The sequence below is a fragment of the Saccoglossus kowalevskii genome, chromosome 19 (assembly GCF_978046115.1).
Source record: "Saccoglossus kowalevskii chromosome 19, keSacKowa6.1, whole genome shotgun sequence".
In the NCBI taxonomy this organism is placed as follows: Eukaryota; Metazoa; Hemichordata; class Enteropneusta; family Harrimaniidae; genus Saccoglossus; species Saccoglossus kowalevskii.
The window spans coordinates 27757052-28003804 of record NC_140659.1 but is presented as its reverse complement, the minus strand read 5'-3'; the positions used below and the strand labels follow the sequence as shown (position 1 = coordinate 28003804).

At 34.9% G+C, this 246753-nt stretch overlaps 3 protein-coding genes across 7 annotated transcripts; 1 reads left to right on the top strand and 2 right to left on the bottom strand.

Annotated features, from left to right (window-relative positions):
• Nucleotides 1-7849: 7849 nt before the first annotated feature.
• Nucleotides 7850-132052, bottom strand: LOC102803275 (rap guanine nucleotide exchange factor 6-like). 4 transcript variants are annotated; one of them, XM_085493880.1, is made up of 31 exons: nt 131539-132052; nt 63577-63704; nt 63180-63263; nt 47203-47278; nt 44283-44420; nt 38841-39080; nt 37907-37979; nt 36935-37071; nt 35829-35914; nt 35228-35450; nt 34417-34581; nt 30449-30556; nt 29097-29168; nt 26000-26131; nt 25176-25284; nt 23545-23794; nt 22722-22935; nt 20033-20269; nt 19577-19753; nt 18761-18860; nt 18329-18540; nt 18066-18212; nt 14879-15040; nt 14528-14636; nt 13828-14019; nt 13200-13496; nt 12722-12868; nt 11528-11683; nt 11102-11245; nt 9693-9743; nt 7850-9557 (listed from the first exon to the last, which is right to left on the bottom strand). In XM_085493880.1, exons 1-31 carry the CDS (start codon nt 131629-131631, stop codon nt 9532-9534), a joined length of 4485 nt encoding a protein of 1494 aa, XP_085350006.1. In that variant the 5' UTR covers nt 131632-132052; the 3' UTR covers nt 7850-9531. The 4 variants fall into 4 exon arrangements, with proteins under 4 accessions (XP_085350006.1, XP_085350007.1, XP_085350008.1 ...); XM_085493881.1 differs by having other exon boundaries at nt 11126-11245; XM_085493882.1 differs by having other exon boundaries at nt 38841-39053.
• A 6799-nt stretch (nt 132053-138851) lies between these two features.
• Nucleotides 138852-139913, top strand: LOC102805797 (solute carrier family 35 member G1-like). The gene has a single exon (XM_006813979.1). The coding sequence runs from the start codon at nt 138852-138854 to the stop codon at nt 139911-139913; it is 1062 nt and encodes a 353-aa protein (XP_006814042.1).
• A 5310-nt stretch (nt 139914-145223) lies between these two features.
• Nucleotides 145224-225293, bottom strand: LOC102806810 (inhibitor of nuclear factor kappa-B kinase subunit alpha-like). 2 transcript variants are annotated; one of them, XM_085494001.1, is made up of 21 exons: nt 225115-225293; nt 214582-214689; nt 213472-213681; nt 212507-212668; nt 210268-210357; nt 208969-209093; nt 208307-208365; nt 206933-206981; nt 206464-206599; nt 205828-206025; nt 204871-204961; nt 192141-192264; nt 191355-191456; nt 190704-190756; nt 189983-190044; nt 157757-157872; nt 153181-153230; nt 152126-152222; nt 148595-148739; nt 147506-147717; nt 145224-147143 (listed from the first exon to the last, which is right to left on the bottom strand). In XM_085494001.1, the coding sequence occupies exons 2-21, from the start codon at nt 214678-214680 to the stop codon at nt 147038-147040; spliced, it is 2286 nt and encodes a 761-aa protein (XP_085350127.1). In that variant the 5' UTR covers nt 214681-214689; nt 225115-225293; the 3' UTR covers nt 145224-147037. The 2 variants fall into 2 exon arrangements, with proteins under 2 accessions (XP_085350127.1, XP_085350128.1); XM_085494002.1 differs by lacking the exon at nt 210268-210357.
• Nucleotides 225294-246753: the final 21460 nt, after the last annotated feature.

The following is a 246753-nucleotide window of genomic DNA, read 5'->3' as shown; positions in this document are numbered from 1 at the left end:
AATGAAACCTATATTCTCATGATTGAAGGCACACAACTTTGTCGAACACTCACCGTACACACCCAGTATGTAAACACCCAGTATAGCTATTACTAATAACATCTCCAATTGTAGCACAACATTGTCCATTTCGATGCAGTAACCTTATTTGTGGCAAGGCGGGCGTATTTATTTACACATCGTGTCTTGGTACCACTAGTACCAATTGAAAATAAACACTCGTTTTATCGACTTTTTAAAAGTAGACAGTTTCCGAATGTTGCTACAAAATTGGGTTTGCGCACGATGCCTAAAACAAAGAACACACACCAATATGACAACTCGCGAATATTTATATTAACCTCAAGCGCAATACTGTCACATATGATGACTTGCACGTACGTTGCACGTTGAGTTTTACTAAATGTTAAAATGTCTGAACAACAGATGTAAGCTACCAGAGTATCCTGTGGTTAGAGCGCCACCAGTGGCAGTAATCTATTATTAGTGCGGTTCGTGTATTGCGAGAGTCTCGTGTTTTGCGAGAACCGCCATTTTTACTTTACTTGTTGTGCACTGAATTCATTCTACGTCAAAATTACTCTACTCGTTAATTATTTGAGTTGTCTACTACTAGGAGACTTATTCGAGATTATTGTGAGATATTATGAGTTTATATTTCGCGTAAATTCTGTCGAGTTTACATTCATTGCGATAGACTTCAAACTTGTGCAGTCTTTGCTGTATAGATCTCGCGTTCGTCTGCAACTTATGTAAACAAGTGTAAGGTTCTCTGTTGTACCTTTTGTAGTTGAGAATACTATTTCAAACGTTTATTATTGTTAATTGAGGTACATATATTTGAAAGCACAGTGAGAAATTCTCATACATCACTCGTTTTATGAAGGGTTTTCTAGGCACCACGTTTGGCCATCTAACTAAAATTTGTTGTTATGCATGGTGCACTCCTTACGAAAATTGTTATACCCTTTGAATTATTGTTATATTTCTGCATTGTATTCTTATTGGTGTTTGTTATTTTTTTCTGTATTTACAGTTTGACCATTCTATCATTCATTCGTTCATTCACCTTTTACCATTCGTTGACCACTTATTCAACAATTCATTGGTTCGCCATTTATCAAGGGAACATTCTACCATTCTGCTGTTCATCATTCTACCAGTGAACATTTAACCAATCCTTAACTACTTCTCATTGTGGCATCTGTGGCATCTTTATTGATATTGCCAACAAAAACTACTACTACTACTACTACTATCAGCTAACTTTAATAACAATTATCAACATAACAACAACTACCTGTAACCATTAGTGGTGAATGCGTTCAGCACACGGGAAATAAATATATACAATGATTAATCTGTTAATGTTGTCATTGTATTGGCTACATTAAAAGTCAAACATGACTGAAAGATGACCGACAACAAAGATGTTAACACAGCTGCTCAAGATAAACTGAAACGACAGCGAGGTGTTGCAAAAGCAAATGTCACACGACTCATTAACCAAATACATACTTCTATAGAACAGGGTCAGTCTGAAGCATTAGATCAGAAACTAATATCGCTAGACGAAGTAGTTGGCAAATTCGTTGAGGTGCATGAACAATATCACGAAACACTCTAAGATGAAGATGACATTGATGCCTCAACATGTTATCACATGTCTGTGCTGCGAGACGTTCAAGACATTCAGCCATGAGTCTGCAGGAAGAGAAACAAGAATCACAACGGGAAGAACATTCAGAGATAGAACTCCGACATGAGAAGGAGAAAGATGATTTGAGAAAACTACTACAGTTCAAAGATGTTGAGTTACGAGAAAGTCAGCTTGGATATAGATTGGCAACTTGTCCAGCTGAGAGGTTTTCTACCCCTATCTCTTCACAAACAACTCCAGGTGACTCGTCAGTATCTCCGGTGTTTGAGTCATCCATGAGGGATATGTTGGAATTATCCAAACAGTACCAGTCACATCTTGATTCTATGCAACTTCCACCTGCGGATCTCATCAAGTTTGATGGAGACCCATTAAAGTACTGGCAATTCATGAGACTGTTTTCAACCATTGTGGATAAAGACAATGTAATGAAGAGAAACTTACCAGATTGCTTTAGTACACAGTTGACCGAGCTAAAGATGCCATTTCACATTGTTTGTACAACCCTGATACAGCTGCTGGTTATGACGAGGCCATGACAATACTGAGAAAGCGCTCTGGGAAGCCATATACCATTGCTAAAGCCTGGATTAACAAAGTTCTAAATTATAAAGACATTAAAGATAACAACCAGTTACAGAGTTTTGCAGATACCCTTCGCAGTTGTAGGGACACACTTAGAGCTATGAAGTGTGAAGATGAACTGAACTCGGGTCGCACACTACGCAGTATAGTGGACAAACTACCAGATGACATAAAGAGAAGATGGTTAACAAAGAACTTTGAAATTACTGAGTCAGGATGTCTGCCTAAGTTGGATGACGTATTCAAACTCGTTGAAACGGAAGCAACAAAGAGATCTGATCCAGTCTTTGGAAATCTACTTACATATGATACATCATCTAAAACCAACTCTAGTCCAAACAACTTTAATACCAACCTCGTCAGCAAACCTAAGACAAGGCAACAGAAACTAAATCTACCGAAGACACTAGTATTAAATGTTTAAAATGTAATGATACACATTATTTGAATCAATGTTCTGCCTTCAGAGCAATGGCAGTACCTGCACGATTGACATTTGTACGACAAAACAAACTTTGTTTGAATTGTTTCATGAAAGGTCACATAAGTGAGTTTTGTACACGCAATTGGGTATGTAAGGTACCTGGATGTGGTAAAAAACACAAAAGTTGGCTTCACTCTGCTTTAGCAGCAAAGAACAATGATCGCAATAACAATCAACAAACTACCCTACTACATAAACAAGCAACTGTGAGTGCACCAGCTACTAATGATCAACCACAAGTGATTCATGCCAATTCTACTCGAAAGTCAATTGACCCTCGACAAAGCAAGATCGCGTTACCCATCATTCCAGTTGTAGTCTCAAACCCAGACAACCAGTTGTCAATGCATGTTTTCGCTCTGTTGGACAGCGGCTCCAATGGTACGTTCTGCTCCAAAGGTTTGATATCAGCCCTAAGGCTCAAAACACACAACGTGAACTTTAAGCTAAGCACACTGGAGTCTAAGAATCTCAACATTGACACCCTATCGGTGAACTTGCGAGTTGAGGATACCTTATCAATGGAGTACTGTGTCGTGAACGACTGAACATTAGCCTTGATAACTTAGTTTCATCAGAGGAGGTGGCCAGATGGCCTCATCTGCAACACATTACTCATGAAATCTGCGTGCCAGACATTGACTTATCTGATGAGGTTCACTTGCTAATTGGACTTGACCAACCAGATATACTTGCCCCTCGTGAGATATGCCGTGGGAACTCAGGTGAACCTTATGCTACTTTGACTGGTCTAGTCATAGCCGATGGGCTCACAATGATTTCAGCAAACTATGTCCATTCTGACCACACTCTACGTCTTGCAGTCGAGAAGTTCTGGAAGCTGGATGATCCAGCATGTATCAACGACAACCTACTGTCAGTTACTGATAAACAAGTGATTAAGTTATGGAATGAACATTCAATTAAAGATGGAGACCATTACACTCTACCCATTCCATTCAAAGAGCATCCACCATGTCTACCAAACAATTACACTGTGACAAAGCACCGTTTAGACCTGTTGGGAAAACGCTTAGTGAAAAATCCTGATTTGAAACAGAAATATGTTCAAAGTATTCAAGAGACACTATGTCATGGCTACGCGGAGTAAGTCACTGACCACTACCGACAAGATGGATATGTGTTGTATCTCTCGCATCACCCAGTATTGCATCCCCGCAAACCAAATAAAGTTCGTATTGTTAATGATTGTTCTGCTACTTGCCAGGGCACCTCATTAAATGACTGCATCAATCAGGGCCCAGACCTCACTAACAAACTTATTGGGGTGTTGCTTAGATTTCGCCAAGGTCCTATTGCCATTAATGCTGACATTGAAGGCATGTTTAATCAGGTCAAAGTGCCAGTTAACGATCCTGACAAATCACCTAAACACTATCATATGACCACACATCTTTTCGGTGGAGTATGGAGCCTCAGCGCTGCAAATTACAATGGGTAGCAGAAGACAATCAAAATGACTTCAGTGAGCTTACAATTATGACAGTTAAGCACAATTTCTATGTGGATCATTGCCTTAAGTCGGTGCCTACCGAGAGCTTTGCCATCAAGCTTGCAGCTGAGCTTAGGGAATTATTGGCTCGTGGAGGTTTCAAGTTGACAAAGTGGCTTAGCAACTCCAAGGAGGTAATGAAATCTATACCAACCACTGAATGGGCAAAGTCATTACACGAGCTGAATCTTGACAAAGATGATCTACCCTATGATCGTACACTAGGTGTTTTGTGGAACGCAGAAAAGGACTGCTTTACATTCGACGCTAGGCCAGCTGACAAACCATTGACAAAGAGAGGTGTACTAAGTATAACCAGTTCCATCTACGACCCCTTGGGCCTTGCAGGCCCATTTGTACTTAATGCGAAAGCATTATTCCAAGAGTTATGTCGTCTCAAAATAGACTGGGATGAAACCATTCCTACAGATATAGCGACTCAGTGGCAAAGATGGTTAGACGCCATTCCACTACTATCTGACTTGGCTATTTCAAGACGTAGATTTGGAATTTTCATAGCAACATTTAGCCTCAGTAACCCTGTCGCACTTCAAAACTGACATGTGACTATATAAGGGACCGGGAAAATCAATAAAGCCATACAATGTGTAAAAACAGATTATTGACGTTGAATGATTACAATACATAGATTTGGAATTTTCATAGTAACGTGCCTGAAATATGCATACACAATTTATATTTGATCAGTTTTAAATGACAACATAGTGAAAATGATATTTCTATGTTTTATTGTTCTGACCAGTTTATCATGAACACAACTAAGACTTGTTTCGGTTTATTCATTTCTGAGTGTGCATTCAATACATGACAAATATAGCATGTCTAGTAAACATTTCTTGTCGGACATCATCATTGGTTGCATGTCCCTATCTGCAACAGTTCTTGAGATATTACAGTTATGTTTATCAATGTGGTAGGTAAACACTGTGACATTGTAATTTTACAAAATAAGAACACCCATATTTACTATACAAGAATCACATTTTGAAATGTTCTATTTAGATCTCAGACTCATCTCTGTAATTTACTTGTGTCGGCATTCTATATTCTATGCTTTTTTCATATTACCTCAAACCCTGCAAATAGAAGTGTGCATGGAAGCATGGGAAAAAAACTGTACATTGCCATGTGATAACTGTCATAAAGGTGATTGACAGGTCACACTTGTTTACCACTCTGGAAGGACAATTTTAATCTACCAGGTGTGCTTGTGTTTACGATCTACTGACTTGCCTATGTGAGATAGCTGCTAGCAAGACCACATTCTGATTGGCTCGTGTGAAAACCCAGATGGTGTCCCTGAATCTAGGCCATTTATGTCTATAAATTAGCTAGACTGAAGACAGTTTGGGGCCTTTATTTCAATTGACTACTGCTGCGATATTGTGAGACAAGTGATACAGGCTTCAACCATCATTCTGTGAGACTTGTATGAACTGCTCTGCGACCTCTCGCTATCAGCGGTGCCCTCCAGAATAACAGCGTTCCTCTGCAAGAAGGACTCCATCACGTCTTAGTTGTTGTGTTGCAGAAGCCATTGACTGTCATCAATTTTCACATCCTGCAACTGTGAGTTATCACCAATGCACACTTCCCTAAGCAATCCCCTATTTTAGTGACTCTATTCACTGTATTTGTCTGTGCTTTGTTGTTTGTAATTATTTTGAGAGATATTAACTTGATACTGTAGAATACTTTGTTTTCGCTTGGAATTTATTTTTGCTATTTTCGCTGAAGGAATGATTCCGTGAAAATAAAATCCAGCAAATATACTTCTTTTCCTATATTTCACACTAAACTTATCAAAAATCAGTGAAAATAAATTCTAGGCAAAATGCCCAAAAAGCCTGTTTACTATAGCTAGAGCGCTGTACGTGTCTTCATTTTCAGGTTAGTTCTTCTGCCGATTTCTCGCAACCAACAACGTGATTTTTTTTCTGGAATTTCGAGAAACATAACATGAATCGTTATGGCATTCATACGCACAACATTTCGCCATGTTTCAACTTTTAAGTAGTCAGTTAACAAGGTCTTTCATAGTAGCATTTCTATGGGATTGACGTACAAGCATGAATGGGTTCAATTATCAGTGTTCACTGATGACATCATCTGACTGGCCCTCTAGAGACGAAATGACGCCAGGAAGAGCGGAAGTTTGTCGTCTGCTTCACAGCCCGTTTTATACCCGATATTTAGGGCATTTCGCAGCACATACAAGTTGTTTTTATCGACAGAATTCATTCATAGATCTCAAATTTCATGTACAGAGTGTCAAACGCCACACCTCTGCTCCCCTTTAATGAAATTTAGCTGCAAGCAGTAATCCTGGTTACCTGTATAAATATTTTGGTAATATATCTTGTCGTCATCATTATTGGTTGTATGTCCATATCTGCAACAGTTCTTGAGATATTACAATTACCTGGTATGCTTATAAATGTGGTAAGACTATACGTCTGGCTAAAAAACCTATGGATTTGACCACAACTGAAAGTTATTTTCACACAAGACATTAAACATTTAGGTATGATTTTATACTGATAAATAATATAACCAAGTTTGACAATGTTTCGATAAAATAATCCAAATTATCAAGCATACATACAACAATCATGACAAGGCTAACATAATATTTCCAGATGAAAGAGCTTGGCAAATGTAAGAACATGCAATTTATAGGTTTTTTATATCACTTTCCCTTCTCTAGATATTAAACTTTTTATCAGTTTATGTAGTCCACCATCTTGATTCTTCAGAAAAGGATTATGGGTAAAGTACGACATTATTCGCTGTTGTAAGAAACAAAAGAACATTTCGCAGGTTATAGATGAAAGCATTTTTTCACAACAGTGGATATGATGTCACTTTACCCATAATTGTTTGCTACCAGAGGAACATTACTTGGGGTTTGCAACTCGCATAGTACTGTATGGTGACATGTCAAGATCCCATTGAAGTCTCATCTCGTAGATAGCGAGACTGAGGCTACGACCTTCTGACATGACATATATCAATGTTCAAGGTTTGTAATGAAAAAATAAAACTTTTCTTGCCACTATCGTAGTGAAAAATGTAATACATTGAAAATGTACAGAAAATATAGTTCTCGTAATCCGTCATATCGTGGGCAGCTATTTTGATCCACCTGGACATCCCAGTTACCTCGGGCATGCGCATTCGCATTTTTCTGAGTTGGACCGCTTATGCGAGAGCGAGATTGTAACGGGATCTTGGTATCATGTCACCGTAGTTGCAAACCCCAAGTAATGTACCTCTGATAATACTGATGAAAAGTTGAATATCTAGAGAATGAAATGTGATATTATAAACCTATAAATGACATTTTCCTACAATTGTGAAGTTCTTTCATCTGGGACTATTGAGTTGTTTGCCTTGATTTCCTCTTTAATACAATGCTTTCAGTTATTCACATTTTTCATTTTAGACCCCAATCTCGTCTATCATTATCTCTACTAGTACATGCAAGTAGGCCCCACAAAAATGATATGACATAGTTTTCTAAACCGATGTGACTACCAAAATACTGACAGTGCCCACAAATTAACAGAATAAGAGACAGACTAAATTTGGATTTCCAAGTTTATTTCCATGTCTATGCAGCATGCGGACACAGTATAGATATATATTTACAGGATGTTGTGTATCGAACACGTAATTGGGGGAAAAAGACATTTTCAGTATTAAACCTGCATTCACATTGGAATATTCACTAAAAATATATATTACAATATTCTGTCCAAAAATAATAATGCACAAAAACTGATTTTAACATAATTAAATACCTCCTTGTGACAAAAAATTGGAAGAAGGAATTCAGAAGAACTGGGATAAAATGACAAAATTTGTGTCAAGATAATTCAGGTCATTCACTAAAACATTTTATTGATTCCAGGATTAATTTCTCAAATGGCAGTTAGATCGAGCATGTTTAACTTACAAAACAAAATGTCTACATGGTGATAGGATTAAGTTTAAAAGTTCATTGAAACACTTATAAAAGTGATTTTGATAAAAAATGTGACAGCTTACTTTAAGTTGATTACAGATGCCATGTGTGACTTGAATAAGATTACAAATCTTTAAATTAAAAATGTTGTGACCAAAACGGACAATAACAGTCTAAATAAGTTTAAAGTACTTTTAATGGTATATGACCTTTGTCCAAAATTAAGGTCACAAGATGCATAAATTTCTAATGCATTGTGGGTAGAATTGTTCCAAGAAAAACACAATTTGCACTTTGGGGTAGTTCCATTAATGTACAGGTGGGGAAGACGTATAAAGGAGGGTGAAACAGTACAGAGTAGCATTATTTCCAAACTAATCAAGACGCTGTAAATACCAGTACGTATGTATAGCACGATTTAAAATGTAACAAAGAAATTGTCTGTCCCTCATCGCTCATTAAGAGGATTCACAAGAACAGTACAGTAACTACTGCCAGCCAATCAGAATAGCTTTTCACAGAATGCCTGAATACTGCCAATAGCGCTTCACTGATGGCTTTGAGGCAATGTCTGTTAGTTGACAACTTTAATTAAGAATAGTATGGTGCCCTCACTGGTCTGCAGGAAGTTAATCAGATTATAATATGACAGGCAAGCAGTACTAGACAAACAAATTTAGGATGTTGTCAAGAAGAAAAAGCAAAGATTGATTTCTTCAAAAAGAGGTTATAATAATATTTTACAGTAAAAATGAATTTATCAATATTTGCACCTAGTGTTAAATACTGCACAATTGTCAGACCAGAACTAATATGAAGTGCCCAGGGTTAATCTGGAATGGGCAGTGTCTTCCTATTCACAGTATTGCAATGCATAAACATGATACAAATATGGAGAAAACAACAATTGCATAAACCATTCAATCCATCTTTCCAATAACGTCCTTTATACACGCAGAAAGACAGACAATAAAAGTTCTGTGGAAAGTAGACTTTAAAGAGAACTCTATGTACAGAGTTTTGCATCACTGGAGAAAACATTTTACACATTAATATACAAGGTCACATGGTGATCAGCTGACAATGACATCCAATAGTTTAAAATCACATGTGGTGGCAAGATTTATTCCAATGGTACAGGTAACTACCAAGACGAATCACACATCAATCATGCAAGGTCTGGATCCAACAGGAAATGGAGGTGTTGGTCATGTGATGTGATCCAACCAATTACAATTCATATACAGTCATCACAGATTAAAATACGCTTCATATTTACAAGTTGTACATCAGGTCGGTTGCTAAACAACAGATACTTGCTCTCCATCTGCCAAAAATATAATTGAAATAAATGAATAAAAGTACAGTAATTAGTTTTAATTACAGTAATTAGTTTTGATAGTAACTTTGTAACAAATATTGGTTGCTAGGCCCACTTTGCAGACTTGATGGTCATATTTACCTTCATCATAGTAATCTTCAAGCTCCTCACTGTTTTCTAGTGGAGCTGTCCCTGTTATAAAAAACAACTTTGTTAATCTTTATGGTCCTTGAAATATGTAGTCACAAGAAATTAAATACCTAATTATTAATATTAGTGTGCACACACTGAAACGTTACACAGTTTTAGATGTTAGTGTGCAGTTATGGGCATTGCAGTGGTTTTAAATAACGAGTTTGGTGCTATTATTTGAGAAAAATATATAGAATTAAAAAACAAGATATACAAGTTATCTCAGCTTTTTTTAAATCATTCTAATTTATTAAGTTCTCTAAAGGATTGCCTGGTTGCAGAAAAAGTTTATTATTCATATTTATAATTATTCATGAGAATATGTAATATTTTTAATTGACTTATATTACAGAGATAGTACAAGTTGAATGAATTTAACTTTAAGTAGTTTGACTTGCAAATATAAAAATTAAATGTGTTCAATATCTTCAATACTATACTTGGCCAGTTAGAAGCGCATCTTTAATAGAAACACACATAAGCTCTTATTGAATACTGGATCATTAAAGCAATTTTTTTTACTACAGTCACCTCTGTGACATAAGCAAACAGGCTATAAATGGAGAAAATATGGTATGTTTAAGAATGATGGATTTGACTTTATTTCCTAAAGGTGTCCAATTTTAAGGTTAACACTTGAATGAAACTGTGACAGAAAAATGAGATTCCAAAAGTACCAGAAAAGTCAGTTTGGGTGCAAGGACAATCATACAGAACATGTCTATAAATGTGCGGCCATGGTATTAAAGAAAATGTTTTCATGGATCAATACTGGAAAAATCATGTCTGGACTTTACTGTATCAAAGTATAAATTCAATGCACATTAGGGCATATAGAGTTACATATTTGCGTTACTATGATACTTTAGTTGATACAGTTACTATGGGAACAGATCAATCGTGTGATAACTATCATATCAGGAGACACAGTATACAATCTTTTTATACAATATAATAGTCATTTAGCGATAATCTACTGCAATTTACAGAGCGAAAACCAAGTTTATAAAAACACACAGAAAGCAATAATGATGATGGCAGTAGCATATAGTTTAAGACAGTCTTATCCAATCATTTCAATAGTAATATAACGACTGCTGTGATAAGACAGCCTTAAACTGGTTATCTTTGTTTTCCCTTTTTTTGTTAAAATATTGATTGTTACATCTCTCCCAGCAGGCTGAAAGATAACATTACTAAATCCCCAAAATTAAATTTGCATTTCAGTTTTGATAGTTATTTAATTATCCTTAATAAGGCCAGGAGAGATATGACATGATTAAAAGAAGGGAGCCCTCAATGGTGAGCATACTACACATGACATGTGGGTTAGTCGAACCCGATCACAACAAACGCACCTACATAATGCATGATATTCTTACGTGTACGTGTCGCCGTAGCAACATGATAGTCGGGTGGGTTTGACAGGCGTCTCTCTTGAGGTTGGGAGGTGGATAGTAGCTGCTGCTGGTGCGGTTGTTGCGATTTGTATGGACTGTTTGCTGCCATGAAGAGAAGGAACCACACGATGTGAGTGAAAAAAATAAAAGTGAAATACCAGAATAATTTCATGCAATTATCTTAAATATCCCACCACCTTTAACCTTTCACCACCACCATTGCTAATTGATACAAATAACAGTGTGGAACAATTACACGTGCATACAAGCAGACAAAACAATGCTGATTTACAAGGCAGCATGCTAGCATCAACTACAAAAAGCATCAAGCAAGTCAGTGCACAGGCATGGCCAGCATAAGATACCATCAACTTTTGGACCTACCTAAGTTGGCCGTCGCTGTTCGATAGTCTGGGGGAGGAGGGAGACTTCCAAAGGGTGTTGGTAGGGGCAGTTTATTGCCATGGTAATATGGCGGTCTTGATGAATGACTGGATACTGGTCTACAGTTCATAACAGGAGGGGGTGACAAATGACGAGCTGTGAGAACAAAATCAGAAAGCAAAATTAAACAACAAAACAAAATTGAGGGGAAAAAAGTGCATTAACTGGAAGTGAAGATGCTGCCCTCTCAGGGCAAGGAGGTGATTGTGTATAGGTACTGCCCTCGCAGAGCAAGGGTGGAATAGTGTTTGTGGATACTGCCCTCACAGGGCAAGGAGGTGGGTAAGAATGTGTGACACAATTTTGTATGAAAAAGTACAGACTTCCAGAAATTGTGTGCACAAACATTGCACAGTGGACAAGGTGGTGGTGATAATATCCTCTCTTTCACTCTCATTCTAACATACAGTCACAATAATCTTGCCAAATTCCTTCTTTGGTAAGTTTTTTTTTTTAAAACCAAACTGAAAGGGTGAGAATTATGAATACGAGAAAATGACTCAAAACAAAAGGTAAAATGCAATTTACAAAAGAAAGATATTTTGCTTCAGTCCTTCTATTCATATTATATTGGTAGATATAATTAATAAAATATTCATAACTCGTTTGCAGTCAACTATATACAGAGACAGCTTATACCTACAAAGGCGAATATAAGGGATAAAAGTATGCAGGCACCAACATTTCAATAAAATTGTGCAAGATCATACTTATCTGAAAATATGTATAAAAAAATAATTAACATGAATAAATATAAATCAATAAATCTTCTTTAAATAAAAATTGATATATATACATATGTAAGATTGTTGTTGGGAAGACACTCGTTACTGTAAATGCATTAATTAATATTAATTTCACTATTTTCACTGATAAGTATTTCGCTCCATTAAATCAATGACGATGAAACTCGTTGTTTCATTGACAAATTTGTGAAATTAAAACACAGTGAATATGCTCAAAATAGTGAAAATAAATGCTTTTAAAGTATTACATGTATAAAAACAATTGTTATAGTTGACAGGTGCAAGGTCAGCTGCTATTTTACTGTTTTTGGAATGCTAAACTATTTATAACAAAATTAATGTATTTATTTTGATCAAACAACATAGCCACTTATTCATGACTGGTTACCTCTGATAAGCTGACGCCTCGTTTCACGGACTGGTGGTGAGGATGACCCGACTGATGAAACACTGCGACTGTCGTAACTTGCGGCACTATGCGCTGAATCTAAACTTGTCGTATCATAGGAGCTGGTGTAAGATGACCTTGTTGAACCTGAAACAAAACATGGTTGCAAGTCAAGTCATATGATATGCACATAGCATTATTGTTTCAACAATTTTTTTTAGATTTTTTTTCCTTTCAGAAATAAAAGAAAAAGTAGTTGTTTAATTACATCAATAATTTAGTGTTGGTCATTTAATCTTATCGCCATGAATTTACACTGAAAAAATTGGACTGATAGATGCATGGACATATAAAACTCAAAACACAAGTTACAAGTTCACAAGAAATACGTGCAGAAAAATTTGGGTGAGACAGTCTGGTGGTTATATTGGACATATTAGTAGTTAGACAAACCTAAAAGAGCATAAAGATGACTCACCCCCTGGAATGTGACCCCTGACCCTATCTGTTGTATGTGCATCTGAGCTACCAATACTACTACTTGCACTTCCGACACCACTTTCGCTAGTATCTGTGTGCGAACGCTGTAAACTTGGCGGCCTTCGAAGCTGCTGCCTCCTAACCTCCGGAGGTGAATTCGTCGGTGAGGACGTTGGTGAAGTATTTGCACTCTTTGTTGGCCTGAATATGTTCAATTTCCCTTGCTTTTTAAGTCTTTTCTCACCTTCCTCGGACAAGGCTAGCAGCTTCCTGAGTGTGGTAGGTGATTTGGCACCTAAGAAGTTGAAGACAAGACAGCATCAAATCAAGAATAGATGCATCTAACATAATTTCCTTGAGATTATGAATGATTTTAAAATTTTAATTCGATAATGACCACAAGTATGGAGCAGAACTCTAGTGGGGAATCACAATACTGCTGTTACCATGGAAACAAGATTGGGGAGCCCTTCTCTTTATTTGCTATTTTGGATGTGCATAAGGTGTTACAGGATCCTAATACCAATAAAAATGACATACCCATTAAACATTAAAACAACATATGAAATAAAATAAAACAAAAGTGGACGATGTGATATTATTATAAATTTTGCCATTATTCTTACCAAATTTTGTTTTGGGTTCATCTGGAAAAGTCATCCTTTTTGCTTGCGCTTGAGTTGATGCCACTGACGTAGTTGTCTTGGTTTGGGTTATTGCTACTGTACTCTCTGTCAAATTTGGCAGCGTGTTCCTTCTCATAGCAGGACTAGGGGCAGTGTTCAGAGAAAGCGTTGATGTATTTGATGGCTGTTTATCTGTATAAAGTAAAGGGAAGAAAAAGTGGAAAATAAAATAAACACAATTCGAACAGCATCATAAGAACAAAAACATTTTCTTCATATTGTTATAACATGTGATAGGAAGTATTATTTACCTGTTCTATCACATCCCTAATTCTCACTTATATAGACCTGTTACTATGGTTACAGGATAAAACCGCTACACACACAAGGTATAAGTATAAGCAATAATAATGCAGTGCGTAATATGAACAATAAATGTATTTTTGTGGAGCTATTAATAGAATGTACTGTAGAATACTTTATTTTCGCTTGGAATTAATTTTCACTATTTTTGCTTAAGGAATGATTCAGTGAAAATAAAATCCAGTGAATATACCTTTTTTCTATATTTTACATTAAACTTGTCAAAAATCAGTGAAAATAAATTCCATACATAACAAAATACCCAAATAGTCTTTTCAGTGAAAATTAATTCAAGCTAAAATAAAGTATTTTACAGTATAAAAACAGACTACCTCACCTGTTAAAAGAGTGCCCTCACAGTTCATCGATAACTGTATAAGCTCTTTCTCATCTCTCAGTATCTTTGCATTTTTGATGTGCTCTTTAACTTTCCTTGCCATTTGTGACTACAATAAAAACATACCACAGTCGCTAAGTAAACAGATTACAAAGTAAAGCAGGGATTCAGAATTACATCAAGACTCAATGTTCTGTACATAAAAGTATATATTTGATTATATCAACTTTTGCATCAATTTTTTTTTATTTTTTTAAAAAATTTTAAAAACTGAAAATAGAAAATTTTGTTTCGTTGGTCTTATATTAACAAAAAAAATATATAGAAAAATGCATAAAAAAACATACTAACCTCTTCCCATATTTTCTTGGGGTTAGGCAGCGTAGAATTCCTTCTTCCATATGTTTTTCTCCGCTGTGCAGCCACTGTAGGTCCAGCTACAGCTCCTAGCACAGCAAACGCAACACTGGGTCCACCAATAGTTGACGTGTGATCAAACATATTTTTTGGATCCTGAAAGAATAATAAAACAAAGAAAAAATATAGTTATAATATTCAATAACTTGAAATTAGGTTATACACCTCTATCTCCTGCATTATTTCCATCCATCCCCACTTGTTCCTATCTATTCCTACCCATGCTAATTTATCCCAGACTCAACTATCCAGCCCCATCCAATTTCTATCTTCACTAATGTTCATCTATACCAACCCACATTTAACTATCCTGATAGTGCAATCCCCATCCATACATCCTTACTTTCCTACCTATCCCACACCATATCCACCTAAGCCCATTCACATTCATTGATACCCATAACTATCATGTCTGACCAATCCCAGCTACCTATCTCCCCACCTACCGGTACTTACCTACCCCAAACCATATCTATCTAAACCTATTCATACTCATTAACATCCATAAACCTAACTATACACCTAACTCTCATGTATACTAAATTTTGACATGAATGTTGACTATGAGAGAATGACAAACATTTTTTCAGATGACAGAAAGATTGAAAGAGTAAGAAATAACAAGTACTGTACAAACCGGCAGCCAAAAAGCACATCGAACCGACATGGTGCCACAATGGTTTGTTTTATGCTGACAACATGTACTATCAAGGGTAGCGTATACCAGAAAAGAATCTTGTCTAAAGTTGAGTGACTTATATAAGGTATGCAAGACATGTCACATGATACATCACATGATACATCACATGACATCAACTTGGAGTGTTAATAGCTATTAACAGTTCCACCACAATGAGAGATGCAGTTAAATAAGAAAGACAATAGATACAACAGGTGGTGGGATTCTACCTTGAGGGGTGTCAATGAATGTTACTGACAACATGTTCAACTGATCATAAAGGGTAATCAGCTGATAAATTTAAGGAATGATAGTGTGAATTGTTGTACCTCTGCAGAATTTGGAATGTGACTTCAGAGACAACAAAGAAGTTTTCAATAACACAGCAAAAACCTGAGAAATCAACCTCCCTGGAACAATTTTACTTGTCATACAGTAGTACACATTACAGTGGAGTATTTTATTCTGGTATGTTATATGTTTGGTATGGCATATTTATTTTTATTGGATTTTATTTTTCATTAATTGACCAGAAACTAATTTTTCAGTGTCAGTACAGTGATACAAATCAATCTATAACCATGGCAACATTAAACTATCTTTAACATTTTGATCACCAAAGTCAACTTCTGTCACCATCCACAAAATAGATTCATTAATATTCTGCTCTTTTTCACATAAAATGTTGTGAAAATTTTGAATTTTTTTGTCAAAAATTAGAAGCAATGTCACATTTTGTATGTTTGGTTCAAAATTAAAATTGAATTTAGTTAAAATTATCTAAAATGTCAGCAAATTTATCCAAATTTGAGCAGAAAATTTGGCATTCATATCACAATACTAAGTAGATCACAATAATCGCGACAGCAAACTTTTCATTACAAATGGAACTATCAGCAGAAATAGTGTCAATAGTGAAAACAATTTCAAGACATCCATCATATCAATAACTTTGTCACAATAACTCTTTGAGCACCAAGTTAACTTTAGTCATCATTCAAAAATTTTAAAACCTACATTTTTTTACAAATTTTAATTAAGACTTGTAGACAACAGGATATTACATCCATTTTGTCCAAAACTACCAAAAAAAATAAACCTGTGGGAAAACAGGTAAAATGTTGTACCAAAATTTTACTGACAAAAATTATGGGGCTCATAGGATTAACACTTTTATCATTAAGGTAGAAGCCTACTCATTATTTCTGACAAAGTTGGTCATAAATCGCATGAAAATGTTCATTGGTTTATGTAAAATCATGTAATTATTGTCATGAAATAGCATTCTCTTGCGTGTTACAGTGACGTTATTTGAGAAACTTGTCCTAATATTTTTCAAAAATAGTTATTTTTAGAACAATTCCATATGTTGCACCTTTTTGCATTCAAAAATTGCATTTTTCGACACTTTTTAAAACCCATATTTTTGAAAAAATTCAGGAAAACAAAAAGTACCCCATCAATAACAATATAATATTTTTTCAGTGTATGTCACCAGCCTATAATTTGAGATATGGCATAATATCTCTGCCATAGGAACCTATGGTAAAAGCACTATAATACTGCCAAAACGGCCACTATCCACTAAAATACAACCATGATTTTCTCGAAAATTAACCTGGTGAATCTCAAAATTGTTTAAGTCAATATCCTTATGTTGCCCGGAAGTACAATTTATTTTAAAAATAAATAAAAAATTCTGGGTATTTGAAATCATGAGTAGGCTTCTACCTTAACTTCACCATCTTCTTTCAATAGGGTGCATCTAAATTTTGAGTTAAAATTTTAGTGAAAAATAAAAGAGTGCACACTGTGTTATAAGGTTTTTTATGCAGCTAGGCATGTGGCTTTAAATTCAACAATTGTTTTCACAGGAAAGGTGTTAAGGGTTGAGCTGCCAAAGTGATTAACAATGCCATCCAAATAATAGCGCTCCTTATATGGGCAGCTGTTAATGAGAATTAATCATCATTTGAGCACAATTCCCCCCCCCCCCGACTCAAAATGGTGTAAAATTGTTCACAATTTCTGCTATTTTCACTTAATTCAATCTTAATTTTGGAACCAATAAAATGTGACATCGACTTTAAGTTTTTGATCAAAAAGGTTGTATATTTCATCAACATTTACTGCGAAAAAGAATTTTTTGTGGATAGTTCCTGAAAACAAATTTGGGGGTCAGAGAGTTAAAGAGAAAAAAAAGGCATTGTTCCCTTGTTGTCACCACCAGTACACACGAATGCTAACTGTAATTGATAGGTCCAACTGTGTTAATTTCTCTAACACCTTTTACTGCAATGCATTGTTCTATTTTGGGCTGAACTTTTACCCCAAACTCGTTCCTAATGTATTTTGTTTATATAGGTTCATGCCCCCCTAAATAATGTATTGATTTTTTACAGTATTTTTTTATGTTGTAGTGAAAACCCTGCTGGTACTTACGAAATACGATGCTCCCATTCGACATATCGTTCTAACTTCTTTAGCAATCATTCTGAGTTTTTCAAAATTTATCAAACCATCAACAATAGAATCATTCCCAAGATGGATAAAAGTGAGATCTTTTTTAACCACAGGAAAGAAAGGAATCTGTTGAAAAAAAAACATAAATTAGTATTTGCATATGTCTTTGTCAATTAAAGCTGTGATTCAAATATGACTTGTAAGAAAAACAAGCAAACAAATACAAATAGAGGTAGACTTACCACTGGCGGCTGCACGTGCTCCGAATTTACTAAATTCCTATACTTGGACATATTTCTGGAAGGGTCCATAAAATCTTGAAGATCTTCAAACATTTTAATATACTTGCTTGGAACTTTATCCCATGTTCCACGTAATCGTTTTACAGCACCGTGACCAAGACCGCTTAGTATCGCAAACATAGAGTTAAAATTCTTACAATCTTTACAGTGCCCTGAATAATAAAGTGAAAAGTTGAAACTCACCTAGCACAAAATGATTTTCATTTTAAATGAATTAGTTTATCAGTAATTATAAAGCATCAGTTATAAATTCTTGTAAAAGCTTAACACAATAAAAACAAATGTAACAGAAAACTGCTCTACTACCACTGAAGGCAGCAGTCAACTGTACAAGTTTTAAACAACCTGAAGAGGGCAGTAAAGCAAACTTACTTGAAATTTTAATGAATTGTTTAATTATCTTCACTCGTTTCAATTGATTAAGTTCACTGACAATTTCCGTGACAACCCAGAACATTTCTCGGTTCACAAGCTGCAAATATGCAATGAGAAAAAGATGAAAACATGAAAAATATATAAGTAAAGTCTAGAAAGGTACAGAGAGGTCAAATAGACAAGTTCAATGAATCACAAGTTCAAAAGTTGTTGTCAGTTGATACAGTTATCATGAGAATACCGCAAATTATACACAAATACAGTATGGCAATCGTATTGACCAACACGTAATGAGGTCAATGGCATCCTGTACCGCCTGAGTGCAAACTTTGCAGTATTTTTGTCATAACTTTATTATTATAAACGTTTTTTCTTGTTTATAAAACAAAAATGTTTTATGAGATAATTGCAGATATTTGCTTTCATTGATAGGATTTCTATTGTGGGATATATTGCTGTCGTGTCCTGTGTAATCAAAGGGAAGTGTTTGAACATTAAAATGTACTGTAAAGGGGTTAATTATTCACTGGGTCTTAATTTTGCTTATTTCGCTGACAGGAAAATGCGCTAAATTAAAACACAGTGAATATGTAACATTAAGCATAGAACACATTATCTAAATGATAAATCTGTGAATTTAAAACCCGCTGAATATGCCTGAAATGCTAAATCAGCGAAATTTAAAATAAGTGAAAATTAGTCTTTTTACAGTATAAGAACATACTTTTAAAATGGTACATTATGTAGAAGAACAATGTTGAGTGCCACAAGCAAAGGATACCAATATATGCCTAGAATTCAACACAGACTCACCTCTTCAAATTCTTTAAGTTTAATTGTGCCGTGTTTTGAGTTATTTCGCCATAGGTCATCTATGTACTCCGTTGGTTCAATTGATTGAAATTTCTCAAAATCATGAAGCGTCATTTGTATTGCAACTTCAGAACCATTGAGCTGTAAAAAATTCACCACTCCTTCTTTCAGAAGCTCCTGCAGAAAAAAAAAAACTTTTAAGAATCTTTGTTTTTTTTAATCTACATATCTCATTATTTTGAATTCAAAGATGTTTTAGAAAAATGAAAAATTGTCTTGCGCAGTAATGTTAGAGAAAAGGAAATTTTCGAAAAGTTTTACACTGACAGTGTCCATAATTGGTGACTACTGACAGCAACAAAGTCATCTAATTCAAAAGAAAATTAGCGTTACCATGACTACACAGAATCCAATTGGTTAGCTGATATCACATGATCAATACACAGCCATACTTACCACAGCAATCTCGTCAGTAACCAGTTGTTCCGTTGACATGTTATTTTTGAGGTAGTACCTTCCCGTCAGAGATGACCTGGACATCAAGTTACTTAAGTGATCTGGAAGCCGCTTCTGTTTTACAACGCTTTCAGGCGAGACTGACACCTCACATAGCGAGTATTTACCACAATTTTGATTGTCTGTAAATCCAAACTCCCTCATGGCTAACATGACAATCTCCCTTGCTGTTGTCTCCTGGGGAGATATCAAGATTTATTACTTAATCTTTGAACCATGCTACGCATAGTCAACAATCAAATATCTTCTGGCTTTCTCTGAAATTAATTTGTTACCACGGTGAGCCAATTTAGACCAGCCCAAATAAACCGAACTAAAACAACCCCTCATTTGAAGCATATGTACAAGACTGAATTTGATACATTGAAAAAAAACAAGCTGCTCTCTGATTGGTCTGATTATGAGGTGGTGGGGTTGATTAGCCAATAATACACAATCTTGTAAATAGTTTCGGATTGACTCCAATCCCTGACAGTGCCATAGTGGATTAGAAACCGTCATAAATATAATTAAAAAGAAAATACTACTCACACATATTTAAAAAAAAGTGACCAGAAAAACTTTGTTTTAGCCTTGTACATGTACCACTGTGACAATATTTGTCATGTTAATTTGTTGTTGGGCTTCATTGACAACTACCCCCTCCCAAAAATACCAGGATATATGACCTTTAGAGATCATGCATAAATCTTCTTTTATGTCCAAAACCTAGATATCATTGAGGCGAGAACACCACATAGCCCTGGAACATATATTTTAATAAACCTATTCTTTTACTGTAGAATAATTTACTTTAGCTAGTACAGTCAAACCTGTCTATAAAGGACAGTCAGTGGACTGAGCCAAACTGTCCTTTATAGACAGGTGGTCTTTATATGGAGGTGGCCTAATTTATTCATGAATATTAATTAGGGTGGGAATTTTAAGGGAGATCATAAGCAAAACAAACCTACAATGAATTGGTCTTTTTAATAAGTCACTCATTTTCATCTGGATAATTACACAGCTTTACTTTTTTACAACAAATTATATCATGTAAATTCACTGAAACCAAGTGATTCTGCCCATGGATTCATTGGTGTATTTAATGCATAAGAACGATTGTCAACGATCGGCCGCATTGGTGTTTCAGCTCGGACTTTCACACTCTCGCCATGCAGTCTTATTCCCCAGCCCATCACAGGCGGTAATCAGTCCCATCGTTAGTATTGTCGATTGTACACTGTGACAAAATGCACAGGCAAAGTTGCCGTGTTTGAAAAAACAAACAAACAAGCATTAAAAATGAAGAAGCATTGGTAATAAACAAAATTTACCAAACTCGTAACGATTGCTCCAACTCTCGGCGTTGAATCAGAAAGTCAAACGAACCGGAAATGAAACACGATGATCGTACACGCAATTTTACAGTTATTTGTTGCAAGCATCGACGTATCAAAACTGCCCAAACGAAATGAATTTTTCTCGAATTATTGATATTACCGTTTATAAAAAAAGAGGATCAAAATAGAAATCATTTTTCGTTGAGAATAACCCCGAGATGACCCCTCAGTTTTGCCCATGCGCTAGCTTCATTAGCATAATTTATAACGATCAACAACAAACAACATGGCGGCCAAAATAGGTCGGATTTTGCAATCCCGCGATGAGAACGAAATAAACGAATGTTTTATTATTTTGTTCGGGTATTTCATGTCGACAGGGTAAATAAAACATCTCTCATTAAATTAAACTGGTTCATTTTTCTTGTTTTCGGGACGGGAGGAATGTGCTCTTCATGTGGGAGACCAGGGAGCTCCCTGGCGAGACAGTCCACAGAAGTGCCGCTGGCCGGCTGGGGATCGATAGTATACCGGGGTAGTACCGATCGGAAACAAGCTAGTTTTTCATTTCCAACTTTGAATGAAGCTGTTTTAATTTGTTGTTAAAATCTTTCCAGTCTCCAGACGTTACATTCAGATGATATTCAACTGTTTTTTTTTTTTACTTTTTTGCAACTTCACAATCCAAGTTGCGATTGTCACCCCTGTCTACAGATTGCGTACTCGGTAATCTGAACGTAACATATGGCCACTTTCCTGTTAGCGATTCGCAAGTAGCTATTGTCTTTTTGCTGAGACCGTCTGATGGACATGTTGGTGGTCGTTATACAAAGGTTAAAGTGTGAATAGGTCTACAATAGGGTGGTCGCTGGTCGCGTTGGACAGGTGGTCGCTATATCCAGTGTCTTTAACGTGTAAATTGCGAAGGGACTGTACTGAGGTGGTCGCTATGAGCAGGTGGCCGCTCTGCACAGGTGGTCGTTAACACAGGTTTGACTGTATTAAATTTTTGCTGAAAAGACATTTTGGGTGTTTTGTAAGGAATCACTGATTTTTGATGAGTTGAATGTAAAATATAGGAAAAAAAGTATATTCGCTGGATTTTATTTTTACTGAATTATTCCAAGTGAAAATAAAGTATTTTACATTAATTTATGATGGCATTTTTAACATAAGGCATGTGTCAGAGCCCTCTATAGACCATAAAAGATGTTTCATTTGTTTAATCAGCAAACTAGAAATGCAAAAGTTTGTGACATCTACAAAAATGAACTATGATAACAACGAAAAAAAAAAATTTTGCTTACCTTGTGAACTAAAAAATATTTACATGTTTGATCAGCTTTATAAACCTTGACTACGTTGTCGGGAAAATCAGGTCGGCCATTAAACGGTTCAAAATTCTGTGGTGCTGTGAGGTCAGGATTGCTATTGCTAAGAAAACTACTCGGTAAACTGGAAACACTGGTACGCTTCCCCGGCATATTACTATCATCTTGTACTCTGTTAAGTTGAGAGTCACTGCAATCAAACAAATAGATTTCCTGATAATTTGGAAAAAACATGATAACTAATTCAATGACAAGTTTGGTTCTGGTTTAGTAGATGGATAAACACAAACTAACAATCAGTCCTGTCCAAACTATGTCTAAAATATTGTTTTTCAAAGATTAGTTGTGGGTGTGGAGTAGTGACCTTATGTAATTCTCGACCTTTGTATGTTTAATCCTTTGAATGCTAAAATCCTTAAAAAACTAAAAGAGGAAATTTGACAATACAAGATCAGAGACAATTGCTGTTCTTCATTTCAGTATTCAGACAATACAACTAACTACACTGATAAAAGTGGCTACAAAATTGGATGATTACAATGGGAAGGGCATTGTAAAAAGGAAAACATCTGTCGTTTGAGAAGATTTCATACTGATGAATTAGGTGACCAAGTTTTATAAAGGTTGGAATAGAATTAGTAAAGTTATTGTGCACACATTAACAATTATTAACAACAGAGACGACAACGACAACAACGACAGACATTTTTTCCTTAATATACCTTGCCCGTCCATCTTTGATGATATGGGCAAGGTAAAAAAAATGAAATTTTAAACTTATAATAACATTTCAACTTACCTCCCATGTACATTTTTATTCGGCAGAATACTAAGCTTTGCCATTGCCCTCCGTATTCTGGCTTTATGTCCCAGTGTGGCAAACCCTTTCTTGTCTCGGTCTTTTGCTTTTATTGAGGGTGAAGATGACGGCAATGTAGCAGCAATATCAGGAATTGACAACCTTCCCCGCGGATCTGACTGTAATCTGGATAATTCTCGACTCATCCTCCGATCAGGATTCTCTGGTGTACTTAACATTTCTTTAAAAGCTGAGTTACAAATGAAGGACAGAAAATTATGTTATGTCATGGGAAGTGAACCACAACATACATATGAAACATTTCTAACACCTATACACATACCGATACTGTAAACTACTTTTATTTTTTTTGCAAGACAAATTTTTTGCGAATTTAACAAATCAATGAAAATCATAAAATTTTGTAGTTGTGAACATTTTTCTAGGGTCATTTGACACAGTGTCAGTGACTTACGTAAAATTTTTTCTTTAGAAATGCAATAAAGTCATCAAAACATGCAAAAATTTCTAGAAGCAAAAATTAAACAGATTACAGTATTTTGATATTATGTAAAGATTGGTTCATCTGATAAATCAGAGCATGTAAACTGCAAAATTTGAAGTCTGATCAGATTTTTGAAAGATCTGTACTTTGATCAGATTAGATAAATATGACTGAGTAAACAATTATTAATTATTTTGCACATCATATGCAGTTTGGTTAGAAAACTGATTTTGTAAACCAGCCTCACAAACTCAACAACAAATCAAAAAGCACAGAGAAAGTTGGCCAGTTTATAGAGGTGTTCAGTATATAGAGGTGTTCAGTTTATAGAGGTGTTCAGTTTATAGAGGTGTTCAGTTTATATAAGTGTTCAGTATATAGAGGTGTTCAGTATATAGAGGTGTTCAGTATATAGAGGTGTTCAGTATATAGAGGTGTTCAGTATATAGAGGTGTTCAGTTTATAGAGGTGTTCAGTATATATAAGTGTTCAGTATATAGAGGTGTTCAGTATATAGAGGTGTTCAGTATATAGAAGTGTTCAGTATATAGAGGTGTTCAGTTTATAGAGGTGTTCAGTTTATAGAGGTGTTCAGTATATATAAGTGTTCAGTATATATAAGTGTTCAGTATTTAGAGGTGTTCAGTATTTAGAGGTGTTCAGTATATAGAGGTGTTCAGTATATAGAGGTGTTCGGTTTATAGAGGTGTTCGGTTTATAGAGGTGTTCGGTATATAGAGGTGTTCAGTATATAGAGGTGTTCAGTTTATAGAGGTGTTCAGTTTATAGAGGTGTTCAGTTTATAGAGGTGTTCAGTATATAGAGGTATTCAGTTGATAGAAGTATTCAGTTTATAGAGGTGTTCAGTTTATAGAGGTGTTCAGTTTATAGAGGACTTTTACATGTCTATGGAGTGAGAACTGAAAATGGTGTTTTGCTATTACTGTATGCTAGATCAATGACCAGAAATAAACCTTTGTTATTTACGTAATCACATGGGATATTACTAGAACAAATATTGGTTTGTTTTTACATCAATGGTACGACTACTAGTACACAATTCAATAAAGGTTGCACACATGACAGGTTCCACAATGGTAGAAATGTTCAGTGTTGTTGACCTCACCTAACATATTAGTTTTGACAGTTAGACATAGATGAGTAGTTCCTCGTAACACTTCTAGAGCTTTGCCATGACAAATTCTCTCAAAATTGTGACCATTGACTTCTAAAATCTGTGACGTTTGAAGAGAATAAATCATGATCAGTTGAAAAATGCACTCAGACTGTGGTGACATAGTTATGTTTTGTCTTTGTATGAGAATACAGTTTAAAGAATCAATTTTGAAATTGATACTTTCACTTTCAGGATTCTCTGTATTTCTTATAATTATGCGTTTATATCATATACTGCTATATCTTTGTAAGTTGTTTAAAAGTGAATTGGTGCTCATCAAGGGTGGTGGTAACTTAGTTGAGTGCATTTAAAACAACTCCACATAGCAATATGTACAAATAAGGATCAAATGCAACAGTTATTCATTCAAAATTGAATGCAATCAAACGTATGAAACCACAGTAACCATTGTTATATAAACAGTCACTGCGAACGTTACAATCGTGTAAATTCGATATCGGTCAATGGCAATATATATAAATGAGACTCAAACGCATTGGTTATTTAAAGCACATGAAATTCAAAAGTATGTGGTAGCCATGACGACCAGAATCAATGTGACATTCACAGTGATCATCATAATTGCATGTATTGGTTATTCATACAAAATTGGATACGTATGCGACCACAATAACTATTGTCATAGCAACCTTCACAAGTTACTAACAATATACTGCAGAGAACATGGAATGCTGCGTTTTTGTAATTGTTGCAAATAGTGACAGCTTCAGTCATGTCAAACCAAAAACAATAATGAATGAAGACAATTTTACCTGATCTCCTCTTCGGAGACCAACTTCTTGTGCCTTGGAGCCTTTTTCCACTTTTGAAATAAATATCCCACAGCCTCTGTCATATCCCCCTAATACTGAAAAACGAAGTACTGAATCTCTTGTAGACCGTGCCTGCAAATAAAAAACATAGCAAAACTATAACAACCTTGATTGTGGTATATGCAACAGAAGAATAATTAAAAATACATTTTTAACGAATATCAGTATAATTAAAATGCAAAATAATACAATTGTTTTAATTTTGCATGAACAATTTTCAAGAATTTCATTCATGGAAAGCAAATTTAGTTCTCCACAACACATGATCTCATGTCTTATAAGTCATGCGTAAATGTCATGCTATGTTGCTATGTGGTTCAATCAATACATTTCAGCATGGTCAATACTATTGTATAAGTCATATGCTCTAACTATGAACATAGTGAAAGCTGTTTAGAATATAGTAAATCACTCAAGAAACAAAATATGATATCGATGAATGATCACAGGTCGAACAATATCAGTGCCGTGAATGACTGTCTATTCACCCATACATATATGTAGCGGTAAGTACTTTTTTGCAAGTAAGTAAGTCAGCCTGAGATCACAGGTCGAACAATATCAGTGCCATGAATGACTGTCTATTCACCCATACATCTATGTAGCGGTAAGTACTTTTTTGCAAGTAAGTAAGTCAGCCTGAGATCACAGGTCGAACAATATCAGTGCCGTGAATGACTGTCTATTCACCCATACATATATGTAGCGGTAAGTACTTTTTTGCAAGTAAGTAAGTCAGCCTGAGATCACAGGTCAAACAATATCAGTGCCGTGAATGACTGTCTATTCACCCATACATATATGTAGCGGTAAGTACTTTTTTGCAAGTAAGTAAGTCAGCCTGAGATCACAGGTCGAACAATATCAGTGCCGTGAATGACTGTCTATTCACCCATACATATATGTAGCGGTAAGTACTTTTTTGCAAGTAAGTAAGTCAGCCTGAGATCACAGGTCGAACAATATCAGTGCCGTGAATGACTGTCTATTCACCCATACATATATGTAGCGGTAAGTATTTTTTTGCAAGTAAGTAAGTCAGCCTGAGATCACAGGTCAAACAATATCAGTGCCGTGAATGACTGTCTATTCACCCATACATATATGTAGCGGTAAGTACTTTTTTGCAAGTAAGTAAGTCAGCCTGAGATCACAGGTCGAACAATATCAGTGCCGTGAATGACTGTCTATTCACCCATACATATATGTAGCGGTAAGTACTTTTTTGCAAGTAAGTAAGTCAGCCTGAGATCACAGGTCGAACAATATCAGTGCCGTGAATGACTGTCTATTCACCCATACATATATGTAGCGGTAAGTACTTTTTTGCAAGTAAGTAAGTCAGCCTGAGATCACAGGTCGAACAATATCAGTGCCGTGAATGACTGTCTATTCACCCATACATATATGTAGCGGTAAGTACTTTTTTGCAAGTAAGTAAGTCAGCCTGAGATCACAGGTCGAACAATATCAGTGCCGTGAATGACTGTCTATTCACCCATACATCTATGTAGCGGTAAGTACTTTTTTGCAAGTAAGTAAGTCAGCCTGAGATCACAGGTCGAACAATATCAGTGCCGTGAATGACTGTCTATTCACCCATACATATATGTAGCGGTAAGTACTTTTTTGCAAGTAAGTAAGTCAGCCTGAGATCACAGGTCGAACAATATCAGTGCCGTGAATGACTGTCTATTCACCCATACATATATGTAGCGGTAAGTACATTTTTGCAAGTAAGTAAGTCAGCCTGAGATCACAGGTCGAACAATATCAGTGCCGTGAATGACTGTCTATTCACCCATACATATATGTAGCGGTAAGTACTTTTTTTGCAAGTAAGTAAGTCAGCCTGAGATCACAGGTCGAACAATATCAGTGCCGTGAATGACTGTCTATTCACCCATACATATATGTAGCGGTAAGTACTTTTTTGCAAGTAAGTAAGTCAGCCTGAGATCACAGGTCGAACAATATCAGTGCCGTGAATGACTGTCTATTCACCCATACATATATGTAGCGGTAAGTACTTTTTTGCAAGTAAGTAAGTCAGCCTGAGATCACAGGTCAAACAATATCAGTGCCGTGAATGACTGTCTATTCACCCATACATATATGTAGCGGTAAGTACTTTTTTGCAAGTAAGTAAGTCAGCCTGAGATCACAGGTCGAACAATATCAGTGCCGTGAATGACTGTCTATTCACCCATACATCTATGTAGCGGTAAGTACTTTTTTGCAAGTAAGTAAGTCAGCCTGAGATCACAGGTCGAACAATATCAGTGCCGTGAATGACTGTCTATTCACCCATACATATATGTAGCGGTAAGTATTTTTTTGCAAGTAAGTAAGTCAGCCTGAGATCACAGATCAAACAATATCAGTGCCGTGAATGACTGTCTATTCACCCATACATATATGTAGCGGTAAGTACTTTTTTGCAAGTAAGTAAGTCAGCCTGAGATCACAGGTCGAACAATATCAGTGCCGTGAATGACTGTCTATTCACCCATACATATATGTAGCGGTAAGTACTTTTTTGCAAGTAAGTAAGTCAGCCTGAGATCATTTCGCAATTCTTAATTACAGTGCATTGTCAGATAGTTTTGTCAGGTAGCATAAGCAGGTGTGTTTGTGATTGGCAGATTTGTTTTTGATTCTGTAAAAACTATGTTATATGATCTATTGTCATAAGCTAGCATGGAAAATAGCTTTGTCATTTAGCCATTACTTTGCAAACCATCTAAGCGAGATCCCAGATCTAGTCCAACAACTTGTACTTTTCCAAGTTAACCTTTTCCCCACCAGTTTCCTATTTTCATTCCAAATTCACAAAATAGTCCTGTATATAGTCGGCACTTTTTTTCAGACGATTGGAACAAAAATAGTGCAATTTTTTGAGTAAAAACTTAAAATTGACTAAAATTGTTGATTATTTAAAATTAGAGTTTATTTCCAGAAATATTGAAGATTGTAAAAAAAAACGTGCAGAAACATTTGGGAAAAGTCTGGTGGTGAAAAGTTTAAATCGACTCACCAATGTTATATTTCTCTGCTTTGCTTTTGCAGCACAAGCTATGTGTAGTAACCTGAGTTGTCCTGTCATATTCTGAAAAACACAATAGAAGCTCAATGTTTATTCCAACAGAAACATTGCATTACATAGTACCCATGATTTCTCAAGTTTGAATTGAATTTTCCACTGAATATATTTTCATATTGAGTAACACAATTATGCGTATAACATGTGATATAATTAACATAAAAATAATGTAATGTAACATAATGTCTATGTAAACAATTATGCGTATAACATGTGATATAATTAACATAAAAATAATGTAATGTAATATAATGTAACGTAACACAATTATGCGTATAACATGTGATATAATAAATACAAGCAGCCTGTCGGCTGAGATAGCTACGCTGTTAGCAATGCACATTTCAATTATAGAACAGAAGATATCATTAGAAAATGAACAATATGCATAGTATCAATGCTATGGGACTTGCTGTTTTCAACAAGAATTAAAAAATATCATTTTTCACCAAAAATATTCATCAAAATTAGAGAATTGAAGATATCATCATGAAATAAACAAATTTGATAGTGGTCCACATGTAGTACCTATATATGTAATATCAAAGCAATTGGACTTGTGGTTTTTAACAAGAAGTCAAAAATATCACTTTTTACTAAAAATGACAAAAATATTTACCAAAATCAGAGAATTACAGATATCATTACAAAATGAACAAATCTTAGAGAGGTCCACATGTAGTACCTATATATGTAATATCAGAGCAATTGGACTTGCGGTTTTTAACAAGAAGTTGAAAATATCACTTTTTACCAAAAAATGACAAAAATATTCATTACAAAATGAACAAATCTGAGAAAGGTCCACATGTAGTACCTATATATGTAATATCAAAGCAATTGGACTTGCGGTTTTTAACAAGAAGTCGAAAATATCACTTTTTACCAAAATTGACAAAAATATTCACCAAAATTAGAGAATTGAAGATATGATCATCAAATGAACAAATCTGAGAGAGGTCTACCCAAGGTACATATACACCAAGTATCAAAGCATTCAGGCTCGTAGTTTTCAAGAAGAAGTTGAAAAAGTAAAACATTGACACGGACGACGGTGGACAATCACTCATATGATAAGCTCCGCTCGACAAAGTCGACACCGGAGCTAATAAAAATAATGTAATATAATGTAACGTAACACAATTATGCATATAACATGTGATATAATTAACATAAAAATAATGTAACGTACATGTAACATAACACAATGTGTACAACATGTGATACAATTAACACAAAAATAATGTAATACAACATGATTTGATTTTTGGACAAAATTTACATACCTGTAATTCTAGCATATCTTCAAACTGTTCTAAAAACTCCACCATATCAGGATCACTTTCAAAGTCATTGTAATGATTATTTACCCATAGAAGAACTACCCTTGTTACCTGTTAATTATTGGATTTGCACAAACAAAATGAATGATCTTGATATATTCTTAGTTTGAGGTTTATGTTCTGTTCTTTACATTTAACAATTGAAGTAACATGGACTTGATTAAACCAGAACCTAGCACAGTTGATTGTTGATGCTCAACTATGTACATCAGAATTTAGAGCAGTTCCATATTCAATATTTGATAATTTGTAATTATTATTATTAAAACTGATGTAATCATAAACGTTCTGATGCATGAGTGTCATAGTATCATACAATATAGCAGAATACCACACAGGGTACTATATTATACATGGGTATATTAACACATGATGTAATACATTATCCCATGGCAGTACTATATTCTCACATGAATGTGATATAATTTCACATAAGGATGTGCTATATTATCACATAGGTGTGTTATATTATCACACAGGATTCTATATTATCACATAGATGTGTTATAATATCACATAGGTGTGTTATAATATCACATAGGTGTGTTATAATATCACACAGGGTTCTATATTATCACATAGATGTGTTATAATATCACACAGGGTTCTATATTATCACATAGGTGTGTTATAATATCACATAGGTGTGTTATAATATCACACAGGGTTCTATATTATCACATAGGAATGTTATATTATCACACAGGGTTCTATATTATCACACAGGGTGCAATATTATGACATGGGGTGTTATATTTTCACAGAAGGATGCCATAATGCCACATGGAGTGCTATATTATGACATAGGGGTTTTATATTATCACATAGGTGTGATGTATTATCACATAGGGGTGTCATATTATCACATAGGTATGCAACATTATATTATCACACGGGGTGCTGTATTATGACATAGGATTTTTATATTATCAAATAGGTGTGATGTATTATCTAGCAGGGTGCTGTATTGTAACATAGGGGTGTTATATTATCACATAGGTGTGGTGTATCAACACATAGATGGGCTGTATTATCTTATAGGGAGTTGTATTATCACATAGGTGTGTTATATTATCACATAGGTGTGCTGTGTTATCACATAGGTGTGTAACATATGGGTGTTATATTATCAAATAGGGTGTTATATTATCACATAGGTGTGGTGTATTATCACATAGGTGTGGTGTATTGTCACATAGGTGTGTAACATAGGGGTGTTATATTATCAAATATGGGTGTTATATTATCACATAGGTGTGCTATATTATCACATAGGTGTGCTATATTATTACATAGGTGTGGTGTATTGTCACATAGGTGTGTTATATTATCACATAGGTGTGCTGTATTATCACATAGGTGTGGTGTATTGTCACATAGGTGTGTAACATAGGGGTGTTATATTATCAAATAGGGGTGTTATATTATCACATAGGTGTGCTATATTATCACATAGGTGTGGTGTATTGTCACATAGGTGTGTAACATAGGGGTGTTATATTATCAAATAGGGGTGTTATATTATAACATAGGTGTGCTGTATTATCACATAGGTGTGGTGGTGTATTGTCACATAGGTGTGTTATATTATCACATAGGTGTGTTATATTATCATATAGGGTGCTTATGTGCTTCATGCGTAAAACACATTCCTTGACATATAAATGCCAATTGTAGTGACTGATTCAAGTCATGGGATCACGCATGGTGACACACATCTAATGTCAACACAATAGGTGTGGTGTATTGTCACATAGGTGTGTTATATTATCACATAGGAGTGCTGTATTATCACATAGGTGTGGTGTATTGTCACATAGGTGTGTAGCATAGGAGTGTTATATTATCAAATAGTGGTGTTATATTATCACATAGGTGTGTTATATTATCACATAGGTGTGTTATATTATCACATAGGTGTGGTGTATTGTCACATAGGTGTGTTATATTATCACAGGAGTGCTGTATTATCACATAGGTATGGTGTATTGTCACATAGGTGTGTAACATGGAGTGTTATATTATCAAATAGGGGTGTTATATTATCACATAGGTGTGCTATATTATCACATAGGTGTGCTAAATTATCACATAGGTGTGCTATATTATCACATAGGTGTGGTGTATTGTCACATAGGTGTGTAACATAGGGGTGTTATATTATCAAATAGGGGTGTTATATTATAACATAGGTGTGCTGTATTATCACATAGGTGTGGTGGTGTATTGTCACATAGGTGTGTTATATTGTCACATAGGTGTGTTATATTATCACATAGGTGTGTTATATTATCATATAGGGTGCTTATGTGCTTCATGCGTAAAACACATTCCTTGACATATAAATGCCAATTGTAGTGACTGATTCAAGTCATGGGATCACGCATGGTGACACACATCTAATTTCAACACCGAGGGAATACTTTCACTGAGATTGCCTATTCTGCGTCACTTCCAACTTATGAAATATGCATAGACTTATCAGATCGCCACCGATTAAAGGGATTTTACTGTTTCTCATACATCACACTGTGAACTCAACAAGTACACTAGTTATGGCCGTCATACATGATTACCAAGAGACTCGTACAGTAATATACATGATGGACATCTGAATAATTTATCATGTCACACACACACACAGGCCTCAAAGTTTGAATTTTGAAAAATGTGCAGCAAACAGTGTAGGACTATAGAGTAATAAACTGACACTTTTCACAGTTGGGCGAGACTTGATATTATTCTCACCACTTCATAAACTCTTACAAATTATATTTCAAATTCTCACCATTTTATTTAAAAATCCAAATTATTTCCATTTTATTCAAGGGACTTCACAATTTCACCATTTGTTTAACAAATTCTCAAAATTAGTGAGACATTTTTACCAATAGTGATATTTACCATTCACCAAAAACATAAAACAAAACCTCAGCATAGTGGAGTTGAGAGGGCATCTGTTTTTAAAGCAAGAATTGATAAAACTGTCTTGGCATATCGGAAAAGTAGAGAGAAAATCTATACGTTTTGAAGAGCACCCAGGCAAGCCCCTAGGCCATTGAAGTATCTGTAAAGTTCAAGGCCTGTGGTTGTTTTCTCCAAAACACCTGAACACAGTAGGAAATTATTTTATTCTCTCAAACCACAAAAATATGTATCAGCAAACTAAACCTGTTTTAATTTTGGAGAGACAAATTTACACAAGACAGAGATAACAATTTCTTTTTTAGCGTTTTCAACAACTTCACTAGGGGCCTCAACCTTTTCACCACCAGACTTTCTCGCACAAATTATTCTGCACTTTTTTCTTATATTCTTCAATATTTTTGAAAATGAAACCTAATTTTGGAGCCAACAGACAAAATTTGAGTTAATTTTCAGTTTTCACCTATTTTTTTTTTTATAATCTACTAAGAAAAGTGCAGACTATAAATGAGACAATTTTGTGAATTTGTGATGAAAAGAGGGAAATGGTGATGAAAAGGTTGAGATAAAGAAGTCATAGTTAAATTTTGTTCCTAAATTTGTTACTAATCATTATGTCATGTGTGTTGTTCAAAAAAATATACTAAAACTAAAAAGGCAATAGACTTATTTATGACAGTTATGGAATTGATAATATTTCTCAAGGGTTTTGTTCCGGCAATAAACTTCCTTGGGATTCACAACAAATCACGGAAAATCACAGCAAATTAGCACAGCTGGGATTGAAAATGTCTTTATCGTATGTGAATGTTTTCTTCATTTCTTCTCTTCCATACGCTGTACCACGTTCTATGATTTTGTCAGTTCTATTTTTTAGTAATATTTATAATTGTGATAAACATTTTACAGTTTATCAGTAGAACAACTAGAAGTTGTTTACAAGTGATTTTTATGCTGAGCAGTACTCCACAATTAGATTTACTTACCCGATCTCTAATGCTGGAATTTCTAAACCAATTAAGTAAATTTGTGGTGACCTCTAAGGCGCTTTTGAGGAATGTTCGGTAAGTCATCAAGAAGTCTTCAACGTAGCACGGATCCACGCTGGAATGGTCCTCTATTAAGTGTTGCATTAGCCGATCGCTTGTCGCCTACAGCAGGAAACAACATTATTACAAACATCATATGATAGGTGCAGGCATTGAAATGATATAGCGTACTCTGAACAGTAAATATGCTATTAAGCGCAAATACATTCAGTACTAAATTGAAACAAATGCGGACAGTCAAAGCTAAGTTACAAAAAAAAACATTTTTGATGGAAAATCATCGTATTTCATACAAGTTACTTCCTTCAAGTGCATAAATGCATTTAGTTTTTGTACCACATCAAACTCTCCTACACCTGAGAAGATTTGTGCCAAGCCATTTACAGAATTGTATATATCAGTCAACAGAAATGTGGTTTATTATTAAAACTAAATCAGTATCAAATCTTCAATTCATTTCAAATTTTGAAAAGGAAAATCAAAACTAATTTTTCAAGCGAACATTACACTTAAAATCCTTAAGATGTGAAGTGACAGAATTCTTGACCCCCTAAACGATTGGAAAAAGTCAACTTAAGTCCCTTTTCACAAAAATAAAACCAAGTAGTTTTGTACCCACAAGTTGTTGAAAAATTATGATGAAAATAAAATATAAAATAACAAAAACATTGTCAAAAAAAAAGCAGATATTTATGCCTAATGTTGGCAGAAAAAAAAATTATAACATCATGAAAGTTTAACAGTTTACCTTAATTACAACATGTCCCTTTCGATTGCCACCATCAAGAACCCGGTGCTCTGTTACCATGACAACCTCCCCTTCCTCCTCAACTTTCCGTGTGTTCTCCTCTCCCTGATGTAAAATTCTGTAATAGTCGGTCTGCGCTATGCACACAAACTGGCAGTCGTCTACTTTCGTCTTCATTAGGCCACGATGTGTTTGCCTCGTTAGGCTTGGTACGCAGCCAAAACTAGGATACAATGTGACAATAAATATGATTTATACTTATTCAGAGGAGTTGAAAGTTTATTTATTCTGTGTGTCTGTACAGCTATGAAAAATATAGAGCTGAGAGCTACGGAAGCTGCATGATACAAAAAAGTTTGTGTAGCTGGTAGGTTATCAAAATAAAAAAGAAAAAAAAAAAAAACTTTTAATACAATATATTTTCCGAACACAGAAGGTTGCCATTATAAACCATGTAAATAATACAAGCTGTTGTCATTGAAGTTTAATATGGCAAAATAATATTGCAAATTATTGTTATTAGAAACTGCCTTCCTTCCAAAGTGCCAGGATGTGTGAACTTTGTGAATGTTTGTTGGTTGAATTAAGATTTCTTTCCTACCTGTCTCCTAAATGTAAATGTTCCAGGGTTCCATCTGGTCTACTAATCTCAACATGGCCATTCAAAATAACAGACCACGAGTCAAGCTAGAAATATGAACGATATCGGTTAGTATGAAATAACAAGGAGACAAAAATCAGGAAATACAAGTTGAAAAGACTGGTATACGTTTTATAGATCAGAAAGCCACCATTAGTAGGTATATGACAACCATAATTGAAAGGACAGTGTTACTGTATTCTCAGCCTTATTACCCATTAGTTGTTATTTTTATTATCAGTAATCTGATCCCACAAGTAAGTAAATTTTTTCAAAAATACTATCAAATTTTGTACATGTTTAGATTTATTAGATACTGTATATCAAAATACTGTAATCTGATTTTTTTTACTGCTGCTAATTTTTGCAAATTTTGATGATTTTATTGCATTCCTAAAGACAAAAATTTTGCAAAAATCACTGACACTCATGTTTTTCACGGATTCATGAAAATTTATCTCACAAAATCAAAGCAGTTTACAGTAATTTCACTGACAGGAAGTACAATGTTGTCTTTTTCGTGAATCACCTCAACAGCAGTACATATAGATCTGTTCAGATGAACCTAAAATTATTAGACATTCATGCATTTTGACAAACTGAATTCACAACAAAACCTTGAAGAGACATTCCACTAAATACTGTAAACTAACTTATTTTTGTGAAAGAAAATTTTCGCAAATTTTGCGGTTCAGGATAATCGTCAACATTTTTAGTAATGAAAATTTCATTGAGACCCTTCAGAAATGTCATCGTCACTCAAATTATATCAAGAAAATTATGGAAATAGCGACTGAAATTAGACAATATGAAGTGTATTTTAAAACCTTATTTAATTGTTCTTTTTTTAGTACATCATACAATCTGTTTGAATAATCATTTATCTTTATTTTGGTCGTCTAAGTTTAATGAATTTTTATATCATGAAACATAATTCTTAGATTTTGATTTTGATTGTTACCATAGATACTATCATGTTTAACCCTTTAAATCAGAATGGAAATAACTTTACCCTTTCCTAATAGTGTCTGCTACCATCCTACGCTATTACCCACCCACTCACTCACCTCTTCACCATCTTTCATGACAACAGTGGCAGCTTTTTCAACAACTGCGAACACCATAACAGCACATAATGCCCGCCGCACTGCTAGCGTCATGTTCGAAAATGCTGGTAAATGGCGTATAAAATCAAGCAATATTTCTGAAAATTAAAAAAGAGTGACAATTAGGTCAGGCACATACATGTATCTACATCCAGCAGTAGATGAAGACATGCAAAGAGTTGAGCTCAGAAAACGTGACGAATGAGTGAGAAACATTTTCAATCCAGTTAATGTTAACCTTTTCACCACCAGACTTTCTCGCCCAAATTTGTCTGCACTTTTTTCTTATATTCTTCAATATTTCTGGAAATTAACCCTAATTTTGGAGCCAACAGTAAGATTTGAATAAATTTTCAGTTTTCACTTCAAAAATTTGGGTATTTTTGTCCCAATCATCTGAAAGAAAAGTGCAGACAAGTGAAATATATTCAAATGAGGAGGAAAGTTAATGACAAAAACCTTTTTGTCACCCTTCATGAAATATAACCACATCATTATGAGAAATTTCATCAACGTGATCAAAAAGAACATAAATATGTTAACAAGTTAGTTAATTTAATTTTGTGAAACCAAAATCATGAAAATTTGTAGCAGTAAGATTTCTCTGAAGTCCTGCTACACAGAGTGTCAGAAACAACATCCTGAAATCTCAAAAACTTTCAAGCAGTGAAATTTTAACAATTAAGCCAATTCTTGTCACATTCTAAGCTAAAACTGCTAAATTAGTATCTTTCAGATGCTTAAATTTAAAAAGATGAATTTGACCAACAAATTTGTATTCCAACAAGGTACGGTACGAACATCCGTGATCATTTTTAACACATGCATATAAATATAGTCACAATATACTGATTTTCCTGAAAATCTGACTAAACATATTTTTTTTTTATAAAATTATAAGTTGACATGCTATGACACACATCTGTAACCTACCAATGTCATCATCTGTGCGGTCTATAGGATCTTTTTCCAGACAGTCACGGACAATATCTCGTACAGAAAGAGACTGTGAAAAAAAAAGAACATTAAAACCAGATGATAAAAACATAAAATAAAATCATGATGCAACATGTACTTTTACTTTTTTGAATGTACTTTTCCAGAAAAACATGATGGTAACTGATTAGCAAGCTATGATTGTATCGCAAATCAAACCATCTATATGGCATATTTTGATCAAAACACATCAATGCTCAAATCAGATACAATCAGACAGCTATCTACCCTACACTTGTATTGTGACACTGAGAGACATACATATGTATGACTTGTCTAAGTGGCAAATTACAATTAAATCGAGAAACTCATGACTTATCAGACCCATATATTTAAAAAAAAAAAAAAAAAGCCTTATTGGATTGTAAGAACAAAATATTTTATGTCTCATCTTTGTGTCAAGGTTGAATCAGATCACCATTTAGGAAAAAAGTAAGTACACATATTAGTTACAGACAAACAACATAACTGTAATAGCTCTGTTGTCTTTGCAGTGTGTCTTCCTCAAAACATAGTTAATAATGTTCAGTACAATGAGATAATAACTATTTGCCATCTTAATTATTATTGTTCACACAATGATCTTGCCAAATGAAAACCATTTAGTTGGTTGTTGCCATGGCAATTACAATTGTTATCCGCTTGCTACAAATCTCATGGAGGTCTACCCAAGGTACCTACATACCAAGTATCAAAGTAATTGAGCTGGTAGTTTTCCAATAAGTTAAAAATAGAATTGCTGATGAACAATGACAGACAATCAAATATATGAACTCCACTCTATCCGCCCATTTGGTCAAAAAAAGGTGTGAATAAAAAATGTTCACAAAAATGTTATAAGGACAGGAGGTTGGTCATTCGAGGTACTGACCTCAGACGACTCCTGAAGGTCTTCTTCGTCTGAATCAACCGTACTTTCCACCAATCCAGTAAGATCGACATCGATGCTGTCAATTGGCTGGAATAAATCTGAGTAACTACTAGAATCACTACTTGGACGTGAGCTCTTATCGCTAATACTGGGGGTACTCGGTACCCGGATATGCATCCCTCCTCTTTGCTGCTCCACTCTGTTAATCAGGCTCTGTACGTGTTCAAGTTCGGTAGGAAGCTGTGAAGAACAAAAATATGAATGTGAAGTTAGAGTTAAAGCGGGGGAGTTGTCACCTACAAACAAACAAGTTTACTTGTTTGCAAACAAGTGTCTACCCATGAGCCTTTGCAATTTTAGAGTGTGTTGTTATCGTCGCTTGGGACTCAATTCCCGCAAGTGCGCAGGTGATGACCCTCCCGCTTTAATCATTTACATTTAAAAATATGACACACCTCTCTCTGAAATGGAGTGACACCACAACTTTGTTTTAAATGACATCCCAAAGGCTCAACTCCTGAAGTAGTCATACAGCACAGTAGGAGTAAACTTTCCATTCAGACAACTGAACTGTAACTCACTTGCCTTAGGAAACCTAAAGATATATACTGTAAAACATAGCTTTTTAGCAAGCACGTTGTTTTAGCAAATTTAGCTAATCCTCAATTTCGCTAAATTCGTCGTCGTCGAATATAGTATATTCTCACAGCAAGATTGTTGACACTTTAGTTAAATTAAGATTCAGTTAATTCATGTATGGAGTCTAATTCGCTAAAATAGCATGTAGCTATTTCAAAGTGTTTTACAGTATATGCAATATACATGTTAGACAAGCGGGTTTAAAATGTAAATTTCTGTATACATTACGTAATGCGATTAATTATGAAGACATTTAATTCTAAAAAACTAATAAGTTAACAAAAATTAGAATAACATGTACAGTCATATTTATAATTGCTGTGATGTTGAAATGATTCAGCAATGGTTTAATTCAAGTACATGTACTGTAAAACCTGTATTAGAAGCTGCGACTTCAATTAAAATGGTAAAATACAACAGAGGAGATGCAGCTTCTATGAGAGCATCTACACATACATGAATGAGAAACGGTGAATTTTTGGGTCTCAATTGTTCAAATAAGAATGGGTGCAGCTTGTATCAGGGATGTGGCTTCTAATACAGATTTCACGATAATAAACTTCCTTAGGATTAACAAACAAGCAGCCTATCGGCTGAGATAGCTCTGCTGTTAGCAATGCACATTTCAATTAAAGAACTGAAGACATTAGAAAATGAACAATATGTATAGTATCAAAGCAATCAGACTTGTGGTTTTTAACAAGAAGTCGAAAATATCTCTTTCTACCAAAAATGATAAAAATATTCACCAAAATTAGAGAATTGAAGATATCATCACGAAATGAACAAATCTGAGAAAGGGTACATGTAGTATCTATATATGTAATATCAAAGCAATTGAACTTTTGGTTTTTAACAAGAAGTCGAAAATATCACTTTTTACCAAAAATTACAAAAATATTCACCAAAATTAGAGAATTGAACATATCAACATGAAATGAACAAACCTAAGAGAGGTCCACATGTAGTACCTATATATGTAATATCAAAGCAATCGGACTTGCGGTTTTCAACAAGAAGTCGAAAATATCACTTTTTACCAAAAATGACAAAAATATTCACCAAAATTAGAGAATTAAAGATATCATTACAAAATGAACAAATCTAAGAGAGATCCACATGTAGTAACTATATATGTAATATCAAAGCAATTGCACTCGCGGTTTTTAACAAGAAGTCGAAAATATCACTTTTTACCAAAAATGACAGAAATATTCACCAAAATTAGAGAATTGAAGATATCAACATGAAATGAACATACCTAAGAGAGGTCTACCCAAGGTACATATACACCAAGTATCAAAGCATTCAGGCTTGTAGTTTTCAAGAAGAAGTCGAAAAAGTAAAACATTGACACGGACAACAGACGATGGACGACGACGGGCAATCACTCATATGATAAGCTCTGCTCGACAAAGTCGACAGTGGAGCTAAAAATCACTGAAAAGTTGTAGCGAAATAAGGCAATAGGGATTACAATTGTCTATCACGTTGCACACATTTGATCTAAATGACGTTTTAATGATTACGCTGTAATTAATATAAACACTATCAAAATTTATTAGAAATATTTTTTATGAAACAAAACAAAATGAGCATCCGATGATGAAATGAACGGTAGAAAGTAATGTGTCTGTATCAAAAGAAAAGTCAGTATGGAATCTAAACTCGGATGCATGAGATATGAACACACACATATTGATTCATCCCCTTAAGTGTATACATAATCTTAGGAACTTTATCCTTGCCTGTTAATTGAGAAAACACATTTTAATTTAATATCCAAACCTTAGGCATTTAACAAAAATTAATTACAGTCTATGCATCCAAAATTTATTCCCATTCATCATGAAAAGTGAAATCAATACCCAAGATGCAACATTTTATCCAAATCTGATGCCCATTCATCGTGAAAAGTGAAATCAACACCCAAGATACAACATTGATTTTCGCAACTATTTGTTAGAATAAATAGGAGTCAAAAAATGAATTATAAAGTAATTAAATTCTTGTACTCTTCCACCATTCATAAGGATTAAATATTTGTTCAATTTATAAAACCTGTTCAATTTACATTTACTATTATAGTATTACTCGATCATTGAAATGATGGCCAGACACACCTCTGTCATTTACGTAAGCACACAAAAATGGTATTAAAAGCATGTCTCCAATTGAAGTGCATGTACCATATTTCCTCTATTAGAAACACATCTCCAATAATGTCACAGATATAATAAAAATATTAATGTACAGAATTGGAAATTAAAAGGTGGTATGAAGTTACTCTACATAAAGTACTTACTCAGATTGATGGTGAATCCAACAGAAAAGAAAAGCAGATTAAAGGAAGGAGAGAAAAAGGAAGCTGGTTAATATGGTTACAACATTAATAATTGCCAACAGGGTTAATATGGTTACCGTACTACATTAATCGCCAGGGTGAACAGAAAGAGCTTAAAATAGTGCAATTGAAAAGTTATGTGAAATTTACAATCGGTAATTTTGGCAATGCTGGCTTGGGGAATTGAAAAAGGTGTTAATAAATTAATTGGCGTGGTTTATGACCAAAACGCAAAAGTTTACACTAATAATTTATTCCACATACGTATGAGACATATTTTTCAAACCATTTATAAAATACATCTGGTACTTCCTGACATACAAATAATACCATCAGACAAATACAAATATAAGTGTTTGACAAAGCTGATAATATTTTAGAGATGGTGCAAACCAGGTGTCCATTCACATAACACCTCGGCCAAAGACTTTCAAGGAGATCATCAATTTCAGTAAAAGTAAATTTTTTTTCAAAATTTCACGGATATAAGTTAACAACAACACTGATAACATAATACGGACGGCGAGACAGACAACTACATGTATAAATATAATTGTATGGTTAACTGCTGACTAGGTTCATATGATGTATGCAAAATACTGGTTATACATACGTTTATGTTTAAACAATATTGAACTGTATATAATTTACAAGGAATGTATTTTCAGTCAGAAACAAATCATTTATTTTGTCTGGCCTCTCATGAGCATACATTTGTATGATCTTTCTAATTAGAGCAAATACAGTAATAGACTTTCAGATTTTACTTTCAATCATTTATAATATTTACAACAAAAAATGGACATTTTGAAAATTATTCTATAATAAATAGAAGTGCAAACACAGGGATCCTACCAGCCCCAGAGCGCTGGTCGCTCATAAATATTAATGAGCTTCTTACTCACTTAATGAGAAGCAACAAATTGTAGACAGGAACACTGATATGTGATTATTAACCTATGTGTGAGTGCAAATGTCTGCACAGGTTTGTAACCATGAGAGAGGGCACTGATATAGCAATATTTGCCGCTGGGATGGGGATGTGGTAGCTACATGTACATTTCGGGGATGAGATGTAATGCATGTCATGTGATTATGTTATCGTCCAATCAATGGCTACTAATGACCACACCACATAGCAATCAAATACTTCTAAGTGTTGATATTTTTAAAAAGTGATAATGCTTTTTAAAAACAAAAAAATAACAGTTAAACATGGATATAGATACATGTCTAAGAATGGACGTGATATCACTACAAACAAATGATTTACATAAGGATCTCCAATGACTTTGACAATGACACCACTATAGGATGGAGGACACCAAAAACAAAGTCAAATCCACTCTACCTGTTCATCCCCGAGAGACTGGGTTCTCTCCAGTCGTATGACGGGGTGCCGTGGCTGCTGATAAATGAGACGTAGTAAAATAACAATGAGAACGACAGCCTTCGCCCAAAATATATGATTTTCAACAATAGTGAGAGCTACACTCAAATATAGGGGCATATGTCTGTGCATGAACCATAACTCCCGTAACAACCAGGTAACCAGGGTAACAGTAATTGTTAAACATCTACTGCAAGTCATACCCTTTAACTCATACAATACAATTTATTTAATAATGTTACAAAGTGACTATATGGTAGGTATGCCAAGGCAACCAATCAACAGATTATATTAGCTGGATATTCATCAGGGCAAATGGAAAAGAGATATATAGGCAAGTGACAGTGACGTACACTAGACGAAGTGTTGAGGCATTTACAAAGCACAGGTTGTTGGGGCATCGGCAAAGATATAGTATTTGAGAACACGGTGCTACATTGATGGAAGGGATTGTGTAGTGATGGGGACTAATGTTGGTATGCTGGAAACAAAGGCTGCCGTGCTGGGAATCAACGCTGGTGTGCTGTTTACATGTTGGTGCACTGGGAACCAGTGTTGGATTGATGTTTACATATGTTGGTGCAGTGGGAACAAACAAAAATTTGTGTGCTGAAAACTAAAGGTAAAGTTGTTGTTCTGGGAGAAAAGAGTGGTGTGCAATACCCAATACGTGAATACAGCCAAGAGATATACACTACAGTTGATGCACTGACTGCGGTGATGAGACGATGTGTCAGTGCACATCTTTTGAGGTATTATATTCTCAGTACAATGTGTTTATGCACCTGAACTTAATAAATAAAGTTGCATGCTTGGATGAACTGTAAAACAGAAAAAATCAAATATGCAATGGTCAAGTCAAGCCATTATTCACACCATAGACACGATAAGCCGCAGAAAATCTGAATATGCACACCATAGTCAAAATAAGCCGCAGCAATGCATCCAATGCATTGATCAGAAGCTTAATCTAGCATTATTAAAGACGCTAGATATTTGAAGTCGATGAGAGGGATTCCAACTATATAACTAAACTGTCAATTGTACATTTACCGGTAATACCCCTTACCTGATGGTCTTCACCCAAAGATTGTGTTCTTGCGATTTTGACCTCTTCTTGTTCTAAAGCAAGTAGTTTTTCTAAGTTCATAGTTGTACAGGATTGACGTTGCCCAGGCTTCATTAATTGAACATCAGGATAGTCAATCTATTAATTAAAAATATTACTTAGTAAATAAAGAAAAGAATAGAGGTCTTTCATGTTATCTATGGAGAATATCAAGCTTGATCTCCACAGTGGCATCAATGTGAATGGCATATGTGAAAATCTACCGAGAGATCACATATGGAATTTGGGCACAGTTGTGTATTTAATGTTTAAGACCATATACATATAGTATTCTGTTGCTTGTTGTAAAAAGAATATTCTACAAAACAATTATCAGTGTTTTTAGCAATATATCCCAAATTAAAAAGTTGCATTATATAAAACATGGTTACAAGGGATACATGTGTTATGCATGTGACAATGAATGATAACATGTCTATAGCAAGAAAACAAATGTCAACAGCATAGCTACTAAAGTATATTAGTGTTTTGTTTATGTTCCCATACCTTTTCGCTATTGTAACACCATGACTTACTTTTTTCAAACTATCTGTATTTAAGTTTGGTATACTTTTGTATGATGTTATATGCATACATGTATATCTTTGTTATATATACGGTATATAACGGGGGGGGGGGGGGGGGGGGGGGGGTCTTGTGTAAATCATCTCTAGTTGTTTCAAGGCTAGGTGGATTTTTCAATGAAAATAGAAGTCCCCAAAAAATATTTGATGATCATTTTTTTTGAATTTTTTGGGAAATAAGGGCCCACCAGCCGCGAAATCGCCCAGGGTAGAATCCGGTATATTAGCGCCTAATCTTGTTCATAGTGAATATTTTTTAATTGCTAGTGTATAGCTACATGTATACAAGATTTGTGCATACATGTAAGCAAAAATAATATGAAGTTGCAGTAATGGAGCCACCTCGTGACCTGATAGATACATGTAGATCCAGTCAGCCATCTTGAATAGACTACTAATTGATGTGACATGCATCAACCTCTAGTAATGGTTACACGTGCCCAAGATCTGGTTCAGGACATTTCAATATATCTGATTGTAGTGTATTTTTTCAACAAAATGGCCACCATTCGACCATCTTTGACTCAACCACAAATTCCTTGTATATGTAACCAGACTAGGTGTTAAGAATACTTTACAAGATTAGGAGAGGAATCATCAAGACAGACAGATGCACATACACTGTAATTAAACCATAAGTATATGTAATTACATATATAATTATTGTATAATATCAATTTGTAATTTTGTATTGATATTTTTTGTTGTAAAATACAATACAATCAGCAACTAATAAAAACAAAATGGTGGGATGTCAAACTGTCATAGAGGGCACACTTAAAAATGACCTCAGTGAACAGAACCTGCCAAGGTTTGTAGTGAGATGATGGCCAAATAAACAAACCTTGGTTGGCAAAGATTCTATGCATAGTACATATCCTAGACCTATGTAACCATGGTAGTATTTGGTCAACAGAACTGATGACGAGAGACAATGGAACACTATTGGGAGAGGGGGGGGGCAAAAACAAGTCCTGTGGTTTTCCTCGTTCTCATTTGATAATTTAAGGGTGGGACACCGCAAACACACTTTTTACATGCTGAACTATTCCTATTAAATTATGAATTTCATTATCACAGTAAGATGTTTTTTCAAGATCCACATATCAATCAAAGTGTAGCCACAATTAAATGCATCAAAGCAAATTATTTTTTTTATCTACGGCTTGTCATGTCGGCTTAGAGAGCACACTGGAGCTCCTTCAAATATCCAAATTTGGAATACTTTCAAAATTTTCAGCATTTTTAGAAGTTCCCCATAATTAGCTATAAGGGCCCTCAAGGACCCCAGTGAAAAGTTCACTTCCACAAAATTTTGTGATTTTTCCAGTGAAGTTCACAAAAAATCATCTCGCATGAAATGAAATCAGTTTGTAGTACATTAGCTACTCATTGTTTTTCAGTATTGGTAACCATGGCAACCAATCAGCTGATTATGTCAGAATCCCCCCCCCAAGATGCCAAAGAAAACCACATATGGAGATGTGTGTGAATCGTGAATCTAAAACAAGAAGTCTCTCGGCTGAGATAGCTCCGCTGTTAGCAATGCACATTTCAATTAAAGAACTGAAGACGACATTAGAAAATGAACAATATATATAGTATCAAAGCAATCGGACTTACAGTTTTTAACAAGAAGTCAAAAATATCACTTTCTACCAAAAATGACAAAAAATATTCACCAAAATTAGAGAATTGAAGATATCATCACAAAATGAACAAATCTGAGAGAGGTCCACATGTAGTACCTATATATGTGATATCAAAGCAATTGCACTTGCGGTTTTTAACAAGAAGTCGAAAATATCACTTTTTACCAAAAATGACAAAAATATTCACCAAAATTAGAGAATTGAAGATATCAACATGAAATGAACAAACCTAAGAGAGGTCTACCCAAGGTACATATACACCAAGTATCAAAGCATTCAGGCTTGTAGTTTTCAAGAAGAAGTCGAAAAAGTAAAACATTGACACGGACGACGACGACGCCGGACATTCACTCATATGATAAGCTCCGCTCGACAAAGTCGACAGCGGAGCTAAAAAGCAACCGGAGACACACCATACAGTTTACAGTGACCTAGCTATATTTTTGTTCATTCACGATAACGCCACATTCACTCACTTTATAATCCATTTACACATTCAGTTGCATGTCAAAAACAGTTGGACCAAAACGTGTTAAGAGTACAGACATGTATCTAAGCATGTACTGACTGTCTGTCTGCGTCAGATAAATTTTATGATTTTCAAAGATGTCTGCATGATGAGAATAAATAGACAGTACAACTTACAACAAGCATTTCAGAAGGCTCTAATATAAGACATTCACTTCCTCTGCGGCCACTTCCTGAGGTTCGTTTTCCAAAACTGCAAACAAACAAAAACATACAATATTAATGAGAATTGTTGCTCTCACTTTAGTAACTACATGTAGAATATTTATCCCTTCAAGTTTTGTTGATCAGATTCAGAAATCATGTTCACATTAAACAAAGAAAATATACATAAAAATGTTGCACCATCATTTTGAAATAACAAATTATTAGGTTCTTGGAAGCCATATTTTTCACTGTCAAAATATTGGTGCAACTTTTTTCACATTTTTTATAAACTTATCTATAATTTATGTAATTTTAAACCAAATCAACATAGTTTCTTATTGTAAGTCTTGATAAAAAAAAAAGGAATAGTAGAGAAAAAATTATTTTGTAAAAGGTGACAAAGTTGACTATGTGCCAAAAGATTTGAACAAAAGCATGTCTCCATGGTGATTATATCACCCTTCGCTGGTAACGATTCAGTGGTGATGCAGACAGATTTTGAAACATAACCAGCCATGAGCAATCATTTTAGCAAGCAAAAAGACAGTCATCATACATTTAATCATCATCTTTTGACATAAAAATCAAAAAGCTGTAAAAACCTAACACGACTATAAATGAACTTTAAAACCTCGCGCTAAATTAAGTTTTCCTGTTCAAAAAACAACACCTTCAATATGATACACATGTTTTGACCTTTGAAACTTGACGGGAACACCTACTCAATGGAATTGTGTTGTTATCAAATTTCTATGGATTGTCAATTTTTTGTGGCGACTGGGGTATCGCACCATAGATAGACTAAAATTGCATTTATTGGAAAGTGGGATCATTAAAATGCGACTTAATTTGACTTTGCACACCCTTGTCATTTATTTAAGCACATGCAACAAAAATATGGTAATTAGTCCTATCGGTAGAGGGAATTAAAATAGAAACAAGCAGACTTTTCGTAAAGTGATTCAGCAAGCAAAAAGGCAGCTACGAGTGCCAAGATTTTACATATACACATACTCTTATTTTCGCTGTAAAGCACGGTAAAAAAAATTCTTGAAGGTTGAAACGGAATTCATAATATACTGTCATGTAACAGTACTTTCAAATAAAATTAAATCAAATCAACATTCTATTAGCCTTTCTTTATACAAACAAAATAAATTAAAAAATATTATAAATTGCAGACGATAATACGTATTCACCTTGTAAGCAGGTAACCCAGGGTAATGCAAGTATTACACACTAAGGAATAACATCTGTCCATGGCAAGCAAACTAGAATGTTTATTTTTAGCCCTGATGGATGATAAGGATAGTAACTTTTGCGTTTTGATAATTTAAGGGCATTCGAGGAGACAACTTTGTGCGAAAATTGCTTTGATTTAAAGACTTGAAGATTTAATTTATATTATCTCTGACTTCATAATACGGGACAAAATGTAGAAAATCATCACTTAACCTTTTAAACCCGAATGCCAACTTTTGTCACTTTCTGCAAAATAATTCTGCATAATTTTTTCCATATTTTTTCAAAAAACTTAATCAATACCTGCAGCTAATTAGAAATCAAGTCCATTGGCTCAAAAATTAAGAAGAAATTGTAAAAAAAAAAATTAAACAAGCAGCCTCAATTAAAACATAGTTGAAATCTGGTGACCTAGCCCTTTGTTATATAATATAATTCCCTTTATCATAGTTTGTTTCAATATAAATATGCATTGTCTTTATTAATTTTGAATACAAACAAGTTTTGAGGTTGAACCAACAGTGGGGAATCAGTCTACCGAATGTCCTTTAAAGATGTAAAAATCTTACAAAAACATTGGTACCTTATTTGTTTAATTACCCGGTATTTTAAGGGACATAATTTCTAGCTTTATTCAAAGTAATTCAGATGCCTCATCGCAAAAAAAATAAGTGCTGCATTTAGACGTGAATAGATTCATAAAACATACAAGATAACAGAAAATCTTAGCTGGCTTTTGTCCAAGTATTTTGTACAGGTGTCTGTCAAAAATTAATGATTCACTGAGACAAATATGAACTGCCTCATTGTGTGACTACTGTATTATATGAAAAGTAAAAAAAAAAAACCTTTATGAATAGCTATCATGTTGCAAGCTCTGCTTTGTATGCAAATCAACTTAAATAGTTAGTTGGTGTCCAGTGGAGGGAGAAGTCAACAGTACTGTTGCCTCCTGAGAATCTACATCTTCAAACACTGCAGTCTTTGAAGTGCGTTTTTAAACTAGTATTATAAAAACTCATTCTGTTTTAATAGCTGAAACATATTCCTGTGATTTTTCATTTGTCGAATGAACTGTTTGTCAAATACAGAATACATATATTTTAGAACAATTTTCTTTTTAAAATGTGGATGAAATGTTTTGTTTTTTATGTATTATTTATGTATTGTTTTTGATTTGATAACTTCGAACTGAACAGATTTTCTATTAGCTTCAGATCTTGATCAAAGTTTGGCACCCAGTTCATAGGAGTGCTTATATTGATTTTCTTGTTTTCTGTAAAGATTTTATTGGAAGGTTTGCAAATGTGTATCAGACTGTGCAATCTCTCCATGAGTTGGTTTTGAAACCCAGTATGGGATTCTGAGATACATTACCAAGGATATTATTACAAGATAAATTATTTGCTTCATTGAACACATACAACAATGCATATTTCCACTGAGATCAGTGACCTTTGATGTGTATCACCAGTGATCAGTCAAGTAGAAACAATCAAAATATTTTATCAGATTTTCTCAATTTTTGCATGATATTTTCATACAGACATCTGTTGTACAAACTCAGGGAAGACTTTATACTGATGAATAAGGTGACCAAGTTTGATAAAGTTTGGAATAGAATTAGTAAAGTTATTATGCACACAATAACAATTATTAACGACGACAACGACAACGATGACGACGACAACAACAACAACAACAACGCCGGACAAAATTTGTCCCTTAATATACCTTTCCCTTTCATCTTTGATGGTACGGGCAAGGTAAAAATTGAAGATATCATCACAAAATGGAAGAAGTCCACCTGTAGTACCTATATATGTAATATCAAAGCAATTGAACTTGCGGTTTTTAACGAGAAGTCGAAAATATCACTTTTTATCAAAAATGACAAAAACATTCACCAAAATTAGAGAATTGAAGATATCATCACAAAATGAACAAATCTGGTAGAGGTACACTTGTAGTACCATTGTGCATAAATCAAATCAATCAGACTTGCGATGTTTAACAAGAAGTCAAAAATATCACTTTTTACTAAAAATGACAAAAATATTCATCAAAATTAAAGAATTAAAGATATCATCATGAAATGAACAAATTTAATATCACTTTTTACCAAACATGACAAAAATATTCACCAAAATTAGAGAATTGAAGATATCATCATGAAATGAACAAATCTGAGAGAGGTCTACCCAAGGTACATATACACCAAGTATCAAAGCATTCAGGCTTGTAGTTTTCAAGAAGATGTCGAAAAATTAAAACATTGACACGAACGACGACGGACGACGACAAACAATCACTCATATGATAAGCTCTGCTTGACAAAGTCGACAGCGGAGCTAAAAAGTTGACACGGACATTGATACAGACCACGACGACGACTATGACAACGGTCAAACATCCATAAGATAAGCTCCACACAACAAAGTCGACAGTGGAACTAAAAATATGAATTTTGACAGGAAAAACGATACACAACAGATTAATAGAGCAAATTTGGCAGGAAAAACAAGTCATTGTCAATGACACGTCCCCGTTCCGTTCATATTTGAGTGACATATACATTCAAAGCAGATCATGACCGAAATGCACCTGCATATGTACAACACATTGTGCTAAATCTGAACAAAATCCATCCATGCATGACTGAGATCTCGTTCTGGAATTGTGAAAATACGCGATTTTGATGCATTTTCGGCCTTAAAATGGCAATCATTTAGCTATTGTTAAGCAGATCATGAAACAAAGGCACATATCTATTTGTGACATGATGTACCATGTGTGTGTGAAGTTTGAACTTGATCAATCCAGACATGTCTTGGATACGGATCCAGAACTGAATTCTTTAACAAAATGGCTGCCAGTCGGCCATTTCGAACTTGATCCGAAAAAAAAAAAGACGTGCATCAAGGTCCTATTATGTTTAATGTATGTACCAAATTTGAACAAAATCCATCCATGCATAACTGAGATACGGGTCCGGAATGGTGAAAATGTGCGATTTCAATGCATTTTCGGCCTTAAAGCGGCCGCCATTTGGCTATCGTTAATGAGATCATGAAACAAATGCACATACATATTTGTGACATGATGTACCTTGAGTGTGTGAAGTTTGAACTCGATCAATCCAAGCATGTCTCGGATACGGATCCAGAACTGAATTCTTTAAAACAAAATGGCCGCCAGTCGGCTATTTTGAACTTGATCCGAAAAAAAAAATGACGTGCATCAAGGTCCTATTATGTTTAATGTATGTACCAAATTTGAATGAAATCCGTCCATGCATAACTGAGATCCGGGTCCGGAATGGTGAAAATGTGCGATTTCAATGCATTTTCGGCTTTAAAGCGGCCACCATTTGGCTATCGTTAATGAGATCATGAAACAAATGCACATACATATTTGTGACATGATGTACCTTGTGTGTGTGAAGTTTGAACTTGATCAATCCAGACATGTCTCGGATACGGATCCAGAACTGAATTCTTTAAAACAAAATGGCCGCCAGTCGGCTATTTCGAACTTGATCTGAAAAAAAAAATGACGTGCATCAAGGTCCTATTATGTTTAATGTATGTACCAAATTTGAATGAAATCCGTCCATGCATAACTGAGATCCGGGTCCGGAATGGTGAAAATGTGCGATTTCAATGCATTTTCGGCCTTAAAGCGGCCGCCATTTGGCTATCGTTAATGAGATCATGAAACAAATGCACATACATATTTGTGACATGATGTACCTTGTGTGTGTGAAGTTTGAACTCGATCAATCCAAGCATGTCTCAGATACGGATCCAGAACTGAATTCTTTAAAACAAAATGGCCGCCAGTCGGCCATTTCGAACCCGATCCAAAAAAAAAAAATGACGTGCATCAAGGTCCTATTATGTTTAATGTATGTACCAAATTTGAACAAAATCCGTCCATGCATAACTGAGATCCGGGTCCGGAATGGTGAAAATGTGCGATTTTGATGCATTTTCGGCCTTAAAATGGCCGCTATTCGGCTATCGTTAATTGGATCATGAAAAAAATGCATGTGCATATGTCCCATATAATGTGTGATGTATGAGTGAAGTTTGAACTTAATCGGTCCATGCATGTTCGAGATACAGGTGATCACGGACGCACGGACGCACGGACGGACGCACACAGGGCAAAACATAAGTCCCCGTTTTCGGACTGCGTCCGAACGGGGACTAACAAACATATACTGTAAAATCTGTATTAGAAGTCGTAGCTTCTATTAAAATGATACAATGAAATGGAAGGGATGTGGCTTCTATTAGAGCACCTACACATATGAGAGATGGTGAATTTTTGGTTCTCAGTTGTTCAAAAAGAAGGGGTGCAACTTCTAGAAATGTGAATTTTAATACAGATTTTGCGGTACACAGGAACAAGTTGAGGAACTTTTTTTGCACATAAAATGCATGCATGTTAAAAAAAAATTTGTACTAAAAAAAAATAATGATACCGTACTACTATGTGAAAAAATCACTTGGCCCACATACAAGTCGGGGATTAACATAATAAAAATAACTGTCTTGGAACAAGCTATAAATAACTGAAGTCTTTGTCCTCACCTGCTACTGGCAGCAAGCTCAAGGTCACACGAATGACAAAATCAAAGTCACTGTAAAAAAACTTGATCACTACCGCTAACAGGATTACAAGTGCTTTATTTTCAGTCAGGAGTAGGGAAATTGAGTATAAGCTGACAAAGCAAGTGTTTTTTTGTGTGTGTGTGTTTTCAAGGTCACACGAATGACAAAATCAAAGTCACTGTAAAAAACTTGATCATTACCCATAACAGGATTACAAGTGTCAGCTGGTAAAGAAAGTGTTGTTTTTTGTGTGTGTTTTCTTTTTACAAGCAGTTGGAGCGAACTTGTCTTGCCAATTTACATACTGGAGCAAGGGTTTTCTTTTTATAAACTGAGATATTGAACTTGACGTTTAGTCAAAAAGTTTTCCCATTTGAACTAGGGGATGTGGCACAATTTTAAAAGCAACTTAAACATGCTAGTTTACAGAATTTAACATGTACATGTAGCAGAGTGTATTAAGATCAATGATTGTCAGCTCTGACTTGAACATCATCGAGCTGTGTGTAGATTCAGTTGTGATCAAGTTTTCAGCATCTTAGGGTGTGAGTTGCATAATTTGGATATTGAAATGCAAAAAGTTTAAAGTCCAAGTTTGGCAAACTTGAAAACTTCGACAATCGCAACAATATTATCATATTGCTGAAAATCACAACAATATTTCACCTGTGCAGTGAGCAGCTTACAAGACTGTATCCACTCAAATCGCTGGTAGCACAACACAAATGAAGTGCACAATTTGAATATGTAAACAAATGTAACCAGGCCGTCGACAGGGTTGCCAGATGACTATATGACATCAAAATATTCGTGTAAATAAACATATTGAAAATATGATAAATATCTCCTTGTTGTCCAGAGACTGCCAGTGTGAGGATGTTGGACGTTACACTGCAGTGTTCGCCGCAGAGACCATGGACATTCAAATCAACACATGATTAGTCAAATCCCAAATACGTAATGACAAAACAAATATTAAAACTCTTGGGTATATGAAAATTTGTCTCCCAGGTGTTTTAATTATTCGCGGAGGCGCAGTTAATACTTGTTAACTATTCAAAATTATCCATACTACATTCTTAAGAACATTAGATGACAGAGAAACACAACTCTTTGAAAGCAGTAATACAATGGTACTGATAAACCTTTCCTGTGTTTTTTTCAAAATCCAGAAAAATTACATCGTGATGAATTCACTGATGATGTAATAGATACATTTATTCAGCATCAAAGTTACTCGCAGAATAGTTCTAACATTACCAGCAAAGATGAGAAATTACATCGTGATATAGCTATTCACGACTAATATAATACAATAATGACTGACGAACAGGAAACCTTTCGATATTTTAAATATAAAAAGAGTACTAGGTATAGGAATATTCTATTTATAAAGAGGGTGGGGAAAGTGATGCTTTACAAGGGGCAGCACAAAATATTCTTTTTATTATCAAAATGTATTTTCATTATTAAAAGTATGTTTTTACTATCTCTTATATTTTTATTATCAATAATATGTTTTTATTATCAAATTCTGTGATATTATTATGCAATAATAAGTTTACATTTTCATATGCATAGTGGAAGCACTAGAATACGCAACTAGTAGGGGTGAATTTTCAAGTCTCTCCTGAGAATTGAAAGCATTTTGGGAAGATAATTGCTTTTATCAACCTCAAAAAGACTTTATGCAAAAAAAAAAAAATCAATAGCAATGGTGCGACAATTCAGTATTTCTGTGCAGAAATCAATAAATTATACTAAAGTATCATTATATTAGTTAGGTGCACCTGTTTGTTGACTTGTAATGTATTGAGAAAACACTTTCACAATAAAAATTTTCGCTGGTGGAGCAAAGATTTTGTATCAGTAAAAATTTGACTATGGTCCATTAGCCAGGAATCAGATTTACATGAAATTTAAGTGTTCACTAATGCACTCAGATTGTGAAATGCCTGACAGTGTTTATTTTTATGTTTCTCAGTTGTAGTAACAGACAATTCCATGCATGTTAGACATTAAAATAATAACTATTCCTAATTGTCACTTCTAGGAATTTTCACTTTTCTGATGATTTAACAATTTATTTCTGAGGTCAAAAGTCGCTTTACTCTGCATCTTTAGTACCTCAGTGAAATTTTCACTGCTACGAAATTTTGCGATTTCCAATAACTCCAAAAATTGTTCGCTCGCAAAATTAAAGTGGTATACAAAATTCTGCGAAAATCATCTTCACTCTGTATCTTTACAAAAATGTATTACCCCAGTGAAGTTTTCACTGCCACAAAATTTTGTGATTTTAAATGACTTCAAAAATTTTTCGTTCGCAAAATTGAAGTGGTATACAAAAGTCTGCAAAAATCGTCTTCACTCTGTATCTTCACAAAATTGTATTACCCCTATTAAATTTTTACTGCCAACAAATTTCACGATTTCCAATGACTTTGAAAATGTGTTCCTCATGAAATTAAAACAGTATACATTTCAAAAAATAATGTCAAAGGCCACCAGCATAATGTGGAAAATTTCACACAGAAAAAAATGTTACATCAAAGAAAAGAAAAATCAAAGCAAAGAAAATAGTATGTCTTCACCTGCACTGGAAATTAGCCAACCTGAAAATGTGTCCAATACAACAACATAAAACTTGAATATTCAAAACCTTGTCAATCATTTGCAAATGATAGATCATCAACATAATAACTAAAAACAGGGTATTTATTAACTTAATTGAAACAAGAGGGAGCAGTTATCTCCAATAGTCATCAACTGGAGCAGCAATCAGCCAGGCCTCAATGGCAACATCAGTGTGAAACATAACAGCATTGCTGTAACTAGTACCTGCCACAGTATCTTAGTAAAACATATAGAAACACAATATTCAGTTTTCTAAATATATATCGCAACACAATTGAATAATACATGCGTACAATGGAAGATTTCCCTCATGCGGACATTGCGCCATCATAGTTTTCCCAGCAATTCCCTGATTAAGACCTTATTAACTTGAACCACCCACTGTGACTGTATTGGATTGAAATGTACACTGTAGTTGTGAATTTTGTGTTATATTTTTTTGGTCAGTTTTTGACATTGTATGTAAATGCCTTCAAGCAAAGAAAATTGAAACATTTTGTAGCATTGTATATTTCACAGGGTCTTTAAAACACATACTGTAAAAGGATTAATTATTCACTGGGTTTTAATTTAGCTTACCGGTAATTCGCTGGCTAGAAAATGCACTAAATTAACCCCAAGGGAATATGTAAAATTGATCATATAACACATTATCTAAATGATAAAACCGTGAATTTAAAACCCAATGAATATGTCTGAAATGGTAAATCAGCGAAATTTAAACCCAGTGAAAATTAGTCATTTTACAGTAACCTGCTGTAAGCCTTCGTGTATAGCCGAAATGAACAAGAAAAACCCACATAAGCAGGTGATATGCTAAACACAGAATGTCTCGTGTCATAATGTAGACTTCATGAACGAAGGTCTCAACATCAAAATGTTTTAGTGATTACTTTTAAAGCGAGAGGGTCGTCACCTGCGCACGCGGGGGAATTAAGTCCCAATCTTGCTTGTTTGTAAACAATGACACGCTATGGCCATCTGATGCATGTACAGGTGACGACTCCCCCCCCCCTTTAAGATATGTATGTACAGTGTATTTGTTCTATAAGTAGAAAATTGCAGAAGTCATATTTTAATAATCCTGTTCATTATATGTAACTCTTGGTTTATGTGCACTTCAATTGAACATGCACTTCTAAAAGAACAAATTTAGTTTAGACTCTTTTTTATTTCGGTCTACATCTCAACGTAAATTAGTTTGTTAAACATCAATACAGCGTACTTCATAATAACGTTACACGGTGTACTTCATAATAACGTTATTACTGACCCATTAGCAATTGTGAAATCACTATTAGGTCATTACGCTTTGTGAAATGACAAGTGTTTTGGCTACGACTGGCTTTCTATTGTACGCTACACATGTGTGCATTTCCTGACATCAGAGACTTTTATGCACGTTCACTTCCTCCACGGCCACTCCCTCCTGTCATGACTGTTTGTATACAAGAACACCTTGCATTGTAGAAAGGGCAATGACATGTCCTTGCCGTGTTTCGAGTAATATTGTGATAGATCAAATTAATTAAATAAATGCAAGGAGTCTTTTCGAAAATCTTCGGATTGTGGTGTTTTGAATAGACATGCTAAACAAAATCTCAGACAGCTCCTGTCAGGCACTGCAGTTGATTATTGTATATTGAGCGATAATCTGGGCAGGGAATTATGGAATTATTGTCATGTCTTTTACAAGGACTACAACAATTAATATGAGAAATATACAATATAATTAGTTCATTTATGTAAGTCAAAATATTTTGTGATAAATTTTAGAAAATTTAACAGATATTCAGCAAGTCATGGTTTTGTGAACAATACATAAATAACTGTCACCATGTTTGAAATTCAGGTTATTTTTCTATCAGCGAAAATAAAATCTAGCGATTAATGAAGTCTTTCTCAGTATATAATTACTTTGGTACGTAACTGTAATCGCCAGAGGATACAGTACTGTAAGATAATAATTGAATTCTCAAAAATGAGAAATGCTGAAATGTAAATCCTTCCAATCTAGAAGAAGTTAAAAAACCTTGAAATGCCGAATAATGTTACTATGAAATCTATTTAATTTTTTCTGTATTTTGTCAAAAAAACAGATCAAGGGCTGACGAAAAATCTTGTCAAAAATTAAGAAGGAGATTACAGAAAAATACATAAAGAAGCCGCACTGAATATTGGAAGAAAAGTGACACCCTTCAAAGAAAAATTTAAAAATAGTTTCTCTATAACAGACATTTGAAAAAGGTTAGTCTATTTTTAAATTCACTTTTGAATGCCAAAATCTATAGATGTACTTAGTTCTCCATTCAACACATGTGACATGAATCAATATGCATTTCTTTGATTTTAAAATACAATAATTCAAGGTTTGTAGCCTAAATAATCTGAGTATATTTTTGTTGATTTCCTTACTTTCTTGTATTTTGTAATTATAATTCTTATATTCCTATGATATGTTATAAAAAAATATCCTAAACAAAAAAAATGATGGGGAAAGCAAAAAATGACAACAACATAATCCTGTGGAGGAGAAGCACTATAAGTGATGAAAAAAATAATTTGACAAGTTTTCCACCATTTCTGTTTTGTTCATGTTTTTTTATATTGAGAAATATTTTATTTTCTTAATATAATGTGGAGGGTTTACAAAACAAGGTACACTGAAAGAAAAAGACTGAAAAGATAAATACAAAAAACGGATGTAACAGAATGAAAATACATTCGATAATAAATATATATTACTGGTATTTATATTAAATTTAACCATTTATCATTATGTTTGTCAAGTTCATTTTGCCTGTTTGTGATGTATTCTTCCATACGTGGTGTTTGCTGGATTAATAATTTGAAATAATTGAAAAAAAGGTTTTCTATATTGCATTTTACACTGCTATAGATTTTGTTTTTTTTAAATTGTACTTGTCATATTTTCAAGCAATTTCAAAAAATCAGTCAAGCTGTATTAATAATAATTTGGCTTTGTGTAACAAAAAATTATTTATTTAAGTTTATCTAAACACATTTATATGCAACTAAAAATAAGACATTTCACATACAGGTCTCAATTCTCAGCGTGAAAGCAGTAACAAACAGTCAAGAGATTAGACATTAACAACTTGTGATCACCTAACAAATGTGTTGTCAAATGTTGGCATAGAACAATTCACATACTTCTAGTGTTTATTAGTTAATTTTAAAAGTCAAACTTGTTGTAAAACACAAACCATAACTGTCTAATTTGCATTTTCACGCGTACTTATAAAGGGGGTCAACAATCAATTAGTACAATAGGCCATTAATGTCTTTGGACTCTCACCCCAGGGTGTTAAGACCAGTATAATGTCTGACATGGCGGGTCACACCTGCTTGATAGTGAAACTGTGAATATTTGAAAAACATACCTCCTGTCATTTCTACTAAGAGTAGAGTACTTCTATTGTCAGTGTTCAACTAATGTCTTAGCAGGCATGGACGGAGCATCACGATCACATCAGTACATAACGCCATTGTATGGTAGGTTTGCTGGGGACACACAAATGTCTTAAAGCAGGGAAGTCAACTGCTTTGAAACCCACCAATGAGAAAGAATATCTCAGATTCGGAGTATATCTTACAACTGATATAGTGAAGTCAGCGTCTAATAATGCTTTCAAGAGCAGCTCAGGCAGCTGAACTGAAATACAATCACTGATGTGACACTTTTCCCGATAGAGAATAACGTCAGACGTAAAAACACTAAAGCACCGAGAATAAATAACTTCCATTCGCGACCACAACACCTGTCAGAATTACCCATGTGAGGAATCCTTGCTATTATTATGCAGATTTCACGAGTATTGTCATGGAAATTCCAATCACATTCCAATGACCAGTGACTGTCACCGACTTAATGCCTGTGGTGTTCCAGGCCACATAAACATACGCACGCTGTGATCCCTGTTTTGACAAAGCCGTATCCCCTAAACTTGCAAATGGTTCGCTCCATCAAAAAGCAATAGGAATACAAGTCTATTCTAAATTAAAATGTAGTGACTGAACAATGTATGCAAAATGCCATTACTAAGTTCAATTGTGCTCTCTAATTGAACACAACTATTGTTGTTTATGGCATGCTTTTGTTCACAAGTGAGGTATATTCATTCAGAACATAGCTAATTTGCATATAAGTCTATTTCAGGAATTCACGGACAGTTAATTTTGAATTTTATTATCTTCAAGCTAAGGATCATCAACTTTGTTACTTAGGACATCATCACATATTTAAAGTGATACAGGGGGTAGGGGGGTCAGTCAATGAATTCAGGTTTGCCTCATATGACCAACTATTAATTAAGTCACAAAACAAGTTCTTGTAACCATCACGAAACCTAGTGCACACATTTAACTCTTTGAGCTCTCTTTTTTTTTAATTTTTTTTATGAGATATTATGTCCATCTGATCTGATCTAAAATTAACAAAGAAATTAAAGAAAAATACAGAAAATTTTAGAAAGTGTTGGCAGGAAAAATTATGACCTATGACCTGGTCTTAATATTTTAATTTTACTCCTATGAATTTTCACAAAATATTAATTTTCTAAAACTGGCATTTACTTTGACTTGGACACCATTAGTTGAGATTTAGCAGTAATATTTTCTGGGAGTGTATGCTCGGTTGCGGGGGAAGACGTGTGATCTGACATCCTGGATGTTTTAATAGGCAAGAAAGGTAATCCAAGAGATCCCTGAACAACAATGTGACAATAAAACTAGATAACTACAGATTTACCTGTAAACTACATGATAGTTTCCCTATAACTCTGGCACTGAAAAAGGGAGATGCCATCATTCATTTTAAATGACCAGACTAATCGATAATGGGATTATAAATTCAAACGTGTTCTTGTTTTATTAACTGCTCAACTTGGTATTTATGCATGTTGTGACTAAAGTTGATAGAATTAGTGAGGAACAACATTTATAGTCTTTGCGACTCGATTGCTGTCTCAAAGACAAATTGTGCCCTGCTACAAAATTCACGTCAATTTGTTTTACAAATATAAAGCAGCTTACAGTAGTTATGTTCAAAGTGCAAGTGCAAGTTCTGATAGATGCATTTTTGCCACAGAAACCATATTCATGTTTAGGACTACATGACAGGACTGTGCGACCATCTCCCAATCAAATGGCAATTTTAATGCGCTATTCTGGCGTCAACCAGGCCCAGTCGAACACAAGCATTTTCAGACCTTAACCAGGGTTACCCAAAAGTTGCATTTGTTAGTGAATGAATCTCAGTCAGTAGAACTGCCCTTCCCATTGTGTCTGTAGCACACTCACTCAGGATAGGGGTTTTTGGAGTTGGTGCAGGATTTGAGCTCAGGTCTACTGATCATGTGTCTGATGCAACAACTGCTAAGCAACCCGCGAGTTATTTACAGTAGTTTCTATACTCAAGAGTGGTTCACATGTGTGGTGAAACAGTGAGCTAAACTGCTTTTCCTTCATACAATGGAGCCATAACACAGTGCTCACAGCTTCCCATGCCCTATTCACCTACAATTGGCTCGTGGTTTTAACCCTATTTTTTTACCTAAAATAATACACTTTGATTGTGAATATCAACTTATGTAATTGTATTGTGTATTATCTATACATACTGAGTATATGTAATTTGAATGAAATACAGTAGATCGAGGCAAATCCGAGAACAGACAAAAACATCATTTCACCCTAATTTTTCAACCAAAAATGAACAGAAAAATGAAATAGTCAAATGTTTTCTTAGAGTGCACGTTCTCATAAAGCAATATTTTATTCTACAGAGAAATTAAAGATGTACTGATGGAGATACACCTTGCACAAAAGGAAGTTGGAAATATGATAACTACAATTATCATAGCAGAACTATAGTAGTTTCTATGGTAACATAATCGAATTATTCATTTTTATCATCTGCTTTATTATCCACCTCTTCTTATGTTCTTTGATAGGTATTGAGAAGTGCGGAAATGATAATTCCTGGAGGTTATTTCTCAGAATACCGGGATGAATAAGATGAAATGAATCAACGAAAACAAGGAAATACATTTCTGATACTTTACAATATCTCCTTGCTAACCTTTGCTTTACCACAGTAACACTGCTTACTGCCAAGGTCAACTTTTGCTAATTTAATGTAATTTAGTTAAGTATGCTGATAAGATCTCATCAACAGAAGAAATCAGCGTGAATCAGCGAGATCGAGTAGAAGCATTCAAGTATAAAATGAAGAAAAAAATAAAACAAAATCTTCAAAATGGAGGTTAATAGGTTTTTTTTTCTTCCCCAAAAAAATAGTTTTTATACTACACACATGTAGAAACAGACCGTTTTCCAATCACCGTGAATTCTAGCGTTATTATGCGTGCAATCAAACGAAAAACAAGACAGGACAAACAAAGGTTAAAGCATCATAATAATGTCAAATATTGCTAGGGATTCAACAATCACAAATGTATTATTAATGTGCTATATATATTTGATGACGGTCAATTTGATGAAATACGGATATATAACGCAATATTCCTCTATCAAAGATAAGCCTTTCGATGTGAGCTATGAAATAAAGAAATTCAAATTTTTTGCGACATAAGATCTTGCAGTGAACAGATTCAATTTCTGTTTCAATTTAATAATGAAATGAAGTTGAAGCTAACTATCACAAGATTATTAGATAAGGATGTCGTTGATATTATAGTATTACTTCATACCATCTCCATAGTAGTCGTAGTAATCCCCAAGCATTATATAATGTAATGACTATTCGTAAAAACATTTGATTTAGACAAAAAAATAAATAAATATATTCATAACTGCTATGGTGTTGAAATAATTTAGCAAAGGATCTTTGTTCAGGCAATGAACTTCCCTTGTGATTTACAACAAACCATTCAAAAGCTGTAGTGAAGTAAGTTGGGGATGAAATCATCGTCATCCGCTGCACATGTCAACGTTTCATATCCTGAATGACGTTCTATAGTGAAGTCAGTTCTATTTTTAGTAAGATCTTGACAATCGCAATGAAAAAAAAAGCGGTATCGCAACGTATCACTTGGTAATGCGAAAAAACGATATCATGAGAATGGGCTTTATTTTTCTCTTTTTCAGGTCAGACAAAGATTTGACTTAAAGAAATACAACACTAACTGGCCTATCATGTACAGCAAATTATGTTACTTATATTTAGAAATGTTCTGACAAGAAGGTTGGCATTTGCTAAAGAAAGGCTAACTTAATAAACGAAGACCTGAAAGGACATAACTAGAGGCTATTACTACAAACCCCAACTCCCTAGTGAGCTGAAAAATTGACAATAGCACGATAAGAATAATCTAATTAGAAGACACACACAAGACACGCTGCTACCATGGTAACATCACAAATTGTCAGGGCAACCAGGATGCAAATTAGGAAGAGAATACTCACCTGCTTCTCGGCAAATACATAGATCCGTCAATAAAGACAGAGCCACATAAGAGAATGAACCAGGAAATGCTTAGTTCATCACGACTGTAAAGTACAAACAAGAGATAACAAACAGTTATATAGCGCACTCTAGTGGTCAAATACTACTACTGTATTTGCTCTATTAGAAGCACAATTCTGATAAAAGCGTACATAAGCCAAAATTTGCATTTATTGTACTATATTCAGAAATACAGTATTCACTTTCATGTTTTCATTCATTTTCTTACCGCATAACTACTAGAAACACATATAAACCGATAAATTTATTGCATACAAGATCCATAAAATAAGACTTGACTACACAATTGTCATTTACGTAAACACACACCACTATTAATAGAGTATGGCAGTTTACCAGTAAAGTATATCGTTGGCGTCATGGAACTCGTATCTCAGAGATTTGCATATCGCCCTCAACGCTGGTTCTCTCAGCGTATTTAGCGCTTCCATCCCATGTAACTGGGAATAAATATACTGCAAATCCTGACAAAAAAAGCACACAATAAATATGTGTTAGTAAAACAACATAGATGAATCGATGATCTGGATACAAGTACCTAAAGCATATAAGCCCACTCCCCCTTGGGCATCAGAAAGACCTTTCTGTTTTTTCTTTTAAACCACTTTCATTACAGATAATCTCTCTAAGGATGGTAGAGATTACAGTTTAGTTTTAGTTCAGGCAAGCTTTTCCTATAATTATTGAGAAAAGCTGGCCAAAGCTGACAGATATGAACAGAGTTGAAGTTAATACTGCAGACTGTATAAGAATTTATCACTTGATCTCGTGCTCGCACAAATCATTCTAACATCTTGCCTAAAGAACCACATTCCCTGTTTGTGAAGATTTTTCTCTCACGAAATGAAAGGTTTGTACAAAGACAAGACTGTTTACAGTCACTGCAATAAACTAATTTGAAATGCCTAAAACTAGCCAATGAATCATGTTTTTTTCGAAAAAAAGGAATTTTGTTTTTTTCACTTTACAGTATAGCAGTACACAGTGAATACTGTGTTACAAATACAAAGTTTTTTAACAATTATACCAAAAAAGTTTTGGTCTATATAAACATGCAGTACCTCATAGACATAATTGTATAAAACTTTAAACCTGCAATGTGAATGCCATTTAGTAGATGGCAGAGGGCTTGTTTCCATAGAGACACATGCTTTAATTCAGCAGCCATTTTGAATTTAAAATAGATTTATTATGGCAACAAATGAGGTTTACAGAAACCTCAATATTGCTGTTTTGGATTTTTTTAAAAAGTTATCGATGATTAGAAGAGTCAACAAAACATTTCAATAAAATGAGATAGAGGTAGGAACAGCAATTCGGCAAAAAAATCCAATAAGCAATTACGTTTTACAAAAAGCAGTGCAACAATGAAAAAACAGCAGAATTGGTCGATGGAAAAATCCATCAGGTTTCTCATTCACAGCAACGTGCTTTCACTTTCAGGCATTTAGCTTCTTTTCTTTTCGAAAAAATTATCATAGCTGGTATACAAGTATGTATGACAAAGAGATGAATGCTACAGTACGATAAGACTAAAATTATTATACATATAATCAGTAACTTAACTGAAACAGCTTGGCGTAACATCAATACCAAATAAATTACCCAAACTGTCAATTTTTTTTTTATATAAATATCTTTAATGTTTTCAGATCTCTCATGAAGTAGTAATTCCCAGCGTGTGAAATATTATTAGAATTACCCTTTACAACCGAAAGATATCACGCAATTAACAGTTAAAAAGATTCTAATATGCATGAAAACAGCATAGCAAAAGTTTTCAGAAAGGTGAAAGTTATAATCACTCACTTTATATGCAAAATCTTCAAAATTTAATTACAATTAGCTTTCAGTATAAATTAAATCAGGGTAAAATAAAAAGTTCTACAAATTGTCATAAACATGTATTCTACATATGTATCTGAGTATGATGTACAAACTATACCAAATTTGAATGAAAACTGACAAAGCATGTCCACGATACCACATTTTGAAAAAACAAGATGTTGCCAGTCAACCATCTTTGATCTGATCACAAACACAAATCGCCATAGACTTGTATCCTAACTATGTATATCGTATGTACTGAATTTGAACAAAAACTGACAAAGCATGTCCACAATACCACATTTTGAAAAAACAAAATGGTTGCCAGTCGGCCTTTACTGAACCACTGCATTTGCATATGTCCTACATAAAGTGCGAGGTACATGCAATGAATCAATGGAATTGGTCCAGAGGGTTCTGAAATACGACTCTGGATGGACGGACTGTCATACGAACAATCAAATTACTTCGTTTGAATGGGGATTAATAAAAAGTTCTACATTGGGAGGCTTTGATTGAATCTGAATTTCCACAAAAAAAAGCATATTATAAATTGCTTTAATTTTGAAAGAGACAAATTTTCAATGACTCGCAAAATTTTGTAGCAGCGAAAATTTCTCTGAGATCCTATACACAGTGTCAAATCACGAAAATGTGTGGCAGTGATACATTTTGCATTGTTGTTCAAATAATTTTAACAGAAAACCATCGCAAAAAAACAAGATCATATATTATAATAATTAAAATAACAAAATCTACATTTCGTTTATATTCCCTTTAACCAGAATTATCAATCACCAAATAAACCATGTACAAAATTGAAATCTAATACAATTGCGCCCTCTGGTGCCAATACTGAGACATGATAACACAGACAGATATCAGAGCCATGATTGACAGTTTCTTATGAACATAAACAATTCTATAATATTTCATCAAATTTGTCCACAGATGTATGACCTAGATTTAACACTGAAAGTTAGTCGATATATATTTACGCAGATGTGAACTGTGGAAGGACTGTAAATGAAGCAGTCTACTTAAACAAATATACATTGTAGCTTGCGGCATATTACAAGCTCAGTGCATCACAGTATGCATTTCAAAATCAAAATTACAATGTCCAAATACGCTGGAAGGTAACGAATTGCGACAAATAAAACCACACACATAAAATGAGGTCATACGACACAAGTAGTTTAGAATTGTTAAATTGTCTCAATGTTGGGACGTATTATGAATAGAAGTGTCGATATTAATAATTTTTTTTTAAATGTTGGAGATCATTTATTGATCAGTTTTCAAGCCAAGATAAATGTAGACTATACACACGGCATTATCAGCTCAGAAGTCATTAACGTAGAAGCCAACTAAAAAATAAAAATACAAAACTCAGTAAAAAGTTCATTAGGATTTAATGTAAAATATTTTTTTTTCTGTAATTAATTTTTTTGCTGAAAAGACATTTTGGCTGATTGGTAAAATGTAAAATATAAAAAAAAAAGATTATTTTTATTGGATTTCATTTTTATTTATTCACACCTTTAGCAAAAATAAATTCGAAATGAAAATAAAAAAATTGACAGTACTCTGCCCCAGAATACAAGGATATTTCTGTTTATAAGGTACACACATGTACCAGTTTTGTCAGTGAACCTTCTAAACATGAGTACTTCATATCTAAAAGTTTTACATGTGAAAAGAGGGTGATTAATTACATACATTTCCTAAAATTAGTTTTATTGTCTCAAACTTTTCTCAGAATCAAAAACAGGTTAAAATGAAATAATGCTTTAATTATACTACCATATTTGCTCTATTAAAGGGCATATAGACAAATAATGTATAGTGGTCATAGACACTCTCCATCATTTATGCAAGTACTTCTAATAGAGCAAATATGGTATTGTGTTTAATGAAAATGTCTTGAAAATAACATTTTTTTTGCATATTGGCCTATTTTTTCAAAATGACAGTTCTGTTGCCTAGTTACTGCCAAACTGATATATACATTAAATATCGGCATGAGATTTTACCAATCTAAAGTACGAACAGGATTACTAACTGAAATATCTCCCATTAATCAAGATAAAACACTAAGTACACATTGCTAATTGAAATGCTAATCAGATCATTCCATCTCCCCTGTTAATTGGTAAATAAAGGTATACAATAGTAATTTATGACATAATTAAAACGTTCACATTATCTGAAGATAGACCCCATATGTCCCAAAAAAGGAAAAAGAAGATTACGTGTTCACCAAAAATTGGATGGAAACCAACACAACCCAAATCTATCATTTTTAACTGACAACAACAACAAAAACCACAACATTTTGCGAGTCTATTCACAGACACAAGTTCATTTCAAATCCAAACCAAATAATGTAAACCGTTTCAATTTTTATTCGACACATCTATGGAAGTCGGAGAAATCAGCCAATTTGTAGCAAAGAAGATTTCATGTATTTTCTAACACAAGCGTAAGCATTAGAGTAACTTTATTAAAATGTCATCCACGTGGACGCCCTTAAGTCATTTCAGGCCGTGAAACACATTATAATAGGCATCGCATTTTATCATTGCTGAATGTTGGCGTTTATAAAATCTTAATCAGAGATTATAAACAATAAAATAAATATTAAACACAAAAAATCAAGAGTATCAAAACAATGAATGCAAGTTAGTGAGCCTAAAACATAACGTTGTGATTTCTAATGTATCACGACTCCCATTTCTTCTAATAAAACATTTATGCGATTGAGAAGTATGATCAAAAATGAGTCAACGTATTTATGACCCATAGCATGTAAATATTGAAGTAAGTATATTGCATTGTAACATTATATCATATTCTAATCTGTGTACATAAATATTTGAATCAATAATCCCTTAACTCCTTAACCTGAGATTCACAGCCATTTTCTTTTACTGATTTGTAGGATATTTTTATAGATAAAATAAAAGAAATCAGTCAATCTTATTTCAAAGAGCAAAATTGACACGAGCTTAACAAGGTTACAGATAAAAAGATATAAGACATAGCAGATATATTCAGGCATGGCTAAGTCAGTATCTGTGTGCTCCATAAAATACAGTGGTCTGTGGTTTTTTGCAAGTCCAAAATAAAATAGAATTTGAGTGTGAGTCTATTTGCACCTCTACGATGCATAACAGCATTACACATCATGTAGCCGCATTCCTCGTTGGATCAAGCATAGAAGAGAGTGCAACATTTGTCCCCCCCCCCTAAGTAGCATGTGGTTACATTTATGTTTAATCTAATCAATAAATTATACCTTATTTTCACAATTATATGTTTTTTGTTTTTACAAATGTATATTTTTTTTCTATGAATTGCATCTTTTATTGCATCACAATGATCAGTCTAACAATTTGGTTGCGCCCTCTTGTGGTGAAAAATTAAATTCCCAAAATTTATTTTGAAATGTTTTCAAAATGCACTTATCAGATTAATTTTATTATAATGTACAAAAAAAATATGAAATTAGTAACAACTAAATTTCACAATTATGGAAAATCTGATTATATATAAGTTAGTAAAATGTATAAATGTACCTATTTCTTCCTTCATTTTAACCTCCTGGGGGGAAACGGTGAATTAATAGCGTCCCTAAATTGAACATAATCTATTCTATTTAATTAATTACATATGCAAAGCACGTCCATTTCATCTGATCACGTAGGCATGAACCATTAGAACATAAAAGAAACAGTTAATTCAATATTGAACCTTATTTAATTATGCATACAAGATCAGTCCACTTTAAACTTGGCCACGATTTTATGGTTAAATGTATGTTTGACGAGAAAGTCAATGTAACCGCAAGAAAACAGAAGAGAACACAAAAGTCAATGTCTGGCATCTTTTGTACAATAAAAGATCGAAACGTGTAGGCAATGCAAATACTGTCCATTTGGAGAAAAACTAAAATAAAAATTATAAAAATATTATAAATATATTGCATATTGCAAGTGAGAAGGAGTGGGGTTATAGCATTCAATATATCCAAATGCAATAAAGTGAAAAAAAAAAAAAATATTGTAGGTAGAGGTAGGTGTTTTAATTAATCTTGCTATTTGCTAGGAATAGTTCATCATGTTATATGAAGAAATATTTTGCAAATGAAGTTTTCCAACATATATGATGCACATGTACAAGCCCATATTTTCATTTGAAGAATTAATCCACCATGCATTTACAAACAGGGAGTAAACAGTCTCCAGTAGCCACTTTTCAGTCGTCCATAAAAAAATATAGTAAGGATGCTAAATCTATGCATGGTCAATATACCAGATTTACACTGATTTTAGTATTCGGTCTAAGTTTTTATACCCTATACATCGTTTGCATGCGATAAAGTCAATCATAAAAAACTGACCGATGCGTAACATAGGTCATTCATATAATTCACAAATGGTACTGACCATCGCTATCATATCGCCTATGCTTTCAGAGCTAGTTTGTCACCAGGCACCGTCAGAAATGTATTGGAAATTTGCATGAACCACTTGCATGAAATCCACTGATGCAAGGTCTGAGTATTCGTTTCATACTCAGTCGGACCATAGGAACGGCTGCAACCGCTCTCACGCTTTCATAAAAGGTATTAAAACTGTCTTGTGAATGTATTTGTGCAGTCACATTGAATATCTTCAGACGATGTTATCAACTTTAAAAATGCAGGCTGTGTGGGTAACAGTGAAGTGGCTTTCAATGTTAAACAACTTTACAAACGCAAGTTCAAACTGCTCTGTTTCATTTTTTTTTTTCATTTTAGTCCAGAATAGGCATATAAATAATGTTAACCACAAAATACCAGAATTTACCATCTTGGACATTGTATGCAACAGTATTGTCCTTGACATTGCATGTCTGGGACAATACCTTCGCTATACGATGCACTCACAACCCTCAGAAGTAAATTCCAGTATTTTGTGAATTATTTCATATTACATTCACTAATGTTTGTCTATTTCCATGTTTCTTATTTCCATTTTGATATACACAGTACAATACAAATATTTACTTCTACGCTGAAATGAACAATGACAATGTTCAACCAAGCAATTACGTCAGTCCTCAGTCTTGGGAATAAAAGCAAGGTGTATCTTTACTCATTTACATTTAATTATATGTTTACTATCTGCATGAAACCAATCACATCTGAGCAGATAATGATGAGTCATCCCAATTAGGAAAGTAGAAATCAATTAAGGCCAAAGTAACCAAATTTTCAGTTTTTTATGACAGCAAAAAATCCTAAAAGCAGATCAGAAAAGTGGTAAAAGATTATACCCATTGATATCTTGGGAGTCTGGAGAAGGTTGCTTGCACACAAATATTTTATTCACGTACTCCCACAACAATTTGTCTTTTCACAAAATAACTACCCCACAGAATTTCAAACACAACAAACAAATTCAGTTTGATTTGAGGTTTCCTTGCTTGAAATAGCTTGACACCAGTCAACATTTGCGGCAAGACCAATTGACAATCTTGGGTATTCACAATTCTGCATTCGAACATTTCTTTTGTGAATTAAATTTATATTTTATATATTCGCCAATTTAATTCATCAGGCTTGAATATTCCTCCCACATATACCGTTAGTCAGTGTGTTTTTCGTCTTCCAAACCACATGCATGCTAAGACATAAAAAATAAAGTTCATTACTCAGGCCGCATTCTGACCACCAGGTGAGTGCCACACTTACTAAAGCAGTAACATCAGTGAAGTTAAAGGGTGGTTGTCCTCGCGCCACACATGTGTGGGATATATGGGTCTCATTAACGAGTACAAACTGAGACGTTACCAAGCTCTAATTAGGTATTATTTAGGTAATTGGAAGGTATCGAAGGTGTCACTGGCGGTAATTAGTGCAAGTCGCGCCCAGATCAAACCTCATACTTGTGATTTGCATTAGAAGAGCGCATTGGATTGTGGGAAAATCAATGTTTATCAACACAAATGTCGAACATGCGCAGCGCGACATCTGTCACCCTTTAATCTTGTAAATATGATTTGGTGGCTTAATCTACAATGTATATTTAGCATAAATTAGTTGGGATGAAAAACTTACATATCAATGTTATTGGTAGATCATAACAACTGTACTTCATTAACAGGTGTCTGAACAATGGCCTCAATGCTTGCACTTAACATCCAAATAAAAAAAAACTCTAACGATGAAATTTTCCTTTTGAGGGAAATTGGCACAACATACTGTGAAACGCATTATGAATTATTTATGTTATTTATACTCAAGAGGGCCCTGAGGTGAGAAACAGTTTCAGATATCTACAAGAATTGACTACTCATCACGACAAGAACAATGTGATTTTTTTACCCAGGACAGGCACAGAACATGGAACTGCATCACAGTTTTACGTTCCCTCTGACAGATTCATAATCCTAAATGCTGCAAACCTAGCATGCAGGCCAAGTGGCAGCTGACCATAGAAGTCAAACCTACAATCTCCCTAATGCTGGGGGGATACACTAAACACCACAGGTTGTGAAAGATGAATTTTACACAATCATGACATTTCGCAAGAAATCTAGCGGTTACAATCAACAGTCAAATAAATGAGTGATCACTTTAAAAAAAAACTCACATTAATAACGAAAAAATAATCAAATATAAATATTTAAAACTAATATTCATCCATGCAGTGCATTTCTGTGTACACAGAGCCATGTAAGTTCTGAATTCATATCCTTCATCATGTTTTTGTATCTCATCAATATGATTGATGGGACATGTCAGGATATGATTCCTTCATGTAATAACACTCCAACAGAGAAGACAGCCCACACTGTTTGCTCTTGTGTGCTTGCTGCAGGTTGGATGGATGGCAGTACTGTATTGCCTCTATTGGAAGTGCATCTCCAATAGATGTGCACAAAAAACATTATTGTATGCTGGATCATTAAGATATACCACATTCCGACAATAGAAACATCTCTGCTATTTAGGAGTCAAAAGTTTCATTGTCTCAAAACAAAAATTCTGTTTATATTTGTTCAATTATGTCTGGTCACTGAACAAAACCAATCAAAGCACGTCAAAGAAATGATGCTAGCTAGATGCATATGCAAATGAGACCCAATTCTCAAGTTCCTTTTCCCAATTCATCCATCAAGATGAACTGCTTGGTGATAAGACCTGAAAACTCGTATCTCAGTGATAAATGTGGTGCAATCAAAAATCCATTTAATTACTTCACTGCTCTATTAAAGACCTCCATTAAAGTACAACCTCAGCTTTCCCCCATGGGGTTCACACTATTGCTTAGGAAGTGAGTACAGTGCAGTACCAACACGAGTACAGTGCAATACGATATTCAAACAATGACCTGTATTTGGTTTAATATTGCTTTTTAAAACTTGATTATTAAGATTACCGGTATTACCACAGAAGTAGCTTGAATCTGGGTCTACTGCATGGTTTGACACAAAAATCTTAAGGTAATCACTCATGTCTGCTCATGTCATATTACGTGTATGAGAATTAAAAACTTTGAATTACAGTATTTGTTCTAATAGAAGAGCACTAATAAATGTTTTGTCCAATATTTTGTTTATAGCAAATGGTCAATATATTGCAAATTTTTAAAATGTCAATTCCTGTTTTGGCTTCTAAAAAACGTTTATGGTACATTTCGAGTATCGATATAATCTGGGGTGGTTATTTCTTAAATACCATAATCATCCAACTTGGAGCCCACTCAGTTCCAGAAATCATGGGTGGATGTGCACTTAGCCAAGCATTCTCGTCGAAAAATGATGCAAATTTAATTTTATTAATTATTTTATCATTTTAATTCACCATGTTTCAGATTAGGAGGAATATTATGCCCTAGGGAAAAATAAAATTGTGAATTTAGTTGTGTCGACACTGATTTTCACAACAGTTTTACAATGAATTGATCACAAAAAATACACACATATTTCATGTATCGTATTTGCTGTATTAAAGTGCATCTCAAAAATAAGAACGCACAAGTCAAAATTACATATACTCTTGTAATCGATTTAAAGGGTGGCAGTCGTCGCGCCATGCATGTGCGAGATATACGATTCTCATATAAACAAAAATGGTGACTTTGACTGTTGCCCAGATCAACGAGTACAAACTGAGAAGTTACCAAGTGGCGATAATTAGCACAAGTTGCGCCCAGATCAAACCTCATTCTTGTGACTTCCATTTGAAGAGCGCATTGGATTGTGGAAAAATCAATGTTTATCAATGTAACAAATGTCACACATGCGCAGCACAATGACTGCTGCCCTTTAAATGAAAAACATGTTGTACACATTATACGAGTAAAGAAAGTAGCACGTAACTCGAAAACTCAAATCTGCTGACACATGTATTGTATATACACTATATCATGTTTCTGCACAACATCTTTATTGGGCGGATGATGGTTTATAACTTACCCCGGCACATATATATTACATGTAGTATACATAACGAAGATTTAAAAGCACAAAGAAAAAATGTGCTGTGGCACTTTAAATCATAAAATAGTAGTTAATTTAACATACACAAAATGAAATAAATATCAAAACAGTGAAATTAAATAGATTTACATTATGTAAACTGAATAAAACATACAAGACACGTACCGTAAAATCTGTATTAGAAGCCGCATCTCTAATAGAAGTCGCACCCATTTTTTTTGAACAAATGTTAAGCAAACATTCACCATTTCTCATATGTGTACATGCTCGAATAGAAGCCACATCCCTTCTGTTGCAGTGTATCATTTTAATAGAAGCTGCATCTTCTAATACAGATTTTACAGTATATATTGATTCAAATAGATGGTAAATCTTGGTTGAAACTGACAAAACAATTTGATATCACGAAATTAACTTGACACCCATTGAATAATATATAGAGTATGAGTATAAATCAAAATGATAAGCATTTTTACAATAGTTGCGTTCACGCACAGCTCCTTAGCACGGGCTATGAGGTCAAATTCCTTAGCCTGTGCTAAGCAAACGTGCGTGAACGCTTAAGCACGGGCTAAGGAATGCTAAGTACGGGTTAAATCTGATCCGAATTTAAGACGCGGTCTAGACCCTTAGCACGGGCTAACGAAGTATGCGCGAACGCTTAGCCCAGGGCTAAGCGCCCTCTGCATCAACCTTTGGGTGTGAACAATATGCACGTGATCAAATATATCCAAGTTTCTCATTCCCAAAATGGCAATCGAGCTCAGTGTACACGCTTCCACACTGATCGGGTCGCTGTAGTCATGGATGTACTAGTACATCCATGCTGTAGTAGAGCGTACAGTAGCTTCAATCGTAGACAAAATAAATTTGGTTCGCTGTCTACGACATGCATTAATAAAACTCTGTAATCTGTTACGCCGTTGTATACTGTTTCTGTGCACCCAAATAAGATGGGTCCGTTTTCTCTCGCGTTCCAGTGCATGCCGCTTCAAAATTAGAACGAAACATGTCAGCAACAGAAATAGAAATTCGCGCGTGTCATCCATTTTTCGTTCGTAAATAGCGGCTTGCCAAAGGTCACCAACTGATGGGGCCCCTTAGCCCGTGCGAACGAATGGCCCTCCCTGTGCGTGGACGCAATTGGATTTAGCTGAAATGCAAATATGCTAGATAAGCCTAAATCAGGTTAAATCTTAGCCCGTACTTCGTGTAACGTGAACACAACTAATTGTAAATTACGCTGACAACAAATCAGTATAAACTGATGTCATGCTGATTATTATTATGTACATGTATATAGGTACATATAAATCCACTTTTAGTTTCTTCAGCGATAACCTCTAACGACCTTTGAACAACGATAGTGATTGATTTCGAGTAAAGCCTACAATGGATCCCAATTCATTTACATTTAAGCTTCGGCCCAGTCCAGGATAATCAAATATACAGACTAATGGACAATTACTGTTCCAGTTACAAAGTGTTTATGACTAAGCTGTATATCCTGATTGATTCTGTAATGGACGTATTGAATTGCGATAACCACAGAATGCTTTTTTTGAATGTGAGATGAGTTTAGATTTATTACGTCTTCGAGAAATCCCAAAAAAGTGAGAATCGGTAATTATTAACCGTCACAGGAGGTACTGAAAACTTACATACTGAGATGAGTTCTTGATGTCCTCCAATCCTCCAAAAGATACCGAATTTACTCTATCGGAAGTGCATGCAAGGCCAAAATAAGTTTTTTTGTTTTTTTGTTTTTTTATATTTTGAAGACAAAACTCAAGAAATGCAGGCGTATTTAACATGATATTTACCGTACATAAGAGTATGTGCTTCTAAGAGAGTAAATACAATAGTAACAGCGATAGAACAACATGTAGGCATGGATTCTATAGTAGTACATGGTGTAGACAATAACATCCTGCTTTTTTGCGAAGAATACACTAAGAATGATGGCGATATAATTCCTTTCGAGTGCCGTAAGGTTTCACGCCAAAATTTGAATGCAACATTTTGCACATTCTTTGTATTTTCGTAAAATTTCCATGTCAACTTCGGATCAAATGGACATAATTTCCTATCAGTTACAAGTCTTGATCAAAGTTTTCAACAAAAAATTAGGTTAATTTTTGTGAAAAGTGACAGAAGGATTGGCATTAAAAAGTTTGAACACTTTAAATTAGAAATAAGTTTGTGTTCAATGTAGATTGCATTACAAAGAAAACAGATTGTACCAGTACAGTATATCAATGCATCTTAAAGAAGTTTAATAGCATGGTAACATTCAGGGCAAACATGTACAGACAAATTACTAGCCCCAGAACATAGACATGAGTAGAATAGTGATGTATTCATAGAATTTAAACATAATAAAATGGGAGGTCAATTCAATTTTATGGGGGTGGGTAGGATTTATCACCACAATACAGCTAATAGCAACTTGTGAACCCCCCCCCCTTCAATACTCGAAACGAGGTTATGTCCGATTACAATGTCAATTTCAGAGAAAATATCAATCAACTAAACCAAGACTTTCTTGCCTTTTCCAGGATTGACTTTACACAAGGTCAGGCAGCTAAAGTGAAAGGTGACACCCCACTAAGTGAAACAAGGTATTTCCTATCATCACCTACATTGTACATGTACTAGTATTACTTGTAATATTGCATTGTTTGTGTGCAGTCACTACATCAATGCTGTGTTGGTCTGACTTCTCAGTGGGACATGAACTCAATATTAAAGTGATTGTCGTTTACTGCAAGGTCTTGCGTATTGCATTAAAGACGCGAACCGAATGATTTAATTTTGAATTTAAATATCCTTTTTTTAACCTCAATGTCAAAATGCCAATCTTTGAGAGACTTAAAATATTACCTATACTTCATCAAAATTGACCATCATCAAATGTATATAGCAAATTAATAAGCATGGAAATGATCGCAAAATACTTTTGCATTTGTCAAATCTCATGCAATGTTTTGATGTCGCTCTGACCTTTGTTAATCCTGTTTTTACATCTGATTTCACACATAACACTGTATCTCACAGAGAACGGAAATTGGTCTATTACAACAGTATGCTAAGTAGTGTGGTTTTTGCACCAAACTTATGATTGGTCGGTTGGACTTGAGTTCAAACCATACCTTGATTAAACACCACAAAGGATCGACTCCCAACTCTGGGTGAATGTACAACATACTGAACAGAAAGTTGCATAAATTTATTTTCCAATCTTATCCAGAGTGACATTATAATTAAAGAGGGCATTATTATCCCGCTGGGGCATTATACTATCCGTAGTATTCCCAAGAAGGCAAACAAAATATATTGCCACATATTTTTTCTTTAACAGGAAAGTACAACATTTCCTGTTCCCTAAAGCAATTAGGATTCGACCTATATTTAATATTACTGAATTGAATCAATTTTTTAGACCTATATTTAATATTCCTGAATTGAATCAACTTTTCAGACCTATATTTAATATTACTGAATTGAATCAACGTATTGAAAATTTCACTCGAAATGTACACACATTCGGTTAACATAATTTTAGAAACTTTTCATTGATAGAATTTAATACAAATAAATTATCATTATTTTTTTTTAAAGTGGCACTATGAATTGTTTTTAAATGAAAACATCAATCATAGTTCAGATTGCCAAACAATCTTGCTATCAATCAACAAAGCACCCCCAAGGTAGGATATTTCAGGATTTGTTTTTCCAAACTACTTCAAGTAGGAGTAACTCGGAAAAGAGGCAAACATTTGTAAACTTGCACTAGAAAAAACTATTCAACACATTAAGCAAATAAAACAAAATAATCAAAAAACATCCGAATGAGCTGTAAGTCATTGAAATTGGAACAATTAATTAATACTTCTTAGAATTCATGTAAAATCAAATCATCTAATACATCACTTAGCCTTAATATTGCAACTTAAATGTTTTTGTTTTTTTTATTCGTATTTGTTCTTATTGTATTGTAGTGTATTTAGAATTGTCCTAGTCTTGTAATACTTTTTATTTACCATACTGAACCCGCTGATGGTTTGGTAGTGTAATAAAGTTATTATTGAAGTACTGTCAACAAGATGAAATAAAGAAACCTTCAATAATGTTTGCGACATTATTAGGTGAATAGTAGAAGATTCTAGCTGCTTTATCTGTCCCGTTTCGTTGTCAGTGTACGTTGTCATAGGTCTTGAGATTATTGCGTTCCACACCAACATGCTGCAGGGCATTTGTATTCATTCCCGGCCGGAAATTGCTACTACAAGCCCTAATCCATTTCATGAGACATGTGGACAATAATTAAAAACGTTGTACAAGTCACACTAGTCAGGGCAGAGGGTAAACCACGGAGACAGCTTGGCTACTAAATTTGCATTACGTAATATGTACAAATGCTGGTGCCACTAAAGAGTAAAAAAAACTTCAACTGAATCATGAGAATTTATTTACTGTCAGTGGTTTTTCAAAACAACCAAAATTTTCATAATACCATAAACTTTAAATTGTTATGCTAAAAATGTTCTCTGTCAAGTTTTAGGTTTGATTAAGAAATCAAGTTTCACTCCAATGTAGAAATCTATTTGTAATTTTTGAGAAAGCTGACTATAGATATGACAGTATCATATTTTGAGCAAATGGGCCAAATAATTACATGCAACACAATGATAAAGTTAAATGGCCTATTTTTTTAAAACACAAATTTTTTAAAAAATTTTGAATAACAAAAAGTACCCTACCAATCACAATATACGGTACAATATTATAGTGTGTTTTCCATTCATAATTAGGCTTCTACCTGAACGAGAATGAGACCCATTTGTAATCTATTTACATAATACTTAAAATAGTTGCACAAATCAACCATTACAATACAAAACTGAATACCAAATTGTGGCATCATCAGATGATTTTTCCAGAAACCAGAGAATAAAATTTCTTGGAAATGGTCAATTGACATTTTATCTTATATTTTGTTACCCGGTACTATGGTAACAGTATTCTGCTCAGTAATATCAACATAATTATTATACATTGCTGCATAGAATCATACATAATATTAAAAATAAAAAAATTGCAAAATTTCTCCTCCATGCAAAAATGTATGCAATATGGCAGAATTCAAGGAGTGCAAACGCATTATATTAATTTCACTGATGAAATGTATTCCATTTAAGTGATATTAAATCATTGTAAGATATATATAATTATAATATAACATCTATACTGAAGGAATATTAATACCCAACTACATAAACAAATCTAAAATGAAATCGCATTTTTGCTTTATTTTTAATAATAATTAATTGCTGACTGATTTATTACATTATTAAATTGACATGTCATTGTATCGTGTTTTTTTTAATACAATCATAAATTAAAAGAACAAAATTGATGTCACTCACAAGCAATTACCAACATCCTCAATTAATTCTGTTTGAGAAGAATTTGTGTTAACTCTAAATTCAGCATTCTAGAACCCTTCAAATTTGAGAGAAACCCTTATCACAACATTAAGGAAATCCATTTGAAATAAACATACAGAAGGTTGACTCATCTGCACTATCCAGACTCGCTACATAAAAATTCTTACTCCTAGTACCACATAATTACCACTAACTCATTGGAGAAATCCATGCTATTAAACCATTGTATTTTCCCAAATCTCAACTAATCAGGCAAGACCTATCAATATTTTCACAGAATAAAAGCATCATCTTTGGGTAACCAAGCTTATATCTAATCCACTTCACAATCAGAAAAAACATAATTATATATGCAGAAAAAGAGTAGGTCAAATTTATTTTTATAAAAGATCCCATGCCGTTACTTAGTATGGGGTAAGCTATGTCTGTGCTGAGAAGAGCAGCAATGCAAGATTGAAAAAGACACAACAGGAATACACAAGTCTCTCTTCAGTCAACACAACATGATGGATTGTATTATAAACATTCAAGACATGAATCCAAGAAACATTACAGCATACAAATAGCTACTTACTTGACTACAGTTTTTTCATTGTAAAACATGTACTCAATGAAAAAAGTACAAGGCATCTGAAATTAACAATCTAACAAGGTTCTTCACATCCCAAGAGTCTAAAGACTGGAAATGTTTTAGTGAAGATGTACTTAAGGGAGGTAGCCAGATAAATCAACATCAATCATCATACCAGCAATTGGCAACACTTGACAAGGTAGTAATTAAGGGAGAAGCACAGCTGCAGACTCCAAGGACTTACGAAAAAACGAAACGCAGCATGCACATGGTATTGGTAGCTACTGTGCAGAAATACAAAACATTTCAAGGTGCCCGTCTTTCAGCACCAGACCAGAAATGGAAATTAATCACATTGACAAGACTTACCTCATCATTTCAATTGAGAGGTGCAGACGTATGATATCCAAATTACTAGATGATCTATCAGACAGTAGATCCTAGAGAATCCAAAACACAAGGCATACAGGCAGTATACTCCTTCCACTTACTCCACAGTAAAGCAGTAAGTTGACTTAGCATTTAAACACTGTTTGCATAGTGCTTTATGCTAGCACTGGCACAAGTCATCAACATAAACAAATTGTCACTCAAAAAACAACCAGATCCAATCAGATAACAATCAAAACTGTTAACAATCAGCAAACAAGCATTAAAGTCAAAGCTATCTATCTGATTAATAAACCACACAGCAACAACTGTACTGCCTGGCTTTTCCAAAATCATATACACTGCAGTGAACCACCCATCTTAACCAGTACTTGTCCCCCTACTTGTATAATGGTTCATCCTAAACAAGGCTCCATGCAATTGGTATGTGGGACTAATTTAATTCAGGTTCAGTTATTTTGAGAACTTAAAATTCCAGCAGGGGAGCTCACCTTTACGGAAATAAAATGCTAACTATGTGATGACTGGGAGTCATTTTAAATTAGATCCATGAGGAATTGTGTTTCACATGAGTATAGAAAATAAAATGTTCTTTTCATCTCTCCAAATAATATGCGCTTTTTAATTAGTTATCAATTATATAGTTGGCACACCAAATACATTGAATACATGCAACATATGTAGAATTCTCAAATGTCGTCAATAGTAAAACTGTCTTTAATTTGAAACTATTTGAAAAGTACAGATTAAAAAATCTGAAAAGGTAGAGAGAGATTTTTTTTCTGTGAAATGAATCGATTCATAATGACAAGCAAATTGAAGAAATAAAAAATAAATATTTGCTTCCATATTAAATTCCTGCGTAATTTAATCCTAACTACTGGATTAGCATTTTGTAGTTTGGGATACAGGCATACACTATGACAGATGTGTTAATTAACTGTGGGTCTCAGAGAATTATTAATTCCATACAGCCAGTTCAAAACTCTTTGACAAACACACAATAGCAGGAAAAAATTCTATACAAAAAAATCCTGACCTTTTTCAAGAGACATATTATTTGTGGTGAGGATAAAAATATGTACTTACACATTCATTATCAGTTTCAGTTCAGAGTCACTGTGCACGTTAATATCCAAGAGGTGAAATGTGAAACGAGTGAACACACGTGATGCCCAGCAGTGAAATTACAATACACAAGTCCAGGTGGCAGATGAAGACATTAAATACATGTGCAGTGCTCATTATGAATGGACAAATTGTATGAGAGATCGTGGATGAGTAAACCCATGAAGTATGCTAGTGTCGTGCTTTATGCCTGCTAGGCAACAGTGATCACTCTACATATCAACTATGTCTGCACATACACATCCTGACAGTGTAAATTTACAACTACATTTGCAGTTTAAACTAACCACTAAAAAAAAGATCATAATTATCATAAATCTCTTGAAAGATCACTTTACAGATTTAATTAAAATATTTTCTTAACATAACACCACAGACCAATCATAGCTAGTTTTATACAATCAATCTTTACCAATCAGAATGGGTGTTATAAATTTAAATACCTAACTCAATCAGCTTGCTTGTAACATAACTTTATCAACTCCTGGCAAATATAATTCAAGTTAACAAAATGACATGCAGTGTGCCTAGTTACCACTCTAAATGTACTTTATCATTCAGGTAACAACTGACAGTGCCTGTACTAATCTTGTGTGTTCCTCCTTTGTTCATTGCTCTGTCGCAGCTATTAAAACAGTCAACATTCATGACATGATGTTTCTCTCATTCTTACAACCTGCTCACTTATATATATGTAGGTCACGGATAGAATAATTATGGCTTGTTCTACCAAACCACATTCAACTGTAAATTGTGTAATTTTCACTACTGATACTAGAAATTTGCGTGATTTCAGGATTTTATGGGATTTGTAAAGACAAAATTTGGTGAAAGTCATTGACACGTCGTTTTGTGAAATTTTAACTGCTACAATTTTTTTTTTTTATTTTCGCCGACTTGCTAAATTCATGAACAGCAGTAGTAGTACAGCTTTTTGCCTATTTTTATATATTTTTGGATAATTGTTGAATAAAAGGACTATAGATCTTGATCAAATTTTGCAAAACAAAATTAAGTGGGTTTTAATTTTGTGAATGGTAAAAAAAGTTGATCTTGGTGCTCAAAATGTTAAATTGAAGGGGTCGTCACCTGCGCACATGCAGGAATTGAGTCCCAAGCGACAATAACAACACACGCTAAAAGCGCAAAGGCTCATGGGTAGACGCTTGTTTGTAAACAATGACACGCTATGGCCATCTGACGCATGCACAGGTGACAACTCCTCCGTTTTAATTGACAAATACAGCAAATTATATAAAAATACAAACAAATTTACACAAAATTTTGCAGGACAAATTATGGTGCTGAAAAAGTTCAGTCAGTGACATACCAACTACTCACAAAAGATTAAAGTTGTAAAAATAATGGAGTATAAAAAATGTCTTTTCTTTCATGTATTCATATCGATGATCATAAATGTTCAACTTAGTGTAAAACATAAATTGTTGCCATTAAAAATGTTTGCTATTTCATGATAGCACAAAATTTCATAAAGTCGCTGCGACTCCCTAAGAGCCCTATGAAACTCACTTGACTCCCTAGGATCCCAGTGAAAGTCACTGTGACCCCCCCCCCCCCCCCCCGCTCCCTAAGGATACCTGTGAAAATCACTGCGACTCCCTAGTACCCCTGACTGTGTCTTTCTCGTGATAACTTCACTGCCAATTTTCCCTGAATAGCTAAATTACCATACACTATACCGTGGTATCATTGGAACATGACTAACCCTTTGACCGGCAAAGTCATCTTTTGTCACCTTCCACAAAATAATTTCTTTCAGAAATCATTATTGATCAATAACCTGTGGAGAAAGTTATATCAATTAGGACTAAAATTGACTAACAAGCAGCCTGTCGGCTGAGATAGCTCCGCTGTTAGCAATGCACATGGCAATTAAAGAACAGAAGATATCATTAGAAAATGAACAAATCTGAGAGAGGTTCACATGTAGTACCTATATATGTAATATCAAAGCAATTGGACTTGCGGTTTTCAACAAGAAGTCGAAAATATCACTTTTTACCAAAAATGACAAAAATATTCACCAAAATTAGAGAATTAAAGATTTCATTACAAAATGAACAAATCTGAGAGAGATCCACATGTAGTACCTATATATGTAATATCAACGCAATTGGACTTGCGGTTTTTAACAAGAAGTTGAAAATATCACTTTTTACCAAAAATGACAAAAATATTCACCAAAATTAGAGAATTGAAGATATCATCATGAAATGAACAAATCTGAGAGAGGTCTACCCAAGGTACGTATACACCAAGTATCAAAGGGTTCAGGCTTGTAGTTTTCAAGAAGAAGTCGAAAAAGTAAAACATTGACACGGACGACGACGGACGACAGGCGACCACGAACAATCACTCATATGATAAGCTCCGCTCGACAAAGTCGACAGCGGAGCTAAAAAAGGTATAGAAATATGTATAAAATTGTCCAAACTATTAATTTAGGTGGGCACAGTTACATTTAAGGAGTGAATTCTAGTTAGACACACTGATAACCCACTGAACACCACACATTTTCCCGCCTAATGTGGAAGAAGATTTTAAAAAGCACACAAATGAATGGCACAAGAGACAATTTTTTGTACATGAACAACTTTCACAAAATTTTGTCCTCAAGAGTTTCACAAAATTATCACATCAAAGATTTTTTAGAAAATTAAATGGTTTACAGATGTCAAAACAATTTTGGTTTCAATTTTTATTTCAATTGAAACGACTAATCATATAATTTTACTGTCTGGTGATCCTGACTTACACTTCCCACTGATTTGACAAATCAAGATAAATTTGTGATAACCACTTTGTTATTGAATATTGACATACATGTATATTATATCAAATTGGTGCACTAAGTGAAAGGAATGCTCTTAGCTTTAAGTGTATTTACTTTAATAATGTAGAATTGTATGCAAAAAAGAAAGAAGTGGGTCATTTTCTGTAAAAATCAAATTTCCTGAAATACATTATATTTTCATTTAAGCTGGACTTGTTTGTGTGGTTTGGGGATGCTGTATTTTTGTTCAACACTTTCACATAATATAATTTCATCATAATATTATTTCACCCTTTGAACAATTTCATTGTTGCTGCCAAAATTAAGAAACATTTGCCACAATTTTAAGATTTTTTTAAAGAAAATTGTTTATTTCCTGTAGGTCTTGTTCAAAATATGACATTCAAAAGGTTTATATATGAAATTCAGTAACTATTAAAACAACACAATTTACAATTATGCAAATCACCTAATTAATATGCATAAAATGCATCACAAATTTTAAAACACGAGCATGTTTTATAGTACATACAGCTATCTGTCTCAGAAGACACTGCTCATGATAAAGGAATATTATTTTTAGATTTTACTGAGCATATGAGCCTTTTTCAATCAGTGAAGTTTATACAACATAACCTGCCTGTTATTATCTGGGGATATAATTATTACCAGATGTTGTAGTTTGCTGTAAGCAGGAAAGACCACTGATCCATGTACTTTTACACAGGCGTGGAAGGTTACTGCACTTGGTAGACTCAACATTGTACTGACCATGAAATCCCAGTAAATGAGGATTGCAAGTTTATTTATCTTATTACTTTGGTTCACTGATTTCTCATTCCAGTCTCCATGCCAAGGTTCTTTAACCACTTCACCACCAGACAATTTCGTAACCTTGGACAAAGTAGTGCCCATTTACTATAAAATTTATGAAGTTTTTGGAATTTATTTTCACTGTATTCGGGGATGGTTCATAAAGTATAAATATAATAATCTTTTATGTTCAACTCATCAAAAATCAGTACAAATAAACTCCGTATAAAACACCAACAAATCGAAAATTACAGTAATATGTGTTTTCCATCAAAAATATTAGACATCATAAGTTGATCATAATCTATAAAACAGCGTCAGGTTATGTCTGTCCAAAACCAAAATTAATACATGTACTAAAATCTACAATCTACGAAAATAGAACGAAAAGAACTAATGAAATAGTGACATCAGACTATGAAATGATGTTTCCTATATATTTTGTATTTGTTCAAATAGAAATTTGCACTATAAAAAGGACAGGTCATATAGAAAAACAGATTTGCTCTATTAAAAGCTGAAAAAGTGATTTTGGTTCAAAAAGAAGCACAATCATGTAAAACGATGTCTTTTTAGTAACTTGCTACTGTCTGAAACTTTAAAATAAACAATTTCTCATCAAAAATATTTTATTATTATTGACTCTCAAGTAATTGTACACTACCAAGTCGAAAAGAAAATGGCATAAAAGATTATCTTCAAACCGATGACAGACAGTGATATGTATAGAGTTATGTAGATTAATTCCAGCACTGGTGGAGGAAGACAGGTTAGATTGATTAATGTTCTATGGAAGTTTACATTTTTATTTTCACATCCTAAAATTGAAGAGTGAGTTATGAGATGACATGTAGCGTGACATGCAATAAAATCTCATAGAAATGACAAACACAAGTTGGTTTAGAATTCATTCTAGCGTTTAGGATTCGGTTGGATGCCCTGCTCAAATAAACACATTTGAAGGCTGCTCTTTCACTCATTTCACTCCAGCAAGGAGTCAAGAATTGTTCTGTCATTTGAAGAAAGCAGAAAAATATGAATCTTGCCTGTCAATTCATGGTGTACAATGACCCATTATCATTTTGCCTGTTGCAGTGAACAAGGATTTCCTCACTAAAGACAAAGAGTTACATGTATCTTCCCCAAAAACATCTGTTCTTGTCAATAACAGAATTATTTGGAAAAAATAATGACAACTAGATGCACAAAAGATAGCGTTGAAACATCATGCTTAAACAACTCTCACGAAAATAAAACATACTGTAAATATTTTACGATTAGGGTATAAAATAAGAAAATCACGACAGACTGAAGACGTTAAAAGGAAGTAAATATTTTACCACAAAGAAACGGCTGAGCAATAAAGCGACAAATGAGATTTGAATAATTCAAGACGTTTCAAGTCTCAACGGTCAGAATTAAAATACGCCTGGAGTCTTCCCTGTGTAGCAAGAATATGTTCGGTGGGTCAAAGGTCAGCGATGACACAGCCGAGCGAACAAAGTGCTAATGCCAATGTTTTTAAGGGATTTGTTTTTATAATTGATGAGATGCACGTTTCATCAGAATTGCAGACATACAGCTCAGAGCTCTTCAACACTATATCGGCAAGTGGTATTAACAGGTTTCATATCTCTGCTTGCAAGTATGACATCATCATGTTAATAAATAATAATTGCCTGTTACTTTGTGTAATGAAGTGTAATAATAGTTTTATATGTTTGACTAGGACAACATACTTTTAAAGTTTTAAGTTTATTATGCACATGCTGCTGGGAAAGTGGCGACACATTCAGGTCGGGAACTTAGAGAAACTTTCACTAAGAGGCATGCATCTTTATGTTTTTTTAGTTCTACAAAATTTGCAAAATTTAGATGCACTAAACTACAGTATATTGAAAAGCAGTTCATAGGAGAATATTCATATCTCAAAAGCTCAGCAAAGGAATTCTAGCAGTACTGTATTCTCTCTATTAAAAGCACATACAATTATGTAAATGAGATGTGCAATGCTTATAATAAATACAACTATTGCATTCTGTTGGCTACTACAATAATAATTTGTAATATTTACAAAATTTGGCTAAATATTTCACAAAAAATGTTGCATGGCTCAAATATTGACTTATGTAAACTTCAGAAACACCAGATGGCATTTGACACAACATTATTACATCTGATATTTTGTTCTATTTTATTGTCTACTAACAATCCCTCATATCTTCGACATAAAAAACACCTGCTACAGTACTGTTGCATGAAATATGGGACTCTACACAAATGATATCATTGTAATTTATTAGGCTGCATGTCAAGTTTTTTGGGGGTGACAGGGACGGACGAAACGAGGGGATGTGACATCCACTTTATTTTTTTTTTAGGATGTAGAAAGTAGAGTATTTTATGAGGGAGCTGTAGGGAGGATGGCACCGATAATCTAGTTCATCCCTGTCACCTCCATATAAATTTACTACTGTGCTAGCCTACACTGATGTAAACAAAAAATACAGATGAGAAAGATGATGATTTCCCCAGCTATTTAATATAGAACGAGCCAGTAATTCTGTAATATTGTTCATTATTAATTTGTTTGAACAATTATATTTTCCAGTTTTTCAGAATTGTTTGCTTGGACAACCAAGTATTATTTTTAATATAATAATTTTAATTATGGTTGTTGTAAATTTTTTAATGATGTTACTTTTCTTGTTTACAAGTCAAAACAACGTAAAATAGATAAATAAATGCTAACATGAAACGGAAATGCAAGAAAGCAGAATTTTCTTTATTAGATTAGCATCACATTTGCATAGGTAATTGCCATGACACTCAATGAGGTTCCATTGGTGACCTTTAAAAAATATAGAAATCCTCTATATGATTTCTATATAATTGACCTTGAAATTAGGTGTTCTCTCAACTTTCAAGTTCAAGTCCTTCAATATGCTGAAAATGTTTAATTTAGTTGGTTTTTTTAGACCGGTCTACCAAATAGTCTCAAACACTGACAGTTGATGTATTAAAGATGTTAACAGTTATGACAGGATATTTAGTTCAAGTTCATGTTGTTCCAACAGTGGGAATATTAATCTGCATATTGTCATTCAACCGTAGAGAGATTCTAATCTGCATGAGTCTACATTTGTTCTAACTGAACCACTGAAATCTATGCACTTTCCATTTTTCAACACTGGAGGCGCATTAGTAGTCTAACTATGGATAGTAGTACATTGTATACACGTGCATAAATTAAACCTCCCACCTTATTTATTCGCGCAATTTTTTTTCTTAATCATTAATAATTTTGCACCAAATAAAGTAAAATTTTTTAAGAAAATAAACAAAATAATCTCCATAATGTGATCACAGTTGACCATAGCAGTGTGACTTCATTTGTCCCTGGCAGTATTACCTTAGTTCACCAGGGTAGTGTGCCCTCAGTTGACCTTGGCTGTGTGACTTCAGATGACCTCGAATGAAGAATGCCTTCACATGGCACAGCATGAAAATATAACTGGATGTTTAATCAGCAAATTCCATTTTCAACAAAAAATAAATAAACTTTTATTGCTAATGTTTAATAGCTGTTTTATTAAAAATCCCCGACAGAGGTAATTTCAATTTTCTATTTTTAGAAACACTTAATAAGTTAATTCTGAAGCGATTCCTGCTTTTTACATCTCTGCGGGGTTATCTTATGAAATTTCAAAATCTTCAACCCCCTGTGGAGCACTACAACAAGTGAATTTAAGACTTCCTAGCTACAATTACAAATAATGGGCAGTCAATGAAACTCTTTTGTATATAAAATAAAGATAACAGTTCTTATGGCTTGCCGCATTGAAACGCTAGCATCAATCAGACTGTTCACAAACTTTTATATTTTCATATTTAAAGCGAGGGAGTCGTCACCTGCGCATGCGTCAGATGGCCATGGCATGTCATTGTTTACCAACAAGCATATACCCATGAGCCTTTGCATTTTTAGCGTGTGTTGTTATCGTCGCTTGGGACTAATTTCTGCAGGTGCGCAGGTGACGACCCTCCCGCTTTAATATTTTTGTGACAGGCGACAGTTCCAGACGTTATGTGTCACTGTTGTCACTCATGATTTTTTTTATGTTCAAATTGCGGGGGAAGAAATGATGTCACTCAAAGAGATAAAGGTTAGCCTTGATTTGAGAAATATACACTAATTAGTGAGAAATATACACTAATTAGGGAGGCATGAATAATGTCAAAGATTCATATATGATAAGGGTATGCAAATGTGTGATATGTGACAATGACCTCACACATGAATTGAAAAGTCACATGAAATGTGAGATGGTCTGATCTTAAAGAAAAATCAAAAGACAAATCTACATTAATGCAATTAATGGAAAATTAGTAAGCCTGTGAAAGAACTGGTTCATGTTAATCTTACATATTTTGTATTTTAGAATTGGCAACTGTTTACGCAAGTGAACCTTTCCAAGAAATATGATCGATAGAGGTGCACATAATTTAATTCCTTTCCCTTGAGTTCTTCATATCACATAGTACATAGTTATAAAACTTGCATATTTTCTAAATCCTTGATAAGATCTAACCATTAATAATTATTGACAAGTTTCAATAATTTTTTGCAAAAAGAAATTTGCTCTAAACAAACTCGTCCTGTTAGACCTCTATGCTAAGTGAGAAGCTGACTGATTTATTTTGACATTCACCCAATAAATTAGGACTTGCAAGCTCTGTGCATCACAAAATGATTGACCTTGGATCCAAGTTCAATGCCCAGAAGACAAAAAAATGCGTTTCCATTAGAGGAATTTGAGTATTACATGTATTATGCAAGCATGACTGACCGTAGCCAGGTTTTGCAGATTGACATTCAAGACAGATAATAGAGATACTTCAACCTATGTACATACATGGCAACAAATTGTAATGTACTGTACATACGTTTGCTTTCAATGTCAAAGTCAACTTTTGTTAACTTTTGCAAAATAATCCATTTGCATAATAATTTTTCTGGAATATTTTAAACAAAATTACTCAAGACCTATAAGCTATGTAAAATCATAGTACATTGTATTTGCTTTATTATTGGTATGTGTAGTAGAGAATACACTTATGTAAATAGAGGCGTGTCTATGATAAAAATAAGGCATTGGTATACAAAAACATTGCTTTCAACAATCAAGCATAAAATATATACAAATGTTAGCTGATGCGTGTTTCTATTGAAGATACGCTTTGAATAAACCAAATACAGATATCAACTTTATCCAAAATAACAAAAGATAAATACATATTAATGTGAAAAATGTTTAAAAAAAATTGTGTATAAAAATTTGAACCAAAGAGTTAGATAAAAGTGGTAAAGGTTGGTTTGTTTGATGACATTAAGGTGAGGGTTGAGTGCGTAGGCTTGGAATATATCAGCTTTAATCATTCACAGCTGGTGGAGATATCTATTAAAAGGATCTGGTTTTAAAATCTCAATGTAGTACCAAGTAGCTGTGTTTTTGTTTTTATTCTCACTACAAATTGTATGAATAAATTTGCTTAAAAATGCTTTTCAGTAATAATAGCAATAAAATAGCATTTTTAGTATACCGGTAATTAAATGTACTCATATTTACTACCTGTAGTGCATATGCTTAATATGTAAATATAGTAACAGTATGTTAATATAGCAATACAATAAACGCAAATGGGGTTTTGGTGAAATTCAAAATTAAAAAATATTCAATTTTATTGAATAACAATTGTCACATCTTTGAATTTTCTGTAAACAAACTACCGGTATATAATTATCACATGCTGTATAGTCACATGAACCCATATCTTAAAGCGGGAAGGTCGTTACCTACGCACGCATGGGAATTCAGTCTCAAGTGATGATAACGCACGCGAAAAACACAAAGGCTCATGGGTAGACACTTGTTTGTAAACAATGACACGCTATGGCCACCTGAAGCATGCACAAGTGACGACTCCCCCACTTTAACACAATATGTTATGACGACTGTATCACTTGTACATGTATGTGTGAGAGCTCTGAATTACTGCTTTAGGGAGAGAACACTAGATATGCAACAAATTGAACTTAAAGATCAGTATTTTTTTTAATTTGAAGGATAGGGTGTATTTAAGTCTAATTGTGCAAGGAATATATTTTTTGAATTGCACCAAGGCATTCAGCTGGGATAAAAAAAACTTCAATGGAGATGTGTAACAATACAATTAGGGAGTGATGACATTTCACACATTGCCTTCTCAAATATAAATAGATTTATACTGGAAATTAGCTCCAGACCAACGGTCAATCATTTGATTGATATCAATTGCTCACATTTATTGTATTGTTGTTGTAAAAGTTAAGGTACTGATACTAAGTTTAGACGGCAGCACTTTAATGGGGTTGAACTATTGCTACTTCCGAAAATTAACAGGAGAGTATTGTGTGTGTTTATACGATTGGGTCGAAATTGGTCTGACATTTAGTCCAGTAAGTCTAAAGCCGAATGAAACAGTGACCTTGACATGCTTTTCTTGTTGAAGATGGTCCGGCCACGTCAAGGCTCAGACGCAGCCGAACTTGGCCCCAAGTGAATGTGCTTGAAGTCCAATAAAATACTGTATTGTACATGTAAACAATTCTCTTTAAAAAAATAAATATTGTTTCTGCCTCACCACTTGGGGGAGCACTTTTCAATAGTGAATACTCAAATACACCCTCATTCGTGATATGTTATTTGACCTAAACATGGAAAACTATTTGCAGACGAGAATAATAATTGCTATAATGAAATTATATCCATTTGTTGTTATGGTATTTATTACGAGTCATCGTGCACATGAACGGCAAAGAAGACTACAAAAACAATTATTTTTTCACGTCAATGTAGCATTGTAAGAAAATAGTGGTTGCAGCAGCACATAAATATGCATCGCTGGACGACGATTTGCATTCATTTTATTCATTACTACAGCATCCGACCATATATACATTGTATCTGCATTTCCCTTTATCGTCATTTCATAAGTATGAATCAGCGTATGTTCTCTTAAATTTACCACCGAGGGCATGATTTTGGCTTGTGTCGAGCGTTCAGGCAGCAAATCTCGGCACGTGCTGAGTTTCGGCCCGATCATCTATCGGGACCAAGATCTTTTTTTTTTTTTGGCACGTAGCCGACTCAGTCACGACCATTCACACACAAGTTTCAGCATGTGCCGACTCGGTCCCGGGTCTAGACAACGTGCCGAGATCTCTAACGTGAATGCCACTACAGTGTACATGTGAACGTAATATACACCAGTGGTTTACAAACTTTGTCAGCCACAAAAATAGGTATATGGAATGTGACAGTGATATTTTGTTCACAGCACAGAAAGGATTAAATAATCAATGTAATGCCAATTTTTTAATAACTATCAATCATGTCTATAATGATTCCATTGTATACATTAATCTCACTGTCAAGTTGACTTCAAAAGAGTCTTTTCAATATGTAATTTAATTTTACAATCCTTTGAAAAATTTAATAAACAGCTTTATAGAATCGTGACGAACATATTCATTGTACATGTAATTATAAGTAGACTGTCAGATATCTAATTAAAAATGCAATCTACTGTAAAATACTTTAATTTAGCTACAATTAATTTTCGCTGAATAGACTTTTGGATGTTTTGTATGGAATTTATTTTCACTGATTTTTGACAAGTTGAATGTAAAATATAGAAACAATGGTATATTCGTTGGATCTAATTTTCACTGAATCATTCCGAAAATAGCAAAAATTAGTTCCAAGCGAAAATAAAGTATTCTAAAGTAGTTACCTGTCTATGTGAACTTGGGTTGCATTCGAGAAATAAAATGATTTTTCCTGATCCGATATGTCTACTTGTTTTAAAACTACCAAAGAACTAACCAAGAAATACCTACAAATTTGCAAAATATTACATCAAAATTATGACGGAAAAAATAAGAAAATAGGCTTTTCAAAAGATTGAGGAAACAGAAAACTTTTGTGGATTAAAGGTGTTAAATTGTTAAATTCCCATCACTTAAAGTGATATATGTATTATTATCTAATTTTTGTAGATTATATTTTGACCAAATGAATGAAAATTGCCAATAGCTTAGGACTTGGAAAAAACTTGTAAAAATGAATTAAAGCAAGAAAGTCACCACCTTAAGCATGTAGCAGACGAGCATAGCATGTAGTTTTTTACAAATAACCCATGAGCCTTTGCGTTTTTAATGTGTGTTGTTATCATTAGGACTCAAATTCTATAAGCATTAACTAATGTAAACACATCGCCTGGTGAAAGCGTTTACTGATAACCAAAATGAAAGGAAAAATTGGCGTCATCAACTGATGTGTTAATGCGAAAACGACATAGACATTCAATATACTACAATTATATTTTGGTCTTTTGAGAAATTCATGATTTACGAGGGTCATTAAGATTTATATGAAAAACCGCAGTGAAATTTGAAATGATACAAAATTTGGTAATATTTCCTCACTTGATAAACAATTGTCTCGCAAAATGAAAGTGAAGCATTCTAACAAAGAATTATAGTATAGAAATTAACGACCTGATGGAACATATGATAGGATTAAATTAAAGAGGCATTTAATCACCATCATGAATGCCTAGATAAATTATCTTTAAATTTATGCAAATTATTAAAACTTCTACAGAAAGAACTTTTATTACACAGTTGGTCTAAAGGTTACGGAAGGGCATGGAAGGTACCGTCAGTACCTTCCATGCCCAGGGTAACATGCATCTGTAGAGTTGTCCCTTGGCATATGAATTTGACAGTATCAAAGTCACCATCTTAAAAGTTAATTGATTTGTCATCCATTTAATTTACCACTGAATGCCACCTGGGTCATGATAAAGATTTATAGATAGATAGTTTTCAAGTAGAAGCACAGCTTCACTGACATTCGTTTTCAAGAAAGCAAGAATATTTCTTATGAAAATGTATTTACCATTGTGTTATACATTTAAATGCTAAGATGTCGCCATTGGATACAGACAAAAATACGAACAAAACTACCGGTATGCAAGAATATTTTGGAAATGTGACAAAAGTTTGAAAAAGAAACAACAATTTTTGGGTCATATTAACTTATACTAGAGATGCACTTTTAAAAGACCAAGCAAATACAGTTCAGGGATTCTGCTTTTTAAGTTTTAGTATTATCTAATTGTGGTGTGAGACCTTGAACAGTTGTACTTATAAATAGTCAGTCTCGGTATTCAATGTCTATTCAATAAGTAGGTCAAACTTTTTGTATAAAGGTGCAGCACTGACTGAATCTTACCACTGGAAAGGAAATTTTCAACCGAATATCAAAATACGATTGAGTAATTTTGAACTTCTGGAGAGGCTATAAATAACCGATGAATAGTTGGGAAAGGTTAGATTTTATTTCTTTGAAAAATCATCATTAAATGTAATCTTAAGAAACTGTACACAAATATAGTACTGGTTTCTATTTATGTTATCTCTTTGACAAAATGTAAAATCTTCTAAGAGTTTATTCCGAACAAGTCATCATGTGTGTACATTGTAGCAATTTAAATTGAAATACTGTAAAATATTAATTTTGGCTGAAAAGACTTTTTGGGCATTTTATATGGAGTTTATTTTCTCTGATTTTTGACAAGTTCAATGCAAAATATATGCAAAAGGGTATATTCACTGGATTTTATTTTCACTGAATCATTCCTTCAGCAAAAATAGCGAAAATGAATTCCAAATGTATCTACATTTTCTTCCCTGATTGCACATATTTATCATACATATTTGCATTATTCATGAGATACAGGTATTTAGTATTTTATATGCAGTATACCATGCTATAGTTGATGTACATTTTTGTACTCTGACCCAAAACATATCAAGTACTGAATATATCAATAAAATGAGGAAGAGCTCAGGTAATAAAACACGAGACATTAAGTTTAAAGATAAACACAGACCATTCTAAATCTGTGTTAAGGGACACTTTATTTGAACTCTTTGTTTTGCTGCAACGTGAAATTATTTTATTTTATGATGGTTATGTTTTTGCAATTTTTCATTAATTGAACTAATTAATTATACATTGTAGCTACTCAGAAATGTGATAATTGTTTTTTTTAGACATTTAGGACATAGCTTCACTTGCTCTGTATCTGCCCTGTAACATGTATAAAATATACAGATTTCTTAACAGAGCTTTTCTGCCCTGTAACATGCATTTATACAGTTCCTTTCAAACTTCAGTTTTATGGTGAAATGCATTAGGTATTAAACTCTCCAGTCACAAAAATACAAAGAGCGCCATCTAGTGGCGAGAAAATAAAATAGGAAAATTTATAATGTTGCCTTTATTGGGAATTATTTACACGTAATTGCTTTTTGCTCAGTGACCACAAGTACAAGGATAATCCCATTTCTAATTTAGAAATCGATGAAATTCATTAGATATCTCTGTGTTTTTACCTTTTAGCAATGAGATTCACTTATTACTGATCAGATAATGAACACCAGATATGGATTGGAATATTTAGTAGCTCATTCTGATCCTTATTTTTTTCTATTCTTTCTTTTTAGAGGGTTCATTCATTTTAATGACATCTGAAGGAAGATTAAACTAGCTTCATCATCATCTTTTCCATCCTCGTTGAAAGTTAAAGTCAACTTTTGCATAATACATGTACACCTTACCTGAATTTTTTTTTCAAAATGTTGATTAAGATCTCAGTATAGACAATGGTCAATTATGAATATTAAGTTTTAAGCCTCCATAAACATTTACGTTTCTCGTGGCTACGTTAAAACATGCAGTTTATATTTTTTTATTGTCAGAATATTAGAACAAGCAGCCTCTTTGCTGAGATACATTAGCAATGTAGCTCCACTGTTAGCAATGAAGCTCCACTGTTAGCAATGCAGCTCCACTGTTAGCAATGCAGCTCCACTGTTAGCAATGCAGCTCCACTGTTAGCAATGCAGCTCCACTGTTAGCAATGAAGCTCCACTGTTAGCAATGAAGCTCCACTGTTAGCAATGCAGCTCCACTGTTAGCAATGCAGCTCCACTGTTAGCAATGCAGCTCCACTGTTAGCAATGCAGCTCCACTGTTAGCAATGCAGCTCCACTGTTAGCAATGTAGCTCCACTGTTAGCAATGTAGCTCCACTGTTAGCAATGTAGCTCCACTGTTAGCAATGCAGCTCCACTGTTAGCAATGCAGCTCCACTGTTAGCAATGCAGCCCCACTGTTAGCAATGTAGCCCCACTGTTAGCAATGTAGCTCCACTGTTAGCAATGTAGCTCCACTGTTAGCAATGTAGCTCCACTGTTAGCAATGCAGCTCCACTGTTAGCAATGCAGCTCCACTGTTAGCAATGCAGCTCCACTGTTAGCAATGTAGCTCCACTGTTAGCAATGCAGATCCACTGTTAGCAATGCAGCTCCACTGTTAGCAATGCAGCTCCACTGTTAGCAATGTAGCTCCACTGTTAGCAATGTAGCTCCACTGTTAGCAATGTAGCTCCACTGTTAGCAATGTAGCTCCACTGTTAGCAATGCAACTCCACTGTTAGCAATGTAGCTCCACTGTTAGCAATGCAGCTCCACTGTTAGCAATGCAGCTCCACTGTTAGCAATGCAGCTCCACTGTTAGCAATGCAGCTCCACTGTTAGCAATGTAGCTCCACTGTTAGCAATGCAGCTCCACTGTTAGCAATGCAGCTCCACTGTTAGCAATGCAGCTCCACTGTTAGCAATGCAGCTCCACTGTTAGCAATGTAGCTCCACTGTTAGCAATGTAGCTCCACTGTTAGCAATGTAGCTCCACTGTTAGCAATGCAGCTCCACTGTTAGCAATGCAGCTCCACTGTTAGCAATGCAGCTCCACTGTTAGCAATGTAGCTCCACTGTTAGCAATGCAGCTCCACTGTTAGCAATGCAGCTCAATGTAGCTCCACTGTTAGCAGTGCAGCTCCACTGTTAGCAATGCAGCTCCACTGTTAGCAATGTAGCTCCACTGTTAGCAATGTAGCTCCACTGTTAGCAATGTAGCTCCACTGTTAGCAATGTAGCTCCACTGTTAGCAATGTAGCTCCACTGTTAGCAATGTAGCTCCACTGTTAGCAATGTAGCTCCACTGTTAGCAATGTAGCTCCACTGTTAGCAATGTAGCTCCACTGTTAGCAATGCAGCTCCACTGTTAGCAATGCAGCTCCACTGTTAGCAATGCAGATCCACTGTTAGCAATGTAGATCCACTGTTAGCAATGTAGCTACACTGTTAGCAATGTAGCTCCACTGTTAGCAATGCAGCTACACTGTTAGCAATGTAGCTCCACTGTTAGCAATGCAGCTCCACTGTTAGCAATGCAGCTCCACTGTTAGCAATGCAGCTCCACTGTTAGCAATGTAGCTCCACTGTTAGCAATGCAGCTCCACTGTTAGCAATGCAGATCCACTGTTAGCAATGTAGATCCACTGTTAGCAATGTAGCTACACTGTTAGTAATGCAGCTCCACTGTTAGCAATGCACATTTCAATTTCAATTAGAGAATTGAAGATACATGTATCATCACAAAATGAACAAATCTGAGCTACCTACCTATATGTATAATATCAAAATGATCAAACATGAGCATGAGGTTCACATGTAGTACCTATATATGTAATATCAAAGCAATTGGACTTGCGGTTTTCAACAAGAAGTCGAAAATATCACTTTTTACCAAAAATGACAAAAATATTCACCAAAATTAGAGAATTAAAGATATCTTTACAAAATGAACAAATCTGAGAGAGATCCACATGTAGTACCTATATATGTAATATCAACGAAATTGGACTTGCGGTTTTTAACAAGAAGTCGAAAATATCACATTTTAACAAAAAAGACAAAAATATTCATCAAAACTAGACATTTGAAGATATCATCACAAAATGAACAAATGTAAGAGGAGTATACCCAAGGTAAATACCGGTATACACCAAGTATCAAAGCAATCAGACTTATAGTTTTATAGAAGAAGTTGAAAAAGTAAAAAGGTGATGTGGAGGACACCAATGACAGACAATCACTCATATGATAAGCTCCACTCATCAACAGCAGGACTAAAAAAAGAATTTCATTTTTTATTAAAAATTTAATGACAATTTCAGAAGGAAAATAAAAAAAAAACAGTAGGCATCAATTTAAAAAAAAAACTTGACAAGAAACATTAAATTTTTCGGCCTTACTCAATTAGTTGAAATAACATGTTGGCAAAAAAGAGGTTTTCACATGCATGTACAACCCCATACATTATTCAATGCTGTAGCTTTCGTCAATTAGATATATATCGGGTAAGTAGTTATTGTAAAAACTGAACCCAAGTTATGAAATTGCAGTTATGTTAGTGGGAGGTACTGTAAAATACCTACTAAAACATTTTCAGCTGGAATTAATTTTCACTGAAAAGACTTTGGATAGAATTTTATTTTCACTGATTTTTGACGAGTTCAATGTAAAATATAGAAAAAAAGGTATATTCGGTAGATTTTATTTTCATTGAATCATCCCTTCAGCAAAAATTAATTCCAAGCGAAAATAAAGTGTTTTACAGTATGTCACTCCCACCTTGTAATTTAAAACCGATATATAAAAAGCAATTATTATTACTTCCAAACCTTCAGTAAATTTACATTACTATTGTTGACATGATAAAACAAACACATCTAAGATGAAAGGCTGGATTTTAAATTAAATAAAAAAAAAGTTGCTTTTATTAAGTCAATTATTATACATGTATCCACGATAATAATTCTCCACATCATTTTAAGTTCAGCTGTTCTGATACTGATTTTATTTACTAAAGAAAAACAAATCTATTTACATTTTTCGCATTCCATTGCTGGTCACAATAACATACTGAACCATACAGATAACATCTGTTTCCTAATATCAAAATATTTAGTTCATACTATTTCAATGCAAAGCAACAGAATAACATTAAATCAAAATGGAATTGACTGTTTTATGCACAACATTTTCGTTGAACTCTTCAGAACTCTATAGATATATCTCTGCCATTATAAAAAACATAAAATTGTACTGATAACTAAGTCTGAAATGTGTTTTGTATTAATGTACAAAGGAAACAGTAAATACAGCAGGGACATTTTATGCAGTCAATGAGTCCTGTATTCACAATAGAAAACATGTATGACCTCCACCGGGAAGGTCAAACATGCTGCTACTTTCTGGAGATTCACTCATTATCCGTTTCACACATTTTTTTATGGTCTATGGTCGTCTCTACAAACCTGTGCAAGATTGTGTGAGGAAAAGTTGAAATAACATGTACATGTAAGGCAGAAAAGAGAATTTCTTATAATTCATGTAATTGACAATAGAGAGCCCTCTGGTGGCAACAATAAGTCTAATCGATATAATACTGCTAATATCATCCAAATGGTATGTTGTCCAGCAACATGCTACTCAGTGTACACAGTAGTGACATCATCAATGGCGTCACCAACTACGTCAGCAGCAGAGATCCGATTGTAACTGCATACGACACAGATGGCAACAATACATGTGTTTATCCTGTGTCTACGATAAAGGTCATATTTACAATCTGGGGTCCAGGGAATATTATTAATGTTTTAAACAAACACAATTAGGACAATGAGTTGTTTATTTTTATTGTTAAAATTTATTGCTATAGTGTTTTTTGGTACTCTTTGACAGATAGCACAGTAGCATACCATGTGTTACAATCGTTTTGGTATTGAGGATATTATAGAAATGTAACTATGCAATTGATTTCTAGGACGCTATCTGTCTGTATCAGATACCCATATTGGAATGTAAAACAGTCATAGTCATACAATATAAAACGTTGTTACACTATGATAGAATACTTTTATTTTCACTTTAACAATTTATCTTCACTGAAGAGGAAAATCAGTGAAAATACTGATAAAAATACTTTTTTTTTCCACTGGGTTGTATCAGAGGTACATTACTTGGGGTTTGCTACACTTATAGTACTGTATTGGTGACATCATGCCAAGATCCCATTCAAGTCTCTTCTCGTAGATAGCGAGACTGATGCTACTACCTTCTGACATGACATAGGCGGTTTGTAATAAATTAATAAAACATGTATTACCACATTCATAGTGAAAAAATGTAATACATCGAAAATGTACAGAAAATATAGTTATCGTAATCCATCATATCGTGAGCAGCTATTTTTATCCACCTGGACATCCCAGTATCCTAGTTACTTCGGGCATGCGCATTCGCCGTTTTCTGAGTTGGAACGCTTATGCGAGCGCGAGATTGTAACGGGATCTTGGTATCATGTCACCGTAGTTGCAAAAGTAATGTACCTCTGGTTATATGTAATTTTATGACAAATCACTGAAAATTAAATAAATGTTGAATCTAGTTATACACAGTATTATGATACAAATACTGTGACATGCATTGATTACATTAACCCTGAATTTTGCTTTGACCACTCTGATATTGAGGAATCTCATTACAAAAGCTGTACGACAGACAGAATCAATTTCCCCTGTACATGTATGTTTCATTACAACATGTTCTAGTTTGCAAATAATCATAGTTTCTGTAACCAGTGTGTGTGTCAATAAACATAATACTCTGGGCTTCTGATAAATTTTCGCCTGTTGCCAATGATGAACTGTAATTAGATATGTTTACAATAAATTGCGTCACTTTCACCACCATTGGTTAAGAGTACGTAATTTCAAACCATGAATTATTCTGTCAATACCCTGAGAAATCCGTACAACAAATTCATAACCAACTTGAAATTGGCAAAGAAAAACAGTGTAGTATTCGCGAATGTAGAATCAAAGATACCATGTACTGCCAGTTATTTGAACAAAGTGTTTCATTTGTAGATCGGTACCGCTCTAGTACTTGAGATCAATGCATAAGCAGATCAATAAAACTGTGGGTGAATCAATAACATCCTATGTACACGTATGAATCGTTTAAACAAACCCATCATCACTCAAATTGGTTCGATGCCAAAAAAGTGGTTTCACTTGTCTCCATAATTGGAAGCAGTCATTTATACATGTGTAACATCTTTTGTGGCTTCTAGCTGATGTTGTTCTTATTCCTTAGTAAATTGTAAGATGAATATAAAATAGAGGAAATATGTAAGTGCATCAAAGAGAGAGACGTGAGGGGATATGCTTCACAAAACAGAGTACCGGTAGATACAGAACTGTTATGTGTACCCATGTCTGTATGGGCACACAAAACTACAATAAATCAGATAACTATGGTCAGAATTCATGTTTATGCTAAAATAACTCTCTCATATCATGAAAAGTAGATAGAAGGCCGTTAGGTCGTTTAAGTTTGGCATCCAACGATTCATGACAGAAAAGTTCAGAGGTTATTCCACAATTGCATCTGAAATTACCATAACAATATAAAGAGTCCAAAACAAATTAATGCGACACTGATCAATTTGAAAACTACCCATCATTACTGGACATGAGATCAAAATATGATATTTTAAGTCAACGTTATCTTCCTTTTGGTCCTTTTATTGATATTAGACAAGTACTTTAAAGTCGCATGAGATTTGACCTTACATGACCTGAATTCATGTCTTACATATTGCAGGTACAGGTTTTCTCTAAGTCTTTATTCAAACTGTAAATTGAGAACTAACCAATAGAGAATTAGATTACATAATAAATCAATTTACAATTATTTGGGGGTTTTGTACACTCACACAATCACATGCACTACTCAGTGTGCCTAGAGATTTAAAAAGAGATGGATTTAAGCTCTTAAAGAAAATTGAAACGATGGATTTTGCAATTTGTGATTTGAAATAATTGACTAAAGATAGTAGATTTTTCTGATTTGATGGAGTGATTTTTTTATATTTCTTTTTATAAACTGTTTCAAGATTCACTTCTATTTCTCAACGATTCCTGTAGAATAAAAGTTTATGATTTTATAAATATTTTATTATCGTTTGTATAAACATGCATTTCCCTTGAGTCGGTTACCTCGTCTCAGTGTGTATACGATGTACCTACCCATAATGCACTAGTAAGCTAGTATTAGAATAAATCAACATTAACTGCTTCCTAAGTTGACAATATTGAAATAAAATAAAGCAATTCAGATATTCACAGCAAATATATGTGAGTGAATGGAATGCCAATTAGAATACACAAGGTGGTTCTGTCAGTCTCACGTAACAGTTGTTCGCATACAGAAATCTTCATTCAATTATCTCCTAATATAACCACAAAAAATATAGATAGAAAATTATATATGAATGGTAGGTAAAATATAGCCTCCGCAAAGCAATGGAATACTGAAGTGTATGCAACCATCACAAGTGAATATCGCATAATGTTCACAAACGACAAATAATGTAAATTTAGCCACATTTTATAAATCATTGAAAGTAATTCAAACATTTTAAAAATAATGTCCCTTAAATTTATATTTTATTATGTACAGTAAAAGTAGTATTATCACATTGTTTGCAGACTGAACGGGAAAAAAACAGCGTTAGCAGAATATACATGTATAATATCATCAGCCAACTATAAATAGGGTACATGGGAATCTAGTCAGGCCTACAAATGTGGTAATATCACACCAAATGTCATTCAAACAATGCTTTATGCTGGATTTACATTGCATTGTGGGTAGTATTCATCATATGAGGCACACATGCTAAATAAAAAAAAAAAATAGATTGAGAACGTTTATAAGTGTATGATAATAAAAGAACTGTGATGCGTAACAGTGAATGCAATATCATCTATATTTTATACTACATATGGGAGGAGGATTCTGTTCAAAGCGCCAACACCTAATATATTACAGATTTTATGAATGTGAAGGGCGAGTGTGTCATAACGGTTTCTCATCTATATACAAATGTAGTGCAAGATATTCCCCAAAGCATAAAGTAATATTAGCCTTGTAAACCCTGTTGGGAGCTTTCACACCCAGACAATAATAGGCAAGTCTTGATTAGCCAATAACGGCCGCATTTCCTCAGCAATCTAAGACTTGACAAAGATTGAATACATACTATAGAGCCATCAAGTAATGCAGCGAGAAGACAAGATAAATAGCCATCGGGGTTAATCACGAAAATGGAGCCAAGCTGAGAAAAGCAGTCGGTAATACTGCGTTATTACACAACATGCACACATAGCAACCAATACATTATTGATGAGAGTATGAATTAGAATGGATGGCAATGCAAACAGAAGCAGAATTGGAAATTCATCATGGGTAATCCGAAGACAGAACATCTACAATGCAATAGTCAGCAATCCAGTAACATTAGCCGTACAAGCAACAAAGTCTATATTACCTTGGCCAGTGCTAAATTAGTAAATCATTGAATACTGAGCTTGGAGAAAGTGCTATTCTAAACAACATGAGTTTGTGCTTCACTATGTAGATTTCACATGATGTTTTAATAATTTCATATGATACTGAAAAGATCATAGACATCATAGACAATTTTTTCAAAATGTGGTTCACTACAACCCTAATCATCGACATATGACCACCAAAGATCCCGTCCACTACAACCCCAATCATCAACATGTGACCACCTACAGATCCCGTCCACTACAACCCCAATCATCAACATATGACCACCTACAGATCCAGTCCACTACAACCCTAATCATCTACATATGACCACCTACAGATCCAGTTCCCTACAACCCCAATCATCTACATATGGAAACCTACAGATCCAGTTCCCTACAACCCCAATCATCTACATATGACCACCTACAGATCCAGTCCACTACAACCCTAATCATCTACATATGACCACCTGCAGATCCAGTTCACTACAACCCCAATCATCTACATATTACCACCTACAGATCCAGTTCACTACAACCCTAATCATCTACATATGACCACCTACAGATCCAGTTCACTACAACCCCAATCATCTACATATGATCACCTACAGATCCAGTTCACTACAACCCTAATCATCTACATATGACCACCTACAGATCCAGTCCACTACAACCCCAATCATCTACATATGACCACCTACAGATCCAGTCCACTACAACCCTAATCATCTACATATGACCACCTGCAGATCCAGTCCACTACAACCCCAATCATCTACATATGACCACCTACAGATCCAGTTCACTACAACCCCAATCATCTACATATGATCACCTACAGATCCAGTTCACTACAACCCTAATCATCTACATATGATCACCTACAGATCCAGTTCACTGCAACCCTAATCATCTACATATGACCACCTACAGATCCAGTCCACTACAACCCTAATCATCTACATATGACCACCTACAACTCCAGTCCACTACAACCCTAATCATCTACATATGATCACCTACAGATCCAGTCCACAACAACCCCAATCATCTACATATGATCACCTACAGATCCAGTTCACTACAACCCTAATCATCTACATATGATCACCTACAGATCCAGTTCACTACAACCCTAATCATCTACATATGACCACCTACAGATCCAGTTCACTACAACCCCAATCATCTACATATGATCACCTACAGATCCAGTCCACTACAACCCTAATCATCCACATATGACCACCCACAGATCCACTCCACTACAACCCTAATCATCTACATATGACCACCTACAGATCCAGTCCACTACAACCCTAATCATCCACATATGATCACCTACAGATCCAGTCCACTACAACCCCAATCATCTACATATGACCACCTACAGATCCAGTTCACTACAACCCCAATCATCTACATATGACCACCTACAGATCCAGTTCACTACAACCCTAATCATCTACATATGACCACCTACAGATCCAGTTCACTACAACCCTAATCATCTACATATGACCACCTACAGATCCAGTCCACTACAACCCCAATCATCTACATATGACCACCTACAGATCCAGTCCACTACAACCCTAATCATCTACATATGACCACCTACAGATCCAGTTCACTACAACCCCAATCATCTACATATGACCACCTACAGATCCAGTTCACTACAACCCCAATCATCTACATATGACCACCTACAGATCCAGTTCACTACAACCCCAATCATCTACATATGACCACCTACAGATCCAGTTCACTACAACCCCAATCATCTACATATGACCACCTACAGATCCAGTTCACTACAACCCCAATCATCTACATATGACCACCTACAGATCCAGTCCACTACAACCCTAATCATCTACATATGACCACCTACAGATCCAGTCCACTACAACCCCAATCATCTACATATGACCACCTAAAGATCCAGTTCACTACAACCCCAATCATCTACATATGACCACCTACAGATCCAGTTGACTACAACCCCAATCATCTACATATAATCACCTACAGATCCAGTCCACTACAACCCCAATCATCTACATATGACCACTTACAGATCCAGTTCACTACAACCCCAATCATCTACATATGACCACCTACAGATCCAGTTCACTACAACCCTAATCATCTACATATGACCACCTACAGCTCCAGTCCACTACAACCCCAATCATCTACATATGATCACCTACAGATCCAGTTCACTACAACCCCAATCATCTACATATGATCACATACAGATCCAGTCCACTACAACCCTAATCATCTACATATGACCACCTGCAGATCCAGTCCACTACAACCCCTATCATCTACATATGACCACCTGCAGATCCAGTTCACTACATCACCAATCATCTACATATGACCACCTACAGATCCAGTTCACTACAACCCCAATCATCTACATATGACCACCTACAGCTCCAGTCCACTACAACCCTAATCATCTACACATGACCACCTGCAGATCCAGTTCACTACAACCCCAATAATCTACATATAACCACCTACAGATCCAGTCCACTACAACCCCAATCATCTACATATGACCACCTACAACTCCAGTCCACTACAACCCTAATCATCTACATATGACCACCTACAGATCCAGTTCACTACAACCCCAATCATCTACATATGACCACCTACAGATCCAGTTCACTACAACCCCAATCATCTACATATGACCACCTACAGATCCAGTTCACTACAACCCCAATCATCTACATATGACCACCTACAGATCCAGTTCAATACAACCCCAATCATCTACATATGACCACCTACAGATCCAGTTCACTACAACCCCAATCATCTACATATGACCACCTACAGATCCAGTTCACTACAACCCCAATCATCTACATATGACCACCTACAGATCCAGTCCACTACAACCCCAATCATCTACATATGATCACCTACAGATCCAGTCCACTACAACCCCAATCATCTACATATGACCACCTACAGATCCAGTTCACTACAACCCCAATCATCTACATATAACCACCTACAGATCCAGTCCACTACAACCCCAATCATCAACATATGATCACCTGCAGATCCAGTTCACTACAACCCCAATCATCTACATATGACCACCTACAGATCCAGTCCACTACAACCCTAATCATCTACATATGACCACCTACAGATCCAGTACACTACAACCCCAATCAGGGTTCTCCCCAGGGCTTTTTAGCGCCGGGGTCCGCGGCGCTATACCTGTGAATCTCGGCGCTTCACTTGGGACCTCGGCGCTTGATTTCATATTTGACATGCCAATATCAGATGTGAAAAAGCTTTGTTCGCCACGCCGGTCGGCCCCGACCGTCACTCAAAATTAGTGACCACCACGGAAATGCTTCCGACGAGGAATATTGTTTGATTGTTGGTATAATTACGTACCGACCGACACGCATCCTGCCAGTCGTGGATTATAATTTATAAACAATAGACCTAGTCGCACGATACGTAGCGGCTAGTCAAATTTGTGGATTAGCACCTCTTTGTTTGTAAGTAAATAATTTCTGCGATAGACACAGTCTTTAGATTGAAAGCTAAAATTATTTCAAAATCAATTCCACCTCGATATAACATGGTCAAATCGGAGTTCACGATCAGTTCACGCTACTCAAGAAAAAAACAACGTGTTTATTGCGTGATTTGGTAAAATCCATTTGAACTGTTATCATTGCGAATCATGTAAAAACTCTTCTTTCAAGACCTAATTTACCTTTTAAAAATTGCAAATCACCTTTTTCGAAAGCTGTCATGCAGTTTTCAATTGAAATCGATGCCAACACATCGTGCTACGACATCGCTTTACTTCCGCAATGTAATTTTTATGATCACTACCATTCGGAAAACTTCGGGTTCTACCGGCATTACCATGCGGCATTTTGATTGGTTAATGGAATTCTTGACCCATCGGGTCAAAGGACACATGCTAATGTTTCACAAACATCATGGCGGGTCTGTTTTTTTTTACCGAAGCGATCAAGTGATCAAAAATAATCGCTCCCGATAAAAATAAGTCGGATTTTACTTACATTTCATATCAAAAAAAAAAGAAGTAAAATTTGTTGAGGAATTATTGCTATAACTGGTGTATAACATGGCCAAGTAAGTTATGTCACGTCGTAACTTTGATGATCGTTTTGAAGCTTTATTTGTTCGCTCATTACTGTAATTGTAAACGTTTTAGAAGTTGATGGTAGGAATAATAAATTACAACAATACGTCAATTAATTACGTGATCGATTTTTTGAAGGAGAATGTTTTTTGAGTGAATAAAATTATGAGATTCGTGAACATAAATCTGGCTTAACGTTTTGAATGCGTTTCCTTCAACGTTTTACAAAACAATTAAATTGCATTTGTATTTCGAGAATGTTTCAAACTCTTCTAAATTGTGAAACATAATGTGTTGATTCCATTAAAAAAAATATTTGTCCTGTGACTGAGCTCACTAATATTCATAATTGTAAATAAGTTCTGTTAATCAATGAAGGAAAGATATGTAAATGATATGCAAATTATTATGCAAATTAGCCCCGGCGCTATGCATTTTTTCTGGGGAGAACCCTGACCCCAATCATCTACATATGACCACCTACAGCTCCAGTCCACTACAACCCCAATCATCTACATATGAACATCTACAGATCCAGTCCACTACAACCCCAATCATCTACATATAACCACCTACAGATCCAGTCCACTACAACCCTAATCATCTACATATGACCACCTGCAGATCCAGTCCACTACAACCCCAATCATCTACATATGACCACCTACAGATCCAGTCCACTACAACCCCAATCATCTACATATGACCACCTACAGATCCAGTCCACTACAACCCCAATCATCTACATATGATCACCTACAGATCCAGTCCACTACAACCCTAATCATCTACATATGACCACCTACAGATCCAGTCCACTACAACCCCAATCATCTACATATGACCACCTACAGATCCAGTCCACTACAACCCTAATCATCTACATATGACCACCTGCAGATCCAGTCCACTACAACCCCAGTCATCTACATATGACCACCTACAGATCCAGTTCACTACAACCCCAATCATCTACATATGATCACCTGCAGATCCAGTCCACTACAACCCTAATCATCCACATATGACCACCTACAGATCCAGTCCACTACAACCCTAATCATCTACATATGACCACCTGCAGATCCAGTCCACTACAACCCCAATCATCTACATATGACCACCTACAGATCCAGTCCACTACAACCCTAATCATCTACATATGACCACCTACAGATCCAGTCCACTACAACCCCAATCATCTACATATGACCACCTACAGATCCAGTCCACTACAACCCTAATCATCCACATATGACCACCTGCAGATCCAGTCCACAACAACCCCAATCATCTACATATGACCACCTACAGATCCAGTTCACTACAACCCCAATCATCTACATATGATCACCTACAGATCCAGTCCACTACAACCCCAATCATCTACATATGATCACCTACAGATCCAGTTCACTACAACCCCAATCATCTACATATGAACATCTACAGATCCAGTCCACTACAACCCTAATCATCTACATATGACCACCTACAGATCCAGTTCACTACATCCCCGATCATCTACATATGACCACCTACAGATCCAGTCCACTACAACCCCAATCATCTACATATGACCACCTACAGATCCAGTCCACTACAACCCCAATCATCTACATATGACCACCTGCAGATCCAGTTCACTACATCACCAATCATCTACATATGACCACCTACAGATCCAGTTCACTACAACCCCAATCATCTACATATGACCACCTACAGCTCCAGTCCACTACAACCCTAATCATCTACACATGACCACCTGCAGATCCAGTTCACTACAACCCCAATAATCTACATATAACCACCTACAGATCCAGTCCACTACAACCCCATTCATCAACTCACTCAAATGGTGTGAATATTACAATGCAAATCACCTGCATAAACATAGTTTTGTCTTGATGACAAAGATAGACTATGGAAGTATAGAGCTCTTAAACTGACAATCTTGATACAATTTAATAAATGATTTTCCATACAGATGCGAGTTCTTGCGAACTGCGTGAAAGACACACACCGAACGCCTGCCGCAAAAATCAAACGATTTGATTTTGATCTTGAATTTCTTCATTTCGTAGGTCACATCGAAAGGCCGATCTTTGACAGGGAAATATTCGGTTTGAATACCCTTACTTAATCGAAATTTGCCTATCATCAAATGTGTACAGCACATTATTAAGCATGGAAATATCCCCCAAAATACTTTTGCTTTTGAAGAATCCCACGCAATGCTAGTCGCCATTACGACTGTTTGTTTATGACCTTTGTTTGTCCTGTTTTTATGTCTGATTTCACGCATAACACAGGATCTCGCAGTGGACGAAAAATGGTCTATTCTTGAATGAACAAGTTTTTTCAGCTGCAAATCCTATATTTACAGACAAGATGAATGTACACATAATTGGGATACCCAATACACCATAGGCGGTATATAGATTTATTTAATACAATTAACACACTCCAGTTTTAGGCAATTAATGTGCAGAAGAGAATACTGTAATAGTTTTATCAACTTCACTATGAAAAAATACTTCAAGAGGGAAAATTATTCACAGAAAACTGTCAAATTATATTTTTCAAGTGGTTGAAGAGCTTGTTTTAAACTTTTTGGTTTTAACATGATTGTACTTTTTTTTTGGCCAGATGTCAAATTGCAAGACTAAACAATGAATTATTAAATTAATCAAGAGGTTGACAGAAGGATGACGATAACCCACAGATCCTGCGCCTGCATGCACAAGCAAATGCCAAGAGGATTATCATGGGGTTTCTGATATATTAAATTTGGCAATACACTATGGCAACAGGAAAAGAATTATCAGTCCAATTAAATTGACTTTGCAGCGCGGTCTAAAGTAAACATTATATTAATGCTACTAAGTTCAGATAGTAAAATGTTGCTGCTATCGGCACATCATCACCATTTAATTATCATCATGATTGAAATTCTAGTTAAAAGCTTCAACATGAATTTTTTAAAGAAAAATCATAAATTATTAAATTGAATATTACAGGGAGTAAACAGTCGACAGAAAACGTGCAATCAACTGAAAAGCATTACAATAATGAAAAGACGCAACATTAAAAGCCAATAGAGTCAGTATTGTATCCAGAATTTGTATACATGTTAAAATATAGATTGAGAAAGCCATTAGTTCTCGATGTGAAGATTTATTTGGAAGCTAAAGAAATCAAGATAACCTATTCTGAATGTAACACTATCTCAAGACTTTAATTTGACCTAGAACTCTGACCTATTTTCTTAAAATTCAATCAATGATATTGATTGGCACTGCTTTTCTCATTGCATGTTTGATCCAATTTAGTGAACTGATTTCCCCATTATTCTGCCAATATACACACACACAGACGTTAGCGAAAACAATACCTTTTCCCTGCCTCAAATAATCTATGCATACCATCCAGTTAGGCATACATGGTGTCATGTGTGGCTTTTAAAAATTACTGGCAAAGCAGTCTGCCACCCCTGCTATAGAATGGAATCCGCCAGTCAGAGAGAGTAGTGGCATGCCTATGGTCAATATCCCCATTAAACAATTAGAACATTCCCCTTGAATTGAAAATTCCAGAAATATTTCCACTTCATTAAATATTGGCTTTGAGTCAATTCTTTGTCAGCCTATATAAAAAAAAAATGCCTGACATTTTTCGCGTTTCTTTCTAGAATAGATATTTTACTAAAAAACATGATTTAGTTAAAAATTTACCCAGACTATGTAGTAAGGGAATTCCAGTTTGTATTTCTGACCGAATATGACCTATCTCTAAAATTAACATATGACGAAATATCTCTAAGCGGGTAGTTTGTAACAGATGTGACCTACTGTAAAAGACTTAATTATTCACTGGGTTTTATTTCTGCATATTTTGGTGATAGTTGAAAGCACTAAATTACTAAAACTCAGTGAATATGCAAAGTTAGTTACTGAATTGATTACTTCTTTTACAAACCAGTGAATTTGAAATCAAGTGATATGCGCGCAATATCAAACCTGATTAAATTAAACCCTGTGAATAGTCTTATTTTTTATAGCAAATTTTACACCAGACAGCTGTTAGTGATTAAAAGAAACATTTTGAATTATAAAATTTGTTTGTTACAAATCTAATAGTATTTGTATGCTATACACAACACCCCCACCACCCCCACCTAAGGGTACACACAAACAAATTCTCTTTCATGACATAGCCCCTGTCAGATTATATCATGAGGTTGGAACCTTAAGTTTAATTATGCATTCCCATTAAATGAATTGACCATTCATTTATATATTTTTTTAAATATTTTAAAAAATTGTTTATGCTTGTTGACTCAAAAATTTGTTGTTAAAATTACCAGTAGGTACATGTGCATTTTGCCACGGAAACCATACATGTATTCCATGTTTGGGACAATTTGACAGGGCAATATAGTCATATCCTGGTCAAAAACATACTCTACCATCACCCTCCTCCTCCAGTCACATTCTGTCACATTCTATCACATTCACTATGCTATGTGATATTTTTTTTACAATCTCTCACTTACCCATGCCTTCCTGAATTTACACCAAGCACCTTATACATGTATCCCATTTCAAGGATGCAAAATTATTTCAAATGAATAATTACCAGCAAAGATAATTTGTGATACTAATTATACAAGGTACTAGGACAAACTCACCTATAGTTGTATCACTCACATGGTACAATAAAAGTTTTGTAAGTGTATAATTGTGAGCATTCTGTAAGTGAGTGTTTTAATTAAATAATCATCAACATTTTTTTTTTAAATAATTATGCAAATGTTATGCGAATTATAGTAGTATGTAAATTTACTACCACAGTGGTTTACATTTTTGGGGAGGACACTGGATGTTGTACAGGCTGAGATTTTCTGATATCATGTGTGCAGCTAGAAACGAAAAGTCGTAGCGCAGCACGTTTGAATTTCATGTACATGTACGAGTCCGATATCAAACAAGACATGACGCAATAACTCCTGCCCTTCAAGCTATTAAAGATATATGGTCACTGATAATGATAGAACGTATACTTTCTCTGATAACACAGAAGTGCAGACTGTTCCTTCACCTTCATGATGAATCAATTCCCATTAATGTACTGACCTTCAATACTAAATGATTTTTTGTTAAACAATACTGCTACAAACACCAACTTATATATCACATACCCATTAAAATAACCAATCAAATTACTTACATGGAAAAACAAGTTCACAAATGAAAAACTATAGCATAGTGTTTTTACTTGCAAACATATACACATATATACACACGAGTAATGCATACCTTTTCTGGAATTTTGTCACAGTTGTTGATTGCATACATATACACGTCCATGCATTAAAAGCTATCCTGTTATAAGCTAACCAAAATATGAATAGTCGCTGGCGCAGCTAATTTAAATTTAAACATTGTTTTTGTGGCTGCAAAGAAGGGAAATAATTTGATCCACTCTGCAACAATCGACCACTCTAAGAATTTTTAGATTTGATTATTGAATATAACAAGAGACGAGAAAAAACTACAAAACATTTTCATTAAATTTCAGCATTCATTTTTTTATAATCCTGTGAGAGAGAAAAAACGAAATAAAGACATTCAATATATAATATAATATAAATGTGTACATCTAGGTAACACCCTGAAGGAATCTTACACATTACACAGACAGAAGGGCGTGCAGTAATATTAAAAATGTACAGGCAGAGGTAGCTTTGGGGGGAAAAAAATGTTGCCATGGTAATGCTATACAATCAAATTGATCATTAAAATGTCGACACTTATCGCTCCTTGAGAAAATACTCATTTTCATATTTTTCAATGTCTACCTTGTCAATTGCAAAGTAGATGGCACACGATACTAATCAGTTATTGAGAAGATCTATCAGTTTGTCACCACCTTGGTTTATGTATATCTTGCATCTAACTTTAATAGATACAGTATATTCCCATGGAAACGGAAATATATTAAAACTGTAAATTGTTTTCAAACAATCAATTTTTTTTTAAGATCTGTCAATTTGGGGATATTTGTAAGGATTACCCAAATATAACTTCCTAGAAGCACAGTAAATGTCACTGTGACGATAGTCACTGTAACTCCCAAGGTACATAGTGAAAGTCACAATGACAGTTGCTGTAACTTCTTGGACCCCAGTGACAACTGCTGTGACAGACTAGGACTCCAGTGAAAGTCGCTGTGACACCCTAAGACCCCAGTGAAAGTTGATGTGACACGCTAAGACCCCAGTAAAAGTTGCTGTGACACCCTAAGACCCCAGTAAAAGTTGCTTGTGACACCCTAAGACCCCAGTGAAAGTTGCTGTGACACCCTAAGACCCCAGTAAAAGTTGCTGTGACACCCTAAGACCCCAGTAAAAGTTGCTTGTGACACCCGAGGACCCCAGTGAAAGTTGCTTGTGACACCCTAGGACCCCAGTGAAAGTCGCTGTGACACCCTAAGACCTCAGTGAAAGTCGCTGTGACACCCTAAGACCTCAGTGAAAGTCGCAGTGACACCCTAAGGCCACCAATGAAAGTTACTGTGACACCCTAGGACCCCAGTGAAAGTTGATGTGACACCCTAGGACCCCACAATGAAAATTGCTGTGACACCCTAGGACCCAAGTGAAAGTCGTTGTGACACCCTAAGACCTCAGTGAAAGTTGCTGTGACACCCTAAGACCCCAATGAAAGTTGTTGTGACACCCTAAGACCTCAGTGAAAGTTGCTGTGACACCCTAAGACCCCAATGAAAGTTGCTGTGACACCCTAAGACCTCAGTGAAAGTTGCTGTGACACCCTAGGGCCCCAGTGAAAGTTGTTGTGACACCCTAAGACCTCAGTGAAAGTTGCTGTGACACCCTAGGGCCCCAGTGAAAGTTGTTGTGACACCCTAAGACCTCAGTGAAAGTCGCAGTGACACCCTAAGGCCACCAATGAAAGTTACTGTGACACCCTAGGACCCCAGTGAAAGTTGATGTGACACCCTAAGACCCCAATGAAAGTTGCTGTGACACTCTAAGACCCCAGCGAAAGTTGCTGTGACACCCTAGGACCCCAGTGAAAGTTGCTGTGACACCCTAAGACCTCAGTGAAAGTTGCTGTGACACCCTAAGACCCCAATGAAAGTTGCTGTAACACCCTAGGATCCCCGTGAAAGTTGCTGTAACACCCTAGGAACACAGTGAAAGTTGCTGTGACACCCTAAGACCCCAGTGAAAGTTGCTGTGACACCCTAGGGCCCCAGTGAAAGTTGTTGTGACACCCTAGAAACACAGTGAAAGTCAGTCATTCAGTCTTAAATATTTAAAAAAAACAATGACATTCTTCAATGCACTATTTCTTTTTTTTAAAGATAATATTTGGTCTTGGCATTTGTTTTGTTAAAATCAAAACTAATTGCCAATTTCGTTAACATATATATTAATTACTAAATAAAGTGAAAACATTTTCATTAACAAAAATTGTAAGTAGGAGTAAAAAGGACATCATTCTGCTATACATTATTACATGTCGGACAATGTTCATAGGAGAGAAAACTGAGTGTTTATACATGTGCATTTATGTGGTAAACAAAGATTACAATACAGCTTTACATGTACATGTGTATTTCATAGTAATGGATATTGTGCATAAGTACAGACTAAAGAGAGTAACCATGGAAACAACAGCACTGTCATGTTATAATTGTCATGAAAACAAAGCATAATTTATAATGCCTCGAATTGAAAATGATGATATATTACCATGTAAATCATTATTCACCATGTTTTGACTTTAAAATAGGAAGAATCCTATCACATAGATGTATCCTACCATCCTGGGATTTTTTAGATGAATGTTTGATGATTTAATGATTTGATGTCAATCTGAAGCCAAAATTTCACGATTGTCACCAGAATGTGATGTACGACTTCCCAGATAAATTTCATTGCTACAAAAATTTCACTGACTCACGAAAATAACAAAACTTTGTCTTTCTTGAAATTAAAGTCCTAATTTGGAAGACCAACATGCATTATTATAAATACGAATGCGTGAATGTTTCTGAAATAGGTATAGAGTGTTTGTCTTGTTTTACTTAATACTAGTGTCCTTGCTTATTTGCAATCTGTGTACTGTAAAATGACTAATTTTCACTGGGTTTAAATTTCACTGACTTAGCATTTCAGGCATATTCAGTGGGTTTTAAATTCACGGTTTTATCATTTAGATTATGTGTTCTATGCTCAATTTTACATACAAATGTACTCACTGGGTTTTAATTTAGCGCATTTTCCAGTCAGCGAAATAAGCAAAATTAAAACCCAGTGAATAATTAACCCTTTTACAGTATTACCAAGAGGTATTTTTCATTTTTGAATACAACGAAAGTCTTGTTCATTTCGTTTTACGCATTTGAATTTTTTCATCTCCTACTACTATAGATTGTGATGTCAAAGCTCATCTTTTTTATTTCTTAGATGAATTGTTTCACGAAAAAAAGACAATTACAAGACAAGAAAAGAAAAACATGTACAATTAAATTATATATACAATCTAAGAGAAAAAATTGTCAAATTACTTATACTTTTACTTTACTGGTAGTACAAAATATATTCAATAACAAAACAGTGAATATCTTATGATCATAAAAACTCACTGCAATTGTAAACAGAATGTAAGCTTGTGTTAAATTGGAACTGATGGACAAGAGACATATAAATCCAAGCTAATGTAAAACACTCTCCTAGAAGCATGTGATTTTGATAAGACTGCATGTTCTTACAATCAGCAGGCCATCTCCTAACCATCCCAATGTCACATAAGTCCATAAAAACATCAGTAGTAATCACAAAACGTGTTGTTTTTTACACCATGCTGATGCAAGGATACAAGAAGTTAAAATGTAATTACTTTTCATGATCTCTGTGCAGTAACTATTCCACTCAGATTAATCAGGTCTTATTCAGTTTTTCTTCAGTTTTTTATTATTTTTTTGTGCATGATTTTATTATTATTTTTTTTCAATTTTTCAATTTTTTGGGAATTGTTGGATCGTAAAGAACTTTCTTTTGTGGTCAGACATAAATTAGAATCATTGAAATAAGTTAAATCCTTAGAAAAACTGCCTTGTGTTGAAGGTATTGGAAGTATGAAGTTTTGTAATAAATATTTAAAATCAACTACAGACTTAAGATTATCCTCTTAAACAAGATGCCTGCAGCTAACAATGTATTATAGTTCTGCTCTTTGAGATACAGTATTGAAGTTTATAATGCTGACAGAAAACAAAATGAATAAATTTAATTGTACAAGTACATCTGTGGTTTGCTGACTGGCTTATCCCATAGCATGGAGCTTGATAAAATTAATATTTATCACTTTCCAAGGTCCATAGCACCAAGAGCCAAGTGATTTCCAAGACTTTTCCAGACCTTTTCCCAAACTTTCTTGTATTTTTCCCCAAGACATTTTGACCCTTAATTCAGACCAACATCATCACCAAAGCTCATCAAAGTTCTGAGGATATGGTAGTTACCTGAAGAAAACGTGCCTTTCTAAAATGAATTAATAACTATGAAGAAATAAAGACTTTCCAGACCTCAACAAATCCAAAGACTTTCAAAGGATTTTTTTCAACGCTATGGACCCTGCTTTCTATAAATGAGATTCAGGAAATCTAGTTGATAAGCTACCATTTACCTGACAATGTTATCCTCATCAGCTGTACTGTGTTTTAAATTTCATACGAGAAAAAAATTCATTTTCAAGAGTCAGAAATGTTTGTAGCAGTAAACATTTTTCCTAGGACCTTAAGACAAAGAGGCACAGTAACTTTCACTGGAATCATAGGGAGTCACAGTAACTTTTCACTGGAATCATAGGGAGTCATGGTAACTTTCACTGGAATCATAGGGAGTCACGGTAACTTTCACTGGAATCATAGGGAGTCATAGTAACTTTCACTGGAATCATAGGGAGTCACAATAACTTTCACTGAAATCATAGGGAGTCACAGTAACTTTCACTGGAATCATAGGGAGTCACAGTAACGTTCAATGGAATCATAGGGAGTCACAATAACTTTCACTGGAATCATAGGGAGTCACAGTAATTTTCACTGGAATCATAGGGAGTCACAGTAACTTTCACTGGAATCATAGGGAGTCACAGTAACTTTCACTGGAATCATAGGGAGTCACAGTAACTTTCACTGGAATCATAGGGAGTCACAGTAACGTTCAATGGAATCATAGGGAGTAACAGTAACTTTCACTGGAATCATAGGAAGTCACAGTGACATTCACTGGAATCATAGGGAGTCACAGTAACGTTCAATGGAATCATAGGGAGTAACAGTAACTTTCACTGGAATCATAGGAAGTCACAGTGACATTCACTGGGGTAATATGGATTCACGTAACTTTCACTGGGGTTCTAGAGAGTCAAATTGACTTTGACTGGAGTCCTAGGGAGTCAAATTGACTTTGACTGGAGTCCTAGGGAGTAACAGTTACTAAAGTTGCCTTTGAAACAACAGCTGACGAAATGTTTGTAAAATATAAGAACAACAATTGTATTTATAAACACTGTATACTGATTAAACAAGACAAAATATAATTTAGGACATCATCCATACATATATTCCAAGACATTTTTGACTGGAAACAACCAAGCAAATCGATTCAATTTTAAAATTATGAAAAACTGTCACCTTCGGTTTTATTGACAACTGTTGTAAACTGAACCTCACTTATCCATCAGTGAATTGATACTAACTCAGTAACATAGCAACAGGAGAACACAAAACTATAATAACCTCATAAAATATTCACCAAGCAGTGATTATATAGATTTTGATCACCATGGAAACATGATATTGCTTTTTGATATGAATTATTGTTTATATACTGGTTTCTAATTGATACATGTGTATTCTCAAAACTGTAACATGCTGTGAAATTTCACAAATTATGGAAAATCTCAAAGTTTTGTAGCAGAGAAGGATTTTTTTAGAAAGTCAGTGGCTTTTATTGAATTATCATTTAAAAAAACCTTCTGAATGCCAAAATATAATTATTCATGCCAAGATTTTGCACAATTTTACACATTTTTCCATAATATTTTTATTGAATTTTAACTAAATAAATATCAATTTTATTTGTTTTGCAAAAGGTGATGAAAGTTTACTTTTAGTGTTCAAAGGTTAACAAATGGTGATGCTTGGTGGCAGCAAAAGTTAATATTTATAGTGTCTGTTGACTGGAAATGATGGCGGGATGATTTATTGTACCTAAAAGCTAAGAGTGTAGGTTTTTATCCATCTGCATATTCCAGCCATATACAGGTCATCGTAAAGTGCCTGTCGTCAGCTGTATTCAACATTATTCACCCAAATTCAAAAAAACAAACAATGATGCTTCAATTTTAAACAATTAACACGATTAACGGAACAATTAGATCTTAAAGAGAAATACTTTTGCATTGAGCTTACAAAGTCAGTGGTGGTGAGAAGGTTCACACAAACATGGACAATTAACAGAGATGGAAATGTCACTTAGTCAGTTGCCTCCCACTTAATAAACCACTACATATGCACAGTACAATTACACATGTTGGACAGTTGCTATAACAAAGGTCACCAGGTCATCAGAGTTCAACTTTCCACCAATAGTTTTCAGGTCAATGAACCCAATAACTGTCAACCATGATTATAGCCATAGCATGCCATTGTTTATGCCAAATGCTATTACCAATATATTCAATGTCTTGGCTAAAATAGCAGAATTTACATGCGCAAAGTCTTCAAACTTCAGTGAAATTGAATGTAGGATTTAATGTGCATTGTTTTGACCTTGGCCAGTTTCTGAAATGTTTATAGAAGAGAATGGAACTATGAGTACAAAGCAATGCTGCTAGCTATTTTGTATAAGAATGAAAATAACAAACATTCCATAGTGAGCAATTAAATCAAGATGGGTTGAAGTGCAATAAAAGAGGAGTTTGTGTTATAGTGTTAACTCATGTATGTGAGTGAATGTCTCAAAATATAATTTAAGAAAAACCTTAGATCCAAGTAGTAGCCATGACTACTGTAAAACATGTCTTTAGCTAATCTGTAATTTCACAAATTCATGATGTCACTAATTTTAACTTTAAATTAAGTTTCTGTTAATTCATGCATTGAGTCAAATTCACTAAAATGACATGTACACTCTTTTAACATGTTTTACAGTCTATTTTTTTGTGCTCCCATGATGCATTGTGATACTTCCATCTTCCAACTGGAAGTTGTTGTACAGATGTTTTAATTTGCACCATAGGAGTAGCTTGAGAGTTTTTTTTCAAAATTTGTCATCTCAATTAATTTTTTGAGTTGAAATCATCTATGCATTGTACTGTAAACTGTTTATTTCGTTGCCAAGAATTTTCACGTTTTCATTAATGTACAACATTCGTTTAGACGAAATTTTGCAGAGGTCACCGAGACTATGTTGTAGAATTTTAGAGAAATTTTCCATGATATAAATTTGTGCGATTTTTCAGTGACTCATAAAATTTGTGAAAAATTCTATCATGTAGATCACAAAATTGAAATAATTTACGTTAGATTCTGGTATATACATGGTATGGGGTTAAGACAATGTTTTATTACAGGTGCAAGTGTATCAAGGTGTGAGGTCTCTTTTTTTTAAAAGTTGAATTGTCACCAAATTTGTATTTGAAATACCAAGTAATATGTACTATTTTATCATCTTTTAATTTTAATTTTATCTTATAGTTTAGCTACTGTATTTTATTTACCATACTGCGCCCTCTGATGGCATAGTAGTGTAATAAAGTTATTATTATCATAATACAACAACTCTGATGTAGACAAGATATCTGCCTTGTCAATAGCCAAACAGTACAACCCTTCCTTTGCATCTTAGGATGTCATCAGGTCACGGAATCACATGCAGGATTCTCTGTTTGATGATGAAAGATGGACTGTATTACAAAATCAATATTTGTTGTGAAGTATCTTCCACTAAGATTACTCTGAGATGCACTCCAGACACTTGAATTGTTTCCTGAATAGCCATTAGGTCCCTCCCTTTTGAATTTATAGGATGCTTATTCTACCTGTTTTACCACTGCATGCGAGTGAACTGAACTCTACATGTATCCCAAAATTCACATGGTTTAAAGTATATACTTGTTTATATATGGATGTACTGGTTAGTTCCTGGTACACACATGGTATGGGGGTTAAGACAATGTTTTATTAATGTTTTCACATTTTCTTCCAAGGCTTTATAAATTTGTAGAGGAATAGCTTAGGGAAAAACTGTATTTTTCGAAGAGCAGCAGAATGAATGAATGAATGAATGAATGAGTGAATGAATGAGTGAATGAATGAGTGAATGAATGAATGAATGAATGAATGATTTCAATGCCACCGTGAAGTTCAAACTTTGGGGAGTTGTATCATGATGTGAACGTACTGCTATCCTTTTTATGTAAGTGTATGTGCTACTAATAGACGATACATTTTTATATTTATTAGCTGAATTATAGATACTGAATACTGCAGTAGCACCCACTCCCCATCTCAATATATTAGATAATCTTCTGAATTACCCACGACTTCTGAAGCCTGCAACCCCCATAAAGCGATATCTAACTCCTGATAATGGTTTCATCTTTGCCAATACAACATCCAGCTTTACGGCGATTATTATATTAGGTCATACAAAATATAAAACTTTATGTCTGAAGCCATAAAATCACTGATGTACATAAAACGAGGATAGCAATGCTCACCAGTGTTTACCAATCCACCTGTGACACTCACATTTTAGATAAGTGCAAAATTTCACTGACAGGCAAAATTTTTACAAACAAGTTTAATTTTGATTAATAATTACCTATAAATTATAAAATAATCAGACTGCTATTTTTCATTTCCATAAATTTATTTTTGACAAACACTTTTCATTTTCTTGCTATAACCCTGATGCTTGCATTTCATAGATAATAACACCTTAAAAATCAGATGTCATGATTACAATAAAGATTTACATACAGGGTTATTAATATAATTATGATTGACAGAGAACATTAGTGGATTATATTTCCATAGACACACATCAATGTTCTTTTTTGTTGACAGTGTGGATTACATCGCTATGGGCAAATATATTCAGGATACAGCAGGTGTGATGAGAACAATAATGTATACGAAACTTTTAATTTTTTTTTTTAATTTAAATGCAATTTAGGTCATGATACAGAATATCTAGTGAACAGTACACAATTGGAAATTATTCCCCGATTAGCATCAGTTTATTTTGACAGCAGGCTTACCACAACTAAAGTTTACAACACAACAAATTAGCAGAGTATTAATATGATACAAATCAGCTGGACACATGTACGCAATTTATTAAAATTTATTAAAACTTGTTCATATCAGAATGTATGGTTAAAGCTTGAAATATAGACAAAAACAGATTTAATGGATGATACTGATTCTCTTGTCACTAAATAAATACAGAGTACAGACTGAATGATGTCATTATTACAACAACAAAAAACAGGGAAACACTACACAGTCAACTAAGCTTTTTAGAAAATCAACCCATGTATGATAGAATTAACCCTTTGACACTATTATCAACTTTTGGTACCATCTTCTTCTCTCCTCATGAAATGTTGACAAAAAAGGACAAAACTTTTGATCAAAAAGTAATATCTAAAACTGCCTGTATGATTCAAAATGGTGATAAATTTTAGCGACAATTTCATAAAATGTGAAAATATTTGCCCCGAAAAGCATAATTTTTTAATATTTTTTTCAAATATTTGGATTAAGACCTGAAGCCAATGAGAGAATGATGTCTATTTGTTTGAAAATTATAAAAACAACAATTATTGCAACTACATAGATGTGAAGTCGTATATAAGCATTTATATATGCACTTGAACCACAAGTTCACTAAATATGCCAAGATCAATATTTATGCCAGAGGTAATGACATCGACCATAAATATCGATGTTGTAAATATATTCACATACTGTAAAAGGATTAATTATTCACTGGGTTTTAATTTTGCTTATTTCGCTGACTGGAAAATGCGCTACCGTATTACCCCGGGCACGTGCCCCTCCCTGGGCAAGCGCCCACCCCCTGTTTTCACAAAAGTTACATGTTGGGGACATCCTCGGTTAAACGTCCAGAGTGATTTTTAGCCAAGAACAGGGTCAACAATAAAGTTTTATTTGTCAAAAACGAACGCGTTTGATTTATTTAAATAGTGTGTTTGTTAACGGTAGTTCTCTTTTGGGAGTGTGTGGTGGCCCTGAAAAGGGCCGTTTTGTTTGTGTTTTTACGTAAAAACTCATTGGAACTTAACGAAGTAAGATGAACCACGCAGCATGTGGCGCACACGTTCTGCTTTCTCTTCATTCACGATGAATCCAATATTGCAATAATCCATACCTTGGTGAGTGGTTTGAAGCACTTAGCTTTGGTTTCAAAACGTAGCACTTCGCTGACTGTGAATCCATAACGGGAGCACAGTCAGCTGGCATCGGTGTCGCTGGGTGTATATGATAAAGGGAAGTTGTTCAACCAAATTTGCCGAGTTCGCAGTTTTTCGCCGATAAAAAAATAACATTCCGGAGGGGGTGAAATGAAAGAGCATCGCCAGGCGACGGGGCTTTTTGGCAACGACCGCAAACGTATCTGTGTCCAGCCATTGGCTGGCCACGTAGAGGTCAAAATACGCCTTCTATTTTTACGCGTTAAGTTTGGCTCTTCCGTTTCACCCCCTCCGGAATGTTCTACTTTGGCAGCCTAATCGCAGGTTTTTCAAAAAAACGTTGAAAAAACACAAGAATTAGTAGAAATGTTCCTGTTTTGGGCGGATTATTGATAGAGAATAATGTCTTTATTACAAAAATGCTGAAAAACCATGAGTTTTTGCCTTAGTTATTTTTTTTTATTGGCGAAAAACTGCAAACTCGGCAAATTTGGTTGCACAACTTCCCTTTATCATATACACCCAGCGACACCGGTGCCAGCTGACTGTGAATGGGAGCTAGCACTTTTGAGACATCACGTCGTAAACTTGCTACTTTCTTTCCATCCTTCATCACAGCTATGACATTACGGTCATGTGGATTATTTTTCTGTCGTTGAAGAAAAAACATTTTGCCTACCTCAAGTCCATTACGTTTTTTTTCGTTTTTTATGTATCGCCATTTGGATATGTTTATGTATTTACAATAGTTTGTAAACATTTTACATCAGTAATAAAAGGTTTATTTGTTTCATAACCCTGTCTGCTATTCTTCAGTAATTACGATGCGATGTATCAATACGTGCGTTATGAGGTCATCGCCATCTTGGATTACAAGCGGTAGTTTTTCCCGGCCGTTTTGACTTGCACTGATCACGGTTACTAAAAAAGTAACCGTGCATTGATTACATATTTTGTAGCCAATTTCAGTGAGTACTACAACTTCATTCACTGCATAAAACAAGTTTTATTCTTGAAATTCGACCCTTTGTCTTAGTGTGCCCACAGTTCTTGACCGAGTGCTCACGTTCATTGAAACCTCGCATAAATCAAGAAATAAGTACGTGTACAAAGTGTACGAATCAATTCCTTTATTTGTCCTTATCATACGATCACAAAAACAACTTTTTAAAATCTTTTTTGGGGTGGTCCTCGGGTAAGCGCCCACCCCCAATTTTTCCTGATTTTGTATGTTCAGGCCCCTGGGCGCGTGCCTGGGGTAATACGGTAAATTAAAACCCAGAGAATATGTAAAATTTAGTATAGAACACACTATCTAAATGATAAAACCGTGAATTTAAAACCCACTGAATAAGCCTGAAATGGTAAATCAGCAAAATTTAAACCCAGTGAAAATTAGTCATTTTACAGTATGCAAATTAGCACATACAATAAAGGTTCAATAATTACAGTAACCATACCAAGTTTGGTGAACCTAGAAATGCCAGAGTCTGAGAGATACGACTACATCCATAAGCATTAATTTTATTAATTAATACATGCAAATATGCAAATTAGCATACACACTAACAGTTTACATTGTATATGCTGTCATCACCACACCCATAAGTACACTAACCATACCAAGTTTGGAGAAAATCGGCATGGAAACGGAAACACATGACAATGTACAGACAGACGTACGGACACTGAGCTCCACAGTTATCTCTGCTGCCATATACTTGTACATGCCAGGGAATAAAAACGATTGTTATAGTCGTAATCATGGTGGCAGATTTGAATTATTTTATCGAGGGACGATCATCTTTTCTCTAACTCTGGAAATAATCTGATACATGAGTAGGACAAACACTGTTGAATATCTGCAATGTAACAATATATCTTTTGCCTAGAGTCTTTTCTTTCTAAGCAAGAGTTTTTCTCGACTGACTGTGCCCACTCACTTTTGTCAGACAAAACAGATATGAATTAATAATCAAAAAATATTTTTCCAAGAACGAAAGTCATTTTAAACTTGGACATTTTTTCATGCAAAGTTAAAAGCAATACAGTATTCTTCTTATTTAAAAAAACAAAAAAAACAATTAAAAACATATCAGGGCTTTATTTTATGTTTTTTGTCAAAAGTTTTGAAAGCATGAAAAGTAAAATTCTGTTTTCATGAAAAATTACAAATTTAATGATAATTTCAGAATAAAATAAAAAGTTGCCCACACACAATGATATAAATGAACAAATTGACCAGAAACATCAATTTTTTTTTCCTCAGCCTAAAATATGAATTATTAAATATGGCAAATGACGGTCATTGACGTATTTATTCAGGTTTATTTACCAGTAATAATGTAATGGCTGTGGAAATTCTCTTTAGGCTATATCAGAAAACAAAAAATACCCTGACATTTAAGAATTAAAAAGATCAATATTCTTTCCTGCAGTCTCCATTTTACTATCAAGAGATTTAATATTACAACATCAGTCTTGTACATGTGAAGAATTTTAATGAAGAGTAGCTCACTTGTAACATGATTTATGATTGGGCGAGTAAATGTCAAATTTCAAAAGTCAATCAATCAGCAGTGGTTTACCATATATGTAGTTGACAATATCTTTAACCTAATAATGATATACGGTTTAATCTATGTAATCGTTTAATAATATAATAAAGTATATTATATGGCTTGTCTCATCCAATAGTATATCATGTATGGTGAACATCGTTAATGGCGGCTTTGTACGATATCAGGCCTACTCGTGATAGATTAAGAAAACAGTACTTTTTACAAATAATATTCATCAAAATTAGAGATTTGAAGATATCAAATAAGAGGTCCACCCAAGGTACATGAACATTACTAAGTATCAAAGGGAGCAGTTTTGCCATTTTCAAGAAAAAAGTTGACGCCAACTGACAAGTCCAAAGAGGATAAAGAATATAAAAAAAGAATGCTACATTTTCAAGTAGTTTGAAATACTAAATATTAATAATCATTTATTTATTAACATATAGCCGGGAAGTCCGGATGCACCAACTGGATAATAATGGATAACAAAAACAAATATTTCAAATATCTTCTTCTGTTATGTTAATTACGTCAACCGAATATACACATCATTTTTCATGAAACAAAAATAAAATTCTTCTAAATCATTTTTTGGTTCTTACATACCATGATCAAAATCCAGCATTACTCTGACATTATACTAGAGTTAAAAACTAGTTTTAATGTAAACTTTTGTGAGTGCCTGTTATTGGTTCACATACGTTTATACATTTGGTTATTGGGAGGAAATTAATAATTCGGTTGTCAGGAAAAACTAATCCATAACTTATTGCTAAAAAGAAATACTTGTTTTTTTCTGTAAACTCTTTTGCAATTTTGTTCAGCAGCACGGTAAAGGTACCACCCCCTGATACTTTATTTCTATATACTATTGGTAATGAGAATAAAATTGATACTTTAAAAATCACTTATTTCAAAGATCAAACAGATTTCCAAATTAGTCTGGCAACTATGTTTATATAATTCCACAGAATTACGATGATTTTTTTAATTACTTTATAACACACACAGTAAGCTTTTTTAAATATGTTAAAATATCAATTTGTAAAACTGATTGTGGCTGCGTTTTGGTTGATATGATAATCTACATACACAAATATGTGCATTGTGTACATATGTATGACATAACCTCACATGACTTTAGGTCAACAAGACATCTGTCCACATAAATGTGTTAATTCAGAGAGAATGCAGTTGTCAATTAAATATTACTATGTAGGAATGTTACACAATATTTTTTTTTATTTATAAATTAGAAAAAAAAAATATTTTTTTCATAATTTTATTTGGAAATTCCTGCACATCTTCCTAGTAATACTTAAAACTAGTTTGTTGACAAATGATAACTAGTTTGTTGACAAATGATAACTAGTTTGTTGACAAATGATAACTAGTTTGTTGACAAATGATAACTAGTTGGTTAACAAATGATAACTAATTTGTTGACAAATGATAACTAGTTGGTTACCAAATGACAACTAGTTTGTTAAATGATAGCTAGTTTGTTGACAAATGATAGCTAGTTTGTCGACAAATGATAACTAGTTTGTCGACAAATGATAACTAGTTTGTCGACAAATGATAACTAGTTTGTCGACAAATGATAACTAGTTTTTGACAAATGATAACTAGTTTTTGACAAATGATAACTAGTTTTTGACAAATGATAACTAGTTTGTTAAAAAAGGATAACTAGTTTGTTGAAAAAGGATAATTAGTTTGTTGACAAATGATAACTAGTTTTTGACAAATGATAACTAGTTTTTGACAAATGATAACTAGTTTGTTGACAAATGATAGCTATTTTGTTGACAAATGATAACTAGTTTGTCGACAAATGATAACTTGTTTGTTGACAAATGATAACTAGTTTTTGACAAATGATAACTAGTTTTTGACAAATGATAGCTAGTTTGTTGACAAATGATAACTAGTTTGTTGACAAATTATAACTAGTTTGTTGACAAATGATAACTAGTTTGTTGACAAATGATAGCTAGTTTGTTGACAAATTATAACTAGTTTGTTGACAAATGATAACTATGTAGTTTGTTGACAAATGATCGCTAGTTTGTTGACAAATGATAACTAGTTTGTCGACAAATGATAACTTGTTTGTTGACAAATGATAGCTAGTTTGTTGACAAATTATAACTAGTTTGTTGACAAATGATAACTAGTTTGTTGACAAATGATAACTATGTAGTTTGTTGACAAATGATAGCTAGTTTGTTGACAAATGATAACTAGTTAGTTGACAAATGATAACTATTTTGTTGACAAATGATAACTAGTTTGTTGACAAATGATAACTTGTCTGTTGACAAATGATAACTAGTTTGTTGACAAATGATAACTAGTTTGTTGACAAATGATAACTTGTTTGTCGACAAATGATAGCTAGTTTGTTGACAAATGATAGCTAGTTTGTTGACAAATGGTAACTAGTTTGTTGACAAATGATAACTAGTTTGTTGACAAATGATAACTAGTTTGTTGACAAATGATAACTAGTTAGTTGACAAATGATAACTAGTTTGTCGACAAATGATAACTAGTTTGTTGACAAATGATAACTAGTTTGTTGACAAATGATAACTAGTTGACAAATGATAACTAGTTTGTTGACAAATGATAGCTAGTTTGTTGACAAATGATAACTAGTTTGTTGACAAATGATAACTAGTTTGTTGACAAATGATAACTATTTTGTTGACAAATGATAACTAGTTAGTTGATAAATGATAGCTAGTTTGTTGACAAATGATAACTAGTTTGTTGACAAATGATAACTAGTTTGTTGACAAATGATAACTAGTTTGTTGACAAATGATAACTAGTTAGTTGACAAATGATAACTAGTTTGTCGACAAATGATAACTAGTTTGTCGACAAATGATAACTAGTTTGTCGACAAATGATAACTAGTTTGTTGACAAATGATAACTAGTTTGTTGACAAATGATAGCTAGTTTGTTGACAAATGATAACTAGTTTGTTGACAAATGATAACTAGTTAGTTGACAAATGATAGCTAGTTTGTTGAAAAAGGATAACTAGTTTGTTGAAAAAGGATAACTAGTTAGTTGACAAATGATAGCTGGTTTGTTGACAAATGATAGCTAGTTTGTTGACAAATGATAACTAGTTAGTTGACAAATGATAACTAGTTTGTCGACAAATGATAACTTGTTTGTTGACAAATGATAACTAGTTTGTTGACAAATGATAGCTAGTTTGTTGACAAATGATAGCTAGTTTGTTGACAAATGATAACTAGTTTGTTGACAAATGATAACTAGTTTGTTGAAAAATGATAACTAGTTTGTCGACAACTGATAGCTAGTTTGTTGACAAATGATAACTAGTTTGTTGACAAATGATAACTAGTTTGTTGACAAATGATAACTATTATGTTGACAAATGATAACTAGTTTGTTGACAAATGATAACTATTTTGTTGACAAATGATAACTAGTTTGTTGACAAATGATAACTAGTTTGTTGACAACTGATAACTAGTTTGTCGACAAATGATAACTAGTTTGTCGACAAATGATAACTTGTTTGTTGACAAATGATAACTAGTTTGTTGACAAATGATAACTAGTTTGTTGACAAATGATAACTAGTTTGTTGACAACTGATAACTAGTTTGTTGACAAATGATAACTAGTTTGTTGACAAATGATAACTTGTTTGTCGACAAATGATAACTAGTTTCTTGACAAATGATAACTAGTTTGTAAACAATTGACAACTAATTTGTCAACAAATAATAACTAGTTTATCATATATGAAAACTATGGGTAGAATTATGGTAAATAGTTTAATAATCTTCGTCACAATCAATTATCCCAATATGAGTTTAATAGCTGAAACGTGAATTTGTGATAGTCACTGTGTCTCACTGTCCCCATCATAATTTGTGATAGTCACTGTGTCTTCAAAAATCTTACGAAAAGGTTCACAGTCACTAATGATTTTGTTAACTGCTCACTCTGGCTTCTAATATCTACATGTACATGTACACTGTATTAAATGTGTGATAAATTATTTAGTAAGCATGGCACAACAGAGAATCAACTTATTGATTTCCAGTTCACTGATAACGACCTGGATAGCACCATAAATAGTACATCTGACAGGACAAAAAATATTTTGCTTGACAGCTAAACAATATATTAAGAGAGTTTAACCAAATAACTTGTTTATTTACTTATTTTGATAAAATGTAATAAATGCCGCATATAATTCTGTGTTGTGTAGATTTACAAAATAAATTATGAATTAGGCAGTATGTATACACCTACGCATGGAACCAGAGGGAGGGGGAGGGATAGATTAATTAAAGTATCTACATATAGGAAGAAAATGATGATACTTTGTATATATCATGGTTGGTTGTTAAATTATATTACATTACACAAATCATCTTAAATTATTTCCCCATAGCAGAAATTTATCATGTTGGCAAATATCAGTTACATGTATAACACGTCCTCACTGACAACTACTGCATTATGTAAACTGTAAACGAACAATTTTTACTGATAGAAATTTTAGTGATTATAGAATTCTTTTTTTTAATTTTGAGGAATACACTTACACTGTGTGTTTTAGAATCTGAACACTGCAAGAACGTGTTTTAATTTTCCACCAACTCACGAAAAATCAGTTTACTTAATTATACTATGCAATATTTGCTGAATTAAACCTATGCAATAAAAACACCCCGTAGCAACAACTGTTGCAAAGGAAGGAAGCCTGAGGATGGGAAGAAAACACATTTCAATATTTGTCTGGAGATTCAAAACAAAAAGTGGGTTACAATTACATGATTCTGTTATGTAAAATTATACCTATAAATTGAAAACTGACAATATTTGAATTTGATCAATTTCATTTTCAGTGGATGTTGATTTTCGCGATGCCTGGATGAACAGCTGTTTCCCCATGATTATCTATGTTTTTACTCACCGCATACCAATAAAATAGGTTTTTACACTCACTTTACTTTAGAGAAAAATAACAAATAAAATTGTAGCAGAGAACTTTTTAATTCTTTTTTAACAAAGAAAATGGGCTGATAATCCAGATAATATACTAAGGTTTATTTTATAATTGTTTTCCTTTAAATCAATGATTTATAATGATGATAATCAAAATTTGATGAATCTTGAAGCAAACACTTTCGTTGGAGGAGAGTTTGACACTAATAGATTTATTTTAAGTGACATGAAATATTTGTATATAAAAAGTAGTACTAGAATGAATACTATAGGAAATTTAATATCACATAGAAATCATTTTCACTGAAGGCGGAAATCAGCAACAAATAAATTTAGTGACAATACTTGATACTTGATTTATGACAGATAAGTTAAATTTATGATCCTCAGCAAAAAGTAAAATACTCCACAGTTGTATAATAGGACTGATCCAATGGTACATTGTATAACTAAAAAACAGCACTCCCATTGGAATGCTGCCATTAGGGTCAATCTTGAGTCATACCCCAGACCATGCAGTTGGTACATATTAATAAACCATTATGATTTAGGAGAGTACATGGGATGTGACTTTAAATACTATCATCAATAAATACCTAAAATCTGTATTAGTCGCACCCATTCTTTTTGAATAATTGAAAACCAAAAATTCATCATTTCTAATATGTATAGATGCTCTAATAGAAGCCGCATCCCCTCTGTTGTATTGAACCATTTTAATAGAAGCCACAGTTTCTAATACAGATTTTACAGTACAGACTGTTTGATGCTATTCATAGATTGGTGGGATTACCTATCATTGCAATTTGAACTGAATTTGTTGAACTGCGAACTGAGTTTCAAACAACTTGATGATTCTTGAAAGGGAAGTTAGAAAAAGAATGAGGGCCTTTGGGTAAAACATGATCACACAATAAATGAACTCTTCAGGAAAATGCAAAATGGTGGAAATAAATAATAAAGATGAGCACTCAGGAGGGTAGGGATGCAGAAATCTTTACTATTAAATGATGCAGATTAGAGCAGAGATGCACTGCCCTGACAGTGGAAGAGACAAATTGTGTACAGCTTCCATCATCAGGTCAGACTAGGATATACAGTGTTTGACTCACCTCATCCGTTCTTTCATCAGAACGTTTCTGCAAACATTTGATAAATTTCCTATCTGAGTAAGCAGCAAGTGGCAGTACATCTGGTTTCTCCATCGTTTTTCTGATGTAGTGTTTCTCAAGCAAAATAGTCTCTCCCACCAAAATACAACATTCCAAAATCAGTAAGTCTGGCCCAATGGCCCATAGAAGATATATGAATAACCAGGAAGTCAACTGGGAGTTGTGTAAACAGTATGATTGCCAGATGTCTACGTATGTGACCAGAAATAAACAATCGGCTTGTCAATGTCACATAGCTGAGACTATACTATGTAGAGTAAAATGTCTGAATACCAAACGTTGTCAAACTGTCTAAAAGAACGTTCTTCCTCTGCAGTAGCTTCATTTCAAAGCGATGTCAAACACATTAATTGCCGGTTCCGTTACTCCACGCTGAGGTATATTACTAAAGTAAATCAATGCGTAAACAAACCAGGGATGTGCGAACAAAACATAGCGCCACGCGAGAGTCCGGTGTGATTCGACTTCCCGACAAGTAAATATTCCGTTGTGGTAATAGATACGATGTTATCCTTGGCTACTCAACGAGTCGACAACTATGTGCCGACAGATGGTTTATCAGCCAAAGAAATGTATTCGAAAACTGGCAGGAATTCTCACACGTCCAGTGGTCTTTGACGTCTGTAATTTGCATTTAGATGAATACGGTGCCGGTATCAAACTGAGTCGAAACAAAGTGCAATTAAATGATCGCAGCCGCCTTTATTTTCACTGATAAGTATGAGTGCCGCTAAAAACATTCACGCTTTGCAAAGTGATGAAAAAGGGCGATCCCTGGGACTTCCGATTACTGGAATGATTGTTACGAAACGACTTCCGGGACGTGCCACACATGGAGACAACGCAGTTTACAGGTGACTGCCGATAGCTTGTCTCCAAAATATGACACGAGTGGACGATTTTCCACTTGATTTGCGGGCGACCCTGTGATGGATCAGTTGTGATGAAGAGACTGTTCCCACTTTCCCAAACGGCTCTGTTGGGCGATGGATACAAATTACAAACGAAATCACTGGCCGGTGTTCTCTGGATGCGTTTGTGCCGCTATGGAGTCTGATCAGCCATCCGTTATGCTAAGTCACTGCCTAGTTCTTACCTACAGTTTAGGAAGTCCGTTAGCGTTTCCTTTCTGCATTATACTTGTTATGACGTTAGAGAACCCGAAGAAACCGTAGACATGAATCCCAATGAGTTTACCGACGACGCTTTATCAGGTGACCAAAATGGCGAAAAACTATTAGTGGAGTAAGCGGAAGGTCCCGGATGACGTCATGTCACTGCAAGGGGGCGCCCTTCAGACGACTTTTCACTGACTGGGAGCAAAGACACTAGAAGAAGATCTTCTTCTAGTGTCTTTGCTGGGAGCAATGAAATAAACACTCAATGATTTGAAATTATCATGTAATAGACAGTTGTATATTCTGATTGTGTAAATAGATATTATAGCTATTTTGGAATGCCCAGAACGAATTGGAGAGATTATGCAAATAAACTAATAAATGAATATAATATACATTGTAATACAATTCTTCAATTGGCTAAATGACGTCAGTTCCACCATTCACTCCATCATTACAGCAATTATTAAAGGGTCGGTGATCGTCACGACGTAAACAACGCATGTAAAACATATTGTTTGTTTATTCGAACACTCGACGACCACTGCCCTTTAATATGGTACCGAAATGCACGTAGGTATCGAGTTATATTCAGTAATATCAGCTTAAAATTTCAAAGTGAAAATTCCAGCAAGTTCCAAAGTGATTTCTGAACGAATACACAGGAAACCGTGTGAACAAGACCAGTATTACAACCATCCAAGGGAATACAAGTGCAAGTGTCAGTGCGCCATCTAGTGACAATTGCTTATATGACGCATTGGGTAAAAACAGATGACCTTGATTGACCATGTACGTCATTTTGACGTAACAGAAGAGATTTGTCACTAGAGGGCGCGGCTTACTTTACCCACTTTTTTGTTTCAAAACTGTGCATACTTTATTGATTTGGTTACATGTCATCATTTTTTCAAAGGGGGTTCTTCGTAGGAAATATTAGTTATGCCTGCAAAATGGACATTTTTGGGGCAATTCTCAGAGGTATCCATGTTGAGGCAATATTTTATCGCATTCATCAGAATTGCCTAATTACCATGTCATTTGTGCAAAAAAATAGTTCAGGAACTTATATTTTATCTCGGATTTTTTTTAACATAAGCTTTAAAATAACACCATATTGTACTATGTGGTATGTGGTTTAACAAGTGTACTTCTTACTATAATTATATAGTACATTTTTGGCTAACAGAGATAAGCTCACTGCTATTAAATGTGAGATAAGGCACAACTGAAGCCCTTGGTGAATCTGACCGAAAAGCAGGAGACAAGATCCGTAGTCATTAGAGACAAACTTCTCCATGTTAAACAACCTGAATATCATCGGTCGAAATTGTCAGCGTTATCGTTGTACTTGGGGAAAACGTGACCTGAAATCACATATGAACACAAATCAAGTATTTGTGCCTAAATATATATATCGATAAAATGACTGTAAACTCATATCGGAGAAAACAGTTGTGTTGGTGAAATTCATGAATAGAAACCAGGTTTCTGTGATTGATGAACGACTAATTCATTTCACATCGTGACTTCCAAAGTAAGATAGCAAAGACTGGGTTAGGTTTCTGTTTTCACCGCAGAAGGCGTCAACAAAGCTCACAGGACGGTAGAATCATGTGTCTTATATACTACTAGGTCTTCACTATACTCTTATACCATTGAATAAATTCCATTACACTTCATTCATTCAATAATGATGGATGAGCCAGAGATGCGGCAGCTTTAGATGGATGAGCCAGAGATGCGGCAGCTTTATTTACAGACGTGGATAGAAAAAGAAATTATTACATGACACGTTATACCAGGGTGGGCTGTTACTTGTTGTGATCTCCTCGTTATCCTATGTCCGCCACCCAGGAAAAACCAGAGATAAAAACCCTATACTTTATATTGCGGGAAATTCTCTGGAAACCTGTGTCCGAAAGCAATGCAGCACATAGTACAGGGACAGTGTCGGACTACACTGTTATCACATAAGGGCAAAGCTAAATGAACTTTTAAAATTAATATTTGATGTAATTGAACTTGAACGTCTGTGAGCTGCTGAGTTGCTGACTAGACTGACTAACTTCCTACTGCTTCCCGCTATTCCCTATCTGATTGCCCCACCCATCTCAATTACTGTCACCGTAACATTGAAGACAGTATTTTCCCTCTATACTATCGAACCGAGGGAAAAGATATTACATGTATAGTGAATCAGTATTTGATACTTAAAAGTAATATAACTTCCAAATTCCGCCGTAATATGGACACTGAAAGCAAAGTGTATACGCTATAAACCGATGTTAAATCACTTGCAAGTGAAAAAAGATTATCTTGGGTATGCGACGAGTTCTCCAGAGGGCGCCATCTATTGAAATTCATTTTTATTCAAACGAACCTCGGGAATTACCGTACAAAATGAAAAATCACCAGGGGCCCTGGGTGAAATGTCAAATGCGTGAGCCTCTCTCTGACGGTCTCTCGCTAATGATTTTATTTGTCATTTACCATAATATTGTGCACCGTACGTCATAATGTTCATGTCACCACCACGTGACCAAATCAACGAAATGGCGGCGACTGTTAGTTTTCACATTGCATTTTATGTGACATTAGCCTTGTGCAGGATCACTAATATAAAATTGAAATAACAATAAAAATAAAAATCAACCAATAAGAAGATTAACTTGATATTTATGTTACTATCAATGCAATATGCGCTATGAAACCTAATGACCACGGCATTTTTTTTGTATTTTTTCAAAGATGTTTTATATAGTATTCCGTTGAATATTTGGACGATAATTGTTGGTGGCACTAGATCGAATTCCCGTCTTATCACATTATACACGCTCGACGTGTTCGAATTTCATGTAAATAAACAATGTATTTTACATGCGTTGTGTACGTCGCCACGAGTTCTATATTCAGCAGAACGCGGCGCCCTTTATTAATCCAAATTACCTGGTTATAACATTAGGAAGGGACATCGCAAAGCTGACTGGTTGTCCCCAGAATTGGGATATATACTCTGTATGTAACGAATGTCCACGACGATATCAATGGATTAGCGTTAAAAACATAATCCGAAACCCGTAAATATTATAAACTTGGTTAGATTATAAAGGTATAATACCTAGAGGGTCGGCAAGGGGTATTTTCGTGAGTTTTTATTTTCTTAATAATGTAACTTAAATAAATAATAATTGTAAATTCGCAGACATGGGGAATGCGTGAAATGTAATCAGCTATTTTATTCGTCCGTAATTTGTACAAAGATATTATTTTTTTAAGCGTATAAAGAATTTTCCATATTGAATGTCGTAGTTCGTACGCAATTTCCAATTTTGTTTCGTAAACACAAATTATCAAAAATATTATAATATAATATAAAAGTGTAAAATGTAATTGTGAATGTGTTTGATACGGTGTTTTATATTTTCAAAACATCATATACCTTCAATGCTTGTGCATGCATATTTCACCGTGAATTTGAGACGGAAGTTTCACCTATATATTGTCTTGTATGTAATATCTTAGCAGTCGTCTGCGTGTTCAGAATGGTCATATTTGTATTTAAAGCGCGGTAGTCGTCGCGCTGCGCATGTGCGAGATATATGGGTCTCATATAAACAAAGATGGCGACTCTGACTGTTGCGCAGATCAACGAGTACGAACTGAGACGTTTCTAAGCTTTAATTAAGTAATTTTCATGTTATTGGAAGGTATCGAACGAGTCACCGGCGGTAATCAGTGCAAGTCGTGCCCAAGTCAAACCTCATACTTGTGATTTCCATTTGAAGAGCGCATTGGATTGTGGGAAAATCAATGTTTATCAACTAAAATGTGGCACATGCGCAGCGCGACGACTACCGCGCTTTAATGTAAAGCCGTTTACTTTTATTAAAGTTAATGTCACTATTTTGATATTTTGAGCCATTTTTTCTGGGATTTTAGTTCACAAACATGACAGGAAAACAATAAGTTTTGTTGTTTTACATGTTCACGTGGATTTAATTTAGCGGTTTTCATCCATCAGTGAAAATAGCGAAGTTGGAGACTGGTGAATAATTAACGCATTTACCGTAAATTAAGCGGTCAAATCCCCGGATGTATGAAAATGGAATACAGAATAGTATATGCCCTGACGAGATACAATCCAGGGAGTTCATGTAAAATAGAGAGTACAATCAAAAGGCAACGGCGTATTAAAAACAACTTCTTCACATATTACCTTTGCATAGCAAACAGTCTATTCACAGAATAAAACAAAATCATGAAACTGTATTGATCAATCTTAAATGTAAACTTTCCTGAAATACTGGGATAAAAGGCAGCTGTGCAATCAAAAAAAAAACCTGAAAGTATAACTAGGATTCGTATTGTCATGGAAACACTATCACTCACCCCAGTTCAACAACCACTTGTATGACATTCCACATTTAGTAAGAATGTAAAAGTACAAATGAAAGTGACATGTATAACATCTGTTTGCAATTATGCTACATTTATATATGTACTGTACTATATCTCTGTATTATCAGACCTGTCAATGGGAAGCAATGGTCCAGGAACACAACGCCACTAATTGTCGCGACGCATTTGATGTGAGTCCCATGCGACGTACACAATATCTGGGAGAACCCTGTCCGACAACTGTGCCCTTCAAGCTGAAAAGTCTGATAGAATTTCAATCATATACGTCATTTTGACGAAACAGTAGCGCCCGTTCCTAGAGGGCGTAATTTATATATCATATTTTTTTCCTGTTCGGATTGACGATGGCTGACTCATTTCAATTTTGTTTACTACTGAACAAACGGGGACTATGTCATGTCATGACTTGTTAAAATGCTTAGTAACTGCCGTGTCAACTTTTAGGAATAACGCATTTAAATAAACTGGTTGCTTTAGATGTATTCTATATCAGTGATGTTTTATTTATTGTTATTCCCAGTTCTATTCCTGTATTGGATTTATTTTTTATTTATCCTTCTATTTTGTTATTTATTTTTCTATTTTTCAATTTATTATTGATATTCTTATATTAAATGGTCTTTTCTTTGATTTATTTATTCTTGTTGTTCAGTTATGACCCATATGCACACCATGTGTATCGTATTGCCGGTTTTAGCATAAAAAAGCTCATTTACCCCACGGCTATGCAGGCTATCCAGATGTCACAGGAATTAGTGTAACCCTATCGACAGCCAAAGAACGATATGAATTTTCAGCTATTATTAAAATAATTATAGAGCCGTATTCATAAGTTAGACAGTACAAGTGGTAGAACTTGACTGAAAAGAATACCAATCGATACCCAAAATGAAATTACAAAAGAAGTTGGGCGTATTTCTTTTCTAAAGAAAAACGTGTTAACGATTAATCGTCAAATATGGCCCATTCCGCAGTTTCAGATACAAAGATATTGATTAACAACTATTGTTTATTAAATAACAGTTGTCTTTTTGGTATATTGATTTAAGGACACGTTCACTGCGTTTTGTTGGTTTTTATTTACAAACACTCGATATATCATAGGTCCTTGTTCATCAAAAAGTAAAACACGTGGTATAATTAAATATTATCAAACTCAAATTGTGTGTATATCGAGATCTCGTCGAAACACATGCAACTCGAAATGAGCGAACATTTCTTTTGATAAATTCTTCACCGTGACTCTAATTCACCCGGCAATACTTCAAAGGTTCGGCGATGTATCCCGATTTGCGTTGTGAAGCCGATGTCTATTAATTATAAACTATTAGTAAAATAAAACTATTAAGTGTTTCGTGGAATCGAGCTCATTAAATATGAAGTACTGCAACACTATGATTGTCACATATGAAATGTTGAGAGTTGATTACAGCGACAAAGCTTATTTATACCTTTATATTAATAACAACAAAATGTGGTAGAACAATTTCAGAAAATCGATTGTTCACTCATTGATTATCTATTATATTGTTAGTTAAGTAGGCTTTTAAGACTAGCGGGGTCATTGGATTAATCCAAAACAGTTTTAAACTATTGTGATCACTCATCTTCGTTTTTCCTTGGGCTATGAGGATCTTCTAACATACTTTCTTCAGACCATCTGTAGTTTAATTTAAAACTGATGATTGGTAATATATAGATTTAGAAACTGCAATGACGGTGGATAATTATGGCGCATTAGGACTGTTCAATCAACAAAAGGAAGAACAATGTGTCAAATCGAAAACAGTCGCGGCTGTTGTGTTCGGTCTTATATCGGGTATTTGTCATGCGTCTTCTGGACTCTTTACAGTTTTGGCAACATCCCGACAACTCTCAGAGTTTCAGATCATATTCGTGTCTGCTTTAATAGGCACTTTGTTTTCATTCTTGGTTATCAAACTGCGTCGCCTGAAACTGTTAATCGACGATAGACTTACCACAATAATCCTCTTCGTAAATGCTGGAACCATGTTTTTCGGGGATTCGGCTTACGTCTTTGCCGTGCAATTGGTGCCTTTAGGAGACACGACCGCAATTATAAACGGATGCCTGCCTTTCCTAACTGCGCTGCTGTCCTGTGTGATCCTGAAGGAATCATTGCGAGTCACTGATGGTGTGTGTTCGATTCTAAATATATGCGGGATTCTTCTTATAACATGTCCATCTTTTATATTCGATTCACGCTCAGGAGGCCCAAGCAACATGTTAGTTGGATACGGGTTGACAATAACATCAGCCGTTTGCTACTCACTCTCACCGGTGTTGATCAGAAAAGTGAAAGACACCAACATCTTTGTCGTCACCTTCTACCACTGGACAATAAACTCACTCCTGAGTTGTTTAATGATGTTCTTAGTTGGCACGTCAAACTGGCAGCTATCGGCAGAGACAGCCGGGTACTTGATCGCTGTTGTCTCCTTTGATATCTTGGAGGTGTGTCTGTTATATCGAGGCGTACAGATGGAAGGCGCCATAACTATAGTCTTACTCGCAAATATAGATGTCGTTATAATGTACATATTTGATCATTTCGTGCTAAACAAGAATATTCATGTATTGGAGATTATCGGGGCTACTATGATTGTTGTTAGTTCTGTTGTGGTGGCGATAATGTCGAGTTTTTTTACGGTCTCAAGACCGTGCAAACAACAGAGTAGCGATGAAGAGTGCGTGAATATTGAACGTATAACCGAGCCGACAATGACTGAAAAGCATAAACTCGTAAATGATTAATAATATAAGTAATTAGTAGCAAATATACGGTTGCTGCAAATATTTAATAATTAACAACTAAATTAGATTTAGCCGAAAATGCATTAATAATTGCACACTAGTACAAAACACCTGTTAATCATCATATCACCTTTTCAATGCAATAACTCCCCTTGATCAGTTCTAAATAACTATACGATTTGATGTACTGGACGAACTTGAGGCATACCTACAGGTTGGTAGACTAGCAGGATAATTTGTTGATACTGTGAACATTTGGAAGTTAAACGATTATGCATGTTATTAATATTAATTTTGACAGTGTTAATGTATTTTCCAACATGAACGTATCATTAAAATACTACAAATATGTAATTTGTTATACGGTGCTGAATATAGCGCAGTACAAACCTCAGAATCTAAACTTAAGAAATGTCCAATATTTGATAGTTCAAAAAAAAAAAGATAATACTAAAAAAAAAAATAATTGTCACTTATGTTTATGTTTGAGGAAACACTTACCGTCTATTACTGTGTTCACAAACCTTAAATAATTCTATGCCGTGCGAAGAATAGTAAATATATTGACGAGAAATGTAGAGGTTGGCAGATTTTTAAAAGTATGCACAGTTTCAATACTACAATACAAAAGTGCCAATTTTTCATCATTCCTGACAAAACATGCGAAATGTAAGTCGTTTTTTTTTATTAAAATCTAACCACGTGAACATTCATATTTGATTCGGTTACCAGTTTGTAAATGGCGTTTTTTAAACTAACTGCTGTGAATCTAAATACGTGATCGAAAATGCTTAGACAGATTTATTTGCAATCTGTTATACATATATTTGGATACAAATTATTAGTTGGTATTAAAATAGGCAGAATAAATATGTGTAGTCTCTTTCTATCCCTGTATTTGAATTATTAAATCCTTAAAAACTCTAGGATGGTAGTAAAACTGTGCAAATTATTTGTTCATTTAATGCTGAGCTATATCTGTTCGAAGTATGAAATTGCTTTAAAAAAATAGTATTTTATATGAATATAGTTTTTTTGTCTGTCAATTTTCACTGTGCTGATATGTTTTTTTTTCAAATCCTCCCGATTTTTCAATGACCAATCCCTAAAAACCGTAATGACGTACCCTACTATTGCAAATTTGGGTATTCTGTGTGGAATAATTTGCATATATTTGTATTTGATTGACAGGTTGTAAATGACGTCACACCTTATAAGGCATTACACCACACGAGACCGATCGGGCTGCTGCTTTCATAGAAAAATATATGCTTCAATTTAAACAATATTAAAACTAATTTATCATTGGTTTCATGTTATCTGTGCATAACAATTAGCATAATTTTTGTTTTTAGTATTTCTATTTAGTGTTGCTGACGTGTGCATATTAATTTGCGTAATTTGTATATGCGTGTTGCTAGAACAGCTGTGTACAGCCTGTTGTTTGTAATATAAGGTATAGATCAACGCAAATTAACGAACTGCATGTGCAATTGCAGCGAATTTGACTCAATGTCTAAATTAACAGAATCTTAATTAACTAGTGTCTACAATCTCATTGAAAGAATAAACCGTGACTTTGTTTTAAAGCGGGAGGGTCGTCACCTGCGCACGCGCGGGAACAACACACGCTAAAACGCAAAGGCTCATGAATAGAAGCTTGTTTGTAAACAATGACACGCTATGGCCATCTGACGCATGAGCAGGTGACGACTCCCCCGCTTTAAATTAGCGACATCTTGACTTAGCGAAAATACAGATTAGCTAAAATAAGATTCTAGTTAAACAGACCCATTCTACAATATTTGTTTGATTGATTTCTGGTGACTTTATTGTCAAATATAATCAAACGCAATTCAGCTTTACTCGCATATTATTTAATCTACACTACTTTACTAAATATGCAACCGATTGTTTTATAAATTTCACTCATTTGTTAAATAAAGTGTACTGTATTACTACTTCATCAACACATTGTAAGCGTTGCTATCCTTCTTGTCAAGTGCAGAAGGTTGTATAGGTTGTATATTTTACTGTATCCAAAAAGTACTCGTGTATGTGAGCTGTAACAGTGTACAGCGAATTACAGTAGGATGGTCTTGTGCTTCTGACAAAAGTACAGCGGAAGTATCGACTGGCGATCTCTACGGTACACCGACCGGCAAAAATCTTGGTAGCGGCATTTAGGGCGTTTTTAATGATTACTGAGCATGCACATAACATCCACGTTTTTTAATATGAGGGCGGTAACCTCCGTCAAACCTTCCATGGCGTGCTATGACGTCATTGGTCACGTGGAATTGGATCGCATATGGTTATGAAAGTTCTATACGCTTCTTTTAAATTATTGATATAATGCAAGAAACTAATATACACGACATGCCATGTCTTGTGGCGAAAGGCCTGCCGAGAGTGGCAACATCGTTTATCTGTTAGCAACGTGTTGTTTTTGACAGTAAGATCTGTTCAATGCACTGTTGTAGTAACTGATATTATGGAGGTTTTTATCATTGACAATGGTTGAAATGTCAATACCACAGCTGGTTCATCCAATTACAAATGAGACAATGTTTCTTATAGGGATCCTATTTATATGCCACTGAAAATAAAGGTTTTCAAAAACCGAATTAAAAAGATCAATCAATAGAGATCATGTTTACACTGAAAATGAGCTTACATTGTATTCATTTCACGTATAGGAATTAAAACACAATATATAAAACATAGTGACGTTTTCGATGCCTGTAAATGTAATGTTAAACACACAGCAGTTCAATATACCGCATGCGCCCTCTAGCGATAGGGCTGTTTATTCGCCACTTTCTCAAATGTCAAAGCGAGACTGAACAAAATTGGGTGCAAGTAAGCCAGTGGCGGATCCAGAGGGGGGGGGGCATGGGAGCCATGGCCCCTTCTAAACGCATGACGATTCATATGATCTGGATTACGCATAGCTTCTCTGCGATTTACGCTCCGTATATCTTAAGCGAAGCTTGGACCCCCCCCCCCCCAATACTGGATCCGCCACTGAAGTAAGCCGTTTGCGGTTGTCATGGCAACAAATACAAGCACGTCGATTGCTATATCCATAAATACAACATTACGTCATATATGTTCGTCGCACCCCAAATCCTATGTCAAACGTCGTATATTAGATTTCTCAGAAAATGACCTATTATACAAGGTCGCTATTACGCTGATCTACAGTCTGTGAAAATACCATTTTAAGATAGTATTCTAAATAACGAACGACCACAACACCAAATAGATAACTGCTAGCTGTGGTAATGCTTTTACCCAACTGTTTGATGGTGCATAAGGCACTGGATAATAAAACTACATTTACATATATTAAAGATATCACTAATGATACCTCCAAAAAATGAATTTAAGACGTTACAAGAATTTGAATTTACCATCTGTTAGGCCAGACTTTTTTTATTCCTTGTTTCTCGAGTTTTATAAGGCACTTTTTTTGAGGAGGGCGGAAAAAAAACAAAATTAATTCTTTTTTTCCCATTAGATTTGTGTGATTCTCAAAGAATTGCAAGTGAGATCATTGATCGGAGAGAAGAAATGAAATAATTTTTTATTCCATGTATAACCTTGTTTCTCATCTGCGTGAGACTTCGGTATTTTGATCCTGATTTGTTATGCGACGGGCGAAAAAAAATGAAGATAAAAATATTTTTTTTAGCAATTTTTTACACAAGTCGGCGGGCGCGAGAAATTGCGCTGAAATAAAATTTTATTTTTCTTTCATTTTCGGCTCCTGTTCACCTTGCGCGATATGCGTCAGATCGGTGTAGAAGACGCCGAACTGCAGCGTCAATGCTTCGTAGTCGCGTCAAACATCGCGTGAGATTCGACAAACGCGAAAGTATTTTGGGGGACATTTCCATGTCAATAATGTGCTGTACACATTTGATGATAGACAATTTCGATTAAAAGAAGATATTCGAATGCAATATTCCTCTGTCAAAGATCGGCCGGTCGATGTGAGCTACGAAATAAAGAAATTCGAGTTCAAAATCAAATCGTTCGATTTTTGCACCAGACGTTCGTCTTTCATGCATCTCGCGAGATCTCGCAGTTGTACGGAAAATCACCTATTGGTAGAGAGTGCAACAACTTACTGTGCAGTTCCCTGGATCCAGGGTCTGAACAGTGTCAAACTTGGAGATGAAAGAGACCCCTCATGCACGCAGTCAGAATGTTAAAAAGAGGATATATCAGTTGCCTTGAAAAGTTATTCTCTACAACAGTGGAGAGCAGTTCAAGGTGTCGGGAAGACCAGTGATGACCAATATCTGATTTTAGTGTCTACATCATTTGGTGAAACTTGTGTAATTAATGAGCTTCGAGTCTTCTCTCTACCTAAGGATTTATCCTCTAACTATGTTACCACCATAATTAAACCAAAACTGTATACAAGTAACATAAACAAGAGACCTACCGGTACTGGTTGAAATAACTCTGATGCCTTTGTAGAGTGTCCTCAGTACAATAAGATAACTGTTTGCCATGGTTAATAGTGTTCCCACAATGCCATTATATCACATTCATGGTAGTTTAGTTGTCATGATACTTACAATTGTTATGATCCTATTACAAATCTCTTGGTGGTCAACCCATGAACCCTAGATACAAAGTATCAAAGCAATCAAGATGGTAGTTTTTAAGAACTCGAAAATAGTATTTTTTTCCCAACATGACAACAATATTGGCTAAAAATAGAGAATGAAAATATCGTCACAAAATTACCAAATCTTACAGTAGTCCGCCCTTAGTACCTACATACCAAGTATCAAAGCAATTGGTCTGGCACATTTTAACAAGAAATGACATTATTCATTAAAATTAAAGAATTGAAAATGTCTTCACAAAACGAACATATCTGACAGAGGTCCACCCATGGTACCTACATACATGTATCAAAGCAATTGAGCTAGTAGTTTCAAATAGGTCGAAAATAGTATTTTTGTTACCAAAAATGAAAATATTTTCTAAAAATTGAGAATTGTAGATATTGCCACAAAATAAACAAATCTGACAAGGGTCTACCCAAGTAGTTTTCATTAAGAATTTAGTAATGGAATTGTTGACAAATGTTTGGAGACAGACAACAAATAATCACCTATATGAACAGTTCCACTCTGTCTACTTTGATGGCAGCAGTGCTGAAAAGAATCCTGTCCAGCAACCCATGGCCAAAACGATATAACTTATGTTTGGAGGCACAGTGATATAGCCCCCACAAGGAAGTACCCCCTCCCCAGCTCTCTATCGAAATGAACATACAGGATAACATTTTGACTGTGTATAATACAGTTTTTATTTTACCATAATGCCAATGTTGTTATATTTATTAGGCATGCATTTCATTTTTCACAAGAATTTCCCAGCAACATTATAAAGCCACTGTTTGTTGACACACTCGTTTTTTATTCCTAACATACAATACAACATTTGTTAGGTATGCATAAAAGCATCGTCTGAATCGCACGGTCCCATGTCTTCGACCTATAGGCCTCTTGGCCAAATAAACTTAGACCTTGGCTAGCGAAGATGGCATAAAAGATGTATTACATCATTTGATCAAAGCAAAGCCGAGACAATATATTTAAATTAGATTGTCCAATATATTGCTACAAGAATTATGTTCTCTCAACCTTTTCACCACCAAAATTTCTCGCCCAAATTTTTCTGTACATTTTTTCTTAAATATTCTCCAACATTTCAGGAAATGAACCATGATTTTAGAGCCAGCAGACAAAATTTGAGTCAATTTTCAGTTTTTACTCAACAAATTTGGCTATTTTTTCTCAAACCTTTGAAGGAAAGTGCAGACTATAAAGCGGACTATTTTGTGAATTTGCAATTAAAACGGGAAACTGGTGGTAAAAAGTTTAACCACTACAAAAATGGATGGTAATTCCATGTACAGTTACATGAGGACATTTAGATCCCCGTTATCTGCATAGTGTTGTTTACATGCAGTTCGTTGTAAATATATAAAAGCGTTATCTTGATTTATTCCTAGTAGCCCCTATCTGTTCATGAACAAAGTAGATCAATACAGCGATTGTCACATTGATCCAGAACATATACATTACGTTTTCAAATTACTGCTATATATATATATATATATATAGATAACATTGACAGAGACATTAAATTAATGAGTGAAATCTCAATACTAGCGTTGACAACAATGTATATACATAATATATATAACAACAATATATAACACAATTCAATGTATAACTGTACATAAGATTAAATGCATCAACATAATCCCAAATCATACACTGGACATGTTGAAACATTGGTATCTGATACTGACTTATTTACAAGTCTCTAAAACTTGTCACTGGTTTCCACACTATGTCAGTTTCAAAATAACATGTCTGAATGGGCACAAGATCGTGGAGAATGACTGTCTTCTTATGCTGCTGCTCAAATTCTTTAGAAATAGTGGTTGTAAATAATCCTGACTTTTGAATACTAACATAACACGTATTACCTGTACATGTATTCATGACTTAAACTGTGATAACACATTGTACACTGCTACTGTAATTTTGATGATTAACATTGAATGTCTAAGAATAATGCTAATATCCTATGGTAAAAGGATTTTTGAGCTCTTAGCGAAAATATCTGGCTGTCTTGTTGCACACTAATTTCATATACTTGTGCTGTATTAGTAAAATAGCATGTAATAGAGCAGGACAGGAGTGGTGTTAAAAGTTTACAAATTGATAGATATTGCGGTATATATGATATTCATTCATAAGCATCTCACATGCTGTGACACACAGCGAAATATAAGTAGTGATCTCTCAACCATTGTCATCTTGCTGATTACACATGGTGTTCCTCTGACAATCACATTGAATCATGGGTAGGCGCTAAACAAGAAAATATCATTAGCACCATGTAACTATTATGCATACATTAACATAACAGATAAAGTTCGGTTTTTACATCACATGATGTATCCATGATTTCATCAACAATAATAATATCAGCAATATGCACGCAAGCATTACAAATTTTATCCCATTGACTGATATTTATAGCACAATTAAACATAGTTATTTTTTTATGATTGATAAAGTTCAAATTTTGTGATCCTGTCCTTCAAGAAATGTCCAATCCATGGTTTTGGTCTGTTTCAGTGCATTATCAGATTCAGACTTCAGGGAGTTCAATTCACTGCTAAACCTGTAAGATAAAGAAACAGATCCCACTGCATTAAACTTCATATTATAACAGTCTGGCACACTAATTCTTTGTACATTTGTATTATGTTATAAAACATCAGGGTGATGACCCATGCACAAATTCTACTTTTACATATTTAGAACAGAAATAATTTAGCAAAAGTTTTGTTCAGGCAATAAACTTTCTTGGGTTTCATAACAACTCACAGAAAATCACAGCAAAGTAAACACAATTAGGGGTTGGAATAATTGGTATCCTCATGCACGTTGTCATTTGCTCCATTTCACTAGCTAAGAAATATTGATGGATAAGTTTTCGGAATCTTGTTTGATGTTTTCAAAGATATTGCTATTAATCATTACCTATTTCTGGTTTCTGCATTCTCACTTAAAGCCAGCATGGATGCTTCATTATCATTTTCAGCCATGAGTGAAGACAATACCATACTAGAACCTGGTAGCGATGGAGCCGGTGTACGTAATGGTGATACAGTTGAAAAAGGAGAATTTTTCAATCCAGGTGTTAATTCAGCTCGTGGATGGCCTTGGTGTGGAGGAGTCTGCATTTTCAAACCCTATACAGTAAGACATTTATTGAAGTGTTGATTTTGGATATTTAATAAGGGAAAGAGGACACACTGCCACAAACTTGCATACAATATATTTTCTATATTTAAATCACAGCATGCCTTCCTATTATTAGAGTACAGTACAACTTAACTCTAAAGCATCATTGTCAGCAATAGTTTCATTTTTTTCTTTGTAGTGTTTATGTTATTAATGGTAGACATATTTCGGCGGATTACAATTTTGATATCCAGTGATTGTAAATTATTAAGCTAGTTTTAAGCCAGCTTTAGATTAGCTTAATTATCAAATTACATTCACACTTCACTGTTACAGTAGGTCCGTTGTATTGACTTCTTAAAGTCAAAAGAAATCAGATTTTTAGCTTGAAGGATGCTTCTGGAATTTCCTGAAACTTTGTTCAATTATTCTTTGTGATTGACTATTTTAAATTGTGAAGAAGAAACTTTGGATATCTGAACTAATTTCAATCTAAAATGGCCAACAATGTCACAAAGTCATTGCCTCCATGGAAATGTGTTTGGGTACCCCCAGATTTTTCTTTTCTTTTAGATATTTATCTGATGGAACTTTACACACAGCAAAATTTGCACTGCTTTTAAAAAGTTCACACATCAACAAAGTCACAACATATCAAACCTTTGTATTAGAATTTAAACCTAAAGTATGCCCTCTATGGCAAAACTAACAGTTGTGTCTTCAAAAGTAATAATGTAATTTTCTTTTGAATTAAAAAGAAAATAATTTATAATAGATTTCAATTTATTCACTTCCAAAAAAGAGAAAAAAGAATTACTCTCATTGCTCTCAGTTGAACAGAATGCATCATAGTCTAACCTACAAATAAAATAAAATTAAACTTACTGCAACTCGTACAAGTGTCCAAATGTCATTTTGTCTTTTTTGTTGGGCACTCAACAACTGTGAAATAGCACTTTTTAATTCCATTATCATCGCTTCAATCTGCGGTTTTACTGACATCACTTCTAATCTAAACTGCATGATTTGACTAAAAAAATAAAAAATTATTTAATTTAATGCAATTCAATGAACAAAATAAATATAAGTGCATCCAAGATGCATTCAGAAAATTACGATATTTGAACAATAGGATATTTGTTAGTACAATGAAGTCAGCGTAAGCATGTTTATAAATATACCGATACTTAAACAAGCAGCCTATCGGCTGAGATAGCTCCGCTGTTAGAAATGCACATTTCAATTAAAGAACTGAAGACATCATCAGAAAATGAACAATATGTATAGTATCAAAGCAATCAGACCAAAAAAATGACCAAAATATTCACGAAAATTGAAGATATCATCACGAAATGAACAAATCTGAGAAAGGTCTACATGTAGTATCTATATATGTAATATCAAAGCAATTGAACTTTTGGTTTTTAACAAGAAGTCGAAAATATCACTTTTTACCAAATATGACAAAAATATTTACCAAAACAAGTCATTGTCAATGACAGGTCCCCGTTCCGTTCATATTTGAGTGACATATACATTCAAAGCAGATCATGACCGAAATGCACCTGCATATGTACAACACATTGTGCTAAATCTGAACAAAATCCATCCATGCATGACTGAGATCCGGTTCTGGAATTGTGAAAATACGTGATTTTGATGCATTTTCGGCCTTAAAATGGCCATCATTCCGCTATTGTTAAGCAGATCATGAAACAAAGGCACATATCTATTTGTGACATGATGTACCATGTGTGTGTGAAGTTTGAACTTGATCAATCCAGACATGTCTTGGATACGGATCCAGAACTGAATTCTTTAACAAAATGGCCGCCAGTCAGCCATTTCGAACTTGATCCGAAAAAAAAAAAAGACGTGCATCAAGGTCCTATTATGTTTAATGTATGTACCAAATTTGAACAAAATCCATCCATGCATAACTGAGATACGGGTCCGGAATGATGAAAATGTGCGATTTCAATGCATTTTCGGCCTTAAAGCGGCCGCCATTTGGCTATCGTTAATGAGATCATGAAACAAATGCACATACATATTTGTGACATGATGTACCTTGTGTGTGTGAAGTTTGAACTCGATCAATCCAAGCATGTCTCGGATACGGATCCAGAACTGAATTCTTTAAAACAAAATGGCCGCCAGTCGGCTATTTCGAATTTGATCCGAAAAAAAAAATGACGTGCATCAAGGTCCTATTATGTTTAATGTATGTACCAAATTTGAATGAAATCCGTCCATGCATAACTGAGATCCGGGTCCGGAATGGTGAAAATGTGCGATTTCAATGCATTTTCGGCCTTAAAGCGGCCGCCATTTGGCTATCGTTAATGAGATCATGAAACAAATGCGCATACATATTTGTGAAATGATGTACCTTGTGTGTATGAAGTTTGAACTTGATCAATCCAGACATGTCTCGGATACGGATCCAGAACTGAATTCTTTAAAACAAAATGGCCGCCAGTCGGCTATTTCGAACTTGATCCGAAAAAAAAATGACGTGCATCAAGGTCCTATTATGTTTAATGTATGTACCAAATTTGAATGAAATCCGTCCATGCATAACTGAGATCCGGGTCCGGAATGGTGAAAATGTGTGATTTCAATGCATTTTCGGCCTTAAAGCGGCCGCCATTTGGCTATCGTTAATGAGATCATGAAACAAATGCACATACATATTTGTGACATGATGTACCTTGTGTGTGTGAAGTTTGAACTCGATCAATCCAAGCATGTCTCAGATACGGATCCAGAACTGAATTCTTTAAAACAAGTCATTGTCAATGACACGTCCCCGTTCCGTTCATATTTGAGTGACATATACATTCAAAGCAGATCATGACCGAAATGCACCTGCATATGTACAACACATTGTGCTAAATCTGAACAAAATCCATCCATGCATGACTGAGATCCGGTTCTGGAATTGTGAAAATACGTGATTTTGATGCATTTTCGGCCTTAAAATGGCCATCATTTCGCTATTGTTAAGCAGATCATGAAACAAAGGCACATATCTATTTGTGACATGATGTACCATGTGTGTGTGAAGTTTGAACTTGATCAATCCAGACATGTCTTGGATACGGATCCAGAACTGAATTCTTTAACAAAATGGCCGCTAGTCGGCCATTTCGAACCCGATCCAAAAAAAAAAATGACGTGCATCAAGGTCCTATTATGTTTAATGTATGTACCAAATTTGAACAAAATCCGTCCATGCATAACTGAGATCCGGGTCCGGAATGGTGAAAATGTGCGATTTTGATGCATTTTCGGCCTTAAAATGGCCGCTATTCGGCTATCGTTAATCGGATCATGAAAAAAATGCATGTGCATATGTCCCATATAATGTGTGATGTATGAGTGAAGTTTGAACTTAATCGGTCCATGCATGTTCGAGATACAGGTGATCACGGACGCACGGACGCACACAGGGCAAAACATAAGTCCCCGTTTTCGGACTGCGTCCGAACGGGGACTAATTATAGAATCCAAGATATCATCACGAAATGAACAAATCTGAGAAAGGTCTACATGTAGTATCTAAATATGTAATATCAAAGCAATTGAACTATTGGTTTTTAACAAGAAGTTGAAAATATCACTTTTTACCAAAAATTACAGAAATATTCACCAAAATTAGAGAATTGAAGATATCATCACAAAATGAACAAATCTGAGAGAGGTCCACATGTAGTACCTATATATGTAGTATCAAAGCAATTGGACTTGCGGTTTTTAACAAGAAGTCGAAAATATCACTTTTTACCAAAAATGACAAAAATATTCACCAAAATTAGAGAATTAAAGATATCATTACAAAATTAACAAATCTGAGAGAGGTCCACATGTAGTACCTATAGATGTAATATCAAAGCAATTGCACTTGCGGTTTTTAACAAGAAGTCGAAAATATCACTTTTTACCAAAAATGACAAAAATATTCACCAAAATTAGAGAATTAAAGATATCATTACAAAATGAACAAATCTGAGAGAGGTCCACATGTAGTACCTATATATGTAATATCAAAGCAATTGCACTTGCGGTTTTTAACAAGAAGTCGAAAATATCACTTTTTACCAAAAATGACAAAAATATTCACCAAAATTAGAGAATTGAAGATATCAATATGAAATGAACAAACCTAAGAGAGGTCTACCCAAGGTACATATACACCAAGTATCAAAGCATTCAGGCTTGTAGTTTTCAAGAAGAAGTTGAAAAAGTAAAACATTGACACGGACGACGACGACGGACAATCACTCATATGATAAGCTCCGCTCGACAAAGTCGACAGCGGAGCTAAAAAACTTAGCGGGATCTCGGAACTACTTGATGTATGTGGTACTTGTTGATAAATAATTGTGCATAGGAAGATATACATGTACTAACCTGAGATTTGGTGCTAATCCCTTTGTTAATTGTTGGTATTTAGTAAAACACTGAACTACAACTCTCTGCATGTCTGTACTGTCATGGTAAGTTTGTTCTGTAATAAAAAAAATACCATATATGTTATAATATGCAGTAATATGGCATAAATATGTGAAGAGTATTACCACAGAGATTTCTATTTCCGGTACTAGCATAGCGTAGTGGACTATTCTGAACTCAAATGCATGATTAAGGGACATGAAAATATTTTGTTTCTGTATACATATATTTGCATAATATAAGGTTATTACGAAGATACCTCAAAGTATGCACGAAGACAGTACAGCGGCAGTATCGACCGACGCGCAGCAGAGGTCGATGCGACAGCGTACTGTCTGAGTGCATACTTTGAGGTATCTTCGTAATAACCTTATTATTATACATCTTTTCTTTCCAAGGATACATCATGGGAATGTCGAAATCCAAAAAGTTTAGAGGACACTTACGCGCGTAAATATTCCATATTTGGAATTCGCATTTCCTAATATGGTAGTATGAAAATACCCCGTAAAATACCGCAAAATTACGGCACGCTGTAACTTATGGCGTTACGGTGACAGATGTATAATAATACTTATTACAGTAATCATTATTCCATTCATTCATTCATTAATTCCAGTGTTATTGAAAAAGCATTATCCGTGCTTTCAGAATTTCATTTTTGACTGGGAGTTTTTTGTGGTTTAATAGTGTGTCTGTCTGTGTGTATGCCTGTTGGTGTGTGTGTGTCTTATCAACATTGTGACGACTTGCAATTAGCTTTACACCTACCAAGTGATGACAAACCTACCAAGTGACGGCCCTCACTATTTTTTATAATTTATATAAATATTTCATCGAATATAAGTCAAGTTTGCATAGCATAGGGTTAGTAAAGAGGAAAGCACAGTAACTTTACATTAATATAAATATACCAGTACAACATCTAATACTTCCATGTTGTTATGTGAGAAAGATTGCGCTATATCACAATGTCACAAAGAACATACTAATAAAATTGTGTAATATCTCACCTTTTGAATTTTGCCTAAGTCTTGCATACAGATCTTTTGCTTTCTCGTGACTGTAAAAAAAGTACACACACATTAAGAAGTTTTTTGAACTCCACTCGGCCATTTTGAATCAGATTGTCAAACCAATACATCTGTACATCTATGACATGATGTGTAATGAATATACAAAATCTGAACATAATCAGTCAAAGCATGTCAGAGATATGGCCTTTAAACCACATTCATTAAAACAAAATGGCCGCTAATCGACATTTTGAATCCAGTGAAGCACTTTGGGAGCACTTCAATGAATGACTCGCTGCTTTTATAGTCAGTTTCTCTTGATTATTCAATGAATCTGGCTACATAGTGTTTTTCATGTGTACGTTTTCAAAAACCGCTATACCATTTCGTTTGTTACATATTTGTGTATTCAGAACTAAAAATATATTGTTGTGAATAACACTTTATGTAGATCTCTTTAAGTGTTTTAATGTTTGCTGATTCATTTTGTCATTTTTGTTAAGGGTGAGTGCTAATTTTATGCTTACTGACTTTGTGGTAATTGGTTTGCTGTGACTGATAGGAACAATTAGATTGGAAACTTAGTATTTTATATTTTGAATTCACTAAGTAGAAAAGTGTGTACTTATTGCTGCTTTATGCTAGCTGATATTCATTCTGTGTATTGTTAGCCGGTGTGCAATTTCTGTTGTTATTTATTAAATCATTTTTTTAAGAAACACTTTCATGTGTGTTTGGCCATACACCTCCCTTGCACAGGAAAATATAGGTGAAACTGTCCATGCCATAACCCAAACCCATGATATAATTTGTCTACTTTGTCATCTATTGTGACCAGGTTATGGAGACCAGGTGTCATTGATTACAGGGGTCATTGGACGGTCACTGAGAGACTGCTTACACAAACAGACCAAGGTAAGTGGATAAAAAATTGTAATAAATTAACCAGAATAGGGTAGCACACATTAACCTAATAACAAGACTGTAAACCAAAGTATTTTCATAACAGGAAAATTTCACCAATCTAGAAAACATTTCATTTGAGTGTGTATGACATCTACTGTAAATCAAAGAAAGCTTAGAAAGAACTCCCATGTGCTGAGAGTATTGGAGACACATTAAATATAATTCGAAATTATTTAGCTGAAAACTAATTATGCAAATCAGAAAATTAATATGACCAGATTTGAGTGTAAAACTAATGAGTTCTGCGCAATGTAACAGAAAATCTATGTCTCCAAGTTTAATTGAAATGTGATTAGAACCAAAAAATTATGAATTATTATGCTTATTAGGGAATTAATATGAACAGATTTTTACCCAAAACTAATTAGGTTTGTACATTGTCCTAGAGCATCTTTATACTAAGTTTCATTGAAATGGAATAATTAGTACCGTGAAAACTCCAAAATTTCGACCCCTCTAAAAATTCGATCGCCTATTTATTTGCCGGTTTCTGTGTTTTATTTACCTACAAATTTTCGACTCCACTAAAAATTGCCGACTCATTCTTATTCGAAAATTGCGACCAGTTTTAGTTTTCCCCCAAACGAAAAAAAAAACGATGTGAGCGTTCAAACGGGACCTTCCTCGAAGGCATGAATCCGGGTTTCTGATTGACTGAGAGATTTTTATTTTATTGGTAACGAAAATATATTCTAAATAAACGAAGTTTCAAATAAAAACGAACACAAAAATCTCGGCATGCTGCGTTTCTGAATTGTTGATTATTACTGTACTCAGTAGTGATTATAATAATGTACACAAAATAAATTTGTTGAATGGTTATGAAATACAAATAAAAGTCAACTTAGTTTCATCGTAAGCGAATGATTCCGGTCTCGTATAAACGTTTGATGCTGTAGGATATCCGCCATGTTCTCTTAGGTCAAATAGGTCAAATCGCTAATTAACCAATCAAAAAGCTGGATGATGCCAACGTGTTCAAATTACCATAGCTTATTTAAATATGTTAATGTTATTGAACGCAATGCGGAAGAAATTGGTGTTGTAGTACGATATTTTGGCTTGGATTTTGATGCGAAAACGGCATGATTTTTTTTAAATAAAAAAATTAGTTGTTTTTAAAAAATAAACTGGTCATCTGAAGAATAATTTAACATTGTTCACAGTGATAACAGCTCATTCTCGAAAGGAAGCTTACCCGCTCACGCTAGTCACGATAAAAATCATACACGTGTACTCTTGAATAGACAAACGTCAATGACTACGGTAAAACTTAGACTCTATTTTAGCCGGCAGGATTGATTGAAATGTCCGAAAAATGACGCCAAAATACACCTTAAAAGTCCCATTTTATTTTCTTAAATCCCATTTTATTTTTTAATCCAAGGTCGAATTTACGGCAGAATTTGGTCCCTCAAATAAGGGACACGTGAGCTTTGATTCTAACCGGATACATTGCACTGGGTCGGGGAGATAGTTTGCTAAACTTCCATGCATCTTTTGTCCAATGGGTACCTGTACTTCGAACATTCGCAAGTTTTTCTAGGTAGTGCGAGACAGCTTTGTCTTTTGACCTATTAGTTTTGTGCTGACCTCTTCTCCGCGTCTTGATGTTTTGTTTTGCTTGTCATAATACTCACTGATTGATGACTTTGTTTAGATTTTGAGTTACAACTCGGCCACGACCTTTGCTTTTACCGTGAAACATGAGGAAGTTTACGTCAATTGACGGACATTGCATTTTTTAAAAACTAATGAAGCACACTGTCTATCATCCCCATTTTTTCATTTGCTGATTTCTATTCTGAAAAATTCGACCGTCCGAAAATGCACCTTAATTTTGACTATAAAAACACGTCACATATCGAACACCAATTATTTAAAACCGGTCGAAATTTTGGAGTTTTTACGGTACTTTAGATATCAGTGTGAAAGCTTAAAATTGGTTAATTATGCAAATTAGGTAATTAATATGTACAGATTTTAACCCACAATTATTCAGGTCTGTCTATTGTCCTACAGCATCCATGTACATTCATTGATATGTGATGTATAGTACCTGAGATATCAGTGTGAAAGTTGGTTAATTATGCAAATTAGGTGATTAATATGCACAAATATTTACCGGAAACTAATTGGGTCTGCATAATTCTAGATTCATTGAAATGTGATGATTAGTACTTTAGATATCAGTAGAAAAGCTGAAAATTAATTATGCAAATTAGGTAATTAATATGCACAATTATTTACCCTAAAACAAATCAGGTCTCTGCATAGTCCTAAAGGATCTATGTACCAAGTTTCATTGAAATGCGATGATTAGTACTTGAGATACCTGTGGAAAAGCTGAAAATTAACTAATTATGCAAATTAGGTGATTAATATGCACAAATATTTATCGAAAACAATCAATCTCTGCATAGTCCTTGAGTATGTAAGTACCAAGTTTCATTGAAATGTAATGCTAACTACTTATATCAAATGCTGAAAATTAATTAATTATGCAAATTAGGTAATTAATATGTACTGATATTACCTTAAAAACTATCAGGTCTGTGCAGTGTCGTATGACATCTATGTACCAAGTTTCATTGGAATGTGATGATTAGTACTTGAGATATCAGTGGAAAAACCGAAGATTGACTAATCATTATGCAAATTAGGTAATTAGTATCCACGGATTATTACCAAAAACTAATCAAAACCTAGCATTAGTTCAGAGCATCTATGTACCAAGTTTCATCAAAATCCAATGAGTGGTTGTTTAGATATCAGTGGAACAGTCATGGAACCACTAAAAAATAGCTAATTATCATGCAAATTAGGTAATTAATATGCACGGATTTTTACCAAAAATTAATCAAATCTGCGCATATGTTCAGAGCATCTATGTACCAAGTTTTATCAAAATCCAATGAGTGGTTCTTTAGATATCAGTGGAACAGTCATAGAACAGCTAAAAATTAGCTAATTATCATGCAAATTAGGTAATTAACGAGCATGGATTTTTACCAAAACCTAATCAAATCTGCGCATTGGCCCAGAGCATCTATGCACCAAGTTTCATCAAAAACCGATGTATGGTTCTTGAGATAGCAGTGGAACAGTCGGACACACATACACACACACACACATACACACATACACACATACACACATACACACATACACACACACATACAGACACACTAACTGCAAAGACTCCCATTTTGTGCTTCGCACATGGGAGTCAAAAACTTTATTTTTGCTTGGAATTAATTTTCGCTAAAAGAATGATTCAGTGAAAATAAAATCCAGTGAATATAACTTTTTCCCCATATTTTACATTCAACTCCACACAAAACACCCAAAAAAACTTTTCCACAAAAATTAATTCCAACTAAAATAAAGTATTTTACAGTATAGTGACAATGACAGTCATCAAATAACATTCCAAAATCTGTTGTCAAATATTTATATTCAAATTTATAGTGACAAAAATTAGTTACAATATGTTACCACCTTTTTAGTGTTCAGAATGCAGGGACAACACTATGCTGCAAGATGACTTCAATGTCATCTATGAAAATGTTTCACATTCATTGTACAGTGTTATCTATGTACTTACATATCTTGTAAAACGTTTTCAGATTGCCGATGTCTGTCAACTGGACTCCTCTGTAATTCCATTAATTTAATTTGTAATTGGCTTGACTTGACTTCTAACTGCTTTACTTGACCTTCCTACAACAACCAACAATGACTTATTTATTATTATTTCACGCAATAAACCATTACACACAATTATAAATTCCACACAAAAATATATTCCAAACAATGAGGTAATTCACACAAGGATATATTCCACACAAAGAAATATTTCACACAAGGATATATTCCACACAAAGAAATATTTCACACAAGGATATATTCTACACATAAGTGTATATTCCACATGAGGAAGCACTCCATACAATAATATATTCCACGCAATGATCTATTTCACACAATGATATATTCCACACAAGGAAACATTCCACACAAGGATACATTCCACACAATGATGTATTCTACACAATGATGTATTCCACACAAGGATATATTCCACACAAGGATATATTCCACACAAGGATATATTCCACACAAGGATATATTCCACAAAAGGATAGATTCCACACAAGGATATATTCCACGCAAGGATATATTCCACACAATGATATATCCCACACAATGATATATTCCACACAATGATATATTCCACACAAGGATATATTCCACACAATGACATATTACACACAAGGATATATTCCACACAAGGGTATATTCCACACAATGATATATTCTACACATAAGTGTATATTCCACACAAGGATATATTACACGCAAGGATATATTCCACACAATGATATATTCCACACAAGGATATATTACACACAAGGATATATTCCGCACAAGGATATATTCCACACAAGGATATATTTCACACAAAGGTATATTCCACACAATGATATATTCTACACATAAGTATATATTCCACACAAGGATATATTCCACGCAAGGATATATTCCACACAAGGATATATTCCACACAAGGATATATTCCACACAATGATATATTCCACACAATGATATATTCCACACAAGGATATATTCCACACAAGGGTATATTCCACACAATGATATATTCAACACATAAGTATATATTCCACACAAGGATATATTTCACACAATGATATATTCCACACAAGGATATATTCCACACAAGGATATATTCCACACAATGCAACATTGCACACAAAGATATATTCCACACAATGCAACATTTCACACAAAGATATATTCCACACAAGGATATATTCCACACAATGATGTATTCCACACAAGGATATATTCCACACAAGAATATATTCCACACAAAGATATATTCCAGACAAGGATATATTCCACACAACGCTATATTCCACAAAATGCAACATTGCACACAAAGATATATTCCACACAAGGATATATTCCATACAAGGATATATTCCACACAAGGATATATTCCATACAACGATATATTCCACACGAGGATATATTCCACACACGGATATATTCCACACACGGATATATTTCACACAATGATATATTCCACACAAGGATATATTCCACACAAGGATATATTCCACACAAGGATATATTCCATACAAGGATATACTCCACACAAGGATATATTCCACACAAGGATATATTCCATACAATGATATATTCCACACAAGGTTATATTCCACACAATGCAACATTGCACAAAAAGATATATTCCACACAAGGATATATTCCACACAAGGATATATTCCATACAATGATATATTCCACACAATGATATATTTCACACAAGGATATATTCCACACAAGGATATATTCCACACAATGATATATTCCTCACAATGCAACATTGCACACAAAGATATATTCCACACAAGGATATATTCCACACAATGCAACATTGCACACAAAGATATATTCCACACAAGGATATATTCCACACAAGGATACATTCCACACAAGGGTATATTCCACACAAGGATATATTCCACACAAGGATATATTCCACACAATGATGTATTCTACACAATGATGTATTCCACACAAGGATATATTCCACACAAGGATATATTCCACACAATGATATATTCCATACAATGATATATTCCACACAATGATATATTCCACACAAGGATATATTCCACACAAGGATATATTCCACACAATGATATATTCCACACAATGCAACATTGCACACAAAGATATATTCCACACAAGGATATATTCCATACAAGGATATATTCCACACAAGGATATATTCCACACAAGGATATATTCCACACAATGATATATTCCACACAATGCAACATTGCACACAAAGATATATTCCACACAATGATATATTCCACACAATGCAACATTGCACACAAGGATATATTCCACACAAGGATATATTCCACACAATGATATATTCCACACAATCCAACATTGCACACAAAGATATATTCCACACAAGAATATATTCCACACAAAGATATATTCCACACAAGGATATATTCCACACAATGATATATTCCACACAGTGCAACATTGCACACAAAGATATATTCCACACAAGGATATATTCCATACAAGGATATATTCCACACAAGGATATATTCCACACAAGGATATATTCCACACAATGATATATTCCACACAATGCAACATTGCACACAAAGATATATTCCACACAATTATATATTCCACACAATGCAACATTGCACACAAGGATATATTCCACACAAGGATATATTCCACACAATGATATATTCCACACAATCCAACATTGCACACAAAGATATATTCCACACAAGAATATATTCCACACAAAGATATATTCCACACAAGGATATATTCCACACAATGACATATTACACACAAGGATATATTCCACACAAGGGTATATTCCACACAATGATATATTCTACACATAAGTATATATCCCACACAAGGATGTACCCCACACACGGATATATTCCACACAATGATATATTCCACACAAGGATATATTCCACACAAGGATATATTTCACACAATGATATATTCCACACAAGGATATATTCCACACAAGGATATATTCCACACAATGCAACATTGCAAACAAAGATATATTCCACACAATGCAACATTGCACACAAAGATATATTCCACACAAGGATATATTCCACACAATGATATATTCCACACAAGGATATATTCCACACAATGCAACATTGCACACAAAGATATATTCCACACAAGGATATATTCCACACAATGCAACATTGCACACAAAGATATATATTCCACACAATGCAACATTGCACACAAAGATATATTCCACACAAGGATATATTCCACACAAGGATATATTCCATACAAGGATATACTCCACACAAGGATATATTCCACACAAGGATATATTCCATACAATGATATATTCCACACAAGGATATATTCCACACAATGCAACATTGCACACAAGGATATATTCCACACAAGGGTATATTCCATACAATGATATATTCCACACAATGATATATTCCACACAAGGATATATTCCACACAAGGATACATTCCACACAAAGATATATTCCACACAATGATATATTCCTCACAATGCAACATTGCACACAAAGATATATTCCACACAATGCAACATTGCACACAAAGATATATTCCACACAAGGATATATTCCACACAAGGATATATTCCACACAATGATATATTCCACACAAGGATATATTCCACACAAGAATATACTCCACACAAAGATATATTCCACACAAGGATATATTCCACACAATGATATATTCCACACAATGCAACATTGCACACAAAGATATATTCCACACAAGGATATATTCCACACAATGATATATTCCACACAAGGATATATTCCACACAATGATATATTCCACACAATGCAACAATGCACACAAATATATATTCCACACAATGCAACATTGCACACAAAGACATATTCCACACAAGGATATATTCCACACAATGCAACATTGCACACAAAGATATATTCCACACAAGGATATATTCCATACAAGGATATATTCCACACAAGGATATATTCCACACAAGGATATATTCCACACAATGATATATTCCACACAATGCAACATTGCACACAAAGATATATTCCACACAATGATATATTCCACACAATGCAACATTGCACACAAAGATATATTCCACACAAGGATATATTCCACACAAGGATATATTCCACACAAGGATATATTCCACACAATGATATATTCCACACAATCCAACATTGCACACAAAGATATATTCCACACAAGAATATATTCCACACAAAGATATATTCCACACAAGGATATATTCCACACAATGATATATTCCACACAGTGCAACATTGCACACAAAGATATATTCCACACAAGGATATATTCCATACAATGATATATTCCACACAATGATAGATTCCACACAATGATAGATTCCACACAAGGATATATTCTACACAAGGATATATTCCACACAAGGATATATTCCATACAATGATATATTCCACACAATGATATATTCCACACAATGATATATTCCACACAAGGATATATTCCACACAAGGATATATTCCACACAAGAATATATTCCACACAAAGATATATTCCACACAAAGATATATTCCACACAAGGATATATTCCACACAAGAATATATTCCACACAAAGATATATTCCACACAAGTCATTGAAAATGACACAGTCCCCGTTAAGTTCTCTTTGTGTTCATCATATTAAAGCGGAGGAGTTGTCACAAGCGTGTCCTTGAAACTTGAGTTCCAAGTGGCGTATACAACAGATTGTTTATTTACATGAAAACACATGTTTCGTGTCATAGTAATATGGCCAAAATAAAAACAGCCGTTATTCAGCCATCTTTGATCTGATTATGAAACACAGAGATATGTATTATGTATGTGCCAAATACGAATGAAAATGGTACATAAATTGTGGAAATATAGTAGTAAGGCCAAAAAGTCAGATGGCTGTCAATCGGCCATCCTTGACCAGATTTTGAAACAAATTGTCATGGACATGCATCCTAACATGTATAAAGTACATGTATGTGCCAAATTTGAATAAAAACTGACAGAGCACATCCAAGATACTGCATAAAAAAACAAAAACAAGATGCCTGCCAGTCGACCATCTTTGATCCAATTGCGAAATAAATCGTCATGGACATGTATCCTAACATGTATAATCTATGTACCAAGTTTGAATGAAAACTGACAAAGCATGTCCAAAATACAACATTTCAAAAAACAAGATGGCTGCCAGTCGGCCATTTTGAATCAAATCGCTAAACCACTGCATGTGCACATGTCCCACATAAAGTACTAGGCACATGCAAAGAATGAACGGAATCGGTCCAAGGGATTCTGAGACATGACTCCGGACGGACGCACGGACGCACAGACACACAGACACACGGAGACCGAATTATAAGTCCCCGTTTTCGGACTTCGTCCGAACGGGGACAAACAAGGATATATTCCACACAAGGATATATTCCACGCAAGGATATATTCCACACAATGATATATTCCACACAATGATATATTCCACACAATGACATATTACACACAAAGATATACTCCACACAAGGATATATTCCACACAAGGGTATATTCCACACAATGATATATTCTACACATAAGTATATATTCCACACAAGGATATATTACACGCAAGGATATATTCCACACAATGATATATTCCACACGATGATATATTCCACACGATGATATATTCCACACAAGGATATATTCCACACAAGGATATATTCCACACAAAGGTATATTCCACACAATGATATATTCTACACATAAGTATATATTCCACACAAGGATATATTCCACGCAAGGATATATTCCACACAATGATATATTCCACACAAGGATATATTCCACACAAGGATATATTCCACACAATGATATATTCAACACATAAGTATATATTCCACACAAGGATATATTCCACACAATGATATATTCCACACAATGATATATTCTACACATAAGTATATATTCCACACAATGATATATTCCACACAAGGATACATTCCACACAAGGATACATTCCACACAAGGATATATTCCGCACAATGATATATTCCACACAATGATATATTCCACACAAGGATAAATTCCACACAAGGATATATTCCACACAATGATATATTCCACATAATGATATATTCCACACAATGATACATTCCACACAAGGATATATTCCACACAAGGATATATTCCACACAAGGATACATTCCACACAATGATATACTCCACACAATGATATATCCCACACAAGGATGTACCCCACACACGGATATATTCCACACAATGATATATTCCACACAAGGATATATTCCACACAAGGATATATTTCACACAATGATATATTCCACACAAGGATATATTCCACACAAGGATATATTCCACACAATGCAACATTGCACACAAAGATATATTCCACACAATGCAACATTGCACACAAAGATATATTCCACACAAGGATATATTCCACACAATGATATATTCCACACAAGGATATATTCCACACAATGCAACATTGCACACAAAGATATATTCCACACAAGGATATATTCCACACAATGCAACATTGCACACAAAGATATATATTCCACACAATGCAACATTGCACACAAAGATATATTCCACACAAGGATATATTCCACACAAGGATATATTCCATACAAGGATATACTCCACACAAGGATATATTCCACACAAGGATATATTCCATACAATGATATATTCCACACAAGGATATATTCCACACAATGCAACATTGCACACAAGGATATATTCCACACAAGGATATACTCCACACAAGGGTATATTCCATACAATGATATATTCCACACAATGATATATTCCACACAAGGATATATTCCACGCAAGGATATATTCCACACAATGATATATTCCACACGATGATATATTCCACACGATGATATATTCCACACAAGGATATATTCCACACAAGGATATATTCCACACAAAGGTATATTCCACACAATGATATATTCTACACATAAGTATATATTCCACACAAGGATATATTCCACGCAAGGATATATTCCACACAATGATATATTCCACACAAGGATATATTCCACACAAGGATAAATTCCACACAATGATATATTCAACACATAAGTATATATTCCACACAAGGATATATTCCACACAATGATATATTCCACACAATGATATATTCTACACATAAGTATATATTCCACACAATGATATATTCCACACAAGGATACATTCCACACAAGGATACATTCCACACAAGGATATATTCCGCACAATGATATATTCCACACAATGATATATTCCACACAAGGATAAATTCCACACAAGGATATATTCCACACAATGATATATTCCACATAATGATATATTCCACACAATGATACATTCCACACAAGGATATATTCCACACAAGGATATATTCCACACAAGGATACATTCCACACAATGATATACTCCACACAATGATATATCCCACACAAGGATGTACCCCACACACGGATATATTCCACACAATGATATATTCCACACAAGGATATATTCCACACAAGGATATATTTCACACAATGATATATTCCACACAAGGATATATTCCACACAAGGATATATTCCACACAATGCAACATTGCACACAAAGATATATTCCACACAATGCAACATTGCACACAAAGATATATTCCACACAAGGATATATTCCACACAATGATATATTCCACACAAGGATATATTCCACACAATGCAACATTGCACACAAAGATATATTCCACACAAGGATATATTCCACACAATGCAACATTGCACACAAAGATATATATTCCACACAATGCAACATTGCACACAAAGATATATTCCACACAAGGATATATTCCACACAAGGATATATTCCATACAAGGATATACTCCACACAAGGATATATTCCACACAAGGATATATTCCATACAATGATATATTCCACACAAGGATATATTCCACACAATGCAACATTGCACACAAGGATATATTCCACACAAGGATATACTCCACACAAGGGTATATTCCATACAATGATATATTCCACACAATGATATATTCCACACAAGAATATATTCCACACAAGGATATATTCCACACAAAGATATATTCCACACAATGATATATTCCTCACAATGCAACATTGCACACAAAGATATATTCCACACAATGCAACATTGCACACAAAGATATATTCCACACAAGGATATATTCCACACAAGGATATATTCCACACAAGGATATACTCCACACAATGATATATTCCACACAAGGATATATTCCACACAAGAATATATTCCACACAAAGATATATTCCACACAAGGATATATTCCACACAAAGATATATTCCACACAATGATATATTCCACACAATGCAACATTGCACACAAAGATATATTCCACACAAGGATATATTCCACACAATGATATATTCCACACAATGCAACAATGCACACAAAGATATATTCCACACAATGCAACATTGCACACAAAGATATATTCCACACAAGGATATATTCCACACAATGCAACATTGCACACAAAGATATATTCCACACAAGGATATATTGCACACAAAGATATATTCCACACAAGGATATATTCCACACAAGGATATATTCCACACAATGATATATTCCACACAATGCAACATTGCACACAAAGATATATTCCACACAATGATATATTCCACACAATGCAACATTGCACACAAAGATATATTCCACACAAGGATATATTCCACACAAGGATATATTCCACACAAGGATATATTCCACACAAGGATATATTCCACACAATCCAACATTGCACACAAAGATATATTCCACACAAGAATATATTCCACACAAAGATATATTCCACACAAGGATATATTCCACACAATGATATATTCCACACAGTGCAACATTGCACACAAAGATATATTCCACACAAGGATATATTCCATACAATGATATATTCCACACAATGATAGATTCCACACAATGATAGATTCCACACAAGGATATATTCTACACAAGGATATATTCCATACAATGATATATTCCACACAATGATATATTCCACACAAGGATATATTCCACACAAGGATATATTCCACACAAGAATATATTCCACACAAAGATATATTCCACACAAAGATATATTCCACACAAGAATATATTCCACACAAGAATATATTCCACACAAAGATATATTCCAGACAAGGATATATTCCACACAATGATATATTCCACACAAGGATATATTCCACACAATGACATATTACACACAAGGATATATTCCACACAAGGGTATATTCCACACAATGATATATTCTACACATAAGTATATATTCCACACAAGGATATATTACACGCAAGGATATATTCCACACAATGCAACATTGCACACAAGGATATATTCCACACAAGGATATATTCCACACAATGATATATTCCACACAATCCAACATTGCACACAAAGATATATTCCACACAAGAATATATTCCACACAAAGATATATTCCACACAAGGATATATTCCACACAATGACATATTACACACAAGGATATATTCCACACAAGGGTATATTCCACACAATGATATATTCTACACATAAGTATATATCCCACACAAGGAGGTACCCCACACACGGATATATTCCACACAATGATATATTCCACACAAGGATATATTCGACACAAGGATATATTTCACACAATGATATATTCCACACAAGGATATATTCCACACAAGGATATATTCCACACAATGCAACATTGCAAACAAAGATATATTCCACACAATGCAACATTGCACACAAAGATATATTCCACACAAGGATATATTCCACACAATGATATATTCCACACAAGGATATATTCCACACAATGCAACATTGCACACAAAGATATATTCCACACAAGGATATATTCCACACAATGCAACATTGCACACAAAGATATATATTCCACACAATGCAACATTGCACACAAAGATATATTCCACACAAGGATATATTCCACACAAGGATATATTCCATACAAGGATATACTCCACACAAGGATATATTCCACACAAGGATATATTCCATACAATGATATATTCCACACAAGGATATATTCCACACAATGCAACATTGCACACAAGGATATATTCCACACAAGGGTATATTCCATACAATGATATATTCCACACAATGATATATTCCACACAAGGATATATTCCACACAAGGATACATTCCACACAAAGATATATTCCACACAATGATATATTCCTCACAATGCAACATTGCACACAAAGATATATTCCACACAATGCAACATTGCACACAAAGATATATTCCACACAAGGATATATTCCACACAAGGATATATTCCACACAAGGATATATTCCACACAATGATATATTCCACACAAGGATATATTCCACACAAGAATATACTCCACACAAAGATATATTCCACACAAGGATATATTCCACACAATGATATATTCCACACAATGCAACATTGCACACAAAGATATATTCCACACAAGGATATATTCCACACAATGATATATTCCACACAAGGATATATTCCACACAATGATATATTCCACACAATGCAACAATGCACACAAATATATATTCCACACAATGCAACATTGCACACAAAGACATATTCCACACAAGGATATATTCCACACAATGCAACATTGCACACAAAGATATATTCCACACAAGGATATATTCCATACAAGGATATATTCCACACAAGGATATATTCCACACAAGGATATATTCCACACAATGATATATTCCACACAATGCAACATTGCACACAAAGATATATTCCACACAATGATATATTCCACACAATGCAACATTGCACACAAAGATATATTCCACACAAGGATATATTCCACACAAGGATATATTCCACACAAGGATATATTCCACACAAGGATATATTCCACACAATCCAACATTGCACACAAAGATATATTCCACACAAGAATATATTCCACACAAAGATATATTCCACACAAGGATATATTCCACACAATGATATATTCCACACAGTGCAACATTGCACACAAAGATATATTCCACACAAGGATATATTCCATACAATGATATATTCCACACAATGATAGATTCCACACAATGATAGATTCCACACAAGGATATATTCTACACAAGGATATATTCCATACAATGATATATTCCACACAATGATATATTCCACACAATGATATATTCCACACAAGGATATATTCCACACAAGGATATATTCCACACAAGAATATATTCCACACAAAGATATATTCCACACAAAGATATATTCCACACAAGGATATATTCCACACAAGAATATATTCCACACAAAGATATATTCCACACAAGTCATTGAAAATGACACAGTCCCCGTTAAGTTCTCTTTGTGTTCATCATATTAAAGCGGAGGAGTTGTCACAAGCGTGTCCTTGAAACTTGAGTTCCAAGTGGCGTATACAACAGATTGTTTATTTACATGAAAACACATGTTTCGTGTCATAGTAATATGGCCAAAATAAAAACAGCCGTTATTCAGCCATCTTTGATCTGATTATGAAACACAGAGATATGTATGATGTATGTGCCAAATACGAATGAAAATGGTACATAAATTGTGGAAATATAGTAGTAAGGCCAAAAAGTCAGATGGCTGTCAATCGGCCATCCTTGACCAGATTTTGAAACAAATTGTCATGGACATGCATCCTAACATGTATAAAGTACATGTATGTGCCAAATTTGAATAAAAACTGACAGAGCACATCCAAGATACTGCATAAAAAAACAAAAACAAGATGCCTGCCAGTCGACCATCTTTGATCCAATTGCGAAATAAATCGTCATGGACATGTATCCTAACATGTATAATCTATGTACCAAGTTTGAATGAAAACTGACAAAGCATGTCCAAAATACAACATTTCAAAAAACAAGATGGCTGCCAGTCGGCCATTTTGAATCAAATCGCTAAACCACTGCATGTGCACATGTCCCACATAAAGTACTAGGCACATGCAAAGAATGAACGGAATCGGTCCAAGGGATTCTGAGACATGACTCCGGACGGACGCACGGACGCACAGACACACAGACACACGGAGACCGAATTATAAGTCCCCGTTTTCGGACTTCGTCCGAACGGGGACAAACAAGGATATATTCCACACAAGGATATATTCCACGCAAGGATATATTCCACACAATGATATATTCCACACAATGATATATTCCACACAATGACATATTACACACAAAGATATACTCCACACAAGGATATATTCCACACAAGGGTATATTCCACACAATGATATATTCTACACATAAGTATATATTCCACACAAGGATATATTACACGCAAGGATATATTCCACACAATGATATATTCCACACGATGATATATTCCACACGATGATATATTCCACACAAGGATATATTCCACACAAGGATATATTCCACACAAAGGTATATTCCACACAATGATATATTCTACACATAAGTATATATTCCACACAAGGATATATTCCACGCAAGGATATATTCCACACAATGATATATTCCACACAAGGATATATTCCACACAAGGATATATTCCACACAATGATATATTCAACACATAAGTATATATTCCACACAAGGATATATTCCACACAATGATATATTCCACACAATGATATATTCTACACATAAGTATATATTCCACACAATGATATATTCCACACAAGGATACATTCCACACAAGGATACATTCCACACAAGGATATATTCCGCACAATGATATATTCCACACAATGATATATTCCACACAAGGATAAATTCCACACAAGGATATATTCCACACAATGATATATTCCACATAATGATATATTCCACACAATGATATATTCAACACAATGATACATTCCACACAAGGATATATTCCACACAAGGATATATTCCATACAAGGATACATTCCACACAATGATATACTCCACACAATGATATATCCCACACAATGATATATCCCACACAAGGATGTACCCCACACACGGATATATTCCACACAATGATATATTCCACACAAGGATATATTCCACACAAGGATATATTTCACACAATGATATATTCCACACAAGGATATATTCCACACAAGGATATATTCCACACAATGCAACATTGCACACAAAGATATATTCCACACAATGCAACATTGCACACAAAGATATATTCCACACAAGGATATATTCCACACAATGATATATTCCACACAAGGATATATTCCACACAATGCAACATTGCACACAAAGATATATTCCACACAAGGATATATTCCACACAATGCAACATTGCACACAAAGATATATATTCCACACAATGCAACATTGCACACAAAGATATATTCCACACAAGGATATATTCCACACAAGGATATATTCCATACAAGGATATACTCCACACAAGGATATATTCCACACAAGGATATATTCCACACAAGGATATATTCCATACAATGATATATTCCACACAAGGATATATTCCACACAATGCAACATTGCACACAAGGATATATTCCACACAAGGATATACTCCACACAAGGGTATATTCCATACAATGATATATTCCACACAATGATATATTCCACACAAGGATATATTCCACGCAAGGATATATTCCACACAATGATATATTCCACACGATGATATATTCCACACGATGATATATTCCACACAAGGATATATTCCACACAAGGATATATTCCACACAAAGGTATATTCCACACAATGATATATTCTACACATAAGTATATATTCCACACAAGGATATATTCCACGCAAGGATATATTCCACACAATGATATATTCCACACAAGGATATATTCCACACAAGGATATATTCCACACAATGATATATTCAACACATAAGTATATATTCCACACAAGGATATATTCCACACAATGATATATTCCACACAATGATATATTCTACACATAAGTATATATTCCACACAATGATATATTCCACACAAGGATACATTCCACACAAGGATACATTCCACACAAGGATATATTCCGCACAATGATATATTCCACACAATGATATATTCCACACAAGGATAAATTCCACACAAGGATATATTCCACACAATGATATATTCCACATAATGATATATTCCACACAATGATACATTCCACACAAGGATATATTCCACACAAGGATATATTCCACACAAGGATACATTCCACACAATGATATACTCCACACAATGATATATCCCACACAAGGATGTACCCCACACACGGATATATTCCACACAATGATATATTCCACACAAGGATATATTCCACACAAGGATATATTTCACACAATGATATATTCCACACAAGGATATATTCCACACAAGGATATATTCCACACAATGCAACATTGCACACAAAGATATATATTCCACACAATGCAACATTGCACACAAAGATATATTCCACACAAGGATATATTCCACACAAGGATATATTCCATACAAGGATATACTCCACACAAGGATATATTCCACACAAGGATATATTCCATACAATGATATATTCCACACAAGGATATATTCCACACAATGCAACATTGCACACAAGGATATATTCCACACAAGGATATACTCCACACAAGGGTATATTCCATACAATGATATATTCCACACAATGATATATTCCACACAAGGATATATTCCACACAAAGATATATTCCACACAATGATATATTCCTCACAATGCAACATTGCACACAAAGATATATTCCACACAATGCAACATTGCACACAAAGATATATTCCACACAAGGATATATTCCACACAAGGATATATTCCACACAAGGATATACTCCACACAATGATATATTCCACACAAGGATATATTCCACACAAGAATATATTCCACACAAAGATATATTCCACACAAGGATATATTCCACACAAAGATATATTCCACACAATGATATATTCCACACAATGCAACATTGCACACAAAGATATATTCCACACAAGGATATATTCCACACAATGATATATTCCACACAATGCAACAATGCACACAAAGATATATTCCACACAATGCAACATTGCACACAAAGATATATTCCACACAAGGATATATTCCACACAATGCAACATTGCACACAAAGATATATTCCACACAAGGATATATTGCACACAAAGATATATTCCACACAAGGATATATTCCACACAAGGATATATTCCACACAATGATATATTCCACACAATGCAACATTGCACACAAAGATATATTCCACACAATGATATATTCCACACAATGCAACATTGCACACAAAGATATATTCCACACAAGGATATATTCCACACAAGGATATATTCCACACAAGGATATATTCCACACAAGGATATATTCCACACAATCCAACATTGCACACAAAGATATATTCCACACAAGAATATATTCCACACAAAGATATATTCCACACAAGGATATATTCCACACAATGATATATTCCACACAGTGCAACATTGCACACAAAGATATATTCCACACAAGGATATATTCCATACAATGATATATTCCACACAATGATAGATTCCACACAATGATAGATTCCACACAAGGATATATTCTACACAAGGATATATTCCATACAATGATATATTCCACACAATGATATATTCCACACAAGGATATATTCCACACAAGGATATATTCCACACAAGAATATATTCCACACAAAGATATATTCCACACAAGAATATATTCCACACAAAGATATATTCCACACAAGCATATATTCCACACAAGAATATATTCCACACAAAGATATATTCCACACAAGTCATTGAAAATGACACAGTCCCCGTTAAGTTCTCTTTGTGTTCATCATATTAAAGCGGAGGAGTTGTCACAAGCGTGTCCTTGAAACTTGAGTTCCAAGTGGCGTATACAACAGATTGTTTATTTACATGAAAACACATGTTTCGTGTCATAGTAATATGGCCAAAATAAAAACAGCCGTTATTCAGCCATCTTTGATCTGATTATGAAACACAGAGATATGTATGATGTATGTGCCAAATACGAATGAAAATGGTACATAAATTGTGGAAATATAGTAGTAAGGCCAAAAAGTCAGATGGCTGTCAATCGGCCATCCTTGACCAGATTTTGAAACAAATTGTCATGGACATGCATCCTAACATGTATAAAGTACATGTATGTGCCAAATTTGAATAAAAACTGACAGAGCACATCCAAGATACTGCATAAAAAAACAAAAACAAGATGCCTGCCAGTCGACCATCTTTGATCCAATTGCGAAATAAATCGTCATGGACATGTATCCTAACATGTATAATCTATGTACCAAGTTTGAATGAAAACTGACAAAGCATGTCCCAAATACAACATTTTCAAAAAACAAGATGGCTGCCAGTCGGCCATTTTGAATCAAATCGCTAAACCACTGCATGTGCACATGTCCCACATAAAGTACTAGGCACATGCAAAGAATGAACGGAATCGGTCCAAGGGATTCTGAGATATGACTCCGGACGGACGCACGGACGCACAGACACACAGACACACGGAGACCGAATTATAAGTCCCCGTTTTCGGACTTCGTCCGAACGGGGACTAACAAGGATATATTCCACACAATGCAACATTGCACACAAAGATATATTCCACACAAGGATACATGTATATTCCATACAATGATATATTCCACACAATGATACATTCCACACAAGGATATATTCCACACAAGGATATATTCCACACAATGATATATTCCACACAAGGATATATTCCATACAATGATATATTCCACACAAGGTTATATTCCACACAATGCAACATTGCACAAAAAGATATATTCCACACAAGGATATATTCCACACAAGGATATATTCCATACAATGATATATTCCACACAATGATATATTTCACACAAGGATATATTCCACACAAGGATATATTCCACACAATGATATATTCCTCACAATGCAACATTGCACACAAAGATATATTCCACACAAGGATATATTCCACACAATGCAACATTGCACACAAAGATATATTCCACACAAGGATATATTCCACACAAGGATACATTCCACACAAGGGTATATTCCACACAAGGATATATTCCACACAAGGATATATTCCACACAATGATGTATTCTACACAATGATGTATTCCACACAAGGATATATTCCACACAAGGATATATTCCACACAATGATATATTCCATACAATGATATATTCCACACAATGATATATTCCACACAAGGATATATTCCACACAAGGATATATTCCACACAATGATATATTCCACACAATGCAACATTGCACACAAAGATATATTCCACACAAGGATATATTCCATACAAGGATATATTCCACACAAGGATATATTCCACACAAGGATATATTCCACACAATGATATATTCCACACAATGCAACATTGCACACAAAGATATATTCCACACAATGATATATTCCACACAATGCAACATTGCACACAAGGATATATTCCACACAAGGATATATTCCACACAATGATATATTCCACACAATCCAACATTGCACACAAAGATATATTCCACACAAGAATATATTCCACACAAAGATATATTCCACACAAGGATATATTCCACACAATGATATATTCCACACAGTGCAACATTGCACACAAAGATATATTCCACACAAGGATATATTCCATACAAGGATATATTCCACACAAGGATATATTCCACACAAGGATATATTCCACACAATGATATATTCCACACAATGCAACATTGCACACAAAGATATATTCCACACAATTATATATTCCACACAATGCAACATTGCACACAAGGATATATTCCACACAAGGATATATTCCACACAATGATATATTCCACACAATCCAACATTGCACACAAAGATATATTCCACACAAGAATATATTCCACACAAAGATATATTCCACACAAGGATATATTCCACACAATGACATATTACACACAAGGATATATTCCACACAAGGGTATATTCCACACAATGATATATTCTACACATAAGTATATATCCCACACAAGGATGTACCCCACACACGGATATATTCCACACAATGATATATTCCACACAAGGATATATTCCACACAAGGATATATTTCACACAATGATATATTCCACACAAGGATATATTCCACACAAGGATATATTCCACACAATGCAACATTGCAAACAAAGATATATTCCACACAATGCAACATTGCACACAAAGATATATTCCACACAAGGATATATTCCACACAATGATATATTCCACACAAGGATATATTCCACACAATGCAACATTGCACACAAAGATATATTCCACACAAGGATATATTCCACACAATGCAACATTGCACACAAAGATATATATTCCACACAATGCAACATTGCACACAAAGATATATTCCACACAAGGATATATTCCACACAAGGATATATTCCATACAAGGATATACTCCACACAAGGATATATTCCACACAAGGATATATTCCATACAATGATATATTCCACACAAGGATATATTCCACACAATGCAACATTGCACACAAGGATATATTACATACAAGGGTATATTCCATACAATGATATATTCCACACAATGATATATTCCACACAAGGATATATTCCACACAAGGATACATTCCACACAAAGATATATTCCACACAATGATATATTCCTCACAATGCAACATTGCACACAAAGATATATTCCACACAATGCAACATTGCACACAAAGATATATTCCACACAAGGATATATTCCACACAAGGATATATTCCACACAAGGATATATTCCACACAATGATATATTCCACACAAGGATATATTCCACACAAGAATATACTCCACACAAAGATATATTCCACACAAGGATATATTCCACACAATGATATATTCCACACAATGCAACATTGCACACAAAGATATATTCCACACAAGGATATATTCCACACAATGATATATTCCACACAAGGATATATTCCACACAATGATATATTCCACACAATGCAACAATGCACACAAATATATATTCCACACAATGCAACATTGCACACAAAGACATATTCCACACAAGGATATATTCCACACAATGCAACATTGCACACAAAGATATATTCCACACAAGGATATATTCCATACAAGGATATATTCCACACAAGGATATATTCCACACAAGGATATATTCCACACAATGATATATTCCACACAATGCAACATTGCACACAAAGATATATTCCACACAATGATATATTCCACACAATGCAACATTGCACACAAAGATATATTCCACACAAGGATATATTCCACACAAGGATATATTCCACACAAGGATATATTCCACACAATGATATATTCCACACAATCCAACATTGCACACAAAGATATATTCCACACAAGAATATATTCCACACAAAGATATATTCCACACAAGGATATATTCCACACAATGATATATTCCACACAAGGATATATTCCACACAATGATATATTCCACACAGTGCAACATTGCACACAAAGATATATTCCACACAAGGATATATTCCATACAATGATATATTCCACACAATGATAGATTCCACACAATGATAGATTCCACACAAGGATATATTCTACACAAGGATATATTCCACACAAGGATATATTCCATACAATGATATATTCCACACAATGATATATTCCACACAATGATATATTCCACACAAGGATATATTCCACACAAGGATATATTCCACACAAGAATATATTCCACACAAAGATATATTCCACACAAAGATATATTCCACACAAGGATATATTCCACACAAGAATATATTCCACACAAAGATATATTCCACACAAGTCATTGAAAATGACACAGTCCCCGTTAAGTTCTCTTTGTGTTCATCATATTAAAGCGGAGGAGTTGTCACAAGCGTGTCCTTGAAACTTGAGTTCCAAGTGGCGTATACAACAGATTGTTTATTTACATGAAAACACATGTTTCGTGTCATAGTAATATGGCCAAAATAAAAACAGCCGTTATTCAGCCATCTTTGATCTGATTATGAAACACAGAGATATGTATGATGTATGTGCCAAATACGAATGAAAATGGTACATAAATTGTGGAAATATAGTAGTAAGGCCAAAAAGTCAGATGGCTGTCAATCGGCCATCCTTGACCAGATTTTGAAACAAATTGTCATGGACATGCATCCTAACATGTATAAAGTACATGTATGTGCCAAATTTGAATAAAAACTGACAGAGCACATCCAAGATACTGCATAAAAAAACAAAAACAAGATGCCTGCCAGTCGACCATCTTTGATCCAATTGCGAAATAAATCGTCATGGACATGTATCCTAACATGTATAATCTATGTACCAAGTTTGAATGAAAACTGACAAAGCATGTCCAAAATACAACATTTCAAAAAACAAGATGGCTGCCAGTCGGCCATTTTGAATCAAATCGCTAAACCACTGCATGTGCACATGTCCCACATAAAGTACTAGGCACATGCAAAGAATGAACGGAATCGGTCCAAGGGATTCTGAGACATGACTCCGGACGGACGCACGGACGCACAGACACACAGACACACGGAGACCGAATTATAAGTCCCCGTTTTCGGACTTCGTCCGAACGGGGACAAACAAGGATATATTCCACACAAGGATATATTCCACGCAAGGATATATTCCACACAATGATATATTCCACACAATGATATATTCCACACAATGACATATTACACACAAAGATATACTCCACACAAGGATATATTCCACACAAGGGTATATTCCACACAATGATATATTCTACACATAAGTATATATTCCACACAAGGATATATTACACGCAAGGATATATTCCACACAATGATATATTCCACACGATGATATATTCCACACGATGATATATTCCACACAAGGATATATTCCACACAAGGATATATTCCACACAAAGGTATATTCCACACAATGATATATTCTACACATAAGTATATATTCCACACAAGGATATATTCCACGCAAGGATATATTCCACACAATGATATATTCCACACAAGGATATATTCCACACAAGGATATATTCCACACAATGATATATTCAACACATAAGTATATATTCCACACAAGGATATATTCCACACAATGATATATTCCACACAATGATATATTCTACACATAAGTATATATTCCACACAATGATATATTCCACACAAGGATACATTCCACACAAGGATACATTCCACACAAGGATATATTCCGCACAATGATATATTCCACACAATGATATATTCCACACAAGGATAAATTCCACACAAGGATATATTCCACACAATGATATATTCCACATAATGATATATTCCACACAATGATACATTCCACACAAGGATATATTCCACACAAGGATATATTCCACACAAGGATACATTCCACACAATGATATACTCCACACAATGATATATCCCACACAAGGATGTACCCCACACACGGATATATTCCACACAATGATATATTCCACACAAGGATATATTCCACACAAGGATATATTTCACACAATGATATATTCCACACAAGGATATATTCCACACAAGGATATATTCCACACAATGCAACATTGCACACAAAGATATATTCCACACAATGCAACATTGCACACAAAGATATATTCCACACAAGGATATATTCCACACAATGATATATTCCACACAAGGATATATTCCACACAATGCAACATTGCACACAAAGATATATTCCACACAAGGATATATTCCACACAATGCAACATTGCACACAAAGATATATATTCCACACAATGCAACATTGCACACAAAGATATATTCCACACAAGGATATATTCCACACAAGGATATATTCCATACAAGGATATACTCCACACAAGGATATATTCCACACAAGGATATATTCCATACAATGATATATTCCACACAAGGATATATTCCACACAATGCAACATTGCACACAAGGATATATTCCACACAAGGATATACTCCACACAAGGGTATATTCCATACAATGATATATTCCACACAATGATATATTCCACACAAGGATATATTCCACGCAAGGATATATTCCACACAATGATATATTCCACACGATGATATATTCCACACGATGATATATTCCACACAAGGATATATTCCACACAAGGATATATTCCACACAAAGGTATATTCCACACAATGATATATTCTACACATAAGTATATATTCCACACAAGGATATATTCCACGCAAGGATATATTCCACACAATGATATATTCCACACAAGGATATATTCCACACAAGGATAAATTCCACACAATGATATATTCAACACATAAGTATATATTCCACACAAGGATATATTCCACACAATGATATATTCCACACAATGATATATTCTACACATAAGTATATATTCCACACAATGATATATTCCACACAAGGATACATTCCACACAAGGATACATTCCACACAAGGATATATTCCGCACAATGATATATTCCACACAATGATATATTCCACACAAGGATAAATTCCACACAAGGATATATTCCACACAATGATATATTCCACATAATGATATATTCCACACAATGATACATTCCACACAAGGATATATTCCACACAAGGATATATTCCACACAAGGATACATTCCACACAATGATATACTCCACACAATGATATATCCCACACAAGGATGTACCCCACACACGGATATATTCCACACAATGATATATTCCACACAAGGATATATTCCACACAAGGATATATTTCACACAATGATATATTCCACACAAGGATATATTCCACACAAGGATATATTCCACACAATGCAACATTGCACACAAAGATATATTCCACACAATGCAACATTGCACACAAAGATATATTCCACACAAGGATATATTCCACACAATGATATATTCCACACAAGGATATATTCCACACAATGCAACATTGCACACAAAGATATATTCCACACAAGGATATATTCCACACAATGCAACATTGCACACAAAGATATATATTCCACACAATGCAACATTGCACACAAAGATATATTCCACACAAGGATATATTCCACACAAGGATATATTCCATACAAGGATATACTCCACACAAGGATATATTCCACACAAGGATATATTCCATACAATGATATATTCCACACAAGGATATATTCCACACAATGCAACATTGCACACAAGGATATATTCCACACAAGGATATACTCCACACAAGGGTATATTCCATACAATGATATATTCCACACAATGATATATTCCACACAAGGATATATTCCACACAAGGATATATTCCACACAAAGATATATTCCACACAATGATATATTCCTCACAATGCAACATTGCACACAAAGATATATTCCACACAATGCAACATTGCACACAAAGATATATTCCACACAAGGATATATTCCACACAAGGATATATTCCACACAAGGATATACTCCACACAATGATATATTCCACACAAGGATATATTCCACACAAGAATATATTCCACACAAAGATATATTCCACACAAGGATATATTCCACACAAAGATATATTCCACACAATGATATATTCCACACAATGCAACATTGCACACAAAGATATATTCCACACAAGGATATATTCCACACAATGATATATTCCACACAATGCAACAATGCACACAAAGATATATTCCACACAATGCAACATTGCACACAAAGATATATTCCACACAAGGATATATTCCACACAATGCAACATTGCACACAAAGATATATTCCACACAAGGATATATTGCACACAAAGATATATTCCACACAAGGATATATTCCACACAAGGATATATTCCACACAATGATATATTCCACACAATGCAACATTGCACACAAAGATATATTCCACACAATGATATATTCCACACAATGCAACATTGCACACAAAGATATATTCCACACAAGGATATATTCCACACAAGGATATATTCCACACAAGGATATATTCCACACAAGGATATATTCCACACAATCCAACATTGCACACAAAGATATATTCCACACAAGAATATATTCCACACAAAGATATATTCCACACAAGGATATATTCCACACAATGATATATTCCACACAGTGCAACATTGCACACAAAGATATATTCCACACAAGGATATATTCCATACAATGATATATTCCACACAATGATAGATTCCACACAATGATAGATTCCACACAAGGATATATTCTACACAAGGATATATTCCATACAATGATATATTCCACACAATGATATATTCCACACAAGGATATATTCCACACAAGGATATATTCCACACAAGAATATATTCCACACAAAGATATATTCCACACAAGAATATATTCCACACAAGAATATATTCCACACAAAGATATATTCCAGACAATGATATATTCTACACATAAGTATATATTCCACACAAGGATATATTACACGCAAGGATATATTCCACACAATGCAACATTGCACACAAGGATATATTCCACACAAGGATATATTCCACACAATGATATATTCCACACAATCCAACATTGCACACAAAGATATATTCCACACAAGAATATATTCCACACAAAGATATATTCCACACAAGGATATATTCCACACAATGACATATTACACACAAGGATATATTCCACACAAGGGTATATTCCACACAATGATATATTCTACACATAAGTATATATCCCACACAAGGATGTACCCCACACACGGATATATTCCACACAATGATATATTCCACACAAGGATATATTCGACACAAGGATATATTTCACACAATGATATATTCCACACAAGGACATATTCCACACAAGGATATATTCCACACAATGCAACATTGCAAACAAAGATATATTCCACACAATGCAACATTGCACACAAAGATATATTCCACACAAGGATATATTCCACACAATGATATATTCCACACAAGGATATATTCCACACAATGCAACATTGCACACAAAGATATATTCCACACAAGGATATATTCCACACAATGCAACATTGCACACAAAGATATATATTCCACACAATGCAACATTGCACACAAAGATATATTCCACACAAGGATATATTCCACACAAGGATATATTCCATACAAGGATATACTCCACACAAGGATATATTCCACACAAGGATATATTCCATACAATGATATATTCCACACAAGGATATATTCCACACAATGCAACATTGCACACAAGGATATATTCCACACAAGGGTATATTCCATACAATGATATATTCCACACAATGATATATTCCACACAAGGATATATTCCACACAAGGATACATTCCACACAAAGATATATTCCACACAATGATATATTCCTCACAATGCAACATTGCACACAAAGATATATTCCACACAATGCAACATTGCACACAAAGATATATTCCACACAAGGATATATTCCACACAAGGATATATTCCACACAAGGATATATTCCACACAATGATATATTCCACACAAGGATATATTCCACACAAGAATATACTCCACACAAAGATATATTCCACACAAGGATATATTCCACACAATGATATATTCCACACAATGCAACATTGCACACAAAGATATATTCCACACAAGGATATATTCCACACAATGATATATTCCACACAAGGATATATTCCACACAATGATATATTCCACACAATGCAACAATGCACACAAATATATATTCCACACAATGCAACATTGCACACAAAGACATATTCCACACAAGGATATATTCCACACAATGCAACATTGCACACAAAGATATATTCCACACAAGGATATATTCCATACAAGGATATATTCCACACAAGGATATATTCCACACAAGGATATATTCCACACAATGATATATTCCACACAATGCAACATTGCACACAAAGATATATTCCACACAATGATATATTCCACACAATGCAACATTGCACACAAAGATATATTCCACACAAGGATATATTCCACACAAGGATATATTCCACACAAGGATATATTCCACACAATGATATATTCCACACAATCCAACATTGCACACAAAGATATATTCCACACAAGAATATATTCCACACAAAGATATATTCCACACAAGGATATATTCCACACAATGATATATTCCACACAGTGCAACATTGCACACAAAGATATATTCCACACAAGGATATATTCCATACAATGATATATTCCACACAATGATAGATTCCACACAATGATAGATTCCACACAAGGATATATTCTACACAAGGATATATTCCACACAATGATATATTCCACACAATGATATATTCCACACAATGATATATTCCACACAAGGATATATTCCACACAAGGATATATTCCACACAAGAATATATTCCACACAAAGATATATTCCACACAAAGATATATTCCACACAAGGATATATTCCACACAAGAATATATTCCACACAAAGATATATTCCACACAAGTCATTGAAAATGACACAGTCCCCGTTAAGTTCTCTTTGTGTTCATCATATTAAAGCGGAGGAGTTGTCACAAGCGTGTCCTTGAAACTTGAGTTCCAAGTGGCGTATACAACAGATTGTTTATTTACATGAAAACACATGTTTCGTGTCATAGTAATATGGCCAAAATAAAAACAGCCGTTATTCAGCCATCTTTGATCTGATTATGAAACACAGAGATATGTATGATGTATGTGCCAAATACGAATGAAAATGGTACATAAATTGTGGAAATATAGTAGTAAGGCCAAAAAGTCAGATGGCTGTCAATCGGCCATCCTTGACCAGATTTTGAAACAAATTGTCATGGACATGCATCCTAACATGTATAAAGTACATGTATGTGCCAAATTTGAATAAAAACTGACAGAGCACATCCAAGATACTGCATAAAAAAACAAAAACAAGATGCCTGCCAGTCGACCATCTTTGATCCAATTGCGAAATAAATCGTCATGGACATGTATCCTAACATGTATAATCTATGTACCAAGTTTGAATGAAAACTGACAAAGCATGTCCAAAATACAACATTTCAAAAAACAAGATGGCTGCCAGTCGGCCATTTTGAATCAAATCGCTAAACCACTGCATGTGCACATGTCCCACATAAAGTACTAGGCACATGCAAAGAATGAACGGAATCGGTCCAAGGGATTCTGAGACATGACTCCGGACGGACGCACGGACGCACAGACACACAGACACACGGAGACCGAATTATAAGTCCCCGTTTTCGGACTTCGTCCGAACGGGGACAAACAAGGATATATTCCACACAAGGATATATTCCACGCAAGGATATATTCCACACAATGATATATTCCACACAATGATATATTCCACACAATGACATATTACACACAAAGATATACTCCACACAAGGATATATTCCACACAAGGGTATATTCCACACAATGATATATTCTACACATAAGTATATATTCCACACAAGGATATATTACACGCAAGGATATATTCCACACAATGATATATTCCACACGATGATATATTCCACACGATGATATATTCCACACAAGGATATATTCCACACAAGGATATATTCCACACAAAGGTATATTCCACACAATGATATATTCTACACATAAGTATATATTCCACACAAGGATATATTCCACGCAAGGATATATTCCACACAATGATATATTCCACACAAGGATATATTCCACACAAGGATATATTCCACACAATGATATATTCAACACATAAGTATATATTCCACACAAGGATATATTCCACACAATGATATATTCCACACAATGATATATTCTACACATAAGTATATATTCCACACAATGATATATTCCACACAAGGATACATTCCACACAAGGATACATTCCACACAAGGATATATTCCGCACAATGATATATTCCACACAATGATATATTCCACACAAGGATAAATTCCACACAAGGATATATTCCACACAATGATATATTCCACATAATGATATATTCCACACAATGATACATTCCACACAAGGATATATTCCACACAAGGATATATTCCACACAAGGATACATTCCACACAATGATATACTCCACACAATGATATATCCCACACAATGATATATCCCACACAAGGATGTACCCCACACACGGATATATTCCACACAATGATATATTCCACACAAGGATATATTCCACACAAGGATATACTTCACACAATGATATATTCCACACAAGGATATATTCCACACAAGGATATATTCCACACAATGCAACATTGCACACAAAGATATATTCCACACAATGCAACATTGCACACAAAGATATATTCCACACAAGGATATATTCCACACAATGATATATTCCACACAAGGATATATTCCACACAATGCAACATTGCACACAAAGATATATTCCACACAAGGATATATTCCACACAATGCAACATTGCACACAAAGATATATATTCCACACAATGCAACATTGCACACAAAGATATATTCCACACAAGGATATATTCCACACAAGGATATATTCCATACAAGGATATACTCCACACAAGGATATATTCCACACAAGGATATATTCCACACAAGGATATATTCCATACAATGATATATTCCACACAAGGATATATTCCACACAATGCAACATTGCACACAAGGATATATTCCACACAAGGATATACTCCACACAAGGGTATATTCCATACAATGATATATTCCACACAATGATATATTCCACACAAGGATATATTCCACGCAAGGATATATTCCACACAATGATATATTCCACACGATGATATATTCCACACGATGATATATTCCACACAAGGATATATTCCACACAAGGATATATTCCACACAAAGGTATATTCCACACAATGATATATTCTACACATAAGTATATATTCCACACAAGGATATATTCCACGCAAGGATATATTCCACACAATGATATATTCCACACAAGGATATATTCCACACAAGGATATATTCCACACAATGATATATTCAACACATAAGTATATATTCCACACAATGATATATTCCACACAATGATATATTCCACACAATGATATATTCTACACATAAGTATATATTCCACACAATGATATATTCCACACAAGGATACATTCCACACAAGGATACATTCCACACAAGGATATATTCCGCACAATGATATATTCCACACAATGATATATTCCACACAAGGATATATTCCACACAATGATATATTCCACATAATGATATATTCCACACAATGATACATTCCACACAAGGATATATTCCACACAAGGATATATTCCACACAAGGATACATTCCACACAATGATATACTCCACACAATGATATATCCCACACAAGGATGTACCCCACACACGGATATATTCCACACAATGATATATTCCACACAAGGATATATTCCACACAAGGATATATTTCACACAATGATATATTCCACACAAGGATATATTCCACACAAGGATATATTCCACACAATGCAACATTGCACACAAAGATATATATTCCACACAATGCAACATTGCACACAAAGATATATTCCACACAAGGATATATTCCACACAAGGATATATTCCATACAAGGATATACTCCACACAAGGATATATTCCACACAAGGATATATTCCATACAATGATATATTCCACACAAGGATATATTCCACACAATGCAACATTGCACACAAGGATATATTCCACACAAAGATATACTCCACACAAGGGTATATTCCATACAATGATATATTCCACACAATGATATATTCCACACAAGGATATATTCCACACAAGGATATATTCCACACAAAGATATATTCCACACAATGATATATTCCTCACAATGCAACATTGCACACAAAGATATATTCCACACAATGCAACATTGCACACAAAGATATATTCCACACAAGGATATATTCCACACAAGGATATATTCCACACAAGGATATACTCCACACAATGATATATTCCACACAAGGATATATTCCACACAAGAATATATTCCACACAAAGATATATTCCACACAAGGATATATTCCACACAAAGATATATTCCACACAATGATATATTCCACACAATGCAACATTGCACACAAAGATATATTCCACACAAGGATATATTCCACACAATGATATATTCCACACAATGCAACAATGCACACAAAGATATATTCCACACAATGCAACATTGCACACAAAGATATATTCCACACAAGGATATATTCCACACAATGCAACATTGCACACAAAGATATATTCCACACAAGGATATATTGCACACAAAGATATATTCCACACAAGGATATATTCCACACAAGGATATATTCCACACAATGATATATTCCACACAATGCAACATTGCACACAAAGATATATTCCACACAAGGATATATTGCACACAAAGATATATTCCACACAAGGATATATTCCACACAAGGATATATTCCACACAAGGATATATTCCACACAAGGATATATTCCACACAATCCAACATTGCACACAAAGATATATTCCACACAAGAATATATTCCACACAAAGATATATTCCACACAAGGATATATTCCACACAATGATATATTCCACACAGTGCAACATTGCACACAAAGATATATTCCACACAAGGATATATTCCATACAATGATATATTCCACACAATGATAGATTCCACACAATGATAGATTCCACACAAGGATATATTCTACACAAGGATATATTCCATACAATGATATATTCCACACAATGATATATTCCACACAAGGATATATTCCACACAAGGATATATTCCACACAAGAATATATTCCACACAAAGATATATTCCACACAAGAATATATTCCACACAAAGATATATTCCACACAAGCATATATTCCACACAAGAATATATTCCACACAAAGATATATTCCACACAAGTCATTGAAAATGACACAGTCCCCGTTAAGTTCTCTTTGTGTTCATCATATTAAAGCGGAGGAGTTGTCACAAGCGTGTCCTTGAAACTTGAGTTCCAAGTGGCGTATACAACAGATTGTTTATTTACATGAAAACACATGTTTCGTGTCATAGTAATATGGCCAAAATAAAAACAGCCGTTATTCAGCCATCTTTGATCTGATTATGAAACACAGAGATATGTATGATGTATGTGCCAAATACGAATGAAAATGGTACATAAATTGTGGAAATATAGTAGTAAGGCCAAAAAGTCAGATGGCTGTCAATCGGCCATCCTTGACCAGATTTTGAAACAAATTGTCATGGACATGCATCCTAACATGTATAAAGTACATGTATGTGCCAAATTTGAATAAAAACTGACAGAGCACATCCAAGATACTGCATAAAAAAACAAAAACAAGATGCCTGCCAGTCGACCATCTTTGATCCAATTGCGAAATAAATCGTCATGGACATGTATCCTAACATGTATAATCTATGTACCAAGTTTGAATGAAAACTGACAAAGCATGTCCCAAATACAACATTTTCAAAAAACAAGATGGCTGCCAGTCGGCCATTTTGAATCAAATCGCTAAACCACTGCATGTGCACATGTCCCACATAAAGTACTAGGCACATGCAAAGAATGAACGGAATCGGTCCAAGGGATTCTGAGATATGACTCCGGACGGACGCACGGACGCACAGACACACAGACACACGGAGACCGAATTATAAGTCCCCGTTTTCGGACTTCGTCCGAACGGGGACTAACAAGGATATATTCCACACAATGCAACATTGCACACAAAGATATATTCCACACAAGGATACATGTATATTCCATACAATGATATATTCCACACAATGATACATTCCACACAAGGATATATTCCACACAAGGATATATTCCACACAATGATATATTCCACACAAGGATATATTCCACACAAGGATATATTCCACACAAGGACATATTCTAAATATATTCCACACAATGATATATTCCACACAGTAAACATTGCACAATGAAATATTTTGAACAATATAACTTAGTGATATATTCCATATGCTATGATATATTGCACAAAGTGGTATATTCCACATGATACATTCAATACAATGATATATTCAGCTCGGTATGATATATTTCAAACAATGATTTACTTACAAGCTGGTATTTTTCACAATCTTCTTTGAGTTTTAGCCAAGATTTGTACATATTATCTGATGCTATTAAAATGATACGAAGAAATATAAAATGTTTCGGTAAATTTATTTTTAATCATAGGATGAGTGAAATCTAGGTAAGTTGGAATAAGTTTTTTTTTTTTTCATTCACTGCGATATCCGTGTATTCCATGAAAGGCCTTGAACGATTTAATTCTAATTTTAAATTTGTTGTGTTGAGCTACCCTTACTTTATCCAATGCATAGCATATTATTAAGCATGGAAATACCCCAAAATAATTTTGCATTTGTCAAATCTCATGCAATGTTTTAACATCATTATTTGGAATTCGCAATGAACGGAAAATCATTTTTGATGTTTAGGTCAATAGCATGTCAAACAATTTAGAAGTCAACTGGGGTACAGGAAACATACAGTTGTTTTGCTTAACAAATATGTAGAAATAATGGTATCAGTTATCCACCCAAATGTGAGCATTATCGCCTGTCAATTATGTTCTAAGATTAGAAGTCATCAAAAATGAGATACTTCTAAGTGAAATGTTATTTACATGTCAAACAAATTACTTTAGATTTACTTGTGAATTGCAAGTATCACATACAAGTAGAAATGATACAATGTGTTGATGCAATTAAAATCCATTGCCTGTTAAATGAGTGAATTATCACAAAATGCACCTCCACTATTAAGTCATACTTACATACGCCACCACTTGCAGCTTGTTTTTGATACAAATCAATATCGAATTCATGACTGAAAAAGAAATACATATCAAATGTATTGAGTGAAATGTTGCATCTACTGAGCATATTACTGAGCATAATACAATCCATTGTGGGAGAGCAATTCAAGTTTTGAGTTTACTGAGCATGTTACTGAGCATATGACAATGCATTGTGGGAGTGTAATTCAAGTTTTGAGTCTACTGAGCATGTTACTGAGCGTAATACAATCCATTGTGGGAGAGTAATTCAAGTTTTGAGTCTACTGAGCATGTAATACTGAACATATGACAATGCACTGTGGGAGTGTAATTCAAGTTTTGAGTCTACTGAGCATGTTACTGAGCATATGACAATGCATTGTGGGAGACAAATTCTATGGCAATCCAATCTTGTTCATGCATGCACAGATGCACTTTCTTGATGTTTCATAAAAACAAAACAAAAATATGGACCAGAAACAGATTTTCTTTATTTTGGTCAGAGTTTCATTCATTTATTTTAAGAAAAAATAACATACAAAATTTAATTAAAAATAAAACATCTATAAAGAAAGTTCAAAAAAAAAACAAAAAAACACTTTACCAAAGACTCCACAGAGGAAATAAATAAATGTCTACTGATATTACCATGCTACAAATAATTCCATATGAGCTGTAAACTTGTGATACTGTTCGACCATTTGAGTTACCAGTTTGGATTGATTTGCATTATAACGCATCAGACTCATCCTGTTGAGACAAAAAGATGATAAATGTGTCAGTATTAGCTTTGTAGAACTAGGGTAAATATTAGGACAAATATCTGGATGGAACCAGGGTAGGGATTAGGACAGATATCTGGACAGAACCAGGTTAGAGATTAGGACGAATATCTAGACGGAACCAGGGTAGAGATTAGGACGGGTATCTGGATGGAACTAGGGCAGAGATTAGGACAGATATCAGGATGGAACCAGGTTAGAGATTAGGACAGATATCTGGACGGAACCAGGTTAGAGATTAGAACAGATAGCTAGATAGAACCAAGATAGAGATTATGGCAGATGTCTGGCAGGAACCAGGGTAGAGATTAGAACATATATCTGGACAGAACCAGGATAGAGATTACGACAGATATCTGGATGGAACCAGGGTAGAGATAAGGACAGATATCTGGACAGAACCAGGCAGAGATTAGAAGATATATCTGGACAGAACCAGGATAGAGATTAGAACAGATATCTTGATGGAACCAGGGTAGAGATTAGAACATATATCTGGATGAAATGATGGTGGAGATTAGAACAGATATCAAGATGGGATTAGGACATATATAATGATGGAACCAGGATAGAAATTGGGAAATAATATATATGGGTGAAATCAGATTGTACACTGTACATTATAACCTCTTTATGACAACAGAGTACTTACATTGCAGCCCTGCGTGATTCCAACTGTCTTTGATAGCAGATTGCTTGTTGTGAACAGAAATACACAGCATGCGACCATGCTTTCCTTTGCTCTTCATATGGAAGTAGTATACTTGGCTCATGCACTGTAATACAAATTATGTGAATTGATATCAATTTAATTTCTAAAACTTCACACTGTATGTTGGATGAAGAGCAAAACAGATATCAGATCATATAGTATATGGTAAATGATGATATACCAATAAGTAACTATGATATAACAAATATTATAATAGGTAACTATAAATGCAGTTGATCATAAATTCTTCTGGCCATTTTAAAAAAGTGTAACAGTTTACTTTATATTCAATTATTACATTACTAAATTTGATAATCTCAAACTCAATTTAATAATTAATTATTGTAGAATAACACAACCCTATACCACTACACATAAAACGATGTCATCATTTAATGCTACACCACACAAACCAATGATATCATCACTTAACACTACACATCAAATGATGTCACCATTTAATGCCACACCACACAAACCAATGTCATCACTTTCCACTGCCCATCAAACAACAAAATTATCATTTAACACTATACCACACAAACCAATGTCATCACTTTCCACTACCCATCAAACAACAAAGTCATCATTTAACACTATACCACACAAACCAATGTCACCACTTTCCACTACCCATCAAACAACAAAGTCATCATTTAACACTACACCACACAAACCAATGTCATCACTTTCCACTACCCATCAAACAAAGTCATCACTTAACACTACACATCAAATGATGTCATCATTTAATGCCACACCACACAAACCAATGTCATCACTTTCCACTGCCCATCAAACAAAGTCATCATTTAACACTATACCACACAAACCAATGTCACCACTTTCCACTACCCATCAAACAACAAAGTTATCATTTAACACTATACCACACAAACCAATGTCATCACTTTCCACTACCCATCAAACAACAAAGTCATCATTTAACACTATACCACACAAACCAATGTCATCACTTTCCACTACCCATCAAACAACAAAGTTATCATTTAACACTATACCACACAAACCAATGTCATCACTTTCCACTACCCATCAAACAACAAAGTCACCATTTAACACTACACCACACAAACCAATGTCATCACTTTTCACTACCCATCAAACAACAAAGTTATCATTTAACACTATACCACACAAACCAATGTCACCACTTTCCACTACCCATCAAACAACAAAGTTATTATTTAACACTATACCACACAAACCAATGTCATCACTTTCCACTACCCATCAAACAACAAAGTCACCATTTAACACTATACCACACAAACCAATGTCACCACTTTCCACTACCCATCAAACAACAAAGTCACCATTTAACACTATACCACACAAACCAATGTCATCACTTTCCACTACCCATCAAACAACAAAGTCATCATTTAACACTATACCACACAAATCAATGTCACCACTTTCCACTACCCATCAAACAACAAAGTCATCATTTAACACTACACCACACAAACCAATGTCATCACTTTCCACTACCCATCAAACAACAAAATTATCATTTAACACTACACCACACAAACCAATGCCACCACTTTCCACTACCCATCAAACAACAAAGTCATCATTTAACACTACACCACACAAACCAATGTCACCACTTTCCACTACCCATCAAACAACAAAGTCATCATTTAACACTATACCACACAAACCAATGTCACCACTTTCCACTACCCATCAAACAACAAAGTTATCATTTAACACTATACCACACAAACCAATGTCACCACTTTCCACTACCCATCAAACAACAAAGTTATCATTTAACACTATACCACACAAACCAATGTCATCACTTCCCACTACCCATCAAACAACAAAATTATCATTTAACACTATACCACACAAACCAATGTCATCACTTTCCACTACCCATCAAACAACAAAGTCATCATTTAACACTATACCACACAAACCAATGTCATCACTTTCCACTACCCATCAAACAACAAAGTCATCATTTAACACTATACCACACAAACCAATGTCACCACTGTCCACTACCCATCAAACAACAAAGTCATCATTTAACACTACACCACACAAACCAATGTCACCACTTTCCACTACCCATCAAACAACAAAGTTATCATTTAACACTATACCACACAAACCAATGTCATCACTTTCCACTACCCATCAAACAACAAAGTTATCATTTAACACTATACCACACAAACCAATGTCATCACTTTCCACTACCCATCAAACAACAAAGTTATCATTTAACACTATACCACACAAACCAATGTCATCACTTTCCACTACCCATCAAACAACAAAGTTATCATTTAACACTATACCACACAAACCAATGTCATCACTTTCCACTACCCATCAAACAACAAAATTATCATTTAACACTATACCACACAAACCAATGTCACCACTTTCCACTACTCATCAAACAACAAAGTCATCATTTAACACTATACCATACAAACCAATGTCATCACTTTCCACTACCCATCAAACAACAAAGTCATCATTTAACACTATACCACACAAACCAATGTCATCACTTTCCACTACCCATCAAACAACAAAGTCATCATTTAACACTATACCACACAAACCAATGTCACCACTTTCCACTACCCATCAAACAACAAAATTATCATTTAACACTATACCACACAAACCAATGTCACCACTTTCCACTACTCATCAAACAACAAAGTCATCATTTAACACTATACCACACAAACCAATGTCATCACTTTCCACTACCCATCAAACAACAAAGTCATCATTTAACACTATACCACACAAACCAATGTCATCACTTTCCACTACCCATCAAACAACAAAGTTATCATTTAACACTATACCACACAAACCAATGTCATCACTTTCCACTACCCATCAAACAACAAAGTCATCATTTAACACTATACCACACAAACCAATGTCACCACTTTCCACTACCCATCAAACAACAAAGTCATCATTTAACACTATACCACACAAACCAATGTCATCACTTTTCACTACTCATCAAACAACAAAGTTATCATTTAACACTATACCACACAAACCAATGTCACCACTTTCCACTACCCATCAAACAACAAAGTCATCATTTAACACTACACCACACAAACCAATGTCACCACTTTCCACTACCCATCAAACAACAAAGTTATCATTTAACACTATACCACACAAACCAATGTCATCACTTTCCACTACCCATCAAACAACAAAGTTATCATTTAACACTATACCACACAAACCAATGTCATCACTTTTCACTACCCATCAAACAACAAAATTATCATTTAACACTATACCACACAAACCAATGTCACCACTTTCCACTACCCATCAAACAACAAAGTTATCATTTAACACTATACCACACAAACCAATGTCACCACTTTCCACTACCCATCAAACAACAAAGTCACCATTTAACACTATACCACACAAACCAATGTCACCACTTTCCACTACCCATCAAACAACAAAGTCATCATTTAACACTATACCACACAAATCAATGTCACCACTTTCCACTACCCATCAAACAACAAAGTCATCATTTAACACAACACCACACAAACCAATGTCATCACTTTCCACTACCCATCAAACAACAAAGTCATCATTTAACACTATACCACACAAATCAATGTCACCACTTTCCACTACCCATCAAACAACAAAGTCATCATTTAACACAACACCACACAAACCAATGTCATCACTTTCCACTACCCATCAAACAACAAAGTCATCATTTAACACTATACCACACAAACCAATGTCATCACTTTCCACTACCCATCAAACAACAAAATTATCATTTAACACTACACCACACAAACCAACGTCACCACTTTCCACTACCCATCAAACAACAAAGTTATCATTTAACACTATACCACACAAACCAATGTCATCACTTTCCACTACCCATCAAACAACAAAGTTATCATTTAACACTATACCACACAAACCAATGTCACCACTTTCCACTACCCATCAAACAACAAAGTCATCATTTAACACTATACCACACAAACCAATGTCACCACTTTCCACTACCCATCAAACAACAAAATTATCATTTAACACTATACCACACAAACCAATGTCATCACTTTCCACTACCCAACCAACAACAAAGTTATCATTTAACACTATACCACACAAACCAATGTCATCACTTTCCACTACCCATCAAACAACAAAGTCATCATTTAACACTATACCACACAAACCAATGTCATCACTTTCCACTACCCATCAAACAACAAAGTTATTATTTAACACTATACCACACAAACCAATGTCATCACTTTCCACTACCCATCAAACAACAAAGTCATCATTTAACACTATACCACACAAACCAATGTCATCACTTTCCACTACCCATCAAACAACAAAGTTATCATTTAACACTATACCACACAAACCAATGTCATCACTTTCCACTACCCATCAAACAACAAAGTTATCATTTAACACTACACCACACAAACCAATGTCATCACTTTCCACTACCCATCAAACAACAAAGTTATCATTTAACACTATACCACACAAACCAATGTCATCACTTTTCACTACCCATCAAACAACAAAATTATCATTTAACACTATACCACACAAACCAATGTCACCACTTTCCACTACCCATCAAACAACAAAGTTATCATTTAACACTATACCACACAAACCAATGTCACCACTTTCCACTACCCATCAAACAACAAAGTCACCATTTAACACTATACCACACAAACCAATGTCATCACTTTCCACTACCCATCAAACAACAAAGTTATCATTTAACACTATACCACACAAACCAATGTCATCACTTTCCACTACCCATCAAACAACAAAGTCATCATTTAACACTATACCACACAAACCAATGTCATCACTTTCCACTACCCATCAAACAACAAAGTTATTATTTAACACTATACCACACAAACCAATGTCATCACTTTCCACTACCCATCAAACAACAAAGTCATCATTTAACACTATACCACACAAACCAATGTCATCACTTTCCACTACCCATCAAACAACAAAGTTATCATTTAACACTATACCACACAAACCAATGTCATCACTTTCCACTACCCATCAAACAACAAAGTTATCATTTAACACTACACCACACAAACCAATGTCATCACTTTCCACTACCCATCAAACAACAAAGTTATCATTTAACACTATACCACACAAACCAATGTCATCACTTTTCACTACCCATCAAACAACAAAATTATCATTTAACACTATACCACACAAACCAATGTCACCACTTTCCACTACCCATCAAACAACAAAGTTATCATTTAACACTATACCACACAAACCAATGTCACCACTTTCCACTACCCATCAAACAACAAAGTCACCATTTAACACTATACCACACAAACCAATGTCACCACTTTCCACTACCCATCAAACAACAAAGTCATCATTTAACACTATACCACACAAATCAATGTCACCACTTTCCACTACCCATCAAACAACAAAGTCATCATTTAACACAACACCACACAAACCAATGTCATCACTTTCCACTACCCATCAAACAACAAAGTCATCATTTAACACTATACCACACAAATCAATGTCACCACTTTCCACTACCCATCAAACAACAAAGTCATCATTTAACACAACACCACACAAACCAATGTCATCACTTTCCACTACCCATCAAACAACAAAGTCATCATTTAACACTATACCACACAAACCAATGTCATCACTTTCCACTACCCATCAAACAACAAAATTATCATTTAACACTACACCACACAAACCAACGTCACCACTTTCCACTACCCATCAAACAACAAAGTTATCATTTAACACTATACCACACAAACCAATGTCATCACTTTCCACTACCCATCAAACAACAAAGTTATCATTTAACACTATACCACACAAACCAATGTCACCACTTTCCACTACCCATCAAACAACAAAGTCATCATTTAACACTATACCACACAAACCAATGTCACCACTTTCCACTACCCATCAAACAACAAAATTATCATTTAACACTATACCACACAAACCAATGTCATCACTTTCCACTACCCATCAAACAACAAAGTTATCATTTAACACTATACCACACAAACCAATGTCATCACTTTCCACTACCCATCAAACAACAAAGTCATCATTTAACACTATACCACACAAACCAATGTCATCACTTTCCACTACCCATCAAACAACAAAGTTATTATTTAACACTATACCACACAAACCAATGTCATCACTTTCCACTACCCATCAAACAACAAAGTCATCATTTAACACTATACCACACAAACCAATGTCATCACTTTCCACTACCCATCAAACAACAAAGTTATCATTTAACACTATACCACACAAACCAATGTCATCACTTTCCACTACCCATCAAACAACAAAGTTATCATTTAACACTACACCACACAAACCAATGTCATCACTTTCCACTACCCATCAAACAACAAAGTCATCATTTAACACTATACCACACAAACCAATGTCATCACTTTCCACTACCCATCAAACAACAAAGTTATCATTTAACACTATACCATACAAACCAATGTCATCACTTTCCACTACCCATCAAACAACAAAGTCATCATTTAACACTATACCACACAAACCAATGTCACCACTTTCCACTACCCATCAAACAACAAAGTCATCATTTAACACTACACCACACAAACCAATGTCACCACTTTCCACTACCCATCAAACAACAAAGTTATTATTTAACACTATACCACACAAACCAATGTCATCACTTTCCACTACCCATCAAACAACAAAGTTATCATTTAACACTATACCACACAAACCAATGTCACCACTTTCCACTACCCATCAAACAACAAAGTCATCATTTAATGCTACACCACACAAACCAATGTCACCACTTTCCACTACTCATCAAACAACAAAGTCATCATTTAACACTATACCACACAAACCAATGTCACCACTTTCCACTACCCATCAAACAACAAAGTCACCATTTAATGCTACACCACACAAACCAATGTCACCACTTTCCACTACCCATCAAACAACAAAGTCATCATTTAACACTATACCACACAAACCAATGTCACCACTTTCCACTACCCATCAAACAACAAAGTCATCATTTAACACTACACCACACAAACCAATGTCATCACTTTTCACTACTCATCAAACAACAAAGTTATCATTTAACACTATACCACACAAACCAATGTCATCACTTTCCACTACCCATCAAACAACAAAGTCATCATTTAACACTATACCACACAAACCAATGTCACCACTTTCCACTACCCATCAAACAACAAAGTCATCATTTAACACTACACCACACAAACCAATGTCACCACTTTCCACTACCCATCAAACAACAAAATTATCATTTAACACTACACCACACAAACCAATGTCATCACTTTCCACTACCCATCAAACAACAAAGTCATCATTTAACACTATACCACACAAACCAATGTCATCACTTTCCACTACCCATCAAACAACAAAGTCATCATTTAACACTATACCACACAAACCAATGTCACCACTTTCCACTACCCATCAAACAACAAAGTCATCATTTAACACTATACCACACAAACCAATGTCATCACTTTCCACTACCCATCAAACAACAAAGTCATCATTTAATGCTACACCACACAAACCAATGTCATCACTTTCCACTACCCATCAAACAACAAAGTCATCATTTAACACTATACCACACAAACCAATGTCATCACTTTTCACTACCCATCAAACAACAAAGTCATCATTTAACACTATACCACACAAACCAATGTCATCACTTTCCACTACCCATCAAACAACAAAGTCATCATTTAACACTATACCACACAAACCAATGTCACCACTTTCCACTACCCATCAAACAACAAAGTCATCATTTAACACTATACCACACAAACCAATGTCATCACTTTCCACTACCCATCAAACAACAAAGTCATCATTTAACACTATACCACACAAACCAATGTCATCACTTTCCACTACCCATCAAACAACAAAATTATCATTTAACACTATACCACACAAACCAATGTCATCACTTTCCACTACCCATCAAACAACAAAGTCATCATTTAATGCTACACCACACAAACCAATGTCATCACTTTCCACTACCCATCAAACAACAAAGTCATCATTTAACACTATACCACACAAACCAATGTCATCACTTTCCACTACCCATCAAACAACAAAATTATCATTTAACACTATACCACACAAACCAATGTCACCACTTTCCACTACCCATCAAACAACAAAGTCATCATTTAATGCTACACCACACAAACCAATGTCATCACTTTCCACTACCCATCAAACAACAAAGTCATCATTTAACACTATACCACACAAACCAATGTCATCACTTTCCACTACCCATCAAACAACAAAGTTATCATTTAACACTACACCACACAAACCAATGTCATCACTTTCCACTACCCATCAAACAACAAAGTCATCATTTAACACTATACCACACAAACCAATGTCACCACTTTCCACTACTCATCAAACAACAAAGTCATCATTTAACACTATACCACACAAACCAATGTCACCACTTTCCACTACCCATCAGACAACAAAGTTATCATTTAACACTACACCACACAAACCAATGTCATCACTTTCCACTACCCATCAAACAACAAAGTTATCATTTAACACTACACCACACAAACCAATGTCACCACTTTCCACTACCCATCAAACAACAAAGTTATCATTTAACACTATACCACACAAACCAATGTCATCACTTTCCACTACCCATCAAACAACAAAGTCATCATTTAACACTATACCACACAAACCAATGTCACCACTTTCCACTACCCATCAAACAACAAAGTCATCATTTAATGCTACACCACACAAACCAATGTCATCACTTTCCACTACCAATCAAACAACAAAGTCATCATTTAACACTACACCACACAAACCAATGTCATCACTTTCCACTACCCATCAAACAACAAAGTCATCATTTAACACTATACCACACAAACCAATGTCACCACTTTCCACTACCCATCAAACAACAAAGTCATCATTTAATGCTACACCACACAAACCAATGTCATCACTTTCCACTACCAATCAAACAACAAAGTCATCATTTAACACTACACCACACAAACCAATGTCATCACTTTCCACTACCCATCAAACAACAAAGTCATCATTTAACACTACACCACACAAACCAATGTCATCACTTTCCACTACCCATCAAACAACAAAGTTATCATTTAATGCTACACCACACAAACCAATGTCATCACTTTCCACTACCCATCAAACAACAAAGTCATCATTTAACACTATACCACACAAACCAATGTCATCACTTTCCACTACCCATCAAACAACAAAGTCATCATTTAACACTATACCACACAAACCAATGTCATCACTTTCCACTACCCATCAAACAACAAAGTCATCATTTAACACTATACCACACAAACCAATGTCATCACTTTCCACTGCCCATCAAACAACAAAGTCATCATTTAACACTATACCGCACAAACCAATGTCACCACTTTCCACTACCCATCAAACAACAAAGTCATCATTTAACACTATACCACACAAACCAATGTCATCACTTTCCACTAGCCATCAAACAACAAAGTCATCATTTAACACTATACCGCACAAACCAATGTCACAACTTTCCACTACCCATCAAACAACAAAGTCATCATTTAACACTATACCACACAAACCAATGTCACCACTTTCCACTACCCATCAAACAACAAAGTCATCATTTAATGCTACACCACACAAACCAATGTCATCACTTTCCACTACCCATCAAACAACAAAGTCATCATTTAACACTATACCACACAAACCAATGTCATCACTTTCCACTACCCATCAAACAACAAAGTTATCATTTAACACTACACCACACAAACCAATGTCATCACTTTCCACTACCCATCAAACAACAAAGTCATCATTTAACACTATACCACACAAACCAATGTCACCACTTTCCACTACCCATCAGACAACAAAGTTATCATTTAACACTACACCACACAAACCAATGTCACCACTTTCCACTACCCATCAAACAACAAAGTTATCATTTAACACTATACCACACAAACCAATGTCATCACTTTCCACTACACATCAAACAACAAAGTCATCATTTAACACTATACCACACAAACCAATGTCACCACTTTCCACTACCCATCAAACAACAAAGTCATCATTTAATGCTACACCACACAAACCAATGTCATCACTTTCCACTGCCAATCAAACAACAAAGTCATCATTTAACACTACACCACACAAACCAATGTCATCACTTTCCACTACCCATCAAACAACAAAGTCATCATTTAACACTACACCACACAAACCAATGTCATCACTTTCCACTACCCATCAAACAACAAAGTTATCATTTAATGCTACACCACACAAACCAATGTCATCACTTTCCACTACCCATCAAACAACAAAGTCATCATTTAACACTATACCACACAAACCAATGTCATCACTTTCCACTACCCATCAAACAACAAAGTCATCATTTAACACTATACCACACAAACCAATGTCATCACTTTCCACTACCCATCAAACAACAAAGTCATCATTTAATGCTACACCACACAAACCAATGTCATCACTTTCCACTACTCATCAAACAACAAAGTCATCATTTAATGCTACACCACACAAACCAATGTCATCACTTTCCACTACCCATCAAACAACAAAGTCATCATTTAACACTATACCACACAAACCAATGTCATCACTTTCCACTACCCATCAAACAACAAAGTCATCATTTAATGCTACACCACACAAACCAATGTCATCACTTTCCACTACCCATCAAACAACAAAGTCATCATTTAACACTATACCACACAAACCAATGTCATCACTTTCCACTACCCATCAAACAACAAAGTCATCATTTAACACTATACCACACAAACCAATGTCATCACTTTCCACTACCCATCAAACAACAAAGTCATCATTTAATGCTACACCACACAAACCAATGTCATCACTTTCCACTACCCATCAAACAACAAAGTCATCATTTAACACTATACCACACAAACCAATGTCATCACTTTCCACTACCCATCAAACAACAAAGTCATCATTTAACACTACACCGCACAAACCAATGTCATCACTTTCCACTACCCATCAAACAACAAAGTCATCATTTAACACTATACCACACAAACCAATGTCACCACTTTCCACTACCCATCAAACAACAAAGTTATCATTTAACACTACACCACACAAACCAATGTCACCACTTTCCACTACCCATCAAACAACAAAGTCACCATTTAATGCTACACCACACAAACCAATGTCACCACTTTCCACTACCCATCAAACAACAAAGTCATCATTTAACACTACACCGCACAAACCAATGTCATCACTTTCCACTACCCATCAAACAACAAAGTCATCATTTAACACTATACCACACAAACCAATGTCACCACTTTCCACTACCCATCAAACAACAAAGTCATCATTTAACACTATACCGCACAAACCAATGTCACCACTTTCCACTACCCATCAAACAACAAAGTCATCATTTAACACTATACCACACAAACCAATGTCACCACTTTCCACTACCCATCAAACAACAAAGTTATCATTTAACACTACACCACACAAACCAATGTCACCACTTTCCACTACCCATCAAACAACAAAGTCATCATTTAACACTACACCGCACAAACCAATGTCATCACTTTCCACTACCCATCAAACAACAAAGTCATCATTTAACACTATACCGCACAAACCAATGTCACCACTTTCCACTACCCATCAAACAACAAAGTCATCATTTAACACTATACCACACAAACCAATGTCACCACTTTCCACTACCCATCAAACAACAAAGTTATCATTTAACACTACACCACACAAACCAATGTCACCACTTTCCACTACCCATCAAACAACAAAGTCATCATTTAACACTACACCGCACAAACCAATGTCATCACTTTCCACTACCCATCAAACAACAAAGTCATCATTTAACACTATACCACACAAACCAATGTCACCACTTTCCACTACCCATCAAACAACAAAGTTATCATTTAACACTACACCACACAAACCAATGTCACCACTTTCCACTACCCATCAAACAACAAAGTCACCATTTAATGCTACACCACACAAACCAATGTCACCACTTTGCACTACTCATCAAACAACAAAGTCATCATTTAACACTATACCACACAAACCAATGTCATCACTTTCCACTACCCATCAAACAACCAAGTTATCATTTAACACTATACCACACAAACCAATGTCATCACTTTCCACTGCCAATCAAACAACAAAGTCATCATTTAACACTATACCACACAAACCAATGTCATCACTTTCCACTACCCATCAAACAACAAAGTCATCATTTAACACTACACCAGACAATTAAACCAATGATGTCCCCACTTACCTAAACATTGCACCAATTCTGGTAAATGAATATCTGTATTTATTGTCTGGTCACCACTTCTTACAAATAAAAATACTATATTTTCTCGACCCTGTCAAAATAAAAATATTTCACAAATATTGCCGATTATGTCTCAGAATGTTGTCTTATAATATTAAAGTACTCGTTAAGGATGCATTATACATCTGAATAATCAACAGTTTTTGACTATGGATGAATGTTATTCGTGTCTAGTATTTTTTTATATTATATTTTTTATTTTTTTTAGTATTACATTATATTTTATTTTTATCTCTAGTGAAATGAAGCTCACTTATGACATGAATAATCAGTACTGAAATATGTTAATCCTACTAGGGTTGAGCAGGGGTCATTAAACCGGGAGTATGACATATACCGTAAAATCTGTATTAGAAGCCGCATCTCTAATATAAGTCGCACCCATTCTTTTTGAGCAATTAAGAACCAAACATTACCAATTTCTCATATGTGTAGATGCTCTAATAGAAGCCACATCCCCTCTGTTGCATTGTACCATTTTAATAGAAGCCACATCCCCTCTGTTGCATTGTACCATTTTAATAGAAGCCACATCCCCTCTGTTGCATTGTACCATTTTAATAGAAGCCACAGCTTCTAATACAGATTTTACAGTATTCAGTGAGGATGTCAAAGTCACTGGTGTAGAAATATTCATTAACAGATCATGAATGCAAATTTGGGAAAACCTTGGTTAATGCCTGCATGCAATTATGGGATAGCAAATTAAATAATTATCATGCTCGTATGATAGTAAGATGGTCACAGAGCCTTGTTACATAGTCCAAAACATGCAATATATATTGTTAGCACTATAAACAAATCAGGAGAAAACAGTGACATTCAGCGCTAAAAATTGTCAAATTGTATAAAAAACCAAGAAAACTAAAAAAGCGTCTGAGATGAAAAAATACATACGTCTAACTGTTGAGAAGCCAAATGCAAGGAAGGTTGTCTTGGATCGATTGAAGCACCTGATGGAAAGAGTAACTCTTGTTTTTCTATTGGTATTCCAGTATCTTTGGTAAGCTGTTCTTGGAAACTTTGCATTGATTTATTTCCTGACACCACATACGAGAGCAAAGTGTTGGTATGGATACAGTAAATATGTGCAATCTGGAGGTTAAAAATATCGTTTTTTGAAAACAGAATTATGAATATTTTTAATGAGTTGTATACATTTCATGAATATGGTGTGATGACTGAAAAAAACACATTCAGATAAATATTGTAAGTGTCAGATTAAATATTAATATTTCTCTACATGTAGTCATCGCACACATCAGTTAAAAAATGATAAAAAAAATAAAAAATTTCATGAAAAATCATGATAGTTAATTTTTAGTGTCAATTTTAAAACTAAAATTTAAAATTTAAAGATACAATATTGACAAAAACAAATTTTCAATAATGTTGTTCAATACTCAATTCTGACAAATCGAATTGGGTTGACTCCAAAATTAGGATTCCAGAAATAAGTGCAGAAAAATTTGGATGAGAGTCTGATGGTAAATAAGTTAATAACATTTGTTTATAAAATGATGGAACATGTACCTTCTGATGCAGAATAAGGTCAATTCTGGAAAATACTAGAGGTTGTTTTGTGATTTCATCCATCTTTCCTCCTCGTTTCCGTGGAATCCATTCTAACAGTAATCTTAACCACTTCTCGATATTCTCTTTAAAAGGTCTAACGCCAAAACATAATGAATAAATGGTTTTATTGAGACCAATCAATCAGTCATCCACTAATATCACAGTAGGTAAACTAGGCATTAATAGACTACAAAGTAGTAAAGTGAGTAACTAGTGGAACTGTTGTCTGGTACCAGATCTAGGAAGAGTACAAATTTTATTTTACTTGCCATTTACTTATAACATCACTAAACACCACAATGTTAGTCTGGTGAAATCAGTTTGTGTTTTCTATAACCCACAAATTTGAATAGTGAAATTTTGTCTTCCTGATTGCAACAAAATCCTCAAATCACAAAAATGAAATAAAGGATAATGTTTTACTTACTGACACAAATAATTGGGATTAGGTAACGTTGATGAAAATTGTGGTTGACCTTAAAAATAAAATACAAAATTATAGATAAATTATAATTAAATGTATAGTATTCAGTATGATATGATATTATATGTGAAATAGTCAACAAACATAGCAACTATTCAGCCATTTTGGATCAAATCACAAAGCAAACTATTAACATGCATCAAAACTATCACTTGAAATAATCAACAAAGATATGCAGGAGAAATGATTAAAGTCATGTTAAATTCAACAAAGACATGCCAGAGAAATGATTCAATGACATGTTCAAATCAATGAAGACATGCCAAAGAAACGATTCAATGACATGTTCAAATCAACAAAGATATGCCAAAGAAACGATTCAATGACATGTTCAAATCAATGAAGACATGCCAAAGAAACGATTCAATGACATGTTAAAATCAACAAAGACATGCCAGAGAAGAAACGATTCAATGACATGTTCAATTCAACAAAGACATGCCAGAGAAATGATTCAATGATGTGTTCAAATCAACAAAGACATGCCAAAGAAACGATTCAATGACATGTTCAAATCAACAAAGACATGCCAAAAAAAGGATTCAATGACATGTTCAAATCGACAAAGACATGCCAAAGAAACGATTCAATGACATGTTCAAATCGACAAAGACATGCCAGAGAAATGATTCAATGACATGTTAAAATTAAATAAAGACATGCCAAAAAAAACGATTCAATGACATGTTCAAATCAACAAACATACATTAATATGTCTTGCTTTTATACCTACATTGTGTACATTTACCAAAATCAATCAAAGCATGTTCGAAAAATGTTTGAAGACACCACCCAACAAGGCCACCAGTTAGTCATTATGTCAAATTACAAAACAAAATAACATGCAACCGAAACCTACAATATGTGATGTCCAAACCAAATTTGAATAAAACTGGCATGATTGAGAAACAGTTACGGACATATTTAAATTTGTTGTTTTGTTTTCTATGCTAATGCTAGATAATGGGATGATTAAGTATGTTTTTACCCAAAAAGGACACCCCTACACGTATTAGAATCAGTGTGATTAGTTAATCAAAAAGTGAGACAAAACGTGTAATTTTTAAAACCAATTTTTGATTTAAAAAAAAATACTTTTGTGCTTTCTTTTTAATTTGTTGTATACCGGTAAGTACAGCAAATGATCAGAACTGGCCAGAATATATTTGTTCAGTTTGCAGAGGTGTATGTTCAGTTTATATATAGTTTCTACATACACATACACATGCATAATTTGTTTACAATTTCATGTACGACTATAAATCACCCTACTTAAGACATTTTTGCAAAAAATCATAGTGCTAAATGTACACTCACCGTTCATATCAAAAAATACACATATATGCTCAGATGATTTCTTCTTAACGATGCCATGCCTAAACCAAACAAAAAAGGCCAGCGAGGTAATAACAAAAGTTTTTTTTAGAAACATGCAACAAAAGCCAGTAGAGGGCGCAATCCACTAACGTATTTCCTAATGGCAACAACGCTAAGGTTTTCTTTGAAATATCATCAATTCAAAACACTTGCTGAGTCATACGACTGTTAGTTATCTATTAGTATCTACGTTATTCACTAACTCATGTCTTCATTTGCATATTCACCAACAATCCAATAATTTTGTATTGTTAATACCCGGTAGGAATCAAACTTGTAATAGAACAATGTGGTGCAAACGATGATGTCAATTTTCACCCCAACTTATTAACTTCATCATGGATTTTTCAGTACATCAAAGTTTACTTGAATTATTGCAATCGCACAACGTTAAATATATGTCTGTAAGTATTCTAGTTTTACTTGTTTGTTTGTCCAAATAAAACATTCTCGGCTATTGTTTCATTATATTAGTTGATCCAAGAATTTCAAATGAATTGTATGGTTCATAATTGAAGCAAGACAGACTCACAGACAGTGCCATGACATAAGCTCCCATTGCGTGTTCTACACAATGGAAGACAAAACAAAATATTACTCACCACTTTGCTGGCTGAAGCATTGACAAGAATGGTCTAAATCCTACAATACACTCAAAAACTACAGTTCCAAAACTCCAATAATCAACTGTTCTTGTGTATTCTTTGCTGGAAAATAACTCTGGTGCCTAAAATTACAATTTAAGAAATTATTAGTTATACATTCTGACAATTTTAACAAGCAAAAGTCACTGAGCTATAAAATTAATGCCATTTTCAGTTGGTGAAGTAAGTTTGAATTAGAAATTGAATTTTTCTCATACATTTAACAATATGGGTCTTAGCCCAAAAATGATAAAAATGTTGGGTTAATGAACCATTTTATGAGACACAAAAGTCTAATATTCGTCAAAAATTACAATTTTTATTTTCATTTTGCTATGCATTAGTACTTAATTTTAAATTATATACATGTCTATGTACACATATGTGTGTCACCTTTGATTGAAATCACTGTAAGATAAGATAAGATAAGATAAGATAAGATAATTCTTTATTACAACCTTATAGAATGAATTACATATCTATTTTGGTTTATGAAATGCAATAAAGGTGTTAAAATAAACATAACAAGTTAGATATCTAAAATCTACTACAATACAGTTACATGAAATAATGTAAAAAAAAAAAATATTAATGACCCATTAGGTGGTTTTCTCTAATGGTATTTGCTGTTTTTATAAATTTGATAAGCTCTGTTAGTAAATATTTGTTGTTTGTATTCAATATATGAATGAATTTTTCTTTGTTTGTACAGTGTTGAAAATTGTTAATTTTCTTTGAAAAATGTGAATATAACAACTCTCTTTCATCTGTGTAAAGTTCACATTTTGTGATGTAATGAATTTCATCCTCAAGTAGGTTGCATTTAGTACATTTTCTGTCTTCTGTTTTTATTTTTGGTCTTTTGTGCCTTCCCATCTCGATGTTTAGTTTATGAGCACTTAGTCTCAATTTTGCTAATAGACCAATGTTTTCTTTATTATCTTTATTATCACTGTATATTTGCGACAGGATACAAATTGTTATGACGAAATGGTCGCCAGTTGGCCATATTTGATCTAATCACTCAAAAATTGGTAAAACACAGTTTTGTGTTGTGTAGGATTATTTTCCTACCCTGCAAAATATAACATTTCATTAACAGTAAATATGACAAGATAACACATTATGCACTTGCATAGAAGATGTTGATTGTATTTACAAATGTATTTACACAGTACAGCTAGTGCCCTTGTGCAATTTACTTGACTCTGACCAAACGCTTTCTTGGTGTTTGTAATACATATTGAATATTCTTACCAGGTACTGCAATGTGCCCACAAATGAAGAACAGACGCTACCATCATCTAAAGCCTTAGCATAGCCTAGATCAATTATTTTATATTGAATCTGAAATATAAATTGAATATATGCAGATGAGCTTCTCCTCACTGATACTAATCTTATCACTCTCCGCGCAAGATGGCACTTCTTCCACAGCTTGAATTATGCATTTACGCAAATCAAGGGTCATTGGTTGGGTCAAACCCGAACTATATTTAAATATGGTGGAGTTTGCGGGAACTTTAAAACATATTCTGAATGAATACAATCCAGACGTAGAATTGAAACCAAAGCAGATGGAAGTTATGGAAAGTGTATGGGAAGAGAATGATTTAATAGTTTCCTTGCCAACTGGGTTTGGGCTGCCATCTTGAATAACTGAAAAACACTTGCGTATTGATATGTGGCAAATCATAGCGTGAAAAGTCATGTGTGACAGAGGTGTTAGCCTGCCTCCGCTAAGAACTCTGGGATGAAGAGTGTAATGTTATGTCTGCACTTGACTAGGTTCATTGACCATATCCAAAAAGTAAAGTTGCAAAATAAATGTGTTTATACTACTCTTTGTGTGTTGTCCAAAATTGCTTATTTTTGTTTTTATTTGACACATTATTCAGCATTTACTGGGAAAGTACTCAAAAGTAAGTACTACTTTCTTTGTAAGCGTAAGTACACTTATTTTTCTAAACAATAGTAAACATGTTTATTTTTTTCTTTGTTCTCAACAATGCTTGTTTACTAGGAAAGGTCTGTTTCTTTGGTGAAAACTGTCAGCATTTACTGGTAAGAGAACTATTTTTTCTGAATGAGTTTGTTCTTCCATGATGAGCCAAGTGATGAGTACAATTTTCCCTGGAAAAAAACAATTTTTGGAGGTGCTAAAAATTCAGTGAATCTTTGGGGAATATAATCATCGACATATTTCTTTGTTTCATCCATTCAAGGACACAACCAAAAGGAAATGGGAATGTACATTTCATCATGAAGGTATATGTTTATACCTCCATGATTTCATTAATAAAACGTCATTCTTGCGCGTGTACACACTTTCACTTCATGCAAGTGTGTGCAACAACTCGTTGTCACTGAGCGTTGTTTACAGACTCCGACGAATGAAAACACTCAAGACAAAACAAACGTCAGAGTTGCATCTTTATTACTAGTACTATTAAATATAATTGTGGCCGATCCCAGCATTTATCTTGTGTAAATCAAAATAGTACTCTCAAAAACTTCATGTATACACTGGCGTATTATGGTTACTTGAAATCAGATACGCGCACTTCTCATTCCATTGTAGCGTAGTCCCTCATTACCAGACGCTTCCATCTTACGAGGTCATAGGGTTCAAAGTGCATGAATATTTAACTAAATATGGTTGCATCAGTTTTAACAAACGTCCTGCTCATGCGAATCCAGATTGGGTTCTTTAACATAAGTTAGACCTCTGAAACGAACTTGTATCAACTTCATGTTAAACTGAGCGTAGCTTTCATTACATCACCAGCATTCCATGGTTTGTCCTCACGCTTACTATTAAAAATGAGCGCACTCAAGCTTTCCATTGTTTGGCTCCACGCTTACTTTTGAAAGTGAGCGAATGCTCAACTCGTATCTTCATGAAAACTGAGACACTCAGTTACCGTGCTCAACTACCACATAGAGACCTATTTACATACATGCACAACCAGGTGCTGGGGATTTCCTTAGTTATCTAAAAATTATAAACCAGTATTTTGGTTATAAACTTCAGTTTACTTCAGTTGACAAAAAGCACAAACATTAAACTACTCAGCAATTTACAGAAAAGAAGAAAGAAAAAAGATTTTGAAAAAAATGCATGATTTCAGAATGCACATGACGCATATCCCCAATATCTGCTAGTACATACTACATGGAGTTGTGAGTAATCACAGGCACTGTGCTCCATTTTTTAGCCGCAAACAATCTCTGATCATCACACTTGCAAGTACTGTAAAATCTGTATTAGAAGCCGCATCCCTAATAAAAGCCGCACCCATTCTTTTTAAACAATTGAGAACCAAAAATTCATCATTTCTCATATGTGTAGATGCTGTTTTAGAAGCTGCATCCCCTCTATTGCATTGTACCATTTTAATCACAGCCACGGCTTCTAATACAGATTTTACAGTACCACTCTGGGAACTAAATTCTAAAACAATCTATTCAAAATTTTCAAGTCATAAGCTCTTACCTTATTTTGTTTCAAATTCTGTAAAACAATATTTTCGGGTTTAAGATCTCTATGAATGATTCTCTTTGAATGCAAGTATTCTATTCCACTTGTGATTTGCAGTATGATATCACGAACCATGTTTTCTTTCAAGCCACAGCAATTCTCAGCACTGTTCAACAGCTGGGAAATCAAATAAGTAACAGAGATGTATTTCCATGGTCAAATAGTCATATTTTAATTAATGATCCAATATTGATTAATTAATTAATTTATGGTCTATGTTCACTTCTAATATAGAGTACATATGGTAGTGTGAGGAAACATTACTATGTGCAAATCACTACTGTACAGAGCGATAAGCAGCCAGGGTAAGTATGCCTGGTATCACTGTCACGTATTAAACTTTCATACACCATCGTTTTTCCTGCCAACATTTTGCGTCAACTTTTTGTAATTAGTTTGTATTTAATTATAATGTATTTATTAATTTTGGACCAAATGAACATAAATTTGTATTGGCTATAGAGAGAAAAGTTTATTTTGTGAATGGTGATGGAAAATAGATCTTCGAGTTCAATAATTTTTTAATTTTTTTTTTATAGGAAACTGGCATGAGAAAGGATTGGGCAACTCATACCACAAAAATCCAGTGTACTCTTGTTTTCAATAGATCATTGCAGGTTTCTGTATCACATTTAATTTGTCATTCTTGCTTATAGTCGCTTGTTTTGTGAAAAAGTGTGTATTTGATACATTGTATGATACTAATTGTTAGCAAGTATACTTCTAAGTACGTTGAATTGCTGAAAATGTATGGTCACTTTTGTACAAATTGGGGTAAGCATAAACTGTTCAATCATGTACAAACTTTGAACTGTCCTGCAGCATTTACTGGCATATTCAAACAATATATCACATGCACTTGAAACATGCAAACCATTTAATAGGAAGCACTGACAAATATATGTGGCTTATAAGCTTACATGTCTCAAATCCCCTCCAGAGCAGTATTCCATCCCGAGATGTGGTATGTCCCCATCATTTGACTGCAACACATCGGGAACCTTGATAGCTTTTACAACATTAGTATGATCCAATCGTTGCATTATAGCTATCTCCGTGTTCCATCTTCTTTTGTTCTTATCATCTAACATTAATCTACATTCTTTTAATGCCAGCAGCTCATTATTTTTCTAAGATGTGACAAAAAAAGAAAAATTATTTTGCACAATTTAATATCGGGAATGTAAGGATGAAACCGAACCAATCTGGTTTACTTATGCTATACATATGCATCTTCACAACTTTGTGTTTTGCACACAAGCACCGTCCCTCAATGTTGAGGGACAGTGACACAAGGCAGCCAAAAATCCAGAGTTATATATTCAAGAAGGTTTGCTGCAAGGTATATACCCACACATAACAATGCTATATAACACACTGCTTTAATTTCACAAGGATTTATGAAATTTTGTCTCTGTGAGGGGTCCTTTCTAAAATAGTCACATAAGGAGTGAACCATTAAAAACCTTGTGTGGTGAGATGAAAAACTGGGCAAAATATTTATTTTTTTCCTTCACTTAGTTTTGTCCTAATTTTTGTTTTTGCACTGTGTGATTTTTTTCCCTAGGCGATTCAAGCATGCAGAATTTTTTTCTGTTATACTTTTTCACTGTGTAAATTTTTTTTGTTTTTTAATCTACCATTATTGGTACCTCCCACCCCCTCCTAGTATCTAATGGCCAACCTCTTACTTTCATATATTTTAGCTCCCCATGGTCACCTCTACAATAGGTATTTTCCACTCACTGCAAGATCTTGTGTACTGTTTGAACCATTTGATTTAGAATTTCTTTATATAAGTCAATGTCAAAATGCTGATCTTTAAGAGAAAAATATAGCATTGCGATACCCTTACTTCATCAAAATTGACCATCATAAAATATGTATAGCACATTATTACGTCTGGAAATACTCCTAAATTACTTTCATGCTTGTAAAAACCACACAATGTTTTGATATCCATACAACAATATGAACTTAATTTGTTGTGTTTTAAATTTCACACATAATGTTTGTAGTATCAATATTACCTTATGCTTCCATAATCTGACAGTACCAAAGCCTCCAGATCCAAGAACTTTTTCACAATGCCAGTCACCTTTCTTGTCAGAATGTGGATTGTAAGCCATCTTTCATGCCTAAAAACAATGAAGCAGAATACATACTATATGAACAGAATAAACATGTTCAACACAATAATTTGAACTGGATTATGGGTAAAGTAAAAGTGAGTAGGTTGATATGCAGTACTAAGAGGTGACTTATTTGAAATCCTTGGGGAGGGGCTGATGAAAATTGAACAATTGTTTTGTTTTACATTAATGCGAGAGGGAGTTTGTCTGAATATAATTTCTTTCTTAATAAGAGGATTATTTTTCTTCAAATTTCTGTTTCGAGAGCAACTTTTTTCTCACTGTTAGGCCTGTTTTTTTCTTGATTTCAGCCCACATCAAATTGCCCCAGATTTTAAATGAGTAACTCCTATTATAAAAAGGAAATAATTGATCATTTTATAAATGTTTATGATACCAAATGACAGTTGAATCAAAGCAAATTTTTACAAGGCAGAATTTGACAAACAAGCTGCTCACTGATAACTACATGATTGTGTATTACATGTAGCTACTTTTTGTATGCATTGAATACACATGTGTTAAAATGCCTAAACACCAGAGAGATTGATATTTTAAAACGGGAGGGTCATCACCTGCACACACGTGGAAATTGAGTCCTAAGCGACGATAACAACACATGCTAAAAACGCAAAGGCTCATGGGTAGATACTTGTTTGTAAACAATGACACGCTATGACCATCTGACGCATACACAGATGATGACTCCCCTGCTTTAATGATTTTATTCTGCAAAATTTAATTTCAACAAGTCATGCCATGACATGACAGAGTCCCCGTTTGTTCAGTAGTAAACAAAATTGAAATGAGTCAGCCATCGTCAATCAGAACAGGAAAAAAAATATGATATACAAATCGCGCCCTCTAGGAACGGGCGCTACTGTTTCGTCAAAATGACGTATATGATTGAAATTAAATATCTCTATCAGACACAGGGCACAGTTGTCGGCCAGGGTTCTCCCAAATATCGTGTACGTCGAATGAAACTCACATCAAATGCGCCTCGACAATTGGTGGCGCTGTGTCCCTTGGCCATTGCTTCCCATTGACAGGTCTGATAATACAGAGGTACAGTACATATATAAATGTAGCATAATTGCAAACAGATGTTATACATGTTACAACACTTTCATTTGTACTTTTACATTCAGCTTATTGACAACTTAACTAATTTGGAATGTCATACAAGTGGATTTTGAACTGAGAGTGAGTGATAGTGTTTCCATGACAATACGAATCCTAGTTACAATGTACATTAAACCTTTTGAGAGCCATCGTCAACTTTTGGCAGGCTCTACAACATGATTTTGTATAGCTCTTCCCAACATGATCAAAAAATAAAAGCAATATCTGAACTGTCTGTATGAACCAAAATGATGATAAAATGTATTACAAATTTTACAAAATGTGAACATATTTGGACTGAATTTTGGGCAATAAAAATATAAGTGAACATAGACCACTCTCTTTTCAAAGAGCTTCCAATAATTCTCACTATCCCAATCTATACCATTTTGAAGAGATTTTTATAGCGCAGCTCTCCTAATCACTCACATTACTCAGAAGAGCCATTTTTAGTTCACAGGCTGTTTTTAAATGACAATGGCTGCATTTTGGCATCAGTTTGGTCAAATTGCACCTGTGTATAAGTCAAAACGACAAGATGATTATATAATAATAATAATAATAATAATAATAATAATAATACTAATTTCATTTATTACACCATAATGAAAGTTAACAAATCATTTTAGGCTGTCATGTAATAAATTTTAGAAACAGTTAAAGAAAATTAAAATTAAAATAGTTTAAAATGGCAAATTAGCTTGAGATAGTGTGGTGATATACAAATATGTATAAGTACATGTCTATGTGTCATGTTTCTTAAAACAAAGTTTTAAGTATTTAGTCACATGCTTGATTAATTTATGTTCTTTTGTATTAATAATAGTTTTGAATTTGTTTATATTGTTTTCTGATTGAAAAGTGGGGAGTACATTTGTGAATTCTGTATAAAGTATTTCTCTTTCAGTATTATAAAAATCACATACTGTTACAAAATGTATTTCATCTTCAATTTCTGATGAAGTGCATTTTTTACAGATTTTTTTTTCTGCTGGTATTATTGGCCTTTTATATCTTCTAACTTCATGTTTACATGTTTAGTATTTTACACTATTATCTACACTGACATTTGAATTTAATCAAGAAAAACAAACTTATAATCAATCATTTTCATTTATCTGTTCAAAATTACCTTTTATTCAACTTAGGAATTGTCATATTTGTATTCACAAATTAATTAATCAAATGCCTCAACTACCATAACAACAAAGGTGACCTGTGTATAAAAACCATGATGGAAGATGACTGTGGCCATTTTTTGATGTTTAATAAATACTGTTAAGGGCTTAATTATTCACTGGGTTTTAATTTTGCTTATTTTGCTGACTGGAAAATGCGCTAAATTAAAACCCAGTGAATATGTAAAATTTAGCATAGAACACATTATCTAAATGACGAAACCGTGATTTTAAAACCCACTGAATATGCCTGAAATGGTAAATCAGTGAAATTTAAACCAAGTGAAAATTAGTCATTTTACAGTATATAACTTTTAACTTATTTTCACCTCTATTGCTACCTTAGGTGGTCAGTATACTGTAAAATTACTAAAATTTTTAAATCGATGATTTACCATTTCAGGCACATTCAGTGGGTTCTATGCTAAAATCCATCCATGCATGACTGAGATCCGGTTCCGGAATTGTGAAAATACGTGATTTTGATGCATTTTCGGCCTTAAAATGGCCATCATTCAGCTATTGTTAAGCGGATCATGAAACAAATGCACATATCTATTTGTGACATGATGTACCATGTGTGTGTGAAGTTTGAACTTGATCAATCCAGACATGTCTTGGATACGAATCCAGAACTGAATTCTTTAACAAAATGGCCGCCAGTCGGCCATTTCGAACTTGATCTGAAAAAAAAAAAGACGTGCATCAAGGTCCTATTATGTTTAATGTATGTACCAAATTTGAACAAAATCCATCCATGCATAACTGAGATACGGGTCCGGAATGGTGAAAATGTGCGATTTCAATGCATTTTCGGCCTTAAAGCGGCCGTCATTTGGCTATCGTTAATGAGATCATGAAACAAATGCACATACATATTTGTGACATGATGTACCTTGTGTGTGTGAAGTTTGAACTCGATCAATCCAAGCATGTCTCGGATACGGATCCAGAACTGAATTCTTTAAAACAAAATGGCCGCCAGTCGGCTATTTCGAACTTGATCCGAAAAAAAAAATGACGTGCATCAAGGTCCTATTATGTTTAATATATGTACCAAATTTGAATGAAATCCGTCCATGCATAACTGAGATCCGGGTCCGGAATGGTGAAAATGTGCGATTTCAATGCATTTTCGGCCTTAAAATGGCCATCATTCAGCTATTGTTAAGCGGATCATGAAACAAATGCACATATCTATTTGTGACATGATGTACCATGTGTGTGTGAAGTTTGAACTTGATCAATCCAGACATGTCTTGGATACGAATCCAGAACTGAAACCTTTAACAAAATGGCCGTCAGTCGGCCATTTCGAACTTGATCTGAAAAAAAAAAAAACGTGCATCAAGGTCCTATTATGTTTAATGTATGTACCAAATTTGAACAAAATCCGTCCATGCAGAACTGAGATCCGGGTCCGGAATGGTGAAAATGTGCGATTTCAATGCATTTTCGGCCTTAAAGTGCTCCATTTGGCTATCGTTAATGAGATCATGAAACAAATGCACATACATATTTGTGACATGATGTACCTTGTGTGTGTGAAGTTTGAACTTGATCAATCCAGACATGTCTCAGATACGGATCCAGAACTGAATTCTTTAAAACAAAATGGATGCCAGTCGGCCATTTCGAACTTGATCCGAAAAAAAAAAATGACGTGCATCAAAGTCCTATTATGTTTAATGTATGTACCAAATTTGAACAAAATCCGTCCATGCATAACTGAGATCTGGGTCCGGAATGGTGAAAATGTGCGATTTCAATGCATTTTCAGCCTTAAAGCGGCCGCCATTTGGCCATCGTTAATGAGATCATGAAACAAATGCACATACATATTTGTGACATGATGTACCTTGTATGTGTGAAGATTGAACTTGATCAATCCAGACATGTCTCGGATACGGATCCAGAACTTAAACAAAAATGGCCGCCAGTCGGCCATTTCGAACTTGATCCGAAAAAAAAAAAACATGCATCAAGGTCCTATTATGTTTAATGTATGTAAAAAATTTGAACGAAATCCCTCCTGCATAACTGAGATCCGGGTCCGGAATGGTGAAAATGTGTGATTTCAATGCATTTTCGGCCTTAAAGCGGCCGCCATTTGGCTATCGTTAATGAGATCACGAAACAAATGCACATACATATTTGTGACATGATGTACCTTGTGTGTGTGAAGTTTGAACTCGATCAATCCAAGCATGTCTCAGATACGGATCCAGAACTGAATTCTTTAAAACAAAATGGCCGCCAGTCGGCCATTTCAAACCCGATCCAAAAAAAAAAAAAATGACGTGCATCAAGGTCCTAATATGTTTAATGTATGTACCAAATTTGAACAAAATCTGTCCATGCATAACTGAGATCCGGGTCCGGAATGATGAAAATGTGCGATTTTGATGCATTTTCTGCCTTAAAATGGCCGATATTCGGCTATCGATAATCGGATCATGAAAAAAATGCATGTGCATATGGCCCATATAATGTGTGATGTATGAGTGAAGTTTGAACTTAATCAGTCCATGCATGTTCGAGATACAGGTGATCACGCACGCATGCACGCACGCACGCACGCACGCACACACGCACGCACGCACACAGGGCAAAACATAAGTCCCCGTTAACCCCTTTACAGTATAATGGTTTGAATGTATTTGTATGCTATCAACATAAACACATGTATATGTCATGTGACTCAACATGTTACTGTATTCTCTATAAATGTGAAACTACACATGCTTTATTCTTAGTCTGAGCAGAGATTTTGCCAGCACCTTAAAAACCTACTGGGTAGTACTCTTGCCACAATGTCCATAGAATTATCAGCTATATACATGAACTAGTAAGCTCCCCAGGCACTGGGAGCAGGGGCAGTAAAAAACTATCCCAAGATGCCCCAGTTGTGATGATGTCACATAACATTTAAACGAAAACAGAGGAGACTCAAGGCAACATGGGGCACCTTGAGGCACAAATGCACTCCAGAGTAGCTACAGAGTTTCTGATATCTAACAAATAAATAAATTTCATTAAATTTTTTTTCGGCTGGGCCGAATTTATTCATACTTGGTAGACCGGTCATACCTTCACTCTATTTAGGTAGTAAAATCTGTGAAAAAATTCCTGGCAAACTGTTGTCAGGGAAACAGCCCAAAAACTGATTTTTGAATACTTTTGTGTCTAATGTATCACCTTCAAATATTCATGCTTTTTATTTTGGCTTATGTTGTGTACTGACGATAAACCATCAACGCTGACATAGTTGCAACGCAACTTTGAAATTTGACTGAACTGCATTTATTCAAAGAATCTAGAATATACAATCGCAAAACGGCTGTAAAATAAAGTTTGTCATCTTATCAAAATCTAGTTTAAAGGGTCAACTTGCATGAATATAATAACGATTAGCTAGTAATAAAGCGAGGTGACTTCAGAAGACTGAATGCTCTTTGAGAACTTCGTATATGGGACTGCCATAATGGTGTTAGCTTCACGTTCATGTCCTATGTTTGTTTTTTGAGCAGAGTGGATCTCCAATCAGCCAACCAGCTTTTATTCTTGGCCACAAAGCATTACACTGTGTTTTGATGGAAATTACGGTTTTTGACAACAAACATTACAACATTTATGCAGTCTACTGGTTTTTTAATCACTTAATCCAAAATTTCAATGTAAACTATTTTTACAAAACTAATTATTCAAAAGTGGTCAAAATTTACTACGGTATACCTCATCTACAAAGTCCTCTTAAATTCTGACAAAGGTAGATTGTACACTGTTAATTCCAGTCCCTGGTATGCCTTTAAAACACCATTTCTCAACCAAATAGATTTAGCCTTATATATACACTGTACTACCTATAGACCTGTTAATTAATAAAGGTGATGACAACGACCAAAATTACTTGTAACTGGAGATATTACTCACATTAGATTTTAATCAGATTGATTCCAAAATTCACCAAATGATGTCAATCTATGGAATTTCCCAAGTGAATTGAGCAACCTTGTAAAAGGGGCTTATCAGAACATAAAAGTTTTACGTTTGATAACAAACTGTACCTTAATAAGACTACCTTGAAATGACACATACAAGTTTTTTCACTGTCATGCTTTACAGGCAATAAATCCCTTCCAATAATTGTTGATGTCCCTGAGAGTAAAAGTATTAACCCCATACCATAATTTTTCAAATTCCCACATTTTAATGGAGTGTTTGGAAGATTTTCAACAATTTCTTTATTATGAACCAAATAGGCATCATTTCTGTCACACTTTGAGAGTCAATTCATTTTTGCACACAAACTATAGGTGGTATGGATTTTCACTTTAAACTCTGAAAGACCAGCAAGCTAAAACAATTATTTATCATGTAGCTGTCAGTGCTTTTCCCCATGAGGGAGGGTGGGACAACAGGAGAAATTGACTGTTAAAAGTATTTGTATTCGTATTGGTATTTCAGACATTTTAATAGCCTGAGGTTTTGAAACTTACATGGCTGAAAACAAAAATGTCAAATTCCCATGTTAGTTCCACACTCCTCCACCTGATGGGCATTTATGTGATTACAACAAATACATGTAGTGAAATTAAACTTAAATGTATGCAATAGGACAGGTGAGGTGAAATTCAAAATGTCAAGTTACATTGTACATGTACTAGTAGTTCAGCTTGAAGGTACAATCTAAACTGTTGTGAACACAGATTTTTCTGATTAGAACGGTGTCACTAAAGCTGAAAATTTGACCTCCATTAAATAGAATGGTTTGATTGGACACACAGAGGAGCTGGATTCATCAAATATCGTTCCCATAACAACAACTTGCATAAATTTAATAGAATTTACAAAGTTCACTTCATAGAATAACTGACAAAAAGTTGCGACTTCTAGTTGCATCAAAAAATCTTTCTGGGTGTCGGTGACGCATCATATCGTTAATATTTGTTTAATCATTCATTCATTGCAAAGCACAGATAAAAATATTATTAAATATCATCACAATGCCTTCTTAGTTAGGGAAGAGTAGGAAATCAAACGGGCGGTTCACCGCGGTAACCACCGCGGCTCTACGCGGTACACTTTAAGAAGTGAAAAACAAGGTAAGTAATTCTATCTACTAATGATTTTCATTGTATTGTTTTATTTGTTATTGCTATATACTGATAGAAAATTGTGTATTTCTAAAGATGCATTAAAGTTATTATTATTATTATTATTATTATTATTATTATTATTGTTATTATTATTATTATCTGCTCAGGGGGGCACACTTTGATACACTATACACAGAATGATTTATTGTTTGCACAAATAGATTTTTACTCTCATTGATAAAATACTTGTGTTCAAATGTGACTTGTTATCAGTGGACATTTATAGATTTACACCTCATCAACTTTTAGTTCAAACAAATATTAGTTTTCTACAATAGGTAAAATAAATAATTGTTGAAAATGTAGTAGAGGGTTTTTGGCACATGTTAGTCAAAATTAACTTTTTATATTATTTAAGTATACCTAATTATTCTAGGAACATTTCAGAGCTCTATTATAAATGGAACATATTCAAAGCAATGGTCAAAATTAACAACCCACATTTAATTGTTGCAATGACTAAATTTGCATATTTTCATGTATTTTAATCACACAGTCAAGTATGAAAACAGATCATCTTTAGATGTTTTCATATCATCTATAATATATTGGACGTCAAAATATTAGTTATAGAAGATTTCATGACCATTTCAAAAAATAATGCAGCAACTACACTATCCATCTATTAGTATGCAAATTAATTTGATATGGTTCAAATCAATTCTATGAAAAAAACATTTTATTTTCATATGATTACTGTACCCTGGAATCAAAAAACCCACGTTTGTACTTATATACCAAACGGTTTTAATTTGAAATCAGTCTTATTCAAATCCAAACAAGATCACTGAATTTGCTCACCTGGTACCACCTCTATTCCGTGAAGTTCTCACGCATAAATTAGAATAGCCTATATCACTGCATAAGTTCATGCGATATCTTTGAGTTTATAAACATTCTGGTTTATAAATAGACTGTCGACAGTCCTCGGGCCTAATGTAATTGTGACGGACTGTCGACAATCTAGTTTATAAATGATAAAAAAAAAACAAGCAGCCACTCGGCTGAGATAGCTCCGCTGTTAGCAATGCACATTTCAATTAAAGAACAGAAGATATCATTAGAAAATGAACAATACGTATAGTATCAATGCAATGGGACTTGCTGTTTTCAACAAGAATTCAAAAATATCATTTTTCACCATAAATGATTGTGGTTTTTAACAAGAAGAAAATATCACTCTTTACCAAAAATGACAAAAATATTCACCAAAATTAGATAATTAAAGATATCATTACAAAATGAACAAATCTGAGAGAGGTCCACATGTAGTACCTATATATGTAATAATATCAAAGCAATTGGACTTGTCGTTTTTAACAAGAAGTCGAAAATATCACTTTTTACCAAAAATTACAAAAATATTCACCAAAATTCGAGAATTAAAGATATCATTACAAAATGAACAAATCTGAGAGAGGTCCACATGTAGTACCTATATATGTAATATCAAAGCAATTGGACTTGCGGTTTTTAACAAGAAGTCGAAAATATCACTTTTTACCAAAAAAGACAAAAATATTCACCAAAATTAGAGAATTAATGATATCATTACAAAATGAACAAATCTGAGAGAGTTCCACATGTAGTACCTATATGTGTAATATCAAAGCAATTGGACAAAAATATCACTTTTTTTCAAAAATGACAAAAATATTCACCAAAATTAGAGAATTGAAGATATGATCATGAAATGAACAAATCTGAGAGAGGTCTATCCAAGGTACATATACACCAAGTATCAAAGCATTCAGGCTTGTAGTTTTCAAGAAGAAGTCGAAAAAGTAAAACATTGACACGGACGACGACGACGGACAATAATTCATATGATAAGCTCCGCTCGACAAAGTCGACAGCGGAGCTAAAAAAGCTTTGTTGACTCGAGTCTACAGTACAACTAAATGCTGTGATGTAATAAATGCTTTTAAACATAATAACCATTTATAATTCAAAATGGCTGTCAGAAAACTGATTGATCAATCCATTGACAGCATAATCACTTTGAATGAATAAGTGAGCCGATCTTCGTTGCACAGAAATGAATGGTTGGCAATAATTCAAAATGGCTGTTAGAATACTGATTGACCAATCCAATGACAGCACAATCACTTTGAATGAATAAGTGGGCAGATGATTTATAAAAATACATATTTATAAAATGATGGTTAAAACAACCACAGCTTTATGTCCTTCACTGTACTTATAAACTAAAACATAAATTTCTGTTGTGCACTGTAGTAATTATGGGAATCTAGATCTCATGCCCCACTAACTGCAGCGGTGTCAAGACGATTCTGCCCTGGTCGCTTACGGCCCTTGTAAATAACAGACAGTACAGCAGGTTGGTCGTTACAGCCCAGGTATATTATATATATATTTGATATATATATCATATTTTAATATATTAAATTCACAGCGAGTGTATGACTATCTTATAAACGAGCAGGGCCGGAAGGTCTAAATATCACTGCAACAAACAGTCATGATGATAACTTCTGATATTCCAATACTGGCCATGAGGTCAGACCTGTTTACAATATTGGGCTTTCCCATGTGTGCGAAGACAGGAAAGCCCCACTGATATTAGTCATGAACTAAGGACGATATCAAAACAATTTATATTTTTACAGACTTGAGATCAAGGATAAAGATGACGAGGTAAGCAGTAATACTCTTATACGTAAAATAATAATAATACTATCAGTACCGAGAACCAGACTGGCCTGATACGGCAGGACGCTGACATATCTTCGACTGTTGAATTACACACACACGATCACACCGTGACGTAGCTTCCAAATACTGAAAGTACAACTATTGAGTTTCCTTCTCAGTAAAACTCACACAACCAAATTTACAATCACTATTTGTATGTTATACGTGTTTACGTTCCGATTTCACAGCTAATGTAATTATCACTTCCGTCATTATTTGTACAGGGAAGTATGTACGATATCTAATGAACATACCTGTATTGTTCGTTAAATACATTCACAGCCGGGTTGATGTGGTGAAGTCGTTGACTGTGTCTCTAATTCGTGTAGTTTACAGCTAAAAATAGACAATTACGCGATATTTTCTTTCCGAGCAGATTGGGGATTACCCCAAACCACAAAACTTGAGCTTCGAGTTACTACTTCCGTTTGTCTGTTTGTTGTGTATTTGCTCGTGTTAAAGCTGATGAACAGCTAATACAGGTAGAAATGTCCTGTATCTTGAATACATTGTTTTAGCTGACACATTGACATGTTGTGTGAAGCTTATTTTCACTGATTCTTGGTGAGTTGAATATGAAATAAATGGAAAAAAGTATGTTCAATGGATTTAATTTTTCCTGATTCGTCCTTTCAGCGAGTGAGTATTATTATTACAGCATGTTTGAAATAATACAGATACAAAGAAAAATTCCAAATTTATTTTTACATATAGCGTTATAAACCAGAAATGTTTCTGTGATTGTTTCGTAAAAAATAGCAAGTATTCCCCAGTAAACCGGCCACAAACACAACGTGGGCCCGATGACCTTAAAGGTTGAGCATTTGAAAATCCAGGGGCGGTAGGAGGGCGGCGTTCTTTAATGTCCCAGACCGCCACTTTACTGGTTGGTTGAATTATGATGTTGCTGATTTTCTCCTCATTCAAAGTGTTACCATTTGAAAACATGTAGACTAGGGTGGGAATATTGGAAACTACAAATCTTAATGTTCATGGCGACCAATATTTTCTATTGAAGTTTGAAGAGCAATGAAAGTAGACCATTATTTTACAATATACATCCCCTGCACACATTTTGTAATGTGTTCCTCGCGTTACAATCTGTTTCTCACCTCAAAATCCCTAAAGATATCAATTGGGCAACCCCTATAGAAGCACATTTCCCAGGAGCGTCGACACTTGCCATACTTCAAACACAGTTGTGTGATAAAGTATGACGTCATCATAAACTACAGTATTAACTGAATAATAAATCACGTGATTTATAAATATTGTACTCCGCTTAGTATATTTTTATGAGTATACATGGGAAAAAAAAAATGTTGTCTTGCATTCGAGCTCGCCTCGATTTGGTGGACTGATCTTTGGTGGACTGCACAGCTACTTCCCTCACCCTGGTTCACGGAGCAAACTCATTGTACGAACGGCCAAAGCCTCAAGTCTGTCATGAAGATGAAATCGAAAATAAACAGATAATAATTTTCAAACATAACATAAGTTTTGGACATTTCAAGTTAAACTGCTAATAATTCGAACTTAATGTATTAAAAGAAAACGAAACGCTTTTTTTACTTTATTTCATTCTTAGTAAATAATAATAATAATAATTTATATTCGTGTTATCTTTTCTGAGTTAGTTATTTTTTATCATTTTTCTACGAAAGTCACTACATGTTACATATCGAAATGCAATATTACTAATAGGCCATTCCCGTGACCTTTGCTTGATCCCGGATGTTTACACCATTTTACTTTATTTACTTATTGACTCTTACACAATCCCCAGAGGGAAAGAAAATGGTCACAAAGTACAAGGAGAAATATATATATAAAAAAACAAAACAAAAACACAATATACTAAATAACAAATACAATCACTAAATTACTAAATAATACAAAATCTCTAAAATACAATCTAATATAAAATTACAAAATTGACAGCAGGTATTAAGATGTCAAGTAAGACCCTGCTTACTGACTTCAAATCTTTTACTTATGAACTGTGCTACTGGTATAATGTTTTCATTCTGTAACAATTCCATGAATTTTTTCTCTGCAGGTTTATTTTCAAATGCTGGGATCATATCCTTAGCTTTATTGAACAGTTTGGCACGCAACTCATTATATTTGTTGCATTCCAGCAGAAAATGCATTTCATCCTCAATTAGACCTTTGTTACACATGTCACAAACCCTGTTGTTTAGTGGGATTTTTTTTATGACGACCCATTTCAATTTTGAGACTATGGTCACTAAGACGAAATTTGGTAAGCACACTACGCAGTTCAAAGTTTTTTAGCTTGACTAAATATGGCTCAAGTTTTAAATCTGATTTGATTAGCCGATATGTTCTTAGTTCGTTTTTCTCATTTGCTTTGGTGCGGTTATCATTATGGACCTCACCTTTCCATCTTGTTAGAAATAAATCCTTGATGCCCAAATCAATTTGTTTCATTTGTGCCGAGGTTAATTTATCACAGTTGTTAACTGAATGATATAGTTGGATATTGTTTAATAATGATGTCACTTCTAGATACCATTTACTTTTAATGTTTTGGTTAACCACAAAAGCTTCCTTGAGTAACGCATTATTAGAATTCATGGCCCGACTGTAATATTTAATTATTTGTTTTTTTATAAATACGTCTAGGGGGTATCTGCCTAACTCGCTATACATGGCCATAATTGGTGTGTGTTGTGACACCCCCAGTAGATACCGACAATAACTTAATTGAACGTCTTCAATAGGTGATTTAGTGGAGAACTCATCACCCCAAACATCACCACCATAAATGAGGATAGGTCTGATGAGTTTGTCAAAAAGGGAAATTGAAACTTTTATACTTATGTTTTGTATTGAGCCAAGCTTTGCTTTCATTGAAAACAGAGCTTTTTGAGCCTTACGTTTAAGGTTTTTTAGGCCATCCTTAAACCTACCATTGGCACTAATGACTAGTCCCAGATAGTTATAAGATTTAACTGTATCAAGTTCGATACCTCCAAGAAAAAATGTATCATTATTCAAACGTCTGTTTGATTTATTGAAAATTAAAATTTTGGTTTTGTCAGTATTGACAGAGAGCTTCCACGTTTTAGCATACAATGCCAAACTATCAAGACATGTCTGTAATCCCTGTTTAGTTTTAGAAAGTATCACAATATCATCGGCATAGAGTAGAAAGCTGACATGCGAGTTTTCTAAATAAGGAGGATCACAGGTATTAGGATTGAAAATAGTGGGCAGGTCATTTAAAAAAAGATTGAAGAGAGTTGGACTAAGATTACATCCCTGTTTAACACCAATATTGTACTGAAATTGTTTTGTTAAGCCTTCTTTACATTTAATTTTATATTTTACTTTACTGTACATGTTTTTGATAGTTTTATACATTTTTCCAGTTATACCATATTTGATTAATTTTTTGAATAGACCATCATGCCAGACACTGTCAAAGGCCTTTCTAAGGTCAATAAAGCAGGCATATAATTTTTTGATTTTTTAATATTTGTGTTATTTTGTTTATTGGCGCACTCTGACTTACCACTGTAGAGATATTTATTTACCAGGGTTTTTAGTATGAAAAGATTGTCTGTAGTTCGACAATCATGCCTGAATCCAAACTGTCGACCGGAAAGAATGTTATTAGAGTCTAAAAATGATGTCAGCCTAATATTTAGAATACTATTGAATAACTTGCCAAGACAGCTAGAGATGGCAATTCCCCTGTAGTTGGCCGGGTTGTTTTTCGACCCAGATTTGTGGATTGGTACCAACAGGCCAGTGCTCCAAGAATGTGGATAGTTATTTGAACTATAAACAATATTAAAGAGTTTATGTATTGCATCTAATAAGTGATGTTCACCGTATTTTAACTATTCATTGCAAATTCTATCTTCTGCCGATGCCTTGTTACTTTTAAGAAGTCTAATGGCTTTAGTTATTTCATTTCTTATGATTGGTCTGTCTAAATAGGGGTTGCTACTTGCACTCTTTTCACTATTCTCCAGTTCATTCGCAATCTCAGAGTTTGATGTACTGCTATCAGTATTAAGTAGGTTCTTAAAGTAAACCAACCAATCACCAGGTTGAACATTCCCATTATTATTACTGGGGTTCTCGCCATTCATATCACGATGAATCTTCCAAAATTTAGATGTGTCTGATTTAGAATTTTCCAATTCTTTGAGTTGTGCAATCATTTTCTGATTACTTTTATGTTTGATTAGTTTTTTATACTGTTTACGGGTTTGAAAGAATTTCCCTCGGATATATGGATCTTGAGGATACTTTTGTAATAAACGTGATAGGCTCCTTAACTTCTTACGAAGGGACCAACAATCCTGGTCAAACCAATTAGTGGTAGCGTCCCGTGATCCGATGTGGAACTGATGCCAGAATTGGTTCCAGTCACCGGGATAATTCGTCTTCGTTTTGCTGCCAAAAAGTGATGATTAGTGATGTCATGTGATGAGATTGATGGTTCCCTTTCACGACAGAGCCACCATGATTTTAAACGAATTTTTTTTTATTTTTCTGTAGTAAAAAAAAATATTCTCGACCGACTAAAGCTAATTTCTGTTCCAGGTAACCCGGTGAGGAAACGGTGAAAGCGAAAGAGATTACTGCTTCCGGGTTTACACGTAGTACAAGTAATTCCCCCCATTCACGCGTCATCTGGGGTCACCATACAAACCACTGCGATTTCCCTGTATCGAAGACGTTTATAACACCTGCGACCAAGAGATTTTTTTTTTTTTGACTGTGAAATAAACAATCGTATATTTTGATAGATATCGGAAAGGGCTGGATATTAATTGCGACAAGGGTGGCCAGATTCGAACGTCACCTCGGTTTCTCGGTTTAGTTTTATAAATTAATTTTTCTCTGATAGGTGTGTGTCCCTTGTTCCGTTAGACCGATTAAGGTTTTTTTTATGTTGCCAGAAAAAAGTGTAATATAAAGGCGCCGGTGTTTCCGTTGCAACGAGAACAATGGCATGGAATACCCCATGAGCTATTTTTAGAACGGTGATGAAAGCGGTTGCCCCACGCTGAATGATAATTATGACGGTAAGCCATGCAATATCTGATGTTTTGGGATTCCCCGGATGTTCTGTTACTACTAAAAAGTTTCGGCAACCCATCATTTTTCACATGCACTAGGAGACTTGATGCTTCAATAGTGGTCCCGATCACAGCGAGCTAAGACATAGGTAGGTGTTTACATTAGCGTGTATATAAATTGAGACAAGTGCACCACGTGAAATCTGACGATGCATGCTTTATTATTACTGCACAATGACTAAATATTTTAGCGCGTTTCTTTTCGTCTATGGGAATTAGTGAACTGTTCAGCCACTTTCGTATTCAGAAATTATAGCATTTTAGAGTGAGGGTTGTTGCATATTAAAGCGGGAGAGTCGTCACCTGCGCATGCGTCAGATGGTCATAACGTGTCATTGTTTACAAACAAGCGTCTACCCATGAATTTAAGGAAATATAATAAATATAATTAAATTTACCTACTATTCGATAATAATTAAAAAGTACTCTTTTATGACCGGCGCGTAACACATGCATTCCTCGTTTGGATATAAAACAGGGTTAAAAACATTTACAACTCGAATTGTAAAGTTATCTTTCGAAGTCACTTATTCGTAGAACCGATGACAGCCGGGGATAGCCGAAGATAATTGCACAATACGTCTCCAATTATCGCACTTTGCTGTTTTATGTTATGATTGACACAGCGGTACCGTGACGAACTGGTGGTTGTGACAGAAAACAGTATATTTAGATATTTATCATGATTGACACAGCGGTACCGTGACGAACTGGTGGTTGTGACAGAAAACAGTATATTTAGATATTTATCATGATTGACACAGCGGTACCGTGACGAACTGGTGGTTGTGACAGAAAACAGTATATTTAGATATTTATCATGATTGACACAGCGGTACCGTGACGAACTGGTGGTTGTGACAGAAAACAGTATATTTAGATATTTATCATGATTGACACAGCGGTACCGTGACGAACTGGTGGTTGTGACAGAAAACAGTATATTTAGATATTTATCATGATTGACACAGCGGTACCGTGACGAACTGGTGGTTGTGACAGAAAACAGTATATTTAGATATTTATCATGATTGACACAGCGGTACCGTGACGAACTGGTGGTTGTGACAGAAAACAGTATATTTAGATATTTATCATGATTGACACAGCGGTACCGTGACGAACTGGTGGTTGTGACAGAAAACAGTATATTTAGATATTTATCATGATTGACACAGCGGTACCGTGACGAACTGGTGGTTGTGACAGAAAACAGTATATTTAGATATTTATCATGATTGACACAGCGGTACCGTGACGAACTGGTGGTTGTGACAGAAAACAGTATATTTAGATATTTATCATGATTGACACAGCGGTACCGTGACGAACTGGTGGTTGTGACAGAAAACAGTATATTTAGATATTTATCATGATTGACACAGCGGTACCGTGACGAACTGGTGGTTGTGACAGAAAACAGTATATTTAGATATTTATCATGATTGACACAGCGGTACCGTGACGAACTGGTGGTTGTGACAGAAAACAGTATATTTAGATATTTATCATGATTGACACAGCGGTACCGTGACGAACTGGTGGTTGTGACAGAAAACAGTATATTTAGATATTTATCATGATTGACACAGCGGTACCGTGACGAACTGGTGGTTGTGACAGAAAACAGTATATTTAGATATTTATCATGATTGACACAGCGGTACCGTGACGAACTGGTGGTTGTGACAGAAAACAGTATATTTAGATATTTATCATGATTGACACAGCGGTACCGTGACGAACTGGTGGTTGTGACAGAAAACAGTATATTTAGATATTTATCATGATTGACACAGCGGTACCGTGACGAACTGGTGGTTGTGACAGAAAACAGTATATTTAGATATTTATCATGATTGACACAGCGGTACCGTGACGAACTGGTGGTTGTGACAGAAAACAGTATATTTAGATATTTATCATGATTGACACAGCGGTACCGTGACGAACTGGTGGTTGTGACAGAAAACAGTATATTTAGATATTTATCATGATTGACACAGCGGTACCGTGACGAACTGGTGGTTGTGACAGAAAACAGTATATTTAGATATTTATCATGATTGACACAGCGGTACCGTGACGAACTGGTGGTTGTGACAGAAAACAGTATATTTAGATATTTATCATGATTGACACAGCGGTACCGTGACGAACTGGTGGTTGTGACAGAAAACAGTATATTTAGATATTTATCATGATTGACACAGCGGTACCGTGACGAACTGGTGGTTGTGACAGAAAACAGTATATTTAGATATTTATCATGATTGACACAGCGGTACCGTGACGAACTGGTGGTTGTGACAGAAAACAGTATATTTAGATATTTATCATGATTGACACAGCGGTACCGTGACGAACTGGTGGTTGTGACAGAAAACAGTATATTTAGATATTTATCATGATTGACACAGCGGTACCGTGACGAACTGGTGGTTGTGACAGAAAACAGTATATTTAGATATTTATCATGATTGACACAGCGGTACCGTGACGAACTGGTGGTTGTGACAGAAAACAGTATATTTAGATATTTATCATGATTGACACAGCGGTACCGTGACGAACTGGTGGTTGTGACAGAAAACAGTATATTTAGATATTTATCATGATTGACACAGCGGTACCGTGACGAACTGGTGGTTGTGACAGAAAACAGTATATTTAGATATTTATCATGATTGACACAGCGGTACCGTGACGAACTGGTGGTTGTGACAGAAAACAGTATATTTAGATATTTATCATGATTGACACAGCGGTACCGTGACGAACTGGTGGTTGTGACAGAAAACAGTATATTTAGATATTTATCATGATTGACACAGCGGTACCGTGACGAACTGGTGGTTGTGACAGAAAACAGTATATTTAGATATTTATCATGATTGACACAGCGGTACCGTGACGAACTGGTGGTTGTGACAGAAAACAGTATATTTAGATATTTATCATGATTGACACAGCGGTACCGTGACGAACTGGTGGTTGTGACAGAAAACAGTATATTTAGATATTTATCATGATTGACACAGCGGTACCGTGACGAACTGGTGGTTGTGACAGAAAACAGTATATTTAGATATTTATCATGATTGACACAGCGGTACCGTGACGAACTGGTGGTTGTGACAGAAAACAGTATATTTAGATATTTATCATGATTGACACAGCGGTACCGTGACGAACTGGTGGTTGTGACAGAAAACAGTATATTTAGATATTTATCATGATTGACACAGCGGTACCGTGACGAACTGGTGGTTGTGACAGAAAACAGTATATTTAGATATTTATCATGATTGACACAGCGGTACCGTGACGAACTGGTGGTTGTGACAGAAAACAGTATATTTAGATATTTATCATGATTGACACAGCGGTACCGTGACGAACTGGTGGTTGTGACAGAAAACAGTATATTTAGATATTTATCATGATTGACACAGCGGTACCGTGACGAACTGGTGGTTGTGACAGAAAACAGTATATTTAGATATTTATCATGATTGACACAGCGGTACCGTGACGAACTGGTGGTTGTGACAGAAAACAGTATATTTAGATATTTATCATGATTGACACAGCGGTACCGTGACGAACTGGTGGTTGTGACAGAAAACAGTATATTTAGATATTTATCATGATTGACACAGCGGTACCGTGACGAACTGGTGGTTGTGACAGAAAACAGTATATTTAGATATTTATCATGATTGACACAGCGGTACCGTGACGAACTGGTGGTTGTGACAGAAAACAGTATATTTAGATATTTATCATGATTGACACAGCGGTACCGTGACGAACTGGTGGTTGTGACAGAAAACAGTATATTTAGATATTTATCATGATTGACACAGCGGTACCGTGACGAACTGGTGGTTGTGACAGAAAACAGTATATTTAGATATTTATCATGATTGACACAGCGGTACCGTGACGAACTGGTGGTTGTGACAGAAAACAGTATATTTAGATATTTATCATGATTGACACAGCGGTACCGTGACGAACTGGTGGTTGTGACAGAAAACAGTATATTTAGATATTTATCATGATTGACACAGCGGTACCGTGACGAACTGGTGGTTGTGACAGAAAACAGTATATTTAGATATTTATCATGATTGACACAGCGGTACCGTGACGAACTGGTGGTTGTGACAGAAAACAGTATATTTAGATATTTATCATGATTGACACAGCGGTACCGTGACGAACTGGTGGTTGTGACAGAAAACAGTATATTTAGATATTTATCATGATTGACACAGCGGTACCGTGACGAACTGGTGGTTGTGACAGAAAACAGTATATTTAGATATTTATCATGATTGACACAGCGGTACCGTGACGAACTGGTGGTTGTGACAGAAAACAGTATATTTAGATATTTATCATGATTGACACAGCGGTACCGTGACGAACTGGTGGTTGTGACAGAAAACAGTATATTTAGATATTTATCATGATTGACACAGCGGTACCGTGACGAACTGGTGGTTGTGACAGAAAACAGTATATTTAGATATTTATCATGATTGACACAGCGGTACCGTGACGAACTGGTGGTTGTGACAGAAAACAGTATATTTAGATATTTATCATGATTGACACAGCGGTACCGTGACGAACTGGTGGTTGTGACAGAAAACAGTATATTTAGATATTTATCATGATTGACACAGCGGTACCGTGACGAACTGGTGGTTGTGACAGAAAACAGTATATTTAGATATTTATCATGATTGACACAGCGGTACCGTGACGAACTGGTGGTTGTGACAGAAAACAGTATATTTAGATATTTATCATGATTGACACAGCGGTACCGTGACGAACTGGTGGTTGTGACAGAAAACAGTATATTTAGATATTTATCATGATTGACACAGCGGTACCGTGACGAACTGGTGGTTGTGACAGAAAACAGTATATTTAGATATTTATCATGATTGACACAGCGGTACCGTGACGAACTGGTGGTTGTGACAGAAAACAGTATATTTAGATATTTATCATGATTGACACAGCGGTACCGTGACGAACTGGTGGTTGTGACAGAAAACAGTATATTTAGATATTTATCATGATTGACACAGCGGTACCGTGACGAACTGGTGGTTGTGACAGAAAACAGTATATTTAGATATTTATCATGATTGACACAGCGGTACCGTGACGAACTGGTGGTTGTGACAGAAAACAGTATATTTAGATATTTATCATGATTGACACAGCGGTACCGTGACGAACTGGTGGTTGTGACAGAAAACAGTATATTTAGATATTTATCATGATTGACACAGCGGTACCGTGACGAACTGGTGGTTGTGACAGAAAACAGTATATTTAGATATTTATCATGATTGACACAGCGGTACCGTGACGAACTGGTGGTTGTGACAGAAAACAGTATATTTAGATATTTATCATGATTGACACAGCGGTACCGTGACGAACTGGTGGTTGTGACAGAAAACAGTATATTTAGATATTTATCATGATTGACACAGCGGTACCGTGACGAACTGGTGGTTGTGACAGAAAACAGTATATTTAGATATTTATCATGATTGACACAGCGGTACCGTGACGAACTGGTGGTTGTGACAGAAAACAGTATATTTAGATATTTATCATGATTGACACAGCGGTACCGTGACGAACTGGTGGTTGTGACAGAAAACAGTATATTTAGATATTTATCATGATTGACACAGCGGTACCGTGACGAACTGGTGGTTGTGACAGAAAACAGTATATTTAGATATTTATCATGATTGACACAGCGGTACCGTGACGAACTGGTGGTTGTGACAGAAAACAGTATATTTAGATATTTATCATGATTGACACAGCGGTACCGTGACGAACTGGTGGTTGTGACAGAAAACAGTATATTTAGATATTTATCATGATTGACACAGCGGTACCGTGACGAACTGGTGGTTGTGACAGAAAACAGTATATTTAGATATTTATCATGATTGACACAGCGGTACCGTGACGAACTGGTGGTTGTGACAGAAAACAGTATATTTAGATATTTATCATGATTGACACAGCGGTACCGTGACGAACTGGTGGTTGTGACAGAAAACAGTATATTTAGATATTTATCATGATTGACACAGCGGTACCGTGACGAACTGGTGGTTGTGACAGAAAACAGTATATTTAGATATTTATCATGATTGACACAGCGGTACCGTGACGAACTGGTGGTTGTGACAGAAAACAGTATATTTAGATATTTATCATGATTGACACAGCGGTACCGTGACGAACTGGTGGTTGTGACAGAAAACAGTATATTTAGATATTTATCATGATTGACACAGCGGTACCGTGACGAACTGGTGGTTGTGACAGAAAACAGTATATTTAGATATTTATCATGATTGACACAGCGGTACCGTGACGAACTGGTGGTTGTGACAGAAAACAGTATATTTAGATATTTATCATGATTGACACAGCGGTACCGTGACGAACTGGTGGTTGTGACAGAAAACAGTATATTTAGATATTTATCATGATTGACACAGCGGTACCGTGACGAACTGGTGGTTGTGACAGAAAACAGTATATTTAGATATTTATCATGATTGACACAGCGGTACCGTGACGAACTGGTGGTTGTGACAGAAAACAGTATATTTAGATATTTATCATGATTGACACAGCGGTACCGTGACGAACTGTTGGTTGTGACAGAAAACAGTATATTTAGATATTTATCATGATTGACACAGCGGTACCGTGACGAACTGGTGGTTGTGACAGAAAACAGTATATTTAGATATTTATCATGATTGACACAGCGGTACCGTGACGAACTGGTGGTTGTGACAGAAAACAGTATATTTAGATATTTATCATGATTGACACAGCGGTACCGTGACGAACTGGTGGTTGTGACAGAAAACAGTATATTTAGATATTTATCATGATTGACACAGCGGTACCGTGACGAACTGGTGGTTGTGACAGAAAACAGTATATTTAGATATTTATCATGATTGACACAGCGGTACCGTGACGAACTGGTGGTTGTGACAGAAAACAGTATATTTAGATATTTATCATGATTGACACAGCGGTACCGTGACGAACTGGTGGTTGTGACAGAAAACAGTATATTTAGATATTTATCATGATTGACACAGCGGTACCGTGACGAACTGGTGGTTGTGACAGAAAACAGTATATTTAGATATTTATCATGATTGACACAGCGGTACCGTGACGAACTGGTGGTTGTGACAGAAAACAGTATATTTAGATATTTATCATGATTGACACAGCGGTACCGTGACGAACTGGTGGTTGTGACAGAAAACAGTATATTTAGATATTTATCATGATTGACACAGCGGTACCGTGACGAACTGGTGGTTGTGACAGAAAACAGTATATTTAGATATTTATCATGATTGACACAGCGGTACCGTGACGAACTGGTGGTTGTGACAGAAAACAGTATATTTAGATATTTATCATGATTGACACAGCGGTACCGTGACGAACTGGTGGTTGTGACAGAAAACAGTATATTTAGATATTTATCATGATTGACACAGCGGTACCGTGACGAACTGGTGGTTGTGACAGAAAACAGTATATTTAGATATTTATCATGATTGACACAGCGGTACCGTGACGAACTGGTGGTTGTGACAGAAAACAGTATATTTAGATATTTATCATGATTGACACAGCGGTACCGTGACGAACTGGTGGTTGTGACAGAAAACAGTATATTTAGATATTTATCATGATTGACACAGCGGTACCGTGACGAACTGGTGGTTGTGACAGAAAACAGTATATTTAGATATTTATCATGATTGACACAGCGGTACCGTGACGAACTGGTGGTTGTGACAGAAAACAGTATATTTAGATATTTATCATGATTGACACAGCGGTACCGTGACGAACTGGTGGTTGTGACAGAAAACAGTATATTTAGATATTTATCATGATTGACACAGCGGTACCGTGACGAACTGGTGGTTGTGACAGAAAACAGTATATTTAGATATTTATCATGATTGACACAGCGGTACCGTGACGAACTGGTGGTTGTGACAGAAAACAGTATATTTAGATATTTATCATGATTGACACAGCGGTACCGTGACGAACTGGTGGTTGTGACAGAAAACAGTATATTTAGATATTTATCATGATTGACACAGCGGTACCGTGACGAACTGGTGGTTGTGACAGAAAACAGTATATTTAGATATTTATCATGATTGACACAGCGGTACCGTGACGAACTGGTGGTTGTGACAGAAAACAGTATATTTAGATATTTATCATGATTGACACAGCGGTACCGTGACGAACTGGTGGTTGTGACAGAAAACAGTATATTTAGATATTTATCATGATTGACACAGCGGTACCGTGACGAACTGGTGGTTGTGACAGAAAACAGTATATTTAGATATTTATCATGATTGACACAGCGGTACCGTGACGAACTGGTGGTTGTGACAGAAAACAGTATATTTAGATATTTATCATGATTGACACAGCGGTACCGTGACGAACTGGTGGTTGTGACAGAAAACAGTATATTTAGATATTTATCATGATTGACACAGCGGTACCGTGACGAACTGGTGGTTGTGACAGAAAACAGTATATTTAGATATTTATCATGATTGACACAGCGGTACCGTGACGAACTGGTGGTTGTGACAGAAAACAGTATATTTAGATATTTATCATGATTGACACAGCGGTACCGTGACGAACTGTGGTTGTGACAGAAAACAGTATATTTAGATATTTATCATGATTGACACAGCGGTACCGTGACGAACTGGTGGTTGTGACAGAAAACAGTATATTTAGATATTTATCATGATTGACACAGCGGTACCGTGACGAACTGGTGGTTGTGACAGAAAACAGTATATTTAGATATTTATCATGATTGACACAGCGGTACCGTGACGAACTGGTGGTTGTGACAGAAAACAGTATATTTAGATATTTATCATGATTGACACAGCGGTACCGTGACGAACTGGTGGTTGTGACAGAAAACAGTATATTTAGATATTTATCATGATTGACACAGCGGTACCGTGACGAACTGGTGGTTGTGACAGAAAACAGTATATTTAGATATTTATCATGATTGACACAGCGGTACCGTGACGAACTGGTGGTTGTGACAGAAAACAGTATATTTAGATATTTATCATGATTGACACAGCGGTACCGTGACGAACTGGTGGTTGTGACAGAAAACAGTATATTTAGATATTTATCATGATTGACACAGCGGTACCGTGACGAACTGGTGGTTGTGACAGAAAACAGTATATTTAGATATTTATCATGATTGACACAGCGGTACCGTGACGAACTGGTGGTTGTGACAGAAAACAGTATATTTAGATATTTATCATGATTGACACAGCGGTACCGTGACGAACTGGTGGTTGTGACAGAAAACAGTATATTTAGATATTTATCATGATTGACACAGCGGTACCGTGACGAACTGGTGGTTGTGACAGAAAACAGTATATTTAGATATTTATCATGATTGACACAGCGGTACCGTGACGAACTGGTGGTTGTGACAGAAAACAGTATATTTAGATATTTATCATGATTGACACAGCGGTACCGTGACGAACTGGTGGTTGTGACAGAAAACAGTATATTTAGATATTTATCATGATTGACACAGCGGTACCGTGACGAACTGGTGGTTGTGACAGAAAACAGTATATTTAGATATTTATCATGATTGACACAGCGGTACCGTGACGAACTGGTGGTTGTGACAGAAAACAGTATATTTAGATATTTATCATGATTGACACAGCGGTACCGTGACGAACTGGTGGTTGTGACAGAAAACAGTATATTTAGATATTTATCATGATTGACACAGCGGTACCGTGACGAACTGGTGGTTGTGACAGAAAACAGTATATTTAGATATTTATCATGATTGACACAGCGGTACCGTGACGAACTGGTGGTTGTGACAGAAAACAGTATATTTAGATATTTATCATGATTGACACAGCGGGTACCGTGACGAACTGGTGGTTGTGACAGAAAACAGTATATTTAGATATTTATCATGATTGACACAGCGGTACCGTGACGAACTGGTGGTTGTGACAGAAAACAGTATATTTAGATATTTATCATGATTGACACAGCGGTACCGTGACGAACTGGTGGTTGTGACAGAAAACAGTATATTTAGATATTTATCATGATTGACACAGCGGTACCGTGACGAACTGGTGGTTGTGACAGAAAACAGTATATTTAGATATTTATCATGATTGACACAGCGGTACCGTGACGAACTGGTGGTTGTGACAGAAAACAGTATATTTAGATATTTATCATGATTGACACAGCGGTACCGTGACGAACTGGTGGTTGTGACAGAAAACAGTATATTTAGATATTTATCATGATTGACACAGCGGTACCGTGACGAACTGGTGGTTGTGACAGAAAACAGTATATTTAGATATTTATCATGATTGACACAGCGGTACCGTGACGAACTGGTGGTTGTGACAGAAAACAGTATATTTAGATATTTATCATGATTGACACAGCGGTACCGTGACGAACTGGTGGTTGTGACAGAAAACAGTATATTTAGATATTTATCATGATTGACACAGCGGTACCGTGACGAACTGGTGGTTGTGACAGAAACAGTATATTTAGATATTTATCATGATTGACACAGCGGTACCGTGACGAACTGGTGGTTGTGACAGAAAACAGTATATTTAGATATTTATCATGATTGACACAGCGGTACCGTGACGAACTGGTGGGTTGTGACAGAAAACAGTATATTTAGATATTTATCATGATTGACACAGCGGTACCGTGACGAACTGGTGGTTGTGACAGAAAACAGTATATTTAGATATTTATCATGATTGACACAGCGGTACCGTGACGAACTGGTGGTTGTGACAGAAAACAGTATATTTAGATATTTATCATGATTGACACAGCGGTACCGTGACGAACTGGTGGTTGTGACAGAAAACAGTATATTTAGATATTTATCATGATTGACACAGCGGTACCGTGACGAACTGGTGGTTGTGACAGAAAACAGTATATTTAGATATTTATCATGATTGACACAGCGGTACCGTGACGAACTGGTGGTTGTGACAGAAAACAGTATATTTAGATATTTATCATGATTGACACAGCGGTACCGTGACGAACTGGTGGTTGTGACAGAAAACAGTATATTTAGATATTTATCATGATTGACACAGCGGTACCGTGACGAACTGGTGGTTGTGACAGAAAACAGTATATTTAGATATTTATCATGATTGACACAGCGGTACCGTGACGAACTGGTGGTTGTGACAGAAAACAGTATATTTAGATATTTATCATGATTGACACAGCGGTACCGTGACGAACTGGTGGTTGTGACAGAAAACAGTATATTTAGATATTTATCATGATTGACACAGCGGTACCGTGACGAACTGGTGGTTGTGACAGAAAACAGTATATTTAGATATTTATCATGATTGACACAGCGGTACCGTGACGAACTGGTGGTTGTGACAGAAAACAGTATATTTAGATATTTATCATGATTGACACAGCGGTACCGTGACGAACTGGTGGTTGTGACAGAAAAACAGTATATTTAGATATTTATCATGATTGACACAGCGGTACCGTGACGAACTGGTGGTTGTGACAGAAAACAGTATATTTAGATATTTATCATGATTGACACAGCGGTACCGTGACGAACTGGTGGTTGTGACAGAAAACAGTATATTTAGATATTTATCATGATTGACACAGCGGGTACCGTGACGAACTGGTGGTTGTGACAGAAAACAGTATATTTAGATATTTATCATGATTGACACAGCGGTACCGTGACGAACTGGTGGTTGTGACAGAAAACAGTATATTTAGATATTTATCATGATTGACACAGCGGTACCGTGACGAACTGGTGGTTGTGACAGAAAACAGTATATTTAGATATTTATCATGATTGACACAGCGGTACCGTGACGAACTGGTGGTTGTGACAGAAAACAGTATATTTAGATATTTATCATGATTGACACAGCGGTACCGTGACGAACTGGTGGTTGTGACAGAAAACAGTATATTTAGATATTTATCATGATTGACACAGCGGTACCGTGACGAACTGGTGGTTGTGACAGAAAACAGTATATTTAGATATTTATCATGATTGACACAGCGGTACCGTGACGAACTGGTGGTTGTGACAGAAAACAGTATATTTAGATATTTATCATGATTGACACAGCGGTACCGTGACGAACTGGTGGTTGTGACAGAAAACAGTATATTTAGATATTTATCATGATTGACACAGCGGTACCGTGACGAACTGGTGGTTGTGACAGAAAACAGTATATTTAGATATTTATCATGATTGACACAGCGGTACCGTGACGAACTGGTGGTTGTGACAGAAAACAGTATATTTAGATATTTATCATGATTGACACAGCGGTACCGTGACGAACTGGTGGTTGTGGAAAACAGTATATTTAGATATTTATCATGATTGACACAGCGGTACCGTGACGAACTGGTGGTTGTGACAGAAAACAGTATATTTAGATATTTATCATGATTGACACAGCGGTACCGTGACGAACTGGTGGTTGTGACAGAAAACAGTATATTTAGATATTATCATGATTGACACAGCGGTACCGTGACGAACTGGTGGTTGTGACAGAAAACAGTATATTTAGATATTTATCATGATTGACACAGCGGTACCGTGACGAACTGGTGGTTGTGACAGAAAACAGTATATTTAGATATTTATCATGATTGACACAGCGGTACCGTGACGAACTGGTGGTTGTGACAGAAAACAGTATATTTAGATATTTATCATGATTGACACAGCGGTACCGTGACGAACTGGTGGTTGTGACAGAAAACAGTATATTTAGATATTTATCATGATTGACACAGCGGGTACCGTGACGAACTGGTGGTTGTGACAGAAAACAGTATATTTAGATATTTATCATGATTGACACAGCGGTACCGTGACGAACTGGTGGTTGTGACAGAAAACAGTATATTTAGATATTTATCATGATTGACACAGCGGTACCGTGACGAACTGGTGGTTGTGACAGAAAACAGTATATTTAGATATTTATCATGATTGACACAGCGGTACCGTGACGAACTGGTTGTGACAGAAAAAAGTATTTTAGATATTATTGACACAGCGGTACCGTGACGAACTGGTGGTTGTGACAGAAAACAGTATATTTAGATATTTATCATGATTGACACAGCGGGTACCGTGACGAACTGGTGGTTGTGACAGAAAACAGTATATTTAGATATTTATCATGATTGACACAGCGGTACCGTGACGAACTGGTGGTTGTGACAGAAAACAGTATATTTAGATATTTATCATGATTGACACAGCGGTACCGTGACGAACTGGTGGTTGTGACAGAAAACAGTATATTTAGATATTTATCATGATTGACACAGCGGTACCGTGACGAACTGGTGGTTGTGACAGAAAACAGTATATTTAGATATTTATCATGATTGACACAGCGGGTACCGTGACGAACTGGTGGTTGTGACAGAAAACAGTATATTTAGATATTTATCATGATTGACACAGCGGTACCGTGACGAACTGGTGGTTGTGACAGAAAACAGTATATTTAGATATTTATCATGATTGACACAGCGGTACCGTGACGAACTGGTGGTTGTGACAGAAAACAGTATATTTAGATATTTATCATGATTGACACAGCGGGTACCGTGACGAACTGGTGGTTGTGACAGAAAACAGTATATTTAGATATTTATCATGATTGACACAGCGGTACCGTGACGAACTGGTGGTTGTGACAGAAAACAGTATATTTAGATATTTATCATGATTGACACAGCGGTACCGTGACGAACTGGTGGTTGTGACAGAAAACAGTATATTTAGATATTTATCATGATTGACACAGCGGTACCGTGACGAACTGGTGGTTGTGACAGAAAACAGTATATTTAGATATTTATCATGATTGACACAGCGGTACCGTGACGAACTGGTGGTTGTGACAGAAAACAGTATATTTAGATATTTATCATGATTGACACAGCGGTACCGTGACGAACTGGTGGTTGTGACAGAAAACAGTATATTTAGATATTTATCATGATTGACACAGCGGTACCGTGACGAACTGGTGGTTGTGACAGAAAACAGTATATTTAGATATTTATCATGATTGACACAGCGGTACCGTGACGAACTGGTGGTTGTGACAGAAAACAGTATATTTAGATATTTATCATGATTGACACAGCGGTACCGTGACGAACTGGTGGTTGTGACAGAAAACAGTATATTTAGATATTTATCATGATTGACACAGCGGTACCGTGACGAACTGGTGGTTGTGACAGAAAACAGTATATTTAGATATTTATCATGATTGACACAGCGGTACCGTGACGAACTGGTGGTTGTGACAGAAAACAGTATATTTAGATATTTATCATGATTGACACAGCGGTACCGTGACGAACTGGTGGTTGTGACAGAAAACAGTATATTTAGATATTTATCATGATTGACACAGCGGTACCGTGACGAACTGGTGGTTGTGACAGAAAACAGTATATTTAGATATTTATCATGATTGACACAGCGGTACCGTGACGAACTGGTGGTTGTGACAGAAAACAGTATATTTAGATATTTATCATGATTGACACAGCGGTACCGTGACGAACTGGTGGTTGTGACAGAAAACAGTATATTTAGATATTTATCATGATTGACACAGCGGTACCGTGACGAACTGGTGGTTGTGACAGAAAACAGTATATTTAGATATTTATCATGATTGACACAGCGGTACCGTGACGAACTGGTGGTTGTGACAGAAAACAGTATATTTAGATATTTATCATGATTGACACAGCGGTACCGTGACGAACTGGTGGTTGTGACAGAAAACAGTATATTTAGATATTTATCATGATTGACACAGCGGTACCGTGACGAACTGGTGGTTGTGACAGAAAACAGTATATTTAGATATTTATCATGATTGACACAGCGGTACCGTGACGAACTGGTGGTTGTGACAGAAAACAGTATAATTTAGATATTTATCATGATTGACACAGCGGTACCGTGACGAACTGGTGGTTGTGACAGAAAACAGTATATTAGATATTTATCATGATTGACACAGCGGTACCGTGACGAACTGGTGGTTGTGACAGAAAACAGTATATTTAGATATTTATCATGATTGACACAGCGGTACCGTGACGAACTGGTGGTTGTGACAGAAAACAGTATATTTAGATATTTATCATGATTGACACAGCGGTACCGTGACGAACTGGTGGTTGTGACAGAAAACAGTATATTTAGATATTTATCATGATTGACACAGCGGTACCGTGACGAACTGGTGGTTGTGACAGAAAACAGTATATTTAGATATTTATCATGATTGACACAGCGGTACCGTGACGAACTGGTGGTTGTGACAGAAAACAGTATATTTAGATATTTATCATGATTGACACAGCGGTACCGTGACGAACTGGTGGTTGTGACAGAAAAACAGTATATTTAGATATTTATCATGATTGACACAGCGGTACCGTGACGAACTGGTGGTTGTGACAGAAAACAGTATATTTAGATATTTATCATGATTGACACAGCGGTACCGTGACGAACTGGTGGTTGTGACAGAAAACAGTATATTTAGATATTTATCATGATTGACACAGCGGTACCGTGACGAACTGGTGGTTGTGACAGGAAAACAGTATATTAGATATTTATCATGATTGACACAGCGGTACCGTGACGAACTGGTGGTTGTGACAGAAAACAGTATATTTAGATATTTATCATGATTGACACAGCGGTACCGTGACGAACTGGTGGTTGTGACAGAAAACAGTATATTTAGATATTTATCATGATTGACACAGCGGTACCGTGACGAACTGGTGGTTGTGACAGAAAACAGTATATTTAGATATTTATCATGATTGACACAGCGGTACCGTGACGAACTGGTGGTTGTGACAGAAAACAGTATATTTAGATATTTATCATGATTGACACAGCGGTACCGTGACGAACTGGTGGTTGTGACAGAAAACAGTATATTTAGATATTTATCATGATTGACACAGCGGTACCGTGACGAACTGGTGGTTGTGACAGAAAACAGTATATTTAGATATTTATCATGATTGACACAGCGGTACCGTGACGAACTGGTGGTTGTGACAGAAAACAGTATATTTAGATATTTATCATGATTGACACAGCGGTACCGTGACGAACTGGTGGTTGTGACAGAAAACAGTATATTTAGATATTTATCATGATTGACACAGCGGTACCGTGACGAACTGGTGGTTGTGACAGAAAACAGTATATTTAGATATTTATCATGATTGACACAGCGGTACCGTGACGAACTGGTGGTTGTGACAGAAAACAGTATATTTAGATATTTATCATGATTGACACAGCGGTACCGTGACGAACTGGTGGTTGTGACAGAAAACAGTATATTTAGATATTTATCATGATTGACACAGCGGTACCGTGACGAACTGGTGGTTGTGACAGAAAACAGTATATTTAGATATTTATCATGATTGACACAGCGGTAC

Excerpts from the sequence above, each read along its gene's own strand:
- LOC102806810 (XM_085494001.1), bottom strand. The coding sequence starts at position 214,680 with ATGGCTTACAATCCACATTCTGACAAGAAAGGTGACTGGCATTGTGAA. Across the intron at positions 210,358-212,506 it reads AGAATTTGAAACAAAATAAG|ATTCAATATAAAATAATTGA; the intron begins GTAAGAGCTTAT and ends TTTATATTTCAG. Across the intron at positions 192,265-204,870 it reads AGAATTGGTGCAATGTTTAG|TGCATGAGCCAAGTATACTA; the intron begins GTAAGTGGGGAC and ends TTTGTATTACAG.
- LOC102805797 (XM_006813979.1), top strand. The coding sequence starts at position 138,852 with ATGACGGTGGATAATTATGGCGCATTAGGACTGTTCAATCAACAAAAG.
- LOC102803275 (XM_085493880.1), bottom strand. The coding sequence starts at position 131,631 with ATGGAGAAACCAGATGTACTGCCACTTGCTGCTTACTCAGATAGGAAA. Across the intron at positions 39,081-44,282 it reads CTTTGGGTGAAGACCATCAG|CTTCCTACCGAACTTGAACA; the intron begins GTAAGGGGTATT and ends TGTTCTTCACAG. Across the intron at positions 11,684-12,721 it reads GAGGCGTCAGCTTATCAGAG|CTCGTCATTTGTCACCCCCT; the intron begins GTAACCAGTCAT and ends TTGTTCTCACAG.